General features: G+C 45.6%; 17 protein-coding genes across 34 annotated transcripts; 9 read left to right on the forward strand and 8 right to left on the reverse strand.

Moving 5' to 3' along the window:
* Positions 1-4,424: 4,424 nt before the first annotated feature.
* LOC121598572 (failed axon connections) lies at positions 4,425-53,976 on the reverse strand. 6 transcript variants are annotated; one of them, XM_041925598.1, is made up of 6 exons: positions 53,819-53,976; positions 51,886-52,596; positions 6,567-6,905; positions 5,829-5,975; positions 4,869-5,065; positions 4,425-4,789 (listed from the first exon to the last, which is right to left on the reverse strand). In XM_041925598.1, the coding sequence occupies exons 2-6, from the start codon at positions 52,309-52,311 to the stop codon at positions 4,612-4,614; spliced, it is 1,287 nt and encodes a 428-aa protein (XP_041781532.1). In that variant the 5' UTR covers positions 52,312-52,596; positions 53,819-53,976; the 3' UTR covers positions 4,425-4,611. The 6 variants fall into 6 exon arrangements, with proteins under 6 accessions (XP_041781532.1, XP_041781535.1, XP_041781534.1 ...); XM_041925601.1 differs by lacking the exon at positions 53,819-53,976 and adding an exon at positions 53,196-53,312; XM_041925600.1 differs by lacking the exon at positions 53,819-53,976 and adding an exon at positions 53,162-53,312.
* Positions 53,977-55,987: 2,011 nt separating this feature from the next.
* LOC121598700 (sterol regulatory element-binding protein cleavage-activating protein) lies at positions 55,988-72,929 on the reverse strand. 3 transcript variants are annotated; one of them, XM_041925923.1, is made up of 9 exons: positions 72,830-72,929; positions 70,646-71,495; positions 63,382-63,729; positions 63,129-63,303; positions 60,367-63,051; positions 60,120-60,288; positions 58,721-59,071; positions 57,951-58,157; positions 55,988-57,874 (listed from the first exon to the last, which is right to left on the reverse strand). In XM_041925923.1, exons 2-9 carry the CDS (start codon positions 71,089-71,091, stop codon positions 57,693-57,695), a joined length of 4,563 nt encoding a protein of 1,520 aa, XP_041781857.1. In that variant the 5' UTR covers positions 71,092-71,495; positions 72,830-72,929; the 3' UTR covers positions 55,988-57,692. The 3 variants fall into 3 exon arrangements, with proteins under 3 accessions (XP_041781857.1, XP_041781855.1, XP_041781856.1); XM_041925921.1 differs by having other exon boundaries at positions 72,793-72,924; XM_041925922.1 differs by having other exon boundaries at positions 72,747-72,924.
* A 1,459-nt stretch (positions 72,930-74,388) lies between these two features.
* Positions 74,389-79,301, forward strand: LOC121599021. Its single transcript, XM_041926491.1, has 5 exons — positions 74,389-74,580; positions 74,652-75,049; positions 75,103-75,416; positions 75,478-75,762; positions 79,234-79,301. The coding sequence occupies exons 1-5, from the start codon at positions 74,446-74,448 to the stop codon at positions 79,299-79,301; spliced, it is 1,200 nt and encodes a 399-aa protein (XP_041782425.1). The 5' UTR covers positions 74,389-74,445.
* Positions 76,229-79,470, reverse strand: LOC121600420. 2 transcript variants are annotated; one of them, XM_041928985.1, is made up of 3 exons: positions 79,355-79,470; positions 78,271-78,379; positions 76,229-78,209 (listed from the first exon to the last, which is right to left on the reverse strand). In XM_041928985.1, the coding sequence occupies exon 3, from the start codon at positions 78,202-78,204 to the stop codon at positions 76,900-76,902; it is 1,305 nt and encodes a 434-aa protein (XP_041784919.1). In that variant the 5' UTR covers positions 78,205-78,209; positions 78,271-78,379; positions 79,355-79,470; the 3' UTR covers positions 76,229-76,899. The 2 variants fall into 2 exon arrangements, with proteins under 2 accessions (XP_041784919.1, XP_041784918.1); XM_041928984.1 differs by lacking the exon at positions 79,355-79,470 and adding an exon at positions 79,102-79,244.
* Positions 79,471-81,385: 1,915 nt separating this feature from the next.
* Positions 81,386-85,241, forward strand: LOC121599627 (golgin subfamily A member 2). Its single transcript, XM_041927582.1, has 4 exons — positions 81,386-81,504; positions 81,792-83,378; positions 83,456-83,695; positions 83,773-85,241. The coding sequence occupies exons 1-4, from the start codon at positions 81,463-81,465 to the stop codon at positions 84,967-84,969; spliced, it is 3,066 nt and encodes a 1,021-aa protein (XP_041783516.1). The 5' UTR covers positions 81,386-81,462; the 3' UTR covers positions 84,970-85,241.
* Positions 85,242-86,840: 1,599 nt separating this feature from the next.
* LOC121599123 (GDP-fucose protein O-fucosyltransferase 1) lies at positions 86,841-88,395 on the forward strand. The gene is made up of 2 exons (XM_041926663.1): positions 86,841-87,063; positions 87,135-88,395. The coding sequence occupies exons 1-2, from the start codon at positions 86,967-86,969 to the stop codon at positions 88,235-88,237; spliced, it is 1,200 nt and encodes a 399-aa protein (XP_041782597.1). The 5' UTR covers positions 86,841-86,966; the 3' UTR covers positions 88,238-88,395.
* A 167-nt stretch (positions 88,396-88,562) lies between these two features.
* LOC121599790 lies at positions 88,563-127,041 on the reverse strand. Of its 5 annotated transcripts, XM_041927859.1 has the most exons (5): positions 99,548-99,834; positions 99,177-99,435; positions 90,046-90,363; positions 89,871-89,974; positions 88,563-89,805 (listed from the first exon to the last, which is right to left on the reverse strand). In XM_041927859.1, exons 3-5 carry the CDS (start codon positions 90,218-90,220, stop codon positions 89,314-89,316), a joined length of 771 nt encoding a protein of 256 aa, XP_041783793.1. In that variant the 5' UTR covers positions 90,221-90,363; positions 99,177-99,435; positions 99,548-99,834; the 3' UTR covers positions 88,563-89,313. The 5 variants fall into 5 exon arrangements, with proteins under 5 accessions (XP_041783793.1, XP_041783795.1, XP_041783794.1 ...); XM_041927861.1 differs by lacking the exons at positions 99,177-99,435; positions 99,548-99,834 and adding an exon at positions 126,828-127,041; XM_041927860.1 differs by lacking the exon at positions 99,177-99,435.
* On the forward strand, positions 92,511-94,886 carry LOC121599792. Its single transcript, XM_041927862.1, has one exon. The coding sequence runs from the start codon at positions 92,964-92,966 to the stop codon at positions 93,747-93,749; it is 786 nt and encodes a 261-aa protein (XP_041783796.1). The 5' UTR covers positions 92,511-92,963; the 3' UTR covers positions 93,750-94,886.
* A 13,073-nt stretch (positions 127,042-140,114) lies between the features above and the next one.
* Positions 140,115-144,303, forward strand: LOC121599022 (myb-like protein K). The gene is made up of 2 exons (XM_041926492.1): positions 140,115-140,138; positions 141,109-144,303. Exons 1-2 carry the CDS (start codon positions 140,115-140,117, stop codon positions 143,062-143,064), a joined length of 1,980 nt encoding a protein of 659 aa, XP_041782426.1. The 3' UTR covers positions 143,065-144,303.
* Positions 144,304-150,583: 6,280 nt separating this feature from the next.
* Positions 150,584-156,288, forward strand: LOC121599684 (cleavage and polyadenylation specificity factor subunit 1). The gene is made up of 5 exons (XM_041927698.1): positions 150,584-150,955; positions 151,035-151,575; positions 151,656-151,906; positions 152,650-152,831; positions 152,905-156,288. The coding sequence occupies exons 1-5, from the start codon at positions 150,787-150,789 to the stop codon at positions 156,118-156,120; spliced, it is 4,359 nt and encodes a 1,452-aa protein (XP_041783632.1). The 5' UTR covers positions 150,584-150,786; the 3' UTR covers positions 156,121-156,288.
* A 2,598-nt stretch (positions 156,289-158,886) lies between these two features.
* On the reverse strand, positions 158,887-179,537 carry LOC121598259 (DNA-binding protein D-ETS-4). 3 transcript variants are annotated; one of them, XM_041924850.1, is made up of 6 exons: positions 179,437-179,537; positions 178,310-178,680; positions 166,610-167,450; positions 166,358-166,518; positions 165,353-165,683; positions 158,887-161,385 (listed from the first exon to the last, which is right to left on the reverse strand). In XM_041924850.1, exons 2-6 carry the CDS (start codon positions 178,343-178,345, stop codon positions 160,979-160,981), a joined length of 1,776 nt encoding a protein of 591 aa, XP_041780784.1. In that variant the 5' UTR covers positions 178,346-178,680; positions 179,437-179,537; the 3' UTR covers positions 158,887-160,978. The 3 variants fall into 3 exon arrangements, with proteins under 3 accessions (XP_041780784.1, XP_041780785.1, XP_041780783.1); XM_041924851.1 differs by having other exon boundaries at positions 179,447-179,532; XM_041924849.1 differs by lacking the exons at positions 178,310-178,680; positions 179,437-179,537 and adding an exon at positions 168,497-168,792.
* A 12,812-nt stretch (positions 179,538-192,349) lies between these two features.
* LOC121598260 (tetraspanin-11-like) lies at positions 192,350-211,091 on the forward strand. Of its 2 annotated transcripts, none has more exons than XM_041924853.1 (4): positions 192,350-192,534; positions 209,278-209,410; positions 209,492-209,683; positions 209,873-211,091. In XM_041924853.1, exons 2-4 carry the CDS (start codon positions 209,333-209,335, stop codon positions 210,302-210,304), a joined length of 702 nt encoding a protein of 233 aa, XP_041780787.1. In that variant the 5' UTR covers positions 192,350-192,534; positions 209,278-209,332; the 3' UTR covers positions 210,305-211,091. The 2 variants fall into 2 exon arrangements, with proteins under 2 accessions (XP_041780787.1, XP_041780786.1); XM_041924852.1 differs by having other exon boundaries at positions 192,350-192,530.
* LOC121599026 (tetraspanin-9-like) lies at positions 211,036-212,101 on the forward strand. Its single transcript, XM_041926499.1, has 2 exons — positions 211,036-211,047; positions 211,150-212,101. The coding sequence occupies exons 1-2, from the start codon at positions 211,036-211,038 to the stop codon at positions 211,579-211,581; spliced, it is 444 nt and encodes a 147-aa protein (XP_041782433.1). The 3' UTR covers positions 211,582-212,101.
* A 1,595-nt stretch (positions 212,102-213,696) lies between these two features.
* LOC121599680 lies at positions 213,697-217,525 on the reverse strand. Its single transcript, XM_041927694.1, has 3 exons — positions 216,938-217,525; positions 216,058-216,436; positions 213,697-215,987 (listed from the first exon to the last, which is right to left on the reverse strand). Exons 1-3 carry the CDS (start codon positions 217,031-217,033, stop codon positions 215,542-215,544), a joined length of 921 nt encoding a protein of 306 aa, XP_041783628.1. The 5' UTR covers positions 217,034-217,525; the 3' UTR covers positions 213,697-215,541.
* A 1,301-nt stretch (positions 217,526-218,826) lies between these two features.
* Positions 218,827-219,870, forward strand: LOC121600124 (growth arrest and DNA damage-inducible proteins-interacting protein 1). Its single transcript, XM_041928443.1, has 2 exons — positions 218,827-219,275; positions 219,352-219,870. The coding sequence occupies exons 1-2, from the start codon at positions 218,906-218,908 to the stop codon at positions 219,819-219,821; spliced, it is 840 nt and encodes a 279-aa protein (XP_041784377.1). The 5' UTR covers positions 218,827-218,905; the 3' UTR covers positions 219,822-219,870.
* Positions 219,842-220,957, reverse strand: LOC121600125 (ER membrane protein complex subunit 10). Its single transcript, XM_041928444.1, has 4 exons — positions 220,805-220,957; positions 220,461-220,721; positions 220,113-220,403; positions 219,842-220,033 (listed from the first exon to the last, which is right to left on the reverse strand). Exons 1-4 carry the CDS (start codon positions 220,874-220,876, stop codon positions 219,959-219,961), a joined length of 699 nt encoding a protein of 232 aa, XP_041784378.1. The 5' UTR covers positions 220,877-220,957; the 3' UTR covers positions 219,842-219,958.
* Positions 220,958-222,595: 1,638 nt separating this feature from the next.
* On the reverse strand, positions 222,596-228,742 carry LOC121599561 (arylsulfatase B-like). 3 transcript variants are annotated; one of them, XR_006005689.1, is made up of 5 exons: positions 226,982-228,739; positions 224,220-224,633; positions 223,348-224,145; positions 223,124-223,255; positions 222,596-222,733 (listed from the first exon to the last, which is right to left on the reverse strand). XR_006005689.1 is itself a non-coding variant. In XM_041927437.1 (4 exons), exons 1-4 carry the CDS (start codon positions 227,501-227,503, stop codon positions 222,703-222,705), a joined length of 1,989 nt encoding a protein of 662 aa, XP_041783371.1. In that variant the 5' UTR covers positions 227,504-228,742; the 3' UTR covers positions 222,596-222,702. The 3 variants fall into 3 exon arrangements, 2 of the variants coding, with proteins under 2 accessions (XP_041783371.1, XP_041783373.1); XM_041927437.1 differs by having other exon boundaries at positions 223,124-224,145; positions 226,982-228,742; XM_041927439.1 differs by having other exon boundaries at positions 222,596-223,255.
* Between the last annotated feature and the right edge of the window lie 1,867 nt (positions 228,743-230,609).

Consider the following 230,609-nt stretch of genomic DNA (forward strand, 5'->3'; position numbering starts at 1 on the left):
GAAACTACTTTCTCTACGTACATTTTGTTTTTTTTTTTTTATAATTTATATAAAACAAAAAAATAAAATAAAATTTATGTATAAAAATATATTTTTATATATAAATATATTTTTTTATAAAACTCCGCTCGTAACAATCAAACCTCAAAAAAGATCAGTTATTAGCGGCGTTTATGTATGCGACTGTCGAGTCCCATACATTTTGACTAAATCGCAACGCATTGCATCAGAACAAGTATCGCTTTCTAAATCATTCTCAAAGTAGTACATTCTTACAAGTAAGTGTGCAATCAAAACTTAAAGCAATCAAAAGTTGTTACGAATTTTGGAGATAATTTTTGAAGGCTTAGGAAAACTAAACATGCTTTCGCCCTCTTTCATAATAAAAATGAAACTTCTCATTACTATAAATCATGAAGAAGCTCCTGGGACGTTAAATGTATTTTTTTGAAAAACTTCGTGGATAGTCTTGGGTTGAACTGGACTGCTGAACTGAGTCAAGCTAAACCAACTAGAACAGAGCTGTCTGGAAAAAGACTTTCCAGAAATTTGGAAAATCTAGAGTTTTAATAGCGATACTTTATCAATTCTTTGTTTGATTCAGTTCAAATAAACGATTCTTATTCAGGATTATGTATTTGGTATTCGTAAAAAGTCATAAAAACTGCGAACAGTGTAATGTTTGTTGATATTGATACATTCTTGAGACATTTAAGGAAACAGGAGGTCCCATTGAGGATCTAAATAGGGCTTAGGGCCCCCAGATGGATAAATTCGCATCTGCGTTAGATCATACTAATTAACTTTAAAACAAAATAAGGTTTAAAGGAAACAGAAATAAAGTTTACAACAAATGGTAAGAAAAGCTATACCAACCTTTGCTTTCTACAAACACTTGTTAGCCAACATGTAACACATCTCGGACACACCATTTGATTGTAGTCGTGGTTCATATCAATTTATTTCCTTTCATTTTTCCGTTCATGTTTGGTTTACTGAATGCTGGATGTTCACCGGAAATATTTACGCCTAAATGTACGCATTTATATGGGGATGTATGGTTGAATGTGTAATGTACGTGGTAGTATGTGTATGCATTTTGTTTCATATAAAGTTGTTAGAGGGGGGGGGGGGGGGGGGGGAGGAGGGGCTGGTTTTCTCTTGTGGGATTATTTTTCGCCTTGTTTCTGATTCTTTGCATTTTGCTCTACAATTTCATTAGCTTCTTCAGTTCACACTAATTTTCAAAATGATTTTTCATTTGTTTCCTATTTGGGGGAGCGAGAGAGAGAGAGAGTGAGCGAGAGTGAATGAGATTTGTTTGATTTACGCTTTATGATTTTAATGTTTCGTCAAAAATTCCTGATGGCGTCTGGTGGCGTTCTCGTTCTCTGTCAAGAGAAGCGTTTTGTCGTCTTCCTACTACGGAACAACACACATCCCGCAAAGGAGCGTTCTCCCAGTTTATTTTTTTATTTTTTCACTGTTTGCCTTTGCTTCTTCCCGTTCCCCAAATATCTCCGGCCGTACTTTCACTCGTACCAAACGCGTCCTAACTTTCAGTTCTCCACTTCGCCACTCCATCCCACTGACTAAATCTCGTGTGAAGAATCTCAACCATACGGACACATACACATATTCAACATATTCTGGTTCGTTATAAACATTTACAAAAAAGTTTCCAATTTTCATCGCACAAAATATCTAACCACCTGTCCCCGCCCCATTCTTGTACCGTGTCCACGAAAAGGGACACAACTCACGCAACTGAGAAAATAAACCCTGCTACATTGTACACGGTTCGTTTTACAAAAGCACAGACAGAAACGCTAAAAACTAAAAACAGACACAGCAGGGGGGAAGGATGAGGTGTGGGGGTATAAAAGTGAATATAAGCTACTCGCCTTTCCATCGCTCTACACCTTTTTCTCCTATGCGCCACTTTAACCTAAAACTGAACTATTTTAAATTGCAACCGTTAACGTCATTGCAGTCATATGAGATAATTACGAGCTATAAAGCGGACTCACATCGGACACACGGTGATGTCCCGAAAGAAAATAAAAAAGCGAGACGAAAGAAAGCACAGAAAGTTACAAAAAATACAATCAAAACACACACACACACAAACACGCGAAAAGGTCATCTCCTCGTGAAAACTCAAAACATCTCCCCTTGAGTTCTCTTATGCTTCTCTCCAAGAGATGCATATACTATAGTTATTGGTGAATTTTTCTTGTACGGAATCTTTAAAACTGCAGTTCAGAATTGCGTTCGTCATACACTATTACCGTCCGACAAACGCACGGGGAGGTTCGGAAGACGGCAATAGTTTTGCGCTTTTATTATACATTACCTTTACGTTTTTTCATGTGGTTTTGTGTGTGTATGTAGGCGTGTTTTGCAATAAAAATATTACTATAAATATAAAATATATAAGAAAATATATAAAAAATCAAGTAGCAATTCTACAAATTACTAATATCGCTCGCTCGCGGAACATAGTTTTCGTGTACCTTCATTCTCCCTAAATATCCGCGTCTTGTTATACACACTAAAAGCTCGCGTGAGAGAGAGAGAACGGTGAAGCGCATGAGAAAGGCGGATGCATTAAAGGTAAGGACCGGAAAAAGTTAATTCGAATTGAAAAAAAACTCTAACCACGTATAAAGCATCCGATGCCAACCGCAACCCCTGCATCCGAGGGCGGGAAAATAAAAAGCGCCAAAAGGGGGGAGAAATAAAAACTACAAATAGTAGAAACACGTTTCTAGCTAGCCGACTCCACTACCGCTCCATATTTCCTTCTCTTTTCGCTCGTTTCTCATTCTCAACTGACTCCGTTCGAACAAAACAGCGGCAATCACACCACAAACCACACACCTCGCAAACATCATCATCATCAAACGAGATTCATCATACCCCAATTACTCCCGCCGGAGTGGGTACGTCGTCGAGTCGTGTGTCGCATTCGTCGTTTTCTGTTCAGCGAAAATACTGAACAGACGAAAGGTTTATTTGACTTTTTTTGTTTTGTTTTGTTTGTTACTGTTTGTCCTTTTTCATTACCTACGTATTTTGCTCTTCCTTTGAGTTCTACACTTATGTTATCGCCTGCAAAAAATCTTTACACAAATGAAAAGTTTTTGAGTATTGTATGCATATCTATTCCTGTGTGTAGCTTGCACGCCGTTCCGTCGTTCCGCTTTCCTGCGCTTTTCACACTATCGCTGTTTTTTTTTTTTTTGAGAACTTTCGATGTGTTTGCTGCTGTTTGCTTTATGCAACTGAGCTACTAACACACACACACAATCCATTTCCGTCTCTTGCACTCTCACTCTCTCTCTCTTCTTCACGTCACTTTAGCGTGTGTTTGTTTTTCTTTAATTTTCGTTTTACTTAATACGATTAATTTCTATATATTTTTTTTGCGCGGGAAGGAGACAACCTTCGCGCGAAACGCAAAACACTACTCGGCAGTGGCCATTTCCGTTTACGGGTTTTCCAATTTCGCAAACTGCTACTGCTGCTGCTTCCTCCCTTCGCTTTACTTCGCTTCTGGTGTGGTGTCTCTTCCTTTTTTTCCAAACCTCTTCTTCTTTCTTTTTTTTTGCCTACTCCGTCGCATCTCTTCTTTATCTTATTTCACTTTCCTACTTGCATGTGTGTTTTATTATCCTTTCTCTCTGTGGTTATCATCATCATGCTGGCACATTCGCTTCCTTTCCTTTCGTTTGTTCTTTCCTCTTTTGGTCTTCTTCTTCTTCTTTCGTATCCATTTCCTTCTGATTTTCTGAGTTTGATCTGTTTGTTTTTGTGTTCTTCTTCTATTATAATATTCAATTAAATTTCACCTTTTTTCCATTTCTCTCTTTATGCCGCTGGCGAAACAGAAAAGGGATATAAGTTTAATGTGGAAATTTATACGCATGCGATGGAACGGAGAAAGGAAAAGAACAAGGGAAGGAAAAACTCTATATTCATAAACGCGAAAAACAATCGTTTCCTTCTGCTTCGGCTTCTTTCATAGCTTTTTTATATATGTATAAAAAAGGGACGAAAAACACAAATAATATCGAACAAACAATCGAAAGGAAAAACAAAACATTCCCTTTCCCTCCCCATTTGCTTTTTCTTCCTGCTGCGCGCGCGTTACAAAACTAACCGCTCACAACACTCGCAGCCCCCGCCTTCACACTCTCCACTATACGGTTAGTGGGTTTCCGGTTGCACACGTACGTGTACTTCCATCGTAAGAATTTCCTTTCTAGAGTTTTTTTTTTGTTTTGTTTTGTTGTTTCTACAAAATAATATATCCTTGCATAAAGAGTAGGTGGAATTGTATCGACTTCTCCGGCGAGATTTTTCTTTTCTTTTTTTTCGATTCGGAGAAGTTGGTGGATGTTTTGTTGCTGTTTTTTTTGTTACGGGAGCACGTCACACTATATATATATTTCTTAATTTAGCTGACGGCTTGTTTCAGTAGAATAGTTGTAAAAAAGCAATAGTGCTTCCTCGCTTCTTGTTGTTGCTGCTGTTGTTGCTGTTGTTTGCTGCTGTGCATATTATTTAATGTGGCCGCTCTCTAGCTTTCACCGCTCCCTAACCAACTTATTTGGCGGCTGCCTCCTCTTTTTCTTTATTCTCCTCCACCACCTTCTCGGGTTCCTCCTTCTTTTCGGACTTCTCGTTCGAGTTGTCCTTCTCGAGCTCCTTTTCCGACTCGTTCTTGTCCTGTTCGGCGGTCTTTTCCGTGTCAGCACCTTCCTTGTTTTCCTTGGTTTCCGGCCTGTGGATGGATGAAACATGTTAGGCGGTCAGTTAGGCTATAAAGCATACAACTTCCGCGCACACACACACACACTTACTCTGGCTTCGGGATGTGCGCGTTCAGATCGAGCTTGGTGCAGATGTCCTCCCAGTCGGGGAAGCAGCGCTCCTTGATCCGCGAAACGTGTCCCACCAGGTTCGGGCAGTTCTCCTGCATGAACTCCTTCAGACCGTACTTAACCTCGTCCAGAATGAAGTGAATTTGTGCCAACACGGAGAATGCAACACAGTCGAGCTGGAATTGGAGAGGAGAGAAAGAAATAAATGGAAATTACAATCATTGAATATTTGTACTGAAGAGTTCCAAAACGCCTCTTCTCTAGTAATGGAAAAAATGAAGTTTTTGTCGGGATCGAATTGACTAGCTCCGATTTTTTTGCGTAATCGATTCCGGATAGTAGGTCCGAAATCAGATCGGCTCCAGAATCTATTCAGGAATCGAATCCGGAATCGTATTCGAATCTTGAATCGGATTCGAATCGGGAATCGAAAACGGCTCGGGAATCGGAATATGCTTGGGAATCGGTTTCGGAATCGGCTTCATAATGAGAATCGGCACCGAAATCAAATTCCGTTTCGATATCTTCATGCAAATAGGCGTTTGGGTCCTATGCAGCTGCGATTCGATATCGATAGCCGCCAAGAACCCAAATTTATTTGTAACGATCAATTCTTATGGAGATTACAGCACTGATTTCGTTTCTAAAACCTCTGATTTCAATTCTAGAACTGACTCTGATTCTGGAATCAATTCTGATTCCGATTCCGGAGCTGATTACGATTTCCGAGCCAATTCCAATTCCGGGGCCGATTCCGGAATTGGAGTTAGCACCGGCATCTACTCCGGAATCGGCTCCAGAATCTACACCGAAATCGGAGTTGGCTCCGGATATCGCAATCGGCTCCGTAATTAATACCGAACACAAAACCGGAGCCGGGTAGTTCCGATTCCGAGCTCTCCGAACTACTCTCCTCCTTCCTTCCAAACGACTACTTACCGTGGTGGGTTCATCACCGAAGAAGAATGGCTTATCGGCCAGCAGCTCGGACAGCACCTTCAGATCCTTGCGACCGAACTCCTCAATTTCCTCCGGCTTGTGGACGCCCAGGCCCTGAGCTTTCACCTTTTTAGCACCCTGGAAACACTAGAGACGTTAGAGGACGGATGGTTCCGGATTAACAAACGGGTGCACACTACATGACATGGTATGGTTGAGAGAGAGATAGAGCCAGATGAAACATGTCGCTTGCTTCATACGTTTGTTAGAGAGTTCTGTGTGTGTGTGTGTGAGTTTGAGGAATGAATATCTTTGGGTCACTTCTCCAAAAAAGAGAGGCTTAGATGAACCTTTTATTCCACGCCTTAAGGTAGGTCTCAAGACTCAAGAGCTAGACAACAATCGAGGGTAAGTTAATGATCCATGCAGGAAAGAATAGGAGCAAGAGACTCTTCAAGACGGACATGGAATTCTATTGACATTCAGAAGAATTATGAGTTCGACAAATGCATGCAGAGGACGCCGACCCACAATTCTTCGCTGAGCGAAGTATCTACTGGATGATCTATTGGCGCAGGAGTGTTGTGGATGAGTGCACGGGAAGGACTAAAGGATGCGCTGTAGAATTGTTCAGGCAAGTATGAACGGAAAATGGAATGGGTGCACATACATACACAAAACGGTACAGGGTTTTGCAACGGTAACAAGATTGAACAGTAACAGAACAACAACACTTACCTTGCGGCTGAACTGGAATTTGAAGAAGAAGTTCAGCAGCGCATTCGGCAGACGGCTGCCGAGCGCGTGCTGCAGGTTAATCTTGTAGCCCTTGAGCATCTGTTCCGTGTTCTTGCTGCGCCAGGACAGCACCACCCAGACGAGATGGTTCTCAAGCATCGAAATCATCGCGTGGGCAATGTTGCGCTGCTCCTGGGTCAGGGCGGCGTCCAGGTCCTTGTCGTAGCGCGTCGCCAGCTCCTGCATGATGATGGTCGAGTCGGCAATCTCCTCCCCATTGACCTCGACGAACGGCAGCTGTCCCTTCTTCGAGCGCAGCTTCAGCTTATGGTCGATGTTCTGCGAAGGTAGTAATATGGATGTTTATTATTCATGAGATTTTGTGGGAGATTTACTACAGAAATAAGCATTTTGCGTGCGGCGAGATATGCGAAGCTATCAACAAGACGCAGTGTAAATGGGAAATGGACAAGATAAATTCATTTTCTGTGCTAATCCGCCTCAGCATGTTTAATGCAGGTTCTTTGCACCTCGCAGTGGTATTAGTGAAGCGCGTTAGGCTATAATTATTTCATACACAAAACTACTTCAACACTATTACCATACATCTGGATGAGCGTTTCCACACCAGCTCTTAACGTTCGTTTTCGTCCTAGGGTTTGCTCCTTCGTGTGGTTGACGGCTATTTTCCCGCGAGTGCTCATTTTCGCACGACTACTGGCCCACATTTGGTCCCCTTTTTTGGACGTCTGCCATTAAGCCCGCACAGAGGATCCTCTCCTCAACCGAAGCTCAACCCAAAAACGGAGCAGCGCAAGAGGGCCATTAGGTCGAACAATGCAAAGGATGTCAAATTGATCGCCCAGGCGGCGGCCCCGGAGGCGGCACAAAGGTTGGCAGTGGCCGACGCAATAAATTTCAATTCCATTGCATACATTAAACGCATTTATGTGCGAAAATAAATGATTTATACGGCACGTACAATGCGGCCAGACGCAACTTTAACCAATGTGTGTGTGTGTTGAACTTTCTATCGAGAGCGGGAGAGAGATACGAAAGAGAAAGAGAGACGCCCAAAAAGCTCTCCATTGTTCGGCAAAGCAAAAACGAAAGGATCAGCAATCTGTGGACCGCGACCAGCGCCGCCTCATCAAATCAAAGTTCCACCGGGTAAGTGCGTCCTGTTGTCACACTAACACAGTTGCAGGCGCTGCTTTTTTTTCTATCCAGACACTGCCCCACCGTACCCATACCGGCCGCCACACTCTCCCTGCGCCTGCTAAAGGGGTGTCGGCCGCCTGGTTTGTTGCGCGCGCAAACGCGAATAGCGTCCTCCGTCGACGAGGAACGTGAAAAGGATGGCATGGGCTGGAGACCACAAGAAGCGACTCCCGACAATGCCCTCCACACTCTTTTGTTGGAGCCAGCATTCCCCTTTGCTCCGGTGCTGTGACGCCACCAACGGCACAATAAGGCAAGCTAGAAGCCGGCTACGGCTCGTTTAGCCGCCCCATGAAATCTAATTTTATCCTTCAACGGTTCGCTTTCTGTGGGCGGGTTGTATGTGTGTGTGTGTGTGTTGGCGCCCGGGGGCAGACACGCTGGAAAAAGCGTCGCGCCTTTGCTGCAGATTGGCAAGAGCGCGCGTCCTTTGCCCGGAGGACTTGCGAGTCGGCATTGCACAGCGTTTCGTCTTTATCGTCGGTAATTTAATGGAAGAAATCAGTTTACGCTTGAAAGTATGTTAAAGTGTTCCATTCCCCTCCTCCCGATCACATCGGCAAGATGAAACGCTGGCAGCGAACGCCGCTAATTGCATATTCACGATAGAAAAAGAATAAAAATACGCCCGCAGTACCACGCGTGGAAAATGCTTCCCACATGGGAAATGGAAGGCATACAGCTGCTACTGGAAGCAGGCCGGTGTGTGGGTATAGGAGTGTGGAAATGAAATTGTTTGGCGTGGCCGGTTATTTTTCCCTCCACGCCGACATAAAGAGCTGCGGGCGCCATGTGCAGAATTTCAACGTGCTGGAAAGCGCGTCCTATTTTCTTCTCCCTCTTTCTGTCGGTCGGTGGCACTCAGTAGGGAGAAGAGAAAAAAAAACTTGTACCACTCACACACACACAGCCAGGAGGATATCCTTGTTTTACCGCGCTCTAATGCCACACCAACACACGCAACTCCGAGAGAGAGAGTGAGCGAAAGAGAGAACTCATTTTCCTCCCGCGATTGTTGGCACATATACCAGCAACACCTCGCTTATCAGGGCCACACACTACCATCAAACAGCAAAATCGCACTCACACACACCAACACAACTGGGGTTGGAAAATTCATCCCCCTTTCGAAGCGTTTGCCGGGTCTGTGTGCGCGCCCAAATAGACACACCGGGCACTCACCAGCGTGCACACATTAGTATTGATCGGCCCGCATCCTTTTACCGGGCCGTATCCCATTTTGCAGGGCGCGCGCATATAACGCCCTTCCCAAACAACTCCCACTGATGTGGGATGTGACTGTGTGTGTGAGTGTGTGTGTGTGCGCGCCTGTGGTAGTAGTGCCTAGCAACAGTGCCACACCGATGATTTCCCATTTTGGTCGTTGTGAGAAACCAACCAAACCCCTTTTTCTCACCCCCTGTGCCACCTGTGTCCAGCCCTGTTAACGGCTCTAAATCCGGCCACCGACAAAGGGAGGGTGGAGGAAAGGAACATTTGGGTGGAACATGGACAGGATTACAGTCGGGTGAAACGGACATACCGCGCCCGACCTGTATGTGTGTGTGTGTGTGTTTGTGTGATGGAAAGATCCTGGAGTGGCACCAACAGGCGAAGGGGCCCGGTGTTTTAGGACGCCGACGCTCTGGACGCTTGAATCATTTTCCCACCACACGCACACGCACACACACACATAAAAATACAAAGGCGTTTTCCAAGCTCCACGACAAAAAGGAGACGCGAAGGATGAAGAGAGAAAGAGAGGAGAGAGAGAGAGAGAGAGAGAGAGAGAGAGAGAGAGAGAGAAAGTAGCTTTTTCCTGACAGTCGTTTTCGGTTATTTTCCGTGGAGTCAAGAAAAAGGGCAGGGAAAAAACCGGGTAAACGGAAAATGAAGTTTGAATTGCAAGCGGAAAAACGTGGAACGGATTTTGTCCGAGAGAGGGCGGAAAACCGAACATCAAAAGAAATGTGGTAGTGGTGTGTGTGTGTGTGTGTGTGTGTGCAAGCTTTTCATTTCGCTTTCCCAATTTGTACACTTCTTTTACTTGCTTTGAGACCGAGATTGAGTCTCCTTTTTTTAGTTCCAGGAAAATGTCTACCACTGAACGATGACCGGCAAAAGTCTGCCTGCTCTCACACCCCAGGGACAGTCAGTTTTTCTCCGATTTTCATCTCCAACCTGTCGCACACACCACCACCTCTCTCTCTCTCTACTTTCATTTCATTTCCCGAGTTTTTTCGTAAAGGCGCGCTAGTCGGCACTTTTCCCATAAAAATCGTGTCCCCGAATGGAGAGAATTCTTCATCATCCTTCCTCTCTCCCGGTCTGGAACATGGTATCGTATGGCCCATTTCCTGTGGCTTGTGCTGTTTTCGATGCTTTTTCTTTCGATTGGCAAAGGAAGATTTCGAGCACGACGGCTGTTGCTTGCGGTTTGGGCTCGAGGCGCTATCGCTCCATTGCCGCCCTTTATGCTTCGCAACAGGCAGTGCCAGCAAATGGAACACACACATACACCTTTCCACGTCGCGGGGCGCTGAAGGGGATGTTTTCTGAGGAAGAGATATTAATCCTGCCGTCGGGCTGCCGAGGACGCGCCAATGTGTATTTTTTTCTGCTTCTCCCCAGGCTACTTGGAACTGAATCCGCCGCCTGCCGCTGAGCGGATCTATTCGTTCTGCAACAAGCACACGTAATAAGCTTACTTATGTGCTTTCCGCGCATTAGCAGATGAGCTTAATGCAAGGGAGCAACGCAAGAGTTAGGCAGGCAATATCTGGGGGTAAGGGGCAAGATTTGACCTAAATTTGTCAAGATGATGATGATGGCGATAAACTCCGACGTGCTGATAAGTTTTGTGCTAGTCTTTTTTATGTGAAAACTGTTATGTTCTCAGGCAAAATACCAGATTCTATGTGAACACATCCAACATGTTTTCTTGCAGATTATTTTGATCAAAATGTGTTTATAGAAACAAGGAATATCTCCAAATTAGCCGCAAAAAAATGAAAGCTCAACTTTTCAGAAAATCATGTTGGAGTTTTATACGTAGGATTTAGATTTTGAGCAACCTGAATAGCTGAACATCTTCAGCCTACTGTGGTCATACAATCTAAGCAAGACATCGAAGACATCAGGACCACTTTGCACATCCACGGACATGACGTTAATTTCATTGTTACACCAAAATATGCAGGAATTAGGGGTTTACTTTCTATTGGAGGTAAATTAATTATTTTGTAACGATCTGCCAGAAATTGCAGGATTTCCCACTATTAATTGGTTGGTTCTTATAACTTTTTGGGCTCGTCTCACGGTTTATTCATCGTATCCCTTAGATTTTTGGTTCGTTTCCACGATTTATAGGTATCGTCCAATTGAACATCATTACAATCTATTGGTTCAGATTTAACAAAAAATCGTGGGAACACACATAAAAAAAACATATTGGAAGCAACCAAATTTTTTTGGGAAACAACCTAACCAAGGTTGTGAAAGCCTGTAAGCATGTAAGACCGAAATGTTATATGAGCGTCATTTGTTTTAAAACCTGTTTAAATTTGCCATTGCATCTTTCATCATGAAGTGGAGCAACCTAAATGTATATCAATTCAACAATCCTTGAGTTTCTGGGGATAGTTGTTACCTGTTTAAGAGAATATTCCGAGTATTCCGAGAAACACCACTTTTCAGTTCAAAAAAACTGTTTGAAGAACTACTATGGGCAGACACTATGCTCTCTCTCTATTTCCTATTCCACATGGTCCGTGCACACACGTTGGAATGCGAACGATTATTAATTGATTTATAGCTTCTCATAGACACTTTGCCCCCGCTCTCTAGGTACACGCCATGGCATTTCATTTTTGCCCTACCTTCTCTCCAAACGTTTAGTTTACCAACGAATGGAGTTGGGCGAGGGCTCTCACGCATACCTTAAGCAAAGGTATCCCCTACATTCGGCTAGATGACACCACCCGTCAATTGATCGCCCAATCGCGGCGTTCAGTTTCGGGGAGTTGCCCCATTACACATACCTCGGGCGGGTGGAGTGCATTAAAATGCTAATTGAATCATTGGCACCTCGATAAAGATGGGCAGCACACCACCACTACCGCTCATTATCAATGCAAACAGAACTGCACACATATCCATAAGCGGTAAACAAACTTTCCCATATACACACACACACACTCGACGCCGTATCATTTGTCGGAAGGAGTGCCCAGGCCCTTCTGGAATGCAAATACTTTGAAACTGAAGGACAGTCACGGCAGGACAGACACTGAGGGGTTTATAACGTTTTGTGAAGGAAGGAGGAGGAAGTGTTATCTAATCGGCATAAGGAAACCCATCACACCGAACGAACGACGGCGTTGAGGAATCTAAACACACACACACACACCAGCCTTGACACACGGAAACCGGTCATTCCAGTTCCGGAGATCGGATCGGAACGATTCACGCATCGGTTCTGTGACGACAGCAGAACAGTTTCTGTGACTCTGTGTGTGAGTTTATGCTGATGGTGTTGTTTCCTCGACTAAACCGTCCACCATCCACCGATGATTACGGTGAGGATAATCTAGTCCGCGATGATGATGATGATGCATTCAAAACACGACGAGAAGGAATGTCGTCCCGCTTTCCGACCCGACCATTCGGGCTCTAGAATTGTCGATCTCCCACTCATTTGCAGGGGATGGAAGAACATTGGACCGGTAGAAGATGGGAAACTGATTGCCAACACCGGAATCGGTTCACCGGTCGTCAGTCACCCGGTGCTGCTGCTGCTGCTGCTGGAGGTCGTCCCGATCACGACGAGGTCATCTCCCCAGCTGGACGACACGAGGAACATCTTCTTCCGCATTCTGTATCGCGGTCCGGCTCTAGATTTCAACAAGTCCGGGGGCTCCGCAACAAGCAACGCACACACATTAACGACCACAGGGTGATGATGGTGATGATTTGCATAATTGAAGGCGCTCTCGCGCACTCGTCACTCCATTCGCCCACCCACAGAAAGTTGTTTAATGAGCAAAGAGCAGAAGCATAACCAGCAGTGCTGCGCGAAAGCCACACAAACCACTCTTTCGTGCTGCGCTCCGCCCCCTTCCCCCCCCTCCCAGGAGACTCATTATTGTCGCTTTAAGCGTTGCTTTTCTCGCGCCACACACCGGGCGCATAATTAGAAACATAAAGACTCGCACGCTCGCCAGCATAACTACCAGCAGCACGCGATGAGCGCGGTGAGTGAGCCTTCTGTCCTGTCGTGTTTGTTGTTTTGCCCGCTTCTCTGCGCCCTGCCAGGAGGAACAAAGACTGGAACCAAAACACCAAAACCCCCGGAATGGGAAAGGTATTTCGGCTGGTCGTAATCTTCCGACCGAATTCCAGCGGAAGTGACGCGTCGTTGGACTTTGATGGAAAATTTCCTGGAAGGTGTATTCCCCCAGCGTGCACCGGGGGGTACGCGGCCAAAACATTCCACCACAAAAATGTGATAAAATCAATCCATCCAGAAAACATCAAACTTCCTCCCCTTGCGTTTGTTTTTTGGTTTGCAGGGGATTAGATAACTTTAATCAACTCACGTAATGCGTGTCACAGAGAGCGCCTACAGGCTGCTTTTGGATCGGGCACGTCCCACGCTGTGTGCTTCGTGATCGTTCAACATCGTCCGCACACACTCGATGAAGATTTCATCATTCCGTAGAAAGGGAGAATGCCCGCTGCTGATGATCCCGCTGCACGAACGAAAGTCTCATCGTCCAAACATTCCACACTTTCGTCCACACAACTGGAATGTGTCTCGTGTCCGAGCGCCACACCAGAAAAAAAAACAACCGAAAAACCTGTTCAACGGTCGAAAGTTACAGCAACGACACAGGAGGAGAGAAAAAAAAACATATTTTCGTTTTCCTTTAGCCTTCGTATCCCGTACCCCAATAACACTACACTCTCCGCCGTCGAAAGAGGATCGCCACTTGCTTGCTTCTGTTTTCGCAGCCAGGCATTCCCGGCCTGATCCTTTTTATGTCAAGAGATACAACAGATAAAGTAACAAGCTTTTTTTTTTGGGGGGAAGGAAACATCTCCCCGTCCCCGTCAGCTAGGGAAAAGTCAATGAACTCCTCCGTGTGGCCGGTGTTTGTGTTGCGCGCGGTGGCCGACGGAATCATTATTTTGGAATGGCTATGAAATAATATTGCAAACAGGGCTGGCTTGAAGTAGATACTGCTGTGCAGGGTACTTGAGCAATTTAGCCACCGAAATCTGCATTGCAATTGAAAAGGATGGATGAAAAAAAAGGCTCTCTGTGTGATTGCTTTTGCCTTCTGTAATAATGATATGCTGGAGTCTTCTGTGAGCAACTCTCTGTGAGCAGGACTTTCGGCCATTGCTAGAATGACTACTCTTGAGACAACCAATAACGTTTACAATGTATACAGATAAAGTAAAGATGTCAATAGCTCGTATATACGACGACTGTAACATTCTCCGCCGGTCTCATGGTACAGTCGTCAACTCGTACGACTTAACAACATGCCCGTCATGGGTTCAAGCCCCGAATAGACCGTGCCGCCATACGTAGGACTGACTATCCTGCTATGGGGGGAAATCAATAAGTCACTGAAAGCCAACCCCACAAGTGGGTTGGCAGGCCTTGACCGTCATCGGTTGTTGAGCCAAAGAAGAAGAAGAAGTAACATTCTCCAATTTCCAAAAACCTTATTTCTGAGCTTGAAGAAACAATTCTGAGTAGACTTCAAGCCAAAAGCCGGTTGTACTTGGTGAAAAAATAATCAACTGTAATATTAAATCTACAAAACCCCAAACAAGCTCTCAAAATGCTAATGGCTTAATCTGAAACAAAATACGTCTCCGGTTCGAAGGACCAAAACTGAGGGTGCAAGATGGAAGAAAAAAAACAACAACACAACCCAACCCGCGTCAAACCGAGGCCGCTCCATCAGAACGGACCACTCAAAAGTAAGGTTATGTTTGTTTACTCGGGTAAAACACTCCAGCACCCCGACGGTCCATCGGGGTCCATCATCTCCATTGATCGTCCAAGGGGTGCGATGAGGACCTGGAGAGGATATGTTACCACGCTTGACCCACACACCACCGAAAGCACACCAAAGTGTGGGTTCACATCGGTTGGTTATGGGTTGCGGGTTTTGTTGGTTGGCGCCTTTCAGACACGGATTGTTTTCCTTTGCACGCTGTGTGGCGCTGTGTCCCCGGTTTGGACATGAGGCGGCGGCGGCGTTGACGGCTTGGTGCACTTTTACACTCTCTGTTTGCCTTTCTACCCCTGGCAAAGGCGAAAGTTCGTTGGAGCATGAGCCTGGAAAAGGGTCAATATTTGCTCAAGCTCCGTTGGACAGCTCGTGAGGGTTGGCGTTCTCTCATCGCGCCATATTAACCAGCCAAGGGTGCATTACTTTAACGGCTTCAAAACGAGCGATCTATGGTGTACGGGCGACATAAATGTAAATGATAAATGCTAATCATGTTATCGTTCTAAATGAATCCATGCAGAGAGTTGGTGGTTATCGTTGCTCTTCGCTAGAGTGATGGAAACATTCCTGTGTTTACCGATTACACTTGAGACACGCAAATGAGAGGCAGGAAATGTATCAGTCCTGGTGGAACTAAAACTTTTGACTTATAATTGACTAAAACATAACTTTTAAATAATACTACTTTGACAAGTAGCATCCTTTAACAGTCATCCACCGAAACCAATAAATTAACATAATACGGCTTTAAAAACGATATTTCTATACTTGAAATCTCATATTTAAGCTCTCATCTGCAAAAATACCTTTAAAATCTGAACTAACAAACCACCGAATAAAAACGTTCACTTTATGGGAATGTTTGCAACATTAACACCATTTTATCACAATTTTTAGGACACTGCAAAATTCGGGTCAATTGTTCGTTACTTTCCTTTCATTTTATGCCTGCGATAAACAGCTCTGTTCCACCTCGTAAACCGATCCATACCGAACGAGAGCGACCTCGATAAGCGAGTTTAAAGCCCAGAAACAAAAGAGAAACAAGGCGTCCGGCGTCAAAGAGCTCCAATTACGCTACCGAAGTGTTAACGCAAACGCTAATTTCCGATGCGAAATTCATTGATTGCTCCACCGGTGCACATTCTAGCAGAAGCTCCCAAAATGCAACCGAATGTGAAAACTCTTGGGGGGAGTGTGAGCTCTCGCTTTTCCCCCCGCTTTTGCTCAACCGCGTGACAATGAAAGCGAACTCTGGCCACATAACTTTCGCCGTGTCACGAGTGGATAATGTGAACCCGCGAGTAATAAACCACAATTATGGCCCGTGCGTCCATAATGGGCTCCACCACAAAAGGGCGTTAGAAGGCAAATGGCAAGGGGCCGGGCCGGGGGTATCGCCTACTCCACAGGGAGCACACCGTGTAATACCGACGACACCGTGGCAGCAGCAGCAATTGTGCTCCAAATCTACGCCGCCGGAAATTCGATGACTTGCGGCTAATGTTCCGCGTACGGGACACGGGTCCCCACAGCGCGAACCTAGGCACGTGGCGACGATGCCGATTAACGCGGAAAATTAATTAGCTTCATCTCCGGCCCTCGTTAGCACCCATTTTTTAAGCCCTTTCTCCCTTTTACTCTTCCTACTGTTGCCGGTGTTCGCTTTCACTCCACCACAGTAGCAGCTGGTGGAGTCCTCCCTTTGCCTCCAAAGAATGCACCAGGAAGGAAAAACTGTAGGGAGAGAATTATGATTGCCCAACAACGCTGAGTACCTTCTCACAATGGGAGCGTTTTGAGTGCTGACACACGGCAAGACAGGAGACAGGAGGTGTCCGAAACGATTACGAGGGAATGTGTAAGACAATATCATTACGAATTGATGGGGGTTTGTGTTCTGGACTTTTATGGCCCCAACGTCGAGGGAGGTCGTCGTCGCCTACCTTACCGCGGGAGAGATTTACTGCTAAAAGACCCTTCAAAACTGTGTTCACAATTGAAGCATGCATAATTTAAACCAACCAACACCCATCTGCCTGGAACTTATTTGTTGGAAAACAAAACAAATCACTGTGAACAAAAAAAAAACCCTCATTACCAACGGAAACGCAAGCAAGCGCGCGCCCCCTTGAAAACCAACAAACAGTAGCCAGCCAGATCTAACAGCGTACCGTGAAGTGGAGGAAAATCGGGGGCAAACATAAGCTGCTCAACCGCAACCGAATTTTGTTCACGACCAATGCCACACAGTCCAGCGGCTTTCCAGTGAGGTTTTGTTACAGATCGGTTGGAATTGTATGACTGTGTACGAGCGCTTCCTTTTTTCTCACTCATTTTCAATATACCCGAACGAAGAGTGTAAAACTGGAAAAAGGTGAGGTTTTGGGGCATGGAGGTTGGGGGAGTACACAATTGTTTAAATCACCTTTTGTGGCTACTTTCTCTAAGCTTTAACCGAATGTTTCCGAACCCTCCTCTCCCAAAGCGCACCGCGATCCAAGCGAGGAGAAATAGGAAACTAGAAGAAAAACCAATTATTTCTACCCGTTGCTTTCCAGATCGTACCCCCAGATTGCATTTTGCACCGGGGCTAAGTTTAACAATTTGCCTAAGTGCCACGGATAAAATCTAAGGCACCTGTGCCGCGTGTGGCATGCCTTTTTAGTTACTTTCTCTTCACAAACAGCTGAACAGCTGAAGACGGTATGTGTAGAGCATAATGTAGAGTTTGATGTGCAAAATTTGGGGAAATAAAGATGTATATTACATTCTATATCTTACAGGTTATTTCCTTCGATTCTATAGAATAGATTGAAACCAAGACAATCTATTCGATTGATCTCAGTTCCTCTGGATTCCTAGATCAGTGTAAAGATCTGATCCTCAAAATAAATGCATAGGTTTTTGAGCATAAGGCTTTGAGGGCCTAACGTATGTAGTGTAAAATATTTGCAAACTGTGAAATGTAAAATTGGAATTTCATGAATTTTCGAATATTCCCAACGATCGTCCTCTGAACCAATCAGATCCAAACCAATAGATCCTGTAACATAGATCAGTGCCTGGATCTGATTTCAGTGTAAATTTAGCAAACGTGGATGTATCGATCATCACATAGAACCTTAGAACCTCAATAAATGCATAGATCTTGAAGACTATGAGAGCCTAAAGTATGTAGTGTTATTTATTTGCAAACTGTAAAGACATGTGAAATGGGAATTTTGTGTATTTCTGAATATTCCCAACGATTTGTCACCTGAACCAATAATCTCCTCTGAACCAATCAGATCCAAATCGATAGATCCTATAACATAGATCCTTAGATCCTGTAATTGATAGATCTACAGCTCCATGACGTCTAAAATCTAGAATACTAGAAAATTTGAAGAGCGTAAGGTACAAAACCCACCTTCCATGAATTTATGTACAGTCCCAAGAAAATTCTAGACAACAAAGAATAAAACCCTACGTTGCCAATCTTCCCGCACCAGCAAAAGTACTCCTGACGATTAAATGTCCAATATAACATGCAATATCGCTGCAGCTGCCTCGGGTGTGCAATTTATGCGTTCTGCAACGTGACAGAACTGCTGAGTGAAAATGAAATAAAAACAAACACTAGACAAACCTTCTGCTTGCCTCCCTTTCGGCATGTCATCTCCTCCTTTGAAACGCAAAAACGCACATTCCATCCCGGAAAAGAGTCATCACAGACACACGTCGACGTCGATAGGTTCTACCGACATCCCGCTCCCAAAGCCCCGCGCTCGCGTGTTCCATACGTAGTTTGAAATATATGCATAGACGTTCCCAACCCTCTCGGAATTGCCGCCCAGTGGCTGACTGGCTCCTGCCGAAGCCCCAGAGCACACAAATGCAATGCCGTACACATTACATTGGAGGAGTACAGCATTCCACGAAGGCCCATTGCCTAACGGCTTGCCTGGCGTTGACGTACCGAGCGCGCTCGCGTTCATGTCAATGATGACTGTTTAAGTAAACATTTTAATAAGATTACTGCATTCTTTACGGCAATGCACACACATGCACACACCGGGAGCGCATACACCCCTTCCATCCCGTTCCATTCCCACCCGTACCGCTTCGCTCGCTTTGTCTTATTAACCATTGACTGTAATTTCATGAATTATTGCATCGCTTGTCGATGCATGTTCCGGGCGCGCTGATCGCTTACACCCTCTATCTCTCCATCGGCCGTCTATAAATAAAAAGAGTTGGACGTGAAAAAACACACGACGCAATAAATTCAATCATATTCTCCGGTGCAATGCATCATCTTCCTCGACGACGCGCAGCAGCAATTCATTCAGGATTGTTTGAGAAGGAGGCAAAACAACAAAAAAACACAAACTGCTTTTCAATTCTTTTCCCATCGCTCGATAATTTGCGTAGTGCAATAAAACAGTGAGCAAATTGTGCATCAGCGAACACAGGGCAGGTTGATGGTGCAATATCGTTCGAGCTAGAAAATGTTTTACCCCGGCGTTTTAGTTGCGGCTTTACCCAAGCAAACCGCCCGTTGGGCACTGCACCTGTGAGAAGGGCAACATGCACAGTTCTAACCACAGCTGTACTCTACACTCTAGGGCCCTCACCACCAATGTCATTTCATTACGAGCCCAGTCAAACCACAAATCACGCGGTGGAAAGAAAGAGCGCCACCATGGCGCAGGGTTTATTCTACAATATTTTAAAACAAAAACCACCATCATCATCTTTCCCCAAGGTACGCCGGCATCAATCGACTGGAAAATGGGTAGTAAAGTGATATTTGTTCTCATTGCAAAAGTGTACCACAGTCCTCCGCGGTTCTGGACGGAATCAGAGAATAGATTTTACATGATGCAAGCAAGATAACCGGCGATGTTTCCGCCCGCTCGTGTAAATTATGGCTCTTTTAGTTTGATCTCTATCGGAGCCTGAACCCATCCATCTCCAAGTCACAAGTTGTGCCGTTGGTGAATATATTTCCACTATTGCACAAACAAATTGACCAATCATAAAGCACAACCTTCAATTAGTGGCCAGTCTTTAGACGGGGTGAGCGGCGGGGCTTGATGTAAATATTATTGCTGGGGAAGGAGCACTATCCGTTGGACGATCCTCAATGGAGCGAAAAACGCAAACGCAAAAAGGTACTATATGCGCACAATCGACCAGCCGGCAGCAGAACTAGGTGAGGTTGAATGCATTCCAAAGGAACTGGCAAAGGTAGTAAAAACATTCCCACGGGATTGAGTCTTGCTCCCTTTAGGCTATCGTTGGAGGACTTGACATTCTAAAAGGAAATAGATGAACAAATGGATTGTAACAATGTAGAACTATCTCTTATTCTGATATCTGATTCTATAGTAATATCTTCATTTTGAAGTTTAACTTTTCAAATGCAATATACAAAGAATTGGAGGCTTCATGTGGCATTTGGATACATCAACTCTTTCAACTCCCTACGTTGTTCTTTGATGTAAAACTGCTCTGCTTTTACTAATTCCGATTTAATTACCCTGGCAAAGTCCTTGAAATCCATTCTTCCCTCTCACACTCCAATTCCTAGGCATTGCTCGCCCCATGCTGCTCCATTCCAGAAGCAACCACAACACTTAACATAGAATTTATTCTCCGCTTGTCACATACCTCACTAATGTAACCATTTGAGGCGTAGAGTTGTCGCTCCAACCGAGCTGAAGCTCGTGTGTTGAGTGACGTGCATTTGATTCTCCTCCTCCTCCTCCTCCTCCCCCCGAGTGATGAGTGGAGCGTATATGTCTCTGTGCACACTTTTCTAACGGGCACACCAACCAACCAAACACTTCCGCAAAACCTGCCTTTCGCGCTGAGCCGATGGGAGCGCGAAAAGCAACAACACCAACAACACACCAATCTCATCAAGTGAATGGCGGCAGAATCACATTGCGCCACCGGTCGTCAGCCGCGGAGGTGGAGGTGAAGGGATTGCTGCTTTGTCATCCACCAGCAGCGTGTATGTAAATTAATTGCATAAGCGTGTGGCAAATCGCATATTTTACCACCCGCACTCGTCTACACGCGCGCAATCCCCTACTCACACTCACAGTATCGCACTACTAGCGCAGTACTATCCGCACTACCGGAATAGCGTCCAGCGAAGGCAAAACCGGACGCTGCCTCCAGCGAACTGCCAATCTACACACACACCGAGCCGGACAGACAGTTCGTCGCTTGTCGCGGCGCAAGTCTATTGTTTGGCGAATGACGAAAAATTACCGTCTCCCCGGCGTTCCCGGCCGTCTGTGTGAGCCATATCTCGGTGTCACATTTGCACATCACATATGCTGAGCTGAGGGAGGGGCAGAGAATTTTCCCCTTTCCGTTACACACACAGTCCCATTGCGTTTTGGGAGGAAGGAAATGTGTAGACCTACTAATGTGGCGAGTGGTTTGGTCATAAAAAAATAGAGTCACACAACGGTTCGCAGGCTGTTGTTTCTTTTCCAACGTGTATCAGGTGGCCATTAAGCACACTGGATGCAACAGGTAGTTTGCCCGATTTTCAAAATTCCATAAAACGGTACAAGCGAAGAGAGCGCGAAACGCGTTGCTTCGTTTTTCGCCTTCTAGCACCTTCTACGCGAATGTTTTTTTTTCTGTTTCCCACCTTTACCAACATCAGTTCCGGTGCACACAACATTATGCAGCTGTAATCGGATGTCAGGTGCTGTCTATTTTTGACTAATTGTCACCCACTTCCGGGCTCGGGAGGAAACCAAGCGCGTAAAAAAACCAGGCACAAAGCGATCATCGCACCAGCCGATATCGGATAACCAGTACCCGTGCAGTACGAAAGCCGTTAGCCGTCCGGGCCCGGGGACCCGTTAGCTTGATGGAGGGCACACCACCAAACAAGCGCATCACAACTGATGGCGCTGAGGTGTAATCCGGGCCCGCGCGTTCGTAATCGCTTCCGTTTAGGCTGCAATCAGCTACACGTTACATTATTTTGGGCTTACGCCGCACAGTCTGACTAGCATTGAAAATTTTTGGTAGTATGTGTTTTCTTTTCAGCCACGTTTTGTTATCCGTTAGTTGGGGCGTTCGAATTTTCCCGTGCCGCAACCACCACGCGATTTCTAAACGAACTGACCCCGAAAAAGCCCCGTGCTTAAAATGGTGATTAGTGGCGAGCTTGTATCAAAATCCCGCGTCCGAAATAATGAGCGGAAAAGGTAAGTAAAAGAAAAAGCCTTGCCGCCGAACAGTGCTCCTCTTGGAAAGTGATTTTCGACAATAATTTAAATCTTTCAGTCTGTCAGTCAAACCTTCGGTCAAACAAATTGACTGACCCAGACTGCGCCGCAAACGGATTGGCTTGGAGCGCCGGGTGAAATGTTGCTTTAAAAATACGACCTTAATTGCAAATAGGCTCCTTTCTCGCGCGACGCATTGCAATTGCTTTTCCATTTGCCCTTACCTGCAATGAGAGGGAGAGACAGATAAAAATAATCATCAATAAAATGTGTATATGGAAAAGTAAAAGTATATAGTTCTGCTGGCATAGTAAGCCGATTAGCTCAATGGAAGATTGAGAAAAAAAGTGTAAAGTATCGGATTTGGTTTAAGATAACATCTCACTTTAAGCGCCAATAGATATATAACTATTGGTTAATGCCTGATAACAGCGAGTGGACATAGAAATGATAAAAAATAAAAAACATAAAAAACTACCAAAAAACAAAGTTGTAGAGTAATCTATTACAAAAAGATTAATCAAACAAAATGCTTAATGCCTTTGAAGTAAAAAAATAATAAATTATCGAAACCTTTGGCAAAGGTCTGTGTTAAATTGTTATAAAATTAAACAAACAAGTATTAAAACAGTTGCAACATTTACAAGTATTGGGGCCTTTCACGATACTAGCTAGCTTTTTTATATGGAGTTTGACAGTTGGCGGCTGAAATCATGTCAACACTCCATAAAAAAACCACACACAAAACTAGCTTACGATTTTCAGTCTTGATTATTCTAGCCACAAAGCTAGAATTAGATTCGAGTACCTGCTCGAAAAAATGGCATAGCAAGGTGGTGTTTACATTTATCTGATGGAATCTAAAATCAAAGTGTATGTAGTCTAGGTGGTCGCGTAGGATGTTTTTATAACCTAATTTGAGCGTCACTTTTTGACAGGACGGGAGAAAACTTTTGTTTCAAACAAGCTTTCTTAAGGCTTGACGTATACACAAAACACTCTTAAAATCATCATTCATAAACAGAAGCGATAAAAATCAGCCTTCTTAATACATACACTTAGATAAATAAATGAATTTAGAAACATTATACCCACTTAGTTAGCTGCTCGAAAACTGCTATACAATGCAAATAGCTGACAGACTGAAATTTCAGCCTACGAACTTTAAACGGAAAAGACCCCAGAATTAGATTCAAGTACCTGCTCGAAAACATGTCAACACAAGCTCGTGTTTTCATTTATCCCAAAGTGTATTAAAGGGATCAGGTGGTGCAATATAGAATCAAAGTGTATGAAGGCCAGGTGGTCTCATAGCCTGTTTTTGTATAACAATTTGAAACAAATTGAACGTCACATTTTGACAGGATGAGTGAAAACTTTTGCTCAATCAGGCTTTCTGGTAGTAGCTTAATGAACACAACAAACAGTATTAAAAGCTTCATTCAGAAAAATAAACCTTCTAAATGCATACACCTTGGAATAAGCCCATCTGTAGCCCAGCAGATCGACTGAAATTTCAGCATACGTTCTTAAAAGGAAAAAGGGTAAATTATTGGAATTGCAAACCGAAGTAAAATGCATCTTATATTTCCCCTTCAGACTTTCGTTGCATACAGTTTTGCTGCTCGATTTCATTATACTTAACAGTCGAAACCAAATTACTAACGCATGCATGCTGTACGTTTTTAAGCGAACACACGGCGTATCGCCAACAATACCAAACAAGTTTGTTTCACTTTCCGCTCCTTTGTTTTAACAGTTTTCCAAAGGGGTGTACAGCATGTTTCACCCAACTACAACGTTACTTAAAGCGCGTGAAGCATAAACAAACGTGTACAAAAACCTCTCCCCTTCCTATTCTCGTACTAAACGATCCGTACACCGTGTATATGTGTCTGTGTTAGGCAGCGTCAATAGAAACTAATGGTTCGAACATTGCTCACAAAAATGCCACAGAACGAGAATAATGGTCCCTCTTCTTCCTCACTCTCTCTCTCTCTCTCTCCGTACACAGCTTCAGCAATCGTTTACTGCGCGGTTATGTATCCATCAAATATTCCACTCCAAATACATTCGTCTTCCCTTCCCTCGTTAATGGGTCGCTACTACTCGTTTCCCCCCAAAAACCACGCCAATCCAACTAACCCCCTTCCGCGGCTCCCCCCGTTTGCATTCCCCGACATCCCACCACAACACACCACCATTAATCTTTCAATTAATAAAGCATTAGGTAATTGATAGGGAAGGGAGAGCGCGACAAAGACATTTCCAGCTCGACCCCCACCCCGATCCAACCCCGATGCAGTTGATTATGATACACGGAGACGCGAACGCATGGTGAAGAAGTATGCGGGAGGGGCATTGTTTGCTGACACACGTCCTCCCCCCCACACACCCCCCTTTTCCTTGCCACGAACAGGCGCCATCATAAGCACACAAGCGGGTAGATTCTCCCTTTGCTTAAAGGTCCTCCCCTTTTGCTGGAGAAAGAAATTCCACCGCGAACGAACCCGGACGACCGGACCAACCAGTCCCATGGATCAAAATGTTAAGTGATCGCTATTTTCGGGGTCGTATCATTTGACACGGGTTAAAGGGAAGAGCTTTGGCGCCCGGCGGCTGCAACTGAACCGACGGTGTCCATCCGCGTCAAGTTGACCAACCCATCCCCCGCCAAGGGGAACCGTGGGAATGTGGCCGTGTAGAAGATGTATGGGTGCAAGAAGGAAAGTAAATCAACAACAGGAGGAAGGGGGGGGGGAGGTAATAAACACACACAACAACCCCTCCTCACTGGGGTGAAAATATGTTTGATGAGCCACAGGATGAACGCGCCGTGCAACACGTGGTGAAACTCACAGCATACTCCAACAATAACTACAACACACACACACAAAACGCCGAAATATGGGCGGCCGTTGGATTTTTCTCTCTCTCTCTCTTCACCGATCGGAAAACACAGAAACAAAAGCCCGCACGCTGCCAAATTGATGTTGACAGGAGAAAGTTTGAAATAAACATACGACGATGTGGCGCGGGCCGCAAAGAAAGTTCGCCGAGCCGCGGCGATTCGGCTCATCGTTGGCGCATATGTCCAAAAGTGAGGCTACTACACCCGTTTCTCCCCTTTCTCTACGGTTCAGACCACAAAAGCGCATAACCCGGGGGAGGGCGAGCGAAAGACAGCGCACTCCACCCCGTACCATCCAACAAGAAAACAAAAATGATCACAATGATTTGCAATTTGCGGGCGAAAATGACAGCAATTAGTGGCTGGTGCTCACAAACCAGTGTGTGCAGAGAGGGAGATGCAGAATAGGAAAACGATTTTCCAACACTGGTGAGGCAACTTTCTCGGAGTTGGCCGGCAGGCAGGAAGGAAGAACGGCAGAAAGCTAAATGAAGATCATCATTCATTTGCTAATTTCCGTGATTGATGGGATGAGCCGCGAGCGAGAGTGGTAGCGTTAAAGAAAATGCATTAAAGCTTGCACACAACTCAGAGTATTCAACGAACTTAAATTTATAAATGTGATGTCATTTAGTTTTTTTTCTACGCTACGAACGTGTTTTAATGCTAATCAACACAGAAGAAATTCATGAAATATTATTCGCACAACGATAGTCTTACACTCATGCAATCAAAACTCTGCCGTACGCGATGAATCTGTACGAGATTAGCACTCTCTAAACCTGGAACGGTCCCATAGTGCAGTCGATAAGCGATTGGCTTCATAACACGCTCGTTATGGGTTCAATACTGCGTTTTAATGTACGTCGAGACACGGCTATTAATTAATCCCTCAAGTAAGGTAAGGTGAGGTTCAAATCAGTGTTAATAATATCACTATTGTATAGAGAGATTTCACGAAGACTCGAGGATGGAAAACTCCAATCTTCAGATTTATGATGAATTCAGATTGGACAATAAGCTCGATTTATACAGATAAGCAGAAAGGAGGTCAGCCAATGTGTTTCATTTTTTACTAATTCCTAATCACGTTTTATTATTTTTTGTACTGCCTTTCATTATCAGTATTTTATTTTGAAACTGAAGTATTGAAATGTTCTAAGAAACGATCAACCTACAAGTCTTTTTTGTTGGTTTTATAGCTCAAATATTTCAAAATTAAATGAAAAATGTTTCCTAACTCAATTCACACCTCTCCACACCCTCCTACAAAACCTTCTCCCCATCTCTCTGATAGGAATGCTCATAAGCAGCGTTTCGCAACAAGGCGGCTCGCCGACGCATTTAATATAATTACAACCGACACAAACCGATGCATAATGCACCACAACACTACACTCACCATTGCCCAACGCATAGCAGGGACGACCCCGCGCGTGTTATGATGGTGTCCTTCACCGGTTCGGACGGAGTTGGTGCGCGTCTTCAACCGCATAATACCGTCACTTTAGCGCGCGCACACACACAGGATGCTGCTGCTGCACTAATGCATTATTAAACAGCTTATCCTCATCGTTCATCTCCATTTCGTTCAGCGACGTGGGGCGGCAAGCCTACTTCCCTCCCCATACTGCCCCCGTTTAATCGTGACGGTCAAGAATGGCCTCCAACGGCTGACAGAGCATGCCACAGTCGGCGGACGCTTAATTTCGCCACAGTCGCAACTCTTTCTTTCCAGCGGCCACAGCCGGGCAATCGTCCATCCAGACCATGCCCCGCAAGAATGCAGTTGATTGTGCGCATTGCGTAGGCCGGTAGAATGTATGTAACCACTCGCTAAATGTGCAGCACACTCAGGGCATTTAACAAAACTGCAAACCGCACACTGCTGCTGCTGTCTGCTGCCGCCGCAGGACACATTGTACAGAGTGTGTGTGTGCGCGCGCGTGAGTAAGTGTCTGCCACACTGTGCACTTTTCATTAACGCGTACAGACCCGCGCGCGCTCAACTTATGATTGTGCGCACCCACTCAAGACGGGTTGCGAAACGGGGAACGGGGAAAACATGTAGCTAAATAAAACAGACCAACGGGGGTTTCCTCGGTCGGACTGATCATCGAACTCGGTCACATATGAAGTTTATGGGCGTGAAGATCACTCGAACGTCCAACAAGAACACTGTCCCGAGTGATGGTGGTGGCCCCAGCTTGCCAAGAACAACGCATTTCCGGTTGTAGCATCATCAGTGTAACATTGAGGTTTGGTGGGATTTGCCCAGAACGTAGGCATTGGGAGTGAAGCAAGCGTGAGCACAACATATGAATGAATTTCATTGAACACGGCAACACACAGCCACACTGCAATGAGTGCACAAGACCTCGGTACTTTTCCGATACTCTTCAAATCCGCCTCTGTGTGCAGCTGTAAACCAGCAGCACAACACTTGAAAAACATTCGATCCGCGTCACGTACTCCTTCAGAGTCAGTACTTCAGAGCAGAGTCGTGATGCGCCAGAGGATGAGCGAGAATCGATGGGAAGGTTAAAGCAACACAGGACCCTTTGTCTTTGGTGCTAGAAAGAATGTTGAGCCATGTTTGGATGCTCAACATTGAAATAAATGCGATTTTGCAAATACAATCAATGGAAGTTGTTTGCATTTTTGATGAGCAAGGTGTTAATATCTTGCACTAACTGTCATTGTGGTGTTAATTCTGCATAAAAACAATTACTTTCCAATGATTTCTTAGCACTCTTTCAAACATTTTAAACATATCTTCAACACAATGACGTTGGAATACAAAAACATTCCTGTTACCATTGTGACACCATTGTTTGTATCAGAAACACAATAGTTTACTTCAATTTCTGTCGGAGCGATCACCATTAAGGCCACAGGCGTCGTACATTTCACATCTTGACGACCCTCTGGCGTTTCTAAAAAAGAAACACACACACACAATTCGGAAACGAGCCGTACTATAGCCCGACGGTCGCCAACGTCGATGCATTAGGCGGGAAAACTTCTTTCGCTGCTGCACCCTGCGCCGGACATATCTACATAAACAAACATTGTTCACCCTCGAGAGGGGAGTTTGATACATCGAACCCTTTTGTAGTTGCAGCTACCAAAACCGGCGACCGAGGGTTTGGGCCGTCCCAATACATCTCACTCATTATTGGATCTTTTGCTATGATGAGGTACACGGTAACCTTCGCCTGGGCGTCCATCTCCGGAGGACGGAACACAAGATAGTTTACATTTTGCTGCCCTTCGTTTAGTGCACGACACCTATAGGGCGGAAAATAAGGGGCCACGAAACGCTCACACGCCCGTGGACGGTGTGATGTTACTAGATGTAGCAGGAAGACACTGCCGGACATTTCGTCAGTGAAGCGGGCGTGCGCGCAAGACCTGTCCCGGCATTCGGGATGGTTTATTAAACATGGATCTTGCCTAAATATTTACACAATGCAGACCACCTATTTCAAACATTCACGGCACTCACCAGTCACCTTCAATATGCATATGTCAAAAAAAAGCCAATGATGATTACTTCGTTGGGATCTCAACAGTACCTCAGCGTCTTTGGTAACATGTTCGTTGCCGAGCTTGCCGAGCTCGAACAGATAGAAGGAATCATTATTGTGCAGCACTCCAACAACTTCCTGCCCCAAAGTGTAATAATGAGCGTACCGCGCGATGAGCACAATCTGTATACATTAATCTTGCAATTTCCGACTATATCTCAGGATCTGGGGATATTGCCGACGGCTTGACCTTTCCAAAAAATCTCAAATACATCCCAGAGTACAGTACATGGAGACACAAACATCCAAGTCGTATCCAGTGCCTTACTTAACAGTATCATGGCCTCTAACACTCAACCTCCCAAAAATCTAATCAGGATGCCCGATCGATCAAACGAGACGTTTCACCGCAACGCACACACCCGAGGACCTTTAACCTCACAACTGTTCCTTCCCCACAGAGAAAGACAGAGAGGAGGAGCGAGTTCAATGCGATCACGAAAGGCAATTTCCGCGTGGCAGTAGATTGATACATCCTGCCTTTCCATCCTCCCCGGAGCACCCCCTTCAGGTCTTCACGCTCATTGTGGCCACAAAATTTCGCCTCACTTTCGCTTCTTTGCGCACCCTTTTTGCCCTCCTGCAACGCAGACACCACCATACGCGCCACAGGGAGGCTGTGCGTGCGTTGGCGCCATTGGCAAGGGCAGGGAAAATTCAATTTCCTCGCTATGCAGCACACTCGTACGCACGCAACCGTTGTCCTTGGCTATTGCTACTGCCTCGCTTTATTGGATTGGTGTTTTTTTTTGCACATACTTTCGCCGGTAGCAACTACAAAAAAAAGAAAAGAAAACCGACACCACTTCTCGGCTAACATTGGATTGTTTGTTGCAGAAGTGGGCTTGTTCCATTACCGAGGGTAGGGCCTCCGATATTATATTTGCTTGAATAATAGAATACATGACTGTTTTAGCCGCGGCGCAACCGGTACATCAGCTCGACAGTATCCCGGTGTCAAATATGCCAATCTTTCACCTTTAAAACCCAATCAACTAGATTCACAGTTTTTTTTTTTCATTCGGGCCAACTTCAATTACCCGCACTTGGGAGGTTGGGGGTCTGATTTGACCCAATAATGCGCTGTCTGTGTGATTGGTATCGAATCAGTTCGTTCTGCTTCAGCTGCTCCCTGGCTTAATAACACATAGCAGAGCACACCCTCCGGAACTGAATATGGGGGTTAACGAGAAAATCATGCTCTCTCTCTAATGGGTGGTAACACGGCGGCTCCATGTGGACCGAAGCAGCTGCTACTACTACCCACCTGCTTTTGTGGATGACGGGTTGAGTGTCATGGTTTGGCGGCAGCAGCAGCAGGCGCAGCGAGAACTAATCGATGCTGCACGGTAATTTGTCGAATCCGTGATTCCACAGATACGTCAAATCATTTAAAATTTAGGCAAAATACCATCATTAACCTCTGGCGCTCTATTACTGGCCTGACCTTAAAAAGGGTATTTAATTGAACCAATTTTTGGAGGACCTACTTCTATGGGTTTTTTGAGAGATACAATCAGCCTAGTTAGAGTACGTAACGGAAATGGTAGTACGTAGTTGTTACACTAAAATTAACAATAGCCATGAAATTCTTCGTTTCTTCTCATATCCTGGTCATAGCAACACGATATGCAAATAAGTAATGAAATGTAGTAAATAAATCTAGCTAATAATGTTGATATCTTATCGACAATGCTCATATGTGGTAATTCTGAGAACGCAGTCAAAACAACAGTAACACACGCGCACTGTAATATAACGCATCTGACATTCCACCGCGAGTCATCTCCAACAAAACCTTCAAGATACAGTTCTATAATGATGTACACTTATCACAACCATCTGATCCGTACATCCTCTGTCAGAAGTTAATTACAATAGTCGCTAAGAGTAGTTTGACATTTGAACGAAGGAATTCCTCATTGAAACAGTCCCCGCCAATGCCAACGTCAACGCATTTCAGCAGAGAACCAAAACAACCGTAACATACCATTTCATTAACCATTCCACACACGGTACACCACCATAGCTTTAGCAGCAGCAGTTTTTGGACCGTTGATCAGCATATACTGACGGTCCATTTGGTGGAGAGCGCACCGTGCATAGGCCACTGTCCATCAGGACTCCGCGTATGGTGCGATAATTATGGGTAATTACATTTTCGGACAAAGCCCTAAAAGCATTGTCCACCAGCCATCGTCTCCAAAACGGAGTCCAACAACACATCAAACCTCGTGCGCTCTCTATCATCACCCCAACGCTATGCAGTGGCCAACTCCCCCGTTACCTTTCCAACGGAGCTGTGAGCTATGGGCCTAGACGACTCTCTATCGGAACTGGAGTCGCTCCACACGTACGTCCGAACGACACGCAGCTATTTTGCTTGCAGTAGGATAGATGCTCATTTTTCTTTTCCATAGCCCGTCATTCAATTCGAACACGTGACCGATCGGTTCACCAAATTCACCAACCACCGCTTCTGCCCATCTGCCTTAGCAGCTACACACGCATTCCAGCAGGCCTCATCGCATTTTACTCGAAACTGATTTCCCAAACGTCGCTGACGCGTTAGCCGCTGGTTCGGCACAGAAACACTTTTAAGAAACGCACGCAACCGCCGCGCAATGGGCCGCGCGCACCAGTGAAAATTCGATCGTGTCGGAACGCGCGTACATCGTCCGCGCCCTTACCTTGCGGCATATACCTGGTCTGTGGCTGGAGAGCGGGCCGTGCGGTGGACGTGAAATTATGAGACCGCAACCGAAATTCGATGTTTATCACAGTTTACTCCCTGCGTCGTCGTTTCGCGCCGCCTGCTCGCCGTACAGCGGCGCAGTTCGATATCAACACTTGACTTCATCACTGTGGGTAACCATCATCGTCTAGCAGCAGTACACAACTCTCGCTCCCTCCTTTGGGGCCCAAAACGATTCGCCACGTAATCCGCGCGTCTAGGATGGGCATAATCGAAACGTTTTGTTTGAACATTGCCAGCCTACACTGCCCCTTTATCCCTTTTGCTTCTTTCCTTTCCTTATCCAGCCGTCCATCTTTCGCTTCACTTATCATCGCCGCACACATACACTGTCTTTCTTGCTGACGCACTTTCCAAATCATACATTCCATACAGCATGGTGGCGGGTACACCCCAATCATTGTATGCGCCCTCTGTTGGCTGTGGAACATCTTCATCGCACGCAGGCGAGTCGATGCTGGAATCTCTTCCTCCACCGTTCACACAGCGCGCGCTTGACCCCACACTGGGCCGGTCATTCCCCAAAAAAAAACCCAACATTACAGGCATCAGTGTTTCACAGTTTTGATTGGTATCGATTTTCTAAAAATATCCCCCCGCTTCTTATTAGCGGTCGGCAATTGAACATTTGCAGAAACGTTTGTTCTTCTACCTGGGCTTGCTGTTAGCGAACAAACTGCAACAAAATTATCCCACAGCTTGATGAGGGAGAAAAATATGCCCTTAATCATGTACTGGGAAGCGGTTCAGTTTGGGCCGGACAGGGATTAACACACGTTTTTCCCACTCGTGCTATAGGCAATGCATATGATTTACTACTAGACCCCTGTGCAGTAGTAGTTGCCAAGCACGCACCGTCCAATTAAACATTTCGTACATTTCCCAGGAAGTACAACATCTACAGCATCTCCAAAGATGAGTCATAAATCAACGTTCCATGACGTAGTACTAAACTTCTTCTGATGCATTGTAATTAATAGAACTTAAAATAGGCCCTTAAACTATGGCTCGTTTTTTTGGAAAGCTTTCAGCATAAATGTCAACATTATCGATTTGATTGTATTAAAACGACCCATTCAGCACACATTGTTTTGGCTACTAACAACTGAGAAAATTTTTGAAAAAACCCCACTCAAGCACAACAAAAAACACACAAATCAAATCTTTCGCGCTGTTGCTCTGGTCTTGCCAAACATCTCTTCTCACTGGTGTGTGCGTGTTGTAGCGAAGTATTGCCACCACAAGTAAGCTGGCCGACACGCTTACGCACCCCGCTCGCAAGAAGCCGAACATATGGTTTTCGTATTTTGGCGCGGCGATGTTCGTGAACACGCGCGCGCGCCCGCGAAAAATAATCATAACGACCCCCCTCACCATCACGCTACTCCACCATCGTACCGTACCCATCATTCGGATAATCGGCGTGCTTTCTCGAGCACGCACTTAGGAACGGAAAAAGCAAACTATTTTCTAACCAAAACCCTTCCGCCCGGGTCATCCAAAAACCGCAGGGGGGGGGGGGTTAGAACTCTAACAAACATTTTATCATGCATAAACACACAATTTGTTTTCACTGCTTCGGAAAACAAACGAAACGCTTAGTGTGGCCATAGGGCTAGGGGTAAATATTTATCTCAATTCCCATCCTCAACCCACCCGGGCGAGAATATCCTCACCAAAACTCCCCAGTAGCGGCGCTGTGTCAGCTGTTGCTCGTTTGAAGGTGATCATTTTTCGGGCCAGCTGATGTCTTGCTTATGAGCAATCGTTTGCTGACATCAATGTATCATTGCATGCAAATACGCTTCAAATAAACAAATTTGGAGAAATAGTTTCAGGGAATTCGAGTTCCAGAAATTTACCGTCCATGAAGAAATCGCAAGAATGCGTTGTTGCATTCATGATTACCACGAGTCAATATCTCACTCACCTAAAATGGGAAAAGAAGAAGAAAAAACGCGAATTAATATTGTCACTTCCATTAATTAATATTTAATGTGCTGTTCTACATGTATGAAACGTCTCTTCAGCAGCAACACGAGGAGTACTCATGCTGCCGCCTCAGATGCAACTATATTGCTCCAGCTGCGTGCGCCAAACACAAACCGACCCACAGACACACAAGAATGCATATTGCTCGACCATTGCACTACTTTCCCACTTTCCCAACCTGTGTGCGCTCTCTTTTTATGGTCAACACACATCGAGCGCTCACGGAAGGCCAGCCGACCCCATCATCCACCGGGGATTTGCCCGATACCATCATTGGAACGCACCGGATACACGGACATACCAAACCACAAGTAGAGTGTATACCACACCATCGGCATCAGTGACTACAACACCAACAACGAAAAAAAGGTGGCAAAGATGCGATACAAACCGTTTGCCTTCCCGCTTAACCTTGAGCGGGCTTGAGCGGTTTAATTTCTTTCCGCTTTTCCTAACCGAAGATCTCTGCGCTCCACCGAAGCTCCTCCGGCGTACACGTGCAATCGTGCATAGCAACCAGCAACGGAGCGACGTTGGAAGGCTATTTTTAAAAATGATTTTCCAAACAGCACATATTACATACATATCGCACACGCACATTATGTGTGCCAAAACCCCGCTGCTCTTACTGGCGCGCACGTACACACACACCCGATACTCCAAAACAGTACTTACGGCACCTCTCTAACGACGCCCTCCCTCCTCCTCCTTTACAGTTGCTGATAAAAAAGGGTTTGGAATGCGTGTGCGTGAGCACAGGCTGGTCTGCAGAGAGCTACACCTAGCCCTACGCAGCGAAAAGGGTTAACCTGGAAGGCAGAACCTGCGGGCTGGACGGGAACTGAAGTACGCTGATGTGAAACACCAATGATTGATATGACCATGTGCAACTCTGTGCCGCTCCCTGTACTTCTGCTGGTTTCCCGCAGTGCCTGTGCGTGTGTGTTTTCAGTTCCAATCTGTCCCTCGGGAGATACGATACAGTCACACCAGATCACCTCGAACGACCCGCTCTCTTCTTCCAGCTCCACACCTTCCCCCACCGAACCTGAGAATCAATTTCCCACCCCGGCTGGCAAAACCACTTGATCTGCGTGGACACTTGAACTGCTTGGGATCCAAGGTCCTGGATCCCATCGGGCTGCGGCAAACGTTCGGGCTGCCCCTTAAGAGCGGGAGCAGAGTTGAGAAAATCTACACTTCTTCAACTGCACCCGATCATCATCATCATCATCAGCACGCTGCCCCGGGTTTTAGAAGGTTACACACTGCGGCACTGTTGTGCACAGTAAATCAGCTCTGAAGTGGTCGTACATCAAGATAGCGAGCGCCCGAGACCGGGACTGCTGTGTGGCTCATTATGATACTTTCCCTTGCCGGCGAGCGGAACAGTTTCCCCGTGCGATGCGAGTTTCGTTATATCGCGATTGAAAGTAAACTAACCGGCCAACGAAAAGCTAGATGTACAAATCTATTGGGAAATGGAGACGGCTGGGACGGGGGCAACGACTTTCAGCGCGCGTCCGCGATGTCAAGCGACGGCTTCATCTCTTCACCGATAGAGAGAGAGAGAGAGATAGGGAAGGGCGAGAGGAAGAGCAAGAGGTCACATAAAGTGCGGTAATAAACGCGTTCAATTTTCACATCTGTTCATCATACGTCGTCGTGTCTTCGCGTTCTGAACGGCAAGCGCGCGCACTGGAACAAACCGCCTCAGCAGCCTGAGACAGGAAGACCATGTCCATACGATGAGCGCGCTACATGATTGGCAAAATCTTCCCCGAGCAAGGTAAATGCCCTTCGATCTGGTCTACTATTTCCAGCAAAGAGGTTCGCGCTCTTGTTTCAATTTCTACACGCCTAGATTCTACATCCATGTCTAGCAGTTCCTAAAATAACGCATTAATTCCCTGCCAACCACACTACTACCCTCTCGCTGCTGCTACAAATCCCTGGAGTTCCTGGGAATAGTGTACTTGAGTTGTGTTTTATTATCGCATCATAATTATGCCGTCCCGTTCACTTCACTATCCTTCGCGTTCATATAAATTGCTTGTGTCATAATTTTAGAACACCATACCCCGCAAGAAGCACAGAATTCGACATCTCTGGAGACGATCAATTCCAGTGGTGGACGAGTCCCCAGGGACCCGTTTTAAAAGCTAGCGAGCTCAATCGTAGATAGCGCAGGCAAATAAATCGCTCTCCCTTTTACACGCGCTGCTAAAAATCGCACAGCCGTGCTACATTTTGGATGCTATATAAATTTCCCAATAAACTACAAGAACGCCATTAAGACACGCCACAAGACATCCACAAGATAACAAAAAACGCCCAAACCATTTCCGCAAAAACTCACATAACTACTCTGGGGACGGGAAGCAATCGTCTACATTTCTATCAAACCGCGCAAAAGACCAAGACTTCCGACCATTGGGAGACCCACACACACCGCCAGTAAACATTATCAGCAACTCCGATCGTTTTGGAATGCGATTAGTTCAACGGTCGTGCGTCCTAACCTTTCTTCTATGCGCACTCCACTCCACTACAGTCGGCTCCGTGGCCCTCCAGGTTCGCCCTATCGTTTCGCTTTATGCTTAATTAACGCCAACTTAACCTTCGGTGCGGCGACGACGGCCGCGGGAACGACCACGGGGCATGGAAGATTGCTGTGACTAATTAATCAAAAGTCTCACCTCCACCACAGCAGCAGCTCCCGGCTCACGCAACACTCTCCATCCACCCATTGGAGTATGTACAATTTCATGTTTTTTTTGTTGTTGTTTCTATTTCTTTTGCCGAAACCCCTTTTGCATTCTTCAGCTCTGTGTATGCCACACACTTGCTCGGGCAGTTAAAAAAAACACACTAAACAAATTATTCCCCTAGCTAATCTTAACGAACTAAACAAAGCTTGGGGCCGTGGACCTTGTCGAACATCATCAACATCCACAGTCCCTATCATCACCCGTCTGGACATCCAGCAAAGATGACCCCAAGCGCATAGCTAAAGCAATGCTGGAGAGTCTTTCAAAATCCCCCCTTGCTCAACACTATGTCTTAATCTTGCTGCTTGACAAAAAAAAACGAGAACCCCAGGCACTACTACTGCGCCAGGGCATCATCGTCCATTGGGGGAGAACGTAGGCGAACCAATTAGCTCGCGACTAATTTCTACAAACGGCGCGGCGCTCCAGAACAGCTCCAGTAGCGAAGACACCAGTACGCAGTAAAAAGTTCCGCCAAACTATTGCTGCTCGTCCAGCGCCAGCCAGTGCTCTAGATGAAGCGGCGGTAACAGATAACCTTTTCTTCGCTCGAGCGGAGTAAATGGCAGTTAAAAAAAATGCTGACGCTGCTCAGAAGGAACTGAAGGAGCGCCGTTAGATCACGACCACCAACACCACCACCACCATCGCACAACTCCGGGAGGCTATCGCCGTTAAAATGCTTATCTTCGATTCAAAAATCAGTCTACGCCCGGCTGAGGTCATTGCTGTGTGTAGGCACAGGGGCCGGGAGAACAACGCCTCATTGCCAAAGGGAGGGACCCTGCTTCCTTTAAGGCAGTCTTCATCACCGACAGAGGCAAAATCCTCACTCTGGTTTCCAGTTTTTCAATTCCAAACAATATACCGCCCTGCTCCCAACCTCCACCCAAACCCATTTTGGTCCGGAGGTCAGGACAGGAATGTAACCGCCCGGGCCGTACATTTATTTATTATTGCTGCAATCACTAAAGCACCCCTGTGCACCCGATTATTTACATGTACTGTGTGCCGCCGAAGGCGTCTCTGGCGCTCGCTCTTGGCTCTGGTGTCGTGTGGGACGTGTCTGGGTGCATCTTATTAAGTGTCTCGAGCACATTCCAGGGCGAAGAATACACTACACCAATGCCCGCAGGGGGGCAGCGGCGGCGATCGTAGTGCATCGTGCGGCAGTGCGACACGTCCCACGTACGCGTGGAATGTGTGTCCGATGAAGCAATTAGTGCCGATTTGGGGTCTCTTGGTCGGCATTCTCGACCTTGGTTGCAATATAAAATCGGACCGAGCTGATGTGCACGATAAGACAAAAGGTGCGCATACCACAGCATTCCAATGTTTGATTTAAATGAAATTCTGGGAGTCGTAGCGGGACAAGAATTATCGTCATCGCTCTATTGTCGGAACAAATAGCTGAGGTGGAAACAGTCAATTACTTACATGGTCGACTTTATCAGCAGTTTTTTTTTTCTGTACCAATAAAACATTAACTGTTTCCCAGGAATTATGATTAATCAAACTAGCTCTCTCTCTCTCTGATGTGCGGTTCAGGGCGCTTGCACACAGCTAACAAGCATAAGCAAATGAGTCAGCGAATGTCCTAATCGACCGCAAGAGCTTTAAAGTTAAAGCAGTTAAAATACAGCAATAGGTCCCCTCTTTCTCTCTCTCTCTTTCTCTCTCCTCCGTCAATCGCCTATCTCACCCTACCGCAGCAAACTGGACCAGTCGACGGCACAAGCAAACCAGTTCGCGGGAGCAGGCTAGGCAGCAGCGAATAAAACATCAAGAAGCATCCACAGCGTAGCCGGGCACCACTGATACCACCAGGGCTGAGTCGGATGAGTCAGACACTATTTTTGTGACGCCCCGAGTTCCTATCCCTGGAAACGGCACACGCCATCGGAAAGCGGGGAAAAGGGGGGTCGGACCCGTGCCATGCAGAGAAGCATAGAAGACACACGATTTTGCAAACCCCGAGCGTCACAGCGGGCAATTTTCTTCCCTCGCGCGTTCCATCGGGCTGTCTTTCCATCGTAACCTCTCAGCAGCAGCACCAGTGGGACCACATACGCGGACAGATAATCCCGCGAGTCCAGTCTTGAGAGGGGTTTGAAACGAAACCGCTCCCTGTACTGCACGATGAGCTAATCCACGGAACTAAAAACACAGCTCTGTCGGACGATGTGTTGATCACAGACACACACACACGCCAACCCAGCATATTCAAATGATGCAACTGAACAATAAATTAATGCTATGATAAGCGACCTCCCCAGTGGTCGGAACGCGTGTGCCACGACACTGTGCGATAGGGGCCGACTGGGCGCAAGAGATGTGCCTAGAACAAACAACAGCAAAATCGCAACAACAAAAAACTGCAAATGGAAGTCAGCAATCCTACTCCGATTCCGTCCGTGTTCATGTTTTTTGACGTGCTGAGAGGACCTTCAGGCCCAGAGCAGACGTGCGCCGAGCCTCGTACAGCGTCGTGCATAATCTCGACCAGGAAGAAAGGCTACAACGACATACACACGCCGCTCGCCCAGTAGGTTGATAAGGCCCAATAATCCCGTTGTTAATCCAAAACTCCGGAAACGACGACAACACGGACAGCCAGTCTTCTGGTGGTTATCACGGCTTTTTCCATTGGTGTTCGCATTCACAATTGCAGTGCCACAACGAAACATTCCGAAACACTGCTGCTCTGGCCACACTTACGCGACGCGGGACTTGCGACTTTCTATTTTGTCTTTCCTTTCTCTTGTGAAACAAAAAGGCTGAAAAAAGCATGGACATGGGGCGTTTTCCACCTCAGTGGATCGTGTAGCTAGCCGGTGGTGCACACACTGATTCCGCGAGGAACAATAGACGCGAAAGCGGAGGAGAGCCGTTGGATCGAAGCAAAAATATGATTGCTATAATATTGAAAGTCTCTTCCAAGAGCAAAGCAAAGATGATGATGATGATAATGATAGGGAGGGAGGACGGGGCTGGTGGATGTTGTACCAACAAGACGTTGGCGCAATTGTGTACCTTCGGTCGTTTCTACCGTGTAACGAAAGCTGATGCTCCACAACCAAGCAGCTCCACACACAACGCTTCGCGTCATGAACGCCTGCCGCTGCTGCTTTCTTCAAATCTTGCGATCAGCGCAAAAAGATCTTTAAATCTGCAGGCAACTTGTTCCCCCCTTTTCCTTCATTACCCGGTGCCCACAAAGAGACAAAGATCGCTGGATCTGGTGCACAGCTGGAGCGCGAGAACATCACCGAGCTTGGCGAATCCATTGCCGTTCGCTTCGGAAACTAATGCCCTGTAATGCCCCTTGGCTGCTCGGGGCAATAATTTTGACGCTTTGCCCATAAACAATTCGCGTGCGCGCTCAAGGGTGGAGCGGTAAAAATTGCCACTCGAAAAATGGCAATTTTCTCCCCCTCGTTCACGCCGTGAAACTGTCAATTAGCTTTTCCCGGCCGGGCGCGGAAGGATGAACCGACCAGACGAAGAAGCGGCCAGTGGGATTTTGAGCTTCAGTGTTGTGCAGAGGCGAGCGCGCGAAGTCTACAACACACTGCCGGAAATCTTTTTCTCTTTTCCATTATCGAAAATTGTTTTCCATTTCGAACGGCGAATGGGGAGGGGGAGGGTTGTGCTTTTCATTTTTCTCCCGCGGTTTGATAAAGATATTGAAAGTAGAAGCAGAGAAAAATGAGGAGCAGAGCAAGGTGATAGCGAATGGAAACTGGAAGTGTTCAATCATTTCTTTCTAAACGGGCGTTTTCTTGCTCCAACCGAATACAAACCGGAAACTGGGCGCGCTTGGTGTGCAATTGAACACCCAGCCGGTTGTCATAAATCTGTCGCAAGTTTCCGCAAGCCCCACAGTTACAGCAAACAGCTGTGTACCGCTGTAGATGATGGAGAAGAAGGCCCGCAATTTCCCGCACTGGGTCAGAAGAAGTGAGATAAATAATGCACCGAAGGAATGGGCAAGAATGATTTTTTTTCATTCAAAGCTATCCCGGGAAATGATTTCAATTTTCGAAAGGAAAACCAAAAACAAGACGCTGGCGCCATGTTGAGTGAAATATTTCCACCAGGCACCGGGGTTTTGTGTGTTTGTGTCTCCCGGCGCAGCACGCTACCTGACCTAGCTTTGGTGTAAACAAAACGCTGTGGCAACCAGGCACCTCACCCTCTGCAGATTCATATCTCTTGTCGCAGTGGATGTCGAACCTAGAAGAGTCATTACGAGGAGGCAAATTCGAAGTAATCCACACTTTAATATAACAAATTGAACATAACATTAGTCAATGCCCAGTGTCCAGTAAGAGACTTGAAAGCCCGTACAAACGAGGTACATGCGGCAAGCAGACTTCAGACTTTTGTTGAAGTAATTGAAGTAACGACTACACCAGCCCCAAAACACATTGCTCCAAGTAGTTGGCGAAACGGGGAGTGGGGCATTTTAATTCCAATAATTATTACCCTGCTGATGACCATCATAATCCATGCCATAATTATTGCACTTTTACCGATTCGCTTTGGAGCAGGTCCGGCAGAAGTCATTAGAGGGTTTGGCCAACAACATTAACTCGACACGTTCTAGCACCAGCACGTCGTAGTCGTCTACGTCGTTCGGGTTGGTCGTTCTTGGACGGACTTCAACTCTAGCACAATCATACAAAAGAATGACGTAGTTCTCTTTCCCAAGAGGAGACGAGGAGCTTGCCAACCGAACGAAGGTGAAGTTGTGGAAGGTAAAACACTCAATTTGGCGCTACTTGATGGGAGGGCAAAATTTGTGTCCCGCACACTGATTGCTATTTAATTAGGCGTATATTTTTACACTGCACCTTGACAGTGGGAATGCATACAATGTTGGGTGTTGTTAAGTGGAAAACAGGGAGTTTCACACAAAGAAGTTAAATCCAACAACCCTTCTTGGCAAGTAGTTGTTGGTCCTTTCTTTATACATTGGTACGCGATTTGATTAATATCACAGCTATTAAAATGTTATATGGAACAAACACGGTTACACGGTAAAAGTTACAAGGTTGTACACTTTGGAATGCTACTTCAAAACAAATTCTTCATTAGTAAATAATAATAAAACAGCTATCAGAAGACCACCGATGAACGTTGATTGCCTGCCCGCCTTTTAAATCCCATCCTCTAACCGTAACGATGAATTATTCAACCCCGAACCATCGCTCGTCCGCTTTTATTCCGTACCCGGTGCACGTTTCGGTCACCAAGACGAAATCCCCAAGGTCATCTAAGCGCGACATCTCCTTTGTTTTGCTGCTCTCGCATCAGTATGCATCGCGCGAAGACACACTCTCGCACACTCCAAGATACACAAGTTTGTTTGTTTTTTTTTTTTTTTTTCATTCTCTTCGATATCTTTTGAATGAGTGTGCTAAACCTTTCAACACAACAAAAACGCTAACTTTTACAGCTGTTGAGAAGATGACGCTTGAAAGGATCTTCTCTAGAGACAGTAACACCTTCAAAATATGCGTGATGGATGCGTTTCGCCTCTGCCAGAGTGTCAATCCTCTTTAAAATCCTTCACGCATCAAATGGTTGGCACGCGAAATATAGGTAGCACTGCTTGTCATCCATCCCACCTGAAAGGGTGGTAGCATAGACACTGAAAGCTCGAGACCAACACACGCCCAACGTACCGGGGACCGGAGATTCGGGCGTGTGCCATCATCATCATCATGCTGACGGTTCGTTCATATTTATTACCGATTCCGTTGTGTGACAGTACTCTGGCAGCCCCCAAACCCAATGTGTAACATATGTCCGCGGACATATAGAAAAATGATTGATGATCTTCGCGAAGCAAAAGCAAACATACAAACACAGCGGTTGCAAAAATCGTGTATCACACACCGGCCAGAGAAAGAGAGAGGAAGCGAAAAAGCGTTACAAAATGAGGTCGTCGATCAGATGCCATGACAGCCAGATCGGGATGTTACGAGGAGGTTCCTCTCCAGAGAAGACGACACTGCTCCAATATAAGTAAATAAAAGCCTCAGAGAGAGAGCACGACACCGCTCGAAGGCAGGCCTCAATTTAATTTCACTTCTTTCGGTTCTTTTTTTAATGTTTGGTGAATGGTCAGATGCAGCAGGCACACCAATCGAGTACTACTGGGAGTGAGTTTGGTAGGCAAATTACGGTAGTCCGAACCAACTGAATAAGTGACCTGAAGCGACCAGAGCTCCACCCTACTTGTGGTTCGTGAATTGAACGACAACGCAGCATGACAGCTCCCCAAACAAAGATGAGACATGCTTGGAGCTATGCCGCTTTCTGTGGCCACCATGTTGCCTGACGTTATGGACGTTATGCTCCGAAAAACAGCGTACATTAATGCGCAATTCGCGCACAAACAACAACACAGAGGAAGAAGGAAACATCAGCGCACCTCCAAAATGTATTTATGCATCCATATTTTTTTTACCAGGCAGTAACTGATGACTACCTCGGGTCAATGACATCCGGAGCACAAGCAAGAGAAAATGGACAGTTGCCGCACGGTGATGTAAGTCCACCACACGCTAGCGATTAAGAAAAATCCGTATTCCGAGATCGCGTAGGGAAGCCAACAACAGCATCTTTGAAGATATTTCCCCCTTCAAATGTTGCCACTCACTTTTTTTGAGCTACTCATGCAAAAACCTGATGTGCAAATTGCAACATAACACACTAATGCCCTTCATAAAAAAACACACACAACCTAGCGGAAGAGCGCTTCCAACGAAATGATACAGCATCTGTGCGCGGTTCGGAAAAGTGTAATGACCTTTCACCAGGCAAGACTCTGCTGTCTGAATGGTGGGGTTCATCGCTTGGACATTGCAACTTCAAAGATATACAACAAAAAAAAAATCAATTGAACATGGGCACATGAAACAAGAAACATAACGAACGGACCATTATAATTATGCCACCCGAAACGACGGGTGCACAAATAAATAGAGTAATAAGCTGGAAAAGCTCTGCTGCGGCCGATGAGGAGGTGCATTAAGCCCCAATCCAGAGGGGAGGAGGAACGCTGGCGTAGCCAAAGTGCCTTCACTTTGTGACTTTCTCTCTTTCGAGCAATTTTCACGCTTATCCGGGCATAAGCGTTGAAACCTACGCAAAGTATCGAGGTGGTATGAGATCCGCAAAGGATCCAGTAGATGTTGTTAAACGCAATAAAACATGTGCTCAATTATGGCTGCAAAGCGAACGTAACGTAGAAATATAATATTTTTATTGCCAACTGCCTCCCTTCTTTCGACCGAGCTCCGAGGATTTGTCTTGTAATCATAACTTTCAACTTACAAGTTTCGTGTCCTCCTGAATGCTTTAATATCTCCGTTGGCTATTGAGTAGGTAGGTAGCGAATAGTTTCTTTGCGTGAGATTATTGCTAAAAGTTAGTCTAACTATGTACTCCATTTATTATTCGTTCCATTTCATTAGTTTGGATTAGTAATGGGGCCTATATTGGAATATTGAATATTCTGGAATAAGACTTCCAGTCCGTATATTAAAGCCTATATACTGGACTTCCGTCCAGTATATTGGCTCTATAGAGGACTCTATGTGCTCCGGAGCACTAAATAACTAATAGAAACTGAGATAGACCTCATCTGAACATGATCCTAAAATAAAATGTGATATGAGACAACATCAAACAGCTTCAAAAACCTTCTCCAAGAAATTCAAATTATAAATTTGCCAACGTCTTGCCACAGGAAAGAATGCGCAAAACATCTCCAATAACAAATCCACTCCCTTAGTATCCATTCTCTCTGTGTGTCCTCCTGATGCTTACTGATAATGTTGCAGTACAGCACTGCCCAAACCCCATTTCTCTTTTTTTTAACAACCCGCACAAAAGTACTCAAAACGCGAAACTCCAGAGAATTGAATCAATTGAATAATTGATCCGAAAACTTGTCAACGTCAAATCAACCCGATTGGGCGATTTGCCACCGAGCACTGACACCAAAACCCGTATCCGGTCCGGTATGAAGAGTGCACCGGACCTTGGTAGTGGGGGTTGTTATGTTCCCGTCCCAAAAGATACGATAACATTCCCCCTCACTCCGAGTTATCTCTTCCTGCGACTGTCAGTCTTCTGCACTCTCCTGTACCTTTGGTAAAATGATTCTTTGGGGACTCATTTGCAAAACATGGTCCAAGAAGAAATCATTCAAATGTCTGGTCATTTGTGGTATATCATGTGCGTAGATGCAAACCTTCGTCTCCGGAACTACCGACCCGTGGTTTACCAAATACCAAACGCCCTGAGCGACAGTGTATAGGAAAACAAGAAAAAGAAAGGTTTTCATGCTGTACAGACTACGATGCACTCTCGTTAGGAAGCACACCCGACAGACCTGAGTCACTATAAAGCGAACCGGGGCCGTGTCATAGGGTTCAGCTTCCTTTTGCAGGAGACGGGGACGCGTTGGGGTTTACGAGATTTCACCCTCCGGGCCCGGACCGGCAGCCAATTCCGGAGGAATCGAATTGATTGATTTATTGGAAACAAAATTAAATTAATCGACCATCGCTTAACGAATCGATGCACTGCTGGCATTGCTGCTACTCCCTTCCCGTTTCCATTTCTCTTTCCCCCACAACCCCCAAACTCCAGCCCAACCCCGCGGCACGGGGTTGAACCCTACATTCTACGGCAAACGATTGATCACTTCTGTTAAAGAGACCCTTTTTGTCGCCCTTTTCTTTCTCTTCGGTGCTGTTTTTCGCAGGCTACACCAACACGACTACTACTACTTGCCACTTCTTGATTACAACGTGAACTTGCGGGCAGCAGCAGCAGAACCGTGCACACTCTTTTTTATGACGGTTTGCCGAACGGTTTGATTGCTGCCGGTCTATTGTTATAAAGCCCGCTTTCCCGCATCTTTGCCGCTGCACGGGCGCGGGCGAATAAGTGTGGCGGAGGTTTTGATCGGACTTTCGCTCTCGGCGGTGGAACGCAAAGAGCAAAGCCGGCTGCAATCGAAGGCACGCCGGGTCCGTTTGTTGCGCGCTGCAATCGGTGTGGCAGAACCGAACCGGAACCGGGGAGTGCAGCGCATCGGGAAAATAGAGGGCTTTCCCTCACTTCTTCCGGAAGGGATTGGGGCTGGGGCGAGGGGGAAGTTTACAGTTTTATGTGGTCGCGAGAAAGTCTCATGATAAGGGTTCGGCAGTGAAAGAACCTTTAAGTTCGTTCAATAAATGGCCGCTGTTTGCCAATAGGCGATCGAAAGCAATATATCGATTATTGAGCTAAACTTTCTAGCGGCTGTCATTTATGCAAATTAATCTTTTCGGTGTGTCCATTTATTACTTTCACTAATTGCGGGGGCTTTAAGCTTCCAATTTGCTCCGTTTTTTGCCGAAGGCATTATATAGGCTTCACAACATTTAAATTACCGTTTAAGTCATTCCTTTCAAAGCAATTGTGCCCCTTCAAAACAAAACTAAACGGAACAAATCATTCAAACAACTGTATCCGTGGGAGATGCGTTAAATGTAAATATTTACAGTTGCTTGTTCAAGTGTCACAGAAGACAGCGGCAGAAGCAATGTTTGAACATCACCCGCATGCTGCTCAATAACCAAACCGGCAGACCATCTGGTCGTATGGAGTCGATGGGGCATTATATTTGTCCCACAACCGCCCGGATGGACATTTGCTATAATTCATTCCAAAAACGCTCTGATATTTACAGTATGAAGTTAGTTTCTAATACGCACATATTTAAGCAAAAATGAAACATAATAAAAAAAGACAAAATTCTCTCTAATTAAATCAATGAATGTTTTACCACCAACGAGATTGTGAGCATATTTAAAAAGTTTTTTTGTTTGTGTCGGTACGCGATTTTCCATGAAATCCCTCATAGAGATTAATGCACGGGTGTGCTACCTTCATGATGATGGACAGAGAAAGCGCTCCTCCCCGTCAGCCATCGTGTGCTAATGTAATAAACTCATGAAAATTCATTTAAAGAACCATCTTCTTCCCTGCGGCCTGTGGTGACTGCCGTAAAGCACTTCTAATTTGAATAATTATGTCACTTATGGCAGGCCGGGCGTGGTGTGTATGCGTGTCAGGCTGCGGCCTGCGCCCGACTTTGCACTAAGCGTAGCCATTTAAAATAATGTAATCTTTACGTTGAGCACATCAGGGTGAAATCAAGGGGGCATAGAGAAAACATCTCAGAAAAAGGTTCCTTCACGCTAAATGAAAAACGATACTGTTGACACGTGTATATGAGACCCATTCTTGCTGAATATTGCATCAGCATCAACATTTCATAAACAGTGCGCGTTATTACCCAAACACGCAATGGACGCGCAAGAGGAGCGATTTGTTTCTCACGCAACGCAACGAAATTGATGTTCGAGTGCTTTGGAAATCAATACGCAATAAAGTCCGACACATTTCTCTTCCTTTACATGTATGTAGATCACTGTCTTTGTGTCTATTTGTGCGTTGTTATCTCGCTAAATAAACGATAGCGTGTACTTAAGTTAAGGGCAACAGATTTGAGGCCCCATAATGGACCGTTTTATACCCTAAACACGTCACTATATGTTTTTTTTACATATATTTTATTTCCCCCTAGCTCACTAGGAACCCTTGAAGAGCTCCGGCGGTTAATTTCTCACTCTCAAAACCCTTCCGGACTAAATCACCAAAGCCGCCGCCGCGTTAAATGCCACACCCAGCACGTTCTGGGAGTGAAGACATCCGATGAAGATAACATGCAAACATACTTTCACCCGGAGCGCTGGCTTGCTTTTCCCACTTGTTGTCGTCGGCACGCTCACCAAACCCACAATCCGCCTCTGTGTTCGACCGTCAGCACTCAAGCGAAAAACAAAAAATCGTTTCCTTGTTTTTTCTGCCCTTCCTTCGTCTCCTTATCGAACGGCGGAGGCCCTTTTTCCCTATCGCTGCTAAGCACATGCTTTCGGGAAACCATCTGGATAACACACCCAACGCCTGGTTTGAGCGCTTTCCTTTGCGGCTTCACTGCTTCGGGTCGTAAGCTGCACGAGGAGCTAGACGGTAGAACAACCCGTAGAGACAGTTTGATAAGGGTAGCAGTGGAAGTGGAAAAACGGACGAACCCTTATAAGAAGGAACTGATCGGTTTGACACTAGTGGCACTTCGTGTTTTTTGTGAGACAGTGTCTTATCAAACGCAGTTTTTATTGTCTGTTTATTGCCTGACTTTTTCCACCGACATTCGCTATCGAAACGAGTTACACAGTACTAGACTGTGCTTTACAAAATCGAAAATCTTACAAATTGAGTGGTTAACTGCGCTATTTGATAGCGATAAACTTCCACAGCGGAGTTGAACTGCAGACGATATGGAGACAAAAAAAGCAATCAAACTCATTTCTTTCTAAAGACTCGCTCGACTGCACTGTGTTCAATCATTTCAACGCGTTAAGGGACAGGATTCAAATTACCAGGGATTTATTTTTATCGATGCACTCTTTCCCTCAGTACACAGCGAGACATGTGTAGGATGATGAAACCAAATTGTGTGTGCTTAAATTTATTGGGAATTATCCGAGGATACGCACCGCAATGGTAGATCCTCCGTAGCTGGCAAGCCCATTTTCAACGCCAGACTACCCAAATAAGGCAAACCATCCCAGTTCGAGAGTACACGAAGAGGATAAATGTGTTTTATTTCACTGCCAAAATCTAGGTCAACGCCGTGGCCGTAACTGAGAGGTTGAAAGTGTTGCATGCTAAATTGGTGCAATTAAAATTGATACCCTCCAGTAGTTGACACCCGACAATATACACGCTCAATGTACGGGGTCTTAAAAGACGACGCCACTTCTCCCGCCCCCGGATCGTATATCTTAACACTGTCGCCAGCCAGGGGTTGAGTCTTATAGATATTTCATGCTATCTGCTGTGTCCCGAACGAATGGTTTCTACCGTTTCGAAACTCTCCACCAAACTCCACGTTCCAATACGCGCTTTCTGAGGTGGGCGAAGTTTGTTGAATCGATACAATAACTATAACCACCCAATTTGGAATATTTCATAGAACGAAAACTACCCTGCTCTCCACCACAGCACTCTTGGTGGAAGGGAAGTTAGTGCCAAGGGTAAAACAAAGTTATTATAATAAGTTGGCCACTCAAACGCGGGCTCAAGAGTTGGATCACACTAACAGTGTGCGCAGTTGATTTATAGCTCACGGGTACAGTTTGGAGCGGCGCACTCAGGCGCATCTTGTTGCTAGGTCAGCAGACTTCAATGTGAGTTCTTGTCAAAAAGCCCGCGAGAGGCCGGGATTAGGTCATTAGACAGGCATAGGTACACAAACCACTACGTCCAAGCATGCAATGTCCCGTCCAAAAAATTCAACCCTGGATGTCTAATTTTAGAACCATCCTGGCAACGAAATAACACAGGTAGGCAAGACATTCAGTGTCACTGCTCTCTTTTGGATCCTCAAATCCCTGCATACGGTTCAACCTGATTCTACAAAAGCTCTTCTCTCCAGTACCCCATATAGCATGTGTGACACAGAGCGAGAGCAAAACATATCTTCCCAAAACATGTTTCTCCTGCTACCTGCTGTCCCTTTGGCTCAACCTCACCAGCCAAACGGGCAGCACATAAAAATCCGGACGAATAAAACCGTCGACAACCTACCTACCTCGCACCACCTTCCTTGACTTGGCTTCGAGTTGCTTTGAACTGCTATTCTTCGCTAAATGTGTCCTCTCTTTCTCTGTGTTCGAAACTATGCTCTGTGCAGTTGCTGCTAGCCATGTTATTAGACGCGTTTCCAAACCACTCCGAGGGGCAACCCGGACGAAGAAGATGGCGCGCAGGAATGCCATGCCCCAGGGCCCCTCCTTAAAGGTGCGTAATGTAAATAATGCCGCCCCGGTGAGGGTTCGTCGTCAGCCCGTCGTCCGTCCGGCGGCAATGGGGCGCGATGCGTCGTCTCAGGTAAGATGACGATGGGTTTTAAAAGGCGACGCCGTCCTCAGACGTCACCGGAGACGTGTATATGCGTGTGTATATGTGTATGTGTGTGTGTGTGTGTGGACAACAATAAAAACTCGAGACACTGGCACTAACCTGTCTGGCTCACCTGTCCTAGCCAGTGTTGCGTCTCCAAGCAGAGCGGACGAAGAGAACACGCTGTAAGCTACCTTCTCAAGGTCGTTTCCGAAATATTCTACCGGTTTATGGAGCTGTGTGGTTTGGCTGTGGTGTCTAAATGAGGGGTCCAGTGCCGTGAACACAAAACTGCCGTATAAATAAGTCGAGCAAAAAGCCAAGCAGGGCCGACGGCTTCAACGTTGCAGCTCATCCAATTCCAACAAGACGCGGCGCCGTCCACAGTATTTTCTCAGACAACAACAACAAAAAAGCCTCATCCAATTGTTTTCCCTCCTCCAAGAGGGCCGGGCGATATCAAGCAACATTGTGTCTGCGGAGTCTTCTCTCTCAAGCTCGCCCCCTCGAAGGCTCGCAACAATTGGTGGTGGTAGAAAACAACCATCTGACCAGTAGTCGCCGTCGTCGTCTGGCGGGGCCAGACTGATGCCTGAAGATGGTGGATGGTGGTATTTTAGAGGAAAGCTTTCCCTTTTTCACGCTCTGATAAAAAAAAAACACACAACAACCCGGCATTCGCTTGGGCTTAAAAAAGCGTGGCCAAAGAAAAGCGCTGTGCAGCTCAACAACAAAGCTAACGAGTGCGCCGCGGTCGGTGAAGTTGTAGAAGCAAAAAAACAAAAAAACATAACACGATAAAAATGCGAGCGAAACTGTGAAACGCATGATCGTTGATTGATCTCACCTCTTCAAAGTCGAAAAGAGGATGAGATGATGAAGATGATGATGGTTGGATTGATGCTGAAATGTGCCGAACAAACGTGGAACCCGCTAGACATCTGGGCAATAGGAGGCACGTGGATCACGAAAATCGTTGAATCATGTTTTTTCGGAAGAATCAATCAAGAACCTCCCCAGAAGACTTCAAAGATTATAGTTTCAAATTCAAAAACATTAAATAAAGTGATAAGTTGTTTCACTGGTAGTGTAATGGGTAATTTCAACCTTTTGAGTCGCATGGCTGGTCCTCTACCAAAGCCTTCAACATACAATATCCCAATGTCACACACCCCGAAAATTGTGCCACTGACCACAATATGCCAGGAGGGAAGAAAAAAATGTGGATCGAAAAAACCCTCCCATATTGGACTCTCTGGTGCTGCAGGTCAGGGAATTTCAGCCCAGCAGACCCAGCAGATGTGCCAACTCCCGTGCCCCAAGAGAGCGCAACTCTCGCGCGCGCACTCACCGACAGAGAAACGGGACCACCGGAGGCCCGCGTACCGAGCGAACGAGGAAGCGAAGAAGCGCACAACAGGGGCCATTTAAAAAGCCCCACCCACCCGATTCCCGGCTCAAAAACGGGAGGCATGATGGACGCTATAAAGCGACATGAAATCCGAGAGATGATGATTCTCCAGTGCTCCGAGCCACGCCACGGTCGCGACAAAGGCGACCGCCGAAACCTCCGAACGCAAAAAGGGTCTCCTCCGAGGGGTGATGATTTTATGCTGCACACACACACACTTATGCACATATTCCTGCCGGGACCAAAACCTGACTGTATGCACACTTATACACACACACCGATAAAATATGAGCCACACATACGTACAAAGCCACGCTGCTCACTCACAGAACGCGCTCTTGGCAGGCATTCCATGCTGAGGAGGCTCTCACGGCATTAATACTTCGGGAGGACTTCGCCGATAAAGGAGCGAGCAGCGCGTCTCCCTTCCCGGTTCTATCCCTTTTCTCGCCCTACTGTGCGTGCGTGTGTGATGAAGTGTGTGTGTGTGTCTGACAAGCGCACACACACACTCAGAAGAAGCATTCTTGTCGTCACACCCGTAGACGACGCAACGGGCCCGTCGCCCAATGTACACAGGCAGGAAGGATCCAGGGCCCGGTTTTCTTCGGTTCAGCGACTCGCTTGCTCTCTCTCTCTCTATCCCTCTTTCTCTCTCACACATGGATATACAGACACCAATACACGCTCCGCAGCTAAGGTAGAGGGCGTGCGTGGTACAAAACATATTTCAAACAGGGAAAAACTGTGCCATATATCTCGATATACCGATGTTCCTCATCGGATGATGTTAGGCCTGTAAGTTCTTGCCAATCCTGCACGACAGCGGGAACTGTGCACGGGAAGATGGTGGTTTCTTTACACACCTCTTCCTCAAAAACGAAAACCCACTCAAAGAATCGCAGCAGAGCATTGCACAAACCCCCCCACTTTTAGCGGGCAGAACAAAGCGGGCCAGCCCGCGAGTTGGAGATGATGCTGGGGAGATGCCATTTTTTTGCACTCTCATCATTAATTTGCTCTCGCTGTATATGCTTCGTCTGCTCTCTTGGTGCACTGCTCTCTCTCTCTCGTGCGCTCTCGGTGTGCTCCAGCATCTCTTCTTCCATCCGGCCCATCCCAAAACCCCTAACCGGACTCCAAACCGCCGCCTCCGCGCGCTCCCCAGAGCGTCTCCGAGCATCAATTCGTCTCGGGGTGGAGTAGAACTGCATCTGTGGCGTTCTCTGGTTGCGCGCCATGTTTACGGTGACGTCGCGTTCAATGATTTGATTGACTGGCACGCACACACATACGCACCGTTTTTTGTTTAAATGAAGAATTGGAGATGATAGGGCAGGCACCCCACTTACCTCATACTTCAGCCCGGCGAGGCGCAGCCAGGTCTCCACCTTCAGGCAGAAGGGCGAAATCGACGGCAGCATCGGTGTGCGGGTGAACTGGTACAGGTACACCACGTCCTTCTCGAAGTTCGCCTTGTGGACGGTCGGCTTCATCTCCTTCTCCTTCTTGGCCGGGGCGGCCGCCGCATCGGAGCTGGTCGCTCCATCGCCACCCTCGCCGCTGGCGGCCGGCGCAGCCTCGGCCTTCTCCTCGGGCTTCTTATCGGCGGCCGTGTCACCGCCGCCCGCTGCCGCCGCCGCCGCGGCCTCCGCTGGCTTATCTGCTGCGGCCGGTGCTGCTGCTGCTGCTGCTGCCGCCGCCTCCACAGCTGGGGCCTCTACCTTCTTCTCCTCCTCGCCGGCAACGACGGGCTTGTTCTCGGTTTCGGTGGCCATCTTCGCTTTGAGTCGCTTAGAGGTTTGTGCTTGCTGGGTTAGGCGCTTTAACTAACGCGCTGGACGCTACCGGAAGAGTTCGTGAAAGACGCGGGGGAAGGAGCACACTTGCTTGATGATCGTCACACTTGGCACTTGCAACACTTGGTACTCTCTCTCTCTCTCTTTCGCTATAAAGCACTAACTACACACAAACACACACTCTACACACACATACACTATTCCGTGCACTTTTCCAACAAATGCGTGTGGTTTCCCGTGTTTCCTCGACTATTGGAAGATTTTCTGCAAAAAGAAGGATAAAGAAGAGAGAAACGAAACTTTAGGAAGCTGCAGTACCTGGGGCGGGGGCGCCTACTTTGGCCGTCGTGAAGGATGGGAGAACAAAGAGCCTTAAATCTAAGTCGGCGCGCAGGGGTTGCTAGCCCTCTTTTCTGTGCTCTGGAGACTCCACAGAATTCTTGCTCTGCCAAAGCACTTCCAGAGATGCGGAGTCAGTGCACGCTCTGTGGGGCAGTCTTCTGTCCACAAAAAGTCATTTCTTACTGCCACGAAAGCGAGGAGCGCCCTCGGGATGGAATTGAACCATCGCAAAGATTGAAAATGCGCGCCCGGTTCACCAAGACCGCTGGTGGGACGGTGGGACGAGGCCTTTTCCGCCACACGCCCAGAGATAAAGTTACTCTTTTGTCGCGCGGGGGAGGGGTTGCCCTTTTTCTGCCTCGTTTTGCATACACGCACGCACACAGACACACACATACTCTCTCACATACACAGAAATTGGAAAGGGGCTACAACGGTGTCATCCTCCGACAAAAATCTTTCAATACAAACCGAGCCTCGAACACACTTCTCGGTTGGGCTAAATTAATGTCACGGAAAACCTTTTTTTCCTTTTTTTTTCTTTTTTCTTTTGTGCTGCTCAAGCCACCACACCAGAGAAAATCACCACCAACACTGCTGCTGCTGCCGTCGAGCTAAGGAAGGAAACTGAGCCAACCGCACACACACCGTACGCCAACTTTGATTGGAACGGAAAAATCATCGACAGCGTGCTAATGCCTGCTGGGCCGTATGCCGAAGCGAGGTACAGTCTGCACACACGAGAGAGAGAGTCAGATCAAATCACCGCGCGCCATTCCACACACATCTTTCATTCTGGCTTTCCAGCGCACGGTGAAAATCACGAAAATCCGCTTGCACTGATTTTCTCCCCCACGCACACACACACACACACACGCACACGCACGCACGCACTTTCGAATTAAACCGATCGACACACATGCATGGGACGCGGACGCGGAAAAACTTGCTTGCAGTTGAGAAGAAAAAAAGAAAGCCAAGCCCTACGGCAGGCGTTCGTTTCCCTCTGCTTTTTCAGAACAATCGAACAAGGCGCGTCGCCTATTTCACTTGATCGTATTTCCTATGTTTTTTTTTTTGGAAATAGAGACTTCAACTAAAAAAAAGAGGATGTCGAAACCAAGTCACAGAGAAAATCACTAACCCGACAGGTAAAGCGAACCAAGCTGCTTCTGATGCTGCTGCTGCTCTGCAAATGTGGGAGTTTGCTACAAGCCTTCTTGTGCGGACCAAAGACGCGCTCGCTGCTCGCTGCTGCTGCTGCTGCTGGCTGTGTCAAGCTTTTTTCTGAAATTGAAACACTCATCCACTGTCGGCGGGGGTAGCAGTTTTGAATGAAAGCCGTGTGAGTGACCCCCTTCCAGCCCTGCTGCTGCTGCTGCTGCTGCTGCTGCTGCACCCTTTGCTTGGAGCGTTTAACGGGCAACGGTCGGCTATTAACGGGAGCTCACCGCACGGCGGCACTCAACGCATTCTGTGAATTTCGCTTCGCACGCACACGCACATACAAGCTGTTCGGGGTGCATGTGGGACTGTCGGTTGTATTTTACACAGAGGTATGACACATTTTCAATTTTATGGGCATGAGGAATCATCCGTGGAACGTTCAACGTTATTTGCTTCAAAAAATAATACAAAATCACTAAAAATAATAATAATATACTCATATTTGAAGAATTAAAATTACAACAACACCAAATCCCGCTACCCTTATTTTGTCCACCGAGAAGGTACTCTTTGCCCATGGTTCCAGCTCTTTGTCGCGTCGTCTGACGAGAAATGAGCGTCCGGGCGGAAGCGGTTTGCGGGCGCGCTTGTGTTAGTGAGCGAAACGCTTCACGGCCGTTGCCTAGCAACGCTTACGGGGTCTCATTTCCATAACGCCCAACTGTGCACAATGGTCGCCCGGCCATAATTTCTCGTTAAATTGTCAGCAGCAAACTCTGTTAAGCTGTTAGTAAGATCACTATTCTGTCGCACGAGGTTTCAACTATTTCAATGCTTGTTATCTTTGAAGCAATTTTTTGAAGAGTAATTTGAAGAAAGAGTTACTGCTAGTCTGTTTTTTTAATGGTTTATTATTCCAGCTTAGATTGCATGTAAAAACGCATACAATTAAACATAAATGGAGCATGACGGGTCGTTATCATTCTGAGATTGGCTTTCCGATGACTTGTAGTCGACTCCAAAAGGCAACTTTTTCTTTTCTTCGATCTTTTGTCGAAACACAAAATCCGTTGGGCCTTCAGATACGTCATGTCCAAATCAAATGCTATTTAGAGATTTTCATTCCATTCCTAGTATGATTATTCATTATATCATATTCCAATAGGATCCAGAAGAATCCTAATGGTTCGGAGGACCCTCTACGGGTCAGAAAGCTTTCGTGAAATGAATTCACATATTTCAGCAGTAACCCGAATTATCAAACCCACTGCACTCAACCCACTCTGCTCTAACTTGTTCCAAAAAATGCAGCGTTCTAAAATTATCCATTGTCCAAATTTTAATCTCCCTTCGCAGGCACCTTTTCCCAAAATCAGTAGCGCCAGTACGGTGATCGTGATCTTTCGCTCAATCGTGATGGAATGCGACCAGAATCACGCACGGAAGCTGGCGTGCGCAGCGCACCGAGCGGATACTACTGCATGCAAATGATGTGTTCCAGTGATCGCCATGGCTGAGACAAATCAAGAATCATGGATTTCAAACAATTGACCAAACAATCTATCGAATTGTAATTAAATAATGCGGGATTATTCATTATTCAACCAAAGTCACAGGGCCTGGGTGAACTCTCCCTCCGAATCGATTCGATTTCGGTAGAGATCTTGACCTTAGCAGCCAGCCAGCAGTAACATGCCATGCCAGCTTCAAAGATATTAGGATGACTCATGGAGGCATGCAATCGATGCCCCACTGTGCCTTATGGAAGCGCTGGAATGTGATCCCGCATTCGCGTTCATGATTACATTATTGTTTGGGCTTTAATTGATGCTTCGCTTACCCCGTTCGACTCCCTTTTTAACCGCCCATCGATGCAGTGCGGTACAGTAATCATGGGGGCGATCGTGCAACAGAGGAAACCAATGCTATTAATATGTTAATCATGTGTCGGCCGTTATCACTAGCGTCGGATTAGTCAGCGGTCCAGATTAAAGCCTTCATACTCAATTGGCAAATAGTATGGATTGTTTGAATTGATTGATGTTAGTACAATTATTTGAATATTTGAATCAAACAATTTAAAAATAAGGTAAAGTTCTACATAACTGTCATCATGTTGGGATAAGATTTCACGTATCAATCGCAATTATCAAAAAGAAGCACAATAAGTTGTTTTGTTCTTTATTTTGCATGGTGCTGGCGGTGTTACTTTCTCTGTTACTGTAGCAATTTTCTTTGTTTTGTGTTTCCCTAGTCCATTGTGAAGTGTTTGGTCTTTTTGAGTGAACGTTTAGTCGCTCTGTTTGTTTGCCTTACGTGTACGCGTGCTTCCGATAGCAGTCCAACATCAACACCCGTCCTATGCATAATACATATATTACCTTAAATACGAGGTGTTTTTTTTTTAAAATAATTTAATGAAAATAGTGCTAATCTCTCTGTTCTGTTTCGTTTTTCGCATTTGTATATTGCGTGCTTTAATGTGAATGTTAGTGTGTTTGTTGTTGTTGCAGCTTTTCTTTTGCATTCACTCGGCACTCTCGTTTGTTTTTATGGTACAATTAGGTTGTATTGCTTTTCGAACGTCACTCTCCACTTCCTTTTTTCCCCTGTTCACAAATCATAAATTAGGTGCTTTGAGCATCACTATCACACTAAACACAGGTTACACGGCGTATCCTCGCACACTGTTTCGTTTCGTTTTCTTTTTTTCTGTAATTGAAAACAAGCTGCGTCCTGAACAAGCGTGAACGGACAAACCATGACACGGTTCAGTTTGACGAAAAGGCATCTTTCCTTATCACACTTACGGTTACACGGATGATTATTAATTTGTGTTTTGGTTTTGCCTGCGGACGACCCCATGCTACTACTGTCCAGCCATTCTCTCCCGTTCCTTTCGATATTACAATTTCGCTTTTTGTTCGTGTAATGTGTAGCTTTGTGTGTATATGTGTGTGTGTCATATTGTGCTAAAAGAATAACTTATGCGACTACTAACTTACTCACTACACCTCAATAACGATGAACCACCTAGGCAAATCGAAAATTATTCATATTTTAATTTAATATTTAAAGCGCGTGCGCGTGCGCGCATGTTGAGCGTAAAGCGTTGAGCTGAATAAATTGCATAAACGATTCAACAAAACAATACAGGCGTACACATATACCAGGGCAAAGAAAGGTACATTTGCTAGCCATGGGCATACACAAGCGCTGTTTTTGCTGCCATTAATTTAAAAAGAAAAACCGAACAGAATAACGGTTTTAAAAACACACACTTAACACAAAACAAACACGTTCATCTATAAATTATGTGTGAGAGACGTTTGACTACAGAGACACACAACATTGAATGTGTTGGGGTAAAGGGTTAAAATGAAAACAACATACAACACAATGACTGCAGGCGGGGAGAGTGGGATGCACAGCAAACTGGGGAAAAAAAGGAACACAAGCGTTTAGAGAGCCGAACACTCGCAGAACTGGGGCGTTGTTTGGGGATGTTTAGAGCGCACTTTAAAAGAAACTTGATGTAAAGGACAAACAAAAAAAACGGAAAATCCTTATCCTACTGGCGAGCGTTCTCATCTAGGGGAGTGTTGGTACATCTTTTCGAGTGCCGTGGCTTTTTTTGTTTCGAATAAGACCTGAGACAGTCCTGGCGGCGTACCTCAGTCTCTGCAACGGCTATGCCAAGAGACAAACCGGCCCATACCGATCGCACACCGATGCCTTGCTATGACACCGTCACGAATGCCCGAGCAAGTGTACGTAGATACGTGTAAGACCCCTACTACAAAACATGTGTTGTGTCGCCGTGTTTGCATACAAACACACATGCGACTAACTTAGTCACATTTATCAGCGGCAACGAGCGGGAACCGCACAATGCGCATCTGATTGCCATAATCGCAGATGACCGAACCGCACGCCGGTAGCATGATCTTTGGGCAGAGCTGCATGTTGGAGCAGTCTAGCTTAACCTCCCGGGCGACCTCACCGCTCCGCGCGTCCCACACCACAAGGGCGCCTGTACGAAAGGAGTGAAAAAAGTAATCGTTTATTAATATTTAAAATAAGAGAAATTATGCAAATCAATACGCTACCTGGTTTGCCGGTAACGAGAAGGGACGGCGTCAGCATTACCAGTGCCGAGTAGGCGTGCGAAACCGTGATCGTGTTGAGCGGATGGCCCTGGAACCGGTCCCAAACGCGTATCCGTTCGTCCAACCCGAGCGATATCACGTAGCTGGGCGAACCGACCAGCGCAACGATCGAGTCGTCGTGCGCTTGAATTTTGTACATACAGGCACCTGCAAAGCGAACGTGTTTGAGCGAAAGCGTGTTAATCAGGAACAGAGTTAGTGATGAGAAAAATGAAGTTTTCGTCGGAATCGTTTCCAGTAAGCTCCGAAGATTTTGTGGAATCGATTCCGGATAGTAGGTCTGGAATCAGTTTCCGAAATCGATTCCAGAATCTGCTCTGGGATCGGAATCGACTTCGGAATCGGAATTTGCTCCGGAATCGGAATTGGATACGAAATCGGAGTCATTTTCGGCATCCTCATGAGAATAGACGTTTGGATCCAATAATGCTACGTATTGATAGCCGCAAACAATCAAAATTTACTTGTAAACGATCCATTCTCACGGAGATTCCCGGACAGATTTCGCTTCTGAAACTTCTTATTTCAATTCAAGAACTTATTCTCATTCCGCAGCTAATTCCAATTCTGGAGTCAATTCTGACCCCGTTACCGACGTAACTTGCAACCTGTGACGATTCCGGTTCCGAAGCCGATCCTGATTCCGGAGCAGATTCTGATTCCGGAGCCGATTCTGATTCCGGAGCTTCCTCACACTGCCGAAGCCCTACCTGTCGTCAGGTCCCACACACACAGCAATCCATCCTGCGAGCCCGACCCGGCCATCCCCGACTGCCACTGGTCGATGAACAGGCAGGTAATGGGGCCACAGTGCCCGTGCAGCGTGTACAGCATCACGTGACTGTCCGCCCGGTACACCTTCAGCGTGTGATCCTGGCTGCCCGTCATCACGGTATTGCCTGCCACCTCGAGACAGGTTACCGGTTGCTGGTGGCCCTGCTGCTGAAACTCCAGCAGGCAGCGCAGCTCCTCGGACGCGGAATGAGATCCGGGCCCACTGCTTGCTGCCATCGCTGCCTGGAGCGAACCGAGGCTACCCGCCGAGCCGGTTCGCACGTGTGCTGTCAAATAGCAAAAAGAAAATTCATTAAAAAATCACACTCATTAACCCTTCATGATTTTTTTAAGCAGTGCTGCAAAATATCATGAGCTTCATGAGATATTCACCAACAAAAACAATGTACATATTCGTGGTAGCTTGATGTTCATTGCTGATACTCAATGAAGGTGCGTCATGACATACCGAATGCGACGTGCGAGTGCTTGGGTCAAACCCGAAACTCTGACTGACAAGTTGAGCTTTATGCCATCACAAGCATAATCATGACTTTTTCTGGCTGTGCTGCCAAATGCCACTGTTTCAATCACCAACACTCATGACTTATACGAAGCTCAAATAAGCTCACGTACACAAATAAGATGATCAGAGGTAAGACTCAAACAGTTAGTGGTCCAATCATATGCTTGATGACATTTTGTTTGGCACTCAATTCTTGGTCTGTCATTTGGTCACGACATTTTCTATCTGTGATAATAACGACATTCTAGAAATATACTAGGCGCGTGGTCCCTAGTAGCAAAATGAGCATGCTGGCAGGTTTTTCTGGTCTGTCGGGTCAAACAGAGTGAGAAACCATGCTCATTTTGTTTATCGGAACCACTCGCACGCACCGCATATCTCCCATGACTATCATAATGATCACCGACAGAAAATGTCGGGACCAAGTGACTGCCCAAAAATTGGTTGCACAAAATGTCACCAAGCATGTGATGGTCGCAATAACTGTTTGAGTCTCATCTCTGATCATCACCGTAGAGCTCGTAACGCTGACATTTTTGTTTCAGTCGGAATTTGTCATGACTATGTCAGTGATATGTCAGAGCTGATCACAGTTAAAAAAAGTCATGACATAGAGACTGACCAAGCGTTGGTCCTAAAAATGTCACGAAGCATGCATTGGTCACACCAACCGTTTTGAGTATCACTTCTGATCATCACGATTGAGTACGTGACGCTGACATGGATTTTGTTTCAGTGAGATTTTTTTATGACATTTGACAGTGACATTTTGCAACACTGGTTTTAGGTGAAAGGAAGTTGCCACTCACTTCGCCGGTACGCCGACGTAAAGCCCCAATCGATCTGTCTTCCCTGGTTGTACGTTTCCAGGCGGAAAAAGTCTATTCGTCCACTCAGCCGGGCCGCTATAACGCGATCCCCCGTCAGCTTGATGTTCGTCACGCCATTGTTGTGTGAATGTTCTGCATCGTGGATGCACTGGAAGGTTTATTTTAACAAAAAAAGATTTAAATTAGTCTCTCCCGGTTTGTGGCGACTTTTCGCTCTCCACCTTACCTTAAAACTACCGCTGCTACCCTCCCAAAACTCCAACCGCCCGTCCGCACACCCGATCACGATGAGATTGTCGAGAAAGTCCAAACACCAGATCGGCGACACGTGGTGTTGCTGCTGCTTTGGACTCCCGGGCGGCTGCGGACACTCGTTGGACAGTGTCGTGGGACGCGCCATCCAGTGGCTGTTGGACGGTTGCTCCTCCGCCGAGGCGGTCGATTCCGCCCAGCTCGCCCCTAGCGCTCCGTTCGAGACAAAACGATTCCGCAGATCACACCCACTTCCCCCGTTCACGGCGCCGTTTGCGGCCGGTGGCGAACAGGGTGTGAAGAACCGTTCGTACTGTGCCTGGAAGTCGAACAGCTTCGAGTCGCTCGCTGCCTGCGCACTCGCCACCGCGCCACCGTCCAGGCTGGAGAAATTAAAGTGCAGCTTCTTGCGCAGCTTGAACGAAGCGGCCACGGCCGTCCCGGGCGGTGAGCACGACACCGGCGAACAGTTGGAACCACCGGCCACCGGGAACGCTTCCTGCAGCCCGGTAATGGGTTCGCCCAGATCGTTACGCAGCAGAACACCGGCCGTGGGCGGCGTGGGCGGCGAGGGCAGCGATTGGGGCGACGCCGAGCTGCCCCGGTGCTGCTGCAGCTCGAAGTAGTGCAGCCGGTCGATCTCCGCCAGCAGCTCGCCATTGCTCACGTCCCACACCTTCACCTGACCCTGCAGGCAGGAGCTCGCCACCATGTTCCCGTCCGTCACCAGACACTCGATGCGGTGCACGTGCCCATCGACCTGCACCGGGACGCCCTCCAGCAGGCACTGCTCCGGCTTCGGTTCCGTCTCGCTGTCGCTCTCCTGCCAGCTCGCCCGCCACTCGGCGTAGTTGCGCGTGCAGACGCACCGGTACAGCACTATCATCGTGTACGTCACCACGAACGTGCTGACCACGAGCAGCATGCAGGTGAGCAGTATCTCCATCGGCGTTTTCGGGTAGAACGGTGCGTTGCCGATCGGTACGTGCGACCCGTCGCCCGTGTCGGCATCGCTGAAATCGAGCGGATCGAGCGCCACCGCCAGCGCTTTCCACTGGAAATGGTGCGGCGCTTTCTCGTCCGCGTTGCGCAGCTGGATGGCGGTCGCGGGGCTGACCGCGTGGGAAAGCTTGATCGCCGGCAGCACCGTCACGTACCGTCCGCTGAGCGACACGTTGTACTGCTTCAGTATCGACGACCAGTGGAAATTGGACAGCTGGTAGACGGTTTCGTAGTCGGGGTGTTTCAACCGCTGCAGCTGTTCCGATACGTTCAACGCACGATGTTCGGCGGTTCCTGCTTTGTCACTGGCAACACTACCGCCACCCCTCAGCATGCCTGCATCCGGAAGGTTTTTGTGGTAATTCAAACGATCCATCTCGAGCGTCGCTTCCGTGCTAGGATCACCCAGGTCGTGCATAGCCAGTCCACCACCCTCAAACCGAGGCGCCCCGGCGTCCAACGGCAAACGTTCGTGCCCGGTCAGGTTCTTATCGATCACAAACAGCTCCTCAATCAGCCCAGCATTGTAGATAATGTTCGAAATCCACAGCACCATCCAGATCATGAAGCCGCGCTGGAAAAACCTTGTCCTTGCCCAAAAGTTTACAATCCGCAGGCGCTTCGGTATTTTCACATCCTTCCCGCTGCCCGGCCCGGTCTTCGGATGGCTCGCCGCCTGCTCCAGCCCCGTCAGCTTCGGGTGCGATCGAGAGCGATTAATCGAACCGCCCCCGTTTCGCACTTCCCGTGCCGGACCGTTCGACTGTCCCGCAGCGGCCCCGGTACCCCGCCTTAGCTCGTTGTTGAAGTACAGCATCTTGGGCAGTCGCCGCACCTCGGCACTGTACTCGACGCGCTTTATGTCCAGCGCCAGCACGGTGGCGAAGAACAGCATCTGCAGCAGAAAGTCCGACACGAGGCCCACCATCGCGAAGATGCAAAACTCCTGTATTACCGGCACGAACGTCGCCAGCCCCCCGGTAAGGATCGTGATTTCCGTCAGCAAGTTCTTCGTAATGGACCAACCCTCCCGGCTCAGTCCTTGTGCGACCCGTATCTTTACGTCCAGATTGTTGTCCGTCGTGAGCACACTCTTCGTAATGACGAGCACATTCTCCAGCCCCACCAGTATGACCAGGTACGGGTAGACACCCTTCGACTGGAAGCTGATCGTAAGCCCGAAGAAGAAACACAGCCCCAGTGACATCAGCAAACTGCCCAGCACGGTCAGCACGGCACAGGACGCTAGCATGATGCGCGACCGGATGGCTTCGATTTTGCGCACAGAAAAGTAGACGTAAATGAACAGCACACAAAACGCGATACACTGCGGCAGCACCTCCTTCCAGTTGAATTCGCCCGGGTAGAAGATGTACATGATTGATTGCTGCTGCTTCGGAGCCGACTGTGCTTCGGGCTGGGCCGGCACGCCGCCCGATGCATCGCTCGAGGGTTCCTTTTGATGCAGCGGGTACGCACGGGTAAGCTTTTGCTTTAACGATTCTATAAATGCTGGATTGTTTTCGCGCAAAATCAGCGTCACCGCGTACTGGATGATGCGTGGCCGGACGCGCATCGGGTACCGCTTCACGCCCGTGTCCCGCAGCGGTATGCCGAACAGCATTTCCGCCGTCGAAACTTTGGACTTTTGGAGATTCTAGAAAGTGGAGTCCAAACGGGGATTGAAAGATTAGTAAATAGGACAGAAAATATCTTTTAATTTATCAAACTTACATGATTCACGTACACCGTGTTTAACAGATTGCTATCCTTGTTAAAGTTCTGCATATTTTGCTGCCACAGATTGGCCGGCGATAGCAGCAAGCAGTTGTACTCGGGAAACAGGGTCTGCTGCGAGGATCGCTTCACATTTTCCACATGCAGACAGAGATGGCTTAGCATAGTTTTGCTGCAAGAACAAAAAAAGAGAAGGCCAAACATACACCATTACTAATCCGTATTGAGGGAAAAATCCCCTCCAACCTACCTCTGATCTTCGTGATTGCGTATAATTTCCAGCAGCTTGAACACCTCGTACAGTGGCGCACGGAACGCATCGGTCAGCAGCAGATCATCTTCCCATGGTACCACGCTCGTGCGCATGATGATCTGCTGCACGTACAGTAGCGGATCGATTCGGGCCCACGGGAACGGCGTTTCCACGCTGATGTTGTAGATGTTAAACATGTTGCCGCCGGAGAAGCTGAACGGGTTGTAGAATTCGCTCGTCAGGTTCGCATTGGATAGGTGCAAATTTTCGCTAATGCTTTCCGTGTACGGGAATATCACTTTGGTTGGTATCGTCCCCGGCAGGGGGATGTTTAACAGTGGGTAGCTGTAACGGAAATGGAGAAGAGATGGCAGATTTAGTTTGCGAATTATTTTCGAGGTCATGCGTTGATGTAGGATTCTGCCTTTATTATCTGTTAAATGAATCCTAAGTAATAGCAAACCACAAACTCAAACGACAATGAGAAATTTATAAGAAAAAAACAGGTTCACCTATCTCAGGTCAAAGGTCATGACAACAGCATGGAAGCTGAGTTGTGCCCAAGTTTGCTGTTTCCAGGTCAATCATTCCAATAGTAATAGTCTTCCGTTGTCACCCGGAGTCGGAGTCGTTCGGAATCCGAGTTTTCCGAAGATTTTCGAAGTCGTCCGGAGTCGTTCAGAGTCGTCCGGAGTCGTCCAGAGTCATCAAGAGTCATTCGGAGTCGTCCGGAGTCGTCCGGAGACGTCCGGAGTCGTCCGGAGACGTCCGGAAACGTTCGAAGTCGCCCGGAATCATCCGGATTCATCGTTCAGAGTCGTCCGGAGTCGTCCAGAGTCATCAAGAGTCATTCGGAGTCGTCCGGAGTCGTCCGGAGATGTTCGGAGTTGCCCGGGATTGGAGTCGCCCGTTGTCACCCGGAGTCGGAGTCGTTCGGAGTCCGAGTTTTCCGAAGATTTTTGGAGTCGTCCGGAGTTGTCCGGAGTCATCAAGAGTCATTCGGAGTCATTCGGAGTCGTCCGGAGTCGTCCAGAGACGTCCGGAGACGTTCGGAGTCGTCCGAGGTCGGAGTCGCCCGTTGTCACCCGGAGTCTGAGTCGCCCGGAGTTGCCCAGAGTCGGATTCGTCCAGAGTCGCTCGAAGTCGTTCAGAGTCGTGCGGAGTCGTCCAGAATCGGAGTTGTCCAGAGTCGTCCAGAGTCGGACTTTAAAACTCATGGCGCTACCTGTGAAATGTTCCAATTAGGAACAATCTACACCAGGAAAACGTGGGTCTACGTCGAAAAATACTAATCTTAAAGTGTAATAGTTTTAAAATCTTTATTTTACGTTATTTCTCTCACAAATTACAAATGCATGAATCTGTACAAAATGCATCATCCTCATGCTCCCACCCTAGTCAGACCTTGCAAGCAAATAATTAACATTAATATGCAAATATAAGGTGTGAACTTTGCATTCTTCAAGCAAGAGCTGTATGATTGAATTTAAACGATGATTTAATATAAATGCATGGGCTTGTAGCTTGTACAATGACCTTTTCATTACTGCTGTAATAATACAAAAAGTGACGTCACCCTTTTCAATGATGCCCTCATTTTATGAACGGATTTGCAAAAATGTTAGATAAAACCCACTGTAATGTGTCACACACCATAACAATGTGCACCTAAACCATCCGAGATAATGCCCGAAAGAGTCCCGGGTGACTTTATCGCACACCGCACCTGCTGATCAAGTTAGTACCAGTTAGTACCGGAGCCCCATCCCGTCACCCAGCTGGTCATGGTCACGGTTATTGGCGGGAAGGGGAAGGGGGTTAACAAATGCTTCCCGACTAGCAACACACTAATCGCGACTCTTCAGCGAGTATAATCGCGTCTACCGAATCCCACAATTTGAAGGACAACGACTCGTCCAGCAAACGTTTGAAAGCACCGAGACGAAAAGGAAGAAAAAAAACACATATCATCTCCTCCACAAATGAAAGAGGTCGTTGATGTCGGGATATTTTCCGCTCGCACATCGGTTCGAGCCTTCTTATCTCTGTTTCTAAAGTCTGAGTGCGTTCTTCCCGCTCCCCCGACAGGTCACCAAGACGGTCCAAGCAATGGGGCAAGTACTTGTTGTTTGCTTGTGTAATGTTTAATCTCAAAAGTGCCCTTTCCCCTCTCGCAAAGAACGAAAGGCAATAATCGACGATGTGTGGTGAGAAGTTGGCTCCAAAAGATTCGCGCACGTGCCAGCCACCGTTGTGCCGGGAGTAAACATGGCGCTCTTTATTCACCACAGCTAGTCTAGAGAGGAGCGAGGGTAAAAACGGTAACAAAAACAGTGTAAAGAAACATGGGGCGTAATGGCCACGCTAAGGATTTGGCCCTGTAATGAAGAATAAAGAATACAGTTTGAACATTATAAATCCCGGCCAAACTGATAAGCCTATTTAGAATGCCTCGTCAGATGAAGGTGGATGGAAAACTCTCAAACCCTACTATTACCACACCAAAGGCCTGGGCAGGGATATTGTCCTATTCAACCTGGCGCTAGAGAGGGCCATCCCAGACGCTAGGGTGGAGACTTCGGGAACCATCTTCTATAAGTCAGCCCAGATCCTGGCATACGCTGACGATATAGACATCATTGGTCTGAGGTTCTCCCATGAATCTGAAGTCTAACCTAGCAACAAATAACCTAGGATTGCAGATAAACGAGACAAAGACCAAACTTGTTATGCTTCTTCTTCTTCTTCTTCTTCTTCTTCTTCTTTTGGTACAACGTACAACAACCGTTGTCGGTCAAGACCTGCCTGTACCCACTAGTGAAGTGAGTTTGGTTTTCAGTGGACTTATTGTTACCATAGCAGGATAGCCAGTCCTACGTATAGGGAAACGGTCTATTCGGAGCTTGAACCCATGACGGGCATGTTATGTTGTTAAGTCGTACGAGTTGACGACTGTACCACCAGACCGGCCCAGAACTGATGATGCTACCTACTAATAAATCCAGACTTACGTAGGGGTGACGTACGATTGGATGAACGTCCAAGTTTGCCCAAGATCCCAGAATCGAAGTATTTCGGATCAGACGAACCAACCTGAAATGTCCTCTAAGAAAGACCAAGTTGAGACGATAAGATTGCGTAAAAGCGTCCGGCATTAAAGAGCCTGGATAACGAATTGGCAAAAAATGAAGTTTTTGTCGGAATCGATTCCTGCTAGCTCCGCAATTTTATGGAATCGATTTCGGATAATCAGTTTCCGGAATCGATTCCGGAATCGACTCCGGAATAGGTTCCGGAATCGGCTCCAGAATTGATTCCGGAACCGAAATCGGTTCCGAAATCGACTCCGGAATCGACTCCGGAATCGGTATCGGCTCTCGAATCGGAATTTACTCCTAAATTAGAATCGGCTTCCAAACGGTGTCAGTTTTGGCATCGCCATAAAAATAGGCGTTTGGGTCCTGTCATACTACGTATTGATAACCGCAAACAATCAAAATTTACTTGTAAAAGATCCATTCTCATGGAGATTCCAGGACTGATTTCGCTCCGGAGTCAACTCTGGAATCGGCCCCGGAGTCAACTCCGGAATCAGCTCCGGAGGCAACTCCGGAATCGGCTCCGAAATCAGCTCCGGATACGACTCCGGAATCTGAATCGATTTGAGCATTGGAATCGGCTCCGGAATTGATTCCGAAGGAGGCACAATCGTGGGGTTACTGTGAGACTGTGAGCGGTTTCGGCTAATCCTGCATGAGGCCAATACCGCAAAGTGATTGTAGCACCGGATATGTAAGTAACTAGTACTAAGAAATCATATGTCATGATGACGTTTTGCATTTGCTAGAAATGACTGCAGGTGATCATTGCACCTCGCTGTATGACCGTTTGGCCCCGGGCTCCCTTAATTCAAGTTTAAAGAAATCAAAGATTATCAATGAAAACAGATTCAATCCGGTTTTGAAGCGGGAAGATTCCCCGAGCAAAGGTTGGGTGTGTAGACAAATCGAGATCACCCACAAAAGCCTGTGATGCGTAGAAAAGCCTATGGCCCCTCTCTTCGAAATCAGCATCAAGCATACGCACGTAGAGAATAATTTATTCATCGATTCGTTTTATCACGATCCGCTATCCGCTTCCATGCAAACTGTTATTTCAACACATTTCAACACACTAGCAGCCGCTGTCACTCAATGAAGATACGGCGATGGTTGTCTTTCCTTTACGTATTTGTTTCCAATTCCTCTTTAAAAAGACATATTGCCATCTTTGGGAGAACTGCGCAGCGAAGAGAAAGGCCCCATAGTTGGTCCCTTACACGGAGGGCAGTACGGTTGCCGCTGCGCTTACCGTACCGACGACTTCCTTCTTCTGTTTGGTAAGACATTTGAGGTGCGGTTTGTTGCGCTGCACGTCAAAAACGTAGCATGCAAATCGTGGCGGTGGTCGTCAGACGGACCGCATACCTTCTGGTGCGCGCAAAATTTGCATCCTACGAATGTCAGCCCCGTGGTGTTCGGTGGTGGTGGTGGTGCTGCAACCGTGCAGGAGAGTCTATCTATCGCTGCTATCAGTGTACAAGCGCGTAAGAGATGGTGCGCCGGCGGACGAAACGGTGGGCGGAATGTGTGTGTTTGTGAGTGTATGAAATCAAAACAACGTTGATACCGACGTACCGAGCCCTCTGACGTGGTAAACGTGGTACTGATAAGTTTTAGGCCCACGCTGAGGGTCGCTTTCCTTTTCCTAAGTTGTACTGAATGTGAATAAAACATTGCTATCGAATAGAATAGAGACACTTTTCCCCATCAAGGCGGCTTGAGTTATAGCTTAACTGAATTAAATCAGGATTGGAAGGAAAAAAGCGTCTACTATCAGACCATCATCAGTACCTTCAAGCTATTTTTTTCTCTTCTTTTCTGGGGTAATGGTCTTGTCGTCCTGTATAGGCTTCTATACGTAATAGCACTCTGGAAAAGCCTAGCCAATTCTTGCTACAGGAGATCGGTACGGATTAGTGATGTGCTCTCTGGTACGCACCCACGACTCCAATCCGACCGTTGTTAGTCCGATTCCGATTCCGGCAAACTGGGAACAACTAGTTCCACTCGGAGTCGGAGTCATTTGGAGACGTCCAGAGTCGATAGGAGTCGTCCAGATTCGATCAGAGTCGACCGGATTCAGAGTAGGTAGGAGTCAACTAGATCCGTGCGGTGCAATGTGCTTGTGATCAAACAATTCATGTCTTTGGTTCTTTGTGTTTCACTTTGCACGTGCATTTCATGTACAAGCCTTTGTTTCAACCGCCAACTCCGGATGACTTCGACTCCGGATAAAGCTGGGCGGTTCCAAAATTTGTTGGAGTCGGATCGGAGTCGACTCCGGATTTTTGCCAACCTTACTCATCACTAGCTAGTACGGTTACAAATGGATAAAAAGATCGGTAATTTTATTTAAAATGCCTATCTGAACTTCAGAACACAGGTCTCCACACTTTCCAGTTTATTCAATCGGGCCCTTTATTCCAAAGATACCCGATCCCTTAAAAAAAGGCTTCGCATCGTAGCACCTTTTACAACGGTCGTAGTAAGGAAGAGGAAAAACACACCTCAGGTATAGTGAGAGTACCAGAATATTGGGAGCATGGAAAAAAAAAACTAGAGCATCCTTTGTAAGCCGTGCTCTGGACGAAGAAAACGATTTCAAGGATATTTAATTATGAAGGACATGAAGAAGTCATGGAATGGGATATCAAGTGAAATTATGTTGATAAGAACAGAACACAACAGAACTTTGCTCCAGACACCAGTGGATACCAGAGCGGACCTTTCCGATTCCGATTCCGAGTCCGGAATCAATTCCGGAGCCGATTACGGAATCGACTGCAGAACCGAATCCAAAAGCGGAATCGACCTAGGAATCATAATTTACTACGGAAACGAAATCAGAAATGACTCCAGAATTGGAATGAGCTCCGGAATCAGAATCAGATCTTGAATTGAAATCAGAAATGTCAGAAGCGAAATCAGTCCGGGAATCTCAATAAGAATTGATCGTTTACAAATAAATTTGAATTTTTTGCGGCTATCAATACGTAGCATTATTCGATCCAAAAGCCTATTCTTATGGAGATGCCGAAACCGACTCCGTTTTCGACACCGACTTCGATTTCGAAACTGACTCCGATTCCGGAACCGATTTTGATTCCGGAGCAGATTCCAGAGCCAATTCTGAAGCCGATTCCGATTCCGGAGCAGATTCCAACTCCGGAACTGATTCCGGAAACAGTTCCCCCGTTATCGATTTCGGAATCTTATTCCGGACCTACTGTCCGAAATCGATTCTGACGAAAATTTCATGTTTCCACATCACTAATTCATACATCCCTGGTGACTCAAGATGCGACAGGAACGCCCAAATCGCTATAATTATGGAAACATATACCACTTGACAGCTCTACAAAGTTGATTTAAGGCTTGCACTTGCAATAGATGGTGCAAATAGGGCGGTCCCGTGGTACAGTTGTCAACTCGAACGGCTCAATAACATGCCCGTCATGGGTTCAAGCCCAGAATGGACCGTCCCCCCGTAGCAAGGATTGACTATCCGGCTGCGTGGTAATGAATTAAGTCTCGAAAGCCTATGTATAGGCCGGCATGGCCGCGTAGGACGTTATGACAAATAGAAGAAGAAAAACTTGTTAATAGAAGGCATATTAGGGCACCTCAAAGGTGCCAAGAGAGATGCCGGTTTTCTACATGTCATCCGTTAAAGCCGGGATCGGCGATAGACAGATGGCAAGAATGCGCAGGTCAGTGAGTAATTTTGTTTCGCACTCCGACAAGCCAACCAAAGTTTGTAATTGAATTATTGCTTGATTCTAATTCTTCTAATTCGAAATATTATTGCCAAACGTTTTTGATACCAATTATTATAGTTTTGGATAATAAACCAGCAAATAAAGAAACAATTAATCAATCACAACTCTGTGCGATAAATCTTCTTCCACCAACATCCTCCGGGGAAGCAAGCAAACGCTCCGAATAGCTTTCAATCTCAATAAATTGCGTCATCTCAGCCCGCCAAAACAGGAATCCCAGGCCAGCACAACCGGCTGGAAAGACGGCCACCCACAACATAAACAGACAGCCGGATTGTGTTTCTCACCCGAAAGCAAAACGCTCGGTGGAAATTCCCCCCGCTGTGGGTAAAAATAGATCGCCTTATAAAACACGTTACACGTTATCCGCTCTCAACTCACCAGCAGAAGATGATGATGGCAAGGGCGAAGCTGGTCGCCGTCGTCGGATAGCTGGAGAGGAACAGCCCATGCTTGTAGTAGATCTGTGACACGCGGGACGGTAGCGTGGTGCCGCCGGTGGAGCCGCCGGCTCCCTTGCTACGATCGGACGGTGATTTCGGTGGCCCACGGGCTCCGGCCGTTGTTGCCGTAGGTCGGGGCGGTGGTTTCATCGTGGCCGGGCCCAACGATGGATGCTGTGTGAAGCCACTGGCAGCGCCGGGCTGTTGCTGCTGCTGTTGCTGTGACAGCAGTGGTTTCCTTTGCGCCAGCTGTGATGTGCTGTGATTGGAGGTGACGTACTGCTGCTGCTGCTGCTGCTGCTGCTGCTGATGGGTAAGATGGTTGATGCGCTCTTCAGCGGACGGTGGTGGTGACATTGATTCTACACCAGCGGATGCCGTCATGATGCAGGCGGCAACAGTAGGGGACGAAGGCCCTAGGCACACGAAAAAAAAAACGGAAAACTCCTCCCTTCCTTTTCTGTTTTGCACACACGTTTGTTTACACTTTTGCACTCGCGATATAAATACACACCTTTATTTTCACCCGGTGCACACACACACACACACAAACACACAGGAGTCACTTTCTCACCCCGTTCGTCGGTTATGTTGGCCTCCCCTTGCGTAGTACTTCCGGTGTGGTTTCCTTGCGTACGGCATTATCCTTTGCGCCCTTAGCAGTGCAGGTGCGGGAAAGCATGCAACTCACCCCACACAAACACTAACACACACACACAACTTGCGCAATATCCTCTGTCTCTCACACACACACACACATTCACCGATGGGGTAATCGTTTAGCGTCGCTGGGGGTAGAGTAAAAACATAAAAACAAATAAAAATGATTGACGTCTTTTCGCTCACTTTTTGTCTGAACAAAACACGTTAAAAAGCCTTAAAGTAAGCTGCGCCTGCCTGGTTTGTGGGAGCACTTTTGCTTTGGAAGCCTGCTTGGTTTGTTATTGCTAAAAGCCGCTTCCTTGGGACGATTGCACCTTTTAATATGTTTCACTTCCAGCACTCTCCCTCTCTCTTTCTCTCTCTCTCTCTCGTGCTCCCAATCTTTGATTCGGCGTTGATTAAGTTACAATGGTAACGACGTTGAATGGGACAAGATCACTTTCGTTCACTGCCGCTTATTCCACTTGTGGCCGTGGGGCCGGTTTCGCTGCGCTTCGGCGTTCGGTTAGTTCCTCCTCGCGTTGGCAGCGACGCCAGATTTAGCTTGCGCGGTGTGGTGCCTGTGCTGCTGCACCATGTAATCGGCTCGTTCCTCGCTCCTATCAAGACCTGCCCGTTCTGCGCTATTATCATCATGTTTGCCTTTGATCGATTCTTCTTTGGCAGGCCGTTCCGTTCAAGCGGCTATCGCTCTCGGACGCTGCTGCCGCCCTGTGTTTGCGCTTCCGGAACGTGGTGCGGTTTTCTGCTGAGGTCCCCCCTTGTACTAGTTCGGGCAAACAGCTTCCACGTAACTCCACGGGCCTCACCGCTGCTGCTGCTGCTGCTGCTGCTGCTGCACGTGTGCGCTGCCACCTCATCCGCCGCAGTGCCGCTAATGTGGTGTAAGAGAGGCAAGCTATTAAATTACATAATTTCTCTTCGCGTACGCGTCGAATGGCAGAATAGAGAGGGGGTGGTGGTGGTACTGTATGGATCGGTGGCCCCTTCTTGAGTGTGCCCAGCCACACGCTGCTTTTCGCAGTTCGCAAAGTTAACGCATCATGTCCCCGGGACACACAAAACACACATTCGTCGCTGGTGCGTTATCAAGTGCGTTTTCTTCCTTCGCGTCTTCAATCGCTGTCCATCTGCCGAAATAGCGGAGCCCTTTTTTTCGATGATTCACGACACCACGTTTCGTACCCCGCTTGCCGTAATGTTGTGCGTGACCAGGCACACGGAGGGTGGAGGGGGAGAAACGATTTGGCTGCCCCTTTTGCGGGTCCCGTTTCACAAGCTTCTTCACACCACGGCACGCACGCACACTTTATGGCCACGTCCCGTTTTGGGGGTCCTTTCGGTTCCGGATATTTTCCTGGCAGTATGTAGAACACCTTTCCGGGATGATGCAATTAAAAAAAGCGACCGAATTACACTAACGCTGTGCTCACTGTTGATGCGGAACGCGGCAACTTACACGGCGCGCGCGGTATGAATCTACGTTTCGGATTATTATTTGCTCCCCGTTTTTTTTTCCCCGTTTTGCTATTTTGCAAATTTGACAGAACGGGCAGGCTGGTTGAGGGCACCGTCCGGGCGCCATACTGGATTGGCAGGTTGACAGTCAACGAAGGAGAGTGGAAGAGAAGGGCCATTTTTGCTAGTGATGGGAAAAATTATGTTTTAATCGGAATCGATTCCGGCTAGCTCCGAAGTTTTCTGGAATCGTTTTGGGGGTAAAAGTAAGGCTCAGCCCTTTACGTTACATAGGAGAAGCGTTACATGCCTTGAAAAATTCCCAAGCAACATTTTTATTCTAGTTTTGTCATCCATGCGACCGACCAGAGTCTATTTTTCAAATAAAAATATTTATAACTGCGATGAAAATAAAAGTTTTATGTTTTAAGATTAACCAATATCAAGGAAATTTAATTCTGAATCACAAGTAATATACATAGTTTATGAAAAATAGTCAATAAAAGTTCTAAAAAAACTCTTGAAGCCTTAAACTGGAGTAACATTTCCAAAAGTAGAAAATAAAACAATATGTAAAATATATTTAATTAGGTTAAATATATGACATGTATTTATTGTCTATGAAATCTACGTTTCTGGCCATTTTAAATCATAATTACATTTAGTTGAAAGGCACTACTATAAAGGCGATGAATTAGGTTAATAAATAAATTTGCACATTGATTATAATTTTAATATCATGGTCAAATATTTTTTTTTAAATGAATTATCAATGAATCCAAACCTTGTGAACGAATGATGAACATTCATAAAGTTTCGATTATTAGACATTACCCAAATAGCCAGAATTGCTTAAGCAGCTCATTTTGGCACGCTAAAGATCGCTGCTCGAATTCGCCTTTTGCAGTAGTTAAACAGCACCAAAGTTCTAGGTGAGTCTTTCAAACAGCGCTTAAGCAGCTTCCTTATGCTACGGTGCCGGGGATTATTTTTCTTTGTGTTTTATTTTCAAGCAAGGGTCATCGATGAAATAAACAGGATTTGTTTTGTTTGTGTTCATGTGCATATTTTTAAATCCTTAATATTCATGAATTATACAAAATGTCACACAATTTACTGTACAATCACAATCACTTCACTCAATACCCAAGCGCCACAGATTAAGCTTAAACGACTGGAAAATTGAATGTCCATACAAAAAAAATGCAAGCTTCAGAGCTTCCATGTTTATTTCACTAGATGGCGTATTTGCTCGATCCAAACGAAAAAATGTTCATATAAAAAAAATGAAATTCTATAGCTTCATTAGTTGATGCACTAGATGGCGTTATTTCACTTTTTCCATGACAACATTTTCATATTAAAAAAAATCAAGTTTCAGAGCTTCAGTTGTTTGATCACTAGATGGCGTTTTTTTTCGCTTACGTAAAGCTCAAAGATCGTGATCATTTATGATAAGCTGCATATGCATATATATACAAGTGACAGACACGTATGGACATTTATTAGTGGATGTATTCTTGATAAAATCAGACTTGTGTTTCTTTTTGTGAAGTGTATTCATCATTTGTTTATTATCATATTGAACATTATTAACATTTTTTGAAATATAATACAATGGAGTTTACTAAACGGATTAGAAAAAGTGGTATGCTATACAGGCATAGGGATAAATTACAAAAAACAAATGGAAACTTGGCGAATGTTGTGGTTAGTTCATCGACATCATCTAATGACTGCCTTGGCGAATTTGTAAGTGCTTATGTTTGCATGCTTAAATTTTATAAAAATGTTCATAAATTGGAACATGTTTTGTGTTTTAGGTACCCAAAAATACACATTCGGATGATGATGCTGCAGCGCTTTCAGATGGTGGTGGATTCCTCAATGAAAGTCACGATTGCTCTAGCGTTTGCTTCAGTGACGAGTGCGATATTATCAATGCTGCTGATACTGAGAATTGTAATGAAGAAAATAGTAGTTCAATATTTCAACAGATGGCATTCGATGAATGTGTTAAATATTGGGCTTTAGCTACAAATCAGATACACCATTCTGTAGAAATGATGCTTGAAATTCTTAGGGAAAAGACTGGGCAAAAATTTCCCAAGGACCCAAGGACGCTCTTGAAAACACCAAGAACAGCAACAAATATTACAAATATTGAAGGAGGACAATATTGGTACAACGGTTTGCAGAAGTGTATCATCAATAATTTCAGGTGAGAATCAGAAAAAATGTCTTGATGGTGTTTTCAACTCATTAAATTTTCAGTTTCAGGGACGACGAAATTGATGTGGAAACTATTTCTATTAATATTTCTATCGATGGCTTACCCTTACATAAGAGTTCGTCCACGCAATTTTGGCCAATACTCGCAAATATACATGAACTTCCTGACTTTCCTGTCATGACTGTAGCGATTTTCTGTGGCCCCAAAAAGCCAGGAAATCTGGATGAATTTTTAGGACCCTTAATCACTGAACTAAATTCATTAATGGCCAATGGAGTTTTTGTAAAGTCCAGAAAGATAGGAGTAAAAATACGAGCAATAATAGCAGACTCACCAGCCAGAGCATTTATAAAAGGTAAAATTGTAAATTGTTTTAATTGTGTAAAAATTTACTAATTAACTATTCACGTCTTTAGGTGTTGCTTATTTCAACGCGAAGAATGGGTGTTTGAAGTGTAAATGTGTTGGAGTATTTAACCACGATTCGAATACAGTTGTGTTTAGAGGCATTAACGCTCCTCTCCGAACAGACAAGGAATTTAGAGAAGCATCCCAGACCGCACATCATAAAATCTTGACACCTCTACTGCTACTGGATAATTTCGACATGATACAGAATGTTATTATCGCAGACGTACTGCATTTGATATACTTGGGTATTATGCGAAAATTACTGTTTGGGTGGAGAGATGGTACCTTAGGTAAATACACAAAGTGGGCTTCCGGTACGATTGAACAAATTTCTAAGTGGTTAAAAAATGTTAAATTACCTTATGAAATTCATCGTAAAACACGAGATCTATATTGTTTGCGACATTGGAAAGGCACAGAATATAGTAGTTTTTTTCATTATTTAAGCTTTGTTATCCTAAAGCACTATTTACCAGAAGACGCATACGAACATTTTATGCTTCTATTTTGTTCAATAACATTATTGTCGTCAAACATTTACAAATCAAATTGGAAACTTGCTGCCGAAATGCTTGAGCAATATGTTCTAGACTTCGAGAAGATTTATGGTGTAAAGTATATGACCAGCAATGTTCACAATTTACAACATATTTACAAGGACGTAGATAAATTTGGAAAATTGCCTACCCTTTCAACCTTTAAATTTGAAAACGACTTACACTCCATGAAAAATATGCTCAGATCAGGATACAAAAATTTGCAACAGATAGCTAATAGAAAAATTGAATTAATGAATTTTAAACCTATAAATATGACTAGAGTACAATTTCCTTTCCTTAAAATTCAAAAAAATGGTAGCATGCAGTTACATTTACGAAGTGGTTGTCTACTGAGAAATTATTTTCCTGATTCTTGGTTTTTGACAACTGATAATTGTATTGTGAAGTACCATTCTGCTACTGAAGAACACGGATCAATTGTTATTCAGGGTTTCAAATTACTTGATTGTTATGATGCATTTGATAGTCCATTTTCTTCACAAATATTGCATGCGTTTGAAGGTGATATAAAGAAAATTACTCGTTCAGCGTCCGAATACAGATGTGAAGATGTAAAATGTAAGCTAGTAGCAATTAATAGTGTCGAACCTGATGGATCCAATTTTTTTTTCATTCCGCTACTACACACTTTTATAGAATAGAAATTAGTTATGTAGTTAACAACTAAACAAACATGTCAAATTGAATCAAATTTAACTAATATATAGAGCGTATAGTAAGCCTTAGTTAAATGGTTTTACGAGAATTCATTTTTTATGGCAATTCACGTTTCTGTTATTTTTAAACACATTCTGTAGAAACATAATGCGACCTAGTTTTTAATCTGTTTATTATTAATTAATAAATGTATTCAAAAACTTCTTAACATCAACATCTTTTGTTGTGAGAAGTAGGTTTTCGTAACCCTTGAATCATGCATCTTTCCTGGCTATGCTTTAATTTTTTTATGAAAAAATCTTTCAAGCATTGATCTGTTACCAAAGTCAAATGGGTTGTACCTATCTCTCTAAAAACTTCTAAGAAATTAGGAAACATTTTTATCGGTATTTTCGAGTTTTCTTTGCCTTGTCCTGACCAACTAATTTGCGTACAAAATGAACGATTCAGTAACATATCCAAAGCATCTAACATTCTATTATTACTGTTTGTTTCACATATGTTATGGGTAAGCCAATCAATAACAGATGTTTTAAAATCGTCTTCCTCAAGACTTTTGTCAAAATCCTTTAAGTCTTTATGGTTATCGATCGGATCCATTGAAAATGATGGGTTTTTTCTTTTTCTGTTTTCTTGCTCCAAACTGTTAATGAACAGATCCATTTGTACCGTATTTAAATTAACTTTTTTTTTTAACTCTTTAAATTCCTCTACAAGACCACCTAACGTTGGTACGACCTGCTGCTCTAGTACTTTTGTTAAATTATCAATTTTATCTAATCCTATCAGTTTGTTGGAATTTATGTCGCTGATTTGTTGAATTAAACCACCTACAACAGCGATCAAACTTGTGATTGCATTTTCCATCTGATTTGTAGGAGAAAAGCTATTATTCTGCTCTAATTGAGAAGGAACTGAAGGAAAATCCTTTCTAGTGGTTTCTGGTGCAACACTCGGCTGTGCTGATTCCATGAATTCATTCGTAGTGTCTGTCTCTAACTGTGAACAACCTTTGGGTGAAGTATTTGTATCTAATTGTGCACAACCATAAGGTAAAATGTCTCTCTCTAACTGTGAACCACCTTTAGCTAAAGTGTCTGTCTTGAATTGTGAGCAACCTGTAGCTAAAGTGTCTGTTTCTAACTGTATACAACTTTCAGACAAGGCGTTAACTTTGTTAGCATTTTCTAATGCTCTCTGGCCAAATCGCTGCCTATACATAGTTTTTACGGATTGTATGATACAAGAATCATCACTCGATTCTCCTGACATATCGCTAAGTATAGCTATACCTTGTTTTAAAGATACAATATTTGATTTTTGAACTACACACGCTTGTCTCGTCCATCCAGATGAAGGAGTACTTGTTTCAACTTTGATCAGCTTAGCTATGTCTCCTTTGGGCCAATACACATAACTTTTCCCAGCACTGGTACTCTGGATCCAACCATCTGGCACTAGTGTAAGTTCAGAAAAGCCTTTTGGGCCATGCGTCGTTATAATCGAAAAAGGCATAATATCTGCAACAACAAAAAAAAGTTTAATTTAATTTGGTTTCTTTGAATTTGATGATAAAAATACCTTCCAATGATTCAGGTAACCCCTTACAAAACACTATGCTGACAAAGCTGGATCATCAAAATATAAAAAAAACTATATTGAACGCTGTTGAAGCACGCAATGTAGAAGTCTGAAAATACAAAAAAAAATTAAAATTAAAAAAAACTTAGTTATTAATTTTACGACGTTTCTATTGAAAACAAAAAAGGTGAAAATATATTTTAAAATGCTCAATACGGAAATAATATATTTTTTACACGTTAGGTTGGTTCATTCACACCGATATAATAATAAAGTTTACATGTCCATCACATGAAGATAATTAATCACAACACAAAGCAAAGCCAATATAAATACAGCAATAGCATTGAGCTTTAAAATGCAGTTAGATGTAATAACTTTTAAACGATTATAAAAAAAAAAACAAATTGTGACTGCCTATTTCCCGACACAACAAAATGATCTTTGGGCACCGTTTTTTTTTTTTTTTGTTTTTTTTTTCGGAAGGAACGGCTTCGGCCTTATTGTTGTTTGTGCACCGTTGTTGTTGGAGAGGTGAAAAAGTTTTCTAAATTATTAACACGCAAATAACATATGTTTCACACGTAAAGTTGGTTCTTTCTCACCGATATAATGGTAAAAACACAACACAAAGCAAAGCCAATATAAATACAACTAACATTGTTTCTGAATAAACACACATACATGTAACAACTTTTGCACGATTATGAAAAGAACACGGGCATTGAATCAAGATCTGGAACATGCATCTATTTCTTTTACGCACGATATTAAATATATGGAAACACTTAAACGGTTTGTATCGCACTATTTTGTGTACTCATAGCATACCGGGTTTCAATCAGCCCCACAAAGTAGGTTGTTAAGGTGCAGGTTGGTGAACAGTATCACTTAGATCAAAACCACAGAACACAACTATAAGATTTGTTATCACTCAACAATTTCTCTTCCATCCACTTTCAGATTCAACAGCAAACTACGTAGCTCTTCAACGCGCACATCACCGGCAAGCTTCAGCCGAGAAACACTAGTGCCTGGTGACGTGTAGGGGGTGGGGGGAGAACAGTTGTAGCGGATAGCATACCTGGCTTGGTGGGATAAACAAAAGCGCTTATCGCCGCCTCGATTCCTGCGAAAGAGCAATCAATGGATTGCCTACAGCGAGTGGACAAGTGACAAGGAGGAAGCAAACGGAACAGTAGCACATACACTTGAATATCAGAGCAGAAAAGTACGATCACTCACCAACACATGTTTTTTATGTTCAAGCAGCAATTCGTACAACCACTGATACTAGAATAAGAGAAAAGAAAAGCGAATATGTGGTAGTGAAAACTTTAACCGTTGAATGTTTCAAACCTTGTAAGCTTTAAGCTTCGAAAGCTTTGAACGTTGAAAACTTTAATCGCTTGAAGCTTTGAACTTTGTAAGTTTCTTGTAATATCGTAGGTTCCCAACAGGTGGCCACCACCAATTTTTTTGAGTCGTTTGCCGTCTGCTAAACGATGTCTTTTTATATTCCGTTTAGGCTGAGAGCTTGAGTCGTTTAGAAGCCGTTTGGTGGTCGTTTAGTGGATTTGTGGCACTTGGGTATTCCTTCTTCAATTAACTAATCTAACTTGTGCAGCAGCAATGAGATGATTGACGGCGTCCGTCTTTGACACTTTGACAAGAGCCACTTTGTACCGATGTCATGCATTAAAAAGCTATAAAGTTCCACCAAGTTCGGTACGCTTTCTTAACAACCCAAGCGCCACAGATTAAGCTTAAACGACTGGAAAATTGAATATCCATAGGAAAAAAATGAAAGCTTCACAGCTTCATTGGTTTGATCAATAGATGGCGTATTACAACTCATCATTATATTGCTATCCTTTTCTTGCAATGTGTTTCGACAAGTTTCATCTTATAATGACCTATATAGCCTTCTAACTTTCTGAGCAAAAATCTATATAAATGGTCGTGTGGTCAGATACGTGGGTATCAACACCAACGACCATTACTCAAATCTCACTTGCTTCAGTACTGGTGGTTTCCGTTGGAGTTTAGTATTTAAACAATCGTATCGCCGTTCTAGTTCTAGCGATGCATAACTTCAATGCGAAACCATACAACAGTACAGAGGAAATGAGAAAGCTCTCCTCCAAGCGAGGAAGCTCCACAGGCTGGGTATCCCACAAACAGATGGCGCCACCAGCTTTTTTGCTATTTTTAGAATGCATGAGTCGTTTGCCGTCTGCTAAACGAAGTCTTTTTATATTCCGTTTAGGTAGAGAACTTGAGTCGTTTAGAAGCCGTTTAGTGGTCGTTTAGTGGATTTGTGGCACTTGGGAAGCCTTCATGTTCCATCGTGAACCCTACACATAGTGCTAATCAGCCTCAAAGTTCCAAAGAGTACCATGTCCCTGTTAAAAAGCTCCATAGTTCCGCAAAGTACCGTCTATCTCTTAATCAGCCACAAAGTACGACATCGGAACGATTTTTCGTTAAACAGCCCTAAATCAGCTATAGAGTACGAACTGGCTATTTGGGTATTATCTATCAATTTGCTCATCCACGACGGTTAAAACACGCTTTCAAAAAAATGCTGCTTGGGTTTGTGGTAAACTGGCGTTACGCGTAACGCTAGCGTAACGTAGAGGGCTGAGCCTTACTTTTACCGTTTTGAGATTTTGGGCTCCGGAATCGGAATTGGCTCCGTAATTGGAGCTGGCTCCGAAAATGGAATCGACATCGGAATCGGAATCGGCTCCGGTATTGGCTCCGGAATCGGCTCGGGCATCATTATAGGTTCCGTAATCTGAATCGGCTCCGGTTACAACTACGGAACTACGGAAAAATTGGAATTGATTCCAGCATCGAAAATGGCTCCGGAATTGCTTCCAAACACCGAATTGGAATCGAGTAGGTCCGGTTCCGACCACCCACCACTAATTTTTGCTAACCAAAAATTATTGAAAGATGTTGAAAATGTAGGCAAAATTATTTTTTATGATATGAAAAAAAAGAATGGATTTCGAGTTTATGGCTAATTTTAAACCATTCCTTTTTGTTGCACAACTTCAAACTGTCTATCGTTCATCTGTTGAGCTAACCTTCGCATACACCAATCCAATTGCAGCTGTGTCAGAACGAGTTGACAGCACTTCGCAAATTGAAGAAGCAAAAAAAAAAAACTAAGTGTGTGTAAATATGGCAGACAAGGCAGAGAAAATCGCTGCTGCAAGGAAAAAGGTAAACAATATCGAATTTAACGCACGTAAAGCACCCGCTCAACCCTTCCACAGTGTGGAAACGGTGCAGTAACGCTTTAATATGCGCTACATTCCGATACTTTATCGTCCCCAAAGCCTAGTCGAGGCTGACACGTCCGTGCACTGCGGCAGCCCCAAGTGGCTGACAGAAACGCAAACACACAACGCAACGCAAACAATCTGACACGTCATCGTACGGCGGCAACGGCAAATGGAACTGTTTTTTCTTCATCCACAATCCTTCCCTGTTGTTTGTGCATTTTGCAGCTCAAGCAGTACCAGGCACGGCAGAAGGACCGGGATCATGATCCGCACCAGCCGCAGGAAGGTTGCACCGAACCGACCCCGCCAGACATAGGTCAACCGTACGCGACAACAACAACAGCAACAACAGATGCTGCACACCCAGACCATCCCCATCACCAGTCGTCGTCGCCGTCGCCCCAACCATCCTTCACCTCCGTTGAGCTCACGGCACCGAAACCCTCCACAACAGTCGATGGGCCACCCGGTGGTTCCGTTTCGATTGCGAACTATTTCAGCAACAACAGCAGCAACAGCAGCAGCACCACCAACACCTTCGCCTTCTCCCACCAGCCCGGTGCGGTGGATTTGTTCGAGAATGTCGAACCAAAGCTGGCGGAAACGGCATCACCGGCACCGATTGCTGAAGTCCGCCAGCCCGAACCACCGCAGCCAGCGCCGGCGCTACCGGTCGATGCCAGCCTGTACAACATTAACCGGCTTTCAGACGAAATCGGCAACCTGATTGCGAACGCAAACGCCGACCTCGGACCACAAAACACAATACTCGAGCTGGAGTCGGAAAAGGCCGACCTGGGCCGGCAGCTGAACGCGGAACGGTTGGAAAACGACGAGCTGCGGCTGCGGCTACGCAACAACCAGTCGCTGGTGGACGAGCTGAAGCTCGAGATTGACCGGTTGCGGCTGGAGAACAGCACGCGGCTCACCGTCGAGATGGGACCGCTGCAGGAGCAGCTGCAGATGCAGATCCAGGCGGTCGGGGTGCTGGTGGGCGAGAAGGCCGAACTTACCGCCTCGCTGGGCCGATGTAAATCGCTGCTCCAGGAACGGTCGGCCGAAACGGACGAGCTGCAGCGTCGGCTGCAGGATTCGACCGGCGCGGTGCAGCGGCTCGAGCGCGAGCTGGCCGAAGTGAAGAGTCAGGGCCAGCGGTACGAGCGGCTGGAGGAGACGATAGCCTCCCAGGTCGGCGAGTACCAGCGGGAGGCGGAACGGTTCCGCAAGCTGCACGACGAGCTGCAGGACGATTTGGCCGAGCTGCGCCAAAAGCTGACCGTGCGGAACGAGGAATATCAAGCCGCCCAGCAGTCGCTCGAGCAGGTACGGTCCGAGCTGGGGCTGGCGAAGGTGCGCATCGACCAGCTCACCACGGACGATGGGCAGGACTACAACGCAAAGATTGAGTCGCTAACGCAGCAAAACCTGATCAAGGCGCAGCAGATCAAGGATCTGCAGGACGTGATCAAGCAGATCGGCACGGAGCGGGACCAGAGCAGCCAGCAGTACCAGAACTACGTGCTGCACCTGAACAAGGAGATCAGCAATCTGGCGGAAAAGATCCAGGAGCTGACGGACGAGAACAATCGGCTGGCGAAGAGCGAGGAGGCGGCCGTCCGCTTTGCCAACGAGCTCGAGCGGCAGATACAGCAGCAGATGCAGCGGCAGCAGTCGGTGTACGTGGCGGGTCAGGAGGGGCTGGCCGGCGAGGGCGATGGGAAGTGGCGCGAGCAGGCGGAACAGCTAACAGCGGAGCTGGACGGTTTGCGGCAAAGTTACGACAAATTGGCACGTGAAAAGGAGGAGCTTATGGTAAGTGTGTGTGTGTGTGTGAGAGAGAGATAATGGACAAATAATTGGCTAAATGCGGTATTTTATTCTCATATTAGAATGGAAACATTTCAAACGAGGAAAAACAGAAAACCGACTACGAAACGCAGTTGAAGCAGTACGAAGAGCAAGTGGCCGATCTGCAGCTTACGGTGGAACGCTTGCAGCTAGACAAACCGGACGTGGCAAAGCTGCTGGCGGAGATTGAGAGCGGTCGGGTCGGTGCTTCCCGTGCCGTGCAGCAGAACCAAGAGCTTAAATCACAGCTGGAAGAGATGCAGCGAGCGTTTGTGCAGATTGTGAGAGAGGCTTGTGCCTGTATACCATTTTCGGGCTTTATTGAATCAAATGTTTCCTCTCCCCTATTTTTTCCCAGAGCAACGACAAGCTAAACCTCACGGATAAGCTGCAGACGGAGCTGCACCTGGGGAAGGAGATGAAAGCAAACTACGGCAATCTCGAGACCGAGCTGGGTGCCATACGCGAGAAGCTGCACTACAAGGACGAGGAGATGATACGGCTGGCGCACGAAAACACCGAGCTGAGCAAGCAAATCTACCAGCAGAATCAGGAGATCGATCGGTTGCGCTACTACGAGTCCCGCTCGAACGATGCCGCCACGCTGCAGCGCGAGCTGGAGCTGCAGAAGCGCACCGCAGAGGAGCTGCGGCGCCAGCTGCGCGAAGGATCGGAAACGCGTGCCGTGGTAGCGAACGGTGGCAGTGAGCAAGCAAATGCAGAGCCCCACCCGGCGGACAGTGCCCAGCTGCAGCAGGAAATAGACACACTGCGGGAGGAAAAGGCGGAGCTGCTGAAGGCACTGAACCGCTTCCAGCAGGATCGATCGCAGGAACAGGCCGCCCAAAACGGTGGCACCACAGCAGCAGCGTTCGATCACCAGTCGTCCATCGTGAGCAGCATCCCGACGATCGAGGCGATGGAGAAGCTGCAGCAGCGGTTCAAGCGCACCATGCTGGAGGTGGCCGAGCTGACGGAGGAAAAGCAGCGGCTCGAGCATCTGGTGCTGCAGCTGCAGGGCGAAACGGAAACGATCGGCGAGTACATCACGCTCTACCAGCAGCAGCGCCGGCTGCTCAAGCAGAAGGACATGGAGCGCGATCTGCAGCTGCAGCAGCTGGCGGACGATCGGGAAATGATGAAGCTGAAGCTGAAGGAGCTCAACTATCTCGTGCACCGGCTGGTACAGGAACAGCAGGAGGGTGGACCGGAGCAGCACCATGACGGGTTGCACGGCAGCAGCCTAAGTCATCTGGATGCGAGTTTCGCAGCGAACAACACTACTAGTCCGAGTAGCGGTGCATCGACACCGTCATCACCGATGGTGCGTGCGAACGGTGCTGAAGGGGATTACCACCACGAACACCATCATGATCACGATCACGATCACGAGCACCAGCACCACTCTCCGCCATTACCAAAGGTGCACATCAAGCCGACGGAAACGGCCGGCCGCATCCTGTCGCTGCTGACCGACATCAAGGAGGCGAACATTCCGTACGGCAGCGGGGTGCAGCACTGTTCCTGCTGTTCCGGACGGCTCGAGACGGTTTAGAGAGGCGCCCGAGGCACCGGGGATCAGGTGCAGACAGGCCCCCCCCCAAGCCCTCCCCATACAAAAGCTGTGGTATAGTGTTTCTTGTTTGTTTTTTAATGGATACTTTATGGCATATTTTATTGTGGTAAACGTTTCTTGGCGCGCATATATACACACACTCACATCCATATATTTAGCTGGCATAGCGTGTATTTGTACGATCGAAATATAGACGCATAACGCAAAGCATAGCACGTAAAGAGCACCTGGTTTGGTGTAGTGCTTACATATTTGCTAGTTTACTTACTGATCGATCGGTTTACGATCTTGATTAGTTGTAGGAAATGTGTGTGAAACTGATATCACATCTGCTAACGTACTCAACGTGTGGACCTGCCTGTTGCACAGTTCCAACAATGGATCATGTTTGACAAGGTCCTAAATCAGCTTCAACAAGGGTTAAATTCTTCAAACTATCATTCAATCACAGCCATGAGTAAAATGTTGAATCTTTACAGGATCTTCATCAATTTAGCAGGATTAGAAACGCTTTCCAAGATACCCTTATACGTATCCAGTTGTTCCGAAAATCCGAAATCGACTTCGATCTGAGTCCAATAATTTCGAAACCAACTTCGGCATTATCCTAGTATTATCCGGAGTCGTTCAGAATCGTCTGGACGATTACCAACGACTCCGAATAACTCCGAATGACTCCAGATGGCTACGGGTGAATCCGGACGACTCCGACTCCGGACGACTCCTACTCCGGACGACTTCAACTGCGGATGACTTCAACTCCGGACGACTCCGGACGACTCCGGATGACTCCGGACGATTCCTATTCCGAGCATCCCATCCATGTAGACGGTGTGCTTCCCTGCGCATCAAGCCATCCTGGGGATCGCTGTCGAACACCTTCTTGCTGGGACATGAGTTCGGCATCCTCATAACATGCCCCAACCATCGTATCCTGCCAGCCCTCACCACCGCCAGGATGCTCCAGTTCGTCGAATAGCTCAGCAATCTCGTGGTTCATCCTTCTCCTCCAAACTGCTTGCTTGAACACGCCGCCAAAGATGGTCCGGAGGATGCGTCGCTCAAACACGCCCAGAGCGTCTGCATTAGTGTTTTCCCGATTTCGTGTTCGTCATCAATTCCGGAGCTGATTTTGATTCCAATTCCGGAGCCGACTCCGGAGTTGCCTCCAATTTACGAGTTAGAATCGACTCCGAAATCGAAATTGGAAATCACAATCAGCTCCGGAATTGGAATCACACTTGACTCCGGAATCAAAGTAAGATGTACAATTGAAATTAGATGTATTAGGAAACAAAATCAGTCCCGGAATCTTCGTCAGAATGGATCGTTTACAGGAAAATTTAGGTTCTTGGCGGCTGTCGATACAATCGTAGCTGCATAAGACCAAAACTCCTATTTTCATAGAGATACCGAAAATGAATTTGATTCCGGATCCGATTCTGATGTGGACCTACAATCCGGAATCGACTCCACAAAAAATCGGAGCTATTCGGAGCTTCATTGTTCCCATCAATAGTCTGCCTACTCCGCTCAAATGGTCCAAAACTCATAGAGGACCACCGGACGACTCCTTGAAAATTGCTATTGGATTCCAAAGAACGCTCCAAAGAGTCGTTAAGTGTTTTTAAAAATACTCGATTTGTATTCGTGAAAGTGGCTGGAGAAGGTCATATTAGTCCTCAGTTATGAGCTTCTAAATCAGATCACGTAAAACTAGTTTACAAAAACTCGTTCAACACTGCAACGTAAATTTCAAACTATTCCATCTGGCAGCTCTGCCCGCTCTGTGTCAACTGTCATTTGTCTTTCGTTTGCTTGACAACCGAATCTTTTGTTGTTACCGGTTTTGTTGTAAACAACGCAAGAATACAACAGAAAGAGAAAAAAGAGGGAAGAACACACAAGCTTCGGTGGTGCACAGTTTATGGCGAAATTCATGAAGTTACTGGCAGAAAAAGAGCGAGTTTAGCAAAATGTATCGTTTGGTGGGACTTTTGCTGGCTTTCCTTACTTTCGCCCACTCGATTACGGTTGACGAGCATGGCTACATCATGTACTGTCCGTGCATGGGTAAGCAAGGCTTGATCCCTTTACTTTACGCCCCCTTTTATGAGGCCTAAATTTCCTCTTCCATCTTCCAGGTCGTTTCGGCAACCAGGCGGACCACTTTCTCGGTTCGTTCGGGTTTGCGAAAGCCCTCAACCGAACGCTCGTCCTGCCGCCCTGGGTCGAGTATCGCAAGGGCGAGGTGCGCTCCATCCAGGTCCCGTTTGATACATACTTCCAGGTGGGGCCGCTGCAAGCCTTCCATCGTGTCATAACGATGGAAAACTTTATGAAAACTCTTGCTCCCTCGCTGTGGCCACCGGCCGAGCGCATCTCGTTCTGCTACACCGAGCGCATGGGACTGGATGGGAGTACCGGGCACGGCTGTAACGCCAAGAGTGGCAACCCGTTCGGACCGTTCTGGGACACGTTCGAGGTCGAGTTCGCTGGGTCGGAGTTTTTCGGCCCGAAGCTCAACTACGACATCCACCACGGGGACAGCATGGCACGGCGGTGGAGCGAACGCTATCCGGGCGCTAAATGGCCCGTCCTGGCGTTTACCGGTGCACCGGCCGCCTTTCCCGTGCAGCAGGAAAATCTCCTACTCCATCGCTATCTTCGCTGGTCGGTGAAGTACGAAACCGGGGCGAAACAGTTCATCCGCGACTCGCTGCCCCGCGGCGCTTTTATCGGGGTGCATCTGCGGAACGGCATCGATTGGGTGCGGGCCTGCGAACACGTGAAGGAAAGCTCGAACCTGTTCTCCTCGCCGCAGTGTTTGGGCTACCGGAACGAGCACGGCCAGCTGACTGCGGAGCTGTGTATGCCGGGCAGGGATACGATCATCCGGCAGCTCAAGCGTCAAATTAAGCTGCACCGGGAAGCGGCGCCGGACAATCCCATCCGGGCGGTGTTTGTTGCCTCCGACAGCAACCATATGCTGGGCGAACTGAACGATGCGCTGAAGCGCATGGACGTGACGGTGGTGCGCCATCCGGACGGTAATCCGCATCTGGATTTGGCGATACTGGGGCGCGCGAACCACTTCATCGGGAACTGCATCTCGTCCTATTCGGCGTTCGTGAAGCGCGAGCGTGACGCGAACGGATTTCCGTCCTCGTTTTGGGCCTTCCCGCCGGAGAAACCGGGTGCGAAGGTGAAGGGAGGCGGCAGCTCGCCCCAGCACGAAGAACTGTAAGCCATGGGCAGCCGGGGGAAACGACTGGGAATGGGTCAGGTAGTTGACCGTTTGCCACACAATTTTCTTGTATTAAGGAATCGATCTGAGTAGAGAAATAAATTGTATTACAAACAGCACATAAATCATGCTATTGATGAGTGTGATAACTTTCAATCGATTTTAGTCTTAATAAATGACATTTTATGTCAATCTCTTTTTAATTTTTGGTTTATCTTTGATTGGGTTTAAGATTTTGTTTTGTTTAACACTAAATCTTTCCTTCTTTTTTATGTTTACTTCTCCTTTTTCCTGATTTATCTTTTTATATTTTTATATTGTTCTCTATTAGTTTGTTTTGTTTCTTCCTTTTTTATTTTTCTTTGCAAATTTTGTAAGAAATTTGTAATATTTCTGTTTCCTTCATATTTCTTACATGTAAAATTCGTGTTTCTGCATTTGTTACCCGTTTTGGACTTCGTGCATTCTTCCCAATGTGCTAGTTTCATTTTATTTTTTCGATCAAAATGAGGAAAGGTCTATCTTTGTTTTTGTTACTTTTACCTCTTGTTGTTTTTATTGTTGTTGTTATTGTAATGTCTTTTTTACAGAATGTTTTTTCGAACTTTTTTGGTCCTTTGTTTTACTCTCTTTCTCATGTTTTTTGCTCAAGTTCCACAAAATGCAGCCCTTGTATCTCACTTTACGTTTATGAGTGTTGTTTCCTATTGTTTGCTTTTTCCCACATGTGCTGGGATCCAACATCAATTTACCTTTTCAATTTATTTTCTGTTCCCTAAGTTCTGTTATTGTGATCGTGATCAACTACTAAAAAATGTGGGAAAACGGTAAATACATCGAATTTAAACATTGTCGGATTCACTAAACCGGCGTAGACTGGAAGATGTCGTAGCGTATCTTTAAAAATAAATAAGCGATATACAGAAATCCGATTTTTTTCTCTTATATTAAGTTCCTTTGGCAGAGTTCATTCACATATGGCAAAGCACACACACACACACATCTTCCTGATGATTAGTTCTAATGGTACGATGCTATGTCTTGAAGCATACAGCGTCTTCCGCGAGCTCCCTCATTCACGCACTTTGAAACCACATCGCACTGCGCAACCGTTGCATCTCCAGCTCCACACTGTACACGTGCTCCGCCGTAAGACGGCCCTGCTCGCCCTCGTACAGTATATCGTTGATCATCTTTTCGGCGAAGCTTTGCTGCTGCAGCGAGAAGTTTACCATCCGCATACTGACGCACTGACTGAAGAGCTTACACCGGTCCGGCTGCGGCCAGCACGACCGGTCCACCTGCCCCTGAACAGCTTGAACGATGAGGGGCGTTGTTGCTGTGCTGCTACTACTACTGCTACTACTACTGCTGGTGCTGCTGCTGCTGCTGCTGCTGCTGGACGTTGCTGTACTTTCTATATGCATTCCTTTGTCCTGTGTTTCCTGTTGCACTGCAGCCTGCTCTACTATCTCTTCGATTATGTATTTGCTGCCGTAGTCGTCCTCTTCACCATGCACTTCCTCGGATTTCGTTTCATCGTTCAATTCAGATGCATGATCCTGCAACTAACAAAACAGCATTAGTATACTGTCCATAATACGATACCGGTTGATGAGAGTGATCCCGTTACTTTTGCATCCACAGCAACAAAAGCAGGCGATGGCTTCTTATCGAGTAACCCTTCGAGGAAGCTCATCGCATCGTACGCGTACCATGCGAATGGTATTTGCTTGTCTGGCATTAAAAAAAGAACGATTATTAGCACTCCAGGGACACTCTTCCTGTGCCATTTTCAATCTCATTACCAAACTTAGTGCGGTGGGCACGGTACGTGGATTTTAGGGCTGCCCACTTGCTCCGCAGCTTAGCAGCGGACACTCCAACCTTCTTCGACACTTCGCGCCATACTTCAGACTTGCGCTCTTGCTTCTTTTTGTATGCCGGATCATTCGGATTCCACAGGCAGGGAGTGCGCTCCATAACGGCGATGAATTTTAAAATGGTATCTTTCGTTAAGACGTTCTTATGAAAGCGCCTAATTTTTTTATCGCTCTTTTCTTCCTGCTCATAATCGATGCTTAAAGAGAGTGTCGATTTTCTGGGCCTGCCCACTTTCTTCAATCCTAAAAGAATTAGAAAGTAAACCAATGAATACTAAAACAGGATACATCAACTACGTGGAATGATAGAATTCGTACGACTCGCTATTCCTTCCTCTGTTTTCATTTTAATACCAATGCAATCTACAACGTGCTCGTGTCTCAAGCGGCTCCGAAAAACTAGTACAAAAAGGCGCCAAGTTGATAATAAGGGAGCATCCACACCAGGCGTTGCAAGAAGGAAGCTGCTTGATTTTATTCCTTCTGCATGATGGGCCATGGTTAAATTCGAGCAGTTTCGATAGTGTCTGGGGAAAATTGGGGTTTGTCGTGTTTTTACTAAAGTGGAATGAAATTTATACGGATAAATGATTCGTGCAGTTGATAAATGACAGTTCAACGCAACGGTTAGATGTTGTGCTGAGGGGGATATTTGAAAAAAAAAAAACATTGTCAAGGCACAATGTCTTAATGAAAAACAAAATTCATTCCACATTTTAAATATTTTTTATTATGCAAACATGAAGTTTGAAAAACTAATGTGAGAGAGGTCGAGTATCGATCCGAAGCGTCACAGATTAAGCTTAATTCAAATTAAATGTCCATACAAAAAATCTAATGTTTTGAAGGTTTACTGGATTGCTAAATGGATGCCGCTTTTTACTCATCGTTCTATTGCTATCCTTTGTTTTGTCTACCTTTAACTTAAAGACTTACAGGGTTTTCCAAATCATTTTCGAATGTAAACGTTGTTATTCACCTCGTGCAAGATGTTAATCCACATCAATCTGATATATCCTTTCCATCATCATATTTTTTAAAATTTCTTCATCATAATTTTCAACACAACTTAAGCTGGATCGAGTTTGGCAGATCTTTGTGATGTGTTCTTGCAGTTATGATGGCAATACTTGAGGTGGTGAATTATTATGTGCACATTCGAAATTAACTTGGAACACCCTGTAATAGCTTTCTATAATTCCGAGCAAAAATAAATATTAATGGTCATGTGACCATATAAACGGATTCAGTTCACTTGATTCTGTACTCATACATTTAAATTGGAGTATAGTATTCAACTCCACAGGCTAGCTATCCGCCCACCAAGAGATGGCGCGACGAGCCTTTTTCTATTTTCAAAATGCTCCAGCTCGCCTGCTAAAAGGAGTGTTTTAGAATTTTTTAGGCTGGAGTCATTTAAACCCCGTTTAGCAGTCATTTAGTTTTTTTTGTGGCACTTGGGAGGGTTCTGTTCAGATAGAGAGTTTTGATCTTATGTACTCCAAACGTTCAAGATGCTTATAAAACTTGAGCTATCATCCTTTAGTTGAATAATATCTATTTTAATAACTTTACTGCAATTCGTTCTGTTATAAAAAAAACACTTGTAACCCGACAGTCCTTAAAATTGTGGCTTAAAAATGAGAGAGAGAGAGAGTTAACTGAAATTGACCACTTCAACTGACCACCAACACATACAAAACGAGAATGTATGTTGATTTTGTTCGTAGAATATAGTACGACCTCACTGGTTGAACTTCAATTCCCTGCCAACTATTGAATACGTGCTTTTCAGTTGACACGTTTTTCCATACAAACAAAAAAATCTGATTTTTTTCTCGGCAAGCCATGAAATTTTTGTGATTTTTTTTAAAAACCAGCTTTTCCATACAAACGCAAGCTTTTTTATTGAACTGTCAGCCAACTATCGAGCGTTCAACTCAAAAGCATGCCATTTAAAAAGCGTTCTACTATTGAATACTGTCTGTAGTTTCACAGCATTACTTATTGGATGTAAGATAAAAAAATTACAATTTCTTTAATGCATAGCATTTTATATACAGTCATTATCCGATATACGCTATCGTACGGGACCGAGCGCAATAGCGTATCTCGAGTTTTCGCGTATAGCGGATTCCTATGGAAAAATAGTTTACACTACCGGTTCGAGGGTTGAAATATATCGCCTCAGAGTTTTGTATTAAAGTTTTTTGTTATACAATAGGTATCTTTTGCACAAATTTAATCCAAAATGCATTAAGAACATTAAAGAAATTCAAAAAGAGCATAACATATATCAAAAAATTAAAATATTTGCGAAAAACACATGGAGCTGTCAAATTTAGAGGAATCGCGTACTGCGAATTCGCGTATATCGAGTATCGCGTACTGCGGATAATTGCTGTACATTCTTTGTAACACTTTCCTTCCGCCGAAAGTTCTGACTGTTTTATAATAGGCCTAATTTTCGTGCTACTTTTCGTACGTTCGACACTTCGAGTTGTGGAGATATGTAATGCTCACAAACTGTTCGAATTTTTCTGGTCGGTTGCCTGCAGTTGGTTTGTTGGGTTTGTATACAAACAGTTTTACAAAATTTGTTAATTGGGGAAGCTTTATTCAGCTGTCAACCGGCTCAGCTGATCTAGTAAACAAACCGCTGGCATCATCTGTTTTGGCAGTTTTTGCCGCTATAAACAACACAAGAAAATACCGGTAAACTTCTTTTACAAAATCAGTATCTAAATCTGTGATGTTTAGTGAGCTTTGTGTGTGTGATCGATAAACATATTAGAGACAGTTGTCGCTACGGCTAATTCTACTTGTGTGCTGCCTTGAAGAAGATGACGGACTTTTGTGAACTTACGCTGCACCGCAAAGGGTTTTATGGTGTCGACTTTAGCAAGGATTTCGACCGCATCAAGTGCGTTGTGTTTGATATGGAGGGACTGTGGATGGAAGAGCTGCCCGTGCCAACGCTGATCAAGCGCCAGAAAGAACGAAACCCAACCATGGACTGTACGGAGGCACTGATCGATCAGACCCTTCTTGAGGCCGGTTGCAGTGGCATCTACAGCGCAACCATTGCCGAAGCGGGTGTCCACTTTACCGCAAAATACTATCTGGAAAATTACCCAATCACGTTTCAGTTCTTTCTCGTGCCCGCACGGGCGCAAGAAATTTCCTGTCACTACATCAAACCGCTGTGGCGGACGGTGCTTTTGCAGTACGCACAAATACGAGCCCTCGCGGAAGAGCTGAAACGCAAGGATGTAGAAATTGCCCAGTACCAGGCGGAAGGGGCTCGGCTAAACAGGACCAGCGTCCAGACGGTCCCGTTCGATGAGCAAACGTTCCGGCACGAGTTTCCCATGAAGCTGCCCAAACAGTCCATCCGAATAGAGAACCTTTTGGAAAGTAGCGTTCATCGTGGTAGGCTGATGAAAACGCTGGACATTGAAGAGACCGGTATGGATGGTTCGGCAAAGAGCAAGGCTAGACTGTCGATTCCTACCACACAGTCGAGCAGTTCACCTTCGAGGCGGAGGAAGAAACGTGCGAGAATTTTAGCGCCCACCGACCTTACCAAACAAAACATTGAGTACGACAACGAAGAGGATGATTCGTAGGAGCAGCAGCACAGAACATTCGCTAGGAATGATTGATCGAAATGCATTACCCGGGCGCTCGGGTCGAATTTCTCGCGTTTGGGTGGATATTCGATATCGAACGATTTGTAAGTCAGTAGCAAATCTTATCAAGCACTATATTGTTTAAACTAGTACTAATCTTACCCCACACTGTCTGGCTTATATAAGATGCACAGTGCGTGTTCACCCAATTCAGGCCAACTACGATTTTGTATGTGTTTTGGAGCTAAAACACCAGTTATTTCTTTATAAAGTGTCCCCAATTTAATGCCTGTTATTAGTTATAAATGTTAAAAATCACATTTATACTAAATGAATAGAAGAAAGAGAATAGAAGGGAGATGAATGAATAGAAGGTAGAAGAAAACCATTATAGGCTTTTTATAGCTGTAGAAGAAGGACTGGCAATTAGAAGAGAAGTCCGTGAAGATGAAAATATTTTCAACATTTCAGATGACCGGAATTGACTGACATGTACTGCTTATTTGTGTTATCTTTGTATGATTATTTCAATTTCATTTTAAGACTTTTTTTAGCAAAATGTTCATATTTAAGACTCGTTCTAAATACTAGTGAACAATATTGTGTCCCATTAATCAGTCACGTGTAATCGATAATCGATAATAATCGAGTCATAACAAGTTCTGGAAGCTTTAGTCTACTCAATCTGTAGAAGTTTATCTAAGGGAGTTTTTCCATTAACAAAAAATGACCAAAATACTTAAATTTTAAATACAAAAAATCTAAACAATGTTTTTTGGCAGCTATTTGAATGATTTAAGTTAAAAACTAGCTCTATTCAAAAACATTATTTTTTTATCTTAATTTTTCCCCCTTAACCGTTCCCCGCTGTACTCTTGTTTAATTCAGGATGAAAAATTAATTCATTTTTGAATTTTTTTTTTTTCACTAACAAATCAGTAAATTTTTCATATGAATATAATAATTATTTTTTAGTCGATACAGGGTTTGCACGATTTATTGGTAGGTTCCCATCAAATTTTGGTGGGTTCCCATATTTCTTCTCCGGCCGTTTCCCGGAATTTTTTGGTCCAATTGTATTGATATCCAATCGGAAAATACCAATAAGTTATGGGAAGGAACCAAAAATCTATGGGAACCGATCAAAAAATCGTGGGAACGCACTCAAAAATCATGGGAACTGACCAATAAATCGTGGGAAACCCTGTAAATGCTATATTTCAATAGTGAATAAATTACTCCGTTTTGATTAAAAGTTTATTAAAGGCCTTTTAAAACCACTTTAGATAACTGCATAAAAATACATACTTTCTGTGTGTAGTGGGTTAATTTAATATAATAAAGGTATAATTTCTGCCTTTTTACTTTTAAAACAATTTTTCAATACTTTAATTTCCAAGATTTACTAGGTAGAATAGCTAGAAAATATAAATAAAGTAATAAAATTAATTGAAACACTTGATAAACATATAATTCAACCTGTTCAAGGCCTAAGTGTGAGCAAAACACCAAACGCTGTAATATGTTTCATTACAGAAAAAATAATAAAAATTTAAATAAGAATTGCATGAAACGAATGACCGCAAGAATGCAAGCACGATAGACAATCAACGTTTGAATCATTTCCAAAAATAAGTACGTATAAATATATCACCACCATGGGGGCTGAGCATGAGAAGTGCGAAACAAAATCCGGTGCGTGCGTGGTGCGTATGAATCACAACCCAAGGCAAGTGAATCATAAATGGCACCAATCACTACCCGGTACGCCTCCATAAAGGTCTCGATTTAATGATAATTATTTTTAGCACTGCGCTCAGTCCGGAGCCGCAGCCACGGTGTAGCAACTCCGCCAACTCCGCTTGATGTCGATCTTTGCAATAACAAACATAAAAGCACCACCCAGCAGCACTAAGCAGTGACGCTTTTACTATCTATAGAACTGATGCGTTTATACGCCAACCTCCTTTAAGTACGCATAACGCCTCAATTAACGCGCAACTACGTACGCGACGGAGCGCGGTGCGACGTAAGTGTGTGATCCTTACGATTTTTCACCCCTTTTTGGGTTGGGTTACATCTTACAACACCATGTTACTACACCCCTCCTGTCGAGGACTGACGAGGCGTACAGTACAGTAGCTAACATGCTTGTTCATGTCGACGATTGCGACCATCATCGTCATCATCGTCGGCATCATCATAGTCATCCTTATCCGCTCTTAGCATAATTGTATTGCCCGCCACCAGAAGCATTTTGGGCATTTTCCCCCACGGTATTTAATGCCCACAAGGGTTAACAACAATTCCCGAAGTTTATCATTGGTTTCCTACAGTCAGGCGGGGAAATCTCATGCCCGTTTACTGCGTTGACTACTGTCGTGAGCGTGTCGTGATTGACTTCGGGCCTCGAACCCTCGTGGTGTGTGAGCATATCGTGTGGCTTTTTTTGTTGCTATTTGCCCTTGTTGGTTTTGCTGTTTGCTAGCTCAGTTAGGGGAAAACCCCATTTTTCCCGTAGCAGAGAAGTGATTCCCCCTGGTTGTGTTTGCTATAATAGAGCAAACATTATATCCGGTTACTCGGTTCAGCTCTCGGTGTCCTTATCGTCCCTCCGTGGGTTTTCCCTCCGTCGAGAGAGAGAGAGAGAGAGAGAGAGAGAGAGAGAGAGAGAGAGAGAGAGAGAGAGAGAGAGAGAGAGAGAGAGAGAGAGAGAGAGAGAGAGAGGGGTTGTAGTTTAGTTCAAGAGGGAGCGACCTAGCAGGATGCCAATCGTGTACAAACCTGCAGCGCAAAGAAACAATTAATTCGAAGAGAGGAATATATCAGCCACCTCGTAAAAGGAGAATAACAATATAGATAAAACGAAATTATTACAAATCTCTATCCACTTTTGCTCATACATGTGTGTGGGAAAATTACTATTTCTGTTCTGTTTTTCATTTTTCAAATATTCCAATATGAGCCAACGAAAATAATCTAATTAATATTTTATCTTTTACGTATTTAATACGTACGTCAATGTACATTTTACATCTTGAATATATTCTGTTACAATTTGTGTATTTGTAATCAAATTTATATCTTTGAAGGTTTTATTTTAAATTTCCTGGATATGTGTTTTCATGAACAATTAGCCTACGAACGTTTACGGCGTTATTTGTTCATGAAAACGATTGTTACGGCGATTGCTCGCCGTACAATACAGTCTTTCCCTGAATTACGCCCAACACTTGAGTTATGCGAGTTATTTTATGTTTTAACAGTTCGTATGACAGATCGGCACAATAATGTTCAACAATTGGTAAATGGAAAGTAAAATTATTTTTTTATATAATTTTTAAATCGCCAAAGAGACAGAAACAGTCGAAAGTTGTATACAAATTGTATTCAACAAGTAATAGAGTGGATTGAAAATATTAAAGACACCTAAAAAAGGAATTTATTTACTATAATTTGGCCTAGAAAAACCGTGACGTTTGACTTACGCGAAATTCTGAGTTACGAGAGTGTCTTTGGAACGCATTATTTGCGTTACTTGGGGATAGATCGTATGCTATTTGTATGCTAGTTTTTGAAATAAGTTGTTTACCTTAGAATTTATTTGACGAGACAAAATTATGAACAAGTAATCCGAAAATTACCAGAATCTTCTAATATTTATGCTAAAAGACTAAATTATAAACCATTGAGTTGGCAATGGCAATGGGAACACGCATATAAAGAATAGAATAGAGACAAAAGAAAGTATAACAATATTAATAAAATGGGAAACATTAATACATTGAGAAATAAAGATAAAGTCTATGATTTCAACAAAAAATAGAAATAATATCAACAAGAAATATACAAAACAACAGCAACAACAAAACGTATTAACGAAGAATGCAAGTAAGCAAAATGAAAGCCTGTTTTGAAAAGATAACAAAAAATTGGAAAATTCAAATAGATTAGCTGAAATAACAAATTTATTCTGGTTAGACTATTATTACTTGCTCGCATCGCTGATGGAGAGAGCAATAGTTTTGTGTATATTCTAGAAACGGGATACATAGCGACTTTTTTTGGAATCATCCGAAGTCGTCCCGAGTCATCCGGTGTCGTCTGGAATCATCAGGAGTCATCCGGTGTCATCTGGAGTCGTCGGGGCTCGTCCGGAGTCGTCTGTCGAAGTTAACCGGAGTCGGGGCCGTCGGCTGAAATGAAAATATGAAATGCCTGACCACAAAAACATGGCACCGGTCGTCTCCATCCGACCCCGGACGGCCCCAACTCCGGTTGACTTTGACGGACGACTTCGAATCCGGACATCTCCGACTCCGGACAAGTCCAGAAACTCTGGACGACTCCGAGCCTCTGCGGAAGCCTCCGGACGACTCCGGATGATTCCAGACGACTCCGGACGATCACGGATCAAATATCTTCCCACCATTATCAGGATCTTCGTGCATGTTATACATTTTATTCATTATATATTTTGAAATGTCTCTCTAATATCTAGTTAAGACCGTTTCATGTGACCTTGCGGTTAAAATGGTTACTAAATCTCTATTCAGATGGAACGTTGTTAATGATCTCACAGTAGTGTGAGGCTTTTATATTATCCCACTTACCCCTTTTTACCCTAGGCCCAGCAGAGCTACAGTTGCCAATCACCATAAATGGAATTTAAATATCTCCCTCTTTCTGCACATGTCACCCCTTCGTTCATCTCATCCCCGAAAGATACGAGGGGAAAGCAAACACCAACATTATTACCTCTAAAGTACACAACTTTACACCTTGTCCACGTCATACCGATTTTGTAACAGATTGACGCAACAACGGTAGGAGAAAAAAAACGCCTCATAAACATACCACGTTTCCTAGCAACAGCAGCGCGGGTGTCCTGCGGTATCGCCCGCGGAACCAAGCGGGGAACATCCCTTATCGCCCTGGGCCACGAAACCGTGCGGCTCTCCCTCTCTCTCTCTCTCTAATCAGTACAAATCGCCCGAAGGGAGATGGGTTGCGGGTTGAAAGATTGCCTACACATAGTGCAGCACAGCACCCCACCCACCGCGTGACTCACCGCGCAATTAATCATCGCTTCTGATACCGAAAAACCGCTTGTTGTGTTACCGGACGACCGGTGGCGCCCTCTAGCATTATCGCGCGCGCAGTTTCATAATGCACGACGCGCGACGCGGAGCTCCGCGCGTGACGTCAAGCAGCGCGTTAAGTTTAAAACAGACAAAGAAAAAAGGCAGACAAGCGGCCCGTACAAGTGTGTTTGTGTCCACACAAGAGCTTTATCGCTGTAAATAGATGCGCGGTGGTGGTGGTGGTGGTGTAGTAGTGCTGTGCGAGCGGTGTACGGTTGAATGGTGGATCGTTAATCAAATATTTACGTTAGTCACGCAAAATGAACGCGTCTTCTCTTACTCTATCCCGCATTTGTGGTGGTGGGTAAGGGCCGGGGATGGTGAACATTATTCGGTGCGTAACGAGGAAGTGCGTCCCTTTTCCCGCGCTGCCTGTCGCGCCAACAATGGCGCAGATGACGCTGAAGCAAAAAATCATTTCGTTTGAATTTCACCTATTCCGCATTTAAATTGACTGACGATAATGACGAGCTTCAGGCACATTCCTCGTGGCGTCGTACACAATTTGCAGTCGTTGCAGTCGTTTTGAATCTCGCACTCTAGAGAGCAACACATCGAACGGAAAGGTTGATTGATTTAATTTATACAAGCACCGTTTCCCTAGGCAACGGCATGGCGTGTTTGTAAAAAATAATAATTTAAAAATCGCACCTCATTCCGGTTTTTTGCAATAAACAAAGTAAAATGGCAGCACTAACTCAACCCACAGCCAGTTGTACATTGTGTCTGTGTGTGTTTGTATATATATATATTATTGATTTTATTCGAGTAAAACAAAAATTAGCACATGCAACTCCCTTGCCCACAGAACACAAAAAAAAACACACAAAAATGAGGGAAACGGTCGTAGGGTGACCGCCACACACTACTTAATGCTCTCTTTTATTCGTCCCAAAACGGCGAATCGGGGCGGCATGATGTGAACGACGACGACGACGACACGACGACATACAATGGGCTTCATCCCTCTTACCCGCCACCCCTCTAAAACGGGGCAATAATAAACCATTCTCTTAACCGAATACACAAACATTCACACAGTGCCATGTAGCCGCGTGCAAGGGTGGAATGGGAGATCAGACCAGATTGTTCGGGGCGCAAATAGGGCGTTCGATAGACCTTGGACAAATCGAAGCGGTATTTTTTTGTCGAGGAAGGGGAACGGATGGGGCAAGAGGGGCTGCACTCCGGGTCGTCGGTTCTGCGGGGATTGCAAGGTTGTTAGAGAAGAGCGCGGGAAAAGAAAAGAGTGTCCCCTTCTTATTATTATGTGTTTTTATTTTCCAACTCGTTCACACACACACACACACGCACGTAAATACACGATTGTTGAGAAGACATTTTTGTTGATGCCCCCCTCGTGCGGTGAGGTGGCAGCACCGGGAACCGGATAATGCCTTTATATCGCTCTCAATATCCTGTTTTGTGGGGCAGGAGCAGAGGAGTGGAGCGGCGGTGAAGTGTTGCTTCTGCGACGATTTCGTAAAGCGGGGATGAAACGGCACCGCAAAACACGCGCGGGTGTGGGATAAACACAAGCGCGCGCGTTCACCATAAAGCGTGAGAGCGTGAGAGTGTTTACCGCGCGCTCTCTGCCGGCCCGAACACCCAGCTGACAAAACAGGACGGGGTGGGGAAGCGTGAGAGTGAGTGCGCGCACTCACCGTGCGCGCGTACCTCCAGCATGCTGCAGCTAATTATCTACTTGGTGCTTCGATTCGATTACCCATCTTTTGTCCGGACGGGTCCGAGGCAGCTGCCGAGACCGGGGGGGGGGGGGGGGGGGCATACCGCAACGGGGTGTCACTGTCTTGCTGTCACTTTTCCGTCACGCTGACAGAGACGGCAACAGTGCCGCTGTGCTAAAGTGGGGAATATTTAGTTTTTCGAAGCGTAAGATATATTTATGACTTTTCTTGCGCCTCTTGCCGCCGCTGCCCCTTTTCCATTCCAATTATATGCATACATAGCGTGTGTTTCGAAAGGGTGATGATGATGATGATGGTGACGGCAATGATGATGATGATTACAATCGAAGCAGTGTGTAGCGTTGTGGTGGTGTCGTGCGCTCCACACACAAAGGCCGAGAAATTAATTCCAGTGCAGTCAATAACATTTAATAAGGTTACAAATGTGTCTCGCTTGGAAGGAATTTCCATATCGAGTGGGAATTAATATGATTGTAGGATTGCTGTAAAATTATGACAGTTAGCACGATATGGATGTAAACAGTTAAGTCAATCGGGTTGTGGTAAATGGCCCTCTGATAGTCAATGCCCACTCTACACAACTGGCTTAATAGTATCTTAATTTATTCATGCCAAACTGCTTAATGAAAGTAATTAAAATTCACCCACCGCAGGTGTACACCAAAAAACAAGATGGCCACAGCAAGACTGCACGGGAAAAACAAATTGGAAAATCAAATTTTCTTCCAGTGACTAAACTTTCAATTCGATATCGATTTTTCAACACCCTTCTTCTTCTCGGTCCATAACCGTCCCCCATGCATGCATAACGTGTCATGTTGTTGGCGAAACAAATCGTGCTTATGTGTGCGTGTGTTTGAATGTGCGCGCCTTGTGCCTTTCAAAATTACACTTTCCGGCTGGGAGCGAGAAGAGAAGCCCGCACCATGTCCGAAATGAAATGAATCTTTTTGTTGTTGCTGTTGTTGTTGTTGGTGTTGCTTCTGTGTGTTTCACTTCACTACACTCGTCTGCATCCGTTTTGCCGTTAGCTTTGCGTTGCCTTCAATTTGCGCTCGCTGCCGCTTTCCCCTTCCCGTGAAGGGGTGCGCTGGTATGAGAAATAGAAGAGAGCGCGGCTTCGTCGTCGTCGGAGAAAAAGGTATAGACAACGCGCGTTTGTTGCATTTTGTTGTTGCCCCTCTTCACTCTGTCCCGTTGCAAAGGCCCCGCGCGACACCAGCGAAGTGTGTGCTCTTCGGACTTTGGGGAGCAAATTCATATCGCGCAAAAAAAAAAACAAATCCATCGTGTCGAAACAAAAACAGAAACCAACCATTTCTCGCTCGCACTTGCAAAAAGAGTCATTGGGCGCACGGTTGCCCTCCCCGCCCAGCTAACAAAACCATACGATGAATCAACTCGCTCGTGCTTGATGCTGCGGCTACTTTGCTCTTTCTTGCATGCACGTATCTCTCGCACTCGCACACATACACACAGCATTATTCGGTCCGATAATCTTCGCGCCAACTAATTAAGGAGTTGCATGAACGATTCAATGTTCGCTGTTTTTTTGTCTTCGCTCGTCTCTATTCGATTCAAATTTGCTAAAAAGAAACAAAGTGACTGAGAGCCTGAGTAGTGCCGTGAGTGACCCGTAGAGAGGGGTTAAATGAGTGTCGCTCCGTGCAGTGCTACACGACGGACGACGGCGGGGCAGGAAAGGCAGAAAGAGAAATAAATTAACGATGGCCCCATTATGTTTCAACAAGGGCGGGGTGCATTTAGAGACGGTGAGAGGTGCCCCCCCCCCCGCCTTGTTTAACCCTTGTCTGCCGCTACAGCAGGCAAAAGGGAAGTTTGCAGCATGAGTGATGGAAGCGGATGAAGGAAAACCACCACTACACCACAATCGCAAAACGGGGTGTTCGATCATCTCAGCACACGATACATACTCAAAAAAAAAAAATGTACGAATGAATAGAAACATCGAACATAAGCTGTTTGAATGTGCGCATGTATGCGTGAGATAAAGCCACAAATAGTTAGGGAGGGAGCGCAAATGCTTTGCCTGCCTGTGTTGCCTTTTGCAACGATATATGGAATAAATCCCAAACATCGTACAATGGACATTTCTATTTTTGGCCACGCAAATCGGGGCCAACGTTTCGCTTGTGATTAGATTTATTTTGTTTGCATTTTAATTTGCATTTTTAATATGTAGAACGCGTTGCTCACGCTCGTAAAAGGTATCATTTTTAAATGTACCTCAAAAGGTGTAATAGAATTACTCAATTGAAAACGACACTTTTATGTGTAGGAATTCTGTGCTTTTTTTTTCTTTGCCCCGAATTCTCACGCGCGTATTTCCCACACTCATAAAAAAACGGTAAAGAGCAAACTGTGCGTGAGAGTAAGAACGAGACGGAGCGGCAGTGTGAAAGAGAGTGAGCGAGCGTACGAGCGTGCCGAAGCGGTCGCATACCTGTCAGTGAGTGAGTGACCTGCGGCTTTTGTTTACATTTCGCCTCTCCCTGTGTGTGTGTGTGTGTGTGGGTACAATCTACAAAACGGCTTCTCGTTTATTAAACAGTTGCAGTTAAAAAGCATCCTGTAAGTGTAATGTAAATGATTTAATTTGAAGTTGAATTATTTTACGCAAACTGTGGTCTGTAATGTCAAACAATTTGCAGCTCCATTTACACCGCCCAAATGGACACTTGAATTGAATTCATTAGTGGATGTGGACCTTCACACCTCTCCTTCGCTAGCACCGTCTTCCTCGCACCACTAGCTGAGTGACAGTTGGGGGGGGGGGGGGGGTGTATATTTTCTTCCTCCTCGACCCATCGTGCAAGAGAGCGCCGATCGAGAAAAGTGCGCGCGTGCCCTTGTGCCGTTACGCATTCCTTTCCCGCTCCCGCACAGCCACTCATTCGCCCTTTCTCTCTCTCTCTCGCGCGCACTCTCGTCATTCTCTTTCTCTCACGCTTTATTTATGTCTTCCTTCTCCAGTGTTTGCTGGGCGACGGCGACGACGACATGTATCTTTGAAAAATCAACCGCTGCCGCTAATAAGCGTCACAGCTGCACAATAACGCTTTGGCTGCTCATGTTTTACGAGATTGTTACGACATTGAGAGATGGGTCGATTGGTGGGCACGCGAGCGAGACGGTGCGAGCGGGATTTTAAAGCCGTTCAAATGAGACAGGCCGATTTCGGGTCGGTATCGGTGTATTGGTTTTGGAAGTGTTGTAGCTTGGAAGCAAAAAAAGGGTGTTTTTGTTGTTGTTGTTGTTGTGTTGTGTGTAATCGTTGCTGAGATGATGCGGATGCAACTCTTCTTTAAGTTGGTTTTAATCGTTTCTTCTTGTTTCATTCGTTGTCTTGTATCGTTCTCTTTCTCTCGCTCTTTCGTTGACATGACCGTACGCGGACAGGTCGCGCAAACGGATACGGATACAATATTTCCCTCTGCACAGGTTATCCCCTTACTGCCCCTTGCGCTGCACTGTGCACTGTGAAGAAATACAAATGGTTGCAGCAGCAGCAGCAGCAGCTGCTGCTGCTGCTGCTAGTTGTAAATTCCGAATGCAAATTTGCAGCAACCTTGTTAAGCCGAGCGAACGGGACGGCGACAAGACCACTCGGAGGGGGGGGGCGCCCTACCGTCAAGCGTGTCTAGTCAAGCGACGCCCGAGCGGTCGAACAGCCGACGGACGAGAACCCAACGGGTTCGACCTCTTCGGCGCGTCGCATCAACAATTGAAGAGTCGGCAAAAGTGTGCGTAAATTCCATTAAGCTGTGTTTGTACGTACCCTTAAAACTCGAAGCACACACTCAATCGCGGAGAGCGCTTATGGCAGCGCAAAGTCAAATTGAGAGCGCCCATTTGGTGGCCAATTTTTCACCTCACTCGCCACCGCTCGCTGCCCGTGTCACGCGAGGGGAAAAGGTGAGTCTTGTTTTTCCTTCCTTTTCTTCCGTTGCCAAGGGAGAGAAAGGTAGCACGGCTGGAGGGTGGAACGGGCTGGAAAATAAAAGATGGTGGCATAGGTAAATTCGAACGAGGTGCAAAAATTATGCCACGGCGCACGGTTGCAAAAGACACATTTCCGGAAAACTAATAAAAGCTAATCTTTGGAATAACTTTTCGACTTTCGGTTGTGTTGTTAACGTGGGTGCGCTAGCTTGTTGGCCACTTCAGCGGGGTGTGAAACGGCCTCGGGAAGCTCGTTCTGGGTACCGCTTTTCAATGGCTTTCAAACTCCAAACTGCACACCAAGAAGTATTTAAAAAAAAAACCATTCACCCACGCTGCTTCTCTCTGTCACACTTATTCTATTACTTATTTGCAAAGGTAGTGCATTTCGGGCACACAACCACACACACACTAAAACAACGATAAAAACATCAAATCCTTTGATGTGATTCTTGGGCGAATAATTAGGTCAAGGAAAATGGTGCTTCTTTTTCCTTCAAACGTTCATTTCATATTTATATACTGTGGCGCCGTTAATTTTGTTTCATTCGGAAGGGGCCGCTTACTAAGGCCAACATGGCATGCCGCTTTATTTGCCCGCAAAACATACACGCACACACGCTCACATTCGCACAATGTACGCGTTCTTTTCTGGGCCCGCGCCATTCGTCATCGCGAGGGCCATTTGCACGCGTTTACGCTTTTATTGTATTAATTTTGCTCACTGGGCTGGCCGCCTTCCAAATGGCCATTTCCATGGCCATTCCATTTACCATTTACGTTTTTGTGTGTGGTGTCGGGCCAGTGGTCGGCAATCGGGCCTTTGGGCGCAGTATTAGGGGTACTTTAACGATGCAGAGAGTTTTGTTTAATTTGGTGTTTTGTAGTATTTTCATTAATATTCGTAGGATATGTTAAAATTATTTACTTGATTTCTTTCATTTTCAAATAGTTTTACTGAATCATTTTGAATCATGGACATCGTTCGTCGAAATCCGTTCGTCGCAACACCCAATCTGTACTAATTTGCACTCATGAGATAGTGATGTCACTCATTTTTCATTGAGAAATCCGATCATTCATTTTAAAGTGAGCGACGAACGGATTTCGACGAACGGAGTCCATGCTCTGGCCGTATGACTCATGTAATATATTCCGAATAATACCAACCATTTTTACTATCTCCAAATTTTGTTCCACCCTTTAACTGATCTGATGCGTTTTGGATCCACGGTACAGTGTGGGTGAGTAATTTGCTAATTTGCCTGGTTACGTATTGAGTGTCATGTTCTATCGTCTGCCATTTACAACTGATAGCTGTGTTCTTTTGATTTCTATCGTTTTTTATTGTTATTATTATTATTTTTATTGAACTAGTACGATTTCCGTAATGTCTTTGAACCAGTAAAACTTTCTTAGTACTTTTGTATATTGCTTTTATATTGATTATGATGTCCTTGAGGTGTTATGGCTTAATCTGTCAAATTACGTACAAGACATGAATTTATCGCTTAATATCAAGCAGAGTTCATAATTGAATGAATGAATCTTAAATTGCATACATGAATGAATTGAAGTACAACATAAATATACTAACATAATATACTGAAAAAAATCCTCCTTTTTTAACTCATAAAAAAGGCTACGGCCGTACTGCTAAACAAGAATCTTCTTTTAGATAGCAAGAGATATATTTTCTGCTTTTTTCGCATACTTATATTCAACAATGAAAAAAAAATCATACTCTGCGGCTAGTTTCTACAGGCGCACCCCTAATTTTAGTGTTTTTATCTTGAAAAGAGATAAAACCGGTCAGTATAGAATGTTTGTTAGTGATAATAAAGAATGGATTATGTGCATTTTTAATTATTTTTACTACGCATGTTAAAAATCTTACAATACATCATTGAATAAATAAGTAAATAAATAAATAAATTATTAATTAATAAATAAATAAACTACCAATTTGAATTTTACTTAAATTTCATAGTATTTTTTTATATTTGACCAAGCTTTTCTATATTTTTTGCGACTTTTTGCGAAATATTGTTAAGATTGGAAGATTCCTAATGATTTTGCATATACACTTATTATTATTGTTTTCTTTATATTTTCTAACGATTTTAGGTCCAAATGTTGGGGTCAATGTAAGAAATAAAGGTTTTAATTCTTAAATAAAATTGTTGTAGCAGTGCTCGTTGGATTGGCTGAAAATCTCTTTTTTCTATGATATTTTATTTAAAAAAATGGCCCTGAACAACCTAATTCGTAGCTATTATATTGGTTTGTATGTTATATAATTACTTTACTTGTTGGTTACGGTTTGTCTGTTGTTTGATTTATATAATCAGCGAGTAAGATAACTGTATCTACATCGATAAGATAATATCACATTTAGCACAAAAGTAGAGCAGCAAACAAAAACGAAATAAAATAATCAAAAGTATCGTACTTGTAATGCTGTTGGTTGCAAAAAGGCAAGATATCACCGCAACTTTAAAAAAAAGTTATTGGAAGCATTGCCAATTAAAGCAGGTTGCCGACCACTGCCATCAAAACATTGCACCACACAACCCGATAAGCAGCACGCCGATCTGTCGTTCGCTCGGTGTTGTTCTTCCCGTCCCCGCTCGACCGTTTCTTGCGAGAAACAAAAATAAAAAAAAAATCGCCCTTCTTTTTGCAACTTGCATTGTAATCATTGGTGGTGGTCTGTATTTCCTTTGCTTCTCTCCCATCCGGGGGTGAATGTGTGTTTGCTACCCATAACTCCTTTCGTTTCCTCCTACGGCAGCAACCACTGCTGCTCGCACGATCTCAGCACTCCGGTGCATGGAAGAAGTAAGGTGACGTCTTTTGGTGGGGGGGGGGAGCAGGGTAGCGGATTGCTTTCGGTGGCATGCACCACTTGCCTTGGTGTGCGTGTGTTTTTAATCGCAATGGAAAACGGGCTCTGACCACTGCACCTCACTTCGCGTTGCTAAGTATGCCATGACGACGACGACGACGATGATGATGATGATGATGGTCATGATGTCGAATGTTGGTGTTAGACGTGGAGGGGGTAGTGGAGACATGTGGTGCACTTTTTAAGATACATTATTACTCACACACATATACATATGCAAGTGTAGTATTTTTAGTAACAGGCGCGTTAAAGCGCAAGACATCTATTTAGAAATCGATCCAAGTAGCAGCAGAGTTTGCTATTTTAAAATTGAATTTCTCCTCCCCCAGGCAAACTGTCCCCTGCCATCCATCGCAGCTGCGTCCTTCGTTTCCGTTGCAATAAAATGCAACAACAAAAAAAGAACAAATTTTCGGATACAAAGCGAAGAATCGGCTGATAAGAGATTTAATTTTGTGCATGGCCATTATTATTGTGAGCCCGTGCAACACACCTTGTGCACAGGGGCGGTCGGCCATTTTGACACAGTTGCAAAAAGGAAAAAAGGTAGGGAGAGGGGGGGGGGAAATGAGGTTGGAACAGGCAAACAACAAACGGCAAGAAAAAGGTCGAAACAAATGCTTCCGATTGCAATTGAGGCGATGAAGAAATAACACATCTCCCGCAGCAGGCGCGCACTCACACACGCGCGCGCTCGCGCCCACATTCATGTACCTGTGCAGGGGTGGAGGGGGGGGGGGGGTTGAGGTTTTTGGGAAATTTCTCTCGCGCGGGGAAATTCTCGCCAAACGGACGGACGGAGCAATGTTTTCGGTTCGGTGCGGAAAATCCCAAACTTGGAGAAGAAACACGACGAGTTGTATTCTCCGCGTGGAAAGTCGTGCCGTGGGGCGAAACTTCCCATCCCGGAAAGATGGGACAGAAAGAGAGAGAGAGAGAGAGAGAGAGAGAGAGCGAGAGAGACATATGAAGAAGAAGAAGATGAAGAAGACAGAAAAGGAGGGAGGGATACATGTAAATGGCTATAAATATATGAACTGGTCCGGTTTTTTTCTTTGCTGCTACTCCGATGAGTGAGTGTTGCACAAACGCAACTAAAACATGCCACTCAGTCATGCTTTGAGTTACCCTATTCTTATTATTTTTCACTCCCCCCCCCCACTGGATCACTTTCTCTCTTACTCTCTCTCTCTCCCGGAATAAGTCCCACGTGGTGTTGCTTTTCTCTCTCACTCTCGTGCTCTCAGCAACTCCACGCGGGTTGATACAGTTGATTGCTTTGATTGTTTTCTGATGCACCAGCGCACCGCGGTGCTGAGTTTTATTTAACAGTGTTGCCTTATTTTTTGCCGCAATTGTGTCACTCACGCGATGACCTCGTAGCGATTGTTCCCGCTCGCATGTGTCTGTGTGTGTGTGTGTGTCACTTCTCCCCATTGCCCACCCCTTCGTACAGCATTTTCTTCGCGGTTGCACATATGCAACCGATACACGAGATGCGCAAACGGCACAAAGACACAAAGACAAATCATGCATATTCACCGCCGCTTGGCAGATTGTGAAGAGCCCCCCCCCCCCCTGGGAGCAAGCGAGAGAAAAAGAGAGAGAGAGAGACAGAGAAACCGTGGGGTGCACGTAACTGCATAACTATCCCCCGCTGCTCTGTACCGGGTCGGGGTTTTGGGATTAACAGGGCCCCGGCAGGCCCACGGGGACCTCTTTTGCTCTCTTTCTCACCTGTGTTTGCAGGAGGTTCATCAGGCGATCAGGGGCAGAGTTGGGAGCGAATTTGGGGATGATTTCTTAGGTGGGATTGCGGTCGCTACCAGCACCACCACCAGCACATAATTCGTTGAACCCGGCCACCATCGATCGGCGGCGGAACCGTTCGGTGGTTTCGGTTGGGACTATCTGTGTCCCCCCTTCCTTCCATTCCCCGTCATTCCAGCTGCATTCAGCTCACACACACACACACACACACACGTTGTGTTGGAATATGAGCGTCATAGTCAGGTTTCGGGGCTTGGGAAAAAGCATTGGTTTGCCGCCAGTTGCGAGGCAAGATTGATGGTGGAATCGATTGAAACAAAAACTAAAGAAATAAAAGAGCAGATCTTGTGTCTTCGTGTCTTCCCTCGCCCTGCTCGGCGCGGATAAGCAAACTGCACCGCCTGGGGATGGCTGGTACTCTTGGACACACATGAACAAAGGAAGCTGGGAAGCTGGGGCAGTTTGACGGACGGCGAAGAAGGAAGGGATGGGTGTAGTTTGGAAAACCCCACGACCTACGGCTGCTGCTGCTGGTGTGATTGAAAGTGGCGCGTGTCCACGGCTGTTGCTGTGTGCGGTCCGGTTTTATTGTCGATTGTGTAGAGAAATAATCTTTTTGCAGAGTTTTTGTACGCGCCAAGCGCCTACGGTGGAATGAGCAGCGAAATGAGCAGTATAATCTTATTTTTGTTATTAATTTTACTGACGCAGGTAAAATTGTTTGTGATTTTGGCTGGAGAATATTGAGATTTTTTGTGGATAATATTGGGAAAGTAGAAGAAGTTAATAAAATTAATTATTTATTCATCTATTTCTTTATTTTATATATTTATATCGGGGCTATGTCACCTCTAACATACAATCTGGAACTACATACACCTTTGCCACTACTTAACCTTTGCAGTATTTTCAAATTGTCCTTGCCAATTTTCAAGTGCGTACGATTCTTAAAGCCTAGTTTTATAGCTCTTCGTAGTCAAATAAGCGTCAAATGTTTTGAAATGAGAATTGAGCTGTCCACACATATTGCCAATAGAGGGTTGTAGTAAGAAGCTAATGTTCTCCTCTATTCTTGTTGCAGACATAGTATAAAATCTCGCTAAGATGTAGTCTCTTCAGGATGAATTGTTTCTTTAAGATGAATATTTTGAGGGTTCCGTCGTATTCCATGCATTTTACGTCTCTTCAAGATGCATATCTCCTTAAGGCGAATATTCTATAAGTTTCATATGCAATTTCATTACTTAAATTCTCTGAGATAAATGTTGAAAGAAAGTTCACAAACATATTTGTTCCAATGATGCCATGTTTTTCTCATGATTTCTTGGATACTTCATAGCAAACACCCTTATTAGTTTTCTCTAACATAAATATTTCTCTAAGCTGACGGTCCCTTGAAGATTCACGTTAGGGAGATTTCACTGTATGTATGCCAGTCTATAGGTTCTAGCTGTTCGTGGAATTTATCAACAGCTTGGCTACTAACTACTACGGTTCTAGTAATTATTCGTTGCACAGAACTCATTTTACCCAAACCTAATTAAATGGGGACACTAAAATACAAAGCTGAACTCAAGGATGGTTTGGACTAGGCAAGTAGATTAGATGCTTACCATTTTTGCCCTACTAATAACACTCATGGTAAGTGACCTGAAGATGAATTGTTTTAAATGAATTTCAACATAAAGGTCCCTTGCTGAAGTATTTCAATTTCATTTCATTAATGTGATAGTTAATAAAACGGTATTTTATTGACCTATCAAGAGCTGGATAGGGCATGGGCAAGAAAAGTTCATTAAAGCATTAAAACTAATCAATTTTGCAGAATTTCGATTACTACTGCTAGATTGAAACCTGTATAAGCAACTGGTCCATAAATACCACATGTACGGCAGAGGCTGATTAAATAAGGTTAATGAATAACATAAGTCATCAGAACAGATATTGGTTAGTTAAATAATGATTTGGCAATAAGATTATAACATTTTGGACATTAATTCCAATATATCTTTAGCATCGTGACCAGCTGAAGTGGTACAGTACAGATTAATTGTTGTTTCGTGGAAACTAAACCTATGGAATTTCGTAGTTAGAAGTCAAGATGAAGAGTTTTCACTTCCGTTGATGCAGAACTTTACTCCTTGTAATATTCTCATCATTTGTTTTAAATTAAAAAGCAGAATTGCGACTTTTAAATCAAACTTTTAACGTATTGTACAGACACTTTCTTATACATGCATTTATAGATCATGTTTGGAGTGTACCTAAAATTTAATGTACAAAGGAGTTCATATTTGAATACACATCTGGGATATTTTAAAATAAATTGTTACCTTGTTCCTTGAATTAGGAACATAATTCTCACAACAAATTGCTTTCAAATTAACATAGTCATAAATACCTCAACATCAGTAGGGCTGTGGTGTTTTCTCTCTTCTGTGCTGAAGGACCTGTGCTAACAAGATAACCGACATAAATCGCCTCATAGTCTTCCAATCGAAAACGTTTACCCAACCCGTACCAATGTTCGCCGAAAAATGTCAATCTGTGTATATCACCCTCAACGTTGGTTGGATTAATTTCTAATTAACGCAACCGCGAGAGCAACCTGAGCATGAGAAAGAATTAGAGCCAACCCGACTCATCATTTCCTTCCGTGAACGGGAAGCTCTACACGACACATGCTGATTGGCCAGTGTATAAAAATAAACATTTGTCTTTTGCCAATCGAAACAGAGGGGGAGGGGTGGAGGAGGGGGGGTGGATGGGTGAGTAAACACCACCACCCAACAGCGTAGTAGTACACACATCGTACGACCATTATCTAAAGTCAATGCACACACGACTTCCCGAAAGGTTTTCCCCCGCTTCGTACTGCAACGTCGCGCCACCAGAGCCACGGTCCAATAGGTCTGACGAATTACTACTTGACCTTGGTAGCGATAGATAGCTAGACAGTGTGTGTGTGTGTGTGTGTGTGTGTGTGTGTGTGTGTGTGTGTGTGTGTGTGTGTGTGTGTGTGTGTGTGTGTGTGTGTGTGTGGTGTGTGTGTGTGTGTGTGTGTGTGTGTGTGTGTGTGTGTGTGTGTGTGTGTGTGTGTGTGTGTGTTGTGTGTGTGTGTGTGTGTGTGTGTGTGTGTGTGTGTGTGTGTGTGTGTGTGTGTGTGTGTGTGTGTGTGTGTGTGTGTGTGTGTGTGTGTGTGTGTGTGTGTGTGTGTGTGTGTGTGTGTGTGTGTGTGTGTGTGTGTGTGTGTGTGTGTGTGTGTGTGTGTGTGTGTGTGTGTGTGTGTGTGTGTGTGTGTGTGTGTGTGTGTGTGTGTGTGTGTGTGTGTGTGTGTGTGTGTGTGTGTGTGTGTGTGTGTGTGTGTGTGTGTGTGTGTGTGTGTGTGTGTGGTGTGTGTGTGTGTGTGTGTGTGGTGTGTGTGTGTGTGTGTGTGTGGTGTGTGTGTGTGTGTGTGTGTGTGTGTGGTGTGTGTGGTGTGTGTGTGTGTGTGTGTGGTGTGTGTGTGTGTGTGTGTGTGTGTGGTGTGTGTGTGTGTGTGTGTGTGTGTGTGTGTGTGTGGTGTGTGTGTGTGTGTGTGTGTGTGTGTGTGTGGTGTGTGTGTGTGTGTGTGTGTGTGTGTGGGTGTGTGTGTGTGGTGTGTGTGTGTGTGTGTGTGTGTGTGTGTGTGTGTGTGTGTGTGTGTGTGTGTGTGTGTGTGTGTGTGTGTGTGTGGTGTGTGTGTGTGTGTGTGTGTGTGTGTGTGTGTGTGTGTGTGTGTGTGTGTGTGTGTGTGTGTGTGTGTGTGTGTGTGTGTGTGTGTGTGTGTGTGTGTGTGTGTGGTGTGTGTGTGTGTGTGTGTGTGTGTGTGTGTGTGTGTGTGTGTGTGTGTGTGTGTGTGTGGGTGTGTGTGTGTGTGTGTGTGGTGTGTGTGTGTGTGTGTGTGTGTGTGTGTGTGTGTGTGTGTGTGTGTGTGTGTGTGTGTGTGGTGTGTGTGTGTGTGGTGTGTGTGTGTGTGTGTGTGTGTGTGTGTGTGTGTGTGGTGTGTGTGGTGTGTGTGGTGTGTGTGTGTGTGTGTGGTGTGTGTGTGTGTGTGGTGTGTGTGTGTGTGTGTGTGTGTGGTGTGTGTGTGTGTGTGTGTGTGTGTGTGGTGTGTGTGTGTGTGTGTGTGTGTGTGTGTGTGTGTGTGGTGTGTGTGTGTGTGTGTGTGTGTGTGTGTGTGTGTGTGTGTGTGTGTGTGTGTGTGTGTGTGTGTGTGTGTGTGTGTGTGGTGTGTGTGTGGGTGTGTGTGTGTGTGTGTGTGTGTGTGTGTGTGTGTGTGTGTGTGTGTGTGTGTGTGTGTGTGTGTGTGTGTGTGTGTGTGTGTGTGTGTGTGTGTGTGTGTGTGTGTGTGTGTGTGCTTGGTGTGTGTGTGCTTGGTGTGTGTGTGCTTGGTGTACACTCGGCAGCACTGTTACGCCGATCGTTATCAGTTTTTAGGTCTTCTCGGTGGCTACGTCAAAACTACGTCAGAGCTGGCCGGGGCGTCCCATTCTTATCGCCCAGCTCAGCTCAGCTCATCGGACGACTCCACAATAAATAAAAAATTGTGTAAAAATACGTACTGCGACGTTTCAATGGTGGCCCAAAACCATTTACGTCACCCATACGCGATGCCCCACTGTTGACAAATACCTGTGCGCAGCGCTCCCAACCACCTTGACAAGGCGAACGTGTCCCAAACGTTAAGCGCAAAAATAAATACCTGCCGTCGATGGTTTGGTGGTTGGTGGCAACGCGAAAAAAAAAAAAATCCCGTGCCCCTCGGGTCATTCCCTTCTACCCGCCGCTGGTGCAAGGCCATAAAAGGTGTCAGGAAGTTGGCCACCGAGGGAGGGTGGTGCTGTGAGCAGCAAGTAGGGCTGGAATGTTCTCTTTCCTGTCGTGGAGTTGTGTCTGTTTGTGTATGTGTCTATATGACGTGAAAAGGGGTCGAAATATTAAAAATTAAATTAAACTCTACTCGATACACACACACCCCACACGGTAGCGGGAACTGGCTCGCCGCGCCCTAAACACGGCACACTCACACAGAAAGCAAAAAGGCCAGCACGGCCGTTCTCTTCCCGTGCTCTCGAGCTTTCTATTATCTCGAAACAAATGCATGAAAAAAAAACGGCTAAATAACTGCCGGTGGAACGGTTCCGTTCGATATGCTCATTTACGAAAGGGGCCCTTCGCGCTGTACAGACGGGCGCGCGAGTCATTCGCTCTCTTACTCTCCGGCCGTCTTTTTGTTCCCGATCTATCCACCGAGGGCGAGGGCCCCGCACCGCACAGCCCGGGCCACTTAGAAGGCGGAAGCGACGGGAAGCAAGAATAGTGCGGGATACAGCATACAGACACAAACACACACAAACACAGTCGAATGCGCATAAATGCTACCCAATAAAAACATGACTTTCAAAGCAAGCATTAAAGAGCGGGAGGGAGTGGGGCGGCACGGGACGAGGTGGCGAAGAGCAGGCCCTATTATCGGTGTGCTCTGCGGGTATGTACAGTTGCGCACGATACATGATGGGCCGCACACCGCACGAGAGATGCGCATCGAGGAAGCTCGGAAGGGACACATCTTCTCCTCCGTTTCCTGGGCTTTGGCTCTTTTCTTTTTTTGGTGCCCCTCGTCCATCTGAGCTCATTACACATTCCACACATTCGGGTTTTCGAGTTGCGAACCAGCAGCAAACGCGATGCTGGTCACAGTACATCCCAAATCCGGGTTTAGCTGATGCTGTCTTTCTCTCCCTAGCTCTCGCCTATCTCGTGGGACAGAAATTCAAATCAGTGAACCCCGCTTTTCCCTGCTACTGTCCATCCTTTATCCGTCCTTCGGTCTTTGGTGGCGGTAGGGAAGCTGTTGTTGTACGGGTACTGGTACTGACCGGGGTTTAGTACGCAGCAGTGCCCACCCGCATCCAACTGGACTGGCTGCGACTGTTGGGTCGCAGGCTAACCCTTGGATTACAACTGTGGGAGTGCGATGCGTAGCAAATCAATTTGATGCCAATACTTCAAGACACGGTTTAACAGTATCAGGGTAGCATACATTTTGCTAGTCAAAGCTATAGACATTTTGGGCGAAAGAATTCCGTCATATCGAGAGCTATTGCGAACTGGTTGCGATAAGGTCCTCATCTCACAAGCAATATCACCAAATTCATAGTGTCCTTCGGATATTCAATGTTTAAGTTGTCAGTCTATCAATACTGATGAAAACTTTCCAATGAGAGCATGTGCTAGGACTATTAACTCTGTTATCTAAAACATCTTAGATACCCATAAGAGTGTTAAAAAGTATTGCTTTAAAGCCTTTAAAACAATCAATCAGAAGTATTCTATTCTATTAATCAAGATATCTCAATATCATCCATGAAGACATCCGATCTCCAACAAATTCAGCCAATTAACTCGCAGTGCTCCCCTGTACCTCCTGTCGAACACCTTGTTAGTGGGACTAATGTCCGGCGTTCTCATATCATGCCCTGACCATCGTGTTCTGTCGGCCTGGGGAATGCAAGATCCGCTCGGGTGATCCAAGACTCATGTCTTTAGAGGTCCACTGGGCGAATCATGCATTTCGAAGTAGTCTTCTACATCTTAGCACGCGGTGAAGAGCTTAGTATGTACTATTCCCCTGTACAATGCGTCTCCGGATTTCGCTGCTGATATCATTGTTCGGAGTTTCGACCGTCCCAATATAGCAGAACTCCTCCTTCTCCTCTAGTATGTCGCCGTCAACTAATACGCTCCATGCCAATTGGGCCCTAAAATGGTCTGAGTCTCCGACAAGCAACTCACACACCTTTGCTGACTATCAAGTCTTTAAAAGTAGGCAAATAGGTGTATTCTACGCTTGCAATCGAAGCATCTCGACGTTTTGTGGATGATTGGTATGCAACACATCAGACATTTGTTCTATCGACATCGACTAAGAGGTTGAAGTGTTTGCAAGTAGTAGACATTTGTGTTTTACAAATCGGACATTGTTTTTAACCTGTTTCTAATTGTTTATTCAGCAGTCAAGCCCTGTATACGCACATAACAAAAAAGTTGTTCAATGTTTTCACGTGCTCGGGGCATGAGTTTTGTGAAGAATTAGAGTCAACAAAAACTGGAATCAAATTCTAAACTGAATACCCTTGTATTGTTTTTTTACTCTATTTCATTTTTAATCTTTCCTGCATACTCAATTATGGTGGCTCAAATATTGTAGAGTATAAGGACCATATGCGAAGCATTGGAACATAAGGATTCAATTCACTAATGTTTGGCTTCGATTCTCCTCAATTCTAGTTACAATTTACTTATTTCACAGATATTCTTCCTTTATCGCAAAGAACATCTCAAAATTATGTCCTAAACTACTGTGATACTATTGTTCAAAATTACATTAGAAAAGTATGACATACATAATTGCCGTTATTGCACAAAGTTCCCTAAAGAGTTTGTATGATACACCAACAAATAAAAAATCTTAATGTGCACTTCGGCAAATTTAACATGAAAAGTGCTCAAGAATATTTTCCCCCATTTGTTAGTTTTTATTCGAATCTCCATCTATCCTGGTAACCAAATACCAAAAATTACAATAATGAAATAATTGTTGCATTCAACATTGGTATGTCCCTCAAGTAAAAGGGAAAAACTCCCATATGATGGGAAGTTAAAATTCCTAATAAAAAAAAAAACCCAACCTACTCACCGAAGGGTTAGCCTACCAGCAAGCCTACCTTGCGCAAAAAAAACCCTCGAAGGAAAAAATCATCCCTCATGCACTTCGGTCCAGTCCAAAAGTTCCCATGCCCTCTTGCCACTCTCCCTCTCCTGCTCAGACCCGCTGTATCTCTCCCTGTCTCTCCGCCAGCATCCGCTCGCAGTGGTTATAATGTGCACAGCCCAATTTATACATATCTTTTAGGTTTCGCGCTTTTTCATCTTCATCTAGTAGCCGCCGGAGCACAATACAATATCGGCCCATCTCACATCGGCCCTCTCTTTGCCCTCTCTGTGCCTGTGTGTGTGTGTTTGTGTGTATGTTTTTTTACCCTCTCATGTCATTTCCAGAGAAGGAGCACAGCTTCTCTGCGCTTCCTTTCGGTGCTTCGCGGAAACCCTACAGCATCAAACCGTTCTCCCTTTCACAAGCATAAAACACACACACTGACCCGAAACAACCAGACGCAAATGCACTCTCGCGCTTCATCGCCCGAACGGCACCAAAACGGGGGAGACAAGTGTGTACGTGGCGCGAGACGGTGGCGTTTCTCCACGATCAACAACTCCCACAACGCAGCAAATTCTCCCACATTAACCCCCAAACCCCCTGCTCCATCGCGCCAAAGCGGACGTCGGCGCCGCAACAACCGCCCGTCCGCCCGCTCGCCAACACGGATGAAGATGATGACGGTTTTGTGTCGGCGATGATGATGATGATGACAAACGTGAGACGCATACCGGACAGCGCAGAAACGGGAAAGAGAGAGAAAGAGAGCGAGAAAGAGAGCGTGATCGAAATGGGGTTGAAGAGCGTAACAGGAAGCGTAAAACTTCATTCCGGGGTGGCTGTTATTGTTATTGTTTGTTGTAATGTTATTCTGCATACTTTTACTCATACTCGCTGTTTGCTCGATCTTATGCTCGATATATATGTATACATATCGCGCTCTCTCTCTTTCGCGCCCTCTTGTTGCTCCCTTTCTGTTACTCTTCTAATTGGCGGGAATTATTCTCGACTCTTCGCGTACAAATCGAACCCACGTAAACGCATCGGATGATGAAGCAGTAGAAACAACAGAAAAAAAACACACACACACACTCACACATCAGTGTGTTGCTGCATATCTTGCTCGAGCTTCTTTTCTAGCTGTTAGTTCTCTGCTGCGAGCAGTACCAGAGCACGTTCCCCGGGAAAACTAATTTGTGTTTTATGGTGGTGGCACGATTTCCAAACGGCTCAAGAGCAAAGAGAGCGAGAGAGTGGACAAAAAGGTGGACGCACTTACGCGGGGGAACAGCATGATGTACATAATGCTGCATATGCATGCATGCGTTTCCTATGCACTGGAGATTGCACTGGAGATTGCACCACCATCGCGACAGTGTGGCCCGTGTTGTCCAGCTCTAGTTGCGTGCTATTTGCGCATTACGCACCACTAGTTACCTTTTTCGCTCTAACGCCACACGTTTTGCCGCAAGCTACCTGCCGCCCTGGCTTGTTAAAAAACCCACACACACACCCAGACTAAGAAGAAGCCTCCGAAGGAAAAAAACGGTTCCATTTCCGTTTGCTCTTCTCGCCGTTTGACCAGGCGGAAGATGAAGCTCTGCCTCGCCCGCTACATGGGGCACTCTTCGAGCCTCTTCTTTTAGCACTCAAGGGCGCTAGGGTGCTAGAGAGGGATCGAGTGTTGCCTGCCCGTAACATCTGCTACCCACTCCCGCCCCGTTTCGACACGAGGAGCGGTGCTGTGGGACACTTAAATCATTTATGCCTTCTCGATTGCCTTCTCGCCCAAGGCCCGGGGAGAAATAATAATAATCATGCTGTCATGTGCGGCGGTGGCGGCTGGGTTTGGTAGGCAAAAGAGAAGCAAACACATGTGTGCGTGTGTTTGTGTGACCTTTTTTTCTTCTGTCTTGCGCTTTTTGTGCCGCCATGTCTGTGTTTTATTATCCGTACGAGCATGGGGACCCGGGGACTGTGGACTATCGCGAGAGTTTGGTGGACGCTTCTTTCGAACAGTTTGATATTGCGGTGCGTCTTCTAAATGCGCCCTTGTTTAAGTTCTTTGTTGTGGAGAAGGAAAAATGGAAAATTATATATAAAAACACAATTTAAGAGAGTGTCACTGAACGTGTCGGATGGTGGATAAGAGGTGATGGCTAGTGATGTGTTCTCTCGAGCGCACCCAAGACATCGATTCGACTCCTTTTATTGATTCGATCCGAGTTTTTCAGAATCGGAACCACTAGCTCCACCCGGAGTTGGTGTCTTCCAGAGTCGGAGTCATCCGGAGTCGGAGTCTGGCGGAGTCTGGGTGACTCTGACTTCGACTCCAGATAACTCGGAATTTAACAGCGGGTAACTTTGAATTTGACGCCGGATGACTCTAACTCCGACATCGGATAACTCAGAATTTGACTCCGGGTGATTCTGACTCCGGATGACTCCAACTCTGGATGACTCCGGATGAATTTGATTCTGACTCTGGATGACTCTGACTTCAACTCCAAATGACTCCGGATGAATTTGACTCTGACTTTGGATGACTCTGACTTTGGATGACTCTGACTTCGACTCTGGATGAATCCGACTCCGACATCGGATAAATCAGAATTTGACTCCGACCACGGATGAATTTGTCTCTGACTTTGGATGACTCTGGCCTTCACTCTGGATGACTCCGAAATCGGATAACTCCGAATTTGACTCCGGATGACTCCGACTCCGGATGACTCCAACTCCGGATGACTCCCACTCTGGATGACGCCAACTGCTGATGACTCCGAACGATTACGGACGACTTCGGACGGCTCCTGATAATGCTGGTCGGATCTACCTTCCGGAGCTAGTTCCGAAATTGTCCTAGTCGAATTGGAGTCGACTCCGGATTTTTGCCAACTTTACCCACCACTCGTGATGGTCCGCGCCCTCATGCCCGTGCCGTCCTCATAACGAACCGAAATCAATGATCCTACTCCAGGGCATTGAGAGCTTGAAGTTTAACGCACCTAACGGGCGTAGACAGGGATTGAATTGATTTCGAACTCTCGTTTCATCATTCTTCTTGCCGGCTGTCTGTTTTTGGTGGGGGGGGGGCTAACTCAGCACCCTTACCGGTCGTTTATTGATCGGAAGGCGACTTTCAAGTTGGAAAGGAAAGTTGCTTCCGCAGAAGCCTTCTTCCAGACTCGTGTAAAAGCATAATTCATACCAATTTTTATTTCCGTGAGCAATAATTTCCAGACACACTCTCCACCTCACACTTCCCACCGGTCAGGAAGTATCTTAAAGCGGGGTGGGGCGGAAGTTCCCCGCCCGGAAAGTACTACACTTCAAAAACAACGAAAAAAAAACAAAAATCCCAGCAAAAAGGCAGGCAGGCACGGCCGTATCCAGTGACCAGACGCGGACGGCGTGATTGAGTTCTTTCGTTTGTGCTTTGTGATTTCTCCTGTTTTTTTGTCTGCCCAAGATTTGCCACTTCTTATCGATGGTGTTGCGAAGAAGCTGTGAAAGAAAGGGAAGGAACCGGAGCGCCCGGTGGGAATGCAAACTGTGCAAGGGACATCCCGGACAGTATGGGCCTTTTCTGCAGGGAATAGGGAAAGGGATTTCCCAAAACTCTCTTCCGCTCTGTGAGTGGGTTTTCCCCCCCATCTTGCTTGGAATCCCTAACAGGCCACGTGTTTGCTGGCGCCATTGTGGCCTGCAAACTTGGGAAAGTGTGATAATAAAAATTACACAGAGTACTGCTTCTGTTTCTTTATTTCTTTCCCCGGGAAGTTCCGGCAGTGGTAACATAAGGGCGTCGCAGGTCGGAAACTCAAAAAGGAAACCAAAAACAAAAAACAAATCCTGGGTGGGAATTTACATAACGCGCTAGAAATTCGTTCCCGACTGTACCATATTGGCCCAATATGGCGGCCGGGTTTGGAAAATCAAATTCCCGTAAATTTTAACCTTCCTGTTTCTCGCCCACCGAACCAAGTGCGGGAAGGGCGAGGTAGATAATAATCAATAGCGGTTGAAATAATTGTACGGCGCCCCCGGTTTGGGTGTATTTCTTTTTCGGTGCTTCGCTAGCCATCGGAACCGCACACGCATTGGGAAGAACGGAACACGAAATTCTTATGGGAATGCGGGCGAAGGAGAGAGAGAGAGAGAGAGAGAGTGTGTGTGAGAGAGAGCGAGAAAGAGCCAGTCTCCTTTGGCATGAAAAAGCGTTTCTCGATGATCGAAATTAAAATAAGAAGCATAGCGCGCGTGGTGCGCGCAACATTCCGCCAATCCGATTCCAGGTTGGTCCCGGCAGCCCCCGCGGTCCCCTTAGACAAATCAGAGGGGGGGGATAGACACTGCTAAATAAAAGCCTGAGTGCGTGAGAAAGAGCGAATAAGATAATTGTACACATACAAGGGGTGGTGGCCGTGGGCAGCCGTGTTGTCCCTCGCATAATGAGCGTGAACACCACGCCGAGCAGGTATAAAAAACAGTTAAGAGCACCATCAATCGCCCGTACCGTTGCCGTGCTGGCAGGTGAGCCAGAGAGACAGAGAAAGAAAGAGAGAGAAAGAGAGAAATCCACCAAACTCACCACGCGCGAGCAAAAATAGGAAGCATAACATTATGCCCTACTGCTGGGTGTGCATGTTGTGAGGAATGGCAGAGAGCCCCACCATCACCCCCCGGAAGAGGCGGAAGAGGCCATTGTATCGGTGTATAGGTGTCGTTTGCTTTGCGATGGGTAAAACATCATCATCGCCCATCGGGGAAGGGAAAAAGTGGCTGGGAGCAGCCACGCGCTTATCGATAGTTTGTGCGGGCGCGCGCGAGCGAGAAAGAGCGAAGAAAACGGTTTTTTAGATTTTCCCCCTAGCCCGTCCGACCAGATTTGCTCGAGGAAAATGCAATCTTTTGGGGGGGGGGGGGGGGAAGGAGGTGGAAGAGAAAAGGGGTGGCTTGAAAAGTCAAGCCTTGGGGGGAAGTGGTGGAAAATGTGAAGTGAACCAGTAAAAAACAACGTTGAGTAAATTGCAATCCGTTTTGGTTCTGTGTGTTCCCGTTTTTTTTCTTACACACACGCGCTTCAAGACGCGCTTCCAGATGCAAATCGGATGCTAGAAGGGTGTGTTCGTGTGTGTGTGTGTGTGTGAAGAGCTCTATTATTAACTGGAGCGTAGAGGACAAAAAAAGGAAGCACAAAACGACGAACAAGAGATGAAGCAAAGATAATTAAAATATATCTTAAGCCTCACTTGCACGGCCCTTTTTTGTTGCTGTGGCAAACTTCACTCTTTGCGATTGTATGTGTGTGTGTGTGTGTGTTTGAGACGCAATATAACGCAATTATTTACCGTCAAAACCATAAAACTCGGCTCCCTTCCTCCGGCGAGAAAAGAATGGCAACATACACCAACCGAAACTGAACAAAACCAACCAAAAACCCTTAGAAAATGTACATTTCAACGAGTACGTGACTACAACAATGATGATTAAAAGTGTTTGCCGCGCGGCGCATTCGCGTTTAATGCTGCCGAAATTGTGCCCTGCCGCACTACGCTCCCCCTTCCCCCCCCCCCCCCCCGCATCACGCTCTGTGTGTACTACCCTAAAAAGGGGTAGTTTGGTTGAGGAGAGAGAGAGAGCGAGAGAGCGAGTAAGACAGAGAGAGCATAAATAAATAAATAGATAAATAAATGAACCAACAATTCGCAACAACCCCCCCCCCCCCCTTTGCGTGATGTGAGTGTGTGCCCGCAAAAGAGAGCGGGCATTTTTGAGGTTATGGTTGACACACACACACACACGGGAAAAGCATAAGAGTGAACGCTCCGGACGCTTCCCGACTTCCTTTCCATGTTGGCAAATTCCAACCCGAAAAAGAAAAAAAAAAACCAACCTCCCTCACCCTCCCCCCCCCCCTTTGGGAAACATGATCGGAAAACGGATACGACACTGTACACCTCTGTACACACGGTGAACAAGGCGTGGAGGAGGGAAGCAGTGGTGGACGAGAGTGCTCACCTACCCTCCGGGGGAGTGGGGGGGGGGGGGTTGTCTTAGCGGTGGCCCCAATTTGCTATCTTCTCTCGCGTGCACGCTCTCGTGCTCTTTCTCTCTCTCTCTCTCCTGCTCTCGCTCGCAGTAGCACAACGTGTTTAAACAGTGAACACCCCCTGTGACTGGAGACTGTTGGGGCAACAAACGTCACACTTCCACAGCAAACAGAAGGGTGGATTAAGAGGGGAGAGGAGGTGACAAAGACGAGAGGGACAGAGTAAGAGAGCGAGAGAGAGAGAGAGAGAGAACAATTGTTCAACTTTGCGTACCAAACCGGACCGGACCACCCCACCGCGCTTGGCAAGGATGGTCACATTAAATTGAACCCCTCAACCCCTGTCCCATCCTTACACCCCCCCCCCCTCTCCTGGCAGCTCAGAAAAGGGCTACCGAAAGAATTTCGGACCTGTCCTGGTCGGTGGGCGCACACAACCACACACACACACGTATGGCTAGCAAACGTTGAAGCAAAAACCAATCCAAATCGTAGCAGGCGGTCGGCGGGAAGCCTTGCGAAACTACTACTTTGTCAATGTGTTTTAGATGAGGCGCTGGTGGAAGGGCAAAGATGAAAGGAGGAAGCTTGTCTTTGTGTGCGTGTGTGTGTGTGTCGTGCTTCTGATCCGCCAAAGGGGGGAGATATGATGCGTACAGATGGATTGGGGATGGATTGCTTCGATATTCTTTTCGACCGGCGCACCACCACGGGACGTCCCAGGAGTGTGGGATGTGGGTACAGTGAGATGGGAAGGGGGAGGGGGGTGAGGGATGAGAGATCCCGTGAGGGTATTAATGTATATGTATATCCGTGACAAGTTTTTTTTTCTTTCTTGTGCACCGATATCGGGAAGGCGGGAGCGAGTAGCAAACATTGATTTTACTCTCCGGAGCGTTCCTTGAGCGAAGGAACGAACAAGGGGCTGAAAAGGGATGGAGTGGCAGTGGGGGGGGGGGGGGTTTCCACGTTGCAGGCATCGAATTGATGGGGAACAAGAAAACAAGAAACAGAAAACGAGAACGAAAGACGAGACGAAGGGAACGTGGTCGTGCCCGTGCCGCTATGTTATGACAACTTAGCAACCCCTGCCGTGTGCTCGGTACAGTCGGTGACGGTTTTTTCGGGCAGCAGTAGTGCGATTTAGGAAGGATTTTTTATTCTTTTTTATAATAGTGTTAAGCTTTTTTTTATAGTCCATGTGTTTGTGCATTTTACGTAATGGAAAAAAATCAATTATTGAAATTTGAAATAATGTATTTCAATAATTATGTAGGAGTATCGCATAGTCGAGAAGATCGAAGTAGAATTTGCATAAATTGTATATGTACAGTGATCTTTAATCTAATTTATAGCCATTTTATAAAAGCCTTTTTACATGGAGTTTGACAGTTGGTGGTTGAAATCTTTCGATTAATTGAAATGTATCAAAAGTATTAAAAAAAACCCATTTCAAACAACAACAAAACCGGTTTTAAAACGCAATTTTAGTTGTACACAAATGGTGAATTCCAATATAAAACGTAAAACGTCATTTTCAAATGTGTGAAATGACAGACCGGCTGAAATTGCAGCATTGAAGCTTAAATTACAGGGTTTTCTAAGTCACTATCGAATGTAAACATTGTTATTCGCTGCGTGCAATCCACACCAATCTGATATTTCATTTCCATTCATAATATTTTATTATTTCTTCCGCATGATTTTCAACATGACTCAAACTGTATTGATTTTGACAGTTCTTTGTAATATACTGAAAATCATGTCTTGAAACGATTTCATTTCATTTCATTTCATTTTTAAGCAAATACACCCTTTGACAGCTGTTGAAAATCATCTTGGATGCGGTGAATAATTATGTGTACATTCGTCAGTGACTTGGAAACCCTGTATAGAAGGAGTCGTATTTATAACTGTTTAAATATGTTTTGTATTTTTGTGAGCGACACAGTAATTTACGCTCTACATCCTGTCGCTTGATTCGTTTGCGAGAGTAATTTGTTTATTTTTTCCCATCTCCCCTAAATACACATTTTTAGCTATGTGTAATTATTCCAATTATCATCATTTTGTGTTGAGATCATTAAATGCATAGCATTTTCTTTAATAAAAAATACAATCAATAACAATATTTCAAAGTTTAAAGTGAATTCAAACAATATGCTCTAAATGGTTATTTGCATCTAATTATAGCCTTAAAGTTGCTGTGAAATGAAAAGTAACAACAGTAACACATTTCCATTGAAATTGTGTTTTATTGATTTCTATTGATTGAACAATTGGTTTTAATTGAATGTATAAATAACTGAGTGAATATTTGTTAATTCAATTGAGCACGAAATGAAAGAAAAATCGATAAAATGATACAATAGACTGGATTTCTGAAGGCAAATCCAAACCCACTCCCACAGGACGCAACCTGTACCACGCCACCGCATCGCAACTAGCAAGTGTAGCGAAACATTCGTGCAGCATTGTATCGACGTAAATCTTCCCGCCGTAAATTTGCACGATATATCTCTGCCCTTTTCCCCTCCATTCGGAACCCCTCCTTTCCCCACCAATACTTAGCGCACCAACCAACACTCTCACACACACACATTCAAATTCAAACACACCGGAAAACCAGCAATTGCTAGCCATACTACTCTCTCATTGTCACCACAGATATCGTTCCCCTTGGCTCAAAATCTCAATCTCTCCACCCTTCCGCCCTTCCACTCCTGCGTTCCTACCAGCCCAGCGTCATCACCGCACCTCCCCTCTGCCATCGCAGAAAAAAAAAAACCCCACCAGAGGTTACTTTGACCAGACTTCGAAAAAGGTGAAATGATTGATGTTTGGAATGTCGCCGCACCCGTCCCGCTGTGCCCCGCGCAATCATCCCCCATGCCTTTCCACCCCCCGCTTCACCACTTCTTGCCCCACACCCCCCCCCCCTTCTCCACCCCCCCTCAACCCCGATTGAACCCATTCCCTTTTGTTCGCGCGGGCTGCTCTCTTCGGCTGTTTTCTCTCACGCCCCGAAGAGTGTGTGATGCTCTCGCAATTTATAGTAAGATGCGCTCCAACCCGACATGCGGGTGAGGATGAAGGGGATGACTATCTGGGGGTGGCTATCGGATTTTGGAGTACGAGTGTGTGTGTGTGTGCGAGTTTAAATTATATCCACGTTTTCGATGACGAGCTGCTGCTGCTGCTGGTGCGCTTCCCTATGTGCGTCTTTATTTTCACCACGCTCTCGCGCTCATTTTTTTTCAAATGTTGCATGGGGAGGGGAGTATTGCAGGGAGGGACTGCCGCCGTGTGTTTTCTTTCTTTTCTATTCTGCATTTGTTTAGCCACAACTGAGGCTTCTTCGTTCTTGTTTTGTTTTTCGTTCCGTTGGGACAACGGCTGCGATACGCTTCCGTTTGCGTACTCTCTGCCCTTGCGTGCATGTATTTGTATTGCGATGAGTTTCGATTTTTCATGGCCCTTGCGCCACCACCACTACCCTTCAGATTTTATGCCACACTCACGACCTTGCCTACGATTCTCTGCTCACCGATACCGATCTCTGGCAGGCGGCTGCAGCTGTGATTTGAGGGCGCATTCGATGGTCGATGGTTTGGTCCGATTTTCAAGACTCGAAGGAAATCTTAACTGCACCGTCCAACGGTCGTCAGGGATGCCACTGTCGAGGGTTGATGATGTACGCCGCCCCGTCAAACAGGTTATATTGGGTGGGTGTGCGTGTGTGTGTGCGTTGTATTTCAAGATTTGTAGAGTAGGAATTAACTCACCCTGCAAAGTGCCTCCGGAACGTGATCGGATGTGGATAAAAGGTTGCTTTCTGTTGTTTTCGGATCCTTTAGGCACCCTTCGGTGGCAAGTAGCATATTTATAAGAACAGAAAAGTACACAGCAGAACACACGGATCGGCGGTATTACGGTATACGAGAACTCACCGGAACTCGAACGATTTGTTTTTTGAAAGACGTCAAATAAACCCACCACAAACAATGCGACAAAACTGCTTTCTTCTTCCTTGTTGAAACTGATCGGTTGCTAAGGTGATGATGTCTCACGCGTTCGCCTTGCTTATGTCACCTGCCAGTCTGTATATGTGTGTGTGTTTGTGTGAGACTGTCAGCGAAAGAGCATACCCGGAGCCACATTGCGATGCAGTGACTCAAACCTTTGGGGGCAAGGCGCGTATTGCTTTGTGTTTAAAATTATCCATAATTTATTCTCCACGAAACGAAAGTCGACCCGATGTCGTCGTGGTGTGTGTGTGTGTGTGTGTGTGTTGATGAGTAAGGGGCATCCTGATGAGGAAAGAATTGAAATGGAAGGAAAATTGTGATTCATGCCACCACCCCAAAACCCAATACCTTGCCCCAAAACCTTCGTCCGGTATGGATTGGCACACAAATCACGCACCACACATGCTGGAAAGTATGCGGTACGGACAGCATCTTATCTTATTCTAGGTTGGTGTTTGTTGGTTTGTGCCCTGTTTTTTTCTCAGAACCTCGCCGCACTGACACCAACAAACGGGCGGAAGAATAAGAAGGATCGCGGCTTGCTCTGTGTGCGCACGATAATCGTATTTGCTGTACGCGGGTGCGTGTTGCCGTTGCCAAGGGGCCAATGAATCGGGGGCATATTATTAAGCTACATAGTTTGAGTCGGACCGGGGGAGGGAAAAAACAAGATAAACTCTTACGCACACACACACCAAAGCAGAGACCAACACGGCACTGTATTAGGCTGTAAATGGGCAATATCATTTCACACACAGCGGCGTGTGCGGCGATGGTGGCTTGCGCGATGGTCGACGCGTCGCGGCGGTGAGAGTGGAATTTTACCATGCGGTTAACTGCCGATAGTGTGACAAAATGGACGCGCGTGAGCGAATGGTAGGTGATTAATGATTACGCCGTGGCGAATGGGGTTTTTTTTTTTGGTTGGAATTTTGCATCAAACAACCGGATATGGAGAACATGTGTTGTCTTGTTTGTTTATAGCTCAACCTTTCGATTGGTTATTTGTTCCTCATTATTTAATTTTGAACTTTATTATTTGTATTTTAAATTTATTCAATTTTTCATGTTATACACTGCATTAGAAAATAAATTGAAACTAGGTGATTTCCATTTTTTTTCCGGTGTCGGATAAATCCGATCCCGGGCTGAATCGGAGTTGGAATCAGAGTCCGGCGAATCCGGAAGGAAGCAATGTGGAGCTGGATACAGCCAATCCATCCATCAAGCATATTCAATCTAGTGCAGAACTCGGCTGGACTCGTTCTTTATGAGGGAGTCAAATCTGATTTTAATCCAGAACCAGAGTAAATGTTTCCATGCTGGAATCGGACGACTCCATTCCGGATACTACACAGAAATTACAATTGAAATAAATGAAGAATCGTTTAGTTTCAACTACTTAGTTCGTTAATGTTACATTGACTTGACACTAGATATCAATACACGTTAAAATTCTGTGAATTCTGAAGTATTGATGGGAAAAAATGAAGTTTTCCTCGGTTAAATCGATTTCGACTAGCTCCAAAATTTTCTGGAATCGATCTGGGATAGTAGGTCCGGAATCAGGTTACGGAATCGGTTCCAGAATCGGCTCCGGAAACAGCCCCGGAACCGGAATCGGCTCCTGATTTGGAACCGGCTCCGGAATCAGAATCAGTTCCGAAGTCAGCATGAGGTCCGGATTCGAAATTGGCTCCGAAATCCGAATCGGCTTCGGAATTGGAGTCGGTTTCGGCATCTCCGCAAGAATTGGCATTTGGGTCAGATGATCTTCTTTTTGGCATAAACGTCTTTCGGGGACTTGCCGACCTGTACATGCTTTCGAGACTTTAATCAGTACCACGCAACCGGATAGTCCTTGCAACGCGGAGACGGTTCATGGAGTCAACGCCGGAATTGGCTCCGGTGTCAAATCCGGAATCGGTTCCAGCATCGGAAACGTTTCGGGAATTTATTCCGTACTCAGAATCAGAATCGGGTAGGTCCGATTCTGAGCTCCCAACTTCTGAAGCTTTATTTTTAATGTTTGATATTATCAATCGCTCAAGAGCAGCTAGTTCCAAGTTTAAAGACACCATTTTTCTACAGATTACTCCAACACTGAGTCTGTATAATATGGAATCAATCTGAAATATATGCTTACTGTACGCTGATGTCATCATTGTTTGGCGATCAATCGTGTCTAGAGGATAGGAAAAGCCACCTGTTTTTATTGATTTTGGAGTTGAAACTCCGCACGGACGTGTTTCTACTTCATTGGGTCCTAGCCAAGTTCTGTTTGTTACTGAGTTAATAAACGATATCTTATAGATGGATAGAGTTGCAATAGTCCATTTACTTGTTAAGCTGGTCCGAATGATAGCTATAAACCCGATGATTTGTGGCATTCTACGTGCTCTTGTATTAATCCGTTTGATTTATTGTATTTATTAGAACACAGTTCACTCTATTGTGAAGACTGACGTAGCTTTCATACACTTCTGACGTTGCCTGGAGGGAATTATCCAAAGAATTCTTATCTTAGTATAGCATCTTGATAAAATGATAATAAAAAAACGCTTCCTTTCAGGGTATATTGAAATCATTGCCGCATTGATGCAATAAAAGGTTCGGTTTAAGTATAGAATTCGAATTATTGCTCACAGCCGGATGTACAGTGGATAAAACATAATTTATGAGCACTTAAATAGAGCCCTGAAAACGGCTGTATAGCGACTTTCCGAAGCAGATGACCTACTGTATGATTTATACACTTTTCTCTGCTTTTGTTCCCCCCCCTCCCCCCCTTTAATAATACATTGGCCATTAAAAACCCTTGCATTGATTTCGGCGTCGTTTTGTCGATTGATTTGCGCATCAACGCTAATGCCAATAAATGGTAAAATCCTATCGCGTAAAGCGTTTTGTTCAACACCCCTTCTCTCGCGAAACCGTTTTTCAGCACAGGACCGAAACGATACAAGCGTAACAAAACCAAAAAACCAAAAGTACAAAAATCGACCATCTGCCGAATAAAGTTGCGCAAAATGGATTAGCGTCGCGAACCAGGCGAACGGTATGCAATAAAAAAAATACGACCCTATACCCACCTCCTCCTCCTCATGCCCCTTTCTCTTTCTTTCATGCCTTATTCTTTTAAACATGATCGAGGTTACCGTTCCCCCGCAACCAGTTCACCAGTCCGCTGGCATGCCCGCTGGCAGTAGAACGGCCAACGGGTGGTGATGGTGGTGGTTCAAAAAATTAGCATAAACACACACACACACACACACACACACACACACACACACACACACACACACACACACACACACACACACACACACACACACACACAACACACACACACACACACACAACACACACACACACACACACACACACACACACACACACACACACACACACACACACACACACACACACACACACACATACACACACACACATACACACACACACACACACACACACACACACACACACACACACACACACACACAAGCTTGAATGTACGCTGCCGCACACCGTTCTGTTCACCGCTGTGCCCACAAGTCGTTTGCCCTTGTAAGCGATACACATTGCGTGCGTGCGCTTCGAGTCGGTGTGCGTGGAAGTGTGCAAAGGGAGGGGGGTGGGTAGGTGGTTTGCTGCTTTCGGTTTGTACAAACACAGCAGGCGGTGTCAGACACCAGTATTTAACAGTTTTAATGGCGGAACGGCCACCATCACCTGATAAATCCAATTCCACTCCATCCTTTTTTTTTGGTTGCTGTTGCGCAAAAAATTACGCCTTTTTAGCCATTTACAATAAGCAGGAAGGTGGGATGGGGGGCGGAGTGAAGAAGAAGCTAAATAAACACGCCCCATAGCATGACGAATAGTTGCGTCTCTTATCAATTGGCACGGTTTTTAGAAGGGAGCAAAAAATAAAACAGCAAAAACACCTGCGGATCATTCATCCCTTCCCTCCCAAACCCACCCGCTAGCAAAGAAGCAGCTAAGGTGGCTTACCACCATTTCTTCTTATTTTTCTTCCCCACACACTCTCTCTCTAATTCGTTTTGTTTCGCTCACCAACCGTGAATGTACTCCAACACGATCAGTTCAAGCGCTCTAACGCCTCTCTAACAACCGGAAGGAACACGTACGCAAAACTGTACGATTTGTTGGCGCAATGTAGTGCTGCGTATGGGTGTACGTGTGTGTGTGTGTTAGCGATGATATGGTGGACTTCGGTCGGCCATTAAAACAGACTACTACTAACGGGCTTTTATCTACTCTTTATTGATCTTCTTCAGCCTATTGGGCAGCGTGAGATGCGGTGGTGGTGAGCGCTTAAGCCGCGCCCGCGTGCCCTGCGGAAGAGAAAATGGTGGCGTGAACTTAGTGTATGTGCTGTATGGAGCGCACCCACGACTCCGATCCGACTCCGACTATTGTTAGTTCGATTCCGACTCTGGCAAAATGGAACCACTAGATCCGCCCGGAGTCGGAGTCGTTCGGAGTCGTTCGGAGTCGTCCGGAGTCGTCTGGAGTCGCCTGGAATCGTTTGGAGTCGCCTGGAGTCGTTCGGAGTCATCCGGAGTCGTTCGGAGTCGTTCGGAGCTGCCCGGAGTCGTCTGGAGTCGTCCGGAGTCGGAATCGTCCGGAGTCGGAGTCGTCCGGAGTCGGAGTCGTCCGGAGTCGGAGTCGTCCGGAGTCGGAGTCGTCCGGAGTCGGTGTCGTCCGGAGTCACCTGGAGTCGCCCGGAGTCGGCTGGAGTCGCCCGGAGTCATTCGGAGTCGGAGTCTTCCGGAGTCGTTTGGAGTCGTTAGGAGTCGCCCGTAGTCGCCTGGAGTCGCCCAAAGTTGTCCGGAGTCGTCTGGAGTCGTGCCGAGTCGTTCGGAGTCGTTCAGAGTTGTCCGGAGTCGCCTGGAGTCGTCCAGAGTTGTCCGGATTCGTCTGGAGTCGTAGTTGTCCGGAGTCGTTCGGAGTCGTCCGGAGTCGTTCGGAGTCGTCCGAAGTCGTTCGGAATCGGAGTTGGTCGGAGTCAACAGGAGCCGTGTGGTTTAATGTACTTGTGATCAGACATTTCCTTTCGTTGTGATTTTGTGTCTTTCACTTTGCGCGTGCGACTCCGAGGGACTCCGGACAACTCTGGGCGACTCTGGGCGATTCCGGACGATTCCGGCCCATTTGGGACGATTCCAAATGACTGCGAATATTGCAGCGCGGATCTACCTTCCGGAGTCGATTTCGAATTTATCGGATTCGGATCGGAGTCGACTCCGGATTTTTGCCAACTTTATACGGACGTCACAGGAAGCGTAAACTTTTGCGTAAATTGGTAAATTTCAGCCATACAACCCTATAATCTTTTGACAGGAAGTTTACGCTCTCCCATACAAATCAAGCGTACACTTTTTGAGTTTACGCCTCGTGTGACGTCCGTATTACCCATCACTAGTGTGAACCTAGAACGCGGCGTGGAGTGACAGTAGCCGCGCGTATGCAAAACCGATATGGCGCTACACGACGCTATGGGCGAGCAGGGAAATCATTAAGATAGCGCTCCGCGCACAACATCCTCTCCACTGGTTGCTGCGTTCTTTGCTTTTCGTTTGCTCTCTTTTTTTCCTGTAGTACTGCGATATCTCACTCTCTCCTTCTCTGTCTCTCTCGTGCTCTATTTACTCAAAAGGCGCTTCAGCGTCCTTCAGCGTCGTCGCGTACGTAGTAATTGTTGATAAACCAGCTCGTCTCGTGTTTTTTTATTTTTATTTTTCCTGTATCTCACCTTGCGCACCCGGTCTCGTTATTGCGGAATTTCACCACTTCGGACCACTTTCTCCCCTACCCACAGGTTGTTGGTTTGGAAAGTTTGTTTGTCGCGCTTGTTTGTCCAAATGCGCAAAGAATGTGTAAATGATGGCCCGAAAGAAAAAAAAAAACTAACCCCTCCGCAGGCGTCTGAAATGGCGGCTCGGGCACCAGCCACCCGCGGGTCACGCACCCAATCGGAAGAAAACCCCTCAAACGGGGTGGAATAACCCGGTGGTCAGAGGAACCGTGAGGACTGGAGTGGCGCCGTGTTAACGGAGATGACGATGAAGACGAATTCCCCGTCGCAACACACCTCCCCCGGTGTCTGGGAAGGCACGCGGGCGAAGGCAAAAGGATGAACGCAAAAGGGAAAACAATATAATCGCCACCCCCCCCCCCCCCCTCTCCCAGGAGCACGACGACGTCTGACGGTTGGGATTTTGTATGCCTTCTTCCCTTTTCCGCTGATTCTCGGACCGATAGCTAAACGAGAAACAAATCAAAGTAAACCGGGCGTTGAGACATAAACATAACAGAGCGATTTGGATGCACACGCACACATCCATACATTCATATAACAACAGTATTGAGTGAGTGAATAAACTAAGGCAAAATGATGATGATGATCGATCTGGCTGCTTGAACGACGCTAATCGAATTTGGCAAAACGCTGCTTCTTAACACTGCTGCTGTGTGTGTGTTGGTGTTGGATTTCCAATACCCTCCACCGTCCCCTCACCCCCCGTCCAATAGGATGTGTATTTAATTTACTGCTACCGATTTGATGTGTCGGTTAAGCACTCGCAAGTGGCCCAAAATGGCGGTCAGGGCGGCGATTGCCTTTAGCTATACCAGCAGCTCATCATGGTTGACGCGCGCGTTGTATTCCACCGACATCACAATTAGCTCGAGCATATAATGCAAACGGAACGTTTACATCGCGCGAGAGAGAGAGAGAGAGCGAGAGCGAACGAGATGGTGAGTGAGCGAGTGCGAGCGCTAGAGAGGGTCATTACAATGCTGCACGCCTGTGTATGGATGTCGTTGTAATAGCGACGGCGATTGTCTTCTTGCCGCTGATATGCATGTTGAATGCGCGTTCTCTCGCGTGCTCCGGGGCACGAAAGGAAGCAGGGGGCACGGAATGTGTCTTACCCTCCCTGCCTTGCTCCCTCCCTTGCAACTTCTTCCTTCTACCTCACTGCACACACAAGGTTGGCCTTTTGAACTGCTGCAGTGTGCACACATACCCCAATACCCCAGTGTCTTGTGTCTTTGTTGCGTTTTAGTTGAGTTTGGTTCGATTTGCTTGTTTTCGACAAACGGGTGGAATAGATTTTAATGCGCGCTTTAAGTTCGTTTGCGCTGTTTATGGCGTACACTCTCAGCACACTGGTGAGTTGAAGGACATATCATTGTGCATGAGATGATGCATCACGCAGAGGGTGGGAAACACTGTCCTCCAATTTACCGTGAGAGGGATCGATGGCGTTGGTGATTTGTACTCTGGTTTTGTTGGCAATGTGTTTGGTGTTCTTGTTTTTTTGTAGCTCCAGAAAAGATTTGAGGGAGTTTAATAGAGAATCTTCAGTGTTGTCCAGAGCCCATTTAGGTAGTCCGGGGGTTTTCCCGTAAATGAAGCTGTATGAGCTGTTGTGGTGAATCGTCTAGACAGGAACATTACGGGAGTGATGTGTCATAGGGATTTTGGCTTTATCTATTAGGGATGTTCGGCAAAGGGTACCGAATAACTTGTTCTTTTCAAAATAGGTATCAAATAAAGATATTGAACACTTACAGAATTTGATCAGTTGTGCTAAACAATGCTACAAAAGCGTTGTATTCCTAATCAGTTCACACATTCCCATAAATATGTAGCAGAGGATACTAAAAACCGAAGAAAACTGGCGTTCATTTCCTACTCTCTTGATGTATTCCTGAGGATGATAACGACTGACATAAGTCCGGTAACAGGGAGTTTTGGTGCAAAGTCCAACATGGGAATCGATAGGAAAGGGATGAAAACAACGATTATGGCTATACCTCGGAGCAGAACCAAAAGTTGAGGTTTGATCTGATTCTGGTTCTGCAGCAAGATACATATTGGAACCTGCTAAGATAATTGGGCCTCTTGACATACGATCATTGGAAGATCTTGTCATGTTAGAATGATATCTCATTCCTGAAAAAAGATAGTTAATATTGGAATCAGAAACCTTCTGGAATAGTTGGCAGAGAAGGTACAGGGATTTATGATTTTGAGGATATGTGAGATAGCAGTTCCAGCTCCAGAGAGTTCCTGAGACTAGATAATGAAGAGTGGGATTATCCAGTCCATTGCCAGGAACTTTAATTTACGTGTTTGTGATTATGCACACGTTCAAATATTTCATTGTAGTCCTTTAATCGTGCCAAAATAATTACCATTTTATGGCATTCTAAAGCCGATGGACATAGGATAGAGTATGAAAAAAACCTTTGCCAGGATGTTGAAAAGGCCAGATTTTATAGCGTCATTAAAATTAAACTAAAACTGTACGCGAACGTGATTCGATGACTGGTTGGCGTTTAGAACACACATGGAATTTTGAAAACTACATCCGTCTCTCGACTGTACGAGCAGTGTTGGATGAGTCCTCCGATCACTCATCAATATAATTGGGGGAGAAAAAAACCTTCACCTTATGCGATGAAGTTCCTTGAATCTCCCTTTTATGGGTTTTACGGGTTCGAATGATTCATGCGTTTATTGTTGTCGTTGAGTTGAAATGCAAAGTTGATGATGTTGATTTGACCATATGTGACCATATGTTTGGGCCGAATACTGTGACTCATCCTTCAGAGCCTCAATTTCTTGCCCGTTTTTTCGGTGCTACTGTTATCAAATTGTGACGTTATAGTGATGTTATAGTGTTGAGAATGGAAAAAAACCTTATCTCACAAAAGTAATGAGCTCGAAACTTGATGACTTTAACACTTGAAAACAAAATCAATTAAAAAGTAACAAAACATAATAAACCTTTACCTTACTTACACTAAAATCATTTAGCCTCAACAAAACGCTTCCGAAACCGAGCATGCACTCCAACTGTCCCAACATGCCTTGTGTTGCCGGTGTTGCTGCTGTTTGCAAAATTAGCTTAAAAATCGATCAACCGTAATGTTACCTCCAAAACTGGCGGCGCTCGTCACCGTTCCCTTTCCCAAGCTTACCCCACCCCGACGGCGCCCTCTAACACCACTATCTTGAAATTGCATTCCACAACCCTACGACCTACGACGTGCGCTCGCCAATCGCCAAACAAGCGTACGGCGAGCACTCTGCGGTATCCTCTATCGGTAAAGTAGTTTGGGTTTGTTTCAGTGCTCACGTACATGTGGTAGTGTTTGTCGAGCGACAGCAACAGCAGCAACTACACCCCGTCCCGTCCTCCGCCCGTCCCCTGATGTGTGTGTCTGTGTGCACGCGCCTAAGAAGCATCCGAAGAAGCCATTCATTCCGCCCGTTTTACCATGCCATCAAGATGCATCAAGTCGAGCCACGGTTTGAGAGCGAGAGAGCAAACGACAACGACTGAGAGAGAGAGAGAGGGAGAGCGCGCGCGAAACGTAAAAATCAGTCAAAGAAGAAGAAGGAGAAACCGAAACAAACGAACTTAAAAATTGCGACTTCGAATGGTCGCCGTCGCGATGCAACGGTGCAATCACACCAACGGGCTGGAAACGGGCGGGAAGAAGGGGAGAGAAAGGAAGGGCAAACATCGTTCATCGCACCGTTTCACCCCGAATGTACGAAGGCAAGATTTTACACTACTTTTTGTTTTTAAACATAAAATCAAAACACCACACCAAGAAAACGGCGGTTTTTCTTAGCGCGGTGGCGGTGGCCGAAGTAGGCCGATGACGTCAGGCTCGTTACTATGTACAGTTTAAAAATATGTAATGCAATAAGCCCGCCGCTGGGCAAATACACTTTCAAATCGGATCGGAATAAAAAGCCACAAATGTGGTTGACGGTGTACGCGTGTGTGTGTGTGTGTCTTTGAAATAGAAGGGTACATGGAATGGAAAGAAACAAAGATGACCAACAATCTAATACAGCCGACCGCATCGCAGCCATAAAGCATCGCATCAAACCCCATGTAATCAGTGCAGCCTCTGCCCGTTTGAACCCTTCACCCAAGACGCTTCTTACGAATAGAGCGAATAGAGAGGAAAAGCGGTTGCGCCGCATGCCGTGACTATTGCTTTGAAACGTTTGAAAAACAAGGAACAAAACAACAGAAAAAAGGTAAGCAAAAGAGACAAAGCAACACAACATCAAAAAAGGGCACAAATTTCTCGAACAAACGGTATTGGAAGTCACGGAAAGTTTCGTTGCGTTCCCCGGGGGGTGAGGGGAGAGGAAAAATTATATGCAGCCAGAGTGAGAGCGATTAAAATAAAATCGACAAGATAAAAACAACTGCACGTGTGCGGGCGAAGAAGCGAGAGCGCACGTGTTGTGGGAAAGAAAGAGCAACGACAAGAGTGAGTAAAGTATGACACCAAACAATACAACGGCAGGGAAAGAAGAAAAAAAAACAACACAACCCAAGCGACACAACAGAGAGGCGCGAACATTGCTCGCGATCTTCGCTAATCTCTGGCTTTTAGGGCTGAGGGTTTCGTGCGCGCGCGAGAGAGAGAGCACGCGCGTGGTTGTGGGCGCAGTGAACACGTGCGCGCGAGAGAGAGCGAATTTACGCTCGTGAGTTATTGTTGTAGATGAGGCAACGGGGAGAGAGAGAGGGAGGGGGGAAACAAAACCCGGAGAGTAAACAAACAACCTTGCCCTGCGTTGCAACCACTCCACCCCGTGCCCGGTGGCAATGTGCAACCCTGTTTATGTGTGCCTCTCTCTTTCTCTCTATCTCTCTGTCTCTCACTCGTCTGCCACTCCGCCGGTTGCTCACCTTGCCGATATAGGGGGCGAAGAAAACGGAATACAGCGGAGCGGGAATAAAAGAGAGCGAAAAAGCATCTGTAGTAGGTACCGCCGTCGTCATCATTGACGGTATCGGTAGCGCTGGCAGAGGAGTGTTGGAGGAAGAAGGGAAAAGGGTGAAGCGTCATCGCAAACGTCATGTGTGGCGGTGACGGCTGTGTTTGTTTGGCTATCGTGTGTGTTTTTGCTGCTGGTGGCACACATAAAACGAGAGCCAAATCCAATGAGCGGAAGAAGAGAGAAGGAAGAGTAAGGGTGTGAGGGAGATAGCGAGAGACGGTGGGCGCGCGTCGCGTGAGTGCATATAATCTATCAACAAAAATAATAGAGTGTAGAAAGAAGAGCAAGAAGAAACAATCAACACAACGTAGCAAGAAAGCGCGCGCGGTGTGGTTTACAATAATCTGGGTGTAAGTGTGTGTGTGTGTGTTTGTGCACCGTGTATGCTCATTTGGGAAAGGTTAGTCAAGTGAGTGCGCCGTCCATCGCGGTGTGAGAGACAGAGAGAGTGCGATATCGGCCCAAAACGGCAACAAAACAAAACGTGTGCGGTTATGCGTTTTTTTTTTACGGCGGTGCGTCCGATCGGAAGAGAGTGATAATTTCCCCTTCATCGCCCTGTCTCGCTCTCTCCTTTTGTTGCGCTCTCTATCGCACTCTCCGCCACACACACTCAGTGGCACTCACACCCAGCCTCCCGGTCAGCACGTGAGGAGCAGTGTGCATGGTGCAAAAAGAAGAGCGCCCACAAAGACAGCGTGCGAAGTGCGAGAACGGGCGCACTCTCTCGCGGAGACAAACAACATACAGCAACAACAAAAACACTCATCAAAGCTCATCGTCGTTGTCGGCGGCGGCCGTGTTATTGTTGCTCTTGCTGCTGTTGTTGTTTTGTAGCGGCGTGTTAAACGGAAGTGTGCGTGCAAGGGTGTAAGAAGGGTGCCCGCAAGAGAGTGAGCACGCGACTTTTATGTGTAATGTGTTTAAGAGAGAGAGAGAGCGTACGATGGTAGAAAGGGTACAACGGGAGGGAATGCGGCGGAGCGGTTACGATGATGTGTTGGCTCCTTCTTCTTTCGAACGGCGTCCTCGCCGTCACCGTCGTCGTCGTCGTCGTCGGCGATTGTGTGTGGCATCATGCACCGAATCGCGCGCGCCCAGGGGGTATTCCGCGTGATAAACGGATCAAAGTCTCGCAGTCTTGCAACAGAAACCGAACCGTTCGAACCACGTGCAGACGGTGCTCCGCGTTGTGCTGTTCGCACCAGTCAGAGCAAACGCGCCAGAACGTGTGTGTGGAGAGTGACCCACCCCCCTCCGAGAAACAGCCAGACCGCAGTCATTCATCGTCGTGTCTGTGTGTGTGTAGGTGAAAGGCCTGTCAGTGGGATTGTGCGGTGTGGTGGGGGAAGGCAAAAAGGAAGCAGTAGTAAAATATACAAAACGAAACCGTTTGTCGTGTCGTGTGGCGGCAAAGGGTGGTGTGTCGGTGCTGACGGTGGTTGCAATTTCGAGCAAAGGTTGCTTCTCCGCTACGTGACGTGTCTTCGCGACCGTAACCACACCATTCCGGTGGGGTTTTTTTTGGTGTGATTTATTTGTGGAGCATTTAATTTCGCTTTGCGTTTTGCGTCGGAGGGTCGTCGTCGTGCTGTTCTGTGCAAGCGCTGCAGCGCTCTTGGCGATTGAGTGTGCGCTCGGTGCATTTAAAGAAAGTGGATGCACGATTTGCTTCTGGATGGGATTTAATTTCCAAAAACGCATCAAAAAGTGAAATTTTAAAATCAGTTTCCATTAATACTAAAAACGGATAAGCGGTGTAAAGGTGTGCACATTAATAAGTTCTAAAACAGTGTAACGGATTTTTGCTGTTGACAGAAACGTTCATTTATCAACGATTGGTTTTATATCAAGTGATTGAAATTACAAACGCAACTGTAAATTGTACGCCCCGAATCACATTGCCTGCTCTCGGTCGGTAATTGATTAGCTCAACACACGACGGTAGTGAATAAATTAGTGCAAGAGCGAGATAGCGCACGACCCACAATCAATAAAGACGGTCGCCCCAAAGATCATCCCATCCGTGACGGTGTAAATGTGTGTGACTGTGTGTGTTTGACGGGCTATTCGACAGCACCCCATCATCATCGGCATCGTCGTCATCATCATCATCCGTCGCGCTGCCTGTTCGATTGGTGGTAATTCGTCGTCGTCGCCCTCTTGATCTGCGTTGATGAATGTGACCGATGACTTGTTGCGAGAGTGCGAGAGTGAGCGAGCGCGCACGCGATCAGCTACGGAACAAGTGTGTGTGTGTGTGTGTGTGAGCAGGAGCGAGCGGTGAGCGGTTGGGGAAAGGAGATTACGAATGAATGAGAGTGCCGCGCAGGCCGTACACAGGAGATAATAAGGGGTGAATAATAATTACGCGCTTCTTGGGCCCGTGCAACGTACACTGCGAAGAGTGCGAGAGAGCGGGAGAGCGCCGTGAGTGTGCGAAGTGTGGTAGCGGGTCCGATTTTGTGGATTTTTGTCCAGTTGTGTGACGGTGTGTGCTGGTGTGAGGAGCAGCGTAGCACGACACTATCAAAGCACACCGCAGCATCGCTTGGCGTGCGGTAGAGAGCGAGAGATAGCGTGTGTGAGAAAGAGAAGCAGAAGGAATGTGTGTGTGATCGACAGATCGCAAATGTCATCTGTTGTGTGCGGCCGCCAGTAGATTGTGTGTGCGTCATCGAGGCAGATCGGATTATATATCACGAGCGGCCATTAATTGGTTGTGAGTGCGGGCCGCTAATGAACGTGTCGGAGCGTGTTTGCTTCCTTCTCGAGCGTGTGTGTCTTGGCAAAACGGCGGGATACCCCTGCTGAGTGGAAATGTTCATCTAATTAGGCGACCGCCATCGCAGCAGTGCATGTTTGTGTTAGTGTGATGATTAAGCATTAAGCATAACGCAATCTAACAAAAGGCAGAAGGAATTGATCTGTTAAGTGCAACCGTTTAACACGAATCGTGTGCTAGTGCGTGTGTGTGCGCGGCCTTGAATTAATACCAGTTTTTGCTGTGCGGGCTGTGTGTGTATGTGTGTTAAATGATCGACAGTGGCAGTTAGGCGCTTTTACTGCGTCCTTGACAAACGGCAATTTCGGTGCGATACACAACGATAAAAGAAGGTTAATCCTCGTATAAAGCAGTGCGCGTGTTGGTGTGTGTGTGTGCATGTGTGCGCCCGCTGACAGTGCAGCGATCAATCAAAGCAGTCGGGCGCGTGCCGCCAGCGCCATCTTTACCCCCGTTGTGACGTGCGGTTGCCCGAAGCGGTCAAAATACGTACCAAGCAAGCACCGGTGTCGATTGTGTCTCGGACGGCGAGACACAGCGAGCGGCAGCAGCAGCAGCAGCAGCAGCAGCATCCGCTCCGGCCGCCGCCACCGTCGCCTGCCGTGCGCTGCGGTGCGACGGGCCCGTACACTGACCCCACCGCCAACGGCTGCAGCAGTGGCCGCCCGATAGCAGCGGCACCGAAGACGGCGTCCAAAATCGAAACGATGGCGGAAGCCCAGCGGCTGATCGGCATCTCGCTGGCGAAGATCGCCCAATCGCGGGTGTGCCGCGGGGGCGTCTCGCTGCACAAGAACCTGCTGGTCGCGACCGTGCTGCAGAAGGCGCGGTACATCTTCATGGAGGAAGCGTACCACATCGTGCACGGTCACTATCTGCAGCAGCAGCAGCAGCAGCAGCAGCAACACCATCATCAGCAGCTGATGCAGGAGCAGCAGAATGCGGCCTACCTGCTGGCGGGGCACTGTGACGGTTCCCCGGCTGATGACGGCGGCTGCGATGACGACTGTAGCAATAACAACAACAACAACAGCAAGTGTAGTAGTGGGTTGGAAGAGGAGGAGGAGAAGCAGCAGCAGCAGCAGCAGCAGCAGCAGCAGCAACTGCTCGCCGCGCGATGCAGCCCCGTGGAGGAGCTAGTGGACCCGGTGGAGGAGGAGGACGGGGCCACGACGACCCTTTCGTACGATTGTGACACCACCAACACCACTACCATTCTGCCTACGACGATCGGGAGCCTGGGACCGCTGGAACCGCTCAACATGTGCCGCAACAACGGTTCCCCCTCAGCAGCAGCACCCGCCGGAACCACGCACGAGCAGGCGGACGAGGAGGAGGAAGAGGAGGAGAAGCAAACATCAACGTGCCAGGATGTGGCCGCCCATCTGTTCCTGCTGCCCGCGCTGGCGCCCTGGATCGGTGCGCCCGAGGATAACAAGGAGAACATCGGCAGTTCCTTTTCGTTCCTGCCGGCGGCAGCGTCCCCGTTCCACTACCATCACGACGAGGAAGAGGAAGAGCAGGAGGAAGAGGACGAAGAGGAGGAGGAGGAGGAAAACACTTGCCAGGATCTGTCCTGCCACCGGCGGAAGCAGGAAGCGGCCGACCACCAGCCGGAACTGGCCAGAAAGCAGCTCGAGTCGGCCGTCCGGTCGAAGGGTGCGCTGCGCTACTTCGATCTGGACGATCGGCGCACGGCCCGGCACGAGCGACGGCGCCGAAGACACCGGACGGAAGGGGACGACGAGCAGCAAACGTTCCCGTCGGTACCCGCGAAACGGCGCCGCTCGTCCGACTGGGACCGGTCGGCGGTGGAGCTGCCCGACCAGCAGGCCGCGACCGATGACCGCATCCACCCGATACCGCTCCTGTCCGCCAAGCGGCTCAAAACGATCGACAACCAGCAGCAGCAACCGCGTCCCCTAACGCCGGCCCTCTGCCCCCAGCCACAGTTCTACTCGTCCCCGCACGAAACCATCTGCCCGGGCGACGCGGAAACCCTGTCCGCGTGCGTCAACCAGCAGCTGGAGGCGGAAAATTTGAGCACGAGCGGCGGCGGCGGCGGCGGCAGCAACACCGCACCGGCGGAAGAGCCGGAAGTGGAGCAGCAGCAGCACCCGGAGGAAACGGACGCGGCCGCCCCAGCGCCGGCCCCGTCGGTCGAGAGCATCGACCGGATAACGTCGTTGGTTTCGATTTTTAGCTTCGGCAACCTGTCCCGCTCCGTCTCGACGCCGGACGTGTTCTGTGCGGCCCAGGCGCAGAAGGACGCCCGGCCGGATGCGGGCGGCTCCCTGCTGTCCAGCCAGCTGCAGCATCACGGCCAGCGCGGCTACCTGACGATGACGGTGTAACTAATGCTGGTGGCGGCGTGCGCGCGCGGGCAGGCGGAGGGAGGTTTGTTTGCAGACAGATAGAGCAAAAGCAAAAAACAACGGACGTGATAGTAGAATATCTAACCTAAGTCGCTGGGGAGGGAACAAAATGGGATGTCTGCGTAAAAATGTGAAAAAATCGAATGTTTTCTCCTTTTTTTTTTACAGCAGCGAGAGGGGCAGTAAACGGGTAATGGTAGGGTTGAATGAGTGTTTGTGCGCGCGGGTAGTGCCTCTTACATAGAAGTAGTCTTTTAGAAGTAACGGAAGCAGCAGCAGCTCCCATTTTCCATTCACATTCACAAATCAAACTATTTATCGGTTAGGTTAGGCTCGAATTTCGAATTTAAAAACCCTCCCTCCCTCTTCTGTTCTCGTGGGGTGTGGGAAAAGCCACTGACCGTTGCGGAGAAAGAGTAGCAGCAGCAGCAGCAGTTAGTTTAGCTCCCAATCGCCTTATCCGCGGTTTCCTCTTTTGACCCTTTTTAATACCTTCACACACAGACACAGACACACACACGTAAAAATTATGGCTAAAGGGAGTAGAGTGGGGCGTAAAAAAGGGGTGGCGGGGGGGTTAGAGGTGATCGGTTCGTATCATCTCCCCAACCGGGTGGCAAAACGGTACTTTGCATCGAACATCACGATCATTAGCGAATTGAGCTTAGAAGAAGGAAGGAAGAGGAGCGAACCATAAAACTCACCCCTTCACTACCCCCCTCCCGGTCAGTGTGAGTGAGAAGCTTGAGAAGAGCAATAAGAAGAAGGGCCTGTTAGCAGTCCCCCCCCCCCTCTGGTTCGATGCGCGTGACGCGCGTATCATCTTTACATCTCTCCCTAGAAAGATGGGGCAGAGCAGGGGGAAGAAGAAGCATATTGCATAGAAGAGAAAGGATGAAAAAGCAGCGCCAAGAGTAAGTGGACACTGCGGTGTGGTTCGCGATCGTGTCTAGGTTGAAGATCGCGCAAGAGAAATACGCGCAAGCAGCAGCCGGACGATCGGTAGTAAAGGGGCGCGCGCTTAAAGCATAAGTAGCTCCGCTCTCTTCCTGCTCCCGTATTGGGGGGGGGGATAGGAAAGGAGGCTGAATTGGTTTAGCGGCTGCTGCTGCCGCTTCCGTCTGTGTTTGTGCCCATTACCCCATCAATCGGAGGCTTTTCACGTTCCTTGCTTCGTTTACGGCATTCCCACCCAGCATAATGATGCGTCCAACGGAACGAAAGGAAAGACAGAGAGCGAGCGATTGAGAAGCGCCACACGCAAAGTAGGCCTTGCACCACCCCCCGTTCCACGAGCGGGAAAGACGCTGTTGCGTTAAAACGTTGCGCTAAACCTGTGTTTGCACTAATACCAATAGGATAAAAAGTAGAAATAAGGGGTGGGGAAGGGGAGTACGTGCAAAAAGAGAAGGGCACCGAACAATCCTAACACACGCCACCTCCCCCCACCCCGCAGTTGTCAGGTTGGGTGGTTTGCGCGCAGACACAAGCACAACGTGTGAGGGTCGTCGATGCAATAATGCATTTTCTCTTTTTTGTGTGCACAAACACATACACGTACAGAGCCGTCCTTTTCACGGTTTACGGTGTTGCGATGCATTTTCTAATGCTTCATGGTGGGATGGTAGCGGGTGGGAAACCAAGATGAAGATGCGATATTTATTTGTGTACCGCAACGGTGTGGTGTGTCCACTGTGGTACCAACGACGAAAAGATGGTGCAATCCCAAGGAGGAGGTGCATTTGTATGCAAACCTGAGGTCATCCCCCGGTTGCCCTGGTGACGACGTGGAGAGATGAAAGTTCATTTGGCGGTTTGTTGCACCCTTCACCGAAAAACCAGCGGGCGCAGCGTACGTCAATCGTGTACGGCGCATAATATGCAGAAGAGATGTGATCCACTCCCTCCCCCCCGTCTTCTCCCCCATCCCTTTCTACCTTTGGCACGGTGTGAGATGATCGATTCGATATTTGCAACTGGCCCAATAGCTGGGGCGGATTGAAGAAGCGGCGGGAAACAGCGCGGGGGGTGGGTTTTTGAAAGTTGTTTCCGTTTACGGGGTGAGCAAATTACATGCCATTTGGCAGCTGTAGTGAAGATGATAGGACACAGAGAGCGATAGAGAGAGAGAGAGAGAGAGAGAGAGAGAGAGAGAGAGAGAGAGAGAGAGAGAGAGAGAGAGAGAGAGAGAGAGAGAAAGACAGCAGTGGGATGTTATGTGTGTGTTTGTGTGTGTTGGACGGAGATTAGACTTTTTTGTTGTGTTTTATGTGTATAGGCTAGCCTCTCTCGGTGGTGGTCACTTTCGCAAAGCAAATCATTCAAATGGAACTTGATTAGTAGCAGTGTGTGATGGTTTTTGTTCTTCTTCTTTTTATTATTATTATTTTGCAGCCGCCTTTTTCCCGCGTAAGGGAAAGAGGGACAGACACGAAAAGTGATTGTACCTTTTTTTTATTGCTAGGGTTTTCTTTTTTATTTGGTTTTATTTCGAAAGCACTATTGATAGTGCGCTGTAAATCGCTTGAATTTCCAATTGGATGTCGCTTGAATTTGGATTGGATTGGATTATGTTTTGGCGCGATAGGAGATTTTCATATTGGGTTATTTTCTACACCAACAGGAACTACATTGGAATTTTCAGTGGTAGGATTTTTAATTGAATTAAATGCGTAAACTATTTTTAATTTACTTCAATAAACGAACAATTATTCAGTTTTCTTTTATTTATAAAAAAACATAAAAAAAACACTCCCACTGCGAAGGTTTACAATCGTTTAGCTGTTTCCTTTTAGATTTGCAGCACAAAAACGACAAACAGATTGCTAGCTTCACTTCAAATCAATTCAAATTCCGTACATATTAAACGGCTTTTTGTCTCTCTTTCTTTCTTCTCACACAAAAAGGGCAAAGAAGCTCTCCACCAGCCATGAAGCAGAGGGGCTGATGGGAGGCCAATAATTTGCCGCAATCAGTGGCGAAGGTGGCGATCGTGTATAACCGACCCCCCACCCCCCCATCCCGAACCGAATTCGAACCGATCGCGGGAGTCAATGAACTCTCTCCTTGGGGCTGGCTTCGCTCAGTTTTTCTCAGCTGTGGGCTTACCGTACCAACCTACCCCACCCTTCACTGACGGAGCTGGAGATATGTGTACGTGTCATTTTGTCGAAATGGATTGTGATAGGAAGTTTCGCACTTTTGTGTTTGTTTCTTCCCCTGTTGTTGGTGGGGGTGGTCGGGTTGCAGTGCCGCAAAAGTGAAAGTTTACATAAATGTGTGTCTGTGTGTGTGTGTGTGCACTTGTAAGTACACTCCAAAAACCCTTATAATTGCAGCACCACCAGCTGTAGCATAAGACACTTGTTCTGTTTTTTGTATTTTTTTTTCGCACTTAAGTGGGGGAGGTAATGGATTGGATTTACCCTCCACTTTCCACCCTCATTACCCTCTCTCTCCCTCTCGCGATTATACGCGTGGAATATGATTCCGTAACAGTGTTCGATTCGGTAAACTTTATTCAATCACAGGCGGCGCGCACGCGATCGATCGTGTTTTGCGCTGACAATCATAGCGAAAAGGGGGGACTATTTTGCCCCGGTTTCGGATCCCCATTTCCCTTCCCACCAAGCAAAGTCCCTCACCACCACGAATGCCTTTCTATTGCGCAATATTGCTAGGCGGTGGCGGTAACACCATTTCTCACCAACCGGCCAAAGCGCAAAGCATTTGAAAAAATGTGTTCCGCGTTTACGTTGCTGCTGCTGCTGCTGCTGCTGTGATAGAGGGCGCGAGTGAGCGCACATAGTGGCCCACCACCGGCCCAACATGCCACTTAACCTAACAAGCCCCCCCCCCCATGCTCCTCTGTGCGGGGTATGGGTTTTCCTGCTTATTTTTGGTTTATGCAACTCATCATAAAACCGACTCTACTCCGCCGTACGCCCCATGCCCCGCTCGGGTGGTGTGTTGTGGGCCTTCCCCTACTGCTGCTGCTTCTACTACTTCTCATAATTAAACGTGCAATCGTGTCTTGGCATTAGGGGGAAAAAACAGGACACTGTAACGGCGCAGTGAAAACAAACAGCGCGCAAAAAAAAGCACAGCTATGACGTGAAGCTTCATAACCGTTTCGGCGGGTTTTGTCGTGTGTGTGCTTTGAAAGACAAAAAGAGGAAAATAGATGACACCACCACCCCCCCCCCCCCCCTACCGTTTATATCAGACAAAAAGCGAACAACAAATCCCATTTTAAGTAGTAAGAGTTGTAGGTGATTGTCTGTTTTTTTTGTGAATTATGAACTTACTATTATTTGGCCACTCCCCCCCGGTTGCGTTGCGTTGCGGCGTCCTTCTCCTCCTGCTCAAAAAGAAAGCGAAAAATAGATTTCAACCGGATTTGATCGTTTTGCCTCATTACGAAGCACGGGGGAAGGTGTTTTGTTACAATCATATATTTAGTTTCTTTAAAATCCGCATATTTACACTTATTACACATCCCCATCCCCTTTTTATTGCTTAGGTGTTGCGTGCGAGCTGACTCTGTTCTAGGAGTTGTATATTTATATTTATCTTCCGTGTTTTTTTTCTCTTTACTGTTATTAATTTTATTTTTCACATAAGATTCTGGGGGAAGAGGGAAAGATCACTTACAGTGGGACATACAGGAAGCAGGTTGTAAAGTAATTGTGGACAAAATGCACTAAAACAAACAACAAAATATAAAACAAAAATTAAACCATCAAAAAAGGGAGGATTAAAGGAGGAGACGCGTAGGAAGCAATTTAAAACTGATCCACTAGAGAGAAGTATTGAAGAAAGTTTGATTTGCTTTGGTAAAAGATTGGTTTAGTAAGCGTTAAAGCGTGCGCGTTTAGTTTTCGAAACATAAAAAAAACAACTAAAACATACATAAAGCGATACGAATAATATATTAAACCTAAATAATAATAACAACACACACACACAATTCGTTGGCGGGGCAAGCTAAGGAGACGAGTAGGAAGTAGGTTAAGCAATTATACATTCAAACATTTGCGTTAAATCGATAGCAAAAGTATGCGAAACATACATATGCACGCGACGCAACATACATATTCTAGCCAGCTAGAGTTAAGTGAGAAGGGGAGAGAGAGAGAGGAAGAGAAGGAGCGAAAAAAAATGATAAAAAATGAGGACCCCGCGCGATATCAAAACCCGTTATTGTGGATGTGGCGCGAGAGAGAGAGAGAGATAAGAAGGTGCTAATAGTTTGTCGTGGGGTGGGCATGAAAATCAAGTTATTGCTATTTTTTAACACAACACAACACAGAAAAAAAGAAAAAAAAGAAGAAAAAAGTATATATATATCTATATTAGTGGTAATGTGCTAGGGAAGCCGCCCCATCCCCTTCCGATTGTTTGTTTTATGATTAGAGAGATACGGCGGAGGAGACGATAAGAATGAGGATGATGATGATGAATATGAATTTACTTTGTACATATTAATGACGGGTGCGTTGCGTTACGACACAAGTGTGCCGATGAGGGTGCCGACCGCAACACGCGCACCCGCACACAGACAGATCAACTGCAACATTAAAATGATCACACTATTACTATTATTATAGCAGGTATTTGTACAACCAATGCCAATTATATATATATAAAGAAAGTGGAAAATCGGGACGGGAAGGAAACCGTTTGAAATGGAATGTTTTAATATATATTTGCAAACCGGGGGAAACCCGCAATTTGCTGCTAATCGAAAAAAAAAATAATATGCTTTTTTCTTCCTTTTTTGGCTTCAATTTTATCCCGAAAAATATATCACATGTAAGGTGAAGACGTATTTTTATTTTTGATGACGAGTGCTAGCAGAGGTAAGTATCGGAGAGAGTTGAAAAAATGTATTTGGAGTGGTAAGGAACCCCTTTGGACTCTGTTGTTATCGGATGACTCATCCTGCCACCCGTTCGTGGGTTAGATTGTGGGAAATTAATTCGCTGTGGTTTTCTGTAAATAAATAAACAAATAAATCACGGATGATCATTCGCAACGCATGAACTGTTTTGCCTCGATATTGGGTAACTAAGTTTTCCTTTCAAAAAAACTATTTGAAGTCAACATTGGTATCAACTTCAGGATAGAATTTTTTTGCATAATTGGATAAAGTTTTTCGTATAATAATGTTATGCTTGATTACACAAGTATGAAAAAATATGTATCACATTCAATGAGGAAGAGTGACATTATGTGTTCCTTCATTGCATCAATAATTGCTATTTGTTAATTGCTATTAACCAGCAAAACAGCTAAAATTGAAAAGAAAATGCAATTTTACACATCGATAACACACGTGTTCTTCAAAAATCATTACAATCATTCAGATCAACAAGATATTGCAAAGATTGTTCGGTAATTACAGGGTTTGATGGGATTGATGGGAATTTTTAGTGGATTCTCATTTTTTGTTGGTGCGTTTTCACGATTTATTGGTCGTTTCACAGATTTTTTTGGTCCAATTGTATTCATATCCACTCGGAAAATATCAATAAATTATGGGAACGAACTAAAATCTATGGGATACGATCAAAAAATCGTGAAAACCCTGTATCGTAAAAAAAGTTATCAAAATATGTTAAAAAAAATTAAATCAAATCAAAATGTGTTATCAAATTTTAAAATTCAAAAAACTTAAATAAAAACTACGTTAAAAACTTTGCTACTGACAATGAGGTACATTCTAGTGTTGGGTTTCATTAATCTTTCGTTGAGATTCATTCATATGAATCTTCAGTGATGGGTGATTCGAACTTCGAGTCCAATCTCCAAGGATTCATGAATCATTAAATATTCATGAACCTAAAAGACTCATAAATCCATTAAAATTCATATATCTTCAGGGATTCAAGAATCTTTAGAGATGTATGATTTGCAAAATATTGAGTTTGGCAAATCCTACTGAAAACTTACCCGTTTTGGGTTCGAGCCTCGCATTTACCGTCTCTCCGTAGCTAAACAAACTATCCAACTACGTGGTACTAGCCAAGAAGTCTAGAAAGACTGTATAGGCTGACATGACCACGTAGGTTGTTATGCCAAGAAAAAGAAAAATAAAAAGCACAAGCTTCAAGATTTTTTAGAGATTCATGAATCTCTAGATATTTGTAAATCTTTCGAGATATAACATTCTTTTGAGATTCATGAATCATTCGAGATTAGGTTGAAGTTCTTTCCAATTTAGATTTAGATTCATTAAATCAGTCCAAAGATTCACTTAGATTTATGAATCTGAATAAGATTTATCCAACACTAGTATATTCGACACAAAAACTGTTAGTTTGGACGCTCTGAATAACAATTAAAAGTAACCCCGCAACGTTCATTTCATATGCGTCATCCACGCGATCGAGCGCTTTCGTGCAATGTGCCATAAAAGCAGCGCATCGCAAATAGCACGCCGTTCCCGAAGGGATGCCATAAAGCTCCCCCCCCCTCTTCATCACACCGACAACTGTCAAACATACACGCCGGCTATTGTTGTTTTCCGTACTAGCGGGCAACATTTTTGCATCCATTCACGTACAAAAACAGTAAAATAGTGTAGTTTTTCCTGCTTGCCCGGAATGATTTAAGTGCAGGGGGAATCAGTGAAGGAAAGTGCTCCACCATTGAGTTTGGCCTGAGGTTCTCCCAGTCTCCAAAGCGCCGGCAACGGCAATGTTTTCCCTGTGCAAGCAGCCGCACGAAGCGACGGCGGTCGAGTTTTCGCTGACGTGCCATTTCTTCAACCACAATGAAAAATCGCTCGTTACCGGCGGTGCCAACGTGCTCAAGGTGTACCGCGTCATCCCGGACGCGGATCCGGCCACGCGGGACAAGTACACGGGTAAGCTCGCGGCCTCCTGCGGGAGTGTATCGCCCCTTGTTGCCAATCTCGTCTCAAACCTCCATTCTCTTGATTGCAGCGGCACGACCCCCGAACATGAAGCTGGAATGTGTGGCATCGTACCGGCTGAATGGTAACATCAAATCGATGCAATCGGTATCGCTGGCCGGTTCGCTGCGGGATGCGCTGCTCATTAGCTTTCCGGACGCGAAGCTCTCGGTGGTACAGTTCGATCCGGACAACTTCGATCTCAAGACGCTGTCGCTGCACTACTTCGAGGATGAGGACATCCGCGGTGGCTGGACGGGCCACTACCACATACCTATGGTGCGCGTCGATCCGGACAACCGGTGCGCGGTGATGCTGGTGTACGGGCGCAAGCTGGTGGTGCTGCCGTTCCGCAAGGACAGCTCGCTGGACGAGATCGAGCTGCAGGACGTGAAGCCGATCAAGAAGGCGCCGATGCAGCTGGTGGCCAAGACGCCCATCCTGGCGTCATACATCATCGAGCTGAAGGATCTGGACGAGAAGATTGACAACGTGATCGATATACAGTTCCTGCACGGGTACTACGAGCCGACGCTGCTGATACTGTACGAGCCAGTACGAACGTTTCCGGGGTAGGTTGTGCAGTCACTTTGAGCGAAAGTCGTTCAGCAAAAGAGTAAAATTGACTGCTTTCTCTCTTTCCATCTTGCAGTCGTATTGCTGTTCGTTCCGATACGTGCACGATGGTGGCACTGTCGCTAAACATTCAGCAGCGTGTACATCCGGTCATTTGGACGGTAAACAGCCTGCCGTTCGATTGCATACAGGCAATCCCGATCAACAAACCGATCGGGGGGTGTTTGGTGATGTGCGTCAACTCACTGATCTACCTCAACCAGAGCGTCCCACCGTACGGTGTTAGCTTGAACAGTAGTGCCGATCACAGCACAAGTTTCCCATTGAGTAAGTACAGGAGGAAGACAGTAATGGTGGGAGCTCGGAATCGGACCTAACCGTTACCGGTTCCGTATTTGGAATCGATTCCGGAGGCGATTCCGATGCTGGAACAGATTCCGATTCCGGAGTTAATTGCGGAGTCTATTCAGGAGCCGATTCCGGGATCGGAATCGGCTCCGGGATTGGAATCGGCTCTGGAATCGGAATCAATTTGCTCCAGTAATGAACTCAGGATTGACTTCAGACTTCAGACTTCGGAATCAGGAATGAGTTCTGGAACGACAATTGGTTGTTGAATTAAAATAAGTTGTTTCAGAAGCGAAATCAGTCTGGGAATCTCCATGAGGGGATCAGGATCGGAAGCGGCTTCGGAATCGAAATCGGCTCCGAAATCAGAATCGGCTCCCGAATCGGGATTGGCTCCGGAATTGGAATTAGCTCCAAAATCAGAATTAGCAGGTTCCGTGTTCGGAATCAATTCCGGAGGCAATTCCAATGCTGGAACCGATTCTGATTCCGGAGTCGATTCCGGCGTCAACGTCGGAACCGATTTCGGAGTCGGAATTGGCTCTGGAATCGGAATCAATTCTAATTTTGGAGATAATTCCGATGCCGGAGCCGATTTCGATTTCGGAGCCAATTCCGGAACCGATCCCGATTCCGGAACCGACGAAATCTTCATTTTTCCCATCACTAGAAGACAGCTGAAAGACTTTTACGGGATATTAATAGCATTTTACGTTGAACAGAACCACAGGACGGCGTACGGATCAGTCTGGACGCGGCGCAGGTTTGCTTCATTGAGCCGGAGAAGCTTGTCCTCTCGCTCAAGGGCGGCGAGCTGTACGTGCTGACGCTGTGTGCCGACTCGATGCGCAGTGTGAGAAACTTCCACTTCAACAAGGCCGCCGCCAGTGTGCTGACGAGTTGTGTAAGTGTGCGTTTTGTTTTGCGAAAATGCGCATATAATTTAACAAAAAAAATTTCTCTCCGCTTTACCCAAGATCTGTGTGTGTGAGGATGAGTACCTTTTCCTTGGCTCCCGGCTCGGGAACTCGCTGCTGCTTCGCTTCAAGGAGAAGGACGAAAGCTTGGTCATCACGATCGACGACAGTGGGGCGGTCGAGAAGGAGCCGAAACGACCGCGGCTGGAGGAGGAAGAGCTCGAGGTGTACGGCAGCGGGTACAAAACGTCCGTGCAGCTGACGAGCTACATTTTCGAGGTGTGCGACAATGTGCTGAACATTGGCCCGATCGCGCACATGGCGGTCGGTGAGCGGGTGGCGGAGGAGGACGCGGAAAACCAGCCCGACGTGCAGATCGTGCAGAACAAGCTCGACATCGAGGTGGTGACGTCGAGCGGGCACGGCAAGAACGGTGCCCTGTGCGTGCTGCAAAGCTCGATCAAACCGCAGGTCATCACCAGCTTCGGCCTGTCCGGGTGCGTGGACGTGTGGACGGTGTTCGATGAGGCGGTGGCGCGCAGGGCGGAGGACGGCCCCTCGACCCACGCGTTCATGATACTGTCCCAGGAGGGCGGCACGATGGTGCTGCAGACGGGCGAGGAGATCAACGAGATCGAAAACACGGGCTTCGCGACGACGGTGCCGACGATCCACGTGGGCAACATCGGCACGAACCGGTTCATCGTGCAGGTGACGACGAAATCGATCCGGCTGCTGCAGGGCACCCGGCTGCTGCAGAACATACCGATCGATCTCGGCTGCCCGCTCGCGTCCGTCGCGATCGTCGATCCGTACGTGTGCGTGCGGTCGTCCGAGGGGCGCGTGATAACGCTCGCGCTGCGCGAGGGCAAGGGCACGCCCCGGCTGGCGGTGAACAAGAACACGATCAGCCCGACGCCGGCGGTGGTCGCGATCAGTGCGTACCGGGACGTGTCCGGGCTGTTCACGAAGAAGATCGAAGACGCGTACGATCTCAGCAGGGGCGGCGCCGCGTCCGCGTACTCGAGCGGGTTTGGGTCGATGAAGCCGGAGCCGCACATGAAGATCGAGGACGAGGAGGACCTGCTGTACGGCGAGTCGGGCCGCTCGTTCAAGATGACCTCGATGGCGGATATGGCGATCGCGGGCAAGAGCGGGGGCAGCGCTGACTTCTGGATGAAGTACATGCAGCAGGTGAAGCCGACGTACTGGCTGTTTGCGGCGCGCGACAACGGCACGCTGGAGATTTACTCCATGCCCGACCTGAAGCTGGTCTACCTGGTCACGAACGTCGGCAACGGCAACAAGGTGCTGTCCGATTCGATGGAGTTTGTGCCGCTGCCGATGGGCAAGAGTGCGTCGCAGGAGGACGCTAGCAGTGCGTTTGGGGCGAGCTTCGGCGTGGCCGCCTCGCTGCTGCCGAAGGAGATACTGATGGTGGCGCTGGGGAGTTACGGATCCCGCCCACTGCTCTTCATACGGCTCGAGCACGATCTGCTGATCTATCGCGTGTTTCGGTACGCGAAGGGCCACCTGAAGTTGCGCTTCAAGCGGCTATCCACCAGCGTTACCTGTCCGGTGTTCCGGACGGTCCCGGCACGGTTCGCCAATCTCGATAGCAAGACAGCGGCCGGTGGCGCGGAGCCGGAACCGCCCGGTGCAGGCCCAACGGATGCGGCGAACGAGCAGCAGCAGGCACGCGCCACGAAGGTGCTGTACGAGAACATTTCCATGATACGCTACTTTGCCAACGTGTCCGGGTACGCGGGGGTGGCGGTGTGTGGCGAGAAGCCCTACTTCCTGTTTCTGACCGCGCACGGGGAGCTGCGGTCCCACCGGCTGTACGCGCGCACCGTGATGAAAGCGTTCGCGCCGTTCAACAACGTCAACTGCCCGAACGGGTTCCTCTACTTCGACGAGCAGTACGAGCTGAAGATATCCATCTTTCCGACCTACCTGTCGTACGATTCCGTCTGGCCGGTGCGCAAGATCCCGCTGCGCAGCTCGCCCAAGCAGATCGTGTACCATCGCGAGAACAAGGTGTACTGTGTGGTGATGGACGCGGAGGAGATATGCAACAAGTACTACCGGTTCAACGGGGAGGACAAGGAGCTGACCGAGGAGAACAAGGGCGAGCGGTTCCTGTACCCGATGGGGCACCGGTTCTCGGTGGTGCTCGTGACACCGGCCGCCTGGGAGGTGGTCCCCGAAACGTCCATCAATCTGGAGGAGTGGGAGCACGTGATAGCGCTGAAGAACGTGAGCCTCACGTACGAGGGGGCCCGGTCCGGGCTGAAGGAGTACATTGCGGTCGGCACGAACTTTAACTACAGCGAGGACATCACGTCGCGCGGCCGGCTGCTGCTGTACGACATCATTGAGGTGGTGCCCGAGCCGGGCAAACCGCTAACCAAGCACAAGTTCAAGGAGGTGATCGTGAAGGACCAGAAGGGCCCGGTGTCGGCGATTTCGCACGTGTGCGGCTTTCTCGTCGGTGCCGTCGGGCAGAAGGTGTACCTGTGGCAGATGAAGGACGACGATCTGGTCGGCGTTGCGTTCATCGACACGAACATCTTCGTGCACCAGATGGTTTCGATCAAGTCGCTCATACTGGTGGCGGACGTGTACAAATCGGTGAGCCTGTTGCGCTTCCAGGAGGAGTACCGGACGCTGTCGGTGGTGTCGCGCGACTACCATCCGCTGAACGTGTACCAGGTCGAGTACGTGGTGGACAACGCGAACCTCGGCTTTCTCGTGTCGGACGACCAGTGCAATCTGATCACCTACATGTATCAGCCGGAGTCGCGCGAATCGTTCGGCGGGCAGCGACTGCTGCGCAAGAGCGACTACCATCTCGGGCAGCAGGTGAACTGCATGTTCCGGGTGCAGTGCGACTTCCACGAGACGGACGTGATGAAGCGCACGCTCAACTATGACAACAAGCACACGACGTTCTTCGCGACGCTCGACGGCGGCATCGGGTTTGTGCTGCCGCTGCCGGAGAAAACGTACCGCCGGCTGTTCATGCTGCAGAACGTGCTGCTGACGCACAGCCCGCACACGTGCGGGCTCAACCCGAAGGCGTACCGTACGATCAAGCAGACGCGCAAGCTGCCCATCAACCCGAGCCGGTGCGTCGTGGACGGCGATCTGGTGTGGAGCTTTCTCGAGCTGCCGGCGAACGAGAAGCACGAGGTGGCGAAAAAGATCGGCACACGCATCGAGGAGATCTGTGCCGATCTGATGGAGATCGAGCATGTGACGCATGCGCTCTAGAGAGATCGGGTCGGGTTAGGCAACGGCAAACGGAGCGAAGAGTGTTGTAAAGTTGGTCGATTACATTTATTGCAAAGTAGCGTAAGTCTAGGTAGCGTAAGACAAAGTGGATAGATATTCACGTTTGAAAAAGGAGGAAAACAATAACATCCAGTAGTGTAATTTGAACTGTTTTAATTGTAGATTATTGCTGCGGGGATGAAATTGAGAAAAAAAGAAAAGAGAACATCGATAGTAGCACTTGAAGTGGTAAAGTAGGACTGAAGTAATGAAGCCGTCATATTCTTACCTCGTGTGGTAGTAGAACCATTGTGCTCTTTCGCCTGTGACGTCTTTTTTCGGTATGTTATCTAATCATTAATTTTGGTTTTGCAACAGCACTATCGCCAATGCTTTGAATTTGCTCCAAAACATTAAAGAGTAGCCTGTTTGGCGATTGATCCAGGTCGTACATCTACGCAAACCTTCCCTGCGGGAGGGCATACATGATGTTTTTTTTCCTCGATAACACATACGCATGATGTAATTGATAACTTGTTTCACAGTTTTCTCCACAGCAATAGAAGCAATGACTTGATATCTCTGCTATCGGACGCATGTCATAACAAAACAAAGTGATTTAAAAGCATTTTGTTTTATTGCTCCGAAATTATGCCAATTTCATCGTTCCTATCACATTCCTAACTCGTAGGCTTTGGTTCTATAATTCTAAAAATCTTTCAAATTTACGACCGCTTATTCGCTAATTCAGAAAAATAACAAGTACCAAATTTTGTAGAATCGTTTAGTACAAAGTACCAAACAAAAATAGTTCCAAAATTCAATCTGGCTAGATGGGTTAATTCATACATTGGAATCGATTACTCACTTTTTGAAGAATATTTAAAAAAAATAATACACAGTACACTTCCTTTTACTACTCCTTTGCGATCAAGCTAACTCATTCTCTTTGGCGCCGAGCGACTCACTACAGGATTATACTACACTAGACACTTTTTCCCCGAAAAGATCGAACCGTAAAAATATAATAAGCAACAGAGAGATGCATGTGAACTCTTTGTGCTGAGTTGAATGCAAACATATTAACTTGTCCAATTCAACTCACTTACTCACTTTTACTCAGTGTGGACATCTCTTTGAGCCGGTCTCATGGTACAGTCGTCAACTCGTACGACTTAACAACATGCCCGTCATGGGTTCAAGCCCCAAATAGACCGTGCCGCCATACGTAGGACTGACTATCCTGCTATGGGGGGAAATCAATAAGTCACTGAAAGCCAACCCCACAAGTGGGTTGGTAGGCCTTGACCGGCATCGGTTGTTGAGCCAAAAAAGAAAAAAAAAAGAAGAAGGACATCTCTACTTGGTATGAAGCTTCTAATTTTATCACTTTCAGCAATCTTCTTGTTTGAAGTAACGACCGGTACGATAATGCAGACCTATACAGTGCTACCAGTTGGCCTATGGCCGCATGTCAAATGTTCGTGTTTATGCTACACCTTGAACAGTCGGGGTGTTTGTTTGTGGATGTAGCATAGGAATTAATCATATTTTTTATTAGTTGTATAGTGCATGTAGCTCTTACACTAGTTAATTGCCATTATTTTAGTTGTCGATATACTCCAATTAGCAAATCAGATAGCTAATCCTATGAGCCCTGCAATCCTGCCCGATGAATCATGAATCTTTCGTTGAAATTCATTTATATGAATCTTAAGCGATGAGTGTTTTGAATCGCGTATTTAATCTTCAAAGATTCATGAACGCATACAGATTTATAAATTCATAAACATTCATAAATTTCCAAATATTCATGAATCTGTTTAAAATCATGAATCTGTAGACATATATGATTTACAAGATACTTAATTGGAGGTGATCCCGTGGTACAGTCGCCAACTTGAACGACTTAGCGACATGCCCGTCGTGAGTTCAAGCCTCATATGGAGCTTTCTAGGCAGAAAGAAGTTACGCCAAGAGGAAGAAAAAGAAGAAGCTTAAGCTATATGAATCGAAGGATATGCCCTAGGCATCGAAGGATGAAGGAATAACCCTAGGCATTCACCAAACTTTCAAGATTTATGAATCAATACAACCGAGATTCAGATTCATTATATCATTTCAAAGATTCATTCAGATTCATGAACCTGAATCAGATACACCTAACGCTACCACTAACTGATTAGGACAATCTGGCTTGTCCAGCTCAAACGAGAGGGGAATTGTAATGATCAACATAAGTAGAAGGAGCATGCCTGTCATCTTGTCATCAAGATCATCTTGTTTGGAATATTTATTACACTGTTCAGCAAATCATACTTACTTCTTTCATATGGTCCAGCTCCCTTCTATGTTTTTTCCACAAATATTTTCTTTCTCCCAATTCAATCGTAGAATCAGTCGGATTTTTGTTTAGTTTCTAGTTTATTATACAAATCAATGCGTGTATTACATCATTACAGGTGCTTGCTAATCTCTACTTTCAACAACAAACATTCCATGCCTGGATAGTGTGTGTGTGTGTCTCTCTGACCAAAAGATATGCGTGCGATGGTGCGTTCGACATCGATGTATCGGTAAACTTGGTGGTAGCAAAGATTCTAGCGGCACCTATCTTAAATTCTAATCGATCGATCGATTACATCAATAGCTTGGTTGTGGTTATGTTTTCTGTTACATATATTAAACTGGGAAAGGCACTTAAATCACATGAAGTTATGTTCTTAGATTGTGGCTTAGGGCTAAATATCTTTTTTTGTTTTGTTGTTTTGTTATTATAAGCTACTACAAACAAATTATGCTCCTCTCGCGTGGAGCTACCCATGCACCAAGATGGTAGAGAAATATGTGTGAGACAACAGCGCTAACTAACGCTTTAATGAATAATCTGCTTAACAATGGACGAATGTTGACAAATTGTTGCAATGAAAAGCTTATAGCCCTTCCATTACACTGCGGTGGTGTAAAGGGGAGACTTGTGGCTATTAATCTTAAAGATAGTTCCTAAATTTTAACAACAACTCTGTTGACCTATTATGAATGACCACACTGTTGAGTGAAGATTCTTTTGTTGTATTCTTAGTTTAATTTAAAAAAAACAAGTCATTAAACTCTTCTTCCTTTCTCTCGATCACTCCCTTCCCTTTCTGACCCATCACATGTAACCGGCGAAAAGTCTACGATGAGAAAGTGAGCTCAAATGTCTCTCATCGACGACTGTTGATCGGTTGTGTGTCCAGAGCCGCCACGAAACCTTCCTCGCAATTCATTCTCCCTATTGATTTTACCAACTTCTACTTCTACTTCTACTTCTACTTCTATTTCTGCTTCTACTTCTACTTCTATAATATCAATGGGGAAACATTTCCCACTTTTGCTTCAAAACACTAACACTCTACTTCAAATATTGCAACGATAGCCTAGTACCACCGGTGAGGTTTCGACTTACGAAACCGGTTCCGGTAATTGTTTGCTTACGTGACTAATTGTTTTTATACTTATTGAGAAGAGATGAAGGATTTCAACTCGTTAAAAGTGAGATAAAAGTGTATGAAAGTGTTGTGCACAGCGAAGAAAAGAGAAAAAAGTAAGTGTTTGTAGAGTGTGAAAGTGAAAACAGAACAGATACATTTAATTTCTAAAAAAAAATCACAACAGCAAAATGCAGCTGTGTGTCGGAGAGAGTTCCTTAACCTAACCGTACGGATTCACTTACATACCTAGTTGTTTTTTTTATTATTTTGTTACGATCGTTTGTTTTTTTCTTCTTCTTCTTCGCTAAACCTTAAAACGTTGTAATGTTCATAGAACTTACAGTAAAAATATATCATAGATATATGGGACCGAAATTACCGAATCTGCCTTTTGTGGCCAGGCGCCCGTAATACCCGGTGCGCCCGGAAACCAGCACACAGCAGAATCGGTAAGCAAATACGTTAAAAAGTAAACGACGAATATTAAAGTCGAGACTACGACTCGTTGCGTCCCTACATGGGGATTGCTGCTCGAGAAGCCGGAGAATGCAGTTACTCTCTCGCATGCTTTCGAAAACAGTGATATAGAGGACGCTTCTCCACCTGCGAGACGCCATGTCCGACGTGCGGGTGTCTGTGTTTTTTTTCTCTCTGATTTCTCCATCCACAGATCGGATCCAGCATCAGGATAACACCGAACGGAGGAGAACAGAAGTGAGTGGTGTGTATGTGTTGGAGATTTTTGCTGGTACCGGGAGGATCTCCTACATTCAAGAAGAGCTCCACCAGGACCAATATCAAGGACGGTAAGTAATCACATCATTTTTTAAGAATATTATCCTAAAGCTTGTAAGCTCTATCTCGCTCTCTTAAGGGTTGTGTAAGCGCCGTCATCTGTCATATATACCGATCGGTCTGTCAACATTATTCTGCCCGGGTTAATACTACCCAAGAAGAAGAAGGTAGAGTCGTTCCGAAATCCGGCTAGATCTACAACGCTCACTACCTAATTCCCCCTCCGCAGTGACGAGAAGAGTGGTTGTGCCTGTGAGTGATAATACAAAAGAGTGATTACGTCTTAGCTGACTGCAAGTGCAAAAGAATGATGCCTAACCGACTGTCTGTGGTTAGATCGGCAACAAACTGTGCGTTAAAGTGTGCTTAAGCTGCTAAGGTATCCTGCCGAGCTTACGCGAGATATGTGCTCCTCTGTAACGTTTCTGAACGTTGGATGGTGCTGTCTGTTTTGTTGTTCTTTTCAAATAAATTACGCATAATAAATATTGTCCTACACTCTAGCCGCGGAAGTAAAATAAAACGGGGAAACTACAGCGCTACAGGCCGGGGTCGCTCGCAAGCAAGGTGGTTGGGCTGGTTGCCGTTCTCTACAGCGCGTACGGGCTGCAGAACTGGTACACCAACCGTTGCGAGCGTTCCGTCTTCTGCATGATACCCTTCTTGTAGTACTGCCGTATCGAGCGCGACAGCTTGTCGTAGTTCATGGCGGGACGGTTCTTGCGCCGGCCCCACAGTCGGGCGACGCGCACCGAATCCTCGATCTTGAACACACCCTTGGACCGGTCGATCCAGCGGATCGCGTTCTGGTGCTGTTCCGGGCAGGCGAGCAGCTCCTTCAGAAACTGCCACAGATGTATGTGGGACCCACCGTGCCGGGCCTTGGCCGGGGCAGGTGCTCCGGAAGCTCCGGTGGTGGCGCTGGTGGCGCTTGCCGATGGACCACCGGCTGAAGATGAGCTGCCAGGGCTTTCCAGCGGCATGTCTTCGTCGTCATCTAGAGGTGAAAAGAAAAAAAGAGTGAGAAAAACCAAACATGAAACAAAGGATAAATTGTGAGTGAGGAAGATCTTTTTTTTTTAAGAAACGTGAAAGATCCTCGCATGACTAAGCGATTTCACAACCATGGGAAATAACATGAGTGTTTGGGATTTTGGGCTCCAAAGTGGTTTTTGTGGCCTTCACCTAATTAGCTTGATGAGGGTTTTTGCCGATATCATCGCAGATTGCTGTCTGGTGAAAGATTCTGCGAAATTCCACAAGGTCCTAACAAAGCGAATGAATCACATTACGTGCGATTAAATTTGATTGGAGTTTCATCTTTCATGATTTTGAAGATTTCGTTTGAGTTCCATCAAATATTTTTGGAAAACCTTAAATTATGAGCACTAGAATGTCGTTGCCTAGGGCTTGGAACTTTCTAGCAAGATCTTTAGTAAACATAAACATAAACATAATCAATGATTAACAGACATCAAACCCTCATCAAAGCCTCAAACGAACTCCTAATAATCTCACAAGAGTTCAATCTAGCGGAAAGATTCTACAAAAACTTTCCTTTTTCAAACACTTCAATCCAACATGTCCTCGGCAAATGATTTCAATCACCTCCCTTCCCGCATTTGCTCTTCGACAAAGCTCACCCATCGAAAGCTATAACACACAGCCCCTCTACACACACACACACACACACACACACACACACACACACACACACACACACACACACACACACACACACACACACACCACACACACACACACACACACACACACACACACACACACACACACACACACACACACACACACACACACACACACACACAGACTGCGCTAAATGCCAAACGGTTTCAGACACATTCCGGAGCGCTTGTGTCACTGTGCCTGTGAATTAATGGTCGCGTTAACACCGGGACCGAGACAAGTCTTTTTCTCGCCGTGGTGACACCGTCGTGCCGCGACAGAAGGGGAAAGTATAAGACAAAGGTTTGCAGGCTCGCGAGCTTCGAACCACTGCTCAATTACCATAGGCAGGGGGTGGAGGTATGCAAATATGAAAGGTCCTGCACCTCCCCTCAGGTCTGTCGGGGTGGTTTAAAGTAAAACAAGCACAATAACAAAAAAAAACAAGCGTTCCCTTCGATTAAAAGCATTGCAAGGATGGAGAGCGATGAAAAACAATTATTTGAAACCAAACAAAAAACTTGTTACACGTAAAATGTGTGATTAAAGTCTTTTTTTTCATCCCAAAATCCCAAGGTCCCACAAATAAAGCTGGAAGACTGGTTAATAATAGTCTTGCTGCTCGAAGGTGAATGAGATGGAATCTTATAATCAGGTATTATTATTGGCTGTGGCGCTTCGGGACACACGCGTTTTCCCCCTGAGAGACACAGAGAGAGAGAGAGAGGTTGACCAACCGACGACAAAACGTTCAACGTCTCTTTGGGTGAGATTGAGAGGGATTGAGAGGAATGGTTGCGGAGAGACAGGACGGGTGCGAACGAAATGAAGCATGATGGTAGGCCGGTGCCGGTTTGGCAACACACCGCACGAGACGCGACGCGATCGAAGATCAGGCAGAGAAAGCAAACATTCGTGGCTGATGAGGATTACTATTTACCTCACGACGGGGAAGTTGGGGATGAAGCAGGTCTCTCTGTCTCTTTCTTCCCCACTTTCTCGATCTTTCTTCTAGTTCTTCATGTTGTGTTTTTCTTCCTGCGGTTGTTGTTGGTTTTCAATCGATAAAAGGTAAACCTCAAGGACGTTTGCGATGAGGTTATGTAGTAGGCAAGCAGCAACGACCGGGTGCGCCCGTCACCGCCATCTTCCACCGGGTGCAGAAGTGAAAGATTGTCCCTCCCTCCCTCCCTCCCCCCCCCCCTCCACACGGACCGGGGTTTAGTGGATATGGTGAAAATATGTGACCAACGCCGCGACGACAGGGGGAGCGCGTAAGTGCCTTCAAAACGATGATGGAGCCATTTTCTTTGGCCACAGCCACACTCGAATTACCTTTCCCGGGCAGGGATGGTGTTTGGACGGCCACTTTCTCCCACCCACCGCAACATGCGGGTGACTAGTTTTTTTTGCTTTTGCACTCTTCCTCTCTTTCCCTATCTGCCAAGTTTGCTGGCTGCGTCGAAATTAGTGGTGCAATTTCGCATGTTACCATCAAACGGCGTCGTTCGTTTGCGTTGTTTGGTTTTCTTAAAACGCAAAAAGATGAAATACTTAGTGGAAGGGAGAGAGAGACAGAGAGGGAGAGAGAGTAAGAGATAACTCATCCTAACCTCTCTGTATTGAAATAACAAACTTTTGGAACAAGGGGTGGCTTGCTGCTGTTCGGAGGAGGGATGGTTTCGTGGGGTGTGAAGAAAACAAACTCTCTTCTCTTGGCACACGGCACGGCAAATTAGCCAAAGTTACGTGAAGGAAATAATACGCAGTGAAAGAGCGCTGTTGCGTGCTGTGGATGCGAATGCGTTGCTCAATTGCAATCGGGTTACGATCGAAAGTCTGGGGCGTTGTGTGTGTGTGTGTTTTTTTCGTTTCTTCGTTTCTTGGGTTCACAGGGAGAGAAACTGTTTGTTTATCATATACACAACACCTCTGGAAAAAGGTAAAAGTCAGTCTTGACGGATTGCAAGCAGTGCACTGCATTCTGGAATTGAATACACAACCAGATCGCTTTTTATGGAAAATTCCATCCAAACTCCAACTCATATTTTTACGTCGCATCGGAGCTATTTCTCGAACAACGAAAAAGCTTGTGTTAATTAAACACGCTTCTGGAGGGATTAAAAAATCGCATGCGTAATAGTGAATGTTTTTCGAAGTTGGGGTTGCTTGGTTTTGATCCCGAAACCTGTTTCCTTTCCCCCAATTGTCAACCCCAAAGGAGCAGAAGCAATGGGGAAAAGGGAGTCAGTGTCAGAAAGTAGAGGAAAGGTAAAGCAAAACTTGCTCAGTTTAAGAAGTAAAGCAACAACAAAAAACACACACAATCCATCCAGCTCCAGACACGGGCGGGTGGGGAGGTGGACACAGGACGCGAGCAAGAAAGGAAGGAACAAACAAGCGGGAAGGGAGAAAGACCTTTGCCGTTTTGCTGATCGTTATTCCGAAGGTCGTTCCAAGGCGAAATGGTTTCTCGCGCCCTCTCGCGTGGACGTCTTGCGCGCGTGTGTTTGTTGCGCGAAGCGAGGTAAAGGGACAGGAGAGGAGGGCGAAGGGCGCTTGTGTATCTACCACGGCGCAACAGCAAAATCAATTTCACCAGAGAAAGTCTTGTCCAGAAGCGGCGCTGTTGATCGGTTAAGGTACGGTGCTGCGCTGTGGGGAGAAGAGCGCGGTCGTCGATGCTTAAGCGCAACGGTCGACGCGATGTGTATCGATACGACGGCAACAGTGTTTGTGGTAGGATTGGGTTTTCAATGGTTTGTGTGATTTTTTGTGTGTTGGAGTAGGAGTTCCATAAGTTTGAATACTTTAGAGGTGGCTTGGAGGGGGAAAAAGGGTGATCTTCAGTGAACTGAAACATGATCTAATATTTATAAAATAAGATGATTTCTATTGAAATAAATGCTTCTTAGTAGGAATGATCCTAAAAAATGGCAACGATCACTTCTGAAATCTCGAGGATCACGGAAGTATAGCACATGCAGGTTTCAAACAAAAAAAGACGATCATTTATTTCGTCTAGACATTGAATTTACTTCGTACGGACGAAGCCTCTTTGGTTCCAATCACGTAGAATGCTCAAAAATTCAATATCCCAATTGCAAAGACTGAAATAGAACTATCTATTCCTATTTCCCAATATTCCAATAGTATATGTCAATGTCCTGCAATGTCCTTGCAAAGACTCCAATAGATTTATCTATTCCAACATCAGAATAGCACATGTCAATGTCCCAATCGCATAGATTATAATACATAGTTCTTTATCAACTTACCGTCACTGATATCTCCATTCATTGAGTCACTGTCGAAGTTCTCCACCATCGGTGGACTGCTGCTTGGGCCGGGCGTAGCACAGCTGCTACCACTGCCAGTTCCAACGCCGGCCATCATCACACCACCCAGCCTACTGTCCGTAGGTAATCCAGTAGCAAAGCTAGATCCATTGCCATCGCCAGACACTGGAGCGCATCCCATCGACGAGATGACGCCACCGGTAGAAGTGAGACTGTCGGTAACCATACTATCGACCGTAGCATTATCACCGACCATTAGCCGATTGATCTGTTTCCACAGATCAAGGTAGCCGTGCAGCTTATCACCACCCTGTGTACGGAAGATATGCGCAAGATGAGGTGAAAAGGATTAGTAAAGGAGTCTAGAATATGCATCTCCAACGCTCCATTCAAAGCTCCCACTCCACAGAGCATTGGAATGGAATGTTCCGCAGAAACGGAATATGCGTCCCCAGCGGATGGGGAAGACTGGTTTTTTGTTTGTTTCACCGAGCGAGGTTAGCAAAAGGGTTGTGGGCCGAGACGTGCTGTAACGACTACGGAGCGATACGACCGAGCGTTACAAATACATAAAATCGCGGTGAAAGTGAAAAGCCAAGCCGCCCGGCGAAGCGAATGCGTCGAGCGGGCGTCCAAATGGCACAACAGACCCACGGGGCTTACACACACATACACACATGGTCGAACCAGTTTTGCGGTTAGAGTGGATGACTGGTGAGCGAATCGAAATCCATGGGCACATAAAAAAAGACGACCACGATGAGTAGCAGAGCTAAAGCATACAGCGATTTTTGGCGTACCCCTGTGACGGGGTACACAGCTCTCCAGCTGTGGTTGTGCGCGTTTGGCCTTCTCGCGATCGCTTGCTGTATGGAGCGAGAGAGGCTGACGTCATCGAGGTGTTGAGATCTGTTCGGTAACCGGGCCTTGGACCCTATGTGTGTGGTTGTGTGTTTGGCAATAGTTTTGTGCGATCGTGCTTACCTGTGGTATACGACGGACAAACTCCTCCAACGGTAGCGCTGCCAGTTGGGCACCATTTTCCGGGAACAGGGCGGCAAGGTTGTCTAACCGGGGCAGGAAGTACTTGCCCATCGCCAGCTCCAACCACTGATGGACCTTGGCCGTTGTCCACTGCTTGGGATCTGGGAGAGGCAGCAAATGAAAGGAAATACGTTATAGCGCATTATTGGCATCACATTATTCGAGAAATTAAGATCTCCCATGATCACTTACCGGAAGAGATGCCCAGCTCGGTACAGGTCGCCTGCATACCGTTCTTCATCTCCTGCAGGGCGAACTCGAACACCGGCCCAATGTCGGCATGGGTCGTCAGCCCTCCGATCAGCGAATCCAGCTCTAACGGTTTCAGATTGTGCCGGCGCTGGAAGCTGGTGTCCTGTAGATGCTCCCGCAGTATCTGGAATCCACCGGTCTGCGGTTTGCTGGCGGTGCCAGATGGTGGCTGCTCCAGCGGGCCCGAATAGTTCGGTTCCACCTTTACGAAGCCCGGCGAGGGCGACTGTGACTGATGGTGGTACGGCGATGAGTCACCGAGCAGCGACTCCAGATCGATGCTGGTTTCCGCACCGGAATCGTACTCCGTCTTGATGATCGGTTGATCCAGCAGACTGCCCGCCTGGTGCTGCTGGTGATGGTGGTACGGCGACACGGTACGGTGCTGATGGCCCGTTTGCTGGTGCGGATGGTCCAGCAGCCCGTAGGACGAGGCGGTCGATTCCGGCGATGCGGGATTGCTGCTGATAATGCTGCCGCAGCTGCTGTAGCCGCTGCTGCTGCTGCTGCTGCTCCAACTGTCCGACCAGGCCGTCGACGGGTGCTCCTGTTTCATCGGCTGCATCGGCACGTCGTGAAAGATCGTGGCCGGTATGTACTCCGGGCTCTGGGCGGGCTGGCCGCCGTACGACTGCTGCTGCTGCTGCTGGTGCAGCTGGGACTGGGGGCTTAGCGGCACTTCGCCGTCGTTCGACAGGTTGACGGACAGGTCGAACAGTTCCGCGTACGAGGCGTACACGTCCGACGTATAGTTACCGGCCGCCGGCACTGTTTGCGGTGTCTGCGGAGAGGACAGAAGAGGAACCAAAACAGATATTGAATTAGAATAAGTGGCTTCAAGAAGGTAGTCCAAGCATTGTGAACTGTCAACGGTGACACTCACTACTAGCAACTAGATCACAGACGAACACCACACACGCGCGCGCCCGAGAAGCGTGTATCGAGGCTTCTAAACCATATCACAGACTGACACACGCTTCCAGACCTAGAGCAAGGTGTAGTAGGCAAGCGCAGTTTGCCGGAGGCGATTCCTGCCATCTTACGAATCTAACACTCGCCCCTTCCCCTCGCCAAACTAACACACAAACAGAGAGAACAGCAAACGTAGTACGTTTCGCGAATTCCTTTCCACCTGCGTGTATTGCTCTGGCCCGTTCTCCTCCCTGTTGGGGCCTAAGCCCCCATGTTTCCAACGTGTGTAGTAGAGTCACAGCAGTCGTTGACGTCGGTGTGGGAACGTCAGCAGATATCGTCAAGTAAAAAAAAAAAGACTATCAAGCACTATGCGCGCACTAGTAGGTAAGGTAACCCATTCTACTACTACGCCATCGTTTCGCGTAATGCCATTTCCTGCTCTACACTGTGTCACGTTTTTTTTTGTTCTCTATCCCTCCCTGTGCCTCTCTCTCTCTTCTTCCGGGAGGCGTTTTAGAGTTCTGAATGGATTCGTCTTATTCTCAGGCACCTCAGGCAACAAAAAAACGCACACACAGAAGCTACTGCTGTTTCGTCTCCTTTCATCTACTCCCAGGGGGCGAGCTGACAAACAAGTTGGAGCGGAGCGCTGCTGGAGCTCCGTGCTTGGAGGTTCTAGCGCCTGCGTCATCTCAACTGGCTAACGGCTATGGCACGGTGTACACGTCGTCGGGTCGCATTAGTATTCGCAAACGACAGGCGCACAGGCTCCAAGGCCTACACGCTTCACTGGAGATTGTTGGGGCGCGCTGCTCGAGAGCTCACCTAGCTTCACCTGTGTGGAGCAGTGTGGGCTTTAGATCGTATCGATAGAGGAGCGCTTATACTCTTACCGCCGTGCTTTGCTCCCACCTGTTTCAGTAGCTCGTTCAGGAGCTGCTCGGCCACCCGGGCCAGTTGCTCCATCATCAGGGTGCTAGCCTCCCGCCCAGCACCGTCAGTGTTCGAAGATCGTTTGGGCATATTCGCGCGGTGGTGCTGGTTGTATGTCCACTTGTGTCACTGTTGAAGAGCGGTTACGCTTTACGCAGCTCGCTTGGTTGCACCCCTTTTATAGTTGCGCTGAGTGCTCCTCAGGCGCTTCAGGCAATTCGCACTAATCAAAAAAACATCTAATATCAACTATCTTCCTTGTACGTCTTATCACGGGGACGTTCTTTTTTGCAGATCCTATCGTACCAATTCCAACTAGGTTCGAGCGAGTTATGATTCTATTACATAAATGGCACCAAACATGGGTGGTGGGTCTGATAAGACGCACTTCTAGTGAGCCCGGTCCAGTTCTTGGAACTGTACCAACTTTGTTGCAATGCCGCCATGTTTTGATGGCTTTTTTTTTGCTCAGTTACTTCATCAGCAACTTCATCTTATCTTCGAATCGATTCAAATTCTGTGTCCCAATTGGTCCAGCCTCGGACCTCGCCGGAGCACCAATGGGAGAGACTTTGGGCTCCAGCACCTAACAAGGGGCGGACTATTAGTCAGTACCTGGCAGTGTAGAGGAAATGTCCTGAGGGGCGGGTTAGACAATCAGAACGGCAGAAAAGGTCGACACAAACTCGTTTTCCATCTTGCGAATGGCTTGCTTCACCGCCCTATACCGGTATGATCGGTAACGTAATGATCTAAATTTAGCTCACAACTTGGACGTACGTCTCGCACGTCAAATAATCGCTCAATCATCGTCTGCTGTGCGAGGAGGGAGAGTCACGCAGTTTTGCCGATCGTTTAAGATCATCCAGCATGATCCAGCAATGTGACCGAAAAATTGCAAACGATGATCATTGAAGACGTTAGTTCCAGCGTGTGTGTGTGTGTGGCAAGATCATCGAGGTGGCACCGCTTTTCCACCTATATACCCGACGGTACTACTAGCTTGACGTCAGCATCGATAGCTCTGATCTGATCGTTTGTGACGCTCGGAAAAGTACCTGCACGTCTGTGTACCGGGGGAGATCGCCGGGTGTCGATTAGTGGGAAATCGTTTATTGCCACTGTTTCCGACGCTCGGGAAAAGCTGCTTTCGGATCATTGTGTTGTGAAGCGGTTTTCGGTGGGAAATATAGTGCCCGACATCAAATGACGTTTCTCGCTGCATGTATTATTGCCTCGTTCTCAGAATCTCCGAGCCCGCTCCAACGTTCTAGTGATCGTTCGCAGGCGCTACAATTTCCAGCGAAGTCTCGTCAGGCGCTGATGCATGTGCTTGCTTGTGGGTCGCTGTTAGCATTACGCGATGGTGCTGGGTCCGTTTGAATGGATATTTAGCTTTTCTCACTGGGGGTTGAATTAAACGCGTCACGCGTGTATTATTGACAACCGGGTGAAAATGTGTGCATTTGCAAATTTTGTCCCCATCTACAGTGCGCACACCAGGCCGCCGCCGCCGCACGAATCGCTCACGATCACGTACCGTACCGGTAGGATTGTTCTATGCTGGCACACCTTAAACTCCAGGGGATTGTTTATGCAAGAAAACAACGACAGACGTGTGACATGCATCTCCCCTGTTCGGTATGCGGCACCATAAATATTTATGTCAGCACGCTCTAGCATGGCGATTTCGCCCGACGACCGGCTGCGAATGGTGCATTTCGAGCCTTCCACACCCACGGGCTTTGCATTCAACCTGCAAAGGTAGCAAATAAAAAAAGGTGGCAAACAAATTTACCGCTTCTCGTGCTTCACATCGGTACACAACTGAAGGGCTCAAAACTGTTTGGCAGAAGCGGCCAACTTTCTGTACCGAGTTGACGAGCGCGCGAACGCACTCAGAAATCTAATGAAGCTATCACACACTGCTGAAGAAAACACCGTCCCGCTGCACACTTTCGACAGCGATCGCTTCTCGCGCATTTTGCGGCCTCGTGTCTCGAGATCGCTACCTTTCCCGACGACGACCCGGTACACCCGGGTGGCAGGCAGCAAGGTTCATTGCTAATTAAAGGCAAACCAGAACGATACCTGAATGCTTGGCAATGATGCTCTCGATAAGGGCAATTAGGCAGCGCAGCCGCAGCCGAAGAAAGTGACCGACGTGCGCTCTAGAATCCAGATCCAGTAGAATGTATACGATCTTGGGATGGGCATGCCCATCGGCCGACTGGTTCTGGTCGGTGGCCGCTTCCCAAGGTCTTCCTGTCCGTGGTGGTCAGCCACGTTTGGTGATCTATCCCGGTTCGGTGGCAACTTTCCCTTGCAACCACACTGCACGGACAAGGGGACATCGATCTGGAGCAATTAAATTAAAGCCAAGTCCCAGTTTCCCTTTTGCGATTGTTGTGCGATGTTGTTGTGGCGCAAAAAAAAGGGCCAAACAGGTGTGGATCGCACTGCGGAAGTAGTAACTCTCGGCTTCGATGGCACCATATATGGAGGGGGGGCAGCGAGCAGCCAAGAATAGCAGGTTTGCTGGGAACATACTGGGCGCAGCAGCATCGAACGATGATGAATGGCGTTTTGGGAATTGGGCTGTGATGAATGAGGAAAAGAAATGAGTGATAGTGCAGTGGGTGAGTTATGGTCAGTCCGTGTGCAAGCCAGACGCTGCTTGTGGCAATATATCAGCAGCAGACATCAGAGCAAGTTTAAAGGTGCTTTTATTGATTCATTTGTGGATTGGTTCCTTTGTAATAAGAAATAATTATCATTATATTAAAACCTTGCCCTAAGGATCTTCATACATGTTGGTAACATGAAATCACTTGATCGCATTCTGAGTATTTTTCATAAAAGCCAGGAATAATACATCTGTACATACAATACATCTGATACATTAAATGTAAGAGATCGGTTGAATATTTCCAAAGCTCTCTTACTAACGATGCCGTCTCTTGAAAGTCTCATGTAAAAAAGGGCTTAGGTCGTCCTAAAGCCTGGGTGGGAATGGAATTACTAATTGATAATCATTAGTGAGAAACGGTTATCGTGTGATTTGATAAAATTGACATGCTTTTTTGGATTCACATTACGAAAAATCCAAAAAAGCATCAACAAGTCACAACATGTCTTAACAAAAATAAGACATCCGCGTTATCTTAATATCTGAGAGGACTGAAAGTGTGCCAGATACATCAGTCCCCTAATTTCGCATGAAGACAATATTCTATTACATTTATTCATTATACTCTTTCAGCAAAATAACACGTCCTAGTGGAGATCCACTTTTTGGTCCTAAATGATTCTTTAATGCATGCTTTAAGACATATTTATGACTTCTTTCTTTACATCTAATAACCATTCTTGAGTCTAAACGACTTCTACGCGTACGAGCAAACATCCTAATGTCTCCTAGATTTAAGAAAGGAGGTACAATCCTGAGATGGTGGTCTATAAATTACATTTATTCGTGTTTGAATTGATATTCACTATTCCTGATTTCTTGGCTGAATTCGTGATTAAATTGTTTAACCATAAAGGTTTAAAAATGTAAACATTCAATGTCTTATTCTATTCGGCGTGTATGTCAGATGGTATTTCCTAAATCTAACGATTCTATCAGATCCTGTGCCATACGATCATCAATGACATTAATGCTCACGAACATGTCCAACGCTGTTCAGGAAATTGTCGTGCTTCGATTGGTATGCCAATTTCATGTCATTAGTAATGGATGTTTGGTTTGGAACTAAAATCAATTCTATCACCGTAGAACAAAAAAGTACGGTAGAAGAACAGGCTACAATAAATGGCATTTGAATCTATGCCATTACTTCGACTTTAACCTTAACGCGCATCGCACCACAGTGTATTGCAAAAAAAAAACCCTCGCTAATGTGGAACAAGAGGTGTGTCATTTAGATTAGTCAGCAGTTTTTGGGTTTTGCTATGCAGCTACGATTTTGTATAATATAGCAAAGTAAATTTGCATATTTGCATTAACCATGATGATCTAACTGTGGAACGGTAACGGACCAATCGATCGCCACGGTCATGCCCTTTTGCTTCGTTTCGAAGAATTTCGAAACTACAAATTCGTGACACTGGTACTCACACACTCACACACAAAATCCCTCATCTCCAAAGCTTTTTGTACTAAAAAAAGGAGTAATAATTACACCACAGCGAATTCAACACGCAATCGCTTTTAACGTCCGCGGCGGCTGCCATTCTGATCCTCCCGTGAAGAGATTATTTATAAATTTTCTTCCCAAAACCCGCCTAAAAAGCCTAAACCCTCAAGACCCTGCGGGGTGAGTTTTTGGGGCTGGCCGGTCACACTCATTAGTATGCAGGAATCTGGTAACATTATGCAAAATTAACTACCGATATGCGGAGCGTAAAGGCAGATTTTCGACAGAGGTTTTTTGTTGCTGCTGCTGCTCAGAGCTTTGCGGAGGGATAACTTCGACACGCGGGGCAACATGTAAACCGTCGCGTACCTTCCTCTCTCAAGCCCTGGCGAATAAGCTCCGTCTCGAATCGAGATTCATTTACTGCTGCCATCCAAAGATCCAGCGACGGCCCCAAATGTACGCAATAAACACGGCAGCAAATGAGTGAACACACCCGGACCGCGGCGACCGGTTCTCCCCAATTGTTGCTGTTTGCGAATGCTGATCGCGGAAGCAACCAAAATTCGATTCGATTCGTGCTGCCATTTTGTTAGTCGTTGCGCTCTCTGTGTCTGTGTGCGTCTGTTCCACCGGAGATTCTATGGCCGCGCAGAGCAGAAACCTTTCAGAACGCGAATACCGGTTTCCTGTTGAGTGGGGAGTCGGTAAGCTTTTCGGGGTGTGTGCGCGATCTCGTGATCTTCTCACCGTAGTGCTGCTGTGCGCCGAATCAACTCAGGCAACTATTTAACACCACCGTTTAGTTGCGGCGCAATAAGGGCAACCCTTGCCTGTTCCGTAGCGAATTGAAGCAACACTTTCGATTTCGAGAACGAGTCACGCTTTTGCGGTGTTTGCCGGTGTTTGCGTGTGTGACGGAAAACAGATCGCCTGTCGTAGGTTGAAGTGTTGTCCCGGAGCTTCGGATCGTTTCCTGGATTAGTCGCTGCACCTAGCACCATCCACCTTAGGGTTGCACAGGCGCTCACTCCGCCAGCCTTGAGAAGCTGGTTCGGGGAGTATGTTTTTCTTTTTTTTCAACTGGATTAACGTTGCGTAACTACCACGGCGCACGGTGCAGGCGAGTTCGACTCTTTCGAGCGAAGCTGCATTTTTGGGTCACTCCGGCCGGAGTGAAAGTGAAAGGCCAAACCCGAACCGCCCCCCCCCTCCGTGTGTGACGTCAAGCATTTGAAAGCGCGCCACTGCCACCATGAAGGGTTGTGAATCAGATTTTCAACCAGTGCACCATCCAGTGTTGCACAAGCTCGGCGCAAGTGACCATGCAGAGTCAGTCTGAGTCAGCGATCGACGTCAAACAAAATCTGTCCTTCGAGTATCGAGCAGCATGGAATTGGTTGGAAATTCCCAAACACACACACACACATGGTATCGATAGTGTGTACCAGAGAATCAGCAGTATTGCAGAATCTCTCTCGTGTGCGCCTCTTGCCTCACGAACCATTACGTAAGGCGGTGGATAGAGCCCAAAACGGATAAAAAAAACGACGGCTTGTTGCTAATTCCATTGCTTCAAGAGTGCCAACGGGGGAAAACCCAACAACCGTTCGGCCCTCATCGACCACGACTCTCTTCATCGTAACAACAAGCCAGGTCCGCTTGTGCAGCAGCGTGTACAGCCATCTTGAGGCGGTGGTCGTGCGCGCGCGCGCGCGACTTCAATTGCGCGATGGCACAAGTGACGAACTCGTGTTTCGTTTTGCTTGCGCGATCGTGCTGCAATGTAGTGGCACTGTGGCCAAGATTCGGAGCAAGGATATCCAGGAAGCGGGTTGAATTCCATTCCCTTTCATCAACGTTGCTCGCTTTGGCTCGCTGTGGCCTCATCGCTCTCTGTTCCAACATGTAAACATTCACGTACATTCTTGCCTGCTCTGGGCAGACTTGAAAGGGGCCTTTGAATATGTGTCTCCCCCACGGGCTCAAGGTTGCCTGCAGGGGAGTGCAGCATTATGGGCAATAGAATAGAATTCTAAACGTTTCTAAACGGGTGAAGCAGAAAAAAGGTGTGTGTGTGTTGCTGCCGAGACGGTGGCACACAAAATGGCAAACCCCAGCCTGTCGGTGGGTACGGCATAAAATATGGCGACCCGTCGCACCAGCCGCCGATGAAGAACCGGAGTCGTTTAAGCCGGATTTATGTGCGCCAGATTGAAAGATTGTCACGACATGGGACAGCAAAATCAGATCGGTTTCCTGGTTCGGGTGGCACACCAACTCCCTGCCACGCTTTGGCTTTTGCTTCATTATTGATCGCTGCTTTATCGTGCGCCAGAATCGCATGACCGATTGACGTCGGTTTGATTTGCTTTTGCTTCGCATGTTTCTGCAAATCAAGCCGAAGCTAAAAATAGAACCCTTCTTAACGTTCGTGGTGTGCTGCGGCGCGAGCAGGATTAAATGCAAATTAAGCCACAGCAATAAATGCGCCGGATTGAATGTGTTCCCATTAGCAAACAAACTGTTATAGCCGTGTGCCATAAGGGGGTAGGTGGTTTGCTGGTTGCCCGTTACAACTAAACAAACCTCGAGAACAAAGCACCTCGGCCTGGTAAGGACAGGAACCATCTGGCCCAATCAAGTTGGATTTGCCTTTCGCTCCTTACCGTTTTTCAGAAGGGGTTTGAAGGGAGTCTGAGGTCCAAGCGCACATTATTGCCATCGTTCAATAAACTACACAAACGGATAAAAGTGAAAGTTTGTTGTGTCCAGGTGTGGTGGTTGTGTTTGCAAAAAAAAAAAGAAAAGAAAAATGGTGTTGCAATTTTTACGACACCGTGCGCGAGACCTGCCTACCAGCTTACTACTTGCGCTTGTGTTTTATTAGCGTTTATCTCAGGTCGTATGGAGGAGAGGTGGAAAGCTCAACGCAAACAAGGCGAAGCAAAAGTACAAAGTACTGTGAAGGTCGTCCCACGATCGTGTAGCGTGGCATCAAAAACTGGCACACACTGTATTTGCCCCCCAAGTGGCCGTAGTCGTCAAACAGGCGCGCTAGCGTGCCCAGTGCCAAGCCTGGAGCTTGTGAAACCATCTTGTGCGAGCGCGAAGACGACGACGATGATGATGTCATCGGTAGTGGATTAGGCTAAGGTTGGGTTTGGTGTGTGTTGGTGAGATACCTGGGACCGTCCAGCCGTTCGTTTCGGGTGATCTTTACAATTTGCACCTCGAGTAGGTTCGCGCGTATGCAAAGAGAAGTCAGACATTGATGGACGGCCCGTTTGGAGCGTTTTTTTTCCTGCAATATCACACAATAAACCCGGAATGCTCCGGAGCTATTCCGACTACAGTGTCGCTAATGACATTCGCAAACATTGGTGAAATGGTGTAACATTCCTACCACTGTGGCGGGCGGTGATTATCGTAGTGTAGATTCCAACCCCATAGAAAGCCCCTAGGCACTCATGGGGCCGCCGTAGGTAGGTAGTAGTACGCTGACTAAGCGATCTGAGCAACTGATTTTTGCATATCACTCACGTCACTTCCCGCGCGCGCACAGTGGGCGCAGGACATGGCGAGTGAGTAACCGCAGCACACACACTAATGACGTCCGTCCGAAACCAGTCCTTTGCGCTGTAGTAGGAAACACGGGGCATTCGCTAGCGTCAGGCAGCAGTGGAGACCGGGGGCGAGAGGGAAATTAATTCCACGATCGAGTAGGGGGATTTTTGATCGATGCAAGCCGTACAGTGCAGTGCCCGGAAGACGAAATCGTCATGTTGACGATGACAATGTCTAATTACGCAGGATAGTGTGAATGCGCAAGTGAACGTTTAATCGATTATTCAAGAAATGCTTTAGCTTTGGAGGAAAAAGGTTGCACCGAGAAGCTGAGGGAAAAATTACAACAAAATATCGTTTGTTTTGTTGGTGTCACATGAAAAATAAACGTTTTTTTAGTTACTTACAGCTGTTGCAGCTAAATATTGGCTCAAACTCACCTATTTTTGGGTCTAAGGCACCAATTTTGGACAGCGTGTCACAATGTTTGCCTCTTGGGCACCAATTTTTGACAGTAGGCATCAATATTTGTCTCTAAGGCATACTTTAGGCATTGTTCATTGTAAGTCAATCACTTTATTTACTAAATGCATCGTAATGTCAGAAACTGTGTGTTTCAAAATCATTGAATTTCAGTGAAGTTATTATTAATTCAATTGGTAGAAGTTAAAAATAATAACATTGTTATGCCAATTTTGGAAGAATTCATGAAGTGAAGAAAGTTGGCATGTATTTTCAGAGGTAAATACTGTTTAGAAAACTTATCGAAATTTTATTAGTTTTTTTTTCACTAAAAAACAATCAAATTACTCAACCGTTTTGTAGTGTGTAATTAATTTTTTTATAATTCAATGCTACAGTTTTTATAAATCTGTAAAAATATGTAGTAAATTTATCATGTTTCCTGCAAGAGTCAAAAACTGAAGCAAAAATTGATGCCTTATAGGCAAAACTTGGCGACAACGACTGTGTTTAAGTATTACCACTCAATGTACAATTCAAAGTTCTGCTCTTGGAGTGTAAGTAAGCGCCCAAACGTACCTCATGTCTTCAAGATGGAGAAGCATGGTCATTGACGTAATGTGAGCTTTTGGGGGAATAATTTATTTGTTTACTCATTATATCTATTAGGCTTATTTCATAGCATTGGTTAATTCAAAAGTGTCTTGTGTTATTTTGTCTTTTTTATCATTTTCAATTAAAGACTTTAAAACGTTGCTTTACAACTTCCACTTAGCACGCTTGTACTAAAAAAGTGTTTTTTTTAATTAAAATTATTAGCACAAGCCATCTCAAAATGGTTCCAGAAGAGGCTTTGACGCCATTCAAAGCATCTCCAGCGCGTGCTGTGATAGTTTTGAAAGCAATAATCATGCTAATTACATCACAACACACAACAAAACAACAAATAAGGGACAACACACACACACACCGACACAAAATGTCCAGACTGTACTAAGCACATTAGCACCGTCATAAAACCATCCCCCTTATCCGTCCAGGCACGATGGGAAGAGGGTAACGAATCAAACAAACATATCCATCTCGCAAATATTGCGAGTCGCCGAGTTCCCAGAGCACATCCACCTTCAGGCGGCCATACTTCAATCAGGCAAAATAATACACCTCCAACGTCTTCGTGGTGGGCGTGCCTGTGTGTGTATTTGCACTTGAACCAGGTATATTTGCACCGAAATTAACTATTCCATCCATTCCGGCCAGGCGAGCGCGTCGTTGGCAATTTACAGAGCCGCCGCATAGCCGCTTGAATAAATGCGTTTTAATTGCCTTCCCGGCCCGTCCGAGAGGGGCATCCGAACGAACGAACGAACGTCAATTACATATGGTAGGTGTGCGAGCGAAATGAAAAAAAAAGTGCGCCCGATCAAGTAGGCGAAAAGTGCGTCATCGATCGGGTGCCACTGCGGCCTCTTCTCCAGTCGCGGCGGCGTAGTGTGAAAAATTACATCACACGCTTATTTTCTTTTCGGCCGCTTTGCTTTCCTTCCCCCCCCGCCCCCTCCAACAACGCCATGAGAGCGTGGAAAACTCTCACCCTACCACGCTTGCTTTGTCTGTCGCTTACCTTTTCCTTCGGGTACAGCATCATCTCGTACGCCATTGTTGTTGTTTTTGCTGCTGCTGCTGCTACTGTTTGTTGCTGTGATGAGCGACGTAGCGTTTGTTTACGTTTTTAAGGTAGTAGTGGTAGTACGGTAATCTTTTTGCTCTTTTTTTGTTTCGGCGCAGACGCTTGATTATGATGACGGTGTGTGGATGAATGCGCGCGCGTTATCAAATCGCGGGAGTTTGCTGATAGGCATACACACGCGCACTGTAGACACACACACACGACACTACACTTACTGCTGACTACACTGGCTGTTATTTCACCTTTCACTCGCCGAAGCCGAACTTTTCTGTGGGTGTTTGTGTATTGAAAGCAAAACTTATCTCCTTCACACACAAGAAAAAAAAAGATGCAACAGTGAGTGGGTGGTGTGATTTGTTTGCGCGTGTTGTAATTGCAATCTCCTCGCACGGGTTCAAAGGTATCTTTGCGATTGTTCTGCTGCAACTTTAAGGCACGGTTGTTTCTCTCTCCCTCTCTCTTCCTCTTAAAAAAGGTATAAATGTACGTTTAAATAAAGCTTTTTAATCGTTTCGTGTATTCGCCAACAACGGTTCGGGTCTAGAGATCCGCGAGCCTGGACACCACTGGCACGGAGCACTGATAAGACAGGTTGTTGGCAATGGATGGCGCTATCAGCGAAGAGTGGCACACTTCGTTGATTTGTTTTCTTTTTTTTTGTTGGTTTGCTCTCGACTCTTCTCTGCAGACTTGTTTGCCCTTCCCAAAGCCCTCCACACAGACGGTGGTGGTCGTTTCGGGGTTGCCTTTTTTCTACGTGATTTAGTTGCAAAACGCCGCACACCGATGCTACGCGCGATAAACTTTAACCTTCGCTGGTGTGGTTAACCACTTCACCTCCGTTCTTTGCTGTCTGTCTGTCTTTAGGTCGCACCTTGGCTCACTATTCCGGCAGCACGACGCACTACCGCACTGTTGTTGCAACGCACTTGATCCTTTCCAGCGCTACTGTTCATTGCGTCTAGCGAGAGCCGTACACTTGCAATCGGATCAACAAAAACAACAAAAAGCACAATTTATTTATTTGCGTTTGTGAAAAATCATTAAACACAAACACCTACACACACGCACACACAAACACTGGAGCAGGTATGGGGAGCGCACAGCATCCGGCGGACGCACAACTGCTTCGTTCGGCTTTTGGTTCGGGAATAAGCGAACGGTTTGCGAACGCGCTCGGGCTAAGCCGTGATCGTGCGCCAGGCCGAACCGACGCAAAAATCCCCCGCCGCCGGCCGCTGGTTGGCGCGCTTTCACTCGCTCTGGTGCGCTCTCGCGTGTCGGGCCTGAGCGGGAGAACGAGAGCACTGGAGATTATTGGCGAAGCACGAAGGTTCGGCCCCCAAACTCTGCTCGCCCCCGTGCCAGCCTGCCCCCCCCACACATTGTAAGGGACGTGTGGGGGTTGTGTTGAGTTGCTGAATGTGGTGTGGTAGTGGTTGAATGGCGGCGTTGGGTAGAGGCCCCGGCGCGCAAAACCGTCAACCTACCCCGTGAGGAGGGGTGCGTGCGAGTGTGTGTGTGTGTTTTTTCTTCTCTTTTTGCTATGCTTCTCTCCCCTCTTTCCGTGATCTTTGCTGCTCCGCTCCCGCGACCGTGTGTCGTTTGAAAGTTTATTTTTCACATCTTTGCCACAAACTGGTTACGCGTGTGTGTATGTGTGCTTGTGTGTTTGTATTTGATTGTATTAAGCTCTTGTCTTGTTGTTGTCTTTTTTTTTGTTCTCTGTTTCTGTTGCGTGTGTTTTATCATGTTTTTTTTTTGTATATTTTATTTTATTTCCTTTACTGTTTGTTGTTTGTCTATTGCTTTGTTGGGGGATTTGCTTATTGGAGACTATTTGATATTTTATTCACTCCCACGTCATTGCTTCGATGGGTTTGGCTGTGCGTATCCGATGAGCACGCACGTTTTGTTTGTGTTTTTTGTTTTATGTTTTGTAGTTTGTATGTTTTTTCTTCTTCAATATTTCTTTCTTTATGGATTGTTTGCTTATGGTTGATTTGTATAAAATGGTTTTTGTAATTTTATAATATGTTTACTTAAAATCTGTTTTTAAAGAATGGATTATTTATGATTTTTTTAATTTTCACTTTCCTTATTATCAAAAATAGATAAAAATAGTGTTTTTTTTTAAATATAAATCATTATACATTTCTTTTTTAGTACACTGTACAGTATGACTGGTGGATTTCATTACTATAATATTATTCGATACTTATTTTATCTTTACTGTGTTCATAATCATGGGTTAGGCATTTGTTGTGGGCTTATGCACTGTAGCAATGATTGTTATTTTGTTCATTAGTATTATTATTTTGTGTATTAATTTAAACAGATTCTAAAATTGTTCTAAAACATAATTCAGTAGTAATTCATTTAAATTTAAGAATAAAATTTACTTCATGTATCGGTCAGTAGGCTTTTTGGAGATTTTGAAAGGAAATATATTTAATTCTTTTTTAAACATGACGGACTTTTTGGACCATTCCTCCAGAATAAAAAAATCTCAAACTACTGTTTTACCGGTTTTTTGTGTAATTAAACATTAAGAGTATAAAACAACGATAGAACAATATTAAAAAAGAATGTTTTTGTATTATTGACTGTGCAGAATAATGAGTTTATTTCTTTGACTGTTGTGCTTTAAGTTGTTTGTAAATTTAACCCAATATTGAATACTAAGCCGGACTCATGGTACAGCCGTCAACTCGTACGACTTAACAACATGCCCGTCATGGGTTCAAGCCCCTAATAGACCGTGCCGCCATACGTAGGACTGACTATCCTGCTATTATGGGGGGAAATCAATAAGTCACTGAAAGCCAACCCCACAAGTGGGTTGGCAGGCCTTGACCGTCATCGGTTGTTGAGCCAAAGAAGAAGAAGATTGAATACTAAGAATTCTTGTAACGGCATATCTATTGCTACATTAAAAGTCTTTATAGTGGCACATTTGTGCATAATAACACATGCTATGTTTAAGCAATACGGCCTTTTTGGACCGTTACTCCTGAATAAAAAAATAAAAAAACACATGCTATGAGTTTGACAATGAATTCTTTTGTTTTGTCTACTATGTTTGTCATAAAACAAGCTTTTGCTTTTTAAACAAATATACAATGCTCAATTGCAAAGTGTTCCATGCTACAATAATGAAGCAAATTATCTCACAAATACTTGATATAATCAACTGATTCATGCGATATGTTGCCCGCCCTCCTCCTGCTAGAGGATGTATTTAGCTACCAAGCATTTGGCAAGCTTTCCCCGATTCGAAAGCTGCGATAGACGAATAGAATGATAGATTGTTACAGCGTGGAGGAGACAGTCATCCCACCTAACAAACGCAGCAACTGTTGACAGAACCCTTTTCGGGCAGCTTCGGAGCCACCTAGCAACTAGCGGTTCACTAGCACGATTCTAACACGTTCGCACAAAGAACTCAGTCACTCTGGCTCTCCCGAAAAATACGTGGAACATTGTCTCATAACTATATTGTTGTATTGTACCATTACGTGATGTGCGGCACTATCGCTCGTTTGATAGACAACTGCCACGAAGACATTAGACCCGGGGACCTTTGACAAATGGACACGATCCTCAAAATCAACAGAAAGAATGAAAAAGAAAAAAAGACGACGATACGGGGGTTAATGGTGAGCTCAGCCCCGCTCCGAGGCCAAAATGGCACCATTGTAAATCTTACCAATTGTTGAATGTGTGCGATGTGTGGCCTCAGTATGTGCAGACAGACGTGCCCCGTGCTTGTGGTGTACGTGACGAAGTGTGTGCGTGTGTGTGTCTGCTGGTCCTGAAGGTGTTGACTGTGTGTGCTTTTTTTATTTGATTGTTTAGGAATACTTTTACGAATTGCTCGCGGAACACAGCATGATTGAGAAGGGGATGGGAAGGGTTGGAAGGTGGAATAAATAAGCTGATTAAAAACAAAAACCTGTCCCTGTTTCGGGATCGGTTGCCCGCGCTGTGTACGTGTTTGTCGCTGTTTTGTCTTTAGTCGATCGAGTTTGAAGCTTCGAAGCGTTGGATTACGGTGTGAAGAAAGACTGGCGAAGTAAGTTTTGGTACGGGTTCGGGTTTCGCTAGTTTGAGTTGAATAAATAATTAATTGAACATTACACTCAGCTAACCGTAATATTTGTTTAATTGTCGTTGCAGCATTAATAGAAAGTTTGAAATGAATCTTTTTTAGCTTCTTTGCCTTTTTAAATTATTTTTTGAGTTAAATTCAAAGTAACTAAACATTAAACCATTATGCGTTTGACAATTAACATTATTAAAAAAAACATGGATAAATTTTAAAATTGAGTTCTCTACAGTTTGTTCCCGAGTGCAATGCGATCCCAAGACATGGTCGTTATTCTGTTAATATCCATTACAAACATGTGTAATTTTGATTGCACTGTTTTGAATAATCAATTATTGTTTCGTTTTATTTTTGAATTGTTTTATTTTTTAATAACAAAGCATTTTTTTCACTAAATCACTAAACCCATGGATTTGGTTAGATAAAGCCCTGAACTCTAAAATTAAGCAAAGGATGATTATAGAAACATATATATTATAAGGATACAACCTTTGTTAATAATGTTTAATAGTGGAGAAGTAATATTACTTCCTAATAAGCTTCTTCTTCTTGTTTGGCTCAACAACCGATGCCGGTCAAGGCCTGCCAACCCACTTGTGGGGTTGGCTTTCAGTGACTTATTGATTTCCCCCCATAGCAGGATAGTCAGTCCTACGTATGGCGGCACGGTCTATTTGGGGCTTGAACCCATGACGGGCATGTTGTTAAGTCGTACGAGTTGACGACTGTACCATGATGACTGTCCTAATAAGCACTGTTATATTTATTAGGTTATTTCTACCTCTTTTATCTATCATAAAAGTAATAAAAACATGTTGCAATATTTTCTCCAAGCTTTGCAGAACAGACTTATTGCCAGTTTTTATTATTCTAAAACGTGTGTAATGTGACATTGTAACATGATTTAGAAATGAATCAGAACATCAAAGTGTATGTGAAATTCTAAACAGCTTAAAACAAACGTTATTTGGACTCAGATTTAGATTGCATATTGTCCCTTAAAATATTAAATATTTAATAGTTTTCTTATGCTGCTTTATCATTTTTAATATGTTTTTGATTCTTTAGAATTGATTTTGTTTTATTTTGCTTTTTAAATCAACGGCATCGCCTAGTATGACTAAAAGTCAAGAAATAAACATTGAAAACAATTATTTATTTGTTTATTTAGAATCAAGGAATTTATTGAGGAAATATAAAACCTAAAAAAATTAGAATATCTGTTATACTTTGAGCAAAATTACATGTAAAAAAGCTATTATTTGGCTAAAACCCGTGAACTTCCACTTTACCGGAAGTTCGACATAACCTTTTTATTGGCAGTCCCCATTGATAGCGTATCTCAGTGATAACATGTAGTTACAATTTCAATTAAATCCAAAAAGAAATGAAACATTTAAAATGCATTGCAACTGAGCTAAACTGTTTGATAAAATTATAGAATTATTACACTCCAGAAGTGGTTCACTGCCTCGCATTTTTTAATTCGAAAAGTATTAAATCACATGGTACAAGCGAAACAAACAACAGCTTGCAATAATTTCGCAAACCCTGCTAATAATGCTCATAAGTCGGGATAACACACGGAATAAACATTGCCGCATCCATGAGTCACTAGAGGAAAACGATAGCTAAAGTTTTCAGTAACTGCTTGATCCGATTTTAGCATCTCGTTTTGAAGCATCAGCTCTAATGGCACTTCATCACGCCAGCAGCATTTGCATGCGAGTTGCAGGCGATGGAGTGTTTGCATACGGATCTGGAGTTGGTGCTTTCCGCTCGCCTCACGCCGAACAATCTAATCTTTGTATGCCTACGCCAGTAAGACTAAGCTAATTTGCTGTTTTCGGTTCAGGAGTATCCGGTTGGTGACATTAAACATTCCGCACCGTGTACGGGGGTGTATGGAAGAACGAAATTAATAAGAAAACCACTAGAAACAGGGGATTCAAACATAACCTGAGTACTACTAGCATGAAATGAATACAGTTCAATAGGATCATTGAAGTTCTTATATGTTAAGTGGTTATCGAGTTGGATTTCGATATGAGGACAATGTGCACATCATGAATGCAGTAAAACATCAACATAACTGATAGATGTATTTGAAAAATCTATTAGAACTTTTTTAGTACATGACTATAAATACTAAACCGTATTTTAGTACAACATAAACTAGGAAAAATTGGAGGAAAAAGTGATTAAATTAGAATGAGCGATGAGTTGATAAAAACATTTCTATGAAATCTCCTCATATCTGTCCAGTAGCCTCGCTGCCCTACTCACATCATCACTTATCAGTGTAGTGTGTTTGTCCTCGGCGCTGTCCACTAAGCTCTCCGTACATAGTAATAGACACAACGGTTTCAAGGTAATCCATTACATTTTGCCACAGGCTTGCATGTATAAAAAAATACAAACACAACCATTTTCTCTTTATTTCACCCTTCTTCTTAACAGGGTTAACAAATATGACGACTGCAATGATATCAAGCTCAACCACGTAGCTCAAGATTACGGAGCTATTTTTTGTGCATTTTCGAAGCTCACGAGTGATAGCCTTTCTTCGCTTCCTGTGTTACTGATTGATCGATTCGCGTCGGCTGCGCGTCGATCAAGGATGCAAGATTAATGCAATGTCCCGCCAGATGCGTACCACTCACAACAATAGACTGTGACGGTACGTAAAACAATGCCCGAGGAACCCGCTGTTCTCTGCTTCCCTTTTACCTTTTGCACGGAGATTTGCGGCTCTTTCTTCGCTTCATAATTTCACCCTGACTGGTGGCGCGTGCAATATAAATGGGACCAATTAGCTGTTTCCTGTGATAAACTCACTAGCAACAGTGACATCCAAAAATAATTTCAAAGCACTTTCAGTGAGAGTGAAAGAGAGCACTTGGAAAGAATGGAAGGAAATGGGTGGCCTTTGTGCCTGGTTTTTTTTGCTCATTCCTTTCCAAAGCTCTGACGAACATCCTGTTAGCGGCGATATTTTGGGATGATTTTATCACTGCCTCCTGCTTTTTAGTGGCTCAGTACACTCGCACCCTCGGACCGAGTAGGAATAGGAATGCGCATTCCCGTCTGCTTCGCGTGCTAAACTAGCCCATATTGTCCGGAGTTATCAATGAACGGGTTCGAGGTGCTACAGGGCTTATAAGGCGCTAGCAGATTCATTCATACGATTGACGCAGACTTTAGCCGGGAGGAGGGGCACATTCTTTGCAGGTGGTTTTGGCAAAAGGTTGCGATTAGATAAGGAGATGTGTTTTGATGAATGAACAAATGAAATTGCATGCCCTCAGCCCTCCCCCTGTGTATGGATGAATGGTTCAGATTCGGATCAGTCACGGCGTGGCGGTGATTATGGACGATGGTCTCTAGACACGTGGAAATAGAAGTAATGCGAGGTGATAATACATCCAACGCTCGTTTGATAAGAGTCGAGACGCACAAGGCTCGGTTAGCGGAGCTCTATCGGAGTATGCGAACAGGTTATTTTAGGTTTGGTACTGTGTTAGGTCCTACACTCGACCGAAAGTCGAATGGGCGCGCGCATAACGATGGTCGTTGGCTATCGCGAAAAGGGTATTTGTTGGATGGGGATTTTTTTTCGCACCACGCACGCGGATGTACGCATACAAAATGGCATAACGAGAGAGCATAGCAATAGGGCAATCGAATCGAGCCCGTGCAGTTTATCAGTGGCGGATGTTTTTGGAATGCCTTTCAGTAATGTGGGATAAGAAGGAATGTAAGAAGGGCCAATATGAAGTTTGATGATGTAATACAGTCGTTTCCAGAGTTACGCGACACGCGAGTTGCGCGGATTAGAGTTACGCCAATTTTTAATTTTGACAGCTCATATGTTGCGTTAAAGTTTCAAATTGCTAAACAAATAATCGAATTGTCAAGAATATTTCGGCTTCAAAACGTAATATTCGACTTACGCGAAAATCTGAGTTACGCGAACGTCTTCGGAACGCATTATTCGCGTAACTCGGGGAATGATTGTACACCCCAAATCTATTATACGTTTTTAATTCAGCAGTTGGTTATCTGCAGTAGTTCTTCTATTCGTTGTAATTGCCGTTCTACTTAGCGCCCTACGTGGACCTGCCTGCCTGTACAGGGCTTTCTTATTCAGACTTATTCAGCACCACGCTGCCGGATAGTCTGTCCCTGCTACGTGGTGGAGACCATTGTAGACTTGAACCCTCGACGGGAATGAGGTTAGGTCCTACGAGTTGAGGACTGTACCTCGGGAGCGCCCAGTTCCAGTGGTGCAGTTCACAACTGACGAGAATATCATTAAAGTTATGGACAGGCTTCATAACGCCTAGCTTTGAAAACATTTAGATTAACTTACATCAGTTTAATTATATTCATATTTGTTCAAGCTCCTCCTTACACAAGCCTAGCTAGAAAGTAATTTGTGTGGATAACTCATTTATAGGCTCTTGCAGAGCGCAACTGGTCTTTATGGACGATGGTTATTTTTATGAAAAATACCAAAATATGCGGATGTTAAAATCATTACATTTGGAATAATTTTATCAGGCAGATTTTAAGCAATAATTTTAGCGAACTTTTGCTCGTTTCAAGAGGTGTTAATGAAGCAGTAAGATTTGCTCATCAAGCGGACGTTATCTTTATCGTTGGTCAAAAACGTTATCGTTATGAAAGGGTCCTCTGTAATAAAATTAGGATGCACAAAAATAATGATCATTTTGTTATATACAGTTAATTCTTTTATAACGAGTCTATCACATAACGAGTGCTCCACAAATAGTACCTTTCATCGTTTTCATATCAACAACGTTAACGTTGTTAAAACTTTTTTTTGACTAAAATATTATTGATTACTCGGAGGTTTTGATCTAATTTAGTACTTTTATACACTTTATCATTGATTTGTTAAGATTCGTGCAGAAAATTCTTATATTTCTGGCTTTTAAGCAGTTTCAATTTGTTGACAAAATTGCAATTTATACCGAACTTGAAGCAAATTGTACTGATTTGACATTTCATCTGTCAAATTTTGAAAACCGAAATTTTTAATTGAATTTTGAAAAATTGTACTAAAAAAATTTTGACTGTACACTAAACTGTAGAAAGAAAAGTAAAATGCAGCTTGTCCAGGAAAATAAACTTAGATAGCTGCTTTAAAACCATTTGCCATGGATTTTTTTGCGTATGTATGAAGTAACTATTGAATTTGCAGTGCATACTTTTTCCAAATTTCTCAGCATATTTTTTTTTGTCAACGGGGTGGGTAATTTAAAGCAAAAAATATTTTGAATAAAGAAAACAATATTCATAATAGCTGTACTGGTGGATAGAATCACAGAACTTAATTTGAACCTTAAACATAAATTACTCAAATGCATGCGAAATTTAACATAAGAAAACACCTGGTCAATATTAGACTAAATAAAAACCAATAAATAAGTAAAATGCAAATAACATCAAATCATCAAAAACATTATATTTCATCGATTTATGGCTGATTGATAAAGTCAGATAAAAATTAAGTCTTAATTGTGAGACTAAATTATAAACAATACATTTTATAAATTGAGCTATTTAAAAAACCATACTAACCTTCTTTGAGCAGTAGCAAAAACAAAACACTCAATTCGTATACAACAATAAAACTTGTCACACTCACTTTGTTAACTTTCACTAATTTGAGTCACTTAAACCTCACTGAACAAGTCCGTCACGTAGCCAATGTCATCCATCAATGAAATGCTTTCCTTTTAATCGATGGCGAGCGGGCACCTCGTTTAACTTTATCACAATCTCACCGCGGCCGATTCTTGGCTGCCGACCATATTCCGAGGTGATAATCAACATTTCATTGAGCAGTTGCGCCTGACCCTGTGCAGACGAAAACTGCACGGACTTCATGCAATCAGCTTGTCCCGGTAGAACCTTTTGCGATTGGGCTTTGTTTAAATGAAACAAGACTTTATAAAAGAACAAAAAGGGGTCCACAGTTACCTAAACGGTGCTCCATTGACACTCCGTACATATTTCATATATATTTCATATATAAACCGACGGACCATCATGTCTAATCGGCAACCTTATAATTGTGCGTCGTCATTGCTATACATTGTGCGTCGTCGTTGCTGCACGAAGGTGTGTCTGGCTTTTTTTCTAACGTCATCAGTTTGTGGAGCGCTGTTATCTGCTGATATCAGGTATTTTTTGGTACAATCCAGAAATAGCAGATCAAGAAGCTGACTGCTGTACACGGGCTGGAATTTCTTATCGGTTCGCCGAGTTTTTGGCGCAAAAGGGGATTTTTCCCCTTTTTTAAAGCGAAAGGGTGTGCGAATTTCGCGATGCTGAGAGCGTCTAGCGTTTTGCGTTTCACAACGAAGCCACCGAAGTGTGCGGGGATTCTCTGGGACGGAGAATTCTCCCAGCATTCTTCCGAGCTTCGAGCGGAGGATCTCATAACGCAACCATAATGTTGCAATTAATCACTGAGCTGGGAATCGCCGTATTTTTTTGCATACATCCAGCTCCGATGAGTTGCATAGAGAGATGAATAATTACATCAGAATTGCAGAACAAAGCCAGAACTGCCCGGCTTAGACAGTGTTTTCCGATGGGATAAATGTCGTTCGGAACAGTAGCAGATATGGGCAAAGAAATGGAAAAACATTTATAAAAACAAAGGTAAAAAACAGGGTCTACAGCTGGGCATAAAGTAACATCTTAATAATGGGTAAAATACGCATTAATCATCATACGCAGCATCATGCGCAGTCGTTGGCGGTTGTTGATGCGTGAAGTTAACAAATCATCTCTTTCCGACAGGAAGCGAGAAAAATGATCATTTTCTCACGTTTCGATCCATGCCAACCTTCTTGTCACGGTGTTTCACATCGATGACACGCGGTCTGTGTCCTCGTTCAAATGTTGAAGGTCAACCACGGAGAAACGAGCCCTTTCCCTTTCAAGCTCTCATGTGCAAAAACAGAAAAAAAACATTCCAACTGTGGATATGCCACCAGCAACACCAGCATGTGCTGACCATGACGATAAGATCGCTGCACCAGTGGTGGTGCTCACTAATTGTGTCGGTGGTTTCGGTTGAAATTTGATAACAACTTTACAACGGGGAAAGCCTTTTACATATATAAGGGGCGATGCGATCGCACCGTGCAGTTTTCCAAGAACTTGATCGCGATTGACACTGGTCGATAGCGTGCACACGAGGAGCAATCGGTGCTGCCCATCTGATTCTGCTTTATCGCAAAAGGGTGACCGGTGTATTACAATGCTTGCTGAAAAATTCACTGGAAAGAAGGAACCCAGCATTATCGCCCATATTCTATCATACTGTATAGAAATTGGATAGCGCCATCACGCGTCCTTGACGGCTCGATGGTGTTCTAGACAGTTTGACTACATTGTATACCGTTGATACGGTGATGTGACTATTTATTTCGTGAAGTAGTTTGAGTAAAGAAGCAGGTTTTGGATGCAAACATAGCAATAGAACTGTTTGCAAGATGAATGCCATGTTTCTCAATGTTTACATACCGTGCCTCAACATGGTCCAATCGTAGTGGAGTATAAATTCCTAATTTTGTTTGATAAGAATGACAATTTGATAAAATTCACGTTGAAATGTACGGTAATAAATCGTGGTCATTAGCGTAGACATTCTGACAAACGAGTTCAGAATCAAATTGAAACCGTCTTCCGATTTAACCGAGGAGGAAAATCTTAATTATAACTTATAGGCCACTTTATTGCAGTTGGGCTTCTAGGCTAGAGTTGTGCCTCAAGTACCAGAACTGTAGGATTCATTCAATTCATCCTAAAGAACGAACGAGTACTGTACTGTATGTACGATGTTATGATGTACTGAGTTAGTCATCAAAATAACGTCCTACCCGTCGAAATAAAGAACGTTTTAGTACGCCAGGTCGTTCATTTCCCCCATACAAATATGACCGTGAACCGTAATACCAGGACGTTCATGAAAAGAGCGTCCTACCAATCGGAACAAAGATCATCCAAAGTCTGTCTAATAATTAATAGATGTAATACACAAAATATGTTCTTCTTTCAAAATGAAACAATTTACAAATTACATTTTCTTCAACTGAAATGAACGAATGAATCAGTTCAACTAAATGAAAGAACATGTACGTTCACGTTCATGGAAAAGAACCGAATTGCCCAAGCCTATTCTAGGTAGGCCATTTTGATGAAAGGTACTAATTCTTAATAATGTTAATGTGGTTATTTGTTACCTTTACGGCAAAGCTAAAAGTAGACTGCTGTGGGTCTGACAACATGCTCAACCTACGAACAGGCCGCCAAAGAACAAATGAATGTAGATGATGTATCTTTATACGATTTGTTATACTTCGTCTTAGATTGCTTAAAACCATTGAAACGTATGATTGCTAATTATCACACTTATTTGTGTTTTGTTCTAAGAATTACGTTTGCTTCTCGCCCGGGTCTACGTTACGGTAGCATTTGTCCAATAGCAATACTGTATTTTTTTTTGTTTTTCAAAAACTATGTCATAATTATTGGTCATAATTACTTCAAATTACTTAAAATTTTGTAATTATTTCGATTAATTTTCATGACCTTTTTGGTTTGTAAAGGTTTATTTCGTGACCTTTTTGGTTTGCAAATGCGTCCGAAATGTTCTTATTGAGGCATAAACGTAAAAAAAAACACTATATATGTGTCTTTTGTAACAAAAACACATTAGTCCGCAATAGTTTGTTGATTCGATTTGGTATCATTGTGTTGAATTGAGTCCATAGACCAGGCATGATCATTTCTGTAGGTCTGCACCTGATAAATGTATAAGCAATAATCTTTTATAGAGATGAGAGTCTACGTCATATGAAAAAAAATACTGCGTAAGTTTTCTTTTCTAAGAAGTAATGTTCTCACTTCTTTGTCTTCTAATAATTTTAGGGAAAAACAATTTTAGTTGCATAGTTTACCATATGAATGTCTGGTTTCTTGGATGGGACATTATTTATCAAATATGTATTTGAAAAATGTTGAAGTAAATAAACACAAATCGGGCCCCGCCGTACCCTATAAAATTATTCGAACTCAACGCCTTATGCAATGCAATGCATAGTGCATTGCATAACCACAGGCGCTAAACTGTTTCATCGGACCTATCAAACTATCGCATGATATGCATTTTTTTTAAATCGCACTTGAAATGAAATTCATAACCGAATCGGTGATTGACGTTTATTTTGGTAAAACAAACCCTTTCTATCAGTTTTTTAAAGTGATAAAAAATCATACAATTCATTATTAACCAATATCTAAAACAGATTAAAGCATTAATCACTATTGCAAACAGTTTCGGTTGAATTTATGTCCATTTTCTGTTGAGATTATCCCATCCTTTCTTGTGCGCTTCTCGAACAGTTGGTAAGAAAAGTGTTCAAAACAGTCAACTTTATCCAACAAAACAACAATCAAATAAATGGTTAGATTTGGATAATATAATGATCCAAAAAATTGAATAATAGACATTTACCGATACAATAGCAAAAAATAATATGAAAAATGAAAGCGTATAACATACCACTCTTAAAACATGTAAAATTGATGTTATAACGAATATCTGAAATAACATTAAATTAAAATGAAGTTAAAATATGGAGCCTACATACTTATCAAACACAATCAGTGTTACTCATTTACCATTGTTTTACCATCTTTTCATAAAATTGTTTCTTCCCCCCTCTTCCCTCCATGTTCCCTTTCTCCATTTGGCGTTTGACAGCCCTGTCACGTTACCTGTTACCGCCGCAACGGCACGCCAAACCATCACCGACAGCACGCACGGTGGGTCATTCTCGTTTGAAATCTCGCCCGGAACGGCACGTAGCGCGTCACTCTCTCCGTGGTGCAGTCCCAGTTGGAATACGGTTCACGCACGTTTACTCTGAGCGTTTTAGTGTGAAGCATATCGTCCTTTAGTAGCAGACACATACACACGTACATCGTCCTTGATATTGTCCGGTAGGTAGGGCTTTACAAAATCGTTCATTACTCCCCGCCGCTGTTTTTGCATCGTTCTTCGGTTTGCCCCTTAGTGTGCGTCGGCGATCGGTTTAGTGTGGCGTGGATTGGATTAGAAGGAAGGCATTTAGAAGTGTTGTATTTAAATTGTGACCTGCTGCTGCAGCAAAGCTTCGCTGCTCTACGATTTAACCTTTCGAGGGAAGGTTCAGTGGTGTGTGTGTTTTTTTATTCATCTGCCCTCCTCAAAGGAATACACACAAAGGCAAGGCTAAACTGTGAAAGGCATGTTTTTTTTTAATGTAACGATTGTGCAATGGCTCGCTTGTAGAGTGGAGCGTCGTCCAAGCGATCGAATCGTAGTTTTGTGGTGATTGTTTATAAAATAAGTTTGTGTGTGTTTAAGAAAAGGATGCTGCAATGTGATGTGTGCGAAACAAAATAAGCCAGTGTGTGTGTGTTTAGTTGTGTTGGTAGAAATAAAGTTGTGAAAAGATACTTAACCTTCAAGGTTATAGGGCAGCAAGCGGTAACGCTGAGAAGCGAATGTGCAGACAGTGGGGAGATGCATCTGAGAATTGGCCGTAGCTCGATGTAATCAAAGGCCTAAAGCGTCCGGCACGCACATGCACAAACTGGTTGTAATAATAACAATAATTTATCGTCCCTGGTTGAGTGTGTGAAACAAGTGTCTGTGCGGGCGTCTTACAGAGGGCATTTTTGTGTGTTCCTTTCTGTAGTTTCGCCAAGTAACGATCATGATGATGCCTCGCGGAACAGGTTGACTGGTGGCTGTGTAAAGTGCTTGATATCTTTTATGGTTTCTTAAGCATCTTCTGTAGGTGTATGTGTTCTTCTCGATGTGTAATGGCGCGCTCTCTCTCTCTCACTCTGTTGGTGGTGATCGACGAATTTGGGAATTTTTTGTGGTTTCGTTTTAAGCGAGTTTTGTGGTAGCATTTTGTTGCATCCTAAAACCGTCCCCATTTTTAACACCCACACTGATTCCACCGTCTGATCCGGGAGGAAAAGTGGGAAACTTACAAGAACAGATTGCATAAGCGCGCCCCAGTGGCTCACCCCAAAAACAGACCCGCGCAGAGTGAACCCGCGCATGTGATGCTCAACCTGCCTCGACCTCCCCCCACTTCAAACGTGCTAGCGCGATCGAGCGCGCGTCTACGGCTTGTTTGAGCGATTTTGTAAGCGCACCAGAGCAGTACAGCGTTTGCCAACCAACCTCGCGACGCCGGCATGAGCGCGTTGAGCACGATACACGCAGCCTTGCAGCGCAAAAGCGCTGCCCTTTCGAGTGTAGTTGTACGCGAAGTGGGGGCCGCCGCTTTCAGTGTGTTGGTGTGTTGGCGGGCGCGCGTGGTCGTCATGGAGCTTGAAACTCGTTTTCTCAACAAGCTTTGCCCCAACAAGAGCTGGGAAAAAGAGCCAAAGCCTCTGTTTGCGTCCGTGCGCAGATCGGCGCGTTGGTCATTAGGCGGGTCTTTTTTTTTGTTGCTTGCAATACTCTCTCTCTTTTCTCACGTCCCCTTTTGTAATCTCCACCGAATTTAACTGTGTTGTCACCACCGGAGAGCAGAGGGTTATGGTGGTGGTACGCGAATGTTGGCCACCGTGTTACTGGCAACGACATTCCAGCTCCTCCCTGCCGCAACTGCAGCTGCAACTCAGCAAAAGTGACGTTCCCTTTCTATGCGCGCGATGAAGTCACCAGGCCTGGCTTGATGCTCGATGAAACTGAGTTTGGTCGAGCGCGGGCACGATCGATCAAGTAGCGCATTAAAGCAGACGCAGAAAGATGTTGTTGCTTTGCTGGGGGCGAGGGGGGGGGGAGGGGCAGGTGATTCTCTTTGACCTCTCTCGGGTGGTTTTGGAGAGGAAGCGTTGGAATAAAAACAATAAAAAAAATGGACAAAAAGATAATTTTCGGTCTGCGCTGGAATGAACTGCTGCTTCCTTGTGAGCACCAATTAATAATTCCAAAACTCCACGTCCTTCGCCGGGCAAAATCTTGGCTGCCGGGCGCAATTAACCGACCGAAGAGCGCGCGCGCGCGTTCTCGCGTATTTATTGCGCGCATTCCAACCGCAAGAGGCCCCCGTGGCATGAACCTGCAGGGTCGTGTTGGTTTCGTAGTTTCTTCTCGCTTTAAATCGACTTTAAAAAAAAAGTTAAGAAGAAACAGACTCTTCATGTTGTTTATTTTGTCTCCAGCCACTTGTGTTTGGACAGCAAAAGGTGGGAAGCACTTTGCTGCTGTGCTAGAAACGAGCAATCCACTGGAGAAGCAATCCACTGGAGAAGCAATCCACAGTGTGCCGCTTTTTTTTTTAGTTACGATTCGATACGATTGCTTAGAACGGCGGTAGCTGCTTCCCCCACAAACCATTTACCATAGCTAATGTGGCGATGGCATTGACCCGAATCGGTATTGGAGGGCTTTGGCGTCTCTCACATTTTATGGGAAGTGGATTTCGCAAGCACACGATGAGGGACGAGCATATATGAGCGCGGGATGGATTTGTGATTGAGTGGAAATTAAGATTCAGTTCGATTAATGCATATGAAAACTGATTTCCATAACTTCACGTCATGCATCATATGCTCCTCTGTCATGCCAGAACTGCGCTCTGTGCTGTTCCATTTGCGTGATCATTCGTTCTTGCGATACATCCGTTATGGTGAGTCGATTTTTCGCTAATGAGTGAGGATTTTTTTTAAGCTGGAATGTTTATTTATAGTTTGGCTAATTGAGTGAAGCAATGCAGCTAAATTTAATTTGTTGTACTTATCTGGTAGAAGCGTTCATTGTCATTGGAATCCACGTATTTGACCGTCCGGTCGAGTTATATCTTACTAAACTGGATAATTTATTGAATCAATTATTTATAATGGAAATGAATTAATTCTGATTCATTGCAATACAATAATTTCAAAATTATAATAAAAAAAATGAGAAAATTGCATTTTTGGTTTCTATAAAAACATGCTAAAATGTTATGAATTATGCACCAAATGAAGCACTAAATTGATGTGTATCATTTTTAAAACCAGTTTTCAATCAAACATTTTCACGAAAATGATAGTTGAGAAGGTCGAAGGTTAAAAATAGAAAATAAATTAAATGATTTTTAATAAATCATTTTTCCTCCATGTAACTATCGTTCCTATCACTGACATTGATCGTCCTATTTTAGCTTATTTTGTTGTAAGTATAACAAAAAAGTACATTTTCATTCATACTGTACCGCAAATCACAACTAAATATTGTAAACGTCAAAATAGGACCCAATGGAATTAATTAAAAAACCAAGTAGGTTTATGATTATAATATGAATAAAATGTGATTTCAATTAAACGTTTACTGATGCTGTGAACTATAAATACTAATTATTTTTAACGTGAACAGCAAGATACTCATTAAAAAATGTAGGTAAAAACTACTTAAATATGCATAAAAACTAAAGAAAAAACACAGTGTGACAGTACAAAATCATGCCCTTTCCTAATCATGCCACTAGATACGATTTCCTGTTGACACAAAGCAATCATAAAGTTAAGAATGTGACAAAATCGCTCAAAATTCTCAAAACAAACAAAGAATCATAAACACGTCAAACAACCCAAAAGGGAAGCTACCGTATGTCTATAGAAAGGTGCTGTGCTACCCATCCCCAACATAGGGGAAACCCTAGAAGCTAGATCACCTCTCGATCATTTTCCCACAACTGTGCGGCAAGCTCGTAAATTGTCACACAACGTGCCCTAAGATTCCTTAGGCCATTAAAACTCGTCATAAAGACTCCCGTGGCATGTGTCCGCTGGGGTGCGCGTGTGTGTGTGTGTGTGATCATACGGATTTTCCGTTCGTGGGTCGTAAATTTGACAACGAATCGCTTGTTTACGTTTCTAATGATACCGACAGCCCACGGTGTAGTGTGGTTTTTCGTTTGTTTTCGATTTATTCACCAAATCCCGGCTGCTGGCAGTGACAGTGAGTCGCGCCCTCGCTTCAAGCCGGCACACACACACACCCGATGACGCTGGTGTTGTTCAACGAAATTTAGCGCGTCGTTAAAAGAGCGTGCGTCGTGTCCGTGTCTTTGGGATAGGACGTAGTTGCGTTGGCGTTTTGTGTCGGAATCGGAATGGGAAGCGGATGGATCTTGTTTGATAGTGCGCACGCAAGAGCATACCGCCCCCGGGGTTTTGGTGCCCCGTTCGAAGAGGAAGCCCATGCTGTGTGCGGTTATCGTTATAATGGCTTTATTTAGAAATCGTCAACCGAAACAACCGAATGTGGTGGGCGCGCGCACATCGATCGACGTTGGGGGGAGCGATCGTACAAGACATTGAAAGGCATCATCTAAAGAAAGTTTGAAGTAAATTGTTCGGGGCCCATTATTCGTGCTCTTAATGTCGAGGGCGAAACAAAAGAATGAATATGATGCATTGTATTGCTGAATGCAATAAAAGGGGACCAATTTCTTACAGTCATATATCTCAAGAAGGCTTTTTGATGTGGAGGCATGACTGTTAGGTATGGGTTTAAACATGATCCTCACGTAAGTGACATTTGGTTCTGTTTTTTGTGTTAGGTTAGTAGTTCATTGAGTGGATTGTTTCTTGCTTCAGTTCTTTATTTCAACATCGTGAAACGTCGAACTCGTTTTCAACGGATTGTCGCATATAACTTCAGTATTCTTTAGTCTTCCTATCATTTCGCAAATCTCTAATTACTAAAGACTGTTTCAACAACTGTTTTGAACAACTGTGAACAAATTTCAGACTTCATAGAAATAGTAAGAACATCTCAAACTATAAACCAATCTACTACTTCCCATATGTTTTACTTATTTGTGTGAAACTTCAGCTACGCTAGTCTCAAGAAGATCCAAGAGATATACTAGTCCCAAGATAATTTCTACATCAGCCATAGTGGATTGTTTTGTATTGCTATACTTAATATCAGTTTGAACTGACTCGTCGCTTAGCAGACGCTTGGCGATTCTGACTCAGACAATATCCGAACCACTAATTCAGCCGGGAGTCAGAGTTTTTTGGAATTGTCGGGAGCCGTCCGAAATCACTCAAAGTCGTCCGTAGTCGCCTGGAGTCGTTCGGAGTTGTCTGGAGTCTTCAGAAGTTGTTTGGAGTCGAAATCGTCCGGACTCCGTCGTAGTCGACCGGACTCGGAGTCATTCTGAGTCGGAGTCATTCGGAGTCGTCCAGAGTCGATCGGAGTCAACAGGAGCGGTCCGGTTTTGTCTTTCACTTTGCACGTGCACTTCATACACAGATTTTCCAAGTATACCTAGGCCTTTGTGTCAAAGACCGACTTCGGCCTAGCCCATATGACTCCGAATGACTCCGAACGACTATGGGTGATTCGAGACGGCTCCAGGCAATTCCAAACGACTCAGGATAATGCTGGGCGGATCGAGAGTCGGTTCCAAATTTATAGGAACCGGATCGAAGTTGACTCCGGATTTTTCCTTATCCTTTCCTTGCCATCACTAGTCCAGACGTTCAATGGATCCCAAAATTAGATCTGAACCAGTAGATTCAAAGCCTTTCTAAAGAAAAGGTAGAGTTAAGTCCAAGCCATTCATGCTTCAAATCTCCAGTTTTGTAAGCCTCTGCATGTTGTAGGTCTGTGTCTTATTCTGATCTATGTACACAATAACTGCTGGCGGTGGGATAAGCCCTTCTGCTGATGGGATAAGTCTTTGATCACATTAACATCAGATCATGATACAGTAAACTCCGTCTAATTTCTAGGCCAAAGGAACTGTCAGGACTTGGGGGTCACTACAGAAGTTCTTATAAGTTTAAAGAAGACGTAGTATAGAAAAGATAAGTTGTAAGATCTTGTTATCAAAATTGAAATTAGCAACTTGTAATTCGCTTGATGCTTGCGAGATTATACATGGACTCTTCTAACTTTTATTATCTGACGCAACAAGCTAGTTCATGCCACTTATAGGCATAACACACATAACGAGAGGTGAACCTCAAACCCAATTAATTGTAGATCACCACAACCAGTGACATAATCACAATCCTGTGCATCAAACATGGAACATCTGCCAACACTTACCTCCAGCTTCACCAAAACTTCCATCTATTTCTCTGACCCGCCCTTTCGACGACTAATAATGCCGTCAGCGAACCATTGCACCTTCCGCAGAGACATACAGCAACGGTACCGCGTTCATTGAAATTCTCTACACCATCCGGCAGTGTACAGAGTGTAGGACCGACACCACGAACCCAATGATCCGTCAACGCATTCATGCGGACAAAGGGCGACACGTGACTGGATCAGTACAGGCGAGCGAGCGCGCGCGCGTGCATGGTGAAAACCGTTGCACAACACAACACACCGCCACAGATGTAAGCCTTGGCGATGTTATACGGAAATGTGTCGTAAAACTAGCATTTATTTTATTTTTTTTGTTCAAAAGGCTAGTAGTAGTGGTTAGATCTGGCCGCAGATGATGGGCCGTGTGTGCGTGGGGGAAGCTTTGCGTTTTAAAAATTAGTTAAAAGATAATGTTTCCGGTCACGTTTGCCCCTGATAGCTGTGGTGTACCGGTGGTGCACGCTCTGATGTCACCTGGTGTAAGATTTAAACGCAAAACCCCAAACCAAAAACAGGAAAGGAGTTATAATTTATCTCTACTGCTGTCTGCATCCATCATGTTGTGGCCACGGGAAGGAAACTGTATCGTCTGGAAACGTTTTTTTTGTTTGGTGTGTGTTGTGTTGCTGGTCGTGCTGCATCACTCAAACACTTTCACTCTTTCGACTTTGGGAGCAGTCCAATATGCACTGTTTTGTTGCTACTTCGCCACCACTTCGCTGCCGTGAGTGGGAACGATTAGCATAAATCATTGAAATAATGCGTTCCATTTACATTCGACATTTCCACAGCGGTCGACGACGATGCCCATTTGGCAGTTGGGGCACACGTTGTGACGACCCCTGGTTGGTGGTATGCTAACGAGACGACTCGTCAGGAGGCGTTGAGGAAAGGAAAAAGATGATAATTTTTCCACCGATAGGTGTTAGGAAAGCGGGGGAAATGTGAAGAAATTCTAGCGCTAAAAGTGCAGATGTGTGTTAAATTGTTTCCTCACTGACGAAACTACTTTCGGGAATAATTTACGATCGCATTGAGGCCGTCGAAGCGGAACAGCAACTGCCTCGGTGAGGGGTCGCTAACGCACTTCTCCTCGTAGCAGAAGGGTGTCAACTTTTGGTTAATTTTTCCTCACCATTTTTTGGTTTACTGGACGCGACCGGAAGGGTCTAGTGACTCGCAAACTCGCAATGGAGCTGATAATGCGTGAACTGTTTTGAATGGGAGTGTAGAGTGGCATTAAAAAAAAATACACAAATGCACCCCGCTAGAAAGAATCTTCATTGTGGTATGATGCGCGTCACAAAAAGGCGGAAGTGTAATTAATTAAGTTGTACGTTTGGGTAGCTACGCACACTTTTACCTGCTTTTGACCAATAGAATTGGAAACAAAAAGACATAAACGCGCAGGGAGAGTGTTTAGAATGTGGTTGGATCATGCGATGCAGGGTTTGGTGTAGTGCAGGTGTGTTAGGAATATTAGGAAATAACGGCCGCGTTCGGGAAGCTCAAGGCTCTCATGGTGTCCCAGCAGGGAGAGGCATATGTAGAGAGAGAGATAGCAAAGATAATATGATAATTAAAATTATTTTAAATATTCCTTTTATCCATTTTTGTTTCTATCGCTTTTCGTTAAGTTTAAGCGATCGATAAGCAATATGCTAAAATGCTTTATTTGAAAGCCTGATCACGTACTATCGATTAGAAGGAAATGAGTAACACGCTGTTATGAGTATCAACTAAGCAATCGACTTTAGAAGTACCATCCCAACTAACAAAATCGACATGCGTTCTCATTCTACCCAGTAGATCAGTGAACCTGAGAGAGCGAGAAAGCATGTCGATTTTGTCGCTTGGGATGTTAAGAGAAGAGCTTAACGTGTCTGCGGGGATGAAAACAGGGAAGCTCAAGTTGTGTGACATTATTTGATGAGCTGTAAAAACTCTTTGTTTTGGATGCTTTACATGTCAAGTTGAACAGATACATTATCTCACATTTTCATCCGAACTAAAATTAGATAAATATAAGCTTAGGAGGAGCTTAGGAAGTGTGGAGTTTGGTTTATGGTATTGAATTGAAACTGCTTGTGCTTTTCGTTCTAAATTTTAAACTCAATGATAGCAATTATACGATAAACAATTTCGATGGATTGTCATATAAAATGCACTGTGTTGATAATAACGATATTGTTTTAGATTAATTTTGTCATTTCTTTTATATTTGGTCATGAAACATGAACGATATTGTGTCTATTTGGACAAGGCTCACAGTAGCAAGCCACTGCATACCTTAAAAACACTCAAACTGGTTGCTCTGGAGGAATGCTACGGGGTGCTACTGGTTTTTATTACAAAAAGGTAATAGGTGGAAAAGGGGAATGCAAAAGCCGAGCGTTAAACACAAAATAAAAATGCGTACAATAATAATAATTAAAAGGAATGAAATTATTCAATGTTAATTGAAACTTTCAGTGTTTGAACTAGTGGTGGGAGCTTGGAATCGATACTACCCGGTTCCGATTCCGTGTTCGGTATCAACTCCGAAGTCGATACCGATTCTGGAATCGATTCCTATTCCAGGATTCGATTCCTATTCCGAAATCGATTCCTATTCCGAAATCAATTCCTATTCCGGAATCGATTCCGGAGCCGATTCCGTTGGGGATTCTGATTTTGGAGCCGACTCCAATTCCGATTCTGGAGCTGATTCCGAAGTAGATTTCGAAGCCGATTCTGACCCGACTTCGGAATCGGAATAGGCCCCAACATCGCAATCAGCTCCGGAATCAGAATCAAAATTGTCTCCAGAATCAGTGTCAGTTCTCGATTTGATATCAGGAGTCTTAGGCACGAAATAAGTCCCAAAATCTCCATGAGAATGGGTCGTTTACAAATAAATTTGGACCCAAACGCCTATTCTCGTGGAGATACCGAAATCGAATTTGATTCCGGAGCCGACTCTAATCGCGGAGCCGACTTTGATTCTCCAGCCGATTCCGATGATCAAGCCGATTCCGATTCTCGAACCGATTCTAATTCTCGATCCGATTCTTATTCTAGAGTCGATTCCGCAACCAATCCCGGAAATTGATCCGGAATCTATTCCACAAAAATTCGGAGCTAGTTGGAATCGATTCCGACCAAAACTTATTTTTCCCATCACTATTTTATTCACTATCGCATATATTCCCAGTGCCTTTCCTGCCCTTACGTTTGCAATAGTTTTATTTTAAACACATTCTATTTCCCGCCCGCTCCCTTCAAAGGGCTCCACACAATACGCGGGTGCTGTCGGCTAGTCCGTATTTACTGAATGTACAATGAACTTTACCGTTTTCCGCGCACAAACCTCAAGCGAACCCCCAGTTTGAGCGTACATTGACACGTTTTCGTTCCTTCATCAATCACGCAAACGGCACGCAAAGTGTCCATAAAAAGCGGCAGTCCAGGTTGACACTATGCCCTATCCCCATTTCCGGTTTTTTCCCCTCTATTACTGTTGCTACACACAGCACAGGGTGGGCCAGCTAAGTGCCAGGTTTGACCAGGGTGTCCCTCGTCCGTCGACCGATTGTCCTGGTAGCTCGGGACAATAGGAGGGGATGAAAAAGAGAGACAGAGATGGAGAAAAGTGCAATTTTTAAAAACATGAACATGATTCCTATCGCATAGAACGTGGGTGCAATGACTACCGATGCTATTAAGGACCAGACAGGAAGGGTCAGTCACCTTTTGTTGCTGTGTTTTTTTGTGTGAGAGGGAAAATTAAAGTCACAAATCGAAGAAAAAAAAACATCAAAACCATGTTACTTTCAATAGAATGACATCGATGTTGTTTGCAATGGGTTTTAATTTGTTTTGTGGTGCACTACTGTACCACACTGTAAGTCGAAATGCATCACCGGTCGAACACCCAGCCTTACTAATTAATCTTCAACTTCCCTATACACATTAGCGGGCAACTTTCTTGATCGCACCAGGTTTCGGATCGATTCACTGTTGTTCACACAGCACCAACCGATCTCAAACCGTGGCCACGTATGCTAATAGGATGCTAACAAGTTTGTTTGACGGTTGGTCCAACACTTGGAGATTAAAACTGGTTCGCATTCTTTACCACTGCCCACCGCAGCACCCCTCCAGCACTAGGATGTGGTCAATAAATTCGAAAATTCCAGCAAACCACCGGCCCCCGGCAAGTTCCCAAGCAACTGTTTTACAGCCCCCCCTAAATATTGTCTCTTTCGCTTTGTGTGGTGCGTTTTATTGTGGTTCTGGTTTTTTTTTTAAACACTGCCAACGGTTTCACCTTGTCCTTCTATCGTGCAAGGCCGGCCTTCCTGCTTATCGATACGGTATATTAATTTACCGTTCGAGTTCCTAGAAAATCTACCGGGCGGTGGATTTGGGGTTTTTAAGCTTTAAATCGGAAAAGAATTATTGAACACTCAGGTTTGAGTTATAATGAAAATGAGACTGTAAGAAAAAGATAGCTTTGAAAACAAAATATACAGGCAGTATAATTTTGGGAGGGACTAATTATAGGGCCGCGGTCGTTGAAAGTTACGATCCGATCGGGTTAAGAGACTACGATTATCGTATTTTCTATGGTAGAAATTACGAGGAGTATTATGAATTTTTAATACCGGCTCCATCCTCACATCTTGTATCATAGAAGGAGCTGACTGTAACTAAAAAACTCCATTGCATTTTCCTAAACCATGTTTATAAACCGTCTTAAAAAGTATGTTTTAGTGATAATTTGACATTAAAATATGAACAAATTAACTCCAACTAGATTCCAATGATATTTTACAATAACAATTGTTGCTTTTTTATATTCCAAACGGAATTTCCTACAAGTAATTTTACTTAAAATGCGGTTTCTTTGCTTTCAATTACGTTTAGTGATCGTGAGAAAATGAACGTTAAATATTGTTTTTTTAATATCGCACAAAATATTCATCATAATATAAAGTATTACAAAAGAAATGGACTAAAAGATATTCTATGCTGCAATTTCGATTAATATCATGTGAAAAGCAATTTAAAAGTATTTTTTTAAATCACCTTCTTTCCACGCGATCATAGAATGGACCTTTTAACTGAAATTCCTTACTTACAACTCAAAAATAATTCACAGTAATTCCCCGTAAGAAAAACGAAAGCACAGATCATTGCCATCGCTTGGGATCGATAGGAGCAGCCTATCGTTATTCTAATGCGCACTCGAGCCTCTCATCGCCTAACAAATCACATGCCATGCTAATTTCACACCTCTGCATTTGGAGTGCTCTTTTCGAATTTAAATTCAAAACGCGCCCGACTGCAAACTACTCCGAGCGATAAAAGCAAACCCCCTCAATATCGTTCGTTTGCTTGATTGGTGTGTGCGGTTCGATCGCAAACTTGCAAATGTTTGCTTTCACAACCTTTTCTTTTTATTTCTTCAAAGTTTAGTGCTTAGCCATTCGTCAGCTCGATTCGATTGTTATGCTACGGAGCGCACCGTTTGCGCATGGATCTGCCGAAAGTAAGGGCAACAAACGTGAAATTTTAGATTGCGTACGGTTACGTAAAACGGTTGCGACAAAATCCCGTACCTTCAATGCTGCTGTTTGTGTGCAATTGCTGATGGTCTCTTAAGCGCTACTAAAAGTTTATCTAGTGGGTATAGGGGTTTTTTTCTCTCCCAAAAATAAGAGTCAGTAGCCGTGGGAATTGGTAAAGGTAAACATTGCTCCTCGCTCCGTATGACGATCGGCACAAGCACAACGCGTACCTGAATCGCTCCCCCCACACACTGTGTACACAGTGGTCATATGACTCAAGTCACGAGTTGAGGACGGGCGTCCTCGGAGCAAAACAGAACGTAACATTCCAGCAGCATTGATCACTTTTGCTGGAAATAGAACGCTTAATTGGAGCTAGTCATACAAACGAGTCACGTTCTACGTGTACCTGATTGTACGGCGTGTAATGATCGGTGCTGTCCTTCCACGCCGGCTGTCGGTCGTGTCGGTGTTTTGAATATTGATTTGCTGGCGGTAGGACCGAAAGCAGCAAAACAAACACTATAATTAGGCAAACTTGTGAAATCCGTATGGAAAAAGGTAGTATAGATGAATCATAATGCGTCGCATGCTCATAAACGCTTACCCTTGCGCGAGGAGATCACATTCCACCACGCCGTCGCCGTAGATTTATGTTTCGTTGGGACGATGAAACCGAACCGCTTAGTATAATGTTGTGTTGTGTTGTGGATTAACGAACAGCTCTTCTTCTAAGTGCTGCCGCTGCTGCTGCTATGGCGCGGTTATGAGCTTTTGATCGTTAGCACTTGTCACGGTGCTTCCGATGATCAAGCGGCCCGAGGGAGTCGCCGTCGACACATGGGTGTGATTTTGACGGCGGAAATCAGACGGGAGGGGCGATTCGGTCTTCGATAGCACGAAATTTATAACCCAATCCAAGATTGAAGGGAAAAGGAAGGAATCAGCGGATCGCGAGTGTGCGGAAGCCAGTGGAGCTGAAATGCGTGAATTGAAGCGTTGTGTGTGTCGTTGGATGAATATTTATTTTTAAACCCGTTTAAGCGCTGTTTAGACGAAACAAAGTGCTAATCCATGTGGTGGATTGAGGAGGAAGGAGTTATTTTTAGCTGAATGATGTTGCCAGTCAGACTTTGTCTTTAGGTTTAGAGATAGTAAAGCCAGTATCCCCTCTTATTAGTACAAAGTACTTTCATGTACGTCCTCAATGTGTTTAATGTAGAATGTAAAATACAGATTTTGTTTGTGCAACGTTTATTCCGATTTGAACTAAAGAAGTCAATATTCTTCTGTAGTTTTTAAAATACATCAATACCTTTGTAGAAATCAACAAATTGCTTGTTATGTTTCCAATTCTCTTTTATCTATTATTTTGTATCAAAAATGCATCCTGGTGACCAGATTTTATGAACTGATTGCTTTTGCAAGTACAGTGGAGCGCCGTTTATCCGGGTACCTTTTATCCGGCTTTCCGTTTATCCGTTCTGTTGAGAAATGACAGTTCAATACATACATGACATTGCGTTATGAGGACGATATTTGAATAAGCGGTTATAAGAACACATTGTCGTAGCAAAAAAAAAACATTATAATTCATGGCAAATTTCAAATATTCTTATTGGAAAAACATGAAGTTAATAAAAACTGGGTTATTTTTATCAAAAAAAAATTCCAAAAATTAATCAGGAATTGGTGATAAAATATATCGTTTGACTCATTATCCGTGTTATTCGCATATCCGGGCGAGGTCAAGTCCCGAGAAGCCCGTATAAACGGCGTTCCAATGTAATAAATAAATAATTTGTTTTTAAATTGATTCATTTGCATTCCGACAACTAGTTACTTACTGATAGCTACTCGTATCGATAGTTACTGGTAATTAGTTATTTTCATTAGTTAATTTAATGTTTTTTGATTTATTCGGTTCTGACCATCAGCTACTTGTAACTAGTTACTGGTACTAGCTGCTAGCCGCTGTTAATTAGTTATTTGACGATCAATTACTTGAACCTGGTTACTGTAAAAAGCTACTATTGGAAGTGTTAATAACAACCTTAGGCTGCAATATATTTAAATTGATATATGTCCCATGCACAGTATCAAAAACATCAATTTGCCCTTCAAAAATCGAAACATCCCATTCAAACCTCTTCAAAGACAAATCATGAGAGCGAAGCGTTATTCCTGTTGTATCGATAGGATTAAAAGATAAAACACTCCTAAACGTTGTGTTAACAACCAGTGGTACAAGTGAATTACTTGATAATGATCATCACACCATCTAAATTTCACCTGTGGTTCCCATTCGTTTCATTAATCTATTATACTTGTATCGTTAGGTTGAATGGGCGTAGTGGTAGCGTCAAGATATGATTGTGGCTGCCCTACCACGGAACACAACTTTTATGCCCGCAAGGTGATCCTTTGCAGGCAAAAGATAGAGTCCAACCTTAGCAAGGAGCACCAACAACACAAAAAGTCCCGTCCCGTAAGCGTCGTTGCACAACGATTGAATGGTTTTGCTTTTACAAAAAAAAAGAAGCAAGAAAAAACGCTTCAACTTTCTCTATTTGTGTGTGTGTGTTTGTTGGAACATAAGCATCCCAAAAGGAGGCATCAAAAGAAGAAAAAAAAAACAGATTTAAACGATGATCGTTAATGATTTTTAGTTGTGCGGTGAATTTATTTTTCTTTTCTGTGCAAAATTTCCCATCACACAAAAGATGAAACGACGATCAATTTCTCCTAAAAACCCTAATTGCCACTAACACGCCTCAGAGTGTTCACGTTGCGGCGCCGGGAGGGCTCCATGTTTCAAGTCATACACACGGCCCAGTATGTGTGTGTCGTAACCGCCCGATGCCATATCGATGGAACATGCTTCTCCAAACCGGCGACTGTGGTGGACTGGTACCACTAAAAAAGCCGCTGGCGACATAATCGGGCCCTCACGACGACACCATTAGACGGTGGTCGTCGTCGTTGCCTCCATTCCAACTCACTCCTCCAGTACGTGATGTCTGGTCTGGGCTGGAATGGGTTTGTTGCATAATGCCATCACTTTACACGCCAAAGTACACGCCAGCATCATCATTGACGAACCGGCCAAACGAGGGGATGGGCCACTGCAAGTAGACCAACAATGCGTGGAACGCGTTCCGTTCCCAAAAAAAAAAAAACCACTCCAGAGATCAAGAGCGGAAGGCTGTGTGTAGGCTTTCGGAAACGTGGCACACACCGCACACGCACACGAAAAGCGAAAGTACCGTGCGTGTGCGTCTCGCTCACTCGTTCCCAAGGAAACCGGAACCCGGCCGACGGACGGTCAGGGACGGTGAACGGTGCGGACGGTTGTTTGTAAAGCGGCCGGTGCCGCGATTTCGGCATTGACCCTCGGACCGTTCCTTCCGACGGTTTTGGGTGGACGCGAGGTTGCGTTCACTTTTCCTTTCAGGCGCGACACTGCCGGAAAGGGGATGGCCACAAGAAGCGGCCAGGAAGTTGTGATGCGGTTGATGGCAGATGCGATCGTTTCGATGTGAAGAAAATGTTTGATCAGTCCGTCCGATAAGCTGTGTCGAGATCGATTGGGTGAGATTGGAAACGATTTGTGTGTTGAAGGACAGCCAAATTGGAGGGTTTGAAGATTGAAGATCTTCAAAATGGGGGAAATATCTCCGTTAATCAGCGACATTGGTGGTAATGAACGTATTTTCTCTTCAGTGAGGTCTAGCTACAAATATCACAACGCTTTCTGAAGATCTCTCTTCCGTAAACATGTCGAGAATTAATGGAACCTTGAATTCCAATATAAAGAGCAGGGTGCTCCCCTGCATGAGTGCAATATGTTGACAGTTTCAGCGCCATATTACGTGTTAACATCCGAAACCATTCTCATCCAAACGCCCACAGATGATGGGGCCAAGAATATTGAAATGACTTTAGACCTTGAGCCGTTCAGAACCGTATGATCCGGTTGCGGAACAAACTGTTCTGCATCGGAGTCAACAACGACATCAGCGACCCGTAGCGTTACAGATCTCCCAATCGACGCAAACACCTCCGGCCCCGGTGTATGACCTTCGGCCATGGCATGCGGATCCACATTGCGTCCGTTGCGACCACTCATCGTTGGCTTCGTTGGAGCCGACGATTACCAACACACACACATGACACACAATATGTTTGCCCACTCGGGCTGACAACCGTGGCCTTTACCGGTAGCGCAAGGCGACGACGGTGGCCTCGAACGGGAGCGCACGGTTTTACTACCGCAACCCGGGCCACGCTCGTCGCGTCGTACAATTACTATGGACTTACATTAAGCTCAATTAAGCAATTGACATCGGGAAACGATCCATAAGGGAAAGGGGGAGAGGGATGGAAGCAATTCTACCCTTCGGTTGTTGCGGTGGCGTTGAAGGGGTAAAGTGTGTGTTTACCCGTAAAGATTTGCACCGATCGTTGGTGCACGCGTGCCCATGCCGAAGGTGACACTTTGGAGTTCGTTGTCTATGAGTCACGCACGTTGGTGACTCGATGGACACGTTATCAGATTGTAATTTATAGGCGTGCCTGTAAAGCAGGCGCGGAAAGTGCATGACACTAAGTGCGGTGTGAAGTGATCTACACATTGTTTCGTTTCTCGATGTCTATTTGTACTGCGCAGTGATTTCTGGAGGAACTTCTAGAACGTACTAACGTTGTGAAATTCTCATTTGAGACGCAAAATACAGTTCAAAGAGTCATGGACGTCTTGATCTTGATTTTGGAGCTCAACAACATAAATAGTGAAAATGATAAGACCTGAATTAAAATGTCGATCGATCTCCAAAATCCACCTCACCAAAACGATCATAAATTTTCCCAAAACTGGTAACAGTGACATAAAACTGTCATGTTCATCTGCCGAGAGATACAGCTCTCCAAGTGATCATGATAGGTTTTGTATGTTAATGTGATCTTCAATGACAGCAAGAAATATGATCTCAAAAATGAAGACATCACCAACGATCTCTTACTTTTCATCTGATAGGTTCTCCGCATCGCGTCTTCCGTGAGATAGGAACGAAAAGGGAAACCCACAAACCATGGGATCCGGCGGTAGAATGGACTGCTGCGGGCAGTGCGTAAAGTACAGCATGTTTGTGGCCAACTTTGTCATCTTCGTAAGTATCGATGTCTGGTTCGATCGTATCAAAAAAATCAGAGCAGCAATTGATTGCTTCTTGTAAACTGACACACAACAGCTTGGCGGTGCGATCGTGTTCAGTTTGGGCATCTGGACACTCGTGGACAAACACTTCATCAACGAGCTGCTCGGTACGAACCTGTTCTCCGGTGCGGTGTACGTGCTGATCGCCACCTCCGCCCTGGTTTGTCTGCTGTCGTTCTTCGGATGCATGGGCGCGGCCAAGGAGTACAAGTGTATGCTGCTGACGGTAAGAGTCTTGGGGGGTCCAACAACTCCTCCCTGCTTAGGCCGTAGTGTAGTGTAGGCTTTAAATCCCAATTGGAACGATCAACGATCACGCTTCCTGCGCGTTATGCTTTAATTTTACGTTCAATTAAAATGCTTTCATTTTTGTTTTCCGTTTCACCGCTCGCACTCGCGCCTGCCAATGGTGCAGTACTTCATCCTAGTGTTTCTCATCTTCGTGACGATGCTGATCGGCGGCATCCTGGGGTACGTGTTCCGCGAGAAGGTATCGCAAACGATGGGCGACGAGATGCGCTCGTCCATGAGCCTGTACGGTTCGCGCCGCTCGATCACGACGGCCTGGGACGAAACGCAGGAGCGGCTGAAGTGTTGCGGCGTCCGGAGCTACAGCGACTGGCGGGGCGACATCCCGCAGTCCTGCTGCCAGCGGACGCTCGATGGCTACAAGCCGTGCATCGAAAATCCGAGCCCGGAGAACATCTACATCAACGGGTGTCTGGAGATCACCTCGAGCTACATACGCGACAATGCGGCCATCATCGGTGGGGCCGGCATCGGGGTGGCGGTGCTGCTCATCTTCGGCATGATATTCTCCTGCTCACTGTTCCGGATGATCGAATAGATGGTGGTGGGCTTCTGCCCAGTGTCACCACTGTACACAACAAAGCTCTGAGTTTCCTGGGAGCTAAGCTCCTTGCGAGTGAGATGGGTGGTGTTCTGGTGTTGGGTAGAGATTTTCCAAACTTTCGTTGGAAAGGACAGACTACCGAATACCTGGGACAAAGTACTGGCAAAAAAAAACAGCAATATCAGCAAGCAAACCGCGGATAACACTATCTACTACCAAGATGCGCACAATATCTTTGTACTTCAATATCTTAAGCCTCCATCTCCTACTTATTACTTGATCGTTTCTTGTCCCTTTTGTAACGGTGAACTAAGCTGTCGTACCTAAGCTGGAGGGACACTGTACCAGCTCTTTCCACACTTCCGTATTCCGTCCAGAGCGTTCGGTGCCTCCAGCGCACAAATTTGTTTGTTGTAAAAAGCGTGCACGGAGCTCATTCCCGAATTTTCCCTACCCTTAGCTGTGCTCGTATGTAAGATTTAAGGTTTTTGTACATGTGCTTTCCCCCGTTTTGTTTTTTTTTCTTCATTTTCTTTTGTGAAGTGTCGTTTCCATCAGCATCTCTGTGCGCTTCTCATCACATCATCTTACACGATAAGAAGATTTTATTTTGTTTAATTTTAATTTAACACGATCGAAACACACGCAGCACGGACACACGCGAGACAAACAAACATCGATGATGCAAAATTACCGCTAGCGTGAACGATAATTGTACAACTTCCATGTGCTTTTATGTATGTTAGGTGTTAATAAAGAGAGGAGCGATAAGAACTTTAAACATTTTCCCTGCATTTCTTCCCGGCCTTATGGTACGCATGGCTTGCGCTTGCTTGTAGTACTTTCTGCTATCGTTCCTAGCGGTGGTGGTGCTGGGCGTTGGCTCGGTGCTGGGGTATGCGTTTCGCGAGCGCATTGCACTCGGCCTGCAGGACCAAATGTACGAGAGTTTGGACCAGTACGGACGGCGCCGCCTGACGACCGTGTCCTGGGACATGACGCAGGAGGATCTGCAGTGCTGCGGCGTGGAGGATTTTCGCGACTGGAACGAGCGCATACCGGACTCGTGCTGTATGGATGATTACGGAGCGCGGAAGCGTCCTTGCCAGCAGCTGCAAACTTCGCTAACAATCTACCGGACGGGTTGCTATGAGGCGATCACGCAAACGTTGGTGCGCAATGGATTGATGCTGGGTGGCGCGGCGCTGCTACTACTGCTGGCGATCGTACCGGCTACGGTTATGGCATACTACATGTTGACTACTATCTGAAATGTGAGAAAATTAGGTGCAATAAAGATGGTAGACATTACGTAATGATGTGCGTTGGTCTGAGTTTTGATGTTGATTTTGACTGGAGTAAGTAACACGATAACCCAAAGGGTATTTTCAAGAGTTGGTATAAATTCAATGAATGCTTTTAGTTCACTGCTACATATATAAGAATGAAGCTGGTTCCAGGATCTTGGGGCAAGTTCCATATCAATATCTAATCCGAAAAAGATTATGTATGTATTAATGTTAACAGTTCAGTATCTTGGTAGTTCCAGTTTCTGGTTAGGTACAGGATTAGTTTTGCGAGAGTTCGGCAAAATTGGTTCCAGCTGCTGAATTGATGTCTTCAAAGTTGGAACCGAAAGTGATTCCATCAGCTAACAGACCTGAATTTATATGTTGTACATTTCAGCTGTGGAAACAGTAGTTATACTGGAATAGGTGAATTCTTAGTTTCTAGACCGGTCTAAGTTGAGAGTCAATTGCAGAACTAGGATAATTTTGATAGGTCGGAGATCAGTTTCAGATTTTAGAACGGTTCATGAGCAGTTGCAGGGCCAGGTTGGGTTCGAAATAAGCTTCAATTTCTTATAGGGTGAACCAGTAGCTGGATCTGAATAGGTTTTTTTTATACATTTTCATTCTGAGATACGTTCAATATCAATTACGTATTTTTCCTATAAGTTTGTTTGCTGGTATTAGTTCCAGAATTAGGAAACAATTATATCAATTGGCCGGACGCGAGATTGTTTCATGATTTCTTCTTAAATTAGTAGAGGTTTGATGGTAGTTCAGTATCAAACACAAGTTCAAATTAGAATTCTAGCTCCAAAATAGATCCGAGATCAGTTCCAAATTTTGGGAAGGTTCATGATCAGTTCCAGGACCTGAATAGGTTCTAAAAAACTTATTTTTTTTATAGGATGAATACCAGCAGCTAGATCTAAAAAGGTTGTTTATACCTTTACAAACCGAGATACGTTAAGTATCAATCAAATTTCTGAAATATTAGTTCCAGAATTGGAAATTAAATTAATATAGGGCAAGTCTGGGATCATGATAAACATGTTTTTTTTGTTTAAGAACTGTAAACAAAGTCTGGAGATTCCAAGATCAGAATTCGTTTGGATCCAGTTCTAGGTTCAGCATACATGTGGGATATTTGTTAGGATTTGTAAAGGTTTGTGATGATGATGTGATGCTTTGCGAATTGTTGTGGTATTTACAATTGATTTCTATGAATAGGACTACACCAGTTTGGGCTGAGGTCAGCAAACAGTTCCGCAAGAAGGTTCTGTTCAGTTTCTGAATTGCTATAGGTTGGTAACCTGCTACAAAATCTAAATATTTACTGTGAAAATGGTCAGCAATCGCCCTTTAGATGCACTCCAGAGATGGAGAGACTCATCACAAATACTTGACGACTCTGTAATTTGAAGACATTTTATGCGATAGTTAGCATAATAAATTGTAATAAATTTTCACTTATTTTACATCCTTCATTGTCATCTTCTTTGAGAAACAAAAAACTCCACCTTTTTTTGTGAAAACTATATTCAGGGTTTGTCTCCAATATTTGTTTATTCAATGTGATCAATGAGTTTGAGAAGGGTTCGTATTACAACATGGGGTTTCTTTTTCTCTGTCACCTGGCGGCCCACCTGGAGATCGAGAAGAAACGGCGGTACTGGTAGAACTGAGGCGAGAAGTGAAGCGATGTAGATGTGTAGAACAAGCTGTCGTGATGTACATAGCCTCGTTTAATAGGATCGTGAATATATAAGCCCACTTTATATGGTCGGTCGGAGTGCCGGTGCCCTTAGGAACAGACTGTTGTAGGCCCTGCTGGGGGCTGTACCCTTCCCTTGTTTTTCTTCTTCTTCTTCTTTGCATGGAAAGTCTTCTTTGCTTTCTCCATGGAAAGTCACTTAACTGTTCTGTTGCATTATTATTAGTACGGCTCATAACTCATTGCTCATTCATTGTGGGCATATGGTTCGTTTCTCTCTATTGCCATGGCATTTATCAGTTTACAAATTACGTTTTGGTCTGTTTTTTTTCATGAAGCCTTCCCCCCTCATTATTTTGAAGGTATTTTTGTTTTCTTTTGTATAAATCGTTTGCGCGTATATGTATGTATATATATATATATGCATGTATATTTTATCCTTGCTTTTACACATTTAATTAATCGTTAAGAGGTTTGTAACACACCATTTATCATTGTGGTGTTGAAATTGATCAGTTTAAAAAATATATATATTTATATAGAAGTTATTATTTATATCACACCCTCGGGCCAAACATACACACACACAAATGGTTGTATTTTCATTGCATTCCCCTTTTCTCCGGGTGTGCGGGATGCCGTGTAGCGATTCAAACGAAGATACGAGGAAAGCGATTTCATGCCCTATTTACTTTATAACATTTTGCGCACTTTTGCCCATGCGAGTGTGTTCCTGTATTGTGCTTTCTAAACTGGCGCTTGGACTAATATAGCTAAAAATGTAAATCATGTGCAACACCGAACGCAGCATTGTACTCTCTGTGTGTGCGTGTGTTTGTGGGATTGGGTTTTTGTTTGTTCTCTTCTGTACAATGTAGATTTGGCGTTTTTGTTATGTTGTAAAGTGTTTTTATACCACACACTACGGGGGTGCATTTTTAAAAATCGGGAAAGTAGCGAGCAATGCACACAGCCTATTTCAAAAGCATTTCTTCGGGAAGCGCATATCCACCTGCACTGTACACACACACACATACATATAGAGGAGCTGTTTAGAAATTCGAGACTTAGAGGGTAGTTGTTCTTTTTTCTGTTTTTGGTTGTAAATAGACCAACGAAAACATCAGCAGCACATTAGGCGGTGTAATTATACATTCAAACACACGCACGCACATTCTCCATGCTTACAGGGTTTTCGAGGGGTTCTCGTAGTTGTGGGATACTTCCTTGGCTCTTTCTAATTAGAAGCGAACTTCATATGTTGGAAATGAAACTCTACGGTACCATTTTTAGACATGCTCCTTTGGAAATTCCTATTAGATTTGTTCAACAAGAGTGCTATAGAGTCCAATTCATGTTCATTTCCAGTAAGAAAGAGTAAATAAAGTGTCCCACAGCTATGGGAACTCCTGAAAAATCCCTGTAACATGTGCCAACATCACACAATACAGGGTGGGCGGCGCCGTTATAGACTAACAAACTTATCCGAATAACGTTGGGTAAGGTAAGGTGATAGAGATGGAAGTATAGCTTACTAACCAAAAATCGGTAGAGAGGAGCGATTGCCCGCGTATCATCAGTTCGTGTACTTTTTCCTAGTAAGTATTTCACGCTTCTTCTGCTTCTTCGTTTGGCATCAAGAATCGAAGCTCAATTCGATATCTCTCAAGAGGACTAAATTTAATTCAATGCCACAACAACAACACGCTGTTGGCAGAGTTGAAAAAAACGCACCAAAAACTGGGTGGGATTGGGAATGATTCCTGACCTGAATCATGACCGTTACGTTATGTGCAAATTTTGCGTCTTTGCAAACCAATATGATTTTAATACAGTTGAAGGAAGTATTGCTGTCCCTTTTGCTACAAATACTCGAGATAAAGCAAATCACGTTCTACGTGTTTGCATCGTCAAACATTCAGGTTTGATGTACCCCGGTACCTGAATGGTACTGATCGTCCATCGATTGTGCGTTCGCCTGTAAAGCAAAACCTTAACTCAACAGACGAACAGCAGAGTGGAGGTGGACGAATTCACACACTCTTCCAGCACGCAACGGATGCGGTTTAACGCCACGAGCAGTTACTACGAGGTTGAAATAAAATTAATGTGAAAAAAACAAAACAAAACGATGCCAAACCTGCGCAAATCCTTCGCACATCCTTCGCACCTGCCCGCTAGCGTTGCGCATGGTGGGTCAGGTGGGGCGACGGCAGCAGCACCACCGGCTAGGTTTGCCGGTGAAAGCAAAGGCTTATGATGCTAACGCTGCACAGCACGATCGTGACGACGAACAGCATCATGTAGACGGAGGTGATCAGCCAGAAGGTGAACAGGTACAGGGATTTGTTGCAGTACTTGCCGAGCGCCGGGTCGTAGTTCGGCTCGTAAATCTGATAGATCCAGAACGAACCGATGATGAACCACCCGAGCATGAAGCAGTTGATGAGCGTTTGCGTTGGCGTTTGCCGCAGCCGCTCCAGCTCCTGCTCCTCCCGGCTGCGGACGCGCGTGGACAGATGGAGCAGCTGCTTCAGCACGCCGAACCCACCGCCGACCAGCAGGTACACCGGGATGTACTCACCCTGCGGGCAGTCGTACAGGTAGATGGAACCGAACACGATCATGCACACCGGTATGACGATCGTGATGCCGAGCGCGATGGTGCATCCAACTGCAATCGAAGGAAAAGGTGGATGAGCACAAACCGTCCACCGGGGACTGTTAGGGGACACTGTACTTACGCGTGCCAAGCACCAGAATAACAATGTTGACTAAAAAATCCAACACGCCGCGGGAAGATTTGCGTGCCTCGCGCACCCGCCCGAACAGCGAATCGTAGGACGGTGGGGGCGCCTCCACGTCGACCGCCTCGTCGTAGCTGGGCGGTTCGCCGCGCCGCCCCACGTTGCCGCTCGGTTCGCCCAGCTCACTGTACGGGACGGGCGGGGGGGCGGTCGGGAAGTAGAGCGAACTGCTGCTCGGAGGGCCACCACCACCCCTCGTCTGTGACGACTGTAGACCCGCCACTATCACTGTGGGTTGCGAAACGGGCGGTGGTGGTACCGGGGCGATGCTGTTTATGCTGTCCAGCTCTTCGTGGCCACCGGCGCCGCTAGGTTGCTGAAACATGTCGGAGTAAAAGAAACGTACCATTTTTTTGGTTTTGTTTAAACCGGACTGCTAGACTCGGACTGCCTGTCGAGGATGTGTGGACGGAAAACACACAACCGCGGTCGGTGCGATCAGGGAATAAAGGGCACGATGTTGCGCCTTTGTTGTGGATGCTCGACCGTGTGGTCGCTTTCGCGAACCATGTCGTCACAACGGGGTGCAATGTGTGTGTGTGTGTTGGGATGTTTGTGTGGTTCCCATTCCCCTTCTCTCGTTATGCTTTTTCGGCAACCATCCCCATACGGTGGGGGAAATTACACCTCACTGGGTGACATTCGGCTGACTTTGGGGAATGGGGGGTGGGAAGGGGGGCAGGATTGCAGCAGTAAGGGGGCTATTTGGCAAATGAAACGGAAACGAGTGGGAAGCGCATGGGCACGGCAAGGGCAAGGTGGGGGGAGAATCGAAACCGACGCGGCACCGTGGCACCATCGCCCGTCGTCGCCATACCTGTTGAACGTAGATGTCGTGGTAGTTCGATACGGCTGCACTCGCGGGGAAGTGTGCCCCGCTGCCAACGCTTCCGCCGCCACTGTTGGTGGACATTGTTGCGCCGTGCGGGATGGTACACTTTGCACGAACGATCCGAGCCCTGCCCCTCCGCCGAGCGGGTAGGTAAAGGAATCGGGAAGCGGCACACTTGTGTGTAGGTCGGGAAAATGGGCACTGTTTTTCTTTCTTGGGCGGTGGGTATGCGTATGCACTATAAATGGAAAGAAAAGCACACACTCTGTGGCACTCTCTCTCGTCCCTGCAGTTCGGTTGCTGTTTCGTTTGTTGTTTTTCTTTTCGTTTCCCCAAAACATGAAAATGATGTCACTGTTTGACAGCTGGCCGATAAGACGGAAAATATCCCATTTTGCTGGTTTGAGTTTTTTTTTCATTTAGAAGCAATCAGATTAGATTAATTGTGGTGGATCGATTCATAATTTAATGTGTTTTCACAGTAAATCGATTATAAAAAGCGAATTTACCATATCCAAATAAAATACTTTTCCTGAAATGTCACTCCTTCATGTCCGACAAACAGAGTGACCAGAAATACCGACTTATCTGTAATCCAACCGATTTACAAAAGAGCATCCTAAAACTATCGATTTTTCATCTATCCTACCTAGAGATCAAAGTGTATGAAGACCAGGTGGTCTCAAAGACAGTTTTTTATGACAAAATTTCAACGTCACTTTTTGACAGAGCGGGTGAAAACTATTCTTCAAACAAGCTTTCTTGCGACTTGCTGAATACACAAACACTTTTAAACTTTTTGTTCTTGTGAGTTAAATACCTTCAAAAAATACGTAAAATATTTCTATTTATAAGCTAAATCAAATCTTAACTAATTAAAATCTATTTCTATACTCAAATAAGGCCGTCGATGAGGACTCCAATATATACCACGTATGTGTTGCTAAGAAAAGCAAACCGTTCCCATGAAAATTTAAATGGCACGAGACCCCTTGGTATACACACACTTTGCTGGAGATTAATAAAGTTGGCAAAAATCCAGAGTCAACTCCGATCCGACTCCGACGACTCTTAGGCAGCGGTCAGAACTTCGCCGCATGCGATTTTGCCGCAAGCATTTGTATGGGATTTGCAAGCTTTTGTATGGGATGGTATGGGATATGGCGGCAAAAGCGCATGCGGCGAGGTTCTGACCGTTCCCTTAGGCAGCGGTGATCGCTGATGCGGGCGTGCGTGCGTTTTCTGAAAATGTATGGAATTTGACACCCGCAGCGGGTGACAGTTAGCAACCGCATGCGTCAGAATCAAACAATTTTGATTTTTCCGCACGTACGCCCGCACGCCCGCAGTAGCGATTACCGCTGCCTTAACGACTCCAAATGAATCCGAGCAACTCCGACGACTCCGGTCGACTCCGATTCCGAACGACTCCGGACGACTCCGAGTCTGAACGACTCCAGACGACTCTGATTCTCAACAACTCCGGACGGCTCCGACTCCAAATGACTTCGAAAAACTCCGGACGACTCCGAACGACTACGGACGACTCCGAACGACTCCGGACGGCTCCGGACGACTCTGGGTGGATCGAAAACCGAGCGGATCTAGTGGTTCCATTTTGACGAAGTCGGAATCGGATTAACATTAGTCGTGGTCGGATCGGAGTCGTGGGGTGGTCGAGAGAGCACATTACTAATATTACCGAAAACCACAGATTTCTTCATAATACTGACCGACAAGTTAAAAAAACCATACTCCTTCAATATTGAAACTCCTTCCAAAAATTACCGATAACATTCTGGATCGCGTTCCGAAAACCGCCAAAATAATCTGGTCACAATGCCTCCCGTTTGACCATCCAGTTTGACGTTTCTGAATAATAACAAAAACTTACACAACAAACCACACACCACACGCAATTCTTCTCGTGCACGAAAATCACATAATTTTAGGATGTTTCCAGTGAAAATGCTTCCTTTTCGGCGTTTTCCAACCACAACCGTCAGCCAGTGCTTTACCCTCGTCCGGTCCTTCACAGGCGGCATCACACAATATGCCAAAAAGGCCGAACAGCTGGAGAGCGAAGAACCGGCGACAGAAGAGCTGCCGGTAACCTTCGTGGACGATGATGCCGAATCGATGGAAGCGCGCGAAGCCCGGATAGCGACACTGCGGAACAAATCCCGACTGCTGCCCCAGCACCGGAACATGCTGCACGGTGTGCTGCCGTACGAACAGTCCCAGTCCTGGATACACGAAACGGTCAAGTACAAGCGCATGATGCTGGGCCGGTACGGCATCGATGGAAGCAAGGTGGATCCACGTGAGTAGTGGGTGCGAAGGGTAAGACCGGTAAAACACTTCAAGCTAATGTTGTGTTTGTTTTTCCTCCATTTTAGGAGTTTGCTTCCCGACGAAAAAGGAAGCGTACGAGAGAGCGGAATACGAGCGTGTTGCATTTCCCTTCAGCCTGAAGCAAATGATGGATGCAAACGAGTCGGAACGGAAGGCGCGCAAGGCGCAGATAGAGGCCCGCGAGGCGGAAGTCTCCCGGAAGCTAGAAAAGCTGGACCAGTGGACGGCGGATCTGAATGCGCGCATCGCCAAGAAGGAGGCGGAAGCGCGGGCCGCCAAGGAGCGAAAGGATCGGCTGGTGGAGGAGGTGCGCAGACACTTTGGCTTTAAGGTGGATCCGCGCGACGAGCGGTTCCAGGAGATGTTGGCCCAGAAGGAGCGCGAAGATCGCAAGAAGGTGAAGGAGGCGAAGCGAAAGGAAAAGGAGGAGAAAATGATGGAAAAGCTGCAGAAAAAGACGGCTCAGCTCGAGGCGGACATTGAGGTGCCGAGCGGCGAGAAGAAGAAACAATAAAAGACTAGTCAAGGCGTGTCGTCGATAGTGAGAGAACTCTCCCCCCACACACAGCATCGTTCTGCTTCTTTTTAATATTTGGTGTGGATGACAGAAAATGAAACTGAAGCAGAAGGACCCTTGTCGTTCCTGCGCGCTTAGCGCTGCTGTCCTGCTTCCGGATTGGTGGCGGAAATGAGCAGCAAAATCACCACTGGCACAAGATACATCCACTGCGATTGGAAATAGAAAATGTCGATTAGCAGAACATTCGTGCGAGCAGAAAGCTTCCAAAAAATCATCACGGCTTACATATTTCGCAAAGAAGCTACGGTTGTCTTTGGTTTCGCCCCGCTCCCGGGCCTCCCGTTCGCGCTCCATCTTCTGGATGAAGCTGGCCGTGTCGGGAATCGGTGCCGGCTCCGTATGCTTCACATACACATCCGTGTTAAACTCGTCCAGCACGTCCACGTCGCTGTTGGACAGGTCGGCACACTCGTTCAGGTTGCCATTGTTGACCGATTGCGTGACGGCGGTGACCGTGCCCGTATGGTCCAGCGAAACCCATAGCACGTCGGTGAGCTGCGATTTTGCCAGTGCGCACTGAAAGGAAAGGGAGATTGCAAATCCTTGGACACATACATATGGAAGCATACTAACCGCTTTGGAGGACGTAAGGAACTTGGTGACTCCCTCGGAATCCGTCACATGTGCCTCGAGACGGTACAGCCGGTTCTCCTGGGCCAATCGCTTCAGCTTGTTTCGGTCTTGCAGGGAGAGCGGTTCCTGCGCTACCGAGACCAGTCCGGTGTTACGGTTTGTGACCGTAACGTTGCCTCGCAGGGTAAATTTGCTGGGATCGTCGATATCCAGCGCGTGGAACAGTGCAATGTTTAGCCATCCATCGTACTCGAGGGAATTCTACCACCGCGCGACGAAGAGAACAAGCACATGTAAGTAGAGCCACAGTCGTATTTATTTCTAATTGAATGACACAAACTTACCGCTTTCACGTAAATAAAGGTGCTCGAAAGCCAAACGGAGGCAAGGAAGATTAATTTCATTAACAAATTCATTGTGGAAAAGTAGTATTTTGCCCTGCACTTTGCGTTTTTGGGTGAAGTATTGACCCAGCAATGTTTTGCAATGTGACGGCTAAAAGCCAACTGACAGCTCACGGTGAATAACAGCCGCCTTGACAGGGGTGTCAAAGCATGATTTTTATTTGAATATTATATTTCCGTTGCTTCACCCTTGTTTTGGCCGCTCACACGTGGATAAGTTTAAATTTTAATTTTAATTTAGTTTCATTAACTCAGCTGATTAATTTGATTGTTCAGTTTGGTAAAAGAGCTGAAAATATCGAAAATTATGTGTAAAAAATCACATTTTGACCATTTTCCACGAAGCTACTCAAAACTCAATGTAAAAATTCGTAAGTAGGATGTAGAATAAGTTTCTCGTGGGTTCCCTATTGATGTTTCCTGTGGTTCTCTACTAACATTAGTTCTGGGCCATCTGAGCTAAGGATATACATGCTGTAATAGCTAATTCTAAACCAATTTTGAGAAGTATATGCTCCAGCAAAGCATGTGCAGGAGAAGTAATAGCCTCGACCATTGGTTGACACGATACATTCATGCACATACATAGGTGACATAACCAATTCCCTGTCAATTCTTCTCCAAAGCTGGTAAAAATCTCTCGATCTTGCCCCTCATGTATGCTTACTTACTTTCTCATCCGCCGCTTTGCGGTCCGCTTGAGGTCTTGGCCTGCCTCAGAAGATGTTTTTCAACATCTGTCAAATCGTTCATTTGCTTCAAAATAAAATTCCAGTTTGAACACATGATTTTCAACACATAACAAGGAACTGTCAAACTCAATCCAGCTTGAGTCGTGTTGAAAATCATTTTGGAGAAATAAAAAATTATTGTGATGGAAATGAAATGTCAGATTGATGTGGAACAACATTTTGCATGTGGTGGATGACAATGTTTACACTCAAAACTGACTTGGAAACCCCTGTAAGTTGTACGACGGTGAGGTCGCCGTACATCTCATATAGCTCGTCGTTATAACAACTCATCCATTGTCCTTCCACACATACGGAGCCAAGAATCCTTCTGAGCATCTTCCTCTGAAACACGGCTAACAGGGTTTCGTCCGATTTGGACAGTGTCCATGTCCCAAAGGTGTATGTGAATTCTGGTACCACACAGGTATAGTCTATATAGTACCAGCTTCGTCCGTCGCGACAGGTCTTTTGAGGTGAACAGATTTTACAGTCTGTAGTATGACCGGTTGGCAGCCAGCATCCTTGCGCGCAACTTAGCTACCGTGTTATTGTCGTTTGGCCTGACATTTGACCTTTGAATTCTTGAACGACTTCACCTATATGTACGTCACGCCTACGTAAGTTTTGATTTGTTGTTGGTAGGCTCGCTGATGTTGCCACCATCAGTTTGACCTTTGCCTTGTTTATCTGCAATCTGAGGTTCTCTGCTGCCTTCTCAATCTCTTGGTAGGCTTCTGCTACATAGGAGAGCCGCAGACCAATGATGTCTATATCAACAGCGTATGCCAGGATCTGGGTTGACTTAAAGAAGATGATTCCCGTAGTCTCCACCCTCGAGTCGCGGATGGCCCTCTCTAGCGCCAAGTTGAATAACACACTCCCATGTACGCACCCCTGTGTTTATCCATGAACGTTTTTTTTAATTTAAACACTCTCCAGAGTCTCTAATACAAGCTAGAACACAACATCTACAGGGACAACAAAAATTTACATTGAATGAGAAGTCTGAAATATTTATTTCTGGCAATAATTCGGTGATAACAAATAAGCGTTGCTGGTGGATCGTTGGCCGATATGGAACTGAAGATCTTCGCCGATCAATGTTCACACGCTGCACTGATCTTGCTTTGATGAGCTGTAAAACATGGCAAAAATAAATAGATAACATTTCCAACTCCTGCAGACAATCGACCATGTGGGACCTTCCTTCGCTACAAACGCTACAAAAATACTTCCAAAAATTAGAAGCAATGTTAACCGGAAGCAGCTAATGTTTTTGCCCAACATTTTGGTGTTAGTGTACAATTTCTTTGGTAACTGTAAACCTTACAGAGAATCTCATCCCATTCCCCTGTTAGCTGTACAACCGTAGGGAGAAAGGTGCATGTGTGAAAGAGTTGTGGTGCATAGTAGTGATTTTAGTGTCCTACATTATCCTTTCCTTTCCATACCAATTTTAATGGATTTGATTTTGTTTTGTTCGGAGAAAGAAGAAAGCCAATTACCGATCTGCCAATTGCGTTACCTGTCCATATCCCTATCGCTAATGACGTAGATTTTCGAGCTAAAGGCAGCATCGGCCGCCGCTTTACCATCCGGGCTGGACGCGTCCGTCGGTATCTCGCTGGGCATAGTGGCGGAATCTTGCTTCTTGGTCCTACGGCACAGTTTGATAATGTTTTTGTTCGAAAGATATAGTAAGGTGCCAGTCACAAAGATAATACCGACTACTACTATTGGAATAATTACAAACAGCTGCGTGTCCTTGGCGAGGGAGTGCGACGGTGGTGGCATCGCGGAGTCATCGGCTTCGTCCTGCAGGGAAGCTGCCTTGGTCGGATCGGTACGCCACCAGTTCCAAACGCCACCGAATTTGGACGGATCGGCTTCTGGATCGTGCGGCCGGTTGCGCGGTTTAGCTGCCCGAAGCCGGTACAGCTCCAGCCGGTTGCGTATTCCACGCAGCCGTTTCGGATATTCATCCGAGATGTCGTGCATTTCGCACGGATCGTTGATGATGTCGAACAGGCACGGTTTCACCAACGGATTGCAGGGTTTGGTTGCAATTGAGTTCCCACAATTGACGGTCGCGTGTCGACGAAGGTAGGAGATAAGCTTCTCATCCAGCCGGCCAGCACGGGCAATCCGGGTGGCCATGACACTGCTGAGATACTGTTCATCGTCCGGCAGCTGATCGAGTGGATCCGTCTCACCGTACCACGCATCGTTCACCCCGTTCAGTGTCGTGCCGTTGATGTACTTAAACCCGTTCTCCATGTAGCTGGTGTAGCCGAAGATTTCGTCCAGATTGTTCATCAGCCTCTGGCGCGGATTGCCCGTACCGTACGCGAGTGCTTCCCACTGGTCGATGCCATCGATATCGCTGAAGGAGCTGTTGCCCAAGGCAATGCCGGCGGCAGAAGCGAGCGTTGGCAGCCAGTCGGAGATGTGGAACCATTGGTTCGAGACGCGCTGCGTGTCCTTCAGCAGTGGGCTCCAGATGAGTGCTGCGGTTCGTACCGCACCCTCCCAGGGGGAGTGTTTTTGCTGACAAATTGAGGAGGAACAAATCACTATTAAGCTTTGTATTTCCGAGAGAGACTTACACATTAGACACTTACACCACGGAATGGATAGTTCGAGCCGGTGTTGCTGTGCATGCCGCGCGTAACACCTCCATTATCGCTCAGAAACACAATGATCGAGTTGTCGAGCATACCGTTCGCTCGCAGGCTCTCATACACGGCGCCGACACTGTCGTCCAGCTTCGACATCATGGCAGCGTACGTGCGACGATCGCTGTTGCCGATGTACGCAAAACGATCGATCGTTTCCTGCGGTGCTTGCAGCGGATCATCATCGTTGCCCGCGTGCGGTGCCAGATGATTCATTACCAGCAGCATCGGCTGACCGCTCTTGCCATGCTGCGCGATGATGTCCCGCGCGGCCGAGGTGAAATAGTCCGTCGCGTACGTCCCGTTGGCGGCATAGTTGACGAACTGATTCTGGCGCATATCGTAGCCTTCGAAGGTACCCTGTGGATATGGAGCGCGTGGAGAGCGCGGGAAGAAAACAATTGTACCATTCTTGTTCACGTTGCATCGCAATCGGCCCGGAAACTGGGTGGGAGTAAGCTTTATTGAGGGATCTTCTGTTTGTGCAATGATAACGCGTGACGCGAGGCACCGGTCGTAGCAATAGCCAGTGACTTGCCAGCAGCAAAAGGTGTGCTTTATTACATCAATCTCGTTCTTGGTTTGTGTGCCGTCTACCAAACAAGGAACAGAAAAAGGGGTAAAAGATGCAAAACAAAACAGCAACCAAAAAACATATGTTCTAGAGATGCAAACAAATTAGTGTTTTGAATCGTTTAACCTTGAGGTACGATCCCCCCAGTGTAGCAAAAAACAAAACGACCGATCAACTAGTTTTGTATCCGGCCACTGATTCGAAGTCAATAGCCACAGGAGGTTGAATGAAAGAGCATTTATCTGTTCTAGACACCGTTTTTTGCCTAATGTCAAATTATAGACCAAACCCAAGCAAACAGATGGGGCAGAATTTGTTTTTTTTCTAAACCTTGATCTCCTTGAAACAGATTGTGTGCATAAATTTTGTTATAAAGTCAGTGGCTCCCAAGCTTTGTGTAATGAGCACCTATTTTAGAAAATTATATTTTGCATCATAAAAACTAAAAAATGAATTATGTTAGGGTTTATGTTCGTGTTTAATAGAAAGTTAAATTGTGTATTAGTGTAAATAACTGAGGGAATTAATATCATTATAACTCAAATTACATGTTATATTATCAGTTAACCTTCAGATAACAAGCCTAATTTGTTCTTTACGAAACTTCTTCAACTAGTAGCCGCAGATGAACAGATGAATCGATTATAAACATCCAAAATTCTTATAGAGTAACAAATATATTAAAAAAAACTTATTTTGTTCATGATGCCCTTTTGTCACTTCTATTTTTAAATTCTATGTGCATAAATCTAATTGCAAAAAAGTATCAGTAATGTCTTGTTATGCGAAAATTTTTTCGTCAAAAAGGAGTATTTGAGGAGCAGTTCGATTTGCTCTAAATACGCCAAACTTATAACGTTATGAAGGGGTATACTGTATATTTTGTAAGATATAGATGCATATAACTTCTTGTGATCTCAACCCCAAATTTTCATGCTAAAACAATATTTGACATTAAAAAATCAAAAAATAATTCTAACCATCCCTCATAGCAGTTAACCGTATTTAAACTAAATACAGATAATATTTTCCTTCTATTTTGAATAAAAGATATACAGTCTGTTCCCGAGTTACGCGGTTCTCGACTTACGCGGATTCGGAGATTCGCGGTTTTCTAAATTAGACAGATCACATGTCAAATCAGTACAATTTACTTCAAGTTCGGTAAAAATTGCAATTTTGCTTAAAATTGAAACCGCTGAAAAGCCAGAAATATTAGATTTTTCTGCACGAATCACATCAAATAAATGATTAAGTGTATAAAAGTACTAAATTAAATAAAAAACTACGAGTAATTAATAGTATTATATTTTAAAAATATGAAAAATTTGACTTACACGGCTATTCGAGTTACGCGGATTCGTCGGGAACGCAAAAACCGCGTAACTCGGGAACAGACTGTACGTACAAATACACATTTCAATTACATTGTTATAAAAAATGATACATTGAAGTGGAAAGGAGCAAACAATTCAAAATAACTGATAATAAAAACATAAATCATTTAACTCTTGTTGTGTTTTTCATGCCATGCTCGGTAAAAGTAGCTAAGTCAGTAATTGATTTAAAAAAAATGCTGGTAATTTAAATAATCAACATGAACTACACACTATTTACTTAAGCTATTAATTATTGATATTGATTAATTACTGGCAAAGTTTGATTATTGCAAAGTACTAGATCCAAATTATTACAACCAATTACAAATAAATTATTACAATTTAGCAAAAAAGCTTATCATTGTGAGTTTATATTATATTATGAAAAATATAACTTTATTTTAATTCTGTGGTTTGATACTGTATTTAAACACAGTCACTGATAGGCTAAGCAATTAGTGGTAAAGGCCGGCCTAGACCGACAATTATTGCGCCAAATAAGTAGAAGGTCTTTAATAAACTGTTTACCATTTGCGCCAATTTGTATGTATGGATGACTTTGGGAAACACTGGCTTAAGCTAATCAAGGGAGCTAACGTGAGCAAGTGAGCTAAATGATTGTAATTATTGTAGAACTATTTCGATAAACGTGTCTATTTCGGTTTATCTCTGTTCTTAACGCATCGAAATATGTCATGCATGCAAAACAGGTAAAACACATTGATTGCCGTTCCATCTCCACCCCCTATACTCACGCTATTCATCTTGGACACGTAGCTCCAGTAGTCCACGTACGGCCCCAGGTAGCCGATGTGCGTGTCGAACCCCCGGTTCGTCGGTATGTAGTGCTCGGTGAAGAAGCCAAGGTGCCACTTCCCAATCATGTGCGTCCGATAGCCGGCGGCGCGGAAGTACTGCGGCATGATGCGCTGGTCCAGCCCGAGGCCCCACGGCTCGTCGCTGTCGATCACGTAGTGCTGCATGCCGACGTTGATCGGGTGTCTGCCCGTCATCAGGGCCGCCCGGGACGGCGTACACATCGGGGCCGAGTAGTGCCGGTTCAGGATGACACCGTCGTACGCGAGCGCGTCAATGTGCGGCGTCGCTATCTGGTTCGAGCCGTGAAACCCGACGTCATTCCAGCCCATATCGTCCGCGGTGATGAGGACGATGTGGGGCCGCTTCGGTGGCTGCTGGCCGTACGCCGCCACTGCCAGGGCTCGGTAACCGACGGTGACGATGATGCATACCAGCAGGGGTGTGGTAAGGTGTGTCATTTTTTTGAAGGTGCGTTGTTTAGAAAGTGACACCGTTCTGTTCTGCTGAACTGTTGAGGTGTTCTGGTGTCCTTGGGAGAGTTACGACATCGGTGGAAGAACCAGCCAGCGAGGTAGGAGCTGGGCGGGATGGGCAACTGTTTATCTTATTTTGTGTCCCGTGCCCTGATTAGACCCGTGATGCCGTCCTTCAAGAAGCCCTACGATGAAGCTGCCGCTGCTACGGATCGTATCACTTAAAACAGCTGTTAGAATCTCTCTCTCAGGTTGTATCTCCCTTACTATCTTTCTCTCTAAAAGGGCACGCACAACCAAACAGAGAACCAAAGGCACTTGTCCGTCGCTCTTCAGAGCAAAAAAGGCAGAGGACGAGATCGTTTGCAGATCTCGTGGTGCGATAAACAAACAAACTAAAGCAATTAGATTTTATCAGATCAACGCCTCGCCTTGTTTGTCACCGCCGCCGCCTCCGTGGCTCTCCTGTTCGCCCTCTGTTCTGTGGAAAGCGAGAGACAAACGGCCTCCCGTTCAATCAGTATTTCGATGCCCAACGGTGCGGGGCGCCAAACGCTGGTGGAACTGGCTGCGTTTGGTGCGAAGCGGTTTCTATTACTCTTTACCCGATAGGTCCACTGTATTGAGCTGTATATTGGGACGGTGTCTGATCGTACGGAAGCGGTCGGTAAATTAAGTGCTTGAAGTAAGAAAAAAAAAAGAGAACCTCCAACTTGCACTGCAGCTTCATGTACGGTTAGCAACTGGATATCTGGCGATCACTACTCCACTGGCCTTTTCCCCGCTCCGGATCCGGATTTTCTTCTTTGATTTCTACATCCGTGAAAGTTTTGCAGTCCTAACCTGCTGCTAGCCGTTTTCCATGTGCACCCCCTGTGGCTTCAATTGGTCCACTGTTTGGCTTATTTTAAATGCACTTTTAATCCTTCAAACTCCGGTAGTCTAGGACGCTCAAGAAACCGTCCACACAACCGATCACAGAACCGGCAAACACAACAGACTCACAGACGCACTACACACTAAACGGCACCAAACGGGAGCGAACGATCCGTACGCGCGAATGTCTGTCGGTGGACTGAGCCCGGACTGAGTGCTGCGACGCAGCCTGACAAGATCACTCTTCCTCACCGCCCATGCCCCCCCCCCTACAGGCAATGTTTTTCGCTCGTTTCGTTTGAAACAAATTGAAGACGAGCGCTCGTGTGACGCTAACAGTTGCGGCCTGTTATCTCGCGAAACGCGAACGCTGACTGTGACCGTGTATCGAGGCAAATAACCACAGACAGAGAGAAAATTTTTGCGTACGAAAGACAACAACCCATTTTTGTGGTGCATAGGTACACACACAAAAAATTGAGGGAAATATAAATGTTCAACCTGTCCGATATGAGCAATGCCCCCGGTGGTGGTGGCGGCGTCGGCGGCGGCAGTTGATTGCGACGGGGTTTGGCCGGTAATTGAAAAGATTGTTGCTAATAAATCACACCGCTTTTGTTACGCGACACACTACTTCCGTTTTTTGTGAAAAAAGGTACATTTACATCCAGTTAGATAGTGTTGTCAAGTGGGCGAGTTCCGTGTGGAAGTAGTTGTATTTCAACGACATAATTTGTTTTTTAAAGGTGTTACTTTTAATGGATAAAGTGGGCAAAACATGTTCTTACTTATCCGACTCGAATTACTTGTGCGATCTATAAACCTTTTCAGTTTAATGGTAGTATCGCAAGCTACCGTCTTTTAGAAGCGATTGTTGTTGTTCGAATGCCAAACCCGTTTTTTGCAGGCTCGCACGATTGAGAATGACTTAATCAAAATTTTATTCATAGCAGCTTCCGGCAGCGGATTGATTGAGCCATTGAACGAAAAAAGGGCCGGCCAGGAAACGAATCAATTGGTGGCTGTTGCCTTCGTTATGGTTTCTTGTGTGCGTGTGCGTGGTTCTTAGTGTTCGATCAATGATTTTCTAAAACTGTAATTTAGTAAAGAATGTACTTATTTACCACCTAAAACGAGGACAGTAAACTCTTGTCAAGTGGGTTACATGTAATAAAGAACATAGATGCAACTAAAAGTAGCATTTGTTTGCATCGCCCAGCGCAAGGCCATACAACTTCTTGGCAGAATGCATAAACGATCTCATCGTCAAAGCGTTGTTTGGATGTTTTGTTTGTCCTACGACACATACGACACCTGTTTGAACAGCCGGAAGCTTTTCCAGTAGAATTAACCGCATACTACCGCTTGGTAATTCGAACTCCACAGAACGCGCGCGATCATTGTTCAGCATTCTCGGCACGGAATAAAAAGTGAACACTTTTGCGGATAGAGCACCCATCGACTGGGGTTGCACAAAAGCAGAACAATGGCTTAGCTTGCCGGAATAGTTCGTCAGCCGCCGCGGTCAGTGGTTGGCCATCCGATCGGCTCGGCTGGACCGATGGATCCCAAGGGCCCAGTTTGCAGTGATAATAGATGAGCGACGGGCGTCGGACTAGAATCGCGAACGTGATAGGAAGCTGTAGGCTGATAGGTAATAAGTAGTGCAGCGAGGCGTTGGGAGATATAAACGTCTGTGCTATATGCACTGATAAGTGTGGTTGTAAGTGAGCTGTCAGTTATATGTAGAGAGTATTTTTTGCAGTTTAAATTCTACAAATATTCTAAACACTAAATATTCTACATATAACCCTTTGAAGAGTGAAATTTCATGTAGCCCGCATCAATAATTGCTTTTTTGTCAATTTTTGAGATTCATAATAAGATCTCTATAATCTAGGATTGTTTTGCTTATGCATCCAACTGTTTTACTTCTCATACAAATATTACAGCATTGCAAAGCTATCATTTAGCGAGTGACTAACCAGTGCGGATTAAACTGGTTTTTTCCATTTTCACTAACATATTATATGACCAGATGTTTAGCTACATGATAGTTTTTATACGTAGTTTGAGTTATTCTATAACATGTTGGCCATAGGTTTAATTACGGAATGGATCAAACTCTTTATGCGCACTGATTACACTGCTTATGAGTAAACCAATACGTCACAGAAGGAGTTTGGCACACATTAGTGTTTATGGCAGACCTAGC

The sequence above is a fragment of the Anopheles merus genome, chromosome 3L (genome assembly GCF_017562075.2).
Source record: "Anopheles merus strain MAF chromosome 3L, AmerM5.1, whole genome shotgun sequence".
Lineage (NCBI taxonomy): Eukaryota > Metazoa > Arthropoda > Insecta > Diptera > Culicidae > Anopheles > Anopheles merus.

Coding starts and splice junctions, on each gene's coding strand:
- LOC121598572 (XM_041925598.1), bottom strand. CDS start 52,311: ATGGCCACCGAAACCGAGAACAAGCCCGTCGTTGCCGGCGAGGAGGAG. Junction 6,906..51,885: donor TCGCCGGGCTGAAGTATGAG/GTAAGTGGGGTG, acceptor CTACCTTCGCAG/AACATCGACCATAAGCTGAA. Junction 5,066..5,828: donor TCGGTGATGAACCCACCACG/GTAAGTAGTCGT, acceptor CTCCAATTCCAG/CTCGACTGTGTTGCATTCTC.
- LOC121599627 (XM_041927582.1), top strand. CDS start 81,463: ATGGCAGACAAGGCAGAGAAAATCGCTGCTGCAAGGAAAAAG. Junction 81,505..81,791: donor TCGCTGCTGCAAGGAAAAAG/GTAAACAATATC, acceptor TGCATTTTGCAG/CTCAAGCAGTACCAGGCACG. Junction 83,379..83,455: donor GTGAAAAGGAGGAGCTTATG/GTAAGTGTGTGT, acceptor TTCTCATATTAG/AATGGAAACATTTCAAACGA.
- LOC121599022 (XM_041926492.1), top strand. CDS start 140,115: ATGACTTGTTGCGAGAGTGCGAGA. Junction 140,139..141,108: donor CTTGTTGCGAGAGTGCGAGA/GTGAGCGAGCGC, acceptor GCCCGCTGACAG/TGCAGCGATCAATCAAAGCA.
- LOC121599021 (XM_041926491.1), top strand. CDS start 74,446: ATGGAGTTTACTAAACGGATTAGAAAAAGTGGTATGCTATACAGGCAT. Junction 74,581..74,651: donor ATGACTGCCTTGGCGAATTT/GTAAGTGCTTAT, acceptor TTTGTGTTTTAG/GTACCCAAAAATACACATTC. Junction 75,763..79,233: donor GTGGAGAGATGGTACCTTAG/GTAAATACACAA, acceptor ATCCACTTTCAG/ATTCAACAGCAAACTACGTA.
- LOC121599561 (XM_041927437.1), bottom strand. CDS start 227,503: ATGACACACCTTACCACACCCCTGCTGGTATGCATCATCGTCACCGTC. Junction 224,634..226,981: donor ACGTGTCCAAGATGAATAGC/GTGAGTATAGGG, acceptor CCATATCCACAG/GGTACCTTCGAAGGCTACGA. Junction 224,146..224,219: donor CGAACTATCCATTCCGTGGT/GTAAGTGTCTAA, acceptor TCAATTTGTCAG/CAAAAACACTCCCCCTGGGA.
- LOC121600125 (XM_041928444.1), bottom strand. CDS start 220,876: ATGAATTTGTTAATGAAATTAATCTTCCTTGCCTCCGTTTGGCTTTCG. Junction 220,404..220,460: donor TCCTTACGTCCTCCAAAGCG/GTTAGTATGCTT, acceptor CTTTCCTTTCAG/TGCGCACTGGCAAAATCGCA. Junction 220,034..220,112: donor GTAGCTTCTTTGCGAAATAT/GTAAGCCGTGAT, acceptor TTCCAATCGCAG/TGGATGTATCTTGTGCCAGT.
- LOC121599684 (XM_041927698.1), top strand. CDS start 150,787: ATGTTTTCCCTGTGCAAGCAGCCGCACGAAGCGACGGCGGTCGAGTTT. Junction 151,907..152,649: donor CAGCACAAGTTTCCCATTGA/GTAAGTACAGGA, acceptor TACGTTGAACAG/AACCACAGGACGGCGTACGG. Junction 152,832..152,904: donor CCAGTGTGCTGACGAGTTGT/GTAAGTGTGCGT, acceptor GCTTTACCCAAG/ATCTGTGTGTGTGAGGATGA.
- LOC121599123 (XM_041926663.1), top strand. CDS start 86,967: ATGTATCGTTTGGTGGGACTTTTGCTGGCTTTCCTTACTTTCGCCCAC. Junction 87,064..87,134: donor CATGTACTGTCCGTGCATGG/GTAAGCAAGGCT, acceptor TCCATCTTCCAG/GTCGTTTCGGCAACCAGGCG.
- LOC121598700 (XM_041925923.1), bottom strand. CDS start 71,091: ATGACGGCATCCGCTGGTGTAGAATCAATGTCACCACCACCGTCCGCT. Junction 58,158..58,720: donor TGTGTGGGACCTGACGACAG/GTAGGGCTTCGG, acceptor TTCGCTTTGCAG/GTGCCTGTATGTACAAAATT. Junction 57,875..57,950: donor TCTCGTTACCGGCAAACCAG/GTAGCGTATTGA, acceptor CCTTTCGTACAG/GCGCCCTTGTGGTGTGGGAC.
- LOC121598259 (XM_041924849.1), bottom strand. CDS start 168,607: ATGCCCAAACGATCTTCGAACACTGACGGTGCTGGGCGGGAGGCTAGC. Junction 166,519..166,609: donor CGAGCTGGGCATCTCTTCCG/GTAAGTGATCAT, acceptor TGCCTCTCCCAG/ATCCCAAGCAGTGGACAACG. Junction 161,386..165,352: donor GAATGGAGATATCAGTGACG/GTAAGTTGATAA, acceptor TTTCACCTCTAG/ATGACGACGAAGACATGCCG.
- LOC121599790 (XM_041927857.1), bottom strand. CDS start 90,619: ATGGCCCATCATGCAGAAGGAATAAAATCAAGCAGCTTCCTTCTTGCA. Junction 90,364..90,438: donor AGAGGAAGGAATAGCGAGTC/GTACGAATTCTA, acceptor TAATTCTTTTAG/GATTGAAGAAAGTGGGCAGG. Junction 89,975..90,045: donor TGCCCACCGCACTAAGTTTG/GTAATGAGATTG, acceptor TTTTAATGCCAG/ACAAGCAAATACCATTCGCA.
- LOC121600420 (XM_041928985.1), bottom strand. CDS start 78,204: ATGCCTTTTTCGATTATAACGACGCATGGCCCAAAAGGCTTTTCTGAA.
- LOC121598260 (XM_041924853.1), top strand. CDS start 209,333: ATGGGATCCGGCGGTAGAATGGACTGCTGCGGGCAGTGCGTAAAGTAC. Junction 209,411..209,491: donor TGGCCAACTTTGTCATCTTC/GTAAGTATCGAT, acceptor GACACACAACAG/CTTGGCGGTGCGATCGTGTT. Junction 209,684..209,872: donor ACAAGTGTATGCTGCTGACG/GTAAGAGTCTTG, acceptor CCAATGGTGCAG/TACTTCATCCTAGTGTTTCT.
- LOC121599792 (XM_041927862.1), top strand. CDS start 92,964: ATGACGGACTTTTGTGAACTTACGCTGCACCGCAAAGGGTTTTATGGT.
- LOC121600124 (XM_041928443.1), top strand. CDS start 218,906: ATGTTTCCAGTGAAAATGCTTCCTTTTCGGCGTTTTCCAACCACAACC. Junction 219,276..219,351: donor TGGAAGCAAGGTGGATCCAC/GTGAGTAGTGGG, acceptor CCTCCATTTTAG/GAGTTTGCTTCCCGACGAAA.
- LOC121599680 (XM_041927694.1), bottom strand. CDS start 217,033: ATGTCCACCAACAGTGGCGGCGGAAGCGTTGGCAGCGGGGCACACTTC. Junction 216,437..216,937: donor ACGACATCTACGTTCAACAG/GTATGGCGACGA, acceptor GACATGTTTCAG/CAACCTAGCGGCGCCGGTGG. Junction 215,988..216,057: donor TATTCTGGTGCTTGGCACGC/GTAAGTACAGTG, acceptor CTTCGATTGCAG/TTGGATGCACCATCGCGCTC.